Source organism: Cupressus sempervirens, chromosome 11, assembly GCF_028749045.1.
Source record: "Cupressus sempervirens isolate cs-2001-9-10 chromosome 11, ASM2874904v1, whole genome shotgun sequence".
NCBI lineage: Eukaryota > Viridiplantae > Streptophyta > Pinopsida > Cupressales > Cupressaceae > Cupressus > Cupressus sempervirens.
In genome coordinates this window covers 416,127,932-416,416,289 of record NC_143128.1, presented here as the reverse complement: position 1 = coordinate 416,416,289, position 288,358 = coordinate 416,127,932, and the positions used below count along the sequence as shown (strand labels likewise).

Genomic DNA, 288,358 nt, shown 5'->3' with positions numbered 1-288,358 from the left:
GTAGGAAAAACCCAGCTAATATTCAACAAGCTACAAACCTTTTCCCATAATCTTCTAGTATAAGAATAATGAATAGTCAAATGATTATCTGGTTCATCAACATTCTTATAGAGATAACATCTATTAACTATGTTGAACCTTCTCTTTAATAAGTTATCCATTGTCAAAAATTTATCCTGTAGAAGAATCCAAAAAAAATATGGTAACTTTGGGAGTCATACCTTTAAACCAATCATTAGCCTAGCAAGGTTCATGATGCTCTTCAAAAGCATTACTACACACCGAGGAAACAAAATAAAATCCATTAGGATTATATTTCTATATCAAAGCATCCTCCTCATGGCTTAAAAAGACAACATTCAGAATCTTATTGAGATCATTAAGGTTTCTATCCACTCTATTGAGGTTCAACCAATTGTTCTCCTTTGAATAATCTTCTACAAAAATCTCAAAGAGATTCTAACATTGCTCCATAAAACCATTCCACCATTGATCAACACTGAGGGGTGATCAAGAATCCAAATATCATCCCAAAAAATAACAGTTCTCCCATTTCCACCTTTCATATGACCCCTTTCTTAATAATATGTTTTTTTTTAGCATGTTTCCAAATCATTGAACTCCCTCCTTGAAAAATCTCATTGTTAAGGAAGTGTTTTAAGTTCATGATTCTCCCTATTGTACTTATCCTTCCAAATATCTTGCCATTCTCCTTCCTCTTTGTGCCACCTCCATAACAACTTGGCAAGCAAAGATTCATTCATAGTGGCAACTCTTCTAAGGCCAAGGCCACCTTTATTTAAGGGAATGCAAACTTTCTCCCATGCAATCAAGGCCAATCTTTTCTTTTTTTCCATACCCGTCCATAAGAAAATCTTCTAAATTTTTTCAATTGCCAAAGAAAACTTTCTAGGGATCTTAAAAACACTCCAACATATAGTGAAACATTACATAATATGGATTTGAGGACAATAACCTTACCGGCCTAGCTAAGGAGGGATCCTTTCTACCCCACTAACTTCAAATGAATCTTATCAATCAGTGAACTCCAAAAAATCTCAGGTGGGTCCATACAAAAGGGTAATCCCAGATAAGAACCCAATAAGGTGCCAATCTCACAACAAATAATTCTTTTAATTTTATTCTACCTATTATCATTAACATTGAAGAAATATATCACATTTTTATTTAAATTAATAATTTGACCTGAAGCTTTCCCATAATACTCCAAAGCATTCTTTATATTTCTCACGTTTCTAACTAAAGCTTCTCCCATCACTATAGAATCATCCACAAATTTCTGATGAGAACAAATCAACTCTTTAGACAAGGGTTTGAGACCAACAAAATCCCCAATAGCCACCATTTTTTCCACAAATCTTCCCAAGCATTTAGCCATAAGAATGAAGAGGATAGGCGAGAGCGGATTCCCTTGCCTCAAACTACGAGAAGCCTAGAAAAAAGGAGTTAGAGATCCATTAACCAACACAAAGAAAGTGGAAGAAGAAACTAGAATAAGTACCAACTCCCTAAATCTCTTATTTAAACCAAAAGCTTCCAACCCTCTTTGTAAAAAAGCCCAGTCCACCCTATCATAAGCTTTAGATAGATCAAGTTTAAGGAGGAACCCCTCTTTCTTGGATAAGGTAAGGGAGTGAATATTCTCATGTACCAAGATGATAGAATCCAAGATCTGCCTACTAGGAACAAAACCATTCTGCTGCTTAGAAATCAAATTAGGTAGAAGAGACAAAATTATGAGTTAGCACTTTAGAAATAACTTTATAAAAAGAATTAAAAAGACTTATTGGTCGAAACTGGTCCATGGTATCTGCACCCAAATTTTTTGGAATCAAAGCAAGGAAGGTATTATTCAACTCTTTGAGTAATTTCCTAGAACCAAAGAAATTGTTAACCCCATTACAAACATCTTCATGGATGATATACCAATACTTATGGAAGAGTAGGAAAGGAAACCCATCTGGCCTTGGTGTCTTGTCACCATAAAAGGAGAAAATAGCCTAGGTAATTTCTTCATTAGATGGAATAGTAGTGAGGAATTTATTTTGATAGACCAAAAACATATTCTGCTTCTCCTTGTCCAGATTGAGATTTCCTTGTAATAAATTACTAAAAAAATCCATGGCTTCCCTATTTATAATCTCCTCATCCTCTGTAGTACCCCCATTAGTATTAAGTCTGGATATTCTATTAGCCATTCTATGCTTCAAAGTAGTCATGTGGAAATACTTAGTATTCCTATCCCCTTCCTTCAAAAAAACTTTTCTAGATCGTTGCCTCCAAAACATCTCCTCCTTAGTAATAATACCATGCACCTCAGTCAATTTCACACTCTCCTCTTCCATATAATAGTCCCATATCCATCAACCTAAATACTATCCTGAATTAATTTAAGCTCCTCCAGAACCTTCTTTTTATTATCAAAAATGTTCCCAAATGTATCCTTATTCCATCTTTTAATATTCCTTTTAACATTTTTCATCTTACTTACAAGTTTGAACATGGCCGTACCCTCCACTCGAATGCTCCACCATTCCTTAACAAGGTTTTCTAGTCTCAGATGAAGAGTCCACATTTTTTTAAACCTAAAGGGATAATTCTTCTTAAAGGTTAACAAATCAGCCACAAGAAAAATGGGGTAGTGATTCGAGCCAACCCGAACCTAACCAAAAAGAGAGCATTTATATTTTAAAAACCATTCAGTACTAATAAGAGCTCTATCCAACTTGACTTGAATGAGATCCTTCCCTGCTCTTCTATTGGTCCAAGTATAATCAACCTCGTGCAAATCAATATCATGCAAGAGATGATTGTCAATAAAATCCATTAAATCAATCTATTATCCAATTTAGTTTGACTTCCTCCCATCTTTTCATTTTCTTTCAAAGGAGTATTAAAATCGCCCATAATGATCCAATTCTCATCCACAAATTTTTTTCTTTGAGTGGTCATATCTTCCCATAGTGCCTATCTACCCCATTTAGAATTGGGAGCATAAACATTAGTAATCACCCATACAGAACCATCCTTAGAATTGATAAATCTAATGTTCATCAAATTTCTATTCTGAGAGATATGTTCCACATTAATACATTTGTCATTCCATTATACTGCCATACCACCTAAGGCCCCATCAAAATCATTCCCAATAATCTTACCTCCCTGAAAAACCAAGAGACCTTCCACTTTATCCTTTAACATTTTGGTTTCTTGAATTAGTACAATACCAGTTTATTATCCCTAATCATGTTCTTCAATGTATCTTGCTTGTGAGGATTATTTAATCCTCTGATATTCCATGATATGAACTTCATTTCTTATTAAAATATTTTGAGTCTAAGATAGTCCTTTGACTACCGTCTGCTATACTTCTATTACTCTCAACATTTTTTCTCTGCACGTTAGATGGTCTACCTATTGAGGAAGGAGATAGACCAACATCTCCAGCCTTGATACTTTTACCCAAAGGTGTTGCAAGTAGGCAGTAGTCCCTGGCCTTGTTTCTCTTAAAATCACCTTTTTTATGCCTTTTCCCAAAGGTGTGGTAGGGATATATCCTTTCTTATTACTCCTAGTTTTTAACAAAGCATTCTCTTTATTCTTTTTAGAAGATACAAACTCATTTTTCTTTTTTAATTTAGTGATTCTTTTACCCCCAACTTGTGTCCAGTCAACACTAGAGTCCTCCTCTACCCCTTGTAAAGCTTTTGAGATTTTATCTACATCCCCCCCTTTTTTATTACTCTCTATAGCTGTAAAATCTGCAAGAGGTTTAATCAGACATTGAGTTTCCTTACTCATAATGGTGCGGTCAGGTTCCTCAAATGATTCAAGATCATCTTCATTAGTATTATCAATCTGAGTCTCCCCACTTTCTTCTTCATCCCCTTTATTAGGACTAGCAACACCATCTTCTTGAGCCATTATATTAAATTTTTCCTCACTATTTTGATCCAGAGGAACCCGTACTTTATTCTCCCCTTCAGTAATCATCTTTGACTGAGAAACTTCCACTTGTTTAGATTCATTAATCACCAAGGTTCCCTTCAAAAAACCACTTACCTCTTGGCTATTCCCTTCCTTACAACTACTTTTCTCAGCTTCATTCTGATCATTCAATCCTTTGTGAACCCATTTTTTTTTGACCTTTTTGGGAGCTCCATTCAAAGATGGGCATTTTTTAGCCCAATGACCAATTTTTTTGCAATAAAAACAAGCAAAGGGAATTGACTCGTACTCTATTTTTTGTTTCCAAATACCAAGTTTAGATTTGAGAGAAATAGCCTCTGGCATATCTGTACCTTGAAGCACTCCCACACAAATTCTAGCATAGATCATTCTTCTTCTCAACACGGTGACTGGGTCCATAGAGAGAAGTTCACCAAAGGTATTAGAAATACCTTGAAACACATCCTCCACCCAAAACTCCAATGGTAGCCCTGTCAATCTAATCCATACTAGAGCTTAAATCCTATATTCATCAAGAGAGTACAAGTTTGGTGCCCATTTCTATAGAATCAAAGTATGTTTACCCACAACCCAAGGACCATTGTAGAGAATCTCATGTTTATCTTCTTCACAAGAAAAACCAAAGGAAAGAAAACCTCTCGCCATAGTAGCAATATCCACCTAGCCTTTTAAAGCCCATTTCCTTCAAACAAAGGCTCAGATGACTTCAATGTTGGGCCTGGCACCTAAGAACATCCCTACCAAAGTTTAGTCCATGCTAGAAATATTTCTATCAATGATTTCATCTAGGATTTCTAGTGTAAACATACCTTGATCATTCGAATAAATATTCTTTACCAACAAGAAGGACTTGCCTATTGATTTGATGTCAAACACATTGGACCACTTTTTTCTCAGAATAGTAGCCGGCCTAGGACCCCCCCACCCCCACCCTGGATCCTATGTTATCCTGCTATCATCAGGATCCTTCCCCTTTTCAGAGTTGTCCCCAGTTGTCCTTGATTGAACTCCCAATCCAAAAAAATTTGTCCCATCCCCCCTGAAATTTTGAATCCATTCTTCCTGCTCACCACAATTACTCCACTCTCACTTCCATTAGCCATAAGACACTTTTCAATTAACTTTGGAGGAAAAGTCCAGTCCTATACCCCAGGCTAGTGGAGCAGGTACTCGGCACAAAAGTCTCATAAGGGAAACTAGCATATAGCCATTCTCCACTACAAAGGGGAGTCAATCCTGTGACCTCAAGGAAGTAAACCTCAAGGCACAGACCAACTCATCTATAAGTGGTGGCTTAAACTTTGGGGGGAAAGTCTAATCTTATACCTCAAGATAGTGGAGCAGGTACTTAGCACAAAAGTCTCGTAAGGGAAATTGGCCTACAACCTTTCTCCACTATGAAGGGGAGTCGAACCTGTGACATCAAGGAAGTAAACCTCAAGGCACATACCAACTCACATATAAGTGGTAGCTAAAAATACAATGAGAGATCTTCAAAAAAAGGAGGAGGATATAAACAAGCTTGTATGATTATGATATATATTATATCTTATATGATATACATATTTATATGCATGAATATTGATCATGTATCAATAACTATTGTACTATTAATATAATTTATAATAATAAGATTATAATAGCAACTCTAATAGAAAAATATAGAAATATGTGTGTGTGTGTGCTTCAATCTTATTACTATCTAACTAAGAATGAAGTGTATGATGTTACCAAGGAAGAACTTGCAGAAATCCAATCTAATGGATCTTATCCCAATGAAGGGTAGGGGCCAGCAATCTATATTTTTTTGTGAAGCAAACTTGGACCTGTAAACCTTGAGTGAGTCCATAGATGGTCTCTAGGTAATTGGATAATGTCTATATCCTTTGGTTTTGAATCAAAATATTAATATCATTTGATAACTAAAATGGCTATTATGAACATTACAAGTGATTAAAGAAGTGCTAATCATGATTGATCAGATAAGGGGACATTACAAATGTTTTTGCATAATTAATGATTGATCTATATCTTCTATCAACAATTTCATTCTGCTAAGGTGTCTTGGGAGTTAACGTTTACCTTCTAATTCCTTATTCCCCATAGTATGTAGTGAATTCATGTGAAGTGAACTCACCTCCTCTATCTAATCTCAAATATTTTAGCTTCTTATCAGTTTTCCTTTATGTTATGGGTTTGAAGACCTTGAGCATGTAGGATGCTTATGATTTACACTTTAGAAATACTACCAACATTAGTTTGGAATAATCATCTACAAACACGAAATACATGTCTTCATGATAACTTTAAGTTCCTATAGGACCAGACAAATTGGTTTGAACTATTTCTAAACTATCTTCATAAGTGTAAATTTTCTTAATAAAGCTAGAACCAGTTAACTTCCAAAGCTAGCATTCATTGCATATTACGTTGTTAGATCTATGTAGATTAGCCAATCCTCTTACTACTTTCATCTTACTTACTTTGACCAAGTTATCAAAGTTAACATGACATAACCTTTTATGTCACAACTAACAATCCTCAACCTTGCCAATTAGACAACTTTTAATAGTAGAATCAAGTTAGAATAAGTTACCCCTTCTTTGTTCACTAGTACCAATCATGTCTCTTGATTTTCCAATGATCTTGCACATTATTTTATTGAGCTTCAATCTATATCATTTATTAATTAGTTGAGAAAAACTTAACATATTGTATTTTAATCCTTCAAAAAAACTAGAACATCTTTAGAGTGTATTTTATCATTCAAAACAAAGTACCTTTACCTTTCACAACACATGGATTATTGTTTCCAAACTTCACCAATCATCCATCACATTCTTCCATTCTGATGAACTTGCTTTTGTCACTGATCATGTGATGTGACAACCACTATCACTTATCCATTCTTCATTTTGGTTCATATTGGAGATTAGAATCTTCTCAACACCTTTAGTAGGATCTTCTTTCATTGCAACAAACACAATCTCTTCATCTTCTTCTCCATTAGACTCTTCATCTGTAAAACTTTCTTCTGTAATGGTGTGGGTCTTCTTGATATCCTTAGATCTATTTTCCTTATCCTCCTTTTCTTTGTTATGATATGTGAGAGAAATATTTCCAAATAGATTGTAATTAAATCACTTCAATGGTAGTGTTCCTATGTACTTTCTATTGGAATTTACAGGTGGGAAGATTTACTTCTAAGAGGGGGGGTGAATCAGAAGTAACTAACTTTAACCTTTTCAAAAAAAATTAACTATAAACATTCACATGCATCTAATTCATCTAATAAACATGAAAGTAAAGTCATGCATGAAAACATATAACATAAAATTTGGTAACCCAGAAACCCTCCAAAATGAGAAGGTTAAACTAGGGTGGGGATGACACCTACAAAGTATCACTATAGCAATATGTAACTGTTCAAGGTTACAAATTTTGACCACTTCCAATGGTCTACCCTGTGAAAGGCTTGTCCAGTTAAAGACTTTACACCCTATTAAAAGTGACCTAGTTAAAGCATTTACAAACATTCACTTGGAATGCTCCTATATTAAAGGATTTACAATCTTGTTAAGGATCTACAATATGGCTGCTAAACCAATATAGCTGCTGAGCCAACCTATCAACATAGGATTTTCATTCTTACAATACAATGGTTAGAAAGTATGGTAGAATGTCTTGACATGATGACTTGCAATCCTTAATTGCTGATTCCAGATCCTTGTTCAGCTCTATCTACTATGATCCTTGCTTGATCTGATATGTCTCTCTTCAAAACTCTAATACTATGTTCTTGATCAACTAGATTCTGCAATGTTGTTATGCTCCTTTTCTAAGTCATTACACCTTTCTACACTTTTCTATAGTTCAACCATACACTTCTCTCATGCGCTTCTCATACACACATAATGGGGTTTTTTCCTCCTTTTAAAGATTTTGAAGACTTAGGGTTAGGTATGAATCTACAATCAAAATTTACTCTTCATTTCTCGCTCAATTCTTGCACTTTTCCTATTGGTTGCATGCCTTCTCTATTTTTATTATTGGTTGCATGTTGATTACATAGGCAATGAAAAAGATTCGATCTTATCTTCAAAATCTTTTGAGATTCATCCTATGTCAGCTTAAAAAATAGTTTACATCTGAGTTTGTGAAGATACAAATTCATATGTTGATTCTATGTTACTCGACATTTACTAATTGTTGATGCTCAATATAGGAATTATGTCTCACTTGGCACCTACAGAAATTCTTCTTCACTCGACATCTATACTCTTCTTGGCACCTATAGTGACTCGGCATTACTTAGCACTCAGCACTTGAACTTCACTCAACACCTGAAGATCACTTGGCATCTATTGAATTCTCTAGCTCAACACACACTATAGGTCAACTTCTGTATTATACTCGGCATCATCTTGAGAATTGGTTAAGTGTGTTGACACTCAATTGTCAAAACCAATCTAAGACTAACAATCTCCCCCTTTGACTTGAGTGGCAAAAACACTTAACTAAACATTATGAATCTTATCTCTATGAGTATACTGCACATTCTATTTGGCATATGTACAAAACTTCAAAAACTTGTTAAAAAAATTTTGTATACCTCAAAATCTTGTAACTCCCCCTGAGTTGATGTGCCATTTCTATAACCAAAAACTCTTGTGCTAAATTTGTCTCATGCTGATGTGTCTGATTGCCTTGTTTTCCTTATCATTCTTTTGCCTCTATTTCTATGTACCCTATTTCTATTTTGATTGTACTCTACCTTTATTTCTACTCTCCTTTTTACATCTTCTTGTAATTTAGCATCCTTTTGGTTGTATCTCCTTATTACTTCCTCAAAAATGTGAATTTGAATATCTCCCCCTTTGGATAATATTTATTACTTCCGTCAAAGAATGTATGATCTCCCTCTTTTATTTACTATCTCCCCTATGCAATGAATTATCTCCCCCTTTTTGACACTTGTGTCAAAGGGTTCTAAAAAAGAATAGAATATTTAGCCAAAAAAAATTATTTACCTCCATAATCATCTTCAGAGAAGCATCCCAATTGTCTAAGGCAATTTCCAGTGATTTGTGATGGATGGTTATCTCTACTGCAAGATGTACAAGGCCTTCTAAAGTAGACAAATTAGGATCTTTCTTTAGAACATTTTTTGCATAGGTCATTTCCTTGTGGAGTACTTCTAAATGTGGGATAATGGAAAATTGAATTTGTATCAATTTGGCCTTGATATTGGCCTCTTCTACTATCAATACAACTAACTCTTTTTGTGTGTGAAGCTTAGTTGCAAAATGCTTCTCACTTTAAGCTAGATCTTTAGGTAAATATGTGCTAGAAATCTTGAGATTTTGTTCCAAGCTCAGAATCCTTTGGCTAGTTTCTTGTGTGAAGTATGATGAGTCACAAAATTTAGAGTACAACGAGAATATATTTTCGAGTACTATTTTGAATTTTTCAACCTTCTTAGCCAATTCAACTTGTGAAAGTGTTATTTCACTAGATATTTTCTCATTGACTTTCATTTGAAACTTCTTTCTTGACCGTTCTAATAACTTAACATTTGTATCAAGGTCTTCATTCTATACCTAGTCCACTATGTCGGACAATTTCTCCATGATGGGCTGGGTTTCATCAAGTATTGGCAAGTTGAATGCATCAAGAAATATATCTTTAATTTCTACAAGTGTTTGCTTCTATCTATACTCATTTTTGAGTATTTCTTGTTTCTTCCTTCTCTCCAGTGCCTCTTGCACTTCATTTATCTGTGCTAGGTTCATTGTTCTAGAGTCATAGCTAGTTATGACTATTTCTTCATCAAGTGTAGGGTCTCTATAGTGAAGCACCCTTGCAAACTTGGTGGAGCTTAAGCTTGGTGCTGAAATCTGTAGTGGTACTACATTAGTGCTCAGCTTCTTGGTAGGAGTCCCTGAGGTAGGCAAGTTCATCAATGTTTATATTGCCTCCTACTCCTTAGGGGTTTTCTCCTCCTCCTTCTCCTCTTCTCTACTAACTTGATCAATAATAATGATCTGAGGAGGTGCACCTTGGATTTGTGTTGTAGGAACATCTTGTTCTACTTGTTCCTTTGCCGGCTCCTCGGCAGTTGTTGTTGTTGTGACTGTATGATCAACCCTAGCAGTTATATCTTGTTCTTCTTGCTCTTTATGTTGATCTGTTGTAGCTATGGGAGGTTGTGAAGGTAGTTCTTGTGTGTTTTCCTTCTCCCTTGTAATTTTTGCTATAGCCTTTTGTAATTATTCCACACTCACCAAAACTAGATTTGTGCATAGTTGTGATTACAATGTAGTTTGGTGAAGGATCTTTTTGAGATCCTCTATAGTGAGTGGATTGATGTTCTGACCTAAAGTGTCAAGAACATCCTTGAAAATTACTATTTCTATAGGTGTTGTATGTGGAAGACTTGGTGGTGACATTTGGGTGTCTTGGACACTCTATTCTGGTTGCTGCTCTTTAGTTATTGCCTCTTCACCCTGTGTCTTCTCCATTGTTTCCTCTTCTTTTTCTTTCTCTACCTCTTCCTCTTTCTCATTTTCCTCTTCTTCTTCATCATTTCTCCCTTCAAAGGGGTCTTCCTACCCTTCCTTGATATTTTTTAATCCATAAATTAATTGCCACATCTATGTGGACTTTTGCACAACATCTTCAATTTGGTTTTGCAAAATTCTGAAGACTCTGTATTTGGGTGCAAATTTGTTCCCATGTTTCTTGTTAGCCTTAGTTATTTAACCTTTGGTAAGGTCTGGCATTACATGAGCCAAATGTAGACTCTCTTATTTCTTTCTCCATTTTGAGATAGTAATACCATTTATTTTCAACTAATGAGCTTAGCTCCTTAGGCATTGAGTTATCTAGTTCAAGTGGGGTGGTCTTGAACTTGGCCATCATAATGTAGATGAACTCTTCCATTATGTTTTTTTCTTCCTTTGACAACTTATTAAAATCTATGGTCTTTAAACTAGTTAGATCTACATTATCTCTAATTTTATTACAAATATGTTCCAATTTAGACTTGGTAGAATGTCTTACCAATCTGAATTGCTCATCATCAAAGTCTATCCTTTCTTCATCTGATTCAGGAGGTGCAACATACTTTCTTCTCTTCTACTACTTTGTAGGCCCTCCTTTCTCTATTGCTTTTTGCTTCTCCTATTCTTTTTCTACTTGGGTTGTTGCCCTAGTATCTGCCCTTGTAGTTGGCTTGGTTGGGCTTAGCTTTGTTGCCTTCTTCTTCCCCTTTGGTTGTGCAACTAGTTGTTTTTGTGCCTTTCTTTTCTTTGGCTCAGCCTTGGGTGCTTCTTGTTGGGCACCTTCCTCCTCATCTGTATCCTCCCCCATTCCTTGGGTTAAAGCAAGTGGTTCCTGACCTTATTCCTCTTCATCATCCTTGACTTCTTCACCTTCTTCTTCTTCTACCATGCCTTCACCAAATTTGGCCTTTAATTTCTTAACAAGTTTATCTTTCTTCTTCAATGTGAAGGTAGTCTTAAACTCCATATCCACCTTTGATCTAACCATGTCATAGGTTCCAAAATGTGGTGCACTCTTGTCTAGTTCCTCAACTAATAATGTTGTTATTATTGTTGATACCTCATTTATATTTATTTCATAACCAAGAGGTCTTAACCATTTGACTCTTGGTATGGCAGCTTGAATGTATGTATAGTCAATATCTACAAGAAAACAAACATCGTTTACATGTTTCTCTAATGACATTGGAATTCTTAGCCTTTGCTTCATTGTCTTCTTGAAGTCTTCAAAATAGCTAGTCATAAGGGTCTCAAAATTAGCTCCCATCTGCTCTATGTATTCATTAACTTGAGCTATTATTGACCTATTAGTTTTCCATGTAACTTTTCCAAAAGAAGGAAACTCATTCTATACATAAAAGAATATACAAATCAAAATAGCACCAAATTTGCATTGTGCTCCCTTGGTTCTTCTTATAGCTACATCAAACTCTTTGGAATCTCCATTTGTAAATAGATTTGAGGTGTCAATCTCCTTGTACTGTGTATCATTCTCAGCTATGGCAATCTCTCTTCTTCTCTTTAAGGATTTTTTTAGTTCCTCCCTAGCTTCTTCCAAAGTATGTAAAGCAAGTTTTATGTCAATTACTTGATTTTATATGATCTTCCCAAGTTTGCAGACTTCCATTTCTAGATCTTTACTCCAAGCTGTAAGGCTCCTCCTTGTGAGAACTTGGCTCTAATACCAATTGTTGGAATTTACAAGTGGGAAGATTTACTTCTGAGAGGGGGGGTGAATTAGAAGTAACTAACTTTGACCTTTTCAAAACTTTTTAACTATAAACATTCACATGTATCTAATTCAACTATTAAACATGAAAGTAAAGTCATGCATGAAAAAGATAACACAAAATTTGGTAACCCATAAACCCTCCAAAATGAAAAGGTAAAACTGAGGTGGGGATGAAACCCATAAAGTATAGCTGCAACAATATGTAACTGTTCAAGGTTACAAAGTTTGACCACTTGCAATGGTCTACCTTGTGAAAGGCCTATCCTATTAAAGACTTTACACCCTATTAAAATTGACTTGGTTAAAGACAAACATTCAATTGGAATGCTACCCTATTAAAGGATTTACAATCTTGTTAAGGATCTACAATATGGCTGCTAAACCAATATAGTTGCTAAGCCAACCTATCAACATAGGATTTTCATTCTTACAATACAATGGTTAGAAAGTATAGTAGAATGTCTTGACCTAATGACTTCCAATCCTTAATTGTTGATTCCATATCCTTATTCAGCTTTGTCTGCTCTGACCCTTGCTTGATCTAATATGTCTCTCTTCAAAACTCTAATACTTTGTTCTTGATCAACTAGATTCTGCAATGTTGTTTTGCTCCTTTTCTAAGTCGTTACACCTTTCTGCACTTCACTATAGTTCACCCATACACTTCTCTCATGCACTTCTCACACACACATAATGGGGTTTCATCCTCCTTTTAAATATTTTTAAGACTTAGGGTTAGGTATGAATCTACGATCAAAATTTACTCTTCATTTCTCGCTCAATTCTTGCACTTTTCCTATTAGTTGCATGCCTTCTCCATTTTTCTTATTGGTTGCATGTTGATTACATAGTATTGAAAAATATTCGATCTTATCTTCAAAATCTTTTGAGATTCATCCTATGTTAGGTTCAAAAATGGTTCACAAACTCATATGTTGATTTTGTGTTAGTTAGCACTTACTAATTGCTGATGCTTGGCACATATAGGAATTTTGTCTCGCTCAACTCCTATAGAAATTATGCTTCACTCAACATCTATACTCTACTTGGCACCTATAGTGACTCGGCATCACTTATCACTTGGCACTTGAACTTCACTCGGCACCTAAAGATCACTCGACATCTATTGAATTTCTTGGCTTCGCACACACTATAGCTTGACTTTTGTATTATACTCAACATCATCTTGAGAATTGGTTAAGCGTGTTGACACTCAATTGTCAAAACCAATCTGAGACTAACACTTTCCATTCCCTCTAGAAACCTCTTGTAAAGTAACAACTCCAGTTCTTCTTGTTTCTTTTCTTTAGTTAAAATAAAATCATAACCATTAGAACCATAGATAGATGAACTACTTGAACCATATTTTCATCTTCTTGCATGAGTAAGACTCATAGATCCATTGTGTAGTTTCTATCTTAGGCATACTATTATCAAAGTTTCTTAGGTCCATAGCTATCAACTTTTCTATCAATGAATCCAAAATAATTCAACCAATATATAAAGATCTAACTCTTGAATAGTTGAGACTCTAATAACATATTTTGACAACATGGTTCTAAGTATTCTTCTTACCACATCATCTTCTACAAGTGTTTCACTAACACATATGATAACAATAATTGCATCCTTTATCCTTTGGCTATACTACTTGATATTCTCATTCTCCATCATTATTATTTCTCAAAAATATCTTTTCAAGTTGTCCACCTTTACCTTCTACACATGTGCATCTCCTCCATACATTGTCTTAAGTTTCCCCCACATGTCAAAGGTCATGTCAAGGTATTTGCCATAAATGTATTTTGCATCTAAAATAGTGATTGCTATTACATCCATTATAGTCGTGTGTTCTTATTTTACCCTCAACTAATTTGCATTAATATTTTCTATAGGATTAACACATCATGTGACCATGCATTATTATAATATTGCTCCCCCATGCCTCTATGATGGAGCTTCATCTTTCCACACTATATTAGGTAGTTTCCTATTGAGAACTTATGAGCCTCCTTCATTATCTTAGATCTTTACCTTGATTTTTTAAGCTTTCATCCCAACTAAGGACCAAATATTTCATACAAATTATTAATAATAAGTGATTAGATTTCTAAGAGGGAGGATGAGGGTGTGAATCAATAATCAACTAAAAAAATAACTTTTTCACTTTTTAAACCTCTAATTGATAATCAACTTAAAGAATCAAATAAAAGCATTCATCACATGAAATAATTCACACACTTCACACTAATATATTGGTTAGGCAAAAACCTAACTTGGATCAAAACCCCAATGGGAATTAGTACCCATAAATTATTTGTATTCTTCTTAAGAACGCCCTATTAGGAGCTTAACCTTGTTGGGAGTGTACAAAGACACTTTAAGGTGTCACCCTGTTAGGGGATTTACCTTTAGCCCTATTAGGAGCTTTACTCTATTAGGCATAGTCTTGTTAAAGGACTTTAAACAATAGTAATAGTGTCAACGTGTTAAAGGATATACAATAAGGACCTATTAGGCTCCACTTGGTTAAGGGATTCCACCTATTACAATTGTTAGGGAAGAACATAAAGATTGATCTACATAAAACAACACTATCTCTACCTAATTAAATTCACTTAAGTTGTCTTTCTCTTCTCAAGTCACTTCTCTTTTTATTGGTTGGACCACACCTACTTCTTCACTTACAGAGATTGGACCCTAATCAACAACACTAAACTTGTCCTTCATTTACTTGTGTATACCATTTTTTGCCTCTTCCATTGACTTAACATAACTAAAAGCTTATTATTATTAAGAAATTAAAATATCCCATTTAGATCTAATAGTCATAAGATGATATATTATGTTACAAATCACTTTACACAACCACTAAAGCTATATCATAGTATTATATGCCGAAGGTCAACACATTTTGACCTATCATGGGCTTCCTCTAGAATCTTCTCCACGAACTCAATCTTGATCATTATGACACAATATTATCATTTCCACATGTACAACTATGTCAATGGATTATGACTGACTTATCTAGATTCATCACAATTTTGATACATGTCACTATTGACTAGATCATCGATCGTCACTTAAGAACTTGTTCTTAGTTAACCTATCTGTTACAACTTCACCCATCTATTATAGCTTAACTAATTACCTCTAAGCTAAAATTATCATTTGTCAACTTTCCATCCTATAATGGTTTACCATCATTTGATGAGTTGCTATCATGATTGTATCAACTTCCTTGTCTAGTGAAAATCATTATGCTCATCATCTTGGGATCACTTTACTCCATTCACCATAGATTTAGTAAACCAATCAAATCACCTATCATTTGTCACTAACTATTCTAGTAGTTGTACACTTCACTTATCATCTTACTCTTCTCCTCACAAACAACAATAAACATATGCATCTCAAGGGATATCCCGAATGATCTCTTAACGATCATATACACCTAATTCTTACTACAAAACTCAAATATCCATGATTATTCTTCGCAACATACTAGGAACACTAGGTTAATAGTTGACATCAATGACATAAAATAATAAACCATCATGTAATAAAATCATCACTCTTCTTATCATCATCACATCATCAATTGTGCTAACCTATGGGCTACCAAGCCTACTAGAATAAGTGTTCATTGGGAATTTGGAGTTTTGGGCCTCAACTAACTATAGTTGCTAGGATATCTCCCCTCCCTTTTATAGTCTAGTAGGGACCTAATTGGAGCCATCCAATTCTCCTACTTTCTACATAGCCCAACTCTCCCTGCCTGATTCACTAGAATTCCATATAGATAGTAGGCATATCCTACCCATATTTTGTACATTCAAATTAGAAAGGTGACACTCACTACTACCTAACTGATGGGAATGGGATCAACAAATTGTACATAGTCAGACCAGGGTTCGCTAGTATTGGTAGAGCAGTATTTTTGACAACATGGTGAACAACAAGGAGGGTGGGGATGGAACAACTAGATCACTTCCCTTTACCAATAATCATACCACTTGGAAGGAGAATTACTCTAGTTGATATTTATGGCCTATGAATGCATCTACTAGTATATCAATTTTATGTCTAATACTGACAACCATAATTGAACTTAGACTCATTTGATTGTTCCATAAGAATCTTTGATCAATGTAATGCCCAAAACTTATATGTTTACACAACCCCATCATAACCATATTTCTTTGCATGCTACCTATTGGGTTACCTCTTTTGATGTGTTGTATATAATAATATGGAAGGGTGGGGGGGCCTTCCCCTTTGACATTGTAGGGGTAGGGGTAGGGGAAGGGACCATTTAACATTTTGCTTTCACGAACCCTTCGCCCCTTTTAGATTATGATAGGGGTCATGAGAGCCCTCTAAACTGACATGTGACATATCTAATCTGGCCCTATCACCCATTAGAATAGTAGGGGGCCATTTTTCAATCACCCTGTTGCCATAATGTCTTACTATCTATTGCTTTCAACACTATAGCTACCATATAATTGTAAGGGTCTATCCACCCAACATGGGAAATTGGAGACCAGTTACAAACACAATAGAGCCTTCTAACAAAAATAGTGTGGCCCCACTAAACTACCCATTAATAGGGAGGGTCCACCCAAAAATAGTTCTCCCACCCAAAATAGGACAACATAATTATAATATGACTTACTTACTATGTTCAAATTTGAAATGAAAATATTAATGGTAAGATCATTATATTGATTAAAAGTCACATGATTTAAGAAACGTTTATGGATTAACTATTGAATTTATAAATATGATGATCAGTTTCTTAAAGACAAGATGTTGACTCTCTCTCTCTCTCTCTCTCTCTCTCTCTCTCTCTCTCTCTCTGTGTGTGTGTGAAAGCAATTTATAGGAAGAGTGTTAGAAATATTAATCTTTCCTCATATGTATTTAATTTGGGATATTCCAAGGATCCCTAAATGTAGTTTGTCCTATTGTACACATGTGCAGGACATGTCATTTACTTATCCTTTAGTCCACATGTGAGGACAACTCATTTTATAATTCTTTTATTAAGGAATTTAATTTCTCCCCCTTAAGAGGATCTTGACACTTTGCAAACACTTATTATGAATGTGGCATTCATAGAAATGGGAGTTACACATGTGAGTACATGCAACTCCTTTCTCATCTCTTTAAAAGAGATGTTCCTTTCTCTTTCTTCTTTACACGTCACTTTGATGTTATTGTATTGAGCTATTTTGCTCCACCACTTTCTCTCTCTCTTCTCTTGGCATTTGCCTTCATTCATAATACTCACAAGGGGTTTTCTTTGCTTTCCCCTTTCAAATATGTGTCTCCATCGTTGAACTACTTTGGTGTAAGCTCTTGGATCTTTTTTATCTCATGGTAACACTATTTCACACTTAACTTACTTGGATTATTTTCTTTCCATGCTCTAGTTTATCATTTCTTAGATTGTATCAGAGCTTGGTTACTAATCCTCATTTTAATTTCTTGTGTTGAAGGTTGCCATTCATTGGAGCACACCTTATTTGGAGACATTATTGAGAGAGAAAATTTGTTTTGTGGTTTTTAGCTCATCTTAACATCTTGTGTGTGCAAGTTTTTTTATTTTTTTATCAATTTTTTTTACTAACCCTCTTTGGAAGGCTTGCCACCAAAGGGTTTTGCTATTAAAAATAATAATTTTATTTGCTCTTCCTTTAACAAATAGCATTTATCTATCCTTATTTCTATAACATTTATTTTGTGCAATTTTTTATTTTTTATTTTTAAAATATTTCCTAACATTCTTATTGCAGGGAAAAATTAATTAATGCTATTGATGACTATAACATTTTAGATTATGGTAAAAACAGGTTTTGAAGGGACCTCGAAACCCTTTTACATCCTCAAAAAAGGAAAAAACACGCTAACCAAAAGGAAAGAGTCTATAAACCTACTAAAAAGTAGCATCAAAATCAGGTTTTACAGGGACCTGAAACCACTATTAAAGTCCAGATAATAAACCCATGTTTTACAAGGACCTGGAACTAACAGTATATATATAAAACCAAAATCTAGAAACTAGGACCAAACACAGGAACCAGAAGAACCAGCCAGCAAATAGGACCTACACAGGAACTCGACTAGAAAAGAAGACCCAGGAAACTATTGCAATTATGTAATCATCTTCATAGCCTCCTTACCAATCTTAGTTGTATCCTAGATGGAGTTAGCAGCCAAAGAAGCAGCATCAATCAAAGCTTTTTTCCTCGAACTATGTCTTGTCCTCTTGCTTGGGCCCTCTGAAGATATGGTTCCTTCATTAACTCTTTTACCCAGAGTTGTTGTAGCTACACAAATGCTTGAGGTAACTTGCTCCATTTTTGTTCCACTTTCCTTGATGAGTAGTCTAAGATTCTGCTCATAGTCCTTTAGTTTTTTTGGGATATTTCCCATTTGCACCTCCATGTGTTGAATAATAGTCCAGTCAACCTCTTGGTTGTGTTGCAATGTATCCACTTTCTTCTTCAGCCCCATTATTTCATTATATAACCAAGAGTCGACCTGAAGGAAAGAGTCAGCTTTTTGTTTAGCAGAGTGGAGGAAGGAAAGACTGGTTTCCCTCTCCAAGGAGTCACCCACATCATCAACAATGGTGTGTGGAATAGGGCCATCTTTATCAATATGAATCCCCTCTTCCAACGGTTCCATCTCACCAAGCTCCTCTTGAGTATGGTGCCTCTATCCCACCTTATCATGTCCCTTAGTCTTCTTCAGAGGAGTGGAAGCTTTCCCCATGTTTTCCTCCTCACTCAAAATGACTAAATCATTATTTTGTTTCTCTTTGTCACCTCCCCCAGACTCGAGATGAGTGTCCTCATTTTAAGACTTGCTCTGTTCTGAATTCACCTCCGTAGTATCTTCCTCTCTCCCCTCCTCATTATTGTCTTTCGAGTCTGAGTAACCATCCAAGTTAGAGCTAAACTCCCAACATCTATCCCATCCTCTTCCTCAGGGGCCTCCTTATCAGAGCCATCAATGCTCTCCACCTCAGTGTCCTCTTCCTCAATATGTCTTTGAGAGCTAGAGGGTTTCAGTTTAACCTTTGTTATCTTTTTAACACTCATCCATTTTTCCTATAACGAGATTAGGAATCTTATGCTTGGCAGTGGATGGGGACGAAGCAATGGACTTAATTTTACAAAAACCCTCAATGAGTAAAATCAGACCTTCATGTAATATGGGTCGAGACTGTTTCTTTTAATGGGCATTGAAACTTTGGAGCAAAGAAAATTTCAAATAGAAAGGGAAGGAGATTCTGTCCTTGTACCTGAAATGGTTAAGGAAAAAAAAGTGGAATTTGTACACCCTTTTACTTCTATCATCAAGGATGAAATATTCACAAATACAATCAAGCACATCACACCAAATACCTTTTATCTATTGTACATCAAAGAAGTCGCCGCTCTTTTCCAATTGCAATTCTTCTTCTTCCGTCTTCAAGAATTTTTTGTAGCCCGCGTTGGAAATATTGGTCTACTTCAAAAACTTGATACCTTTCATGGGAAGATCAGTGACTTTGGCAATGAATTCCTCAGTCAGCTTAACAAACACTCCATGTAGGGTAACTTTGTCGTCTACCCAATTTTTAAAGAAGGCAGTGGTGACATGGGGTTTGAATCCATGCAATCGCTCCAGGTAGCTGGCCACCTTCCCTTTCTGGAGAATCTTCCAAACGTCCTGCCTAGCCTTCCAATCATCACATTTTTTGGGCTCCTGCTTCCTCGGTTCACCTCCCATATTGCAGAGCAGACAAAAAACCAGAGACACCCAAATATCAAAAGCAGAGAGAAAGAAGTGAGACCAATTTTTTGTGACATGATATCGATAATTCCTTTTTGAGGATATGTGTAGAGAGCATATAGCCTTCACATGAATGTACCTCCTTGGGAATGTTGAACTGACAATCATAAGGCCACTCCCGCAAATCATTAAATTTCTAATCCAAGCAAATCTTTCCCACTATGGAATGAATAACATCATAATTAATGATCGCTTTAAGATCCACTTGTTTGTGCAAGTCATCAAGCCACCTCATCTCTTGCCCCATTTGAATAGCATGATTAGCTATCCAATCAACAACCCCGTTGGCTTCTCTATAAGTATGGGAGATGACCACCTTGTCAAAATTTTGAAAAAGAGTTTTGATTTTCATAACCATTGCCTCTATAGACCAAGAGGTAGTATTTTTTTATTAAGGATATTTATAATATTCAAAGAATCACCTTCCAACCATAATTTGGAGTACCCCAACTCAACAGCTAAAATGGTAGTATAAAGGGCAGCAGTAGCTTCAGCAATATGACTATTCGAGTGACCAATAGGGATTGCAACAGCATCAATAACATTTCCCATATGATCTCTAAGAACACCTCCACGTCCTGCTCTTCCCGGGTTGCCCTTGGCTGCTCCGTCAAAATTTCCTTTGATCCATCCATTAGGAGGAACAAGCCATTTTATAATCGATCTAGAATTATCAATTTTCAACTTAGGATCTTGAGATCTTAAAGGGTGATCAATTTGGAAGGTCTGAGAAAGCTCCCTCTAGGACAAAAAAATTCTCCTTGCATGCTCTGATAATATTCTGACCTAGCACCCAACCTGGAAGATCTTTCTTTTTGAATATCATGTTATTTCTTTCTTTCCATAAACCCCACCAAAGATGGGGAAGTGTTAGTTTCCAGAGAAATTGAGCATCAGGATCCTTTGAGGGGCATCTCCAGCTCTTGAAAGCAAGCTACACATTATTTTGATGAACCCATGTCATGCCCCAAAAGTTCAAAATTTCAGACCAGACTTCCTGAGAAAAAGAACAACTCAAAAATATATGATCTCTATCTTCATAATCCTTTCTGCATAAAGAACACCTGTTAACCAAATTTATACCTATTTTTTGCAAATTATCCAGAGTCAGAATTTTGTTTTGGAGAAGAATCCAATAGAAAATGTTAATTTTGGGAGTGAGACCCTTAATCCAAGCTAGAGTCCAAAGAGGTTGATTGTTCTTATTCTTAGGAGCAAAGATAGAAGAGACTTTGAAATTCCCACTAGGTTCAGCAAACCAGATAATCTCATCCTCCAGACAAGGGTAAAGAGAGACTGCATTAAGGGATAATTGGATATTCTTGAACACTTGGCTAACATCAGTTAAATTCACCCATGAGTCATTCTGCCAGTAATGACAAACAAGAAGGCCAAATCTCTACTTGCGACGATCAATAAAGGTCTTGTCATTAAAATCTTCAGTCAAAGGGTGATCCAAAAGCCAAATATCTTCCCAAAAATTCACTTTAAATCGATTGCCAACTTTCCAAGCACAACCTTTTTTTAAAGTATTCTTGGTCCCCTGAACAGCTGCCCATATGGAGGAAGATTGAATAACATCAGTAGAATCAAGGAAATCAGGAAGGGAGTAAGCATTGGAGAGATACTTATGTTTCCATATGGAACTCCACTCTCTATTGTCATGATACACTCTCCACCCCTGTTTGGCAAGAAGGGCTTTATTCAAACTATTGGTTTTCCTAATTCCTAATCCCACTTCACTGCAAGGTTTACAAACTTGGTCCCAAGCAATTAAAGGCATTCTCCTTTTGTCCTCTAAGCTAGACCATAAGAAATTTCTTTGAACTTTATCAATTAACTCAGAAAATTTAGAAGGAATTCTAAAAAGACTTAAAGCATAAGTAGGAATGCTCTAGAGATAGGCTTTGAGAAGAGTTAACTTACCAGCTTGGCTTAAAAGATTACTTTTCCATCCCGCCAAATTTTTGCTGAATTTGTTAATAAGATCTTCCCAGAAAACATTAGGGACCTTCAGACCAAGGGGGAGCCCCAAGTAAGAGGAAGGGAGAGAACCTATAGAACAACCCAAGATTTTACCAATTTTAATTTGTCTATGGATAGGGGTATTCATGAAGAACACAACACTTTTGCTCCAGTTAACCCCTTGACCGAAAGCAGCAGAATATAAGTTAATAGCTTGTTTTAAAATTCTAGCTTCCTTCACTTTTTCCTTTCCCATGAAGATAGTATCATCAAAAAATTGACCATGGGAGCAAGTTAACGATTGAGAAGAAGGTTGTAAGCCCTTGAGCAGACCTTTTTGAACCAAGTCCCCAATAAATCTCCCCAAACAATCAGCCATAATAACAAAAAGGATGGGGGATAAAGGATCTCCTTGTCTCAGCCCACGAGAAGGAAAAAAGAAGGGAGAGGAACTACCATTAACCAAGACCGCTATAGAGACAGTAGAAACCAATTGGCGAATTAGACCCACAACCTTATGATCCAAAAGTAAGAAAAATATTACAAAGGAAAGACCAATCCACTCTATCATATGCCTTAGCAATGTCCACTTTCATAAGGAAACCCTGATTGTTAGAACAAGACAAGGAATGAATATTCGCATGAGCAAAGATGATAGAATTAAGGATTTGTCTACTAGGGACAAAACCATTTTTTTGATCAGCAATAATTAACGGGATCACCTTACCAAGTCTGGAAGTTAGAACTTTGGAAATAATTTTATAGAAAGAGTTACAAAGGCTGATCGGGCAAAATTGATCCAGAGAATCAGCCCCAACTTTCTTAGGAATAAGGCACAGAAAAGTGGAATTGAATTCTTTGAGCAACTATTTAGCCCCAAAGAATTCCTTAACTGCATCACAAACATCTATACCAACCACTTTCCAAAGCTTCTGGAAGAAGAACATGGGGAAACTATCAGGGCCAGGGGCTTCATCTCCTCCTAGCAAACTAACTACCTTGAAAATTTCATCATCCTTAGGGATTGAACATAACATTTTATTCTGATCCTTAGTAATCAGTGGTGGAATCACTTTGAGGAGTTCAGCCTAAATTTCCACATTAATGTTAGAATCAACCGTTATAAGGGAAGAAAAAAAAAGTGACCATCTCATTCATGATAGCCTTGTCATCAACAATTTTCACATCACCCCTTTTAAGATGTGAGATGCGAGTTTTGGCCCTATGCTTTAGAGTGGAAAGATGGAAAAACTTAGTATTTTTATCCCCTTCTCTCAACCATAGCAATCGGGATCTCTGTCTCCAAAAGATTTCTTCTTTAGTAATGATGTCATGGTATTGGACAAGCTTTTCATTCTCTTCAAGGAGGAGATCAGAGGTATAACCGTCCTATATTTTTTCCTGAATATTAAGAATATCCTCCTTAACCACATATTTTTTCTCAAAAATGTTCCCAAAGCTGTTCTTGTTCCATTTTTTGACTTCCCTTTTAACATTTTTTTAGCTTGGAAGCAATTCTAAAGAGGGCAGTTCCTTCAATCTCAATATTCCACCAATCTTTCAGTTTATTTTCAAAATGAGGGTGCTGCAACCACATCTTCTCAAATCTAAAAGGAAAATTCTTCTTAAGATTAATCTTATCAGTAGAGAATAAAAGAGGGAAATGATCCGAACCAATTTCCTGACAAGCCTCCAGCTTACAGATGAAGTCTTTAGTCCAATCAGGAGATATAAGAGCACGGTCAAGCCTAGCCTAAATACATTCATTGCCAATTCTTTTGTTGCTCCACGTGTACTAGATCCCATGGAGGTCCAAGTCCATAAGGCCCTCATTATTGATGAAATCCCTTAGATCCAATCTTCCTTCCAACTAAGTAGCATTTCCTCCCTTTTTCTCGTGGTCATATAGAGGGACATTAAAATCTCCCATGATGATCCATCGGGCAGAATAGTTATTCTTTTTAAAGTTAGAAATGAAATCCCAAACCTTTTTCCTTGAAGGCTTTGAGTTAGGAGCATAAATATTCACAAGATACCACTCTTCCTTCTAGTCTGAACTAGAAATTTTGGCTATCATAAGGTTTTTACCAGCAAACAAAATAGTTCTAGAGAAACAGTTCTTCTTCCATAACATCAAAGTTCCTCTTGAAGCTCCTTCAGAACTGCTAGCTTTTAAAGAATAGTTTTAAAAACTTTGATCTGTTCTGCTTTCTCTTTAATCATCTTAGTATCTTGAAGCAAGAGAAAATTAGGATTTTGTTCTCTAACAAAATTCCTAACAATGTCCAATTTGTGAGTACTATTCAACCCCCTAATGTTCCAGGTTATGATCTTCATGTCCATTTTTTAGGAGAAAAATCCAGAATGGTTGCCTGCCTCCCATCAGCAATATTCTGCATACTTTTTAACTCTCTAGTTTTCTTCGTAGATCTTCTTCCAGGATTAACTGAGGATCCAACATCCGATTTTACCTTAATGTGTTGATCTATTTATTTTTTTTTCACTTTTTTTCGGATTAGAAACAGGAGGTTTTTCCTTGCTATGTTGATCTATTTTGCTACTTCTAATCTCTACCCCCTTGGTATTGTTATTTTTTTCAACCCTTTTCCTTTGGATAGGTTTATGAATTGAGCCATTTTCTTTCTCATCTTCCAATGGAGGAGGTTCCACCATAGAAGGGACAATTTCCATCTGGGTTTGCATCTAACTCTCCCTGGATTGAGAAGGAGGAGAAACTCCTTCCTCTGTTAAATTTCCAATATCAGCCAAGATTTCACCATCCTCGAGCACCATTTTGTTATCAATATCTTCCCATTTTTCATCTACCCTCTGGTAAATAACAATTTGTTTAGAGGTATTTACCTGATTTTCCAATTCTTTTTCAGGTATAATGATTTCTTATTGTAAACTAGGACCTTCTTTCTCAAAGTTGTTTTCCTCAGAAGCAGGCTCTTTCTCTACCTCAACCTGTTGTGTTTGAAGCTTTTCATTACTTTTTTGTTCTTGGCTTTGGCCTATTTTGGGTTTCCACACTTTCTTGTGCTGAATATTATTCTTTTTCCTTTCCAACCCACTACTAGCTTGTTTTTTACTTTTAAAGGGACAGTTCTTGACCAAGTGACCCTGCTTCTTATAGGCATAGTATGAATTAGGCAAATCTTCAAATAGGATGTCTTGAGATCTTTTACCCAGCTTGGAGATTAGATCCACCTTAGTTGGGAGGTGATTCAAGTCTGCCACCTTAACGTAAAGTCTGGCACAATGAAGTTTGGATCTAGTAGCCATAGCATTATCCATAGCCACTAGTTCACCAAAGGAACTAGCAATACCCTTAAAGATATCTTCATGCCAGAATTCAAGAGGGAGCCTAGGGAGTCTGGCCCAAATGGGAGTGGTTAAGAAGAAAGAGTCAGAGAGGTCCAGTTAACTATAAAATATTGATGACTATAATGTTTTAGATTACGGTAAAAGCAGGTTTTGAAGGGACCCTGAAACCCTTTAACAAAAAGCAGAAAGATAAAGCATTCTAGCCCAACAGGAAAAAGAAACCTGCAACAAACTGTAGAACAGTATCAAAATAAGGTTTTACATTAATGACTATAATGTTAGTCACATTACATTAAAAGTTTAAACCTTTTCATATTGTTGTTGCAAATTTAAATATTTTAACTAAACTATATTTTTTTGTTTTTAAATATTTAATTGTTATTTTTATATTCTTTTTAGAAATTTTGAGTAATTTCTAATATGATCTTTCCTTCTCAGTTACCTTTCTACTTTTTTTTTTAGTTCATTTCCTTTTATCTCCTTGGTTTTTCTCTACTTGACCTCATATATTTAAGATTGGGTCTACATTCTTCATTTGGTGTCTAATTTTTTTAAGAGCTTAATGCTCTTTCTGGCTATTGTCATGCTTATCCTTCCTTCTACCCTCACCTCACCTTTGCATAACCCTCTCTCTTCATGTGTTCTCTTTTTTTGTTGCATGTCATCCCTCACTCTATATAGCCTGCTCTAAACATCAACCTCTTTTCTTGCTTGCCTTTCATTGTCTTATCATGAGCTCTTGCTTGAGTTGCTACTTCTTTTATTTTCCCTAGTGTATCTACATTAATCTCTTAGTTTCATGTCATCGCTCATTTACGTGTTCCATTTTATGATCCTAGCCATTTGTGTGAGTGAAAGGCTACTTCTTCCTCCTCTCATGTGGGTTCCTTGTTGTTGTTGCTCTCACCCTAGTTGTCGTACCTTCTCCCCTTACTGATATTGCTTTTCTCTCCCTCTCAAAGTTGGCCTCTATCTCTTCCTCGTTGTCCTGCTGCTTCCTCTTAAGCTACTAACATGCCTCTTGTTACGATTTTGCCTCAACTATTGTGTAAGCTTCAAGGAGGCAATTTGATGTTGTCATGGTGCCCTTCTTTAGCAAGGTTTATTCAAGTTTTTTTGACTTTGTCATTGTGTTTTTAGGACTTGTATTCATATTTAGTTGGATACGTATATCATTCCAATTTTTAAAAATCATTCTTTTTAAGTTTTCTATTTTAAGGTTCTTGCAATTTTTTGCCCATTTAATCATTTCATAATGTTTCTACATCACTTTGATTCCTTAAGTTGCAGGTGAATTATTTATCTAACATTTTCTTGCAGGGTTGCATTATTTTTCATTTGTTACCTTATCTATTTTAAGTTTTTTCTCTGATGAGTTTCTTTTAACTCTAGTCTAATCTTTTAGAATCTTATTCATATTTTAAACAGGAAGTTTTTTTTCCAGTTCATGTTAACTTTTAAGTCATGTTTCTCTAGGGGGGACTTTTTCTTTCCATAAAGATGTCAACCTTAGTTCCAAAAATAAAACTTAATAGCTATAATTATCACTCCTGGAAAATACATATTTCTTTCATTTTTCATTTTAAACACATGTTAGACATAGCTATTTATCCTTCTATTGAACCTATTTCAGCAGCTACCTAAGTTGAAAAAGATGCTTGCAAAATAAAAAAACAAAGAAGCTTTAGGTTTAATTGGTATTTTGATCATTCTTGATTTATATGTATTAATTGCAAATTATTCCAAAGCTCATGAAGCCTAGACAATTCTACAAACTACTTATGACAATGCAAATGAATCCCACAAAATATAGTTGTAGGATCAACTTGAAGAACTCAAGTATACAAATTTCAAAACCATGGATGAATTTTTTTAAAAATTTGATGCTATTAAAATTCATTTAGTTGCTTTAGGTGTTCAGTTACCCGACATTCAATTAATTCATATTATTCTTAAAAAGTGTCTTCCTAGACAGTTTCAGCAGTTTCTAACTAATATACATGCTCAGCTTGTAATTCCTACTTTAATTACTCAATTGACTTATGTTATTTTTCAAAACTTATTGCTACATGAAGAAGATAAGTTAATTTAGTTTGGTACTCTTAAATCAAGTGAACATGCATATATGTCTAGGAATTCCAATAATAATAATTTTTGTTCAAATGATAATAATCATCATCATAATAATCATAATCATAATCATAACTCTAATCATTCAAATAATAAATCTAATGTCAAACATAAAAAAATAACAATAATCACAATAACAATCATAATAATTCCAGCTATAATAATAATAATAATCAAAGGAATCATTCAAATTCCAAACCTCATTGTTCTTGTTGTGCCAAAGATGATCATGCTGTTAATAAGTGTTTTAAAAAGCAAAATGATTAAAAAAACCTATGAACAACAATAATAACCATCAAAAATCTAATCATAAAAAAAGTAATTTTAATGGTTCTAATTCTCGTCATGCTTTTACATGTGATTATAATGTTTGTAGACCTTTAGAATGGATTGTGGACAATGGTGCATCGCAACATGCTATTTCTCATAAGGAAATTTTTTATTTTCTGCAACCTGGTCTTGCTAACATTCCTATTTAGTTAGCTAATAATCAGACTTGTAAAGTTGAAGGTTTAGGTGATGTAAGTATTCCTAATGGTAAACTACATGATGTGCTTTATGTTCTTGATATGAAAACAAAATTGCTTTCTATTGTAAAGTTATGTCAGGACTATAAAGTTGAATTCTATAAAGATATGCGCTATGTGATTGATCCTCAAACTAATCAAGTGATTGCTAATGCTAAAATGGATCATGACAATCTATTTAAATTTCATGAATTTGCTAGTTCACAGTACTCTTTACATACCTCCATTGATTTCAAAGTATGGCATGAAAGAATTGGCCATTTAAATTCTGGTTATATTACTTTAATGCAAAAAGGAAATATGGTTGATGGTTTGCCACACATTATTCCTTTCAAGATTGCTTACACTGGTTGTATGAGTGGTAAGATGCATAGGGAGCCCTTTCCAAGTGGTAAATCATGGTGGGCAACTCATAAGTTGTACCTTGTCCATAGTGACCTTTTGGGCCCCATGAAGAATAACTCCATCCAAGGTTCTTAGCATGCACTTACCTTTTTTGATGATTTTTCTAGATGAACTTGGATCTATTTTTTGCATAGCAATGATCAAATTCTTGATATATTCATTGAATTTTAATTATATGTTGAAAGACAGTCTAGTTTTAAACTTAAAATTCTCATAGCTGATAATGGAAAGGAATATGTGAATAATTCTTTTCACTCTTATTTGAAATCATGTGGAATTAAATACGAGCTTACTATTCCTTATACACCACAATAAAATGGTGTGGCAGAAAGAAAGCATTGAACCATTGTTTAAATGGCTAGATGCATGTTACATGCTAAGAATATGCATTATAATTTTTGGGCTAAAGCTATGTTTTGTGCAACTTATCTTCTTAATAGGACTCCTACCAAAGTTCTCAAGGATACTACTCCCAAAGAGGCTTGGTCTAGTAGGAATTCAAATTTACGTCACTTGCAGATTTTTGGATCTATTGCTTATGTCCATACTCCTAAACAAAAAAGGTATAAATTAAATGCTAAGTCTTCTCATATTTTTGTTGGATATGATGAAAATACTAAGGGTTATTGTGTTTATGATTCTACTACTAAAAAAGTTCAACTTGCAAGGGACGTTTGCATTATAGAAAATAACATTCATGACTGTTCTATTGCACATGATATATAATTCAATGGCACTAAAATTCTGCTAGTGGAGGACCAAAACCCTTCTCTTAACCCTACTCCTCCTCTTAACCCTACTCCTCAAGCTCCAACTATTATTTCTACTCCTTCTTCTTTTGCTTGTAATGATATTTGAATTGCTACTAATGATGCTTTTATTGATAATGATTCTTCTTCTAGTGATGATTAGATTACTACTAAGCGAAACATAAAATGGGCTCAAGGCTTAATTAATGGAAGTGATGACTATATTACTAGATTTGGTGGAATTAAACCTAGGAGGGTTAATTATTGCACTTATACTTTGATGACTTCTATTATGAATTCTAATGATCCTAAGTCTTTTGATCAAGCTAACTCTCAACCTCATTGGCAAAAGGCCATGCAAGAGGAATGTGATTCCTTAATTGCTAATCAAACTTGGGAATTAGTTAATTTACCTCATGGTAAGAATTTAGTTTCATGTAAATGGTTATATAAAATGAAGTTTAATGCCAATAATGAAATTAGTAAGTTTAAAGCTGGATTAGTTGCTAGAGACTTTTCACAAATTGAAGGGTTAGATTATAATGAAACTTTTGTCCCTGTTGCTAAAATGTCTACTATCAAATTAGTTCTCTCTTTAGCTTCTAAAATGAACTGGCCTATTCATCAAATGGACATTAAAAGTGCTTTCTTAAATGGTAATTTACATGAAGAAATCTATATGGCTCAACCCCCCAGATTTGTTAAAAAAGGTAGTGAAAATTAGATTTGCAAATTGAAAAAATCTATTTATGGTTTCAAATAGTCACCTAGAGAATGGTATTCTAAGATTAATTCATTATTTATTTCTCCAGGCTTTTCTAGAAGTAAGAGTGATCCTAACTTATATATTAAACATACTCAAGATGATATTATCATTGTTATTCTTTATATGGATGATTTGATTCTCACTTCAAGTTCAGATGCTTTAATTTTTGTAGTTTAAACTTAAACAGAAATTCCAAATGAGTAATTTAGGTATTTTACATTACTTCTTAAGCATGCAAATTTGGAAAACTCCTAAGGGTATTTTTATTTCTCAAAGCAAGTATGCTCATGATCTTTAAAAAAAATTTAAGATGAATGATTCTAGCCATGTTTCAATTCCATGCGAATTAGGAGCTAAATTAATGGTTGATATGAATACTCCTTTTGTTGATGAAACTTTGTATAGGAAACTAGTAGGAAGTTTAAATTATTTAACTCTTACTAGAATTGATATTGCTTATAGTGTTGGTTTAGTTTCCAAATTTATTTCTAACCCTCAACAAACACATTTCAAAGTTGCTAAAAGAATCTTAAGGTACATTAAAGGAACTATTAATATGGGATTATTTTATGATGCCAATTCTACTTTTATTTTACAAGGCTATACTGATTCTGATCTAGGTGGAGATCCCAATGATGGGAAATCTAATTGTGGATATTGTTTCTTTCTTGGTTTGAGTACAATTTCTTGGAAAAGTAAGAAAAAACACTCTATTTCTCTTTTCTCAATAGAAGTCAAATACAAAGGTTGTCTTAATGCCTATAAGGAAGCTTTATGGCTTAGAAGAATTATTGCAGATTTGGGTCTACCTCAACAAGCACCTACTCCATTACATTGTGACAATCAAAGTGTCATTGCCTTAGCAAAAAATCCAATTTTTCATGTGAGGACAAAACATATTTCTCTTCAACATCACTTCATTCGAGAACAAGTTGAAGACAAGCAAGTTACCCTCCTTTATTGTAAGGATGGACATCAAGTGTCTGATATTTTGACAAAACTATTTTCTAAAGAGAGATTTCAATTTCATTGTAAAAATTTAAGTTTACAACCGGTTGGTGTAAGCTCCCCAAGTAAAGATTAAGGGAAGGTGTTAGAAATATTAATCTTTCCTTGGATGTATTTAATTTGGGATATTCCAAGGATCCCTAAATGTAGTTTGTCCTATTGTGCACATGTGGAGGACATTTCATTTACTTGTCCTCTATTCCACATGTGAGGACAACTCATTTTATAATTCCTTTATGAAGTAATTTAGTTTATCCTCCTTAAGAGGATCTTGACACTTTGCACACACTTATTATGAATGTGGCATTCATAGAAATGGGAGTTACACATGTGAACACATTCAACTCCTTTCTTATCTCTTTAAAATAGATGCTTCATCCTCTTTCTTCTTTACACATCACTTTGATGTTATTGTATTGAGCTATTTTTCTCCACCACTTTCTCTCTCTCTTCTCTAGGAATTTGACTTCATTCATAATACTCACAAGGGGTTTTCTTTGCTTTCCCCTTTCAAATCCTTGTCTCCGTTTTTGAACTACTTTGGTGTATGCTCTTGAATGTTGGTTTATCTCATAGTAACATTATTTCACACTTAACTTACTTGGATTGTTTTCTTTCTATGCTCTAGTTTATCATTTCTTACAAAGAGAAACAAATGTTTTTGTAAACATGGAGTTTGGTTTATTAGAATACTAATATTCTTTAAACACAAAACATTTTTAGAAGTATTGTAAAACCAATTCATAACTGATATTGGTTCTTAGAGAGTTTCAATTTGCTAAAGATATAGATGGGTTTAAACAACACTTTCTCCTAGAATTATTTTCTTTATAGAAAATATAGATTCACTTTGCAAACAAAAGAGTTTGACATTTAATTTAGATCAATAATGTTTCTTGATTTGAAATTAATCAATAGTATATATGAAAGATGAAAACCAAGGTTGTAGGGTGTGTGTGTTTGGATAGAAAGATATTGCTATTTTTGAAGTATGTTGATAGACACAGATTGTTTATGATATATGCAAAGCTAGTGTTGATAATGAAGACTTTACAATCAACATAAATGTGAAGAGAAATGAGATGGTAATAATGATTTTACATTTTTTAAGAAGATTGATGGAAGGAAGAACCAAAAATATATGTCTAACAATACAAAACTTATAGTGAATAAAATGTGGATGGAATATCGACACATCTGTGACTGTGCCAATCAACAAGAAGCACAAATGCGGAATTGATCACCAAGTCTATAAGGTATATCTAAATATTGTATATATGAATTCACTACTAATTTATTTTTCTTGTTGATACATATGAAAATGCAGTGAAATGGTTAAAATGGATATATATAAATTAGATCTATTGTTAAGACAATGAATTGGGTTGTCAAATTTTAATAAGATATTGAAGAATGTAGTCGATGATTTAATTCATTTAGTTTTTTAGTTTGTCATCTATTGATCATAATATATTTAATATTTATATCTATATTATATTTGTTTATGAGTTGATAAAGAGTGTAAAACAATGACCATTGACTAGAATATATTTTGACAAGTTGTAGATTTGAATCCAACGATGATTTGAATTTATTAATGCTTATGTTTGAAATTTTATTTTCTTCATATATAAATTGGTTAGCTGGTTCATAAATAGAATTTTTTTGTATCAACAAGTAGTAGTGATTATTTTGTAGACATTGTGAGAATACAATGAACATAATTGTCATGCTCGTCATTGTTGTTACAAGTGAGAAGCAGATAGAACACATTGACTGCGCATGGTTAAAATAATGATTGGTATTATCTTGAACAATATTCTTGATGAGAATAGAATGAGAAGGAGAGAGTTTCGTAATTAAAATTAGATTGCAATTTATATCAAATGAAATGTATGGAAATAGAGTAACCCTCTAATATAATATTTTAAGATATTCAAATAGGTTCTCGTGCTCCTTGGAATGGGTGTTCTTAAAATAGATAAGTGTGAGTTCTCCTTGGAATAAGTATTTATAAAACTTTAAGGGATTAGTGCTCCTAGACTGGGTGCTCCCAACATTGGCTATGCGAGGCAAAGTAAATGAAATGTGAGGCTAAGTTAATTCTATTTGAGGTAGTTTGGTTGTGCAAGGCCTAACATATGTTGTATGAGGTATATTTGCTAAGTGAGACATACTAAAAGGACTTGAAAAAGTGATTTTTGACCATGAAGGGGTTTCTGTTAGTGTAGTTTTTTATTTTTCCTATGTTGCTAGGTTTTTCCTACACTTTTAATAATCTTGCTTAGGTTAATAAAGCATGTCTTATTAGGTGAATGGTTGTGAGGTGTCACCTTCCTACATGTGAGCATCCATTAGCTATCTTGGGAAGATACTTTGCTATCTTTAGTCTGATAGATGGTTGCTCCTCATTGGTTGGTGTTGCCACCTCCTCCCTCTTCCTAGCCTATATAAGCATGCTACCTGGCTTGTATTTTTAATCTCTTGTTTTTGCATCCTCTTAATGCTATTTTGCTTCCAGCATTTGCATTACTCTCTTGGAGACTAACTCTATGATGCTATTTTGATTTTGTATCATTTGCATTCATAGTTTAGATATTTATTCTTTGCACTAGTTTTATGGGTTATTAATCTTATCAGATTCTAACATGGTATCAGAGCTTTTCTATGTGCAAGAGTAGATTTTAGTTTCCTTATTTGAGAGATTCGAGGGGGGCAAATAAACTTTATTGTAGTTTTTTGAAAAATGAAGTATGCTCTTCTCTTGCATCTTTGGATGATCCTGAGAATCAGAAAAGTTTTGACAAAAATGGTTTTTCTCTGGGGTTTCAATCTCAAATCTGACAACCAACTTGCATATTTGGAGTTTTCAATCAGTTTTGCAGGTTCCAGCATGCCATTGATGGACTTAGGAAGCTGATCTAGCATTTGCATGTCATATTTTGGTTGCTGGGGTCAGTTTTTTATTTTTGGAGCCATTTTTTACTGTTAAAGGCATTTGATTTACACTACAACAACATCTTCTGTACATCAGCAAGGAAAATGCTTTCTAAGTTTTGTTTGTAGCATCGAAAAACCATCTGGGTATCTTTTAGATTTTGCATGCAAGCTGTATATTTTACAAAATCGAGCATGCAAAGCTACAGCCATACCCCTCTCCGTTGGCAGTCACAAATTTGAACGCAGTTTTCACATGTCTCGTTCTTGCTCATATGGACTCCAATTTTGATGATTCTTGTTATGAACTTGGCTATTTTTTTGTGCTCTATCCACTAGTGGAGTTGTTTTTTGATTTTCATGCATGAATTCTTCACAAATTGCAGATTCTCAGCCATGACTGTGCACAGTTCTCGTTTTGAAAACTTCAGAGGATCATAACTTTCTCATACGACCTCATATCAAGGCAATTCTTTTTTTTGAAAGTGCATAATTTTTTGAGTAGATCACAGTGGTGCTATTTGTTTCCTTGATTATTGTGCCCAAGTTTCACTTTTAGCATATGCTCTTCATGAGGAGGCCCTGTCAGTTTTTCTTCCATAACTTGAGCATATGAACGTATTTTTTCGATTCGAAAAATGCGTCGAAAAGCTAGTTCTGAGATGGAGATGATGGTACCGTTTTTTTTATTTTTCTACATTTTGGTTGCCTGTTTTGGGAGTCAAAGCCAAATGTTCTATTTTGCCTTCCGGGAGCCATATCTCGCTCATTTAGACTCTTTTTTGGGCTCACCAGATATCGTTGGAAAGCTGGTTCTATGAGTTATTCAGTTGTAGAGGTCTTTTATCCAAATTTTGCTCCAGGTTCTTTCTCCTTCGAGTTTTTCACTTTCGCACTCTGGCGGATTACTTGGATTCTACAGGTCCTAGAATCTCTTCTTCTGTTCTTTTGGCTCACTCTTCTTTCTGACTTTTGAGCATTGTATGCTTCTATTCTGTTGTATTCCTTTTTCTATAAATGCACTGAGATAAAGTGCCTGCTTTTTCATATCTGGGATCTTGTACACCTTGTGTTTGTTTGTACTCGCACTCAGTTATAAAGTGCCATGGGGGGTCATGATGTTTTTCCATTTTGTGCTCATCCACCTTTGTCAAGTGAATTTTTCTTCCACGACATTAGCCCATGCAGTGTGTTGGTGACACCGCCCTTTATCCTGTGCTTGTACTTCTATTGCACTATTGGTGTTCCTGATTCTTCTTCTTGCAGATGTTATTGGCATTGCATTTCAGTGTTCCTGTCACCCCTCTCCCTGTTCAGCATTATGGGGGGGTTCACCTGTTGGCTCTATTGCTTCTTTGGTTCAGTTGAGTGATCTACGTATTCAGTTTTTGTTCCTATGTACTAGGCGGATGCAGTGGCTAGGCACCTATGCATTTCGGTGAGATGGTTCATCTACTATATAGACACTCATTCATTCCTACCTTTGGAGGTCATCTCTTCGATTGACCAGCTCTTCAGACTTTGTCTTCTCTACCTGTTCATGCACTATTTCAATGGGGGTTCCAGCAGTTTCTTCTGACAGTGTTTGCAACTTCATGCTTCAGAGATGCTTCATGCTCTTTTTTGTTCCTCTCTTTGGGACATTTCCTAGATTGGAGGCTTAGTTTCCTTCATCTAGTTCTTTTTCTTGTATTGGGTACCTGATCAGGCCTTGTTGTCAGGACCCATTTCCCTGCTTTCATAGCTTTGCTAGGTTAGCATCCACCTAAGCTTCACTTATGGGGGGGTGTTAGTGTAGTTTTTTATTTTTCCTATTTTGCTAGGTTTTTCCTACACTTTTAATAATCTTTCTTAGGTTAATAAAGCATGTCTTATTAGGTGAATGGTTGTGAGGTGTCACCTTCCTACATGTGAGCATCCATTAGCTATCTTGGGAAGATACTTTGCTATCTTTAGTCTGATAGATGGTTGCTCCTCATTGGTTGGTGTTGCCACCTCCTCCCTCTTCCTAGCCTATATAAGCATGCTACCTAGCTTGTATTTTTAATCTCTTGTTTTTGCATCCTCTTAATGCTATTTTGCTTGCAGCATTTGCATTACTCTCTTGGAGACTAACTCTATGATGCTATTTTGATTTTGTATCATTTGCATTCATAGTTTAGATATTTATTCTTTGCACTAGTTTTCTGGGTTATTAATCTTATCAGATTCTAACAGTTTCCACTCTAAATAAGGTGTCCATGATCTAATTGTTGTATTTATTTTATTGTTCATTTTATCTTTCATCTAAAGCACACATACTTAATAATGTTAAAATAATTGTTGCATATACGTCATTGTTTTACAATTATAAGTGAAAATGTTTTATAGATTGCCAATTCTCCCTCCTCTCAATGATCCTCGCATTCCAATAGAGGTTAGAACTACATAATATATTAAAACTCATCAAATCTAAAAACTATAATTTTTAAATTTAAAATAAGAAGAATAATTCAAAAGATGTAACTTATCTTAAGATATCTTATTCTCCTTTGTTATACATTATTTTTTCCATGATGAGTCTTTATGGAAACCTTGATCCTTAGGGAGAGTTCGTGATAAAGTTACAACCCTTTAAAGAGGGCCTCATGGAGCTCTAATTACCTTATGGTCATTCTAGACTAGTCCTCTCATTACAACTTTCTCCCCTAAAAACCTCATGGATATCCTTTACTTACTATATTCATCAGTATAATACATGGGAAAGACTTCATATTTTTTTAGGACTTTATGGATATTGGATGTATTCATTTTCATAATCCTTAGGAGAGACTTTATCTATTCTAAAATCTTTATGGATATCTATTTAGGATGTGTCCATCTCTATAATTCTTGGGAGATACTATATAATTTCCTAGGCCTTTACGAATATCCCTTTTAGGATGTATCTTGTAGTCACCCAAAAATGGTCATCAAGGCCATTAGCCCCTTTCTCAACATTTTTGATAAATTATTAAATCATATATCTAGATTGAGTATTTCAAAATCAATTTATTTTATTTATCCCTTTAGTTTGACCTTTTTATCCTAAAGTTCATATATAATTAAAAGATATTTGTCCCCTCTTTAATTAAATAAAAAGACTCCTTTCACCTCTTATCCTAAGTTGCATACATAAATCATTTCCCCTAATATAGAAATAGAATAAAAGACTTTTTGTCCCATATGGAGATACAAAAGTCAACTGTTTCTTATTGGTGGAATTGATCTTGCAAATAGATCATACAAAAGTCAACCCTCTACCCTTGATTGTATATTCTTGCCTCATGATCTCCACCATGCATACTTCTTTAAAATAGGGAGCTCTCTCTTCATCTCAATCCATCTTCTTTTCATTAGTGTTATGATGTAGGTTTTTCTATAGGTACTCTTGGAGCTTGTGGAGGATATTGTGGCTTCATCTTCATACTTGCATGCCATTATAACTTTGCATCATATAAAGTTAGTATAGATTCCTTTATCCATTAGAATAATACACTTAGCTAATTAGAGGGATTGCAATACTTTCATACTATTAGCTTAGTTTGCATTCTTTGCATTTCATATAATCTAGTTGCATTTTTCATAAGCATTCCATGGTAGCTCTTGGACACTAGCACTCATAGCACTCTTTCTTTTGTCTTTGAATCTCCCATTTTAGGGTGTACTTTCAAGGGGTTGCATCTCTTAGGCTCACCTAAGAGTCCTCTTATTGTCATTTGTATTCCTTTGCACTCCATGACTAGGGAGCTCTAGGTTGACATTTGCGACTCTCAATCCATGAGATCTCTCAAATAGAAATACCTAGAGAAGTGCACATTTTGGGGTATACATGTCCATCTTTATTAACCTTGATAAAGACTTTATCTCTTCCCAATTTTATATGAATATCCCTTTAGGATCTACACATCTTTATAATCCTTTGGTGAGACTTTATCTCTTCCTAGTCCTTTATGAATATCCCTTTAGGAATATCCATCTATATAATCATTGGGACAGATATTATCTCTATTGAAAATTGGCTATATGTAGTGATGTAATTGTTGTCATTAATGGTAACACATGACGAACATGTTGTAAAAAACCTTAGAAATAAAGATACTTAACTTTTGGTACTTGGAAAATTGTCTAAGTATGAAAATGGTTTATAGAAATACATTTTTTTATATGTAAAATGTTTGTAATGTCATATTGTGACTAGAAAGGATAGATGGAGATAGTATACATGTTGGTAATGACGTGTATAACCTCAGATATTGGTACGAACAATATAGAATATTGATAATTAAGATGTACAAGACATCAAAATTAAAGGTAAAGGAATTACTTTGTTTACACAATAATTACTTAACCAATTAGGGCCAAAATCCTAGATGTTTACTCTAAGTTAGAAAAGTATATTGTGGTCCTAGCTGACCTAGTAGAAATTTGTGAAAAGACATGGTATTTATGCAATGGATATCTTGCGAGATTAAGTGTGTGCTTTTGATGAGCAAGTGATATGCAAACTTTTTGTGAAGCAATATATGCAAAGTTTTTGAGAACCTAGTTTTGTGATCCAAGATCAAGTTGAGGTCAAAGATCAGCCAAGAAGAAGTTACAACATCTATACATCTATATTTGAGGAACTTAAAGTTCAATTACTTGTTTGGGCAGTGAGCTCTTCTTGTAATTGGAAGTGCATGTTTGGGCAGTGAGCTCTTCTTGCATCCATTGTACTACAACTCCTAACAGGGTTGGAATCTTCGACTAGGGACTCTTGTGTACTAAATGCTTTTATAAACTCCTAACAGGGTCCATCCCCTAACAAAGAACATTTATATTAGTACATCATCTAGTGTGTATCATCCCCATCGGGGTTTTCCCTTGGCCAAGGTTTCCCTAGTTAACAAAATATGGTGTTATGAGTTCTCTTTATGCATGGTTATTATTACAGTTCAACATTACTTATTTACTTTCTTATGCATTCTTCAAAGTAATAAATAGTATCCAATTGGTGACAAAAGTTTGCAAAATATTGATTCACCCCTCCCCCCCTCCAACCTCTCAGTATTCCCTATTTCTAACAATTGGTGTTAAAGCACAATTACTTGGAAGAGGCTTAACAACTTCAGTATGATCCCTATGGATATGGAGCAGTTGATGAAGAACCTTGAAGAGGCACTTGAACAAATTGATCTCCTTACTGAAGAAAGAGATAAGCTGAAATATAGATATGAAGACTCCAAAGTATACATATCAAAATTGAAGGACAAGATTGAACATCTCAAATCCAAGCCTGAATCTTTCGAATCTGAAACTGGCGATGATGAATATTTAAAATTGAAAACAAAGTACTATATCTTGAAGAATGAATTGAAGATTACCAATCTAAAGTTGAGTTTGAAGAATGATCATAGAAAAGTTGAATCTGATTTGAAGACGAAAAATTTAGATCTTAGAGTGAATCTAGCAAAGAAGACATATGAATTTGAAACATTAAAAGAAGATCATGATGAACTTCATAAGTACAACACTATTGTGAAAGGTGAACTAACTTAGTGCAAGATGCACCTTGAAAAGCTTTATACTAGTAGAGAAAAGCTTGATGAATCAATGTCAATATAAATACCTACCGATGATAAAACTGGCCTTGGTTATCTATTTAACATGTCTACAAATAATTTTGAAAGCAAATCAGATCTAAAAGAGAAAGACAAATCTAATGATAAGATTACATCCAGTCAATCTTCTGATAAATCCAAATAAGTTGGACAAGAGAAGGAAACTAAGAAATTGGATGAACCTAAGCAACTGAAATCTCCTAAGGAAACTAGGTATAACTTTTGAGGTAAGTGTTTTTCATGTAATGATATAGGTCATATGAAAAGATATTGTACAAATAAGTCATTTAATCATGTTACGAACTTATATTGTCATAACTGTCATTATATTGGTCATAAAGCAATTGATTGTAAGAAATCTAAATATGATAATGATAGAAGAAATCGTAGAATGTCTAGAAACACTAACCCTGCAGATAGAAGATCTAATGAAAGGACATCAAGAGAAAGAAGAGCCTATGAAGAAAGAAAGAAGATTGTGTGTTATAAGTGTAACAACTTTGGACACATAGCCCATAATTATCAAGCACCTATTGATCAACAAAATCCTAGAAACAAAACTCCAATATGTTAGTTATGCAACAACTTTGAATATACAAAAAAGTAATGTAGAATGGACAGAAGGAACAATGAAAGAAACTTCAAAAATGACAGAAGGAATCATGAAACAAACTTTGAAAACAAAAGCAACAATGGAAGAAACTTCAGAAATGACATAAGGAATCATGAAAGTAACTCTAAAACTAAGAAAGACAATGAAGATAAAACAAATGTAGTTAGTGAACATTGAGAAGAACTTAATGAGGCATTTGTAAAGGGATTAGATATTTCAAAGGAAAAGTTAGATGATGTTGAGATAGGAAAATTGAAGTCAGCAATCGAGTTTGATTCGACTAAGTCGAATTAAGCTTGTTCACAACACCAGAATTTGAAATTTCATTTAGAGATTGAGCTATGAGTAGTGAGGTTGAGAGAAGATGTATCTTGATGACTTTGGATTGTAGGTAAGCTTGATTGCAATTTGGAGCTTATTGAAGCAAGTTATGAAGGAAATAAGAGTTGTTGTTATAACAGAGAAGGTTTATTCTATGACAGCAAATAAAGTCTATGTTTCTACAACAAATTTCATGGAGTGAATTTTTGTGGAGCATTGTCATGATGAAAGGAAGCTATGGTGAATCTCAGATAACATTTGAAAATTAAATTGAAGATTTTGATCAGATATTTGATTTCAGAATGAAATTAACAGCTTTTTTGATTTGACAAAGTATGCAATTAATGCAAGTTCTAGCTGAATAAATAGAGTATGAACTTGATTGTTTCCATATTGTGATCATCTTAGAAGCTTAGAGCACCTAGAAGCAAATTAGCAAAGTAATTTCAAGCAAAACCCTACTACGAAAAAGGCATTTTATCATTTTTCACACAAAAATTCTTTGATAAATTTATATTTGGTGTAATCATGGATATGTCAGTTGTTCAAAATGTTGAAAATATTGAGAGACCCAAATTAAATGTTTTTCCTATGAAACCCCTCAAGGGAAACCCTAATTTAACTTTATCAATTACTCTGGACAACGTAGTTTACTTGGAAGACGTAGGAAGCTACTTGTGTAGTAAGTTTGAAACCATTGGAAGTGAGTTTATGAACAAAGATATGGAAATTATTTTCAATCATGATATGACCATTAAGCCTAGATATGAGCATCTGAAAGACTTAGACTTAGTCAGATATCACTTTTACCACAAACTTGATACTAAAGAGTGGACTTAGATCATATTAAACAAAATTCATAATGGAAAGATTTGGATGGGAGAAAATGTAATTGACATCTCTGCCGACCTTATTCATGAGGTCACTGGTCTTAGCAAACAAGGCAATGTACCTATTGGCTAGAAACTAGTTAAGAAAAAGGTTGAAAGTTACCCTAAAGCAGTTTATAATGGTAAATCAATGGTGATCAGCACCATCATACAACATGATGTGAGATTCTTGAGTAGAATCATTGTATATTCTATTTGTGCAAGTTCTTAGAGTGATGAGTTGTTAGCAAGTTTTATCTATGCAACCTATAAGATTTGCATTGAGAAGGAGCAAGTAAATTTAAGTGAGATTCTAAGAGTACAAATCCTTGAGAATTTGGAAAATATTAAGAGAACTAAAAATCATGTATTCAAATTCTAGTCTCTAATTAATCATATTTTATTTCATGTACTTAAGAGATTTTCCATTTTTAACAATTACTAATATTATGAGCAATGAAAGATGCCATATGGATAAGATAATAGATGTGTGCAAAAGGCATCTTGCAGAGAAAATCTTGGACGATGAAATTTTGATTATGAGGACATTTCAGGATAAGATGAAATAGAGATTCAGAATTGCCCCTACAATTGTTGACAGATTTAAGAATGATATATGTTTTATGGTGGATATAGACCTAACTTATATTGAAGCAGTAGAACCTCAGGAAACATTTCTTGAGCCCTTAGGTTATGAGTTAAGTGGGAAACATTTATTGAAGCAGTAGAACCTCGGGAAACATTTCTTGAGCCCTTAGGTTATGAGTTAAGTGATGATATACCTATTGGTTATATTGATTTAATGTTGAAATCCAAAATAGATCAAGCATCATGCATATTTGAAACATATGAAGAGATAACTCAGTCAGCTTACTAGGCATCATTAGAGAAAGCATCTCATAAGAAGATTGCATCTTTAATGAAGAAAGTACTATTTGAGGCCAATATGTCAAAAGAAGAATCACAGGTATTTGGACAAACAATCTTCGAACTAAAGAAATCGGCGAACGAGGTGTAATGTATGTGACACCTTTGTCAGTTGGCCATGCATCCAGTGTATCCATTGCAAAAACTCCTACAGAATAGAGCATCACATATGTTGATGTATCGGCCAAGCAACCAAGTGGATCTAAAAGGCAATTAAAAAGAGTCAAACAGTAAGCTATTGGACCGGAGAAAAGAAAGAAGACATTGTTGACAATTAATGATGCATGGAGTTGTGAGTAACTAAGGCCAATTGTCACACTCAACTACCCAAACCACCATGCAAGAGTTAACACAACGAAAGCAAACACAAAAGAGAACAACACCATAGAGAGAGAGAGAGAGAGAGAGAGAGAGAGAGAGAGAGAGAGAGAGAGAGAGTAATATTCTTTATTGATTCATGAAAATATCATCATACATGCCCAACTGTAAGGCCTTTTGGGTTACGGCCAGATACAAAATACATTCAAACCCAAGATCTAGCTTCAAGTTTAGACTTCTAGACACATATGCTTTCAATTTCCTATCCTCCCTCTATCATCTATCTTCTATAAGATGGATCAATAATAATTCCTAAAGAATTCACCACAACCCTTATACCAATCTAAGCCACAAGTCAGCCCAAAATGCTAAAAACTAAATAAACCTAACATTGAATACTTAAAAAGCCACAAATCGGCCTTCAACATAAATTAAATGTCCAAAAATTGATACCCAAGAAAAATCGTGATATCTCCTAGCCCTAATTGAATTCAAACTTTTTCTTCGAACTAAAAGTAGTAATTTAGGTCCTCTACAACCCTTTAAGGGTGCAAAGGCTAATTCACCAAGGATAAGTGCACATCCAACCCAAAAGTCACGCACAGAAACCCATCATGCAAACTACCAAAAATTGATACTCTAGGAGAATTGCCATATCTCCCAACTTATAATAAATTAGAACTTGTTCCTTTTATAAAAGAAAGTACTCTAGGCCCTCTTCAATCCCTAAAATTCACATCCTCTCATTCATTAAGAATTAGTTACATGATCCGCAATAGGCACCCAGAAACCATAAAATATACCTCCAGTAGCAAGGTAAAAATGTCTCTAACTTCAACATGATAACTCCAATCTCTTTGCGCACATAGGACAAGGTTCCTCAATGTGTCTCCAATGCTCAAAGACTACTAAAAGCTTGGCAATGCAAGACATTACAGCTTGACAAAACTAGGAAAAACTAAAAACATGCAGGATAACAGTGCAACCTAGGATGCTCCTACATCAGAGAACTAGGGTTGGAAGAAATGATTCTCATGAATCATTGAGATGTCACAACCTAAGTTGAATCCAACTCAGATTGAGAAATCCATGAAACATCTTCCATAGGTATGTTCTTCCACTTCACAAGATATTCATAATAATCTTTTCTCGTTGTGCTCTTACCAACTCTCTGATCTAATATATGTTCAAATTCTTCCATTTGCTTCTTAGGATAATCCTCTAATACAACAACTTCATCATCTAACTCATGATACTTGTATAAATCAACAACATTGAATATAGGAGATATATCCATGTCATTAGGTAACTCAATTTTATAGGCATTTCCACTATCAAACTTTTTCAAGATCTTATAAGATCCAAACTTCTTCATCTTCAGCTTATTGTATGTTCCAACAAGAAATCTTCCTTTCTTAAGATGAACCATTGCCTCATCACCAACTTGAAAATCATGACGTCTTCTAGACTAATCAACATTCTCCTTGTACTCCTGATTACTTTGTTCTTCCTCAACTTCACTTCCTTATGTAAAGATTCCATAAAATCAACAAATTCTTCTCATGTAGCACTTCTCTTTTCTTCACCATCAACATCTCTTAAATCTGATATACCTCTAGGCTGCATTCCAGTAACAATCTCAAAAGGTGTCTTCCCTGTACTCCTATTCACAAAATTATTATATGTAAATTAAGCTTGTGCCAATACCATCTCCCAATTACTTGGCTTATTCCCAACTAAACATCTCAAAAAATTACCCAAGCTTCTATTCACAACCTCTGTCTATCCATTTTTCTGTGGATGGAATGTAGAACTAAACTTCAACTCAGTTCGTATCTTCTTCAACATAGTCTTCCAAAAATAATCAACAAACTTATTGTCTTTGTCAGAAATAATACTTCTTGGTAGTCCATGCAATCTCACAACTTTAAAGAAAAGTTCAACAACATGCTCATCATCTGATGTCTTTTTACATGGTATGAAATGAACCATCTTGGAAAATCTATCTAGTACAACAAATATAGAATCATACCCCTTTACTATCTTAGGAAATCCAAGAACAAAATCCATAAGAATGTCACTCCAAGGTTTCTCAGGAATAGTAATAAGTGTATAAAAAATAATAATTTGACTTACTCCTTTTGCAACTTGGCAAACTCCACAAATATTTACAAATTTATGAACATCCTTATACATTTGTAGCCAATAATACGTATCCTTCAACAGACTCAATGTCTTATCCATTCCAAAATGCCCAACCAATCCACCATTATGTTTTTCCTTAATCAAATTCAACCTCATAGAATGTCTAGGAATACACAACTGAATACCTTTGAACAACATACCTTCTTGAATGAAATACTCATCATACTTACTTATGTGATCTATTAAATTTGGTGCTCTGCACTCTCTCCATGCCTCAAAAAAACCAGGGTCAATATCCTACAACTCTTTCATTTCATCAAAACCAAAAACTTCAACCTTCATCTCAGTCAATAAAGAACGTCTTTTTCTCAATGTATCATCAACTCTATTACTAACTCCACTCTTATGCTTAATCACAAATGCAAAACTCTACAAGTACTCAACCCACTTCATATGCCTTTGATTCAATTTATGTTGACTTCCCAAGTATTGTAAAGCTTTATGATCAGTATACATCACAAACTCCTTAAGAATCGAATAATGTCTCCACTTTTTCAATGCTTGAACAATAGCATAAAATTATTGATCATACACATAATACTTCTTTTTAGCTTCATTCAACTTTTCACTAAAGAAAGCAATAAGTTTACCTTCTTGACTTAATACAGCTCCTATTACACTACCACTTGCATCACATTCAACTTGAAATACTTGAAAAACTTTGTTGAAGGGGACCCCATTAATAGGGAAGGAAACGAGCAAGGCTTCAAGGACTTGGGCACTAGTACTTACAGATGCTTAGTCATGAGGAAGGATAGGAAGGTGGTGTGGAGGAACTTTAACTTTTCTTTGACTAACATGGGCATTAAACAACAGCTAATTAGAACTAGGGTCAAAGAAAATGAAGAGGGCAGAATCCAGTTGGAGGAGTTGATCGATCCTACTCTAATCATCCCCAATGAAATTGCTAAGGAGAACTCGGATATGGATGTCCTTAACAATGTAAAAAACAATGTGGTGGACATCTTCCATACCACTAAGTAGCTTTTACATGAAATCCTTGACCTCAAACACATAATGAGCACTCTAGAAAGGGAAACCTACAGCTTAAAGAATAAGGTTAATGAGGATGAACAAAGCATGGACAGTAGAGTGGAGGAAGTCAACAACAAAACTCATACGATGGATAGGACAATGCAAGGTATAGTTGAGCAAAGCTCTAGCATCCTCAAGGACAATGAGAATATCAAGAAGTTTATCCACTTTGTGGACGATCAGAGCATCAGCAAGGAGCAGGACCCTGACACCCATAGCTTAAAGGATAGGACTTTGGATGATGGCACAAGGAAGTGAACCAGATCCAACACTAGGAAAAAGGATACCCTGGCCCTAGACCAAGAGCTATCTAAGATGAAGGAGGCAACAAGCAAGCTGTCAGAGCTGGAGATCAATGCAGCTGAAATGCTAAGAGACATCATCTGAGTACCCTGGCCTTTTGTGGGTTGCCCTAGTTTTTTGGCATCTCTCCTAGGCTTTATTTCTATTTGTATCTTTATTTAGGGAGATGTTCTTTCTTTTTACTTTCTGGCTCTGTTTGTAGCCTTTTGCATTCTATTGTAGATTGATCTTTTTATGTTCGAGTTTCAAGGCCCTTTTAAAGCTTGTTTTCCTTAATCAAAAACTTAACAACCTTTTGTTTTAATGTCTCAAGACTCTTATCATCTCCATGTGCCCACTTGAATTTCTTTTTATCTCCTCTCATTGTCTCAATCATACCATTACAAATAGAACTGAAATTTCTTATGAACTTTCTGTAGAAACTAGCCAAACCATGAAATGATCTTACCTCACCCACATTCTTAGGTGTAGGCCACTCCAAAATTGCTTTAACCTTCTTAGAATCCATCTTCAAACCATCAGTTGAAATCAAAATTCCCAAATACACAATCTCCTCTTGCATAAAAGAACACTTTTTCAGATTAATCGTCAACTTCTCCTCCTTCAATCTCTGCAATACTTGTCTAATATGCTCAAGATGTTCTCCCTTAGTCTTACTGAATATTAGAATGTCATCCAAATTAAAAATCACAAACTTACTCAAAAATCTTTTCAAAACTTCATTCATCAACCTCATGAAGGTACTAGGTGCATTAGCCAACCATTCATACAAACCATCTTTTGTCTTGAAAGTAGTCTTCCATTCATCACCTTCTCTGATTCTCATATGATGATAGCCACTCTTTAAATCAATCTTGGTAAAATACTTTTCTCCACTTAAACAATCCATTATGTCATCCATCCTTGGCATAAGAAACCTATATTTCACTGTGATCTTGTTAATATCTCTGGAATCAATACACATTCTCCATTCTCCATTCCTTTTAGGTGCTAATATGATAGGTACAACACATGGACTCAAACTTTCTCTTATCAAACCTTTTTGCAACAACTCATGCACTTGTCTGTTAAGTTTCTCATTCTCTGTAGGTGTCAATCTATATGGTGCTTTGTTTGGTAAACTAGCTCTAGGAATCAGATCCGTGCAATGACTTATACTTCTCATTGGAGGTAAACCATCAGGTATATCCTCTACAACAATCTCTTTATACTCATTCAACAATTCTACAATTTCTTCTGGCACTCGGCTACTACTATCTATTGTCACTCAGTCATTACTAGCTTCTACTACTCAGTCATTACTACCAACACTCGGTCCTCTAGGAACTATAGCAAAACAAACTTGATTCTTCTTTACTTCCTTTTTAAACTACTTTCCATTAACCATGCAAACTTTTATTGTAGTACAACTAATCTCATCTGGACCTTCAATCAAAGGCAACAATATTTGATTCTTCCCATTTACCCAAAGAGTATATTGATTCAATCTTCTATCATGTACAACATATCTATCATATTGCCAAGGTCTACCCAACAAAATATGACAACAATGCATAGTCATAATACCACACAACACTTCATCAAAGTAATGTCCAATCTTGAGCTTCACAATACATTGTTCACTTACCAATATCTTATGCACATCTTTGATCCATGAAACATAATAAGGTTTGGGATGTTTCAGCCTCTGCAATTGTAACTTTGTAACTAGCTCTTCTGATGCCAAATTTGATGAACTTCTACAATCAATGATCACTTTACAGCATTTTCTAGCCATCTTACATCTGATCTTGGAAAGACTTCTTCTCAAAATAGGTTACTCATCACTTCCTTTATTACATAAGGTTCTTCTCACATTAGATTTTCTTTAGCCTCAGGTCCACTTGGTGAACTCTCAATGTCTCCTTGAATCACAACTTTTCTATTGTTTTGGAATATGAATCACCTCTTCCTCGATAAGAAATACCACCTTTCCATTTGGTCTTGTCTTTGTCATCATTCTTCCATTCAAATTTTCCTCTATCATGCACAGAGCTATAAGGTCTGCCACCTTCACCATAAGATTTTCCTCTACCTCTCTGGAATCTACCATCCCTACCTCTTTGTTTTTGTTCATGCTTCTTTGACAAGATCTCATCAACTTTCAAGGCATATTGATATGCTTCTTCCACACTTTCCAACTTCAAAAAACTTATTTCATCTTGAATCCTAGATCTCAATCCATTTATGTACCTTGCAATTTTCTCAACATCATCATCCACATGTCCAGATCTGATTTCCAATATATAGAATTCCTTGGTATACTCTTTCATAGTCATGTCCTTTTGTCTCAAATTTTGCATCTTTCTTAAGAAGCTAACTTGGTAATAAGCAGGAAGGAATTTGTTCTTTACCTTGTTCACCATCTTTGGCCAAGTTCTGATCTTCTCTTTTTCTCTCCTTTGTCTATCAGTTTGCAAATTCTCCCACCACAGTGAAGCATGACCTTTCAACCTAGTAACTGCAATCTTCACCTTCTTCTTATCAGGAGTTTTTTCATACTCAAGAAACTTCTCCATATCTGAGATCCAATCTAACACAACATTGGTATCCAATTTTCCATCATAAGGAACTACTTCTACAACAAGCTTTGAATTTTCCCTGGACAACACTCTCAACAACCTTGCTTCATCTTGATCTTCTTCAGGTTCTAGATTAGGGTTTGGTGCTATTGCTTCATCATCACTTACATCATCAAGATGTGCTCCTCTCCTTTGGGCTATCTCCACAACATCTTATCTACAGATCTACAACCCAATCTAAATCAGGGTTCTACATGATCCAAAAAATTGGTACAAATTGCCTCACACTTCGGTGATCTGCTTGCACACTGAGGAACAACCTGGCCCTGATACCACCTGACGCAGGGAGTTGTGAGTAATTAAGGCCAATTGGCACACTCAGCTACCCAAACCACCATGTAAGAGTTCACACAACGGAAGCAAACACAAAAGAGAACAACACCAGAGAGAGAGAAAACAATATTGTTTATTGATTCATGAAAATATCGTCATACATGCCTAGCTATAAGGCCTTTTGGGTTACAACCAGTTGCAAAATACATTCAAACCCAATATCTAGCTTCAAGTTTGGAGTTCCAAACACATATGCTTTCAATTTCCTATCATCCCTCTATCATATATCTTCTCTAAGATGGATCAATAATAATTGCTAACGACTTCACCACAACCCCTACTTATATCAATGTAAGCCACAAGTCAGCCCAGAATGCTAAAAACTAAATGAACCTAACATTGAATACTTGAAAAGCCACAAGTTAGCCTCCAACATAAATTAAATATCCAAAAAATGATACCCAACAAAAATTGTGATATATCCTAGCCCTGATTGAATTAGAACTTTTGCTTCAAATTGAAGATATTATTTTAGGTCCTCTACAACCCCTTAAGGGAACAAATGTTGATTCACCAAGGATAAGTGTGCATCTATCCTGAAAGTCACACACAAAAACCTGTCACACAAACTACCAGAAATTGATACTCTAGGAGAATTTCCATATCTCCCAACTTATAACGAATTAGGACCCGAGACTTTGATAAAAAGGAAGTAATCCAGGCCCTCTTCAATCCCTAAAATGCACATCCTCTCATTCATTAAGAATAATTAGTTACATGATCTACAACAAGCACCCAAAAACCAAAAAATATAGCTCTAGCAGCAAGGTAAAAATGGCTTTAACTTCAACATGATAACTCCAATCTCTTTGTGCAAATAGGATAAGGTTCCCTAGTGTGTCTCCAATGCTCAAACCCTATTGAAAGCTTGGCAATGCAACACATTGCAACTCAACAAAACTAGGAAAACCTGAAAACATGCAGGATAACAATGCAACCCAGAATGCTCCTTATCAATTGAAGACTCTAGTGATGAAAAAGAAGAGGAACAAGAAGAAAAACAACCAGAAAAGATCATTATTTCTAAGAAGCCAATAGGTAAAACAAGGCAACCCTGGAAGCCAAAGATAGAGAAGATTAACCCAACCATTTTCAATGAAGGAAACTTTGTGTAGATGAACAAGTTCTATGATTTATACAATGATATTGAGAAGGAACATATTGATATCTCTACTATGAGATATATGATGCTTAATAACTTGAAACTTGAAAACATTAAAGGTTTTGTCAATCAGAAAGTCTATGATAGACTTATAGCAAAGAAGGCACTAGTTCGAGAAGAAGATATGGAACTTTGAAAATCAATAATAAGAACTATGTGCAAGACTAAAGACGAAGAAGAAGTAAAGAAATTGATGGGTAAACTAGCACCCTGTCTACAAGACAAAATGAGGTCTATTCTATTTATGGGTGGTGATAAGAATGTAATAAGAAGTGAAATTGTGTAGCTATCAATAAAATGATGATTGAGGTAAAGACAGTTCCTACCACTACAGAGAAAACTTTGGAAATATCAATAAGTGGTGATACTATGCAAATTGATCAAACAAGTGTTACAATTAACATTGATGATAATCCTTTCATAAGTTATGATCGACCTAAGCCCCATTCCAAAGATATTCAAGATTAGTTGAGACTAATTGAAGAAGAGAAAAGATAGCTAAAAGAAGAAAAGAAGAAGATTTAAAAAGCCAAGTTGAAATTGCTTGAAGAGGAAAAGAAGAGGAAAGAAGAAGTGAAGAGGAGAGAAGAGGAAGAAAAGAAAGAAAAAGAAAGAAAAGATAGAGAGGAGAAGGAAAAAGAAGAGAGAAAATCAAAGAAGGTAGTAGAGAAGACACAAGAGGAAGATGAGGTGAAAGCATCTAGCTCATCCATTCATATATCTCTTGCTAACCTTACAGGTGACGATGGTAATCAATCTAACTTGATCTCATCCTTGACAAAATTGATTGAGAAGAACATAAAAGTCAAGAGTCTATAGAAAGCATTAATGGAGGTGATCGACAAATTGCACATCACTGTCACAACAAAACATATAGAAGCAAACCCCGAAAAGAGAGCTCAAGCAGTTGTCAAATCATTTGATGATGAGTTTACAAATTTGTTGAATGTTGTTGAGTCTAAGGCTCAAATTTCACACGATGCTAATATTTTTAGCATCATTTGTTAAAACATTCAGAATGATTTGCTGAACCAAGGAACTTCAAAGATGTCAACAAGTTGGCAAGGCACTATACATCAAATGTACTTTATCTCATAAGTTGACCAAAGATTTGGATAGTAACATTCAAGGGAAGTTGAGTGAGTTGGAAGCTCCAACTAGTCAAATACAACAACCCTCTTGCAGAGTTGATGAGTTTGAAGGACAAGTTGCCAGGGTTCACATAGACACCAAGAAACTACAATTAAAAAACAATAAATTTTGAGAAGACTATCAAAATTCAGACAATATATTGCTCTAAAAATGTCATCCATTGAGAGATAGTTGGAAGAATATGTCAAAACAAAGGACACTTATGCCAAATTCACCTACTCTGACCTTAATGCAATTCAGATTACATCATATGCCTTATGTGTAATGCTCACTACGGCCAAAGTAGCAAAGGACACATGGGAGAAAGTTATAAATAATTTGAAGGCAAATTTTGATGATTGTATGAAGATATTAGCAGGTTGAGACAACAAGACAAATTTTTTGAAAGTGTTTGAAAGTTTTTGACAATAGACAAACAACATTTTTTTAATAGTTTTTGACTTTCTGACCTTTGTCATTGATGTCAAAGTGGGAGAAGTTGTAGAGTAAAATTGTGTAGTAATTTATGTATGTAGTAATCATATCAAAAGGGGGAACATTTGTAATATGAAGCATATGTAATGTAATAGATGATAAGTATTGTAAGTTTTGTTAAAGTTTTGTCCCTTAGCCAATTTTCCTTACTTTGTTGTCATCAATGCCAAAGGGGGAGATTGTTGACAATTGGCTATATGTAGTGATGTAATTGTTGTCATTAATGGCAACACATGATGAACATGTTGTAGAAAATCATGAAAATAAAGATACTTAGCTTTTGGTACTTGAAAAATTGTCGAAGTATGAAAATGCTTTACAACAATACATTGTTTTAAATGTAAAATGTTTCTAGCATCATATTATGATTAGCGAGGATAGACGAAGATAGTATACTTGTTGGTAATGACATGTATAACCTCGAACATTAGTACAAATAGTATGGTAGATTGATAATTAAGATGTAGAGGACATCAAAATTAAATGTAAAGGAATTATTTTGTTTACACAATAATTACTTGACCAATTAGGGCCAACATCTTAGATGTTTACTCTAAGTTGGAAAAGTATATTGTGGTTTTAGTTGACCTAGCAAATATTTGTGAAAATTCATGGTATTTATGCAAAGGATATCTTGCGAGATTAAGTGTGCATTTTTTATGAGCAAGTGATATGCAAACTTTTTGTGAAGCGATGTATACAAAGTTTTTGAGAACCTGATTTTGTGATTCAAGAACAAGATGAGGTTAGAGATCAGTCAAGAAGAAGTTACAACATCTATACATCTATATTTGAGGAACTTAAAGTTCAGTTACTTGTTTGGGTAGTGGGCTCTTCTTGTGATTGGAAGTGCATGTTTGGGTAGTGATCTCTTCTTGCATCTATTGTATTACAACTCCTAACAGGGTTGGAATCTCCAATAGGGATTCAAAGTCTCCTAATAGGGACTCCTATGTACTAAATGCTTTTATAGACTCCTAACAGGGTCCATCTTCTAACAAGGAACATTTATATTAGAACATCATCTAGTGGGTATCATCCCCACTAGGGTTTTCCCTTGGCCAGGGTTTCCCTAGTTAACAAAATATGATGTTATGAGTTCTCTTTATGCATGGTTATTATTATTGTTTAGCATTACTTGTTTACTTTCTTATACATGGTTTAAAGTAATAAATAATATCCAATTGGCTACAAAAGTTTGTAGAAACTGATTCACCCCACCCTCTCAATATTCCCTATTTCTAACAATCTCTTCCCAAACCTCTACGTGTTACCCCACTTTTTGTGCAATATGAAGTGTTGTCGACCAAGAGTCCTTTCCTAAAACTTGAAGTTGAAGTTGAACTCTTAACATACTTCAAGTTCAAGTTTGGGTCCACCCGCTCTCCATCACCCGACAAATTCTTTATCCATCGACCCAAGTCAAGTCCCGTGAAGTTGAAGTTGAAGTCAGAGTTGATTCAAAGAAACTTCAACTTCAACCTCAAGTTCATTTTTTTCTAATGTTTTCTTGTTTTCTTGTAGGCAATGTACTATAAATAATGAATGCAATTCCCAAGGCAGAAAATGGGTCCCACCCGGTGGCAATCTTGAAGACATGAAAGGAAATAAATATGAAAGCTTAGAAAACTTGTGCCAAAGTACAGTTGGTTTTATGGGAAAAGGTGGAGTCGAGATTTTCTGATATCATGAGACGTAGATCCACATGTAGATTTGATGGGTATTAACTAAAAACCAACTTGCAAGTCTTGTTAGGCACAAGTGACGCGCTTTCTATAAATACTTTCGCCTGCTCATATTTGTCCTAAGCTTTCCAAAAAAAAATCATTTCTTAAATTTCCCTTTCTAGCTAGTATAATTGCCCATTTGGTCATTTTGAGCTCTCGATGTTAACTGGTAAGCAAAAGAGGTGGAGGGTTAAGCTTTGTTAAGGACTATAAGTGCATTATACTGTTTTCCTCTGTCATTTTTATTATGCTTAGTTTTGTTTTAAAGTGTTTCAATTTATCTCTAAAAATATTCCTTTTTCAAATCAAACAATGATTCTTTTCCATCCTAATATGCCTAAACTAGAAAAGCCATGCTTGTTAAGTTCCCTCCCAAAAATTTGAGATACTTTTTTGGTGAACAAAAACGTAGCCCATATATTAGAGCAGACGAAAAATGCTCAGTCTGGACCCATATACTAGAAGTTGGCCAATAGTGCCTGGTTGCTCGAAGTTGCCACCTTTCCATCAGTCATTGGGTGTTTGGAGCTAGTTATTGAATGCACAAATCATTATGACCCTAGCACTAGATGCATCAAGAATTTTTTTGGAGAAGTGTTGGTCAGGATAAACAGGGTTAGTATCAGCTCGGCTCTAAGAATTCCTCACAAAGAACCTTATGAGCCCTGGATGTTTGAGGAAGTAGAACATATGTATGATGATAAAAAGAAAGACTACGATTCTATTCTAGCTCAAACTTGGCTTTTAAAACTAGCTGAAGGAGGCTTTAGATTACCCAAACCCTTGACTATTGAGCATTTCATTCGAGAAATTGTCAACATTGTGCCACTCTTAAATAGAGTTAAGGGTAATGACCATGCCTTTCACTAGGAGAGTTGGATGTACTTCTTTATCCATAAGATTGTTGAAAGTGAAAAGTTCATTGATTGGGTTGATTTGATTGCTGAAACTTTACATAAGGGTTTGATAACTATGAGTAGTTTCGACTCATTGTTTCTATCCTCTTTCTTAATCTACATTTTAGCAATGTCTAAAGAATGGGAAGGTCTACCACACTAGCCCTGGACTGACGAAATGACTATCTATCAGTACTACAAGGATCTCTAGGCAAGCAAATTTTGCAAGGAGTTCAGGAGGGTAAATGATGTATTCCTCAGAAGGTTAGTTTTTGAACTCCAAGGACATGAAAATTGAAGGTTGTCTGAAGAATCAATGCAAGCCATCAAGATTTATGGTTGTTTCTACATTCAGTTTCCCAAATTCATGTATCTTAGAGATGGAGGTTTTTTCGGTGAACCTATCAAGTTACCGTGTTATTGTTTAGACAACATTATCTTATTTGAGATATGCAAATAGTTTGTTTCTGTGATAGAATCTCCTAAAAACACAAAAAAGTCATCTTCTTTCATATTTCCCATAGAGATTGGCCATTATAGATGCTCAAATTTCAAGCAAGTTGTATTAACAAAAATAGCATTGTCCCACCTATGCCTCAAACCCTACTCTCACAGAGAAGATTTTGATTACACAGGTTTTGCTAGAGATAATTTCAAACATGTAGTTACACTAGTCCATGTCCCACATCTAGAAGATTACTAGACTAATTGCTCAAATGAATTTAAAGTTAGAAAAAGGTTGTGGTCAAGGTTTACAGTAAGCCAAATTAATATGTTTGAAGTTAAGCTCAACACTAATGGGATAGAAGAAGATGAAAGTGCAGCAGTGATTGACCCATTTTATGTCAATCATATTGAATGTATGCCAATTCCTAAAATTGATTGGAGTAGAAGGGAAGAAAATGATTTACTTTCTCGTACCTCATAAGTTTTGAAAAGAATTGAAAATTGGCTGAAATCAGAGATTGTTAAATCAGTTACCCCTAGTGCCCCAGAGAAATACTCAAGAGCCAAACATAAAAAAACACACCCAAGGCCAAAGGTTATCACTAACCCTGGTATTAATGATCCTATTGTAGGTTCACCTAAAGTTGAAGCTGAAGTAACTTTGCACCCACTTCAACTTCAAGTTCATAAAGAGGCACCGAAGGCTAGAAGGATAACTCACTCAAGTACTAGGAAAGTAGCACAAGACAAAGGAAAAGATAGGTGGATCATTGATCTAGATCCTATGGAAGTAAAGTCAAATTCATACCAACTCCCCACTTCTCCAATGGCAGATAGTGTATCAGATCCTCATAAGTTGCCTGAGAGCGTTGATACTCAATCGGGTACCCTTGCTTTGACTAATGTTTCTCTCATGACTGGAAAAGATCCTATCACACCTAAGTGGCTAGAGACTTCCATTGAAAAGAAAAGAATTTTGGTGCCCCTATCTATGCCTATTGCTGATTTGATCAATAGATGTCTGGGAAAATCTTTAAAAGCCAAAAAGGCCATAATTGAATCCATAATTAAGTTTGATAAAAGTTTAGGTCATTGATCGGCCGAGATTTCCAAGCCACTAGAAGGTAGCCTACATGAGGATCTCACTCCTCAAGATTATCAAGTGTCAAGAATTGACCTTGGAAAGGCAAGTTGCACTGTAGATATGAAGATCTTTGAAGCTTCGTATAAAAAGATTGCAGATAGGGTTTGGAAGGATGCTCAAGATAAACAAGATATGAAGGAAGCAATGAGGAGCATGGTGCAATACATCAACACTATCCTGCACTCAGAACCTAAACCTTTGAGTGAAATGTCTGCAATTGTGGATGTAATGTCTTCAACCAATCAACAGTTCCTTGATAATGTACATAAATGTAAAGCTATTGCAAAGACATCTGAAGAGTGGTTACAGTATGTTGTGAATGAAACTATGAAACAGATAAATTTGTTGGACAAAGCTTCAAAGGAGAGCACTACCATCATAAAAAAAGTGGAGTCAAATAATGAGGGCTACGAGAAAGAAAAGAACAATTGGGTAAGAGTAGTGCTTTGGATAGAAGGAATTCAAGGATTCGGGTTGCAAAGGTTTCAACCAAATGTCTTGTGGCTAGCCTTGACGATAAGACTCTGTATGTGATTAAAGATTGTATTGAGTGGTAGAATGAGGCACTTATTCAGGGGGTAACTGAGATCAAAGAAATTATGGTTGGTCTCAAACTTGTGGATGAGATAATTCAAGGAGATCTAAAGTGGTTCAATAAGCATTGTGCAGGTAAGGAAAATGATTCTATTGTCCAGTTGGATGAAATAATAAATGAGGTACAAAAGAAGTTTCAAGAAATTCAGGAGGAGAAAACGTCATCTAGGTAAGGTTTTTCAAATGTCACTCATACTAAGGCCATGTTGATAATAAACCAAAAGCATTTGGAAATGCATGAACAAAAAGTGACAGAGTTGAAGAGGGAAAAGGAAGTTTGGAAATAGAGGATTGCCTACATTAGCTTACCCCACCAGTCGGTTATTTATGCATTCACTACTGCTTACGAGACATGGAAGGCCAAAGGAATTGCAACTGGTGTGGACAATTCTTCTTGATATGGTGCACAATCATTGGACAATTGCACAATTGCATCTTGTTTTCTCCTGTTTATTTCCTTTTATGCATTTCAGTTAACATAATTGTGTTAACTAAAATACAATTTACTCCTGGCAGGGTAATTTTGGATAGTTATCTAGCCCTATGCCATATAAATATGTAATAGCTAATATCTAATAGGGGTTCATCTCTCCAGATACTAAGACAAAAATAATTTTTTTTAAGGTTCTACACTTAATTTTGAATACAGTCTTTCCTAAATTCACAGTAAACTTAAATAAAATTCTATAGTTTTATGTGCTAAAGCTTTCTGAAGTAGATACTATTATCTGCTTTATAGTAATTTGTGTTCTTGAGAATGTCTATTACGTGCAAAAGTTAAGTTATATTTGTTGTGTATTCTGGAATTATTTGCTTTGAAGCTTGAAGGTTATGGGAGGTGAAATTTATATTATTCGTCTGTTTATCCATTTAACATTCAATCACGTGGATGATATTGATTGTTAAAATTAAGTGGTTTTTTAGTATTCACATTCATCTTATATTCATGAGATGACTTAATCTTTTTGGTATTTTTAGCAAAATACTCATTGGGAAGATTTTCCCTCAATAGAGGACTTAATGATTTTTTTTCATAAAAAGGTTAGCTATGCCTTATATAACATAAAGCAAATTCTAAGCAGAGAATTCCTTATTTGTAACTAGGAATTCAATTTGTTAGTTTACAAACATTTTCCTATTCAAAAGCTTTAAAATCTTGGGAAAAATTGTTTACTAACACTATGGATATCCCTTTAGGAAATATCCATCTCTATAATCCTTGAGAGAGAGACTCTATCTCTTCCTTGGCCTCCATGGATATCACTTTAGGATTTATCCATTTTTTTAATCCTTTAGAGAGACCCAATCTCTTCCTAGGCCTCAATGGATATTTCTTTTGAACGTATACCATTCTTAGAATTGTAAGGGGATACTTTATCTCTTCGTACACCTTCAGAGGTGTGTGATCTTTGTCTTATAATATATTATCGTTCCTTAAAAAAAAATTGTATATAATTTTCTTCTTTTACCCTACATGATGATATGATCACACTATAATACTATTGCAATATCCCCTTTTAGGATCACCATTTACTTTGCCTTTGCTCTCAAAATTTGATACATAATATTTTACCGTTGCTCATACTTTTTATCTTGGAATGGAATCTTCTTTATACTTTATTGCAAATGTCCCCACCTTTTATTAGAATTGAGGACCACCACTTTTCATTGTTTCCTTTGAGAGTAATATATTAATATCAAAATTTCTCTCACTTGTCTCCCAAATGAAGCATCCTCTCTTTATATCTTTTATGGTAGAGAAGAGCTACACCTCTTCATCATGTCCATCCTTTGCAATGGTCATTTTTTTAAAACAAATTGCTACTCTTTTAAAGTCACAAAACTTCATCATTATCTCCATTTGGAAGAGTCATAATCTTGCATAATTGCCACCCTTTAGAAGAGTCACAACCCTTCATCATTGTTGCCCTTTGAAAGAGAAAATAGTCTATCATTGTTACCCCTTTAGAAGAGTTACTACCTTTAAAATTTAAACCCTTTACTAATTCCCATAATTTTCTTTTCTTTTTTCTCTCCTCTTCCAAATGCAATTCTCTTCTTTTTTATATCTCATGTTTGAGGAAGTCACAAATTTTCCTTTTTACATTTTTAAGAATCTTTAACATCATATACTTGTGAATGATCAATATAAAGCAGGTGTGATGGTGAATTTGAAATCATTAGCATGCGTGCAATTCTAGCCCTCAACTTCACTAAAGTTGCCAGTGGAGGTTTTTGGTAGTGTTGTTGCAGGTGAACCTACTAGGGGCAAGCCTTTGATTATGCAATCTATGGATTATGATTCCCTTTTTACTGCAAAGGGGGGTATTTTGTCTTTGGTTGCTGGGTCTAAGGGGCTTCAACTAGGAGGGTTTCTCTTTAGATCACTACTATCTCATTTAGCTATTGATGAAGCAATCCTAAGAGAAGTTGTAACATGGAAAGAGGCTATGGTGGGGGGTTTCAAATAGGTCCTCTTATGCCCAGTCTATTGGGGCATGGGGGCAAGGTTTAGGGCTAGCAAAAATCTTGCCAATGTCTTCCTAACTTGTCAATCTATTGCAATTGATTTGGTGGAAAATATAGTCTCAAAGATTGAGCAAAGGGCTACGACCCTTGAGGAGGATGTTGTTATCTATCATTTCAGGGGCTTCTGGCCCTCTCTTAAGGAGCTTCATGCTTGGATTGTTAAGCACTAGGAGCCATTTCTTACTAGCAGTGTTCATATATTTCCAATGGTGAAGGGTTTCTTTGCTGCTAGATTTGATGCAACAGAGGATAGAACAATCTTTCCATGTGACTATTTTTTCACATGAGAGAACGAATTTCTTTCGATGGTAAAACCTTGGCACAAAGAATTCAATCTTGTTGTTGAATCTTTCTACAAAATGCCTTTATGGGTATGACTTCCTAATCCCCCTCTTCATCTATGACATAGGTTTGTTCTTGAGGAAGTAGGTGATGCTTTAAATGAATTTTTAATGGTGGAACCAAAATCATTTGATATTTTGCATTCTACCTAATTTAGGATTCTTGTGGATATTAATGTGTCCAAAGACCTTCTAACATAGATCAAACTATGCAGTCCTATTGAATCTTGGATTCAATCTTTAGATTACAAAGGTCTTTCATTCAAGTGTAAGATTTGCTTCAATACTGGACATGTTGTGACAAAGTGTGAGGCAAACAAGGTGAAATCTAAAAAGCCCTCATCATGGTGGAAGGGTACTTTTTTGCAACATTATTCGGTGACCAAGGCACATTCTTATGTGGTAGAAGAACCTGTTGAGGCTATTGTTGATTGTCAGGAAGGAGCATTTATCCCTTCTCTTGATCATGCTAGTATTTTTTAGGAGGTTGTTGGTGCTGATGTCCTTCATGTGGAAGGTTGTGTGGACCCTGGAATTACTTAAATTGTTGATGTTAATTAGATCAATGATGGTGCATCCACCCATAACAGTTAGATGGTTTCTAAGAGAAGATCTCAAGTTGATAGACTTATCCTAAATGCCCTGTCATTAATGTTGTTGGGGCTGTTGAAGCTATCAACTCTTCTGATTCATTGGCTTGGCATTCTATTGCTACCAAGATTGAGGAACGATGAATTACGATAAAAGGAAAATATTTCAAGAAGTTTCCATCCAAATCTTCTACTTTTTCCCACAAGTCGGGGGCTAAGGGGAAATCTTTATTTTTTTGTATTTCTTTTTTTGTCAAGTGTTTAAGTTATCATGAGCTTATTCCTGACCATTAGCCAGGGTGTGTGGGGGTGATGAGATGTCAGGATGCCCTTTTTTGGTCTATGTTTCGTTATTTCTATGTCCTATTTCTTGTTTGTAGAACTTAATGCATATCTTTCGGTCTTGTTTGCTGGCTACTTGGCCTTGCAAAAGCTTTTGTATTCAGGTTTTAGGGTCCCTTCAAAACTTGTTTTCCTAATAAAAAAATATTCCTTTCAATTTTTTTATATATCAATTTCTTATTATTGTTATTTATCTATTAAATTCTTCTTTATTGTTATTTATTTAATAAATCATATTATTTAATAAATAAAGTATTATTAAATTGTATTCCAAAAAGGGGACATTACAAATGGCATAAAAAATAATTCTATAGTTGATATCATTGGTGTTGTTTTATCAGTTGATTCATCAAGTGTTATATTAAAAAGAATGCCACAAACTCAAAAAAATAAAAAATAACTCTTTAATTGAAAGATAAGTCAAGTTTTACAATGAGGTTGACAATGTGGGGTCAATTAACATCATCAGATTTCCACAATCCATTTGTATATAAGAAGTTTTTTGGATTCAATTGTGTGTGTTTTTTTACCATCAACTTTTTGGATCATACTAAATGATCCATCATCAGGATGAGAAAAGGCAGGATAGTAGAGATATGCAGACCGAGCCTTACTCAAGAGATATAAGAAAAGAAAGGAAGAGCACACAAATTCATGTAAAGCACAAAAAAAGAGAGAAGTGCAACATCTAATGAAATAAATGAGACAAGAAAGATAAAGGGCACAAAAGAGTTTAATAATAAAAATAAAGGTGATAAAAATAAGAAATTAGAATGAAAGAAAAATTGAACCTAAGAGAACCACAATACACATACATAACGTGAAAAAGAAAACAAATATACTTGCGTAAGTGAAAGTGCACAGACACACACACACACACACACACAAGTATATACTATTATATAGAGCAACTATCAACTATTATATACATTAATGTATGATTATGTACGATAACATCCTAATAAATACCAAAAACCAAACACTAAGAGAAAAGAAACAAAAATAAATGCGCAAACAAAAGCAAGTAAATAAATAAATAAATAAATTAAAATAATTAAAAATAATTAAAAATAAATAAATAAATAAATATATATATCCTATTAGGCACTATTACTATTGATATATACTCACTTTCATAACAAGGAAGGCTAACAACTCTAGACCAATCTAAATTAGAAACTTTTCCCAATGTTATTAAAAAGGTTGGAAGCATCAATGTTTTTGGAGGAAAATCTATAGGGAAAATCAACATTACCAAACTTCTTATAAATCCAAATCTTTCAGAGGCATATCAATTGAGATCTTGGTATGATATAAAACTGAAAGATCTTGCTTCCCATTATACTACAAAAGAAGTTTCATATATTTTACAAGCTAAACTGTTAAAATGTTAAAATTTGTGGCACAAATTAAAGGCGGGGGAATTGGTACCTTGTTGGATTGCAATAAAAGCTACTTTATTATTTATAGAGGTGGACAATTTTTATTGTACAACTTGCCCCTTAAAATTTGAAGATAGGAAATGCAAAAAGAAGGTGAACAATGATAAAAATGGTAATTGGTACTATTAAATATTTGATAAGAGTTTTCTTGAATGTGATATATGTATATGTATATGTATATTTATATGTGTATATGTATATGTGTGTGTGTGTGTGTGTGTGTGTGTGTGTGTGTGTGTGTGTGTGTGTGTGTGTGTGTGTACATTTTCTTGGGTTTTGATCTGTCAAAAACAAGATAACAAATTATGATATAGTTAAAAAAAAGTAATAAAATATAGAATCCAGTAAGTGAACCTAATAAAATGTTGTTTTCAAATGTGTTATCAATCTTATTTGCTTTTATGGTAGTACATTAACTCTACGCTGAACTTTTAATATATATTTATTAAAATGACTTTTTGAATAGTTTCCCCTAGTTTAACATCATATTATTCTTCACGCTTCAATATGTTTAATTTCTTGACATAGCACTAATAATTCGTTATCTTATTTTTTCAAAAATCAAAACCCAAGAAAATAAATAAATAAATATACACACACATATCTATATATAGATATATATCTGTATACACACACACATATATTCTTGGATTTTGATTTGTGAAAAAACAAGATAAAAAATTATGAGTGCTATGTCAAAGAAATTAAACATATTGAAGCATGAAGAATAATATAATATTAAATCAGGGAATACTATTCAAAAAGTCATTTTCAGTAAATATATATTTAAGTTCAGTGTAGAGTTAATGTACTATCATAAAAACAAACAAGTTTGATAACATATTTGAAAGCAACATTTTATTAGGTTCACTTATTGGCTTCTATATTTTATTACTTATTTTTACTTCTATGTATTTTTTTAGTTAAAGAAATTTTCAAACATTTTAAATAAAATTATTGAATATGTGCAAGTTAGCACATTAAAAATTTTGAACAATGAAACCCTTATTTTTGAAGAACTTTTTAAGTATATTATAATTAATTCTATTTATCAATACATAATTTAATGATTGAACAATAAAATCCTTATTTTTCCAGCAACCTTTTTTAATATATTTAAATTTACTTTATTTATGAATACAAAATTTAATATTGAATTATTTATATTTTACAATATTTAATATTTGTCAATACAACATTTGTTAAATTATTTATATTTATGAATATTGGATATCTTCAAATTTTATATCTATTAAACAAAATATGTTCCTCCCAACTTTAAAATCGTCCTCCATTTATTCCTCATAAAAAAACTTACGCAAGATCATAAAGAGCTCTTTTCTATATTTCGAATGCTTTTTAGCGGGATTACATTAACTACTTGAATCTCTTCACTAATATCATAAAAAAATGAAAAAATGGACAATTATCTAGGGCCGATCACTGGAGAGTCTTCCGCTTCAGGGATATTTAGGGACAATGACCTTTAGATGGTACGTATAAGATCTGCTAGTTTGGGGGAGGCCATGGCCGGGTGGTACAAATTCTTATTTGAAGCCGGGGATGAAGTTGAGACGAGCAGCGGGGAGAGCTCTCATGGTTGGAAACTCTTGTCGGCGTTCCCCACTTTTATGAATAGAAATAAGCAAAAACAGCGCAATGGTCTTCCTCTGCGTTTGCCCTACACAAGAGCTCCACCGTAATCATTTCTTTTCTTTCCTATATCAGTTGCTTTGTAAATTTATTTCTGTGATTAGTAAATAAGTTTATCTATTCTATATTTCTACAAGCAATCATATGGGAATGGAACCAAATATGTTAGAGAGAGACTATAGATCGATTCCCTTTAATCAGGCAGGCCTCCCAACGCGCGATAGAATTGTATTAGTGAATATTCCTGTCACTTTTGGGCCAAGGATGAGTTGTCTTAGTTGGATGCTGCACTCTCATGGGCTTAATTCTATGACCCAGTTCTGTCAAATTAAGCATGCCAACCCAAGTGATGGAATTGCATTAGTGAATTTTCTTGCCACTTGTGGACCAAGAGGTGAGTTGTCTTAGTTGGATGTTGTGCACTCTTGGACCAAACTGGGTTGAACAAGCTCTGGGCACCCTTTGTGGTTCATCTCTTCAAACCCTTTTATGATTAATTATGGGAAATGGAACTATTGATGGTTTGGTTCCTAAAGTTCAAAGGCTATTGCATGATTTATCTAAATAGAGTAATATGATTATTGATATAGATTTGCAGTTATATTTGTTGTTGGATCCCTAACCCTAAAAGAGATATACAATTAGGTGAATTATATTTCAAATATTGTGTAAACTAGGATTATCTTGATAAAGGTATAATACTAACTATATTATGTGTCTTATTTTATTTGTACTTGCGATCTTATGGCAAGATTAAATCACCCAAGTGGGGACATTACAATTGGCATCAAAGCGTTGTCCTTGCCAAATTGAGGGATGGAAGATAGTTGATGCAACTTAGCAAAAGAACTGAAAGGTTCTTGGAAAGAGAAATAGAGGAAATTGCATCCACCAATAAATTCACTCATAACAATACAATGAGCAAACAAATGTGAAATGACTTGAGGGCCTTTGTGAATCGCAACGAATAAACAACCCAAGCTCTCATGGAGCAAAACGAGAAAACAACACAATGAGCTCTTCAAACTCTCAAAATTATGATTAAAACTTCTAGTGATCTTTGACTCAACCAAACTAACAGGAGGAATGCCAATCTTAATCATTCTAAAAATGATAGAGCTCCACTAAGGTTTACACCAAGAATAACCGAACCCTCCATACTTGACGGGCCAATTAGAAAAGAAGAAGAAATTAATGCACCAAATCATAACTTGGATGAGCTTGCCAAATCATATACTAACTATATTATGTGTCTTATTTTATTTGTACTTGAGATCTTATGGCAAGATTAAATCACCCAAGTGGGGACATTACAATTGGCATCAAAGCGTTGTCCTTGCCAAATTGAGGGATGGAAGATAGTTGATGCAACTTAGCAAAAGAACTCAAAGGGTCTTGGAAAGAGAAATAGAGGAAATTGCATCCACCAATAAATTCACTCATAACAATACAATGAGCAAACAAATGTGAAATGACTTGAGGGCCTTTGTGAATCGCAACGAATAAACAACCCAAGCTCTCATGGAGCAAAACGAGAAAACAACACAATGAGCTCTTCAAACTCTCAAAATTATGATTAAAACTTCTAGTGATCTTTGACTCAACCAAACTAATAGGAGGAATGCCAATCCTAATCATTCTAAAAATGATAGAACTCCACTAAGGTTTACACCAAGAATAACCGGACCCTCCATACCTAACGGGCCAATTAGAAAAGAAGAAGAAATTAATGCACCAAATCATAACTTAGGTGAGCTTGCCAAATCATATACAAAACTTGACCTTGAAACTAGGAGAAACATTCCTCTTAAAGAATTTTGTGACGCTGGATCAAGAATTAGTTTTAGAAGGGAAAATGGGTCAATTGAATAAGATCTTACATCTTAAAGTAGGCAAAATAACTCTTCCTAGTTTTGATGTGCTAGGGTAGGTCACCACTTATTCATGAGTCCAAGAATTTGGATACCTATGTCTTACCTCTACGATGGGAGAAGATGACATCAAATTTACCATCTTACATTTAGAAGGGGCTGCTCACAATTGGTGGCACCATGTCTTGATTATGCAAGGCCATTAAAAAATAACATCTTACGATGACTTCATAGGAAAGTGCATTGAAATATTTGACCAAAAACATCTAAAAAGGTATTTCAATAAATTAACTCAATTAAGGCAAGAAGGAGTTGTTGAGGACTATGTGACAAAATTTTAGAAGCTTTCTGTCATTTTTCTCAGAGTAATAGAAAAAAGACTCGCTTACCTATATATAGAGGGACTATTAGAATTAGTTTAGGGCACTAATAAGTGCCTTGGATCCTACTACTTTGCAAGATGCAATTCTAGAAACCATACAAGATGATACCACTAAAATGAAAGATCAAAGTTACTCTAAAAACGTGACATGAAAAGATACACATTTCTATCTAGAGATGATTGTGGAAAGCTTGAAAGCATAAATTTGTGTTTCAATTGTGAGAGAAAATGGGAGTGTGGAGATGTTTGCGAACAAAAAAAGGCTTGAGAGAAAAAATTGTGCTTCAAATGCAATGATGAATGGGTTTATGGACATATTTGTAATTTAAAAGACCTTCAAAACAGAAAACTGTGTTTCAAGTGCAAGGAAAATTAAGAGCCAAGACATATATGTGGGAAAGAAGTGAAGCACAAAATATAGAAGCATTATCCGATGAAGTACATAAGGAGCAAGAAATCCAAGCAAGAGGAGGTACAATAAAGAAGAATAGGGAATCCTAGTTGCCATCTCCAAGGCATCCAAACATCACACATTTCGAATTAAAAGTACGCTAAATATACGTAAGGTAATCACCCTTATAGATAGTGGGGCCACTGACAAGTTTATCAATGAAAATTTGGTTACAAAAAAGAAATTGTTTAGAAATGATTTTAAGGCCTTTACAATAGCCTTGGCTAATGGGACCAACATTGGTGAAATGTGTTGTCATTAATGTCTGATGATTTGTGTTGTCATTCAGTTGGATGTATAGTTCTGATGGTGCATGTTAGAGCCACTATGTCAGTTCATATTAGATACATTTGTGAGGTTAATATCTTCAAATTTAGATATACGGTTTAATAAGTTTTAATTAAAGATTGAAACTTATTAATATGGGCCCTTACCATTTATGGGCAAGCATAAGAAAGGAAAGCTCTTAATGTCACTTAATGCCAAGAATAAACACTCTGTTGTTCATGCATGATCATCATTTCACGTATCTCTTTTATATCAAAGGGAATAAGCATTATGTTAAAAGACCATTGATAGTATTATCGGCTTCATAAAAAAGGCCAATTATGGTGCAACTAGTTAAAGAAACATTCATCAAAGGATAAATGTCGGAACAACTACACATATAGCTTTGGAAGTATCAAGGAATGATATTATGGAAATGTTGTCTAAATGTGCAGATAGATTGACTAAGATAAACTACGTAGATAAATATAATATGATGATTACAACATATTACTGAATATTGACTAAATACATGACACATCAATTAGTAAAAAATCAGCGACTTATATAAAATTAAACAATATCAATTAGGGCAGAAATAATATCTAATAGATAAGAAAAGGCACAATTGAGGGACATGACCCCTCATATCAAGGCTTTTGAAAGATACTTAATACTATTAGAAATAGAGGACAAAAACACTATATCAATACGTTAGAATCAGATCATTTTATATATACCATAGCCCTCCATATAGAGAAGGCAATTTGAGAAGAACATCACATAAGCAATTGGATTATATATTAGAAGACAACGTATATAGTAAAGATAACACCAGTCAAAGAAAAATCATTGTGAAGAACTGATGTCATAGTTGGACAACTAACATTTTGTTTTGTTCGAGAAGTCTCAAGATAACCAAACTCCTTGATTTCAGAAGTCTATCAGATTCGACATTGGCATTGAGACTTCATTATCGAGGCATCAAAGGTAGCATACATATATTGGATTTACATCAATTGTTATAATTAGAGGGAGAACAATTTGCAAAAGGATAAGATCTCTCCGTAATATCAAACGAGTGGAATTTGTGGGAGAATATATGAGCCATCCAATCCAAGGTTGATAAAGTCAGTGCTAATATAAAGGCAATGCGTATGTCTATTAATAAACAAAGAAAAATAGAAAAAAACCACATTTAATTGATCGGTCAATAGTAGGAATCAAGAAAACCATGGCAATTGACAAGGTTTGATTTGATTTAGAAATGTGTCTTGAGGTGGTGTTAAATAGTGAACGAAGAAGAGTGACTATTAAAAGAATTACTATTCATAATACAAGGTGCGATAAGTTGAGAAGTCAACGATTATTCATAACATTTGTTAAGAGTAAACATAAACCATAGCTGTCAGTTTAAAGAGTTTAGTCTATGTTTAAATATTTAGAGGGGTGTGATTTAGTTTATAAGTGTTCAATTGACAGATTAACAGATATCCCTCTACAATGAGGATTCTATCCAAAAGATTTGAAAGAAGGTGGAGGAGGTGGTGTTATAGTGTATATGAAATGCATATCATATATATGCCAAGGCAGATATATTTAGAAGACTTGCAGATCAGAAAGAAAGTACATTAGAAAGTTAATAGGAGCATATCAGATCTGCATAGAAGTAACAACATATCAGCTACAACAAATTATGGCTTTAAGCAATAGGAAGACTTGATTGCTAGAGTCCAAGGATAACACTAGAAATGGCAATTGTATCATTATAATTGATAATCAAAGATCAGATATTGCATTCTATAAGACTGAAAATCAGAGACAACAATGCATATTGTATAAGCAGTATAATTTATCTCAGTTGCTCGATTGTATTGCCATAATGGACATAGCAAAAATCATTGCACTAAGGGCAAGTAATATTAATTCATTCTGCATACATATAATTGCATGTAGAGTGGAATGCATTGATACTTAAATCTTTTCTTTGGAATCTATGGAGTACTCCATGACCCCTTAAAAAAAAAACCACTTGCCTTTTGAAATGCCAAAATGGAGACAGAATGAGATGAGAGCAAAAGAGAAAACAAAATGATATGTTTTTATGTTGAATAGCCTCATAAAGGGTCATTTTAGGGTTTTGACCAATTTGGCACATGGTGGATGTGCTCTGGATGTGTATCTTGGGTTGTGGATGTGCCCAAATGCGTGGGTTGTGCATTCAGTGCACATCCACATTCTAGGATGTGTATCCTGTGTGCATCCAGACTAAAGCACATCTAGATCTGATGTACACCAGTAGGGTGCACATTCGTTAACTTAGGTTTCATCCATCTATTTAACTAAACTAATTTTTTTATTTATGTTTTAATTTATTCTCTCAAGACTTTTTTTATAAATTAAATTATTATTGTTGATTATTTAATCCTATTTCAAGAATCAACATCATAGTCCACCCCACCCAAGATTGCTTGTCCTCAAACAAGCATAAACTAGGATTCTTCCTTAGAGAAACACACCAATTATGAGCCAAACAATGATGGAGCATACACATGAAAACATGAAGTCTACACACGGATGTATGCAAACATGGAGAATATACAAATTATACATATGAAAGTATCAAGACATTGAGCATACACATGAATATGTGTAGACATAGTTCACTTGGCCCACAAGAGGCAAGGATGTCCAATAAAAGTCAACTTCATCTCGTGCAGTATTATTCACCACCGAGTCCACAAGAGGCAAGAATGTCTAAGTAGGACCAGATCCATCTCTTGGAGTAATCAATTCATCATAATGTCCCCTAGGTTTGCATAAACATGCTTTGATACCACTTGTGATTTCCCCAATCTGGAGTACCCAATTTTTTCCTAGATTAAATTTTCTATATTAAAGCAAGTAGGGTTTAGGGATACCATTTTGCTTTGATTGAGATCCTGAAACCAAGCTAGGAATCATCTATAATCATAATTAGACATTTTTGAGTTAGAATAATTATCCAGATTTTAGAAGTCTCAACCATAGAAGCGATAAGGTAGGGCGACTTGATGAGGTGCTCTAGTGGCCCCCTACCCTAGGCTAAAAAGCGGATATACCATCCCTTTCGGCCTCATGTGGCCTGTGCCAGACATATGAGGTGGCATACCTAGTGTGGTGTCCAATCATCATTTTCTTTAGTCTTTTTACTTCTATCATACCTCCAACGATTGAACATCCCTATGCATTTGTTCTCCATGATAGAGGTCATGAGTGTAATATCCCAACCAGATATTATACCCAATTTTTTCTCACAAATATTTATAGAGATATAACAAAGGATTTATGTAATTAAATCCCCAAAATTAACCAGGAATGCTCATATAAAAAGATACAAATTTTGTTATTGCATTATATTTCAGCAATATAATAACATGATAAAACAACTAGTCTTTAAAATAATGTCAACAATCAGATAGGGGAAAACTATTTAATGCACCTGTAACTCCAAATCTGAACTCTGATGTGAATCCACCATGTAGATGAATTGGGTTTGTGTCCAATTGAACCTAGAAGCTTGAATGTTTCCATCCTCAGGTTCTGAAACTGAAAGCAATTTCCGCTTTCTTAGAGGGAAATCTGAAACAATATTCAAATTCCATAAATGCTCCCAATGAAACCAACTCTCCTCCTTTTAATGTCCAATGCCATGACTCTTCAACTTACCCTCCCTTGTCTCCTTGTCTTCTTACCATTTTGTCTCTTATTAATTCACTTTAATATTAAATTGACTTTTAATAAATCTGCACTAAGATCTCATAAGCCAATTTTAACGTTTCATGAATTTGACTATAGCTTTTTTCTAATGTACTAAAAATAGGACATTACAGTCCTCCCGCCTTGAGATTGCTTGTCTTCAAGAAATCATGAATCCTGCAATTATCCTTGGGTCCCATATAAATTTGCCAGTAGCTTTGCAGCCCAAACTGGAACCACTGAGATAATATCCTGTCATATTGTGAAGTGAGGAGTCCAAGTGCAACTCATCTATCCATGGGATCCCAAGTCAGTCTATCCATCCGATCTTGGGAGTAGAAAAAGATGTGTATCATCCTACCATCTTCCTGTAACAACCATCGGAATGAGTGATCCACCCAATAGATGCCAAATACACCTCTAATATACATGATAATCAACCCAATAGGCCACCAAATGTCACTGCTATAAGATATGCTTGCATAAAGTATGATGTTGTTGGTGTCGCTGTTCTCTTGTATATGGAAGAGATTTGTCTCAGGTGCATTATCTAACATATGTTCTTGTCTCTGTGAATAACTGTACCGGTCCATAACCCCTTTGGATCAAGCCAAATCTGAAAATAGAATGGCAGATCAAACATGACAGCTACTATAAGTATACATAAATATAAAGTCACCAATCAATAAATATATAGGTGTCATATCATAAGAACTTGGTGTCAAATCTCTAGCTCAACAGTAGAAGCATTCAGTATGCATTAAGAACAACTCTGAATTTTCTGATTCACCATGAGTGTTACCAATCAAATCTATACCTCCATCAACATAATGATCACCATAACACGAAATGTCTGAACTAGTTTCACTTGAATCAACATTGTCCTCATGATGTTTTGAAAATGTGCAACTGCTGATATAAAATCAGAATTCACGTGATTGTCTTTTTGCTGGTTCTTTACATTGTCTTTAACATAGAATGTCTCATTTGGATAGGGATAAATGAAATTACCGTGTTTACCATCATTCTCACCAAGGGTGTGGATCCTTACTATCATTGGTATGATCTCCTTGGCCTTGAGATTAAGATCATCTTCTTTGTGAGTGACTGCCATAAAGTCTGATTTTCAGCCTGGTATAATGAGTAATATGTCATACTTAGTTGAAGACAAAATTCATCTACCTCCTTTTTCCTTGTCTTCTCCAAATTTGATAGTAAGTTCCCTATCCACCAAGAGCTGCAAGTAATCTGATTTCATCCTTTTGAGTGCTTCTTTGATTGTTTGTAGTTGTGTACTGGTGACTCCACATGAAAAAACCTGTTGCCTTTCATCACTTTGAGTTTTCCGCATAAGTTCTTCAATGAATTTGTGAGAGTCATCTGCTCTTCTTAACACTTGTACAAACTTTCCTTTCGTAACTAATAACCTGTCCATCAATCTTGCAGTGATAAGGGTGTTGGTTCCCAAAACCGCAGATTGGAATCCTACGAGCCTTGCCTGCTCGATGCTGGGATATCCAACCGGTTAAGGCCAACTTGATGGGATCGGTCAATGTGATCTAAATCCCTTGCGCTTCCGGCTCTGCAAAACCGAGGCGGGTGTACCTAATCTTGGACAAAACACTTAAATCCAAGACACTTAAAACAAATCAATTAGAACGTGAATACAAGAAAAGTTTTCCAAATGGCAAGAATTAGAGGAAAACTTTAAACTTGCAATTTATGAATTGAGAACAAAAGTAAATGATTGGAATAGTGTTTTAAATAAAGAATAAATATAAATTAATACGACATATGAATATATTAATTCCTCTAATGGAAAGAAATGAAAGAATTGCCAGCACATGGATTATGAATTAGGAGTAAAAGACCAGTGCCTAATTAAATGGGCAATTAGAGTCAACATTATAAGCTGAGACGTACAATTGTATAAAGTTTGATGTATTAAACTATAAACAATTTTAATAATTCAAATGTGATGGATCAATTATATAAATGCAATTTTAAATAACTCTAAAATGCACTTTAACTCTTGTGGAAACAAATTAGACATAAATATGGAAACAATAAAATATTTCACAATATTTACGTTTATCGAATTTAAAATGCAATAATGATCCAATCCACTTATCCGAATATTAAAATATTTATAGAAAATAAATAAAAAACATTTACAAAGGACACAACTTAATAATAATTTAAAACTCCGAAATATAAAATAAATAATAATGCCGAAAATAAAATCACAATAGAGACATTCCTTACAGAAGATTCATCTATTGCAAACATATCTGGATCGCACAAAATCCACTCATTAGCTCAAATCTACAGGCTTAGTTCAAAAGTCCATTTCTCTGCCAATTGGAAAAATATAATATATCATAAAGCATAGGTAAGGAAAAAAAGTTAAAAGTATGAATATGAATATTGTTTTCTCTCCTCCCTTTGTATCACATATTTATAATAAGTAAAAAGGTACGTAAGGAATGGACACACCCCTTCACAATACCTAATTACAACTATTTAGTAGTAAATCCAAAACAACCATCGATAATCAAAGGAGGCGGCTTTAAATAATTAATTCATGATGCTTTGGTGTCTTCCACGCAGTATCCTGAACATAGAAGTTTTTATACTTCATTCTCAATATTTGGCCATTCAAAGAAGAAATGAATCATGGTTTTCTGAACGCAATGGTGAATTGGGCGGTAAAGACATTATCATCCCATCATTGTCTTAAGTCGACTTGGCTGGATACACAAATAATTTTTTCCTCTTTTGCGCGTGATGACTCCTCGTGATCTCCTTTCCTTGTGTTTCTGTGAACCGATACATCCCACGCCACAAAATGTTCAACCCGACACCCTGCTGCCACGATGATGCTCCAACCTGCAGCAAACACCAAATAAAGTTAATTATGATTGATAATGCTTCAGCGGCTTATAAGACATGGGTGCCAAAGTCTCCAAGACTCTTCTATTAATCATCAACATCTTCCGGCTGCCGTTAATAACACTTTCAACCTGTATAAGCGGAATCAACTTCTAACTCTGAGCAAATTGTGCACAATGTTAATGTCTCTGTGATTTGTTTCGAGTGAGGAAATAGAATGACAATCTGGGCAATTCTTCGCATATACCCGGGTATATGCAGTCAAATCCATATACTTTGAGGATAAATAAAGTGCTGCTTAATTTGCTTTCAAATAGTTCTCGCAAGCACACAGTGATTCAAACACACCCTTACTGGCTTTCCATTTCGTTTCGATGTACTCTCCTTCAGTCTCAAGATTGTCATCTTTTTAACATCTGATGCTACTCGCATGTTTGATATATATATATATATATATATATATATATATATACACACACCAGATACACATGTCTGCTACTTAAGACGGAATCACAATTTCAGTTAGATATTATGCACATATAATCCTCCTTATAAAACTAGGTGTCATATCTGTATGGAGTTCATTGATTTTTTCTTTGGTCTGCTGTATTCATTTTACCATGAGAAGAACATATGTCAGCTTCACACATAAAATCCAAAAAGAATAAGGTAAATTGCAATAGATACTGATCGTCAGTGGCTCAAAAGATCTCAATAAATATTTTCCTGATGCATATTTGTATCTGATTGGAACCTAATACTTGAAGACATAATCATGAATCTATCCCAGGAAAGAAAACTAAAGAACTTTCCAACTCTTCTTTTATCCACCTGTGAGTGGTCTGCATCCATTCTTTATAACACTTAAATGAACCTGCTGTTTGCTGGATTGAAAAGAAAAACTGATTTCGAAGGTATTAAATTGATCATGAACATCCTTTTATATTATGCTGAAATAAGTAGAATCCTGAGCTGATTGGAATGTCTTAAGCTTAACTCTCCATAGCCTTTGTTGCATAATAATCCTCCAATAGTGAAAGGTACTACTTAATAAATGCCCTGGGCAAGTATTTGTGTTCTTCCTTTCTTCCCCAAAATAGTTTTATTCAATTGGAAACACAAAATCAGGTTCCATCAGTGGCTCTCATTGGGGACATATGCCCTTTGCGGGCATAGTGAGCATCTCAGCTATCTCTGGAGAATTAGACCGTGCACCCCTGCTTAGCATGATGCACATGAAAGTGGATGACCCCCCCGCCCCGTGGAAATAAACATCACTTCTTTCCTCGATCAAATACCCGATTCTGATCCTGCAATACTTTGAACCTGCTGACTATGGTTTCATAAAAATCTAATCCATTAACAAGTGTTAGAAAACAATCATTACATAACCAATGCATTTCATCTATCACTTGTCTAGAATCAATTCTTACCACTGTTTTATCAATAGGATCAAATGAGAAGAAATATATTTCACTGTCATTTAAATCAAACGTCTGATCTCTTGCTTCATTCATTTGTTCAGTATATATGGAAGAAAAATCTTTAAAAGAAAAATGATAAAAACTTAAAAGCATCTCCCTAAGCATATTGTTAGCAAATATTATCGTAGGGTCTTCGAGGATACATACCTCAGTTTGCTGTCCATATTTCATACCTGTATCAAATGCATTATCCTTATGAATATGATTTTCTGATTCAGCGCAATCATTAGCCTTCGGTAAGTCATCAATTACACTATGGTCCTTGCTGGATACAAAATCCTTGTCTTAATGCATTTGATCAATCATACAAATATTTAGATTAGTTTTCTTTGCTTGGACATCTTCGAGCACGCAATTTCCTTGATCTCCACACCTTACATGCTGATTTTCCTCGCACAAAGGTTTTGAAAGTAGGTCACTCTCAGGTAATACAGACTTCCTATGATCAAGATTCTGATTAGATATGATGCTTGAAAAAGTTTCAGAACTATGCTTCAAACTCAACACACTCTCTTGATTGCACTTGTTTGACTTCTTATCATCCTCTTGTGTCTGATATGATTTTGGCTCATAGGATGAACTAAAAAGATTCCCGCTTTGTGAATACATACTAGACATCTTATAGACTTCACAATTATCATTAAGCAAGATATCTTTATTATTTTCAACATAGTGCTGAGCTATTTGTTCCTCCAACAATGGATTCAGAAATATAGAATGCTCAAGTATATTTCCATAATATCCTTCATCCGACATTTTCTCATGCTGTTCAACTTTATCTTCACAAGATACTATGTCCAGATTCTCTATTGTTTCATTGAATAAAAGATCTGAAGTGATGTTGAAATCCTTGGATGCCTTTTCTTCTTCTTCATGCATATTCAGACTATCCTCAAAATCTAGAAATATAGTAGGGATATATTCTTCATTCCCCTTTGTTAGTTCATCATGTATAGGATCATAACATTTTTTGAAACTGTATCTAAACATATCTCTCTCTATACTTGGACTACAATACTCTTCTTCGGAAAACATGTCATCCTTTTGAGAGTTGTATGATCCTTCAGGTTCATTGGTTTCCATCAGAGTACACTTCTAATCAAACTGATACAATTGCTTTTTGATACTGATCTACGAACTTAGAAATTCTGGGTAACTTCGCAATATGTATTGTGAGCAACTCTCCCCAGTAGAGTTGCCAATCTATTGGTTCCCAAAACTGCAGATTGGAAATCAAAGAGCGTGCCACTTGTCTGATGGGACTTCTCAATCAGTTTTGGCCAACGAATGGGAATACTTTTTGATTCCCCTACACTTTAGGCTCTGCTACACCCAGGCGGGTAAACCTTCACCTTAACATTGATTGTTTAGACAAGAATAGATTTCCACAATCAGATAAAGTATGAAGATGCGCATTCTGGATTCGATTGTGTGCCATTTTTTTGCATCAACGTTTCGAATCACACTCTGTGATTCATCATCAGGATATGAATAGCTGGAGGAGAAAAAATGATGAGTTGCAGACCACAGTAGAATATAAGAGGGAGAGCCTAGGTGGGAGGAGGAGATGGACACGGAGAACAAAGAGACAAGGTCATAACAATTTTTAATGTAAAATTTTGCTATATTAAATGTATAAGTAATGTGTTTAAAATAAATAATCTAAAGAGGAAATGAAAAAAGAAGGAGAAAAAATAATAAAAGGGAAGGCAATATCAAAAAGACTAAAAAAAAAAAAAAAAAAAATTAGAGTCAACAACTTCAGTGAATTATCACGTACAACTTCATAATGCTTTACACACTTTACTACCAACAATTAAATAATCAAGATGCGACATACCAAATATTATGCAATCTTAAATTAGTCCAGATTGAATTTTAACTCCTCTGGCAGGGAGACAAACTGGATACAAATACAGAAATGATTTAATATTTCACAATATCTGTAATGATCAAATTCAAAATGCTAAATGATTATGTCCATTTATCTGACATTTAAATTATATATAGAATTCCAAAAATATTTACAAAGGACGATTCGCTTGTAGTTTAAATCTCCACATCTTTAATAATAAACAAAGAACATTTTATTTTATTTATTGAAATAAAATAATAGAAATTTTATTACAAAGTCATAATGAACTCCTTATTCCTCCATACAATAAATAAATATAAAATGCTCCTGAGAGTGTATGAATGTAATTGTCTGAATATGTCTCCTTATTGTTTCCGTTAGTAGGTTCCATACACCCTCAACACAGTTAACCTACAGTTCATCGCAAGTTGTCATGCTTCACATGCTATCATATTCTTCCTTTCACCATGAGGCTGCTCAAAAGAAAACATTTATGGAGTTGTCCATCTCCATCATTGGTTTGGGAACCAATTTGTTTTCCAGTCTGTATCGCTCCTTCATACACGAATCCTTACAACTAGGAAATTGAAGCTTCCATTTGCAAAAATTTGGGCTCCATCAAAGGGTTTGTGTTAAAATTCACCTAGGGGTTAAGGGCGTTGACACATCAAATTTTCTGATTTGGCAGTTTCATCATCTTACTTAATTGCTTCTATAGCTGGTGTCATGCACTCCGGATGAAGTGATAATGGAATAGCATCATGTTCATATATGGATTCATTAAAGGAGTTTTCCTCTTTACTGGTTTTGTTAATAGTAATCAACAATTGACCAATCAAGAGCTTAGGATATCTCTCATTAGTAGCAATGGGTTCTTCCATAATATTATCCTCAGGACCTCAGCTGATTCGAAGTCAAGCTTTGGTTTATTTCAGCTTGTGCCTCTTGAATCAAATCTTTACTTATATATGCTTCTATATCCTTACCAATGTTTGGCTGCATTTGTTCTTCGTCTTTATTGACTTCATATTGATGATCACCTGTCCAAGAATCATGACATATAAAGCGAATATGCTCTCTTATCATTTGGTTCTTACTCATTTCCGGAGTTCCTACAACCTGCACACTTGCTAAGCTCATTTTTAGTCATATATCCCTTGAATTTGCCAAGCTTATGTTCAATAAATTCCTCTACGAGCTCTTAAGCCATGGGTGAGATTCTATTCCCTTTTCTCCATATAGCCAGAAAATTAGATTGTAATTGCTTGCATATGTCATCTTCCTCATCCAGGAATAACAACATGATGGTTTTTATGCAAGCTATCACATTGTCTGGTTGATGTTTTCTGTATTCCCTTAAGAAAGATTGTATCAACTGTAGGATCATTTCTTCACAACAAATATCCAACATGAGAATAAAAAGACATGGTCTTTGCCATGAGTTCTATTTTTTTTACCTTCTTACCAAAAGTAGGGTCCCTGTTATCATGTGATCCACATAGGCTGTCCACAATCAGCTGTAATACTGTTAATTTGGTGTCATCGTAAGGTGTGACTAGTGCTGTTATTCTAATAATTTCACTAACACAAGAGGCAACCATTAGTCTCACATCATCTCTCAGATGCTCCATTAACCTGTATTGCACTAAGGCAACCATGGAAGGATGCAAGGCCCAATCAAAGAGCATCCAATCATACTGATCCACTTTGGTTAAATATGAATCTAGCTCTTCCAACTTTAAAAGAAGGTTATCCAGCGATTTCACGGGCTCCAATTGCAGTCCCATGATGTAAAGCTCGTTTCCTATTACTTTTTCCTTCTGCAAATCCCTTAGCTTTTTCATGATCAAATTTGTCATTAAATTCTTTGGAGAAAATTTTGTTTCTCAGATTTTCCATTGTCTTGTTTTATTTTGTCTGATGTCCTGAAAGACCACCCTTGTTTCCACTGAAATTTTGTTGCAATCTACTCTATGACCGATGTTTCTAAATGCAGTGCCACCACTATGAACACTGTAAGATCCCTGTTTAATATCTCACCTAGTAGTTTTTCTTGTGAAAATATTTTATGAACAAGCTGTATTGAGGGATAGAATGGTGAATTTTTGGTGACAATTAGTTTCAGAGTCACTGATATACTGTGACCTGTTCAATATATGAACAATTTTTGTAGTTCTTTTACATGCAAGAGATAGTTTGGAATTTTTTTCACATCACGAGTTATATTCACGACAATAAACAAGCAGTCTGAGTTATACCCAACAAAATATAAACGAGAGCACTGTGATATTTGAATGAATCTCAACTTAGTTCTGAGAAAGATGCAGGCCAAGAGCAGTTACAAAACTCCACAATTTGTTTTGTATAGAATCTACAAATGGAATTATTTGCATGAAATAAGAAGATGAACAGCCTGTTAAAGTCACTGCACCTGGTAGCTAATTGACACCATACAAAGATAAAATTGTGCTCAAGTAGTTCAGATTGGCACAGAAGATGATCCCTGTCACTACCAAACTTTGAAGCTGAAGTCCTAGTAAGGTTTTCTGCTTATATTATCTCTTTGCAATTTACTATGTATGTAATCTGCCTTTGTCTTTTGTGACGTCGAATGATACACAACAAGGAAATCCTCCTGACTGCAGTAGGTGCACACTTCCAAAAGTCTACTCCTTGCAATCAGAACTGTCTCATATGCTCCCAATAAGATTAATTTTGCAGGCTATGATATTTGATTTGAATGAAAATTATCAAACAATCCTGCTTCTAAACTGGTGCCTACTACAGCAACAGAGTCACACATATATGTGGTCTGTTCCAACATGCAATGAATCCTTAACTCACATGTACCTAAGCCTTAAAATTGTCCAAATATGCAGTTCTGATTCTTGGCATTCAATAGCAATAAATGAGTTTGTGGCCAATCTCTTTTTGGAATTTTACAATCTCCCACAACAAAAGGTCAGTAATGTCCTCAACCAGTACGAGGTATTCTTGTACTAAATCGCCAAACTAAAAAGGAACTTCCAGAACTTCCAGATATTCATACGCTTCAGCAGACATATTCCCCTTTGAGACCACTCATTAGAGTTGCTTGAATTTCTCCATCTTATTATAGTGCTGTGCGAACAATTTACTTGACTCCAAATTCTCCAGCGGCGACATATTATGAAATACAGCTCGGTAACACCTTGCTTCAATATTGCTGCCCATGCACAGAATAACTCCAGTCCCTGATGGTTTACTTCCTATCAGGAGAAAGAAGCGTCTGTTCCCCTTTGTAACTGTTAAATGAAAACTCCTAACAGTATCTAATTCCCAACACAGTGTCTTCAAATCTGCAGGTAAAACAATAGTCAACTTCAGTTAATTCTTCAGGCTTCCTTTCAGGTTCGATTGGCATCCCAGACATCTTGCATTCAGAAAAGAATGGCTTGTAATGTTGTTTCAACTTCTACAGAGGTCATTGTTTCCATAATTTCATTAGTGCTGCGATGTATCTTGAAATATTAATATCAGACCAAAATATTTCTCTGCCTCTATAGTCCGATGATGACTTCTAAAAATATTACCAAGGCCCGATGATTTCCTAATGTTAAATCTGGACCCAAATATTAAATCAAACTCTTTTTATTTGTCCGCAAATAATAATAGGCACGATATTATTTATTCGAATATTAAAACCTCCCCATAAATCAGTGTTTTGTTTCCCTGATTATAGTTCGGGTGATAATTATTTCGTTCCACTATAAAACAATGAACCCGATAAATTATTTCATCTCTATTCCCATACACTGAAGCCCAAATCATTAATCAGGCCAATCTTCTATAGTTCAAGGTTAAATACAATGATGTTTACCTTCAGTCTCCAACCTTATATTATGTGCGCCCAGATTATACCTTGCATGATGAATAAAGTCTGCAAACTTAATCTAGGTCACCTCTTATAACTTCCAAGCTCCTTCAGTTAAATTCAGCCCAATTAAATAATGTTGAAGTCATATCGCATGGTTGGTATTTCTTTTTACTTGATATTTTGTTGAAGGAGGATGTTGTAATAGTTCCAATCTATATTAATTATATATATTATTATGAGCTGTTCCTTATTCATCATTTTGTAAGAATTAATTCATATTGAGTCACATTATTAGTTGATGCAAACATGATATTCTTCCACAACTCATAATCAAGGTGAGATATATATGTATTGAGAATATTATAGTAAGTTTAAATTTATAATTTAAACTTATTAAATCATTTATTTATTAATAATCTCCAAGTATGTAAGGAGGACTTCACACCTCTCCAAACCCTTCTATGATAAATTATGGAAATGGAACTATTGATGGCTTGGTTCCTAAAGTTTAATGGCTATTGCATGATATATCTATGTAGAATAAGATTATTAGGGATATATATATGGTCTTATACTTGTTGAATCCCAGCCCTAATAGAAATATTTGATCCTATGAATTATTTTTTAAATAATGTGTAACATGATTGTAGGCTCTAAGCTAGGACTATCTCAATAAAGGCTTTTTATAGGTAAAGATATAATTGAAGTATATTACATTTCTTATTTTAATTGTACATGTGATTTTAGGGCAAGATTTAGATCATCCCTTGATGGAACATTACACAATTCTTCAATTTCTTATTGAGCTTGATATTATTTATGATTTTATTTTAAGTTGTTGGTTCGGGTTCGGGTTCAAGTTTGGGTTCGAAGAACCAATCTACCATTACGATAAAATTGTGAAATGGGGTTTGGGTTTGGTAGTATAAAAACATGTAAAAATTATACACACACATACATATGTTTGTAGCCTAGAAGCATGAATTAAGATTAGAATTGTTAGCTGACTGGATGGTTCCGGCGGTGTTTCTGTAGCCGACGGAATGATGTCCGGCGGTGTTTTTTTATTCTGTAGCTGACGGGGTGATGTCCGGCGGTGTTTTTGTATTTTGTAGCCGACGGGATGATGTCCGGCGGTGTTTTTGTATTTTGTGGCCGATGTTGTCGGTAAATAGTTTGTAGCGGATAGAATATTTGTGGCCGACGGACTCCTTCGGGAAGGTTCGGCGGTAGTATTTATATCCCGTTTGGGATCATTGTAAATCATCATTCATCTACTATTGCGAATATAATTCTGCTGTTCGTGTTCATTGTCTGTGTGCATTCATTTTTTTTACCTGTACGGTAAACATTTGGCGCCGTTGCCTTATGAATCTGGAAGGTGGGCGGAATGAAGATTAATGCCAAATCAGCTTAACAAGGATCGAAATAAGGCAAAGGAAAAAGATGGAATCCGTACTGCACAAGAACATTTAATTCTGGCACAGTAGGCTGAACACCGACGGTGATTTCAGAAGATTGCGGACGGACACTGAAGCGCGGAAGAATTGTTGGAGGAGATTTGGCAGCGGGTGGAATTGGTGGAAGAAGCACAGGAGGAGTTCTTGAACTTGTGTTCGCCAAGGGAGGAAAACTCTGACGGAAGAGCATCGACTATCACGGCTTGCAGTGCCGACAGAGCACGAGCATGGAGTGATCTCTTCGTCCAGGATAGACTTCTGTGGGAAACAATTTCAGAGGATCCTTCTTCTTCACCAAGGTTCGCAGATGTCGACACCTCCGGTGTGGGAGTGCAGACCGTCGGTGTGGGAATTCAGACTGCTGGTGTGGGAGTGTCGACCGCCGGTGTGGAAGTGTCGATCGTCGGTGTGGGAGTTCAGACTGCTGGTGTGGGAGTGCCGAGCGCCAGTGTGGGAGTGCCGATTGCCAGTGTAGGAGTGCAGACCTCCGATGTGACAGTGTAGACCTCCAGTGTTGCGATGGCGGGATCCAAAGAGAAGCTGCCGAAATTTGAAGGCGATGGTACAGCCAACCCCATCTGACATTGTAAGACATGTGAGACGATCTGGCGGGCAAATGGAATCACAGATGTCGACGAATGAGCCAGGCAATTTCCGGCAACCCTACTGGGTGTCGCAATTGATTGGTTTTCGGATATGAATCCGCAGAAGCTGGATACCTGGGATAAGATTAAAAAGGAGTTCCTGGCGGAATTTAAACTCTTATGGGACGATAATGAAATCGTAGCAGAGATTTTCAACACAAAACAGGGGAAGCACGAAACTGTCCGCGTCTACGCTAGGAGATTAAAAGACTTAATAAACAAAATGGAAAGCAAGCCGGCGGACGGATTACAGAAAAGGTGGTTTCTGGACGGCCTACGCTCACAGTTGCGGAGGAAAATAAAAATTGTACCACCGTCGTCATATGTGGATGCTTATAACAGAGCACTGGACCTTGAAAGTGCGCACAAGACAAAGAAGAAGAAAACTAGCTCCTCTGACTCTGATGACGACGAATCTGCTGGAGATGATAGCAGCGACGACAAAGGTAGTAGCAAAAAGGTTCGTGCCTTACAGAAGGATATGGTTCGAATGATGAAGGAGTTTAAAAATATGCAGAAGGAGCCAAAAGGTAGTGAGCTGTGGTGCACGAAGTGTAAGACCGACAGTCATACTAAGGGATCGTGTCCGAAGAACCAATTCTGTGACATCTGTCAGATCATGGGCCATTCGACAAAAGAGTGCCCCTTTAACATGAAGACAAGAGGATCTCCGCAGGTGTTTCTCACACAGGAGGCTTCCCTGTCGGGCAATAGCGGAAATACGAATAGCGCAGGTGCCACATCCGAAGGGTACAGGAATAATAACAGAGGGCAAAATAACAACAATGCGAACAATAATAATAATAATGGGAGCTGAAGTCGAACCCAGTATGATGCAAACGGAGGGCCGATCGTTCAATGCCGAACATGTAATTTGTGGGGTCATTTTGCGCGAGATTGTACAACGACAAACACACCAAAATTATTATGCAGATGGTGCGGACTCGGCAATCACGAAGATTCCAAGTGTCCAAAGTCTGGAGTAAACTTAATCACTGTCGGCACGGATGTAGAGGAGGTTCTGGCAATTACACGGAGGCAAGCGGAGGAAAAGAGAAAATTGGGGGAAGTGTAGGCAGAAATTGCAAAGGCATCATCGGCAGGGACATCTCAGTTGAAGGACATCATTGGCACCTTGGCAAAGAATTTCGCAGAACAAAACATTGTACGACAGATCTTACAAACGGAGATACCAGTCAAGATAAGTGACCTCCTTCTCACAATGCCCCAGTTACGGACGGCCATTCTGAATCATACACCGTTTTCGAAAGCATCGGAGGACACAGGAAGGAATAGTAGGGAAGTGATGACAACAGACCCAATGCTGCTGGCACTCACCTCCAGATGGCATCTGGCGGTCGTCGAGATGGGGATTTTGGGAAATGTTTTGACAGAGACAATTGTTGACGGAGGGTCCGGCGTGAATGTCTTACCGGAGGATACCTGGAAGAAGTTGGGAAAGCCGACGTTGTGGCCACCTACATTCCAGTTGCTCACGGCGGACTAGCACGGGATCAGACCGTTGGGAATCTTGAAAGCGCAACCAGTAACAATTGGTACGCAACCATTTTTATTGGATTTTGTGGTCATTCCATTAAAAAGAAAAGGATATGGTGCTATTCTGGGACGGGATTGGTTGGTGCAAGGAAAAGTAAAACATGATTGGAAACGAAATACCCTATCAATGGAGCGCAGAGGCAAAAGATTCACAATTGACCTGCATACACATATGGTCGGTGAGGAGGCAGCATCGTTAAATTCAAAAAGTGACGGCGAAAGTGACGACGAAGCAAAGAGGAGAATGGAACCAGATGAAGGAGTATTGAGACTTGACGGAGGATCGAATGACGACGACCTAGATTTGGTGAATGGCCTTTACCACTGGCAGATAGAAGACTACGAACTGTTTCCAAGTTGCAATATGTTAACAGTCAACGAACGTGAAAAAACACAGGAAAATGACTGTCCGGAGGAATGCAGGAAAGCGAAAGAAGGAAAAGTTGTCATGGTTGAAGCTGAGGAGAAGAACATACAGTCTAAACACAGAAAAACAAAAGATCCCACTGTCCGGTACATGGTGAATGGACCGCGCGGAAAGAAAAGGTTACAACGCAACATAAAATTAGTGGAAGGGCACCGACAGCAAGGAAATAATCCAGTTGCGCGACAACCACAGGCACATTGGGCGATGGAGGTAGCACAGAACAAACGTAAGCAGTACGACGGTCAGAATGAAATCAAAGTGGAAAAGTTTAAGGGCAGATGGGTTGGACCATATCAGATTCGGAAGGTCGGCGACAATGGAGCAATCAAACTGGCGACTTTGGACGGACAAGAGATAGCTCAGTCAGTTAATGGATCTAAGTTGAAACTATATCGCGCAAGAAAGTTCTCGCCGTCGTTGAATCCTCCATCGTCGTCATTACAGGACTCCCTGGCGGCGACATCTAGAGGTACCTCTGTTATTTGATGTGTTAGAATTGAATTAAAAAAACGAAAATTAAAAAAAAGAAAAAGAAAAAAAAAAAGCGGGCTCCACGGAGTGAAAAGGGTTGTGTAGTTACTTTTAATGATAAAAACAAGAAAGTTTCAAAAGGTTCCCTTGTAGTAGCAAAAGGTGTAAAAATAGGCACCTTATATCTTTGTACAGGTCATATTGTTCCTTCTACTTTAATTGTTTTAGAGAAAAATGAATGTTCAGAAACAGTTGTTGCAGTTGAGCAAGGAGAACAAATAGCTGCTATAAATTTTGATACAACACTATGGCACAACAAACTTGGGCACATGAGTGAGAAAGGTATGAAAGTACTTAATTCAAAGAAAGTTATACCAGGCCTAAAATGTGTTAATATGGATTTTTGTGAAAGTTGTGTGTATGGAAAACAAAAGAGAGTGAATTTTGTGAAGACTGGGAAGGAAAACAAGGAGGAGAAATTAGAGTTTGTGCATACCGATGTATGGGGACCGGCTCAGGTATCTTCCCTTGTTGGCTCTCATTATTATGTTACATTTATTGATGATGCAACTAGAAAGGTATGGATTTATTTCCTTAGACAAAAATCTGATGTATTTCAAACTTTTAAGAAATGAAAATGCTTGGTTGAAAATGAGATTGGTAAGAAATTGAAATGTCTCAGATTTGATAATGGTGATTGCAGTCATGAATTTGAAGATTATTGCTCAACTAATGGTATTCGTAGACAGAGAATTGTTCCAAGGACTTCACAGGAAAATGGAGTGGCTGAATACATGAACAAGACTATAATGGAGCGTGCAAGTAGCATGAGGTTGCATGCTAGGTTACTCTTACACATATGGGCGAAGGCTATCAATACTGCTATATATTTGATTAATAGAGGTCCCTTTACTCCTTTGGGCTGTGGTATTCCAAAGGAAGCATGGACTGGTAAGAAGGTGAGTTATTCTTTTTTAAGACCTTCGGTTGTGAAGCTTTTACTCATATAGATTCTGAAAATAGAACCAAGCTAAAGTCAAAGAAATGTGTATTTGTTGGATATGGCACTAATGAATTTGGTTATAGGCTTTGGGATTTTGAAAAGCATAAAATTGTAAGAAGCAGGGATGTCATATTCAATGAGAAACTATTGTACAAAGATTTGTTGCAGCAACATGAGAAGAAAGAAGATGAATATGTAGTGTTGGATGATACTCCAAAAGATGATGTTCCAGCCATTCCTCATGATGTGCAACAATTGTAACATCAAATACCACAGATACCAGTGAATGTTAGACAATCAACAAGGCAAATTAAATGTCCAAAAAGATTTTCTTCCTCTTTGTATTCTATTTTACTTACTAATGCTAGTGAACGTAAATGTTATGATGAAACTATGCAGGTGGATACTAAGATTTAGTGGGAGTCTGCAATGAAAGATGAAATGGACTCTTTGCTGAAGAATAAGACATGGGATTTGTGCAAGTTGCTTGTAGGTAAAAGAGCTTTACAAAATAAGTGGGTTCACAGGTTAAAAGAAGAGGATGGAGGTAAGAAAAGATTTAAAGCCAGGTTAGTTGTGAAAGGATTTGCATAGAAAAAGGGCATTGATTTCTCCTGTTGTTAAGATGACCTCTATCCGTATTGTTTTAAGTCTTGTGGCTATTGAAGATTTGCATTTGGAGCAGCTTGATGTTAAAACAACCTTCTTACATGGTGATTTCAATGAAGAGATATATATGGCTCAGCGACGGGGATTTGAGGTCAAAGGTAAGGAGAACTTAGCGTGCAAATTGAAGAAAAGTTTATATGGCTTGAAGCAAGCACCTCGGCAATGGTATCTGAAATTTGACAGTTTTATGCATGAGCATGGATACAATAGGTGTCATTTAGATCATTGTGTTTATTTTAAGAAATTGGATAATGATAGCTACATTATTTTATGTTTATATGTTGATGATATGCTTGTAGCTAGGTCTAACATGGATCATATTAAGGGGCTGAAACGCCAGCTAGCACATGCATTTGCTATGAAAGATTTGGGGGCAGCAAAACAAATCCTTGGTATGAAGATTTGTAGAGAAAGGAAAAACAGAAAATTGACGCTATCTCAGGCTGATTATGTTGAGGTGTTGCAACGTTTCTCCATGGAGAATGCTAAAGTTGCCAACACACCTTTACCTGGTCATTTGAAGTTGACTAAGGAGATGTGTCCCAAGACACAAGAAGAGGAAGATAAGATGTCCAAGGTACCGTATGCTTCAGCTGTAGGAAGTTTGATGTATGCTATGGTATGTACTAGGCCAGATATTGCACATGCAGTGGGAATTGTTAGCAGGGATATGAGTCATTCAGGAATTGAGCATTGGAATGTAGTCAAATGGATTCTCAGATATCTGAGAGGAACATCCACTAAGTGTTTACACTTTGGGGGCTCTACTACTGATTTACAGGGCTATGTTGATTCAGATTTGGCAGGGGATATTGATACTAGGCGGAGTACTACAGGTTATGTCTTTACTGTTGGTGGGGCAACCGTGAGTTGGGCTTGTAGGTTACAAAAGGTTAATGCTTTATCCACTACAAAGGCAGAGTATGTAGTTGCTACAGAGGCAACCAAGAAGATGATATGGCTTCAGTTCTTTTTGGAAGAATTGGGACACCCTCAGAAGGATAATTATTTGTTTACATATAGTCAAAGTGCCATTCATCTTGCAAAGAATTCAGCTCCGCATTCAAAGACCAATCACATACAGTTGCGGTACCATTTCATTCGGTCAGTTTTGGAGGATGGACAATTAAAGTTGGACAAGATAAATACAGATGACAATCCAACAGATATGTTTACAAAGGCAGTAACAAGGGAGAAGTTGAACTCCTCTTTAGCTTCGGTTGGTCTGCTAGACTGAACATGAATAAAAGAACAGTAGAGTCTAGGGTGGTTTGATCTAGTGGGAGCCTCATGGAGTAGCGGCATAGTTACAGGATCAGTCTCCAAGTGGGAGATTGTTGTTTAGTGTGAACCCTGATCAGTCCCCAAGTGGGAGATTGTTAGTTTGTGATGACTGATCAAGAAAATACTATACATACTTCATAAATTCTTTGAAATTTTTTTTTGGTCCCTATTTTATCAAGATTTTGGGCCGACATGTAATTATTAATTATAACCTTAAAGTGGTAAAAATACTTGTATAAAAGGGTTTAGCGTTAGGGATTGTTTTATGAGGTGATGCGAAAATTGGTTCTTGTGGCAGTATTGAGCTGTAAGGGATTACAGATTGTAATTAGGTTGTAATCACTGAATCGTAAATATTGGACTTGCTATTTGGTGGATATAGCCCAGGGTTTGGGTGAACCACGTTAAATCTTGGTGTCTTGTGTTCTTTTCTGTGTGATCTATTATTTTTTGATATTGGTTATATTTGCATGTAATTGTTATTTCTGTCCGTGGTTTAATGCTAACACTTTCACCCTTCATACTTCAGAATTGTCTGTGAGAAGCTCACAATGGCATAATTTGAACCCACGTCACTTCATCGGTTCTCTGTACTTTGGCAGACATGGTTATATGGTTGGCCTCCAGATAATGTTTTTGTGGAGTTATACTGCTAATGTTTGTGAATATCCCTCACCAGAAGCTCATCACTTATTTCCTTTTAATTGCTCATGGTATTTAACTTCTCCACGAATGATATTCCTATGTAGTGCACGCCTTCTACAAATATTGAACACCTGCAAAGCATTTTGAATTTGAATAGCCATGTGATGTTCGCAAATATCTGATATGATCGGCTTGAAGTTTTGAATGCTGGGTGAAAATGTCTTTTGGCTGTGCGAACTCCACTATGCTCGTTTCAAGCATCCATTATCTTTATTAGGAATGGAGGCTCTTTTGGAAACTAAATGAAGATGTTGCCTTATCCTGTCAAAGGAAGTATTTTCAAATATGGATTTGTGGGCGTTGAAGTCCAGTAATCTTCCACGAGAGTCATCTACCTCTCCGGCATAAAGTATTTTCATCTATTTCTCCTCACACAATGCCATAATTCATTTTATATTGGTTACTTTGTCCATCCGTATTTGATGAGTGCATTTGGATACAGAGATGAGTATTAATATCTTTTGAGGCATTGTGCTTGGGACTACTTCACAACATTGGGGGGAACTACACACATGAAAGCCTCTGATTTCTTTCGTGAAGAGCTGTTGAGATTTGCCTTATGAAAATATTGGATATCTTGTCTCCAACACGTGTTATCATCTCTCAAAATTTGTTCTAATTAGCAAAATCATGATAGGGCCCAGATCTATCGTCACACCACCAAATATGCTATAATGTATAGCAAGTTTCTTCAACAAACATTTTCGAGCATTCAAGGCTACAGGCCCTGTTCAAATTTACCTCAATGATCCCCATGAATTGCAGTCTCAACTTTTGGTAATCCATTACAAGTCTGAACCTTGGAAACCAAACAATTTCCTTTAGGATGGATGGCTATGGACAAAATCTCATGTAGACCTGTAACAAGCTTTTTGAGATACTGTTGCTTTACAAGATTGTCAACCTAAGTGTGTATCTTTTTAAAAGGGTTTTGAGTTTGCAGCTTAGATAGCTGGTATTAGCGTCTGGTGAAACTATGGCAAAGAAGTCCTTTTTATGATGCCAAGGTATCGAGTGCACAGGCTACTAATGGTTTCATTTGAGAGCATTAAACTTTTTATGTTGAGTCAACTTAACATGGCCAGTTATCAGCATCATTTGAACCTCCTACCAACATGTTCTTGCTTGGGCAAATTCAGCTTACTTGTGATACTTTGAGAAGCCTAAAACTGTACAAATGTGAATGATCAATAGACATGACATAATTTGTGTAAAGGATAGGAAAAAGTCCACTAATGGATCACTTAATAGTTGTGGGCTCCATTAGTGGCTCTAGTTGGGGACATATGCCCCTTGTGGGCATAATGAGATTCTAGTTATCTCTGGAGGAGCAGATCGAGCATCCATGCTTGACATGATGCACGGTGAAATTGGGTGGCCTCAGGCCCCCTAAAAAATGAAACTTAATTCTTTCCTCTATCGAACACATAGTTTTGATCATGTAGCACTTTGTATCTCGCCGCATTAGATGCATCATTTTTATGGACAATACTTGTTGCTTCTGCTTCATCAATGCAGTCTTTGATATTTGATTTATGTTCAACCCTTGAGAAATCATCAGGTGCACTGTAGTCCTTTCTGAATTGAAGATTTTGATCAATCATACAAGCCTCTATATTAGCCTTCTTTGTTCAGATTTCTTCTTGTTTGCTATCTGCCCCACCTCCACATTCTGGATATTGTTTCTCTTCACAAGAAAGTTTCGAAGATAACCCACATTCAAGAAATTCTACTTTCCCTTATCAAACATCTGATCAGATATAACACTTAGAAAATTTTCAGAACCATGCTCATGTGATTTCGTTTGCACTTCCGGCTCATAGGATGAATTGAAAGATGTTTCACCTTCTGAATGCATATCATGAGCTTCATCAACTTCATTAGGCCTGCTATCTTCATCATGATACTTTGGGCTTGATTGCATAAATGATCCTCTTCAAGTAATGGATTAGAGAACATAGAGAATTTAGACATATCTTCATCTGCTTCCTCTTCAAACAATGGATTTATGAACAAAGAGAATTTAGGCATATCTTCTTTTGAGTTTTCATTTGGAATTTAGCTCTTGTTCATACACCATATGCTGTTCTATTTCATCTTCACAAATGGATTCTTGTGAATTACCATCTCCTTCATCCAATACCCTTTTAGAATGCACTGATCCATCACCTTACTCACCCTGGTGAAATGAGAAATAATTTGGACCATTTCTTTCAACACTCTTTTGATACTCTAGATCTAACAAGGCTGAAATTTCTTCCACACTGAAAGAATCTTCTTCCTCTTTTACACATTCACTAATATTTGTTGTTATACAAGTATCATCATAATCAAATTCTTCCTCAAACTGTCCACAATTTTCTTCTTCATTCAAGTCTGAAACATCATTTGACTCATACATTATTTCAGTCTTGTATTCATTCTCTTCTCTAACTAGTTCATTATCCATAAGTTTGAGAAAGGTAAGAAAATGATGATCATATAAGAGACCTAGTTCCTGCATCCTGTTGAGAAGAACAGATGATGGAGGTCTGTATTCTGAAGGTATTTCTTGATAGGCATTAAACATCCTCATGAAGAACTATGCTGCAGATTTTTCTTCTTGTTTTTCTAAGTTTAAAAATGCAACGAAAGGAGATATATAACTGGGACTTTCATCCAATATTTGGAAGAGAAGCTTTAAATTAGGATCATCTGGTGAGATTCCCAACTTGCGAAATTTTCGTATCAATTCCTTGCATGGAGGCATGATGTCTGAAGGTACCTCCTGAAAAATATTCACCATCCTTATGAACAAATGTGCCGATGTCTCGCCTTAATATCTTTCTAGATTGAAAAAGGCATCAAGTGGATCTATGTGTGCTTCCTTCATGGTGTAACATAGATCATCTTCTTGATCATAGTACATATTCTCCATGTTAGGTAATCAAATCATTTCCTTCTAAGTCTTCTCCCTTAGCAGAGCTACCAACCGAAATCCTTTTAAATAGAGTTGCCACCTCTTTCGAGGAATGTGTTGATCTTCTGGGTTCTCACTTCTAGTAGAGTACACTTCCAAACAAACTGATACAATTTCTTTCTGATACTGATCTATGAACTTAGAAATTCTGGTTAACTTCACAATAGGAATTGCGAGCAACTCTCCCCAGTAGAGTTGCCAATCTATTGGTACCCAAAACCACAGATTGGAAATCCAAGAGCCTGCCACTTCTCTGATAGGATTCCGCAATTAGTTCTGGCCAACAAACAAGAATCACCTTGATTCTCCTGCACTTTAGGCTTCGCTACACTTAGGTGGATAAACCTCCTTGAACCTGATCACGTGGTTCAAAGCTTTTCTAAAGCAAGTTTAAGCTTTGGTGAGTTATTCGGTTGGTAAAGTCCTTAAACTTGATCAAAATGAAACTGAATGCTAAGTGTTTGAATTAAATGAATTGTATAAAGTTTTAACAATGGATTGATGCTTGTAAGAATGAAGTTATAGATTTTTTGACTTAAATAATTAAAAGAACAGTGCCTCTGCTCATTCGGTCAATAGAGTCAACTTTAGTGAAGATTTTTTCATGTACAACTTTATAAAATTCTACGCACTTATACTGCAAACAATTAAATAATCAAGATGCGATAGATCAAATATGTATGCAATCTTAAATTAGTCCAGATTGAACTTTAACTTCTTTGGTAGGGAGACAAACTGGACACAAATATGAAACAATTCGATATTTCACTATATCTATGATGATCACATTTAGGATGCTAAATGACCGTGTCCACTTATTTGATATTTAAATTGTATACATAATTTGAAAAATGATTATAAAGGATGATTCATCTGCAGTTTAAATCTCCACGCCTTTAATAAAAATAAACAAAGGACCTTTTATTTTTTTATAAAAATAAAATATTTGAATTTGATATTACAAAGCCATATATTTGGCCCATCCCTCCATACAAATAAAGCATATAAATGTTCTTCTACTTATGGAAAAAGTGTGAAATATTTATTTCATTTGACTTCCCCTATTTATATAATTTTTGTCTTAGAGACGTGACCTTTTAAATAAGAAGTCTCCCCTCTAAAATAATCGCTTCTTTTCAAATAATCACACCTTACCATTAATCATAAGCTTGAGTAGTTAATTTTTAAATTACTTTTTTATGGACTTCAAACATTTTGAATGAATATTGAAAACATTATTAATTTGATCCCTATCTTCCAAAGTCCCGATAATTTATTTGACCTCCCCTCAAGCATATGATAGCCAATTGTATGATCTCAAAGCTTATATTATTGTTAATCTTTCCAGATTATACCAAGTGTAATCGCTTTCCACCCTTCATACTTCAGAATTGTGTGTGAGAAGCTCAAAACGGCATACTTTGAACCCACGTAACTTCATCTGTTCTCTGTACTTTGGCGGACATGGTTATATGGTTTGGCCCCTTGATAATGTTTTTGTGGAGTTCATACTGCTAATGTTTGTGAATAGTCCTCACCAAAAACTCATTGCTTATTTCCTTTTAATTGCTCATGATATTTAACTTATCCACAAATGATATTCCTGTGTAGTGCACGCCTTCTACAAATATCGAACACCTGCAAAGTATTTTGAATTCGAATAGCCATATGATCACAAATATTTGATATGATCGGCTTGAAGGTTTGAATGCTGGGTCAAAACATCTTCTGGCTGTGCAAACTCCACTATGCTCATTTCAAGCATCCATTATCTTTATTAGGAATGGAGGCTCCTTTGGAAACTAAATGAAGATATTGCCTTACCCTTTCAAAGGAAGTATTTTCAAATATGGATGTGCGGGGGTTGAAGTCTAGTAATCTTTGACAAGAGTTGTCTACCTCTCTGGCATAAAATATTTTCATCTATTTCTCCTCAGACAATGCCAGAATTCATTTTATACTGGTTACTGTGTCCATCCGTATTTGATGAGTGCATTTGGATACAGAGATGAGTATTAATATCTTTTAAATCATTGTTCTTGGGACTACTTCACAACATTGGGGGAAACTACATGCATGAAAGCCTCTGATTTCTTTCATGAAGAGCTGTTGAGATTTTGCCCTATGAAAATATTTGATATGTCGTTTCCAACACGTGTTATCATCTCTCAAAATTTGTTCTACTTAGCAGAATTAAGATAGGGCTCAGATCTATTGTCACACCTCCAAATATGCTGGAATGTATAGCAAGTTTCTTCAACAAACATTCCCGAGCATTCAAGGCTACAGGGCCTGTTCAAATTTACCTCAATGATCCCCATGAATTGCAGTCTCAACTTCTGATAATCCATTACAGGTCTGAACCTTGGAAACCAAACATTTCCTTTAGGATGGATGGCTATGGACAAAACCTCATGCAGACCTGTAACAAGCTTTTTCACATGCTCCTTTACAAGATCGTAAACCTGAATGTGCATCTTTTTAAAAGGGTTTTGAGTTCATTGCTCAGATAGCTGGCATTATCATCTGGTGAAACTATGGCAAAGAAGTCCTTTTTATGATGCCAAGGTATTGAGTGCACAGGCAACTAATGGATTAATTTGAGAGCATTAAACTTTTTATGTTGAGTCAACTTAATCTGGCCAGTTATCAGCATCATTTGAACCTGCTATCAACATGTTCTTGCTTGGACAAATTCAGCTTACTTGTGATACTTTGAGAAGCCTAAAACTATGGAAATGTGAATGATCAATAGACTTGACATAATTTGTGTGAAGGATAGGAAAAAGTCCACTGATGGATCATTTATAATTTTGGGCTCCATCAGGCTTCTCGACATGACACCAATGACTATACCCATCTTTGTGGAAAAGAGTTTATCACAAAATCTGTCAATGTGATAACATCATGGAGCCTCTCAACATGACACCCACAATGGCTATGCCCATATGTGGAAAAGAGTTTATTACATAATTTCTGAATGTGATAACATCATGGAGTCTCTCAACATGACCCCCACCATGGCCACTCCCATGTGTGGAAAGAAGCATATGCATAAGGGATCATCACAAAATCACTCAACTTGATGTCGTCATTGAGTCTCCCAACATGACATCCACCATGGCTACTCCCGCGAGTGGAAAGAGTAACATCTCTCAAGGGCTTTCACCTTGTGTCTCTCCGTTTTAGAGAAGAATGCATTTTAGTGCATAGTAAGAAACACTGATGCTGAGACTCCCTCTCAGCAATGAAGAGAACATGATTATACTAAAAGTGGGGGGGAGGGGGTGAATCAATATACTAATAACTCTGCCAATTTAAAACTTTTATCCAAACAATAATTTCAAATATTGAAATAAACAATTATGCACATGCACACAAGGACACAATGCTTTACGTAGAAACCCAATGCGGGAGAAAATAGAAACCCAATGTGGGAGAAAACCATGACAAATAAACTTGTTCTTTTACCATGTTTGTAGGCTTCAACCTACTAGAGGCTCCAACCCCTATATGTTTATGAGTACCAACTCATTGTGAAGCTCCAACTCGCACACTTCGCAGGCCTGGATCTACTGGAAGCACCAACTCCTACTGCTTGTCTTCGTGAGCACCAACCCACTGCATACACACTTCTTTTCCACCTTAGCAATGTTGCTTACTCAACTGATGATGGACAATTTTTAGCATATGATTTCAAACAATTATTCCACAACTCTACTAGTGCATATTTCTTTCAGTTTGCTATATTCTTTTCTTTGAATCTGGATACTTTATCCTCTTATCTCATGCTTCTCACTTTATCCTATATGTGTGTGTGTGTATATATATATATATTGTATTCCTTGTCTCAAATTAAAATATAACAGATATAAATCTGCATACATATGTCTTTTTATATTCTGCTCCTTTTTAACATTTCTTCATTTTAAATCTTCTCCCCTCATACTTCACTGCATTTCTCTTTTTCTTCACACACTTCACTTGTTCAATTCTTCTACATACACACCTTTATATATATATTTTCTTTGCCTGACATACTCTCTTCTCTACTCCACACATTAAGTCATACTTTTCGTTCTTTTCAACTTTTTTATCTGTACGCCTTACATGAATAGATGCACATCTTTATTACGAAAGACATGTCTCTCTTTTGTCATTTAGTCACACCCTTCTATTAGTTGATTGTTATACCTTAATGTTAATCATTGCTGTATATGATTATTTACTGAATAAAACAAAATATCTTTTTTTCATTTCGATTCGAATTGTTAGTCAAATTGAATATTATAATTCTATCGGATAAATTATATTATATATATGAGATATGTAATAAATGACAAATATTATATATGGAATAATTAACTTATATTAAGTGATATATATATATATATATATATATATATATATATATATATATATATATATATATATATATATATATATATATATATATATCATTATAATATATTGTGGGTATATTAATTGTGTTATAACTATAACTAATGTAAGTTAATATATTAAAGAGACATGTCTCTTCAAGAGGCATGCCTTTTTATATCATATATATATTCATTCGAATAGTAACTTGAAAATCACTTAAATATCTACAAGTGCTATTACAAGTTACAGAATATAGTAATCGATCCTATTTCACTAACATGGTATCAGAGCTATGTTCCTTTGAAGAGAGCTTTACCGCTTAAGGAAGATCCTAAAGACCTGAATACTTTGATAGAGAAACAACAACTTTTGAAGTAGAGATATGGTTAAAAGGAAGAGTCTCAGACAAGATTCATTTGAATAGTCATAGAAGAAATAAAATGTTAGTGTTTTTAATATTAGATAGGGAGAGATCTAAATCAACTCCATATTAATAAAGCCACCAACTACAAATTATAGGTGCCTATCGTGAATAGGATTAGAGCATGATCAAAGCGCCCACAAAATTAAAGAGAAAACATAAAGAAGACGTGAGGATAGATGAACAGGAGTAACGTGGAAACCATATATAATCATCCTTGAAATACAAAAATGAATTAATGTTAAACAATGACACCAAAGAAAGGTAGTATGTGATTTTTAAACAAGGACAAATAACATTGGATCTCACACATCCATGAAGTAAACATAAGGGATAAGTTGTGGACGGTACTCATTACTACCTATATTGAGTATTATACTCAATTAAGACTTAAGGCCAAACACCAAAGCACTGTGCACGAGTAATAAGAAGAACAAATGGCTTACCCCACGCATAAAACCTAAGCCTTTGGACTGTGTACAATTCAACAATAGGAAGAATACAGATGAGATAAATAGAGATCATTCCATATAAAGAGTGGATCAGATAACTGCTAATGCCCGACGTTATTAGACCTTGCAATTCGGAGGAGGCGTTCCTAGATTAAGGGGTCATATATTCTAACTTCTATTCTCATCAGCAGAGCTGACAACATACCAACTGTTGTGAAATGTGCGGAGGAAGTAGTGTGTGAGAAGTCAAACATTGACTTGGCATAGATAACAAAGGGGACTCCAAATTGAATCCACCGAACAATACATACCAAACACAATGGCAGTGTTAATACATTTGTAGCAGATCCTCCTGAATGTTACAAGATCAAAGATTGCAGAAATTTGTTATACAAGTGTGATGAGCAAAGTATAGATGAATGCAATAAATATGAGTTCTATTTGTATAATATACAATTTGATACAAATGAAATAACACGATAGTCAAAGAATGGTTATTAAGATTAATATAAAGTCTTACAATGTAATGGCGTTGAGATTTGAATTTGATGAAAGTTTTGATCTGCAAGAAATGATCAATCGCCACAACTGAATATTGTACATTGATTAAATCCAATATCTATACAATCAGAAGGTCAGGATGCTTGGTCTATCCTTGTGATCTAGACTGTAATCGGTCTACCAACTTACGCTTGGGTGCAGTTCTTGATGGGATGCAGATAAAAGATTATATTTATACATATGAACAATTCAAATCAGAATTTCATCTGCCAATCACAATCACTGAGTGTTGGAAGTAAATCGAATGTCATATACATGAGCAAACACAACGAATGAACGATTAATGCCAATCGAATCATGGAAATCGAAGGAGTAATGTGGAGAAGAGGAATAAAAGACATAAACGCATGGCTGAATAAACATACTAGGCGACAAATAATTGATAAAGGAAATCAGAAATAAGGAGAAACTAGAAGGAGAGCAAGTAGTGATCAAAGTTGACCCTTAGTAATTCGTAGACCATGATAAGAAACGAGACAAAGGAAATACATTGAGAGATGTCTATATGACAACTACGCAGGCATGAAGGTTGACTCTTTGTTAATCGTGTTACACCTTCGTACATTGGCCAATCTTGATCAAAATTATCCATAACTTGTGGGAGACTATACATTCGAGAATCCAGATGAATGGAAGCTCTTCTTCTTCGTCTTTGGTGTATTAAGTTACATTCAACGCCACGTCCTTCACAAGCTTACAAGTCTGTATTAGTGTTACTATCTCCACGATGGATGATCACGTGACATCTTATCCAAATTTCTGCACTGTAGGAGTCATAAGTGATATTGAATTCCCTTCCCATCAAATAGGAAGTAAGGTGCTAATTTGTTATGGTTTCTAGCCATGCTTCAAGCTTTCCCTGATGTTCTCGAACATAAATCACTTCATTGTAGCAAGATTACACATTTCCCATCCAAACAACTCCTTTTCGGGAGAGTTGGTGAATAACATCAATCTTCTGTGTAGGCTTCTTGAAATGATATCTATGCAATTACTAATAATTTCTATTCACTCTCAGTAGTGGGTTTGACCTCCATCTATTCACACATTATATTGGCACAACCTGTGGAAGCATTGTCGGATCAAGACAAATGATGCACAAGTTATATTGTTTGACACCGCAAGGACTTTAGATTATGTGGCATTTTAATTCTCCACACCGACTTGGAACAAAAATCATCGGTCCTATTAGTCGAGTAACATAGCTTTCAAATTCATAGAACCGAAAGAAATTTAAACCATGGTTGTAATTCATGGCAATATTGGTCTTGTTGGACATTCTACTAACTTACACATTTCTAGAAGATGCATTATAACTATTTGTAGAAATGATGATAAACAAGCACATGGGCATGGGACACATTGCGAAAGCCATACCAATGTGGCTTGAGCTACAAGGAGATAGGTTGTATGTCCAAATATATGCAACTTTGTTGGTGTACCTTTATGTTTAATAATATAAGACTGGGAATCTAACATTGTAATGGGGAATGATAACCAATGTTCTATTCCCATTTGAATCGTCCTTATATGGGAACAGAAAAGATGTACTCAAATTGTTTGACAAATTCTTACATGGAGGCATTTCTTGATTTGATGCATATGGACCTTCATTGGAGCAACTTATATTATTATTGCAGATAAGTATTTATTATCCTCGGGTATTGCATGTATCTACTCATTGTAGTCTCTCTTATTTTGTATTTCTATAATTACTATAAAGAACTATTTGTCTTGATCTTTTCCTTTGTCTCTGAGGATGTTCTTGCAGGAAAAGAAGATTCGTACATTAGGCATCCTACCAAATATTGTGCAAACTCAATCTTATGATAGTAGCTCCAAAGAAGCTGTGATTTAGGATTCACGAATCATCTGATGATTAGGTTGGATAATGTGAGTTTTTTGAAGCAAATATCCTTGATGATTGAAATTATAAGAGGGAGTCTGACAGCTCATTAGAGGCAACCTTGGAGAAAGAGAGGGAGCAGAAAATAAAAATGCTTAAATCAAACTTTTGATTCTAAAGGACTATGATTCATGGGATAAAGTCTCATGTATGTAGGCTGGAAGGCTTTATGCTATCAGGATACCCATTGAACTAGGGAAGCATGACATGACTTGCTTCCAAGAGGTTAGAAGGATGATAACAGATTTAGAGGAAGTCCGACACTTCATCGGAGAGAACCTTGTGCTAAGAGGTCAGAAAAGTTGATATCAAACTAAGAGGGAGAAACCTTATTCGCTGATATGTTTTATGGTGAATGTTGTGACAACACCAAATGACAGTATTCCTGGAGACTTCATGCGAACGTTTGATGTCATACATGTATGAGCCTATCCCTTGTGTACATCATGAAGAAGTGACGACTTCTAAATGATTATCACTTGTATTAGGAGAAGTTATTGAAAGATGACGATTTACAATAACTTGTATCATGATATACATTTTGTGTAAATCATAAAAGGCTTTATCTTATAAATCAACAACTAGGTGTTAGATGTTATTAATTTAATTATTTACAAGTTGTTTGTATAGATATATTTTAGGTACTTGGTGAATATCTTGCCTTGATATTCTGATAGGCTATTACCACATTGAGTACTTGGTGAATATCATTTAGTTGATGTTCAGATAGGCCATTACTCAGAGTACTTGGTGAATATCATTTAATTGATATTCTGATAGGCCAATGCTCATGTTACCTAATATGATATCAAATAGTAATTGGTGAATATCATACATTGATATTTTGATAGGCCAATACTTATATGATATCATATACTGGAAATCTTCTGATCAAAGATTTCCTATATGTATTATTTTTGAAATATTACCTATAGTGTAATATCTATGTGTTTTATCCTTCTTCATTAAGAGGGAGTGTTAATGTTATAATTCTGTCGGATAAATTATATTATATATATGAGATATATAATATATGACAAATATTATATATGGAATAATTAACTTATATTAAGAGTTATATATATATATATATATATATATGTCTCATTATAATATATTGTGGGTATATTAATTGTGTTATAACTAATGTAAGTTAATATATTAAAGAGACATGTCTCTTCAAGAGGCATGCCTCTTTATATCATATATATATTCATTCAAATAGTAACTTGAAAAACACATAAATATCTACAAGTGCTATTACAAGTTACAGAATATAGTAATAGATCCTATTTCACTAACACAAATGATCAATCTTCAATCGGTGTCATAAATCTCTGACATGAATGTTTTAGCATTGTTAGCAAGCATAAAACGCCCGATGCTATTCTGTTGACATGTATAATCTGTATAGCTGTATTTTTCTCTCTTCTTTCATTCATCAATGTTTATCTCATATTTTTATTGCTGTGAATGATCTTTGTATGCCACTGATATTTTATTCACCTTTGTCAAACGGCTGTTAATAAACCATCGTATATGGGCTCAAATCTAGCACACACATACTAGCGTTCTGCAAATTCTGATCACAGCCAAGGTTGCCATATAACCCCATCGTCAACTCATACTGACTGGAAATCCACATCGACATTATATTTATGTTGTTCAAAATTATCTCTCCTGTTTATGAAGTCACACATATAATCAATTTTCTGTATATGATATATATGTCATATTTGTGTGGAATTTATTGACCCTTTGCTTGACTTGCCTTTCCCTGCCTATGCCTGATAGATACTCTGTCATGTATCACTGCTCTCTGATATGGTCGTTCCATTTCATCACTGACTTGTGCATACTCATCGTCATATTCCAATTCTGAGTCACCGTAATGATTAATATATTCTATCTTAGCTTTTATTTCCTTATTTTGTTTTAACCATGTTCTCTGCTTTGGTCACCGTCACTGCATATGGTTGCCAAGAACGCTGAGGTTTTTCTTCTGCTGTAGTTATTATTAACATCTCTGGTCTTCCCACATTAATTGATGTCTATTCTTGCATCACGGAACTCTTATGGATGCTTATTTGTCTTTGTCACTTCCCTCCAAACTATGCCTGTTATATTGATATAGAATATTCAATTAGTTCTTAGTAAAGTCATTGTTTATATTATGTAGTATATCTTTCACCACTGCTTCTTGTGATTAAGCATATTAATGAGACTCAAGAATGTCAAGTTTTCAGATTTTTTAGGGAAGAGAAGAGATATAGTGCAAGAATGGTGAATAATTACTTGCACATTATGTTTTTGTGTGTTCCTTATTCACCACCCAACACACACACACACAAACACACACACACAGATAAGATGAAGAGGTGTGTCTTCCAAAAGACATGACACTTCAAATGGGGCCAATTAAGCTTTCCCACTTAATTGAATTATCATATAATAAAATAATATATTTCATATTATTATTATTATATTGCCATTAAATATGTAGCCACTATTGGCTTACTTGTGCATATTTAATTATTTATTGTTGATCTTTGCCATAAAGGCCACTAACATTAACACTCCCTCTTGGACTTCAGAAGAAGATCAACCAATAAATCTCAAGTCTATAAAAGACCTCAACTTCTCTATCTTCACAATTGGTAGAGGTACCAAAAATATAACTTCAATAGACCTCAAATCTATTATATATCCCATACATCATCTCATGATGTAAAACTCATATAGATCTTAAAAGATCTCAAAGTCATCATCATATGCTCTTAAGTATTAGTCTCTTGAGTCTAATTGACTCATCCGAACATCAAATACTTGATGTCACATATTCCAACCTTGAGTCTAACTAACTCAACCGATATCAAATCCATGATATCAAAAGCATTGGCCGAATATCAAGTCCATGATATTCACTAAATGCTTCAAGTAATGACTTCCCGACATCAAGTCCATGATGTCAACATGTACTCAACTTGTGGATCTTTATCCAAGATCCATGAGTCACAAGGACTCAATTGATATCAAATCCATGATGTCAACCGTACTGGTATCCAGACATTAAGTCCACCAAGTACTAAATCCGACATCGAATCCATGATGTCACCTATACTGGTATCTGGACATTAAGTCCACCAAGTACTAAATCCGACATCAAATCCATGATGTCACCTGCATTGGTATCCAAATATCAAATACATGATATTCAGCAAATGCTCTGAGTACTAGTATCCGAACATTAAGTCCACCAAGTACTCAATCCTTGAGTCGAGAAGACTCAAACCATGGATTGCCACTATCCACAAATGAATCCCCAAAGGAGGAGTTTATAATGCAAAACTAGGTGAAATTAGGCCCATATATAAACTCCCTCTTGAGTTCGAGCATCTCTAAGGTGGATTCAATTAACGTATGCAAGTTCTCAATTTATCCAAGACTGTTTTAAGTTAAACAAAATTAAGTAACAGGGGTCCATGACACTTAATGTGATCTACTTCCTTAGTGAAGAGTTTACAAGTTTCCTATCTTCTCCCTCTGAAGTTTAGGTTTAATTACTTTAATTTGTCAAATGGTTTGCTAGTAGATGGATTGTCAAGATCTAATATTCAGGTTCAGGAATTAAATATGCAACTGAATAGTGAAATCTCTGAGTTAAGTTTCTAGAACCACAGTCTGCATTTAAATATAGAGAAACAAAACTTCATCCAATGTATCAGGGAACATTTATAGATAAGACTGACCTTTATATTGCAGTTAGTTTTTTTAATCCCAAAATCTGGCCAACTGGGGAAGGTACCCCTGTTTCAAAAATGACCTTTTAATCTTCTGTTAATCTGTTCTTGATGTTCAAGAGCTTGCCATGTATAATCTGCTCTTACATACTGGTATGCAAATAACTTGATTTTGTACCACTGCGCAAAGACGTGAACATGTAATGTTCCTTTTCCTAGCAGTAAGTTAACAAATTCTGAGTCTGTCCAAGAAATGGCATGTCACAGACATTATCAACTGGAGAGTTTTTTTTTTCTTTTTGTTTTTTAGTAAGAGCATAAATCACTGCCCTGTTTCCAAATTAACATGCTCCAAGCCTATATAGATTTCCCAAACAAGCAATAGGAAAGACTTCTCCAGAAAAATTGCACAACCCAGTCCCAGTATAATTCCCAGACTGTTTCAAAACACTCCTGGAAAGAACAATTTGATTCGACACCGAGTATAAATCACGGAAAAAATTTGTTGCTTCTGGTCACTGTGAATTTGTGCGTATGACCGTCTAGACTTCCTCAGACTCAGGCTGGACTCTTGGGCAAAATTCTCCACACATCCAAAATTTTTACTCGCTCAATAAACCTTCCGATTCTATGTTTCAGCAATGACAAACAGGGAATTAATATTTCAACCTTGAACAAGAAGCTCAATGATCACCGATAGACTAGATAATAAACTCAGTTCCTCAAGGAGTAAAGGACTTATATCCTTCTGCAATAATATCAGTCTGAACTTCTGTAAAACCTTTAACTCTACCCACTGCAGTTTGCTATCTAACACAAGCTTGAATTCAAAGCATCTATTCCATTTTGTGTCTAACTTCCTCAGTCTCAGCCCGTAAACTTCCAGTTGCTGAATATCCAAATCCACTTATGGGAACACACATATATTCTGAGTGTGGCTAGGCTAGAGGTCGTGAGCTAGGAGGTAATTCAAAAACTTTTTGCAAGTCTTGCACTCTCAAATTTTGCATTAGAAGACTTGGGCTCCATAATAATCGATTTGTGTCGCTTAGCTTCCACACGGTGATGCCTATGATGTTTGCTCTCCTTCACTTCACAGAATTAAGAATGGTTCAAATTATCATTGCAATGAAGTACACCTCAACGCAGCCGAGATTATGACTCTGCAGATTTGCTAATCCTTGTCTACAACAATGCGAAGAATATGTTGAAAGAACTTTACACTATCATATGCTAAATTTTTTCAGACCCAGTTAGGACAGAAGGAATAGTCTGCCTTCTTTGATTGCAGACTGCACTCAAACCGTTTTCAAAGGAATGCAAACCTGATTTTATTGACCTGTGGGCGGGTTGTATTCCCCACAAGACATTCTCTGTGTTGCCTCCTATGTCTTCCGACCTGTTTCAAATGACAAATACAAATGTTCCACCAATAAACGTGTTTGATGTCTAATATCTTAGCTCGATACTATAGTTATTTGAAATATCAAACGATATAATATTCCTTTTCGAGCGTTATGCACTTTTAATATTTGACAGCAACATTAGAGTGACCAAAAATTAGTATGGCCCAAAATATACCACGATAACTATAGAGAACAATTTTTTTGAAACTCCCCTGCAGATTGATAGTTCGAAGCCCAATCGGCTTAATATTCCCTTATATTATATATTGAATTTGTACCTTTACACATCGAAATGGTCCCGCAACCTTTGATAATTTGTCCAGCTCCTTAATCTTCAGGTGCACTCATGACACTTTTATAGAGATTGCCTTGTGTTGATCTGCCTTCAAGTTGTTAGGCTTAATAGAAGGAACCTGCTTTGATACCATGTTAAGTTTTCAGATTTTTTATGGCAGGGAAGAGATATAGTGCAACAGTGGTGAATAATTACTTGCACATTATGTTTTGGTGTGTTCCTCATTCACCACCCAACACATTATATATATATATATATATATATATATATATATATATATATATATATATATATATATATATATATATATATATAAGACAAAGAGGTGCATCTTCCAAAAAACATGACACTTCAAATGGGGCCAATATATATATAAGACGAAGAGGTGCATCTTCCAAAAGACATGATACTTCAAATGGGGCCAATTAAGCTTTACCACTTAATTGAATTATCATAGAATAAAATAATATATTTCATATTATTATTATATTGTTATTAAATATGTAGCCACTCTTGGCTTACTTTTGCATATTTAATTATTTATTGTTGATCTTTGCCGTAAAGGCCACAAACACCAACAAAGAAGTTACTCTTCTTTTCTTTTATGTGAATTGCTGAACCATATTACTTGTTCATTTATATGATTTAACTTTTTCCATGTATCATTATAAGTTGTATCACTTTCAGCTGATACTATACTTCAACAGGAATATTGTTATTATGAAATTATTATTCTTTATAAAATATTGCTTTTTCTGTAAATCTGAAACTTGTTCACACATCCAAAGATCCTTTTGAACATAGCTTTGGCTTCTTGTAATTTCATATTCATACATTTGACATTGATGATTGATGCACTAACAATCTTGTCCATGCTTGTGAAACCCTTTGACATCAATGACAATATTTCTATCCAAGCAAGGGCATCAAACTTGAATGATAGCTACTCCCATGTGTGGAAAGAACCATATACACAAGTTCCCACCACAAAGTCACTCAACTTGATGTCGTCATGGAGTCTCTCAATATGACATCCACCATGGCTACTCCCATGAGTGGAAAGAGCAACATATCTCAAGGGCTTTTACTTCATATTTCTTCTTCTTAGAGAAATATGCATTTTAGCACATAGTAAGATCACTGACGCTGAAACAACCTCTCAGCAAGGGGATCAATCTTGAATGATACATCAGCCTTCCTCTGAATGTAATGGTATTTGATCACCACATGTTTTGTGGAGCTCCCACTTGTCCATTGCAATCTGCCCCTCTCCTTGTGGATCTGTTGCAACTCTTCATAGGTTCATGGAGCAATGGGTCAGCAACAACACATTGCCAAGCAGTAATACAAGCAAGCCACAAACCTGACATATGGTTGCAATATTTACACAACCACTTGTAAATGCACATGAACATATAGATAGAACTTGCTAATAGGAAAGAGATTGCCAACAGAGATGCATCCACATTGAATGCACTATAGAGCCAGTTCGATAGAGATTTAGAACTAGAACATTAACAAGAGCCCAACAAGCCCAAACTTGCTAGGACAAACAATACCCTTGAAAAGAGGAATACCAGAGAAGATTGGCACAACCAAAGCCTATCAAACCTGCTTAGATCTTCCATGATTATCATCTTCATATTCATCATTCCCATCTGCATTGCCAAGATTTGACAATCCTTGACCATTCATATTCCAATCTTCATTTCCGTTGAGGATTGTAGAGAATCACAAAACTGACTCTGCAATTTGAAAACTTTTACTTAAGAATATTAACATTCACATCCATGTCCTTCGATGAAAAGAATACTGGACAAACTACCCACAAATTTCATTTAACAACTCAACACCATTCTCTGCTAACTAATGTTGAACTGAATGGTTCAAACCCAAATAGCAATCTGATAGACTAGTAGTTTATATTAAGTGTTAGCATGAATGCTGATGATATTCCTATTACGATAATAGATAGTTTCTATTATCTCTGTTTAGTATCTAATGATTATCTATTGTAATCTCCTGTAAATATTAAAATGTTTCTAATATTTAGTTTTCTGTTTCTAGAATAGAATGTTTCTATTCTTTACAATTGTTTCTTAAGGAAACATCGTTCAATCTCTTGTATAAATTGATCTCTTGATCACTGTTAATATCAAGCAAATATTTTCCATTTACTTCATAATATGGTATTAGAGCCAACACTCTAAAAATTTCGAAAATAATTATTATTTCTTGGTCAAAATTTTCTGCGTTTTATTTTTGAATTATTTTCATGCATATTTGCTTCCAAAACCTTTGGAATGACTAGGGTTTTCTGCCAAAAAATCGTGCCATTTTGTCTGTAACTCCTGCTATTTTTTTTGGTCTGCAAACTCGTGCCCTTCTATCTGCAACTAGCGCAATTGAATCCTTTGAAAATGGAGGGTTATCCTCTGTTGTTCATGTGGAGGTCTGTTGGGCCCCATTTCTCTGCAACTCATGCCCTGATTTTTCTGCCACTTGCATCCAAATTTCTTTGAAAATTGCATGTCTGTTTTGTGGGCTGTTTTTTCCATTACGAAAAAAAAGTAATCATTTTTTGCCTATTTGGATGCGTCTAGGTCTGTTACAAACCTGTGTTGTTTATTCGTGCCTAGATTTTGCAATTTTCTTTGTAAATCCACCATTTTTCTAAGCTTTTTTGCAGCAAGAGCCGTTTTTGCTCGAAACCCTAATTTTCTGTACTAGATCCAAAATATTTTTACATAGTCTTGGTGGGTTTTACGAGAGTTCAATTGGGTTGTCCTCATATTTTTCTTGGTGCCTCGATTTTCGAGTCAATGGATCTAGAAACTGACAACATATTTTTTTTAGGTTTTTTGAGCTCTCTTTTGGGTGCACCTTCAATTTTTTCAGGTCTTCCATTTTTTTTGCCTCGAAGTACGTGCCTTCACAGATTTTCATGCTTTTTCACTAAAAAATGTGCTATGGCATCTTTGACTAATATTTTGGTTGAGGGGAATGAAAGGTTCAACGGTTGCAATTATGGCACGTGGAAATAGCGGATGCTAACCATCTTCGAATATCGTGATAGCGATAAGGTGGTTTTGGTCCACAACAATCTTCTTAGCAGAGGTCCTCTACTCCAACTTCAAAAGGCTCTGGGAAAAAGAACATTCAATGCAACTATTGCCCCAAGTATGTGCACATGAAGGTTGAATGTCAGAAGTGCTTAGCTGCCCTATATAAGCAATCTGGTTCGCAACCCACAACGAACAGTGCAGAGCACTCTAAGCAGACAAAATCTGCCTTTTACGCTTTTTTGACAGCTTCATGCTCTAGATAGATTAACCATTAAGGGAGGGTATTACGATAATAAAGAGTTTCTATTATTGCTGTTTGGTATCTAATGGTTATCTATTGTAATCTTCTGTAAATATTAGAATGTTTTTAATATTTCGTTTTCTGTTTCTAGAATAGAATCTTTCTATTCTTTATGATTTTTTCTTAAGGAAACATTGTTTTGTCTCTTGTATAAATTGATCTCTTGATCATTGTTAATATCAAGCAAATATTTTCCAATTACTTCGTAATAATTCCTATGGGGGATTATACTAGCATTGCTGGAGCACTTGAGAGCTTGTTACAGTGGTTACATGTTGCATTCATGACTGTGTTTGTCATTGATGTCAACATACTGATTATTTTGTGAAGACTGCCAGAGCAATAGATAGAGATAGAGACTATACAATTCGAGGATCGAAGATGAGATCAAGCGGAGTTGAGGACATCTTCTACAGAGTGTCCTAATGATGTGGCTAAGAGCGCATGCAAAAAGTCGAAGACTGGTAACAGTTATTTGACATTTACAAAAGATAATTTACAGACAGAGTTCCCGAGAAGTGGTTTCTGGTAATCGGGTTATATCTCCTGAAAGGGATAGAATCTAATTATGTGAAGTTAGATAGAGGTAGAAGACATCTTGATGATGACGTCAGTGAATGTGCGAAGTCTGAGGTTGCACGTGTAAAAGATTTGTAAAGACTGTGAGTCGAGAGTGATATATAATTATGAAAAGATGTAATGTAGCGTGTGTTGTTTTATCTTGACGAAGTCCTATTGTAATTGTAAATTGGGAAAGCCTCAAGGCCGATTCAATGAATTATTTTGAGGACTTGGTATAAAGGAAAGTTATTTTCCTTGTGATGATAAAAGAGAGAAGTATGTATGAAATGCTTTTGAAATAGATGATGAATTGTAAGTGCGAGTTACATGCAAGTAAGCAATCTAAGGGATTATTGTGATGCGAGTTTGTGGATCTGGTAACAGAGACACAGTGTATGAGCGCGGTGCTTATATTTGGCAAAGATTACTAGTGGACAATTGATCAATTGTTATTGTTCCAAAAGGAATAATACAAAGGCCAGTTGGACAGTAAGTTCGGTGGTCTTGCCCCTGAAGCTAATTGGATAGTGGGTCCTTTTGCTTTCTACAACTCCTAACAAGGATTCAAAGACTCCTAAGAAGGACTGATACGTAGTGAATGCATTTCATTGGCTTCTAACAGAGTCCATCCTCTCACAAGGAACTTATATATTAGTACATTATTTTGTGGTCACCATCCCCACCGGGGTTTTCGCTCTGATCAAGGGTTTCCCTATTTAACATATTTGGTGTTGTTGTGTATGATTATCTTCTTATGGTTGCTGTTTATATTGATCACATGTTTGAGAATTAATAAGGGCAATAAAAGTTGTATTGATCAGATAACTGATTCACCCCCCCCAGTTATCTTGGTGGACTTTACTTTCTAACATTAATGTCTAGAAATTGACAAGTTTAGCATCATAATAGACCTATCAATTAGGGAACTCATTGCAAACACAATAAGAAACCGTTCAAACACCCATTGTGTGCCTCTAACAATATTTATAGGTGCTGTGAAAGTGTCCCCCCTTTCATGCTTAGAATTGATGACTTAGACCTTTAGATACAGGCCTCTTAAATATCTACACCAACTCTGTAGACTTTGGCAACGAAATTTCTCCTCTTCGTAAATGTTAAATTAATCTCCAAAATTAATAACGTTTCTTCAACGTATATTGCGTCCCTAAGTTGTAAAGCTTCTGCAAATTCTGTTATAAAATCAGATTTTGATAATACCCTTAGCTTGCTGTAGATGATCTTCTTATTATTCTGCCTGTATGAGGAGTTATCAGAATTTAAATGCTAGTCTGAAAACTTGTTTATCTCTGCAGTACTTTGTATAGGGCAGTATGTTCTAAGGAGCAGACTTCAATGTTTTTGTGTGTCCTTAGACTACAATAACACCCACCCCTTATACCAAGACCAAAGGGCATGTCCCTTAAAGGGACATGACCCTCTCTAGGTCGGCCCATACAATACTTTTATAAATTGATGCCTATGAAGGAGATAACAAGAATGTTAACTAACATAACAATTAGTTATGGTTAGTACATAACAGGTTTACTCCAAGGATTGCTGCCCTATTTATTTGTCAAGTGTAGTATATATAAAATGCCTTCGTATGGTATAAGGGGAGAAGATTAAGGTGTGGTCTGCAGTTCTCAGACCAGTATGAATATCACTGTTAATATTTAACATAAGTCACAAGGTTCGAATTCAAATTCAAGTTCGTCAATCATAAAAGTCAGATGAATTTGGCAAGGGTAAAAATTTGGAAAACATTGACATTAAATTGAACTTATATAAATTTATTTATTTTTAAATATTAGTAATATATCCACAAAATTGTCAAAATAGTTTGACATTGTTCAATATTATTTTAAAATAAAAATAATATTATTATGAATAACAATATTATATTGAATATCATAAAATTTGGATGAAGTTCGGAATGGGTAAAAATTCGCTGAAATTCAAACTTAATGTTTTATGCCAAAACTGAAGATAAGCAGCAAAACAAAAAGAATGAACAATAAGACACAATAATTATCTTGGGAGTTCCCTCCAACTCGAGGGAGACAAACCCAGCAACAAAAACATATTGCTTATACTAAATGAAAGAGTAGAAGATGGATTTACAATTTGTTTTAATAGTAGGGTAAACTTCTAGTATCATGATAGCACCTCTTTAGATGTAAATATACAGACAATCAAAGGATATCAAACTGTTTTCATATGAATTCCTCCTGGAAGAACATATAAATTTTTATCAACCCTTCATTGTCTTTCTGTTACAAAGTGAAGACTTTGCTGTCTTGAGTCTTCTTTGCATTGCTGTCTTGAATCATATATATATATATATATATATTTCTAATACAGGAGAAAAAGATAACTCCCACAGTTATAACATCAACAATGAATATTTGAACTAAAGCAAATTTTGTTTTTTAATGTTAAAGATCTTATTGAAATTTTGCAATAATTGTTTCCTGCACTTAATTATACAATGTTTATCAATGGACGTGGGTTTGGCCCGGACAAGCCAGCCTGCTTGGATTCGAACCTTATCTGAACTCACATGCGAATTGGATCCGAACCCGGAACTGTATCGGATCTTGTCCAAACCAGGGTCCAGACAGGCGAGCCAGAATTCATAGATTTTATTCATTTTTCAAGGATATCTATAGTAACAAGGCTTTGGAAATGGTGCAGCAAGCTTGAGTTCTGTATTTGGAATTGGAAGCATTTAATAATGAATGTAAGCATGTATAGAGTAATTTTGTAAGACAACTGGAGGGAAATGAAAGAGAAGGTTTGGATGCCTCTTCTTTGGTGCCTCCAAAGTTTTTGATCTCTATAAAATATAGGGTTCAACTATACTAAAAGGAAGCAATCAACAACAGGAAGTTTGTCAACTATACTAAAAGGAAGCAATCAACAACAAGAAGTTTGGAGGTAAAAATTGTAGGTTGTTCTAAAAACTTGCATGAGGAAGAATGTGATAAATTAAGCTGCCAAGAGCAGAGGAAAAGAAGAGAAATTAGAAGACTTTTGGAGGTTCTCAAGGCAGCCAAAAGAGCTGTCGAATGAAGTTGAAAATGAGATCTTAAAAGGTGAGTGAAGCCATGAAGATTTGAATATTTGAAGGCATGAAGTGCTTAGAAACCTTCTAAATTTTTTCTATTGTTGAAATCTTCCATGTATGGAATTGTTCTTGAGGAATTTTGCTCTTTGAATGTATATATATGAAAATGATTAGAAATATATGTTTTTATTTCTGTTGCAATATGCACGTTAATGTGGGTTGTATGATATGTTTAGGCTTTAAGATTGGGCAGTTTGATAAAGATTGCTATGAAAGGCATAGGTCTAATGCAAACATATTGTAAATTATTCATTGAAATTGTTTTAAGTTACAAGGATTGGTGCAGCCTTAAATCTTATAGACCATTCAAAAATGTGCAAACCTTAAATATTGACAAGTGGTGGATTCTACAATTCGCAATGTAGGATCTTGTTGGAGCTCAATGTTTTGTGGTGCAATTGATTTCAATGGAAAGGTTCACATTATTGCAAGATACTTTAACTATCATGAGTAATGTGGAATCTTGGCTAGCTAAAGGTGGTCCTAGAATGTTCATTTTGGTTAGTGTTCACAAGCAAGTGCTCAGGTAATCTCCTTTCAAGGAATGGGCCCTTGTGAGATAATATGGTCAGTTGCACAATGATGATGGTGATGAGGAGTTCAAAAATCCTTTAACCTAATGTCAACCTCAGAAAATCTGAACTCTTTCCAACTGAAGTGCCTTTGCAATCCATGTATTCTTATCAATTGAAGTGCCTTGAAAAGAAGTAGCGAGTTAAAAACAGATAAAGATATACATAATTTATATGTTTATCCCAAGCAGGAGAAATCGAGAATTGCTTTTCCAGAATTTGTTGGAACAACATATTATTGAGATAGTCCTTGCGAAAGCCAAAAAGTTGAACCTTCATGAGAGTGAGTGTGGAAAACAAAATATTTTAATTGTCCTCCCAGCCATTAGATTAACATATATTCGCTTATAAGTCTATAATGGGTTCAAGACTCCAGTCTGTCATGCTGCAGCAAGTTGACATTATTCTGATATAAACATTCTCTGATGTTTGTTATTCACTTCCATACAAATAGAGGGCCCCAAAAAATCAGATGCATCCACAAACCCCCTTCCAGGTGTACCAATCAATAAAACCAAAATTTTCTTGTGAGCACTTTCCAACAAACAGGCATGTATATAAGTAAAGAAGATGAAACCCTGATCCTTTACCCTTTTTTTGCCTCTTGCCAATATTGCAAAGATATTATAACCAGTTTTGTTTCCATATACGCTATCTATATTTTTAGTCATTTCTGTTTTTCATGTTTGTCCATGTTTCTCCTTCTCGGGGTGCATATTTTTGGTGCTTTCAGTTTGAGTTGAAGAATTTCAAAGCTAAAAGCTACTGTTGAAAAATATATCTATTCAACAGTAGGTATGCTCATGGTCTCTTGCAGTATATGAGAGGGATATTGTCGAAGAACATTTAGGAACCAGCTCTATACTATTTGAATAATTGTAACTGCAATTTGCTATCACATTTTAGATACAGTTCTATGGTTAAGTTTTCAAGTTGAGGAGTGAATCTGTTTTATAGCACAATTGTTCAGCCATGCAAACTTTTTGGTTGTGGATGCAATATTCACATTGTTTTTATGACTCGAATTATATGGTATCCAATGGAATGAATCCTTTTTTCTATTCCTGACATTCTAATGTTGTGTATCTATTTTGCATCTTGCATTTTCTGCTTTTCTTCATATGTTCATTTTTTGCTTCCCCCGTGATTACTAGATGCCTGTGCTTGGCTCACTGGCATTTACATCTATCCTCTACTTGACTATCTGTTATATTGACACAATTGGAGACTCTTTACCCAAAGGATTCACAGATGGTGGCTAATGGAATGGGCCCTCTCTTCTATCCCTGACATTATAATTTTGTGTATGTTGTTTGCATCTTGCAGTTTCTGCTTCCCTTCAGATGTTCATTTTTTTCTTTTGTTGTGATCACTAAATGGATGTGCTTCACTCTGCCACTGGAATTCACCTTATCTGACTCCCTTACTATCTGTTATACTGACACAGTTGGGAGACTCCATTACCAAAGGATTTACGTATTGGTCAATGTCAACGAAGAGTGTCAACATATATTTTGATGTTTTCCTTCTGGAAGTTCATCATCACAGTATGTTCTTACCAACCATATCTAAATCTCTTTTGTAAATATGCAAAGAAGTGTAGATTGGTGTGTTAGTTTCTTTGATTAAGAAAGTGATAAAATGGATAAATACAAGTTGACATTTCTGTCAGATCACTATATATATTGTATTCTAGGATCTGTGTAGAAGTAGGTTATATTTGCTGTTCTATCATGTGGTAGGATTCTGAGTCAAATATGAATAGAAACACTCAGACCAGCATCTTAAATATTCAATCTGCCCAAAACAAAGAGATCAGTTTCAAGAATTTGCTGATTGTTGTTTCAACTTTCATCAATGAATCTCCCTAGGTTGGTGAACATTCATGTGGTAACAAGAGCATTGTGCCTATGAAAAATACAATCAACCACAACTGCATTATTTATAAAACCTACAGACTATTTACATTCGTTGCACCCTAGATATCACAAAAAGGCCTGGATATGATCTCAGTTTAATAAATGCTAATGGGTACAATACCTTGTTTGAAATGTGTGCAAAAGATTATATTTTAGCGAAACTGGAACCCTGCAATTTCTAAACCTTTCTCATAAGCTATAGCTATCCATTTTCCATGCAATAACATGGAAGTGGTCTTTCTAGATTTTAAGAGTGCCAATTTATTTGGGTGATCTAGCTCCCACCTAGAATGGTAGATCAAAACTATAAAGCCACATTATTTCTGGCATTCTTGGTTTTTTGTTAAGTCGCAAGGTTTGAGTTCGAGTTGAGTTCGGCAACTATGAAGTTCGGATAAAGTTCGGTAGAGTGAAAAATTTCGAAAAACAATCAACATTAAATTTGCCTTATATAATTTTCAAAAACATATTAGTATATCCAATAAATTATCAAAATAGTTTATCGATACAAAATGATCAATAAAACTATTAGTGATTTAACATACCAAATAATGAATACTAATATATATATATATATATATATATATATATATATATATATATATATATATATATATATATATATATATATATATATATATATATATATATATATATAAAGTAATCTTAACAATAAATAAAAATAATAATGAATGAACATACAAACTAATAAATATTAATATTATAGTGAATAAAAATGTGTCTTTTGTTTTAAAACAAATATCTGGGGCGACCAATCAATAAAATAAAAACAATTAATGATAGGTATGACCCACCTGGCGCTTATCACAGTCAAGAAAATAGCACATGTATAGAATGTGAGCATTTTTCTTTGTAAATGAAATAATGTAATAAAAAATTTACAAAGGCAATTTTAGGTTTCCCCATCGTTCTAAAAGACCAAATGCAAATGACCTAAGGCTAAGAAATTTTTGCATTGAGTTGCAATGGTTAAACTCAATTTTCTACCTTTTATACTCCTTTTCTTTCTTGTTGGTTTGGGAAAAGAAGCCTGTGCAGTTAGACATTATGTTAATGGGTGTTCTGCTTGGAGAATGAGCGTTGAGAGTAACAATGCCAGGGGCTGGAAAGTGGTGCCTAGCTGTTACATTTCGAACATGGGGAAATACATGAGAGGAGGACAATACCTCCTCGATTTCAAAGTAGTCCTTGAAGAAACTTTGGCTTACAATCATAAAAGCCATTCCTGCTAACAAAAACTGCTCGCTTTGGATCCGCTCTTGCCTTTGCAAAAATGTGACAATTGCTTTTTCGGTCATATGAATTTAAGCCGAATTTCAATGAAGTTTATTCATTTTTATGAATTCGCCAAAATTCGACCTCAAAGCCAAAAATTCGACAAACTCTGTGACTTAGGCATTTTGTATTGAGAAGTTAGAGGATTTGAAAGTGCTCATAAAAACCTTCTCCTAATTTCCTTTGAGTCGTATATTGTTCTAATATTATTTAAATGAAAGGATAATTCTGTTAGCTGACTATTTAAAAATATCAAAGATTTTTTTGGATATTTGATGATTCTATCTAGTCTAATTGTGATATTGCTATCAAGATTTAATTGTGTAGTTTGAGTCAAACTCATTAACCCATATTTCATGAGTAGTGATTCAACACGAATCCATCTCTCATGAGAATAAATGGAACACTTCAGCACTCATTCGATGTAGGTGATGCTCACAGAGGTGAAGCACCGGGACTTCCCGGGAGGTCACCTATCCCAGTACTGCTCCAGCTCGAGCGTGCTTAATGATAGTCTAGTTTTGCATTGATGCATCTTATAACCTCTGGAACTTTACCATCTCAATACCCATCCCAATCTTGGACAAGGTTTTCAATATTATCTATGTCATCTTTTAGTGTAATATTGGGGCCTTCTAATTCTAATATATAATTTTTTACTATTTAACTTTGCCTTCTCTTACTTCGTCTATGCCACCAAAACTTGTCTGTCCTTACATATTAATTGGGAAACAATGTCACTTATTTGCTATTCTTTCAATGAAGTATATTGTCTTTACTTTTCTGCCATTTATCGAGGATAAATAGTAAATAATGTACTTCAAGTTAATTCTTGGTCTCACTTGGTCTTTATTCAACTTAGCGCAATGAACAACAGAATCTTCATGTTCATTGCATTAATTGAGGTCTATATATTTTTATTATGGATGTTCCATGGAGATTTTGTAGAGTGCTATGTATTGTTTTTCCCAGACATAGGAGTTTGCCTCGAGTATCCTATATAATGATTGACACCGGGAGAACCCATGGTTTTCTTTGCTCTATTTAGATTTGATCTTAAACATTCGAATGTTGGTGTTTTTGTTTTGCTTAGTTTACATTTAGTTTTAGGAGGCTTTTTTGAATTAATATATGACGAAAAATTTAATCTTTTTGTCTTTTTTATTAATTAGGCCAGAATACTTAACATGCCGAATTTAGATTTAAATTTTTTTTTTTTTGGGTTGAAGTTACATCTCTTAACAGATCTTGTATTATGCCTTATTATATACTTAGGAACAATCTAGCATCCAAATCACTAAATAATTACAATAGTCTTCTTCATGGACATTAATGCTTAAAGGCCATTTAGACATGAGAGTTATTCACCCTATATATCAATGAGTTTATGAACATATTAGCATATAAATATGAGAGGTTTGCATGGAGCTGATTCTTACAAGTGTCTCTTCTGACTTGATTTACAGATCGTTGATGGATATTGTAGATAAAGTAAATGAGCTATGTGAGGAAATATCAGAACAAGTTTTATCAAGCTTGCATGATGTGCAAAAAAACTTACATTTTTGGCAGACTCGTGCAAAGGTTTATGATTCCACAAACATATTAGCTTCTCCATTTGGTGTACATAAATAATTTTTTTTAATCAATTATATGTGGCTTGTTTTGAATTGTCAGGGAACAGATGCCGAGAAATTGCATTTTATGGTTTTTGAGAGAGGGCCGTGGGCATTCTTTGAAGGAACAGCACAAATAATATGTGGATTAGTTATCAAGGGTTCTCCTGTGAAGCATCTCACTCTTGTTGCTGCTTCTCAAATTTCAAAAAGAGTTGCAGAGCTGACAACAATACAATGCTATCTTGCAACTTTTCTTGCTCAGGTTTTCAGAAAATTTCTTTCAATTTATATGGATTTGATTCACTCTTTAAATGCTGCAAAATATATTCCATATGTGCTATTTTCTTGTTCTGTTTATTATCATTTTGCTGTATCTACATTGTCTCTGTCTACTTGTGCCTCTTTTGTTGTTCTGGCTGGTTTGACTATTCTTTAATGATTTTTGTCCATGGCATGCTCTAAAGTCTTTTGATGTTTTTCATTTTTCTGTCTCATGTCATCCTTCAAGAATTTATACTATGCAATTTATTTTTTTGATGGGTAATGACCTGAAGCCTATTTGTTGGAATTAATTATTATTATGTGTTGAGATTAATTATTATTATTTGTTAAGCTCAAGTAGACTTGAACCCAAAAACTCCTACATGTGCGGCTCACAACTTATCGTTGTGTTATAGGTTGTTACCTATACTACGTTAATGATTGATAACATTGAATATTATACTATCGAAAAAGGCAACAGTTCAGCAATTACCGATGTTGCCGGATTCGTCCCTTGCTGCCCGGATTTGGGTCCGGGTTTGCACGGGTCCAGATTCGTCCTCGGGTTTGCTGCGGGTCCGGGCAGGGTCCTTAGTTTTGACTGTGGATTCGTCCAGGTCCCTGCTAGAGCGAACCCACAACGAACCTGGGGCTAAAACAACTTTAAAGAGTGTGTTTTTTTAATTGTTTTCTTATGCAACTCTCAAAGGAACTTAATAAAAAACATTTCACTCATCTAATCCCTTGTGTCAATGAGGAGGACAATGATATAACAGCATATGGGACTAGTGGAACCAGTTTGGGTTCCAATGATGAAGATCTAGATATAGTTGCAGTTGGGGATGAACCCATTAATCCCTCATTTTATGATGATCCATTTGACCCTTGAAGGGCATTTGATACTATGATTATTGATAAATCACTAAAAATTTGTCATCTATCATCATGTTTCAAACTTTATTATTTGATGAGCTAGTCTTTGTTTTGCAATTTAGTAATTCAATGTATTATTTGATGAACTAGTCTATGTTTTGCAATTTCATTTTGCAATTTAGTAATTCAATGTATAATTTTCTTTACAATCATGAAGATAGATTAATGAGCGAGTATTTAATGTTTTTAGATTTAGGTAAAAACAGGTTTTGAAGGGACCCGAAACCCTTTGGCATTTGGCATTGATCAATGATCAAGCAATAATTGTTCATATTGTGAAATGACTTTGTTTTGCAACTATGCATGTTTCTCTTCTGTGTGTGTGTGTGTGTATATATATATATATATATATATATATATATATATATATATATATATATATATATATATATATATATATACTCACAAACCCACCCATGAACCTAAACCCCGAACCTGAAGCCGTCCCCGAACCCGAATCAGCAACTTAGGCAATTACATTTTGGTGATTGATTTTAACAGCCGCTTCATTATATGAATTAATAAAATGAAACAGCTAGCCCAGAACTCTCAGCTAGGAATAACACTTCGTATTGATTCTGAAAACTGATTTTCACTGTCAGACATTTTGATCCTTAGGTTCTTACCCTTAATGGGGCCTTTCTAGGATTCTCCTTGTAGAACTATCTTTGTTATCTGGCATACTCTTGAGTCCCATAAACCTACTTTTGGTTATCCATTGACATTAATATTATTCTTTCTATCTTTTTCCTCATCCACCGTTATTTCCACCTCAGCCTGATGGAATCTATATGAGTGCAAACAAATAAGTGTGAAGCATCAGAAATATGTAGTGATCTTAATGACGGTAATGCACAAGTGAGAAACATAGCAGCTGCCAATGAGTTCAATGCCCAATATTCAGCATGTTAAATGCAACATTTCCTTGGGCTAAAGAAAGTGTTCAAATGAAGTCTCAACCAGTGATGACCTGAACAATCTTGATAAGTGATCATTGAATACTGAAATCTAGCAAGAATGGTACGCTTTTAAACGCTTTTATCCTTGAAGGTTTCCCCGTACATGAAATACTGTACATCTTGGGCTCCTGGCTAAGGCGATCGTTCCTCCATGCTGTACCAATGCTGCAATTCTCTCCGTATGGTTTAGATTAACCATTTTGGTGTCCTCATGGGGATGGTCGTCAACTGTGGGTAGATCCTCCTGGTCGTCCTCATCATCGGATATGACTTGAATGTAGTGTATTTTCCCTTTACCGAGGCATCTGTGCTCAGGCTCCCACAGTCCCTTGCAATTGAAGCATAATTTCGTCCTTCGTAGCTCTTGTCTGGTAGCTTTGTCCAATGAAGGCTTCTTTGACAGAGGTTTGTTATCTTTGTCCCTTGGAAGCACTGACAGTTTGGAGTGTGGGTAACCTCAAGAGGATGATGTCAATGATGATGCTATGCTTCGTGCCTTTTTTATAGCCTCTGAAAGGGTAGCATGATTGAAACTTTTTACCCAACCCCTTAGTGGTTCTGTCAGTCCGTCCACGAAGACCACTATCCATCTCCTTTTAGAAATGTCCGCGACCAAAACAAAGAGTTTATGAAATTCTGTAATGTACTGGTCAACCGATCTAGTTTGCCTCAGTTGTACCAATTCTTTGAAATTAAGTTCTGGATCTTTACCATCAAATCGATCTATCAATCCTTCAATGAATTGCGCATAAGTATTTATTTGGTCATGCCCAAGTGTTCATGCTACCATTCATGCATCACTCCCTCCAAGTGTAGTGCTGCAACTTTGATTACTTCTTCTTCTGGCACTGGATTAAGTTGGAAGTAAGTATCGACCTTCATTACCCAGGCTTGAGCAGATATGGATCCGAATCCGTCAAATGGTGACAAATTTACCTTACTCAACTTTCTTCTGAGCTCATCATTAAAATATCCTCGGTTTCCGCCTCCGGAATATCTCATTCTCATTTTTGTGTAATCTTTGTAGGATATATCCTCCTCCAAATTTGCATTCTTCTAGTCTTCTCTCAACTGTTCTTGAATTTCCGCAAAGGTTGTCTACTTTCCCCTGTGAGGTACTTCCGTCCGTGGAGGGAAAAACGACATGGAAGGTCGAGAGCGTGCTGGATGAGGGTTTGCCTTACTCAACACCGAGTCCGCGTTGTGACCATTTTGTTCACCGAATATTTTATTGTCTGCCAATTTCCTGAGAGTTTCTTCCATTAGTCGTTGAGTATCATTGATCTGCGCCTGATTCCTCGAAAGATCTCTTTGTAGCGCCATGAGTTCGGCAGCAATGGGTTCTTGATCCGCCATTCTATCAATTGAATATGATCTTCTTCTCTTCTGGCTATAAACTCTCATTCACTATTCACAGACTGGCAGGATTGTTGGCTTTGATTCCATTGTAATGTTCCAATCCTTGTAGGTGAAGGCGTGATTCCTTTGTGTGCCAAATTCTGTCTTTGTTAGGTAGTCTTAGAGGCTGTATACTGTTGTATTTGAGAGGGCCGTATGGTAGCAGTGGAGATACTGTACAGTTATAACAGAGTTGCCACACGATTGTGTTTGAGAGGGCCGTACAGTAGCAATAGAGACACTGTACAGTTATGTTTGGAGGCCATACGGTTATAACAGGAAGATTGTACAGTTATGTTGGAGACTTTGTATGGGTGTATGGCCGTACCGTTCTGTGATGAGTGGTCGTATGGTGAGGGGAAAGAGAAGGCTGTACAGTGTGGGAATGAGGAACTGTACGGTGAGGATTGGAGGTGTAAGATGGATGTAGAGGAATGTATGATTTGAGCGCTTGAGGGAGTTTGCCGATGTGATGAAGTTCAATTGACGCCAACACGTAGTGAATTGTATATAATATATTGAATATGGACAACTTGGTACACAAGAGCGAGAGAGATCACAGGTATATGCAATTGATTCTCGAATAGTACTTATATTTGCAAACAAGATTGTGTGCAGATTTGCTTGACCCGAGCAAGGAATACAATGACGAAATAGGGTGAGGGTTGAATCCCACCGAAATCGAAATAGCCAAGTAGGGTCCTCTTTCACTTCCGAAATGGCAAACAATACTGAACTCCAACAGGAATTTGCAATACAAGAAACAATCCAAAACCGCCCACCAACTACTACCTACATGTCGTGCTTAAATACTATTTGGAGGAACTTTCTGAGGGTATATAGAGATAGCCGACGGCTACACCTATAGAAACAATTAAATAAAAAATAGGTCTGAGATATAATAAATCAATCTCCCCATAAACAAATGTTTGATTAATTATTTATTTTATGACAGGAACATTACACTGCTCATATGTTTCTTATTGCTTATTCTTTCAATCTTTTATTGTCCTTCAAAGTATACTTCGATATGTGGCCCTGATCACTCTTGAGGACATTTTGTTCTATTTTAGGATTGGAAGTCACATATAAAATGCATCTATGCACGGGAATGTCTCACACATTTTGGTATAGAAACAACATATAGGAGCAAACAAAGTTTGAAACTGATTTGCGATGGTTGAGAATCAATCCATCCTAACTAAAAATTTAAGTAATTTTACTTCTAGGTGTACATCATGCTCTTAATACTCTTTTATTACTGCTCTTATAAGTCCTGCTGCTGCCCTTCGGCCTGTGTTTGCACTTTCAGTCCCTTAGGCCCATTTGTGGTCTCTTTTTGGACATCAATAATATATATCTTATCTTATCTTATCTTATCATGGCTGAATTGAAGTACAAAGCAAGCTCCTATATATTTGTATGTATCTTCTGATTTAACCTGGTTTTTCCTTCCTCAAATTGAATTTTTGGGACAGGTTCTTCCTTCAGCAACAAAGATATTTTTTCCCTGATGAACTTACTTTTTCTGTGACTTGTTGCATCTGTTTATCTTTTTTTATAATTTGATTTTCCCATCTTTCTTTTTCTCTTTTAGGCTTAGTAACAAATTTATTTGTTGGCTTCTGAAATCTGCATCTTAAAGCTTTCTTGGGAAGGATTTGAAACTTCTAGTTGCTGCACAGCGAAAGAACACTCTCTTACTAGTTGCTCATACTCATAGCTAGTACAACAAAATTGGATACTCTCTTAATTCACTTGTTCCACTAAAATCATTGTTGCAGAATGAAATGTGATTCCTCTGATTGAAACATCTTATGGACCCTTCTATAGATATAGCTGTACTGTAGGCCGTTATTCCTTAACGTGTGTAGGCATATTCATCAACGATCTTCCATATTTTTATCTTACTTCAAGACTAGTTAAATCTTTTAAGGAAAAACATAGAACCCCAGCCAAACTGGGTTCTTGTAGGCATCTCTTCTGTGGGTTGGAAACCAATATGGCAATTTACTCTGGAAAGATCAACATTGTTGAAAAATGCTGTTTTATCCCAAAGATTTTTTTGGCATAAAGTGCTATGAGATATTCCCAAGGATTTTTTTAAAATTTCATACTAGCGTTATCTGATCGAGTTTTTTTTTTCGAAGTGTGCGATTCATCTATAGATGACCTGAGTTGCAGAAATCTGTATATTAGCCTCTGAATGGCTAAAAATGCTCTGTGACGTTGTGTTTTCCATATCCAAATACTGAATTGGAGTAACCTCCATCATCCCGAAGCATACTTTTTGAGTCCTTGCTCTTCTGGTACTTTGTTCTTGCTGCACCAATGACTCTAACCATAACTGTTGCTAACAGCGACGATTCCTCCCAGTAAGAGCTCCTCACAGAGGACCTTAGGGTACAAAATTGGTCCCCTGCCTAGTAACATTAAGTCAACAAACTGATAGCATTGATACTAACCTAGGGGTTTGACAGGGAATTTGTAAAATTGAAATCTGGAGACACCAGACAAATGTGAAGCTTTTTTTGCATCTCTCTTTAATGGAAACTTAAGATGTTCAAAAATTATCATTTGGAGTGAATTTTCACACAGTTTACTTTATAATGTAATATTTCTAACTAGATTTTTTTTAACTTTCCAAGCTATTAATCTTCTATATAGTGATAATGACATTTATTTATCATCCTGTAGATACACAAGCAGGTTCATTTGTTTGGGGAACGTATAACTAAAGAATTTGATCTGGAGGCAGTCACTTCTCTATTGGTTGCTATTCACAGATATATGATTGACTTGGAACAAACATATAATCTTCCTCAGGTAGGTTACACTTGCATGTAAAACTAAATCATATTTTCAGTTTCAACTGTTCTGCAATGAAATATCTGAATGCTTGCTGCGAATTCTTGAGTTGAATCCATAACTAGGGCTAGTATAATCTTGGCAGACAGATTATGAAATCAGTTGCTAGTACAATCTTTCTAAGAGAGAAAACTTGTTTTGCAGTGAGATAGCTAAAGAACTTGGGTCATTGAACATAGCAAGGAGACATATTAGTAATTTAAAAAAAAATCAAAATAATCAGCATGAAAATAATTATTCCATATATTCAGAGCAAGTTTGTGGTTAGTTAGGCTCATTACAGTTTTCTGTAATCATTGCATTTACATAGAATCTTTTCAGATGGCTTTTCTTGACACATTAATTTATGATGGGACCTTGCAGAATAATTGTCCTGTTGATTATGATGGATCTCAAATTCCTCTGATTGAGTTCCAGTTTGAGGCTTTGCCTGAGGATCTTGAGGGGAAATCTAGATTGGCAGATCCTGAGATACAACATATAGTAACAGTGATAGTTTCTAACACAAGGAGGCTCAACCAATGCTTATCTCTTTTTGTAAGAAAGCCTATATTTCTCTGCATTTTTCATGTGCAAAAAATATTATATTTTGCTTTTAAATGTCTAAATTTATTTAGTGCACTGGAAATCGTGTTTAGCTTTTGACCTTAGTAAGTGTATATAAATACTGTTGGTGATTTAAATTTTCATTTTCATGATAACATAGAACATAACGGTGAATGAGGAAACCCCCTCTTGAAATTTGTAGGGGAGCCTCTCCAATAAAAAATACCCCAAAATAAATAAAAGCCTGTTTCTATAAACACTGCACAAATTGTTCCTTGGGATTTCACATAAAGATGAAATGCTAAAATCAAAGCTTACCCATCTATTTGTTCTTTGTTACACAAATTATAAAATGAAAGCTCCATGAAATATATAGTGGTCAAATAACATAGTGAAGAAAATGATTGAGATGCTTACCTTTTTTTATAGAACCGTGAAATCATTTCAATAGACCTCGATCACCTTACTAATTGCTAAATTCATTGTTTTTGCCTTCACAAATGGCATCCTGTATAAGCAAATGCTTCATCTTGGGCTGAACATTTGTTAGTACCACAATTTGATTATATTTTGAGAAACAATAATCATAGCTGGAAAACTCTCACTCAGCAACAACTCGCCAAGTCCCAAAAAAAAATCTTGGAAAAATTTGGCCAGTTTTTTTAGAAAAGTTTGGGAAGCTAAAAAACTGCTGAAATTTAATTAAAAATTCATTTTTCTTTGCAAAATTCAATGAGAAGATTCATGTACTGAGTTAATTAAAGAGAACATAAAAGAAACAAACAAAGTTTAGATATATATAATTGCCTAGTGGGTGCAAAATGGCATTCTCATGCGGAATGCTGAAAGTGGGAAGCAAAATAGTAAATAGTTTCTACCAAACTAGAAGTAAATACATCATTCATTACAATCACATCTTTCTCTTCCCAGCTCTACCAACAAAAAAGGGAGAGGGTCTAAGCCTAGAAGAGCAACCCTGCACTAGGCGTGACTGTGAAAGTCTATGGGTGCGCCTCCTCCCTCGACATCCCTTCTAATCTATCTAGGATGTATCTCCTCCTACCAGTGGCAATAGTAGTGACTCCTTGTCTGACTCTTCATCGTCCTCCTCCTCTATGTCATCCAATGTGAAATCAAATCCAACCCTCTTCTCCTCCGTGGGTTGCTTCTCCACATCAGCGATGCTATCCACTAAAAATAATGGTTGTGGCTCTTGTGCCATCCAATCAGAATAAGGATCTATATATCAAGTTGGCCAGGTAATAAACATTGTGCCTTTTTCATGCGCAACTTGAGATTATATTGCACATAAACAAGGTCATTGAGTCGTTTTTGAGTTGATTTGTTTCTTTTCTTTGTGTGGATGGACTTAAATAAGCTCCAATTGCGCTCATAATGGAATGTGCTACAAGGGTGTCAAAAGATTTTGAGAGCAAATTGCTTTAAATTGGGGGTATTGCCACCCCACGTTTGCCACCAGGCATCTGCAAAATAAAATATAATAAGTTATAAAGCAATGATAAAATAGTAAGTAAAACTTATAAAATTGCAAATATCTTTAAGTTTAAACTTTTACAGTTTATTTGGGGTTTGAGTGCCTCTTGCTCTCTTTGTTAGCTTAGAAGAGAACAAATTATCCTTTGATTCCACATAGATTTGTTGTTCGGTCACAACAAGGCCTCTTTGCACAACATTGGATATCATCCTCTCAATGCATACAAAGGGGCCCGCAATGACCTCTCCATTAAGATATGAAAATGAATCATCATGCCTAAAACAAATAGAAAGTGAAATCAAGTCTTAGTACACAACCTAAAAAAACAAAATGAAGTCTTAGTAAAATCTCAAGAAGAATTATAGAACCTGAAATGGGGGTTGAGTAACCTGCTGCATGAATGGGTTGGTGGAGCATATTGTTCCACCTCTTATCATTTATTTCCCAAATGGGATCAAATTTGAGCTTGTCCCAGTGGTAGAAATCTGATTGACTCTTTGGCCCTATCCATGCTTTGATAAAGACAACCCATTGGGGATTGTCGCCCATCAACTAAGCGCAAGACTCTATCCAGGGGCTCAAACATCTACAATTAAAATTTTTAAAATACAAATTAGTTTACAAAAAGATCATCTAATGAAGTTACTAACATAGCAAGTTACAAATTAATAATGAGACTTGATTCAACTTTCAAGAATAAGTCAAAATTTAATGTTTTGAAGTTACCTTCTCAATCTCAGTAGCCTTTTCGAAAAAACTTTGGTCAAAGACTATCCATGCTACAACCTCTCCTTCAATCTTCTGTGAGTAAGGTGAAGCAACTGAATCAGGACACACAAACATTTGTTTCAAAGACAATATTGTGCTGATAATACTTTTCAATGTCAAGTATATCGTGACAAACCTTGTGACAACGAGTCTCACCAAATCTTTGTCTTTACTGAACTTTCTCATCAAATTTAGAACCAATGGTTGATTATGGATAAACTTGGTGACTTGCCTTGCATCTTCCACAACTGGAGTTGCCCAATCAAGTTTTCCTATGTCCTCCAAAAGAACGTCAAGGATGTGCTACACAAAGTGACCAAAAAAGTATGGGGTGCCTCTCTTGGAGGATTCTACCTGGCATATTAGTAAAAAATCAAGAATTAGATGTGAACTTTCCATATTTTACATCAAGGCTAAATCGAATAACACTTTAGAATTAGATTCATTATTCATATTCGACATAAAAAATTAAAATTACCTGCTGCTACATATGCTGCCGCATTATCTGTGATGATTTGCACCACATTTTCTATTCCCACCTCCATGACAACATTCTTCAACATTAAAGCCAATGTATGCATTTTTTACTTTATTTGAGGCATCAACAGATTTCCAAAACACCACATCATCTTTGCAAGCAACCAAAAAATTAATAATGGTTCTATTTTTTTCTATCTATCCCACCCATTTGATAGAGTGGTGCAGCCATATTTCTTCCACTCATTTTGTGGCTCTTCCTCTATTGCTCTTGCCCTATCAACCGTATTGTCAAGCAAGCTATAGCTTGTGTAAATTCAAGTGTTAATAATAAATAGGAAATAATAATAAAAATTTAAAATATAAAAATGAACTCAAGTGGATTTCAATTATTTACTATCCTTCCACTCAAATTCTTGTGAGAAGAGGCCTTGTACCCTTTAATCGGAACTGTCAATGCGGTCACCAAATTCAGCCAATAGGGACTATCAGCCACATTTATTGAGATATTGTTGAAATACCAAAAATTTGCACATGCACCTCCTTGTTCCATCGAGTGGCCTTTGATAATGGTTGTGATCCAAGTGTGTTCCTGGACACAAAATAGTTGCCTATCCCTAATGTTGGTGGTGATGAAGAATGAGGGCTCTAGAAGATGGAGTGAAAGTGGCAAAAGAGGCACTTTGTTTGCGGATTTGTGGGCCACAAAGAGATCCCACTATGTTCTCAATTGCTACTTCTTCTTCAACATCAATAGAAGCACCTTGAGATTCGGCTATTGCTGCCCTTCTAGCTAGTCTTCCCCTCACTCTATTCCATTTTCTCTTCAGCAACTGCAAGTAGGGCATTAATGGATCTTTTTATTTCTTTGGTTGCATTGTCTCAAAGATTTGAATCATGTTTCCTTATGCCTGAAAGGTGGTATTTAGCAGTTGCAGGTAGGGCTTTAATGGATTTTTTATTTCTTCGGTTGCATTGCCACAAGGACTTGAATCATGTTTCCTTATGCTTGCAAGGTGGTATTTGAGGTGGTTTATGCCTCCGGAAATTACTTTTTCACATTGAATGCATATCACCTGAGTTATCGGGTTTAGACCGTGCTGCCTGAATCCGGGTCCGAGTTTGCGTGGCTCTAGATTTGCACTTGGGTTTGCTGTAGTTCAGGGCAAGCTCGGAATGATTGATTGTGGGTTCGTGTAGGTCCAGATTTGCGCCTACGTTTACTGCGGGTCCATATTTTGGATTGTGGTTCCACTCAGGTGAACTTAGGACTCGTGGGTTTCTCTTATTTTTTTCTACATATAATGTATATATATATATTTATGTATTTACATACTTACGAACCCACCCACGAACCCAAATAGAATTTTTTTTTCCCGTGATGGAGCCCAAATTTCTTGATTTTAGGACTTTGTTTAAATCTGATATATATATATATATATATATATATATATATATATATATATATATATATATATATATATATATATGTAGGCATCATGGGGAGCCTCTATTTTACACAACAGATTAATAGCAACACTATTTTTTGGGCTCAAGATGGTGTTTCAGAGGACACATATTGTCTGCTACTGATCACTGATCAGATTTAATTTAGTAATCTGTATCTTACAATATTATGTGCCTGATTAATGATTCAAGAATGTGCATGAAACAAACAATCATGTGCAGATATGAGATTTCTTGTGGAGCAAATGGTGAGATTCAAATCATAGGCAAGTAAAGCCATTTTTGTCCCCACTGTTTATTCAGCAACCTGAACTACGCTACTCTGTTCAAAAGTGGTTCGAACTTTGACTTCATTTCTATGAATTCCTGGATTTCCTTCATCAGATTTTTCAGTAGATGATAAAGTGGAGATATGCAGCCAGGCAATGAAAATATGGAAACTACCATATTATAAATATTTAGAGCAGTGATATATTAGGAACAGGAAAGCGAATAAATTCTAGTTATATAGCAACAGTGGCACAAGCATGAAATTTGGTCTAATGAAGTTGTCAGTTTTCATTGAATATATATTCGGAGATGTATTGAGGTTATCCTGAATAGAATCTTAAACTATCAATGCTGCTTCTATTACCTTGTGCATTCATGGTAATAGATATTCCTATATTGCTGAGCGTGTCGGGAGTCTGCAAATCCGGTGATTGTGCTTCAGAATGCCTTTATTAGGTTAGACGACATGTGGAAGTTAGTGTGTTCTGTTGAATCAAGTTTGTCTCTCTCTGCGGCAGCGGCTTCCTTAGGATCCTTTGGTAAGCATCTTCATAAATTTATTGTTGATATTATTTATTCATAGTGCTTTGTGTGCTTTGGCAGGTTGCATTCAGATCTGGGGGCCATCATGCGTAGGAGAATCTAGAGACGGAAGAATGAGAGTCAAAGAAATTATATTCGGTTCTGCAAGGAGATTCAAACACGTACCTCATGAATTAATGAATTCATACCCAAGTCGATGGATGCAAAGGTTGTGCATTAACACCAATCGAAAATATAAAGCACGAGAGTCTAATTATATTTTGATAAAATTAAAACATATAAAGTTTTTAACATTGGTTAGTTTTATTTATGAAGGGTTGCGATGTTTGGTTAAGCAACCGATACCCTTTGTATATCTATAAATATATGATGACAAAATCAATCAAGACAATATTCATATAGATTCATATTTTTAATTTTTTACCTATGCTATACTCTATGATATATTATATTTTTTCATTTGAAAAGAAAATGACCTTTTGAACTAAGCCCGTGGATTTGAGTTATTGGGTGGATTTTTGTGCGATCCGGATATATTCACAATAGATGGATCATCTGTAAGGAATGTCTTTATTGTGATTTTATTTCTGGCATTATTATTTATTTTATATTTCAGAGTTTTAAACTATTATTAAGTTGTGTCCTTTGTAAATGTTTTTTATTTATTTTCTATAAATATTTTAATATTTGGATAAGTGGACTAAGTCATTATTGCATTTTAAATTAGATTAACATAAATATTATGAAATATTTAATTATTTTCGTATTTATGTCTAATTTGTCTTCGCAGGAGTTAAAGTGCATTTTAGACTAGTTTAAATTGCGTTTATATAATTGATCCGCTATGTCTGAATTATTAAAATTGTTTATAGTTAAAATATATTAAACTTTATAAAGTTGTACATTTCAACTTATAATATTGACTCTGATTGCCCATTTAATTAAGCATTGGTCCCATTTAATTAAGCATTGGTCTTTTACTCCTGATTCATAATCTATATGCTGGCAATTGTTTTATTTCTTTCCATTGAAGAATTAATATATTCATTTGTTGCAATCATCTGTAATAATCACTTTTATTTAAAAAACATTCATACAATTATTTACTTTTATCCTTAATTCGTAATTTGCAATCTTAAAGCCTTCTATAATTCTTGCCGTTTTGAAAGCTTTCATCGCATTCGCGTTTTAATTAATCTACTCTAAGCGTCTTGGATCTAAGTGTTTTGTCCAGGATCAGGTACACCCGCCTCGGTTTTGCAGAGCCGAAAGCGCAAGGGATTTAGATCACATCAATCAATCCCTTCGAGTTGGCTTTAACTAGTTGGATATCCCAGCATCGAGCAGGCAAGGCTTGTAGGATTCCAATCTACGGTTTTGGGAACCAATAGCTCGAACCCACAAACTCGAACTCGAACCCAAATAAATCCTCGAACCCGAATCAATAACTTAGCATACCACCTTCCTAGGCTCATCTAGAGCTTCATAAGAATACCTTCATGCCTTATCTCTTGTGTTTCTAAGACGAGTTCCTATATATTTAGATGGGCATGGTGTTAGTGGTCACACTTTCTCTAAACTTGCGATGCTTATTTAATGCTTAACTGTTGCCCTACATAGAGAAATTTAAAGCACAAATTAAAATTTATAAAAAAAAAATTAAAAAAGTTACAACTTAGGAATAGAAACTAGCTAAATTAGTTTAATTATTTTTAGACATCATCTAAATTTAAACATTAACATTAACTATTCGTGATCAGGACCAGGGGGACCAAAGGGCGCAACAGCTGGAAGCGGAGGAGAATCAACTGGCTTTCGAGGCTGCTCAGGTTATGCAAGAGCTGGAGCGAAAGAGTGAGGAATAACTCTCGCCTGTTCTTTTGTTTTTCTTTGTCTTTTGGCCTTTGTTCTGGCTTTAGGCCGTGGTATTACTTGTCTTTTTTCCTGGTCTTTTCTCAGAACTCTACTTTTTGGCTGGGCTTTATGCTTATTATCAGCCTCTGAACTTATACTTTTTTGGCTGGGCTTTCATGCTTATTATCAACCTTATATGTTTTAACTATTGGGTTTTAGGATCCCTGTAAACCTGTTTATCTAATCAAAAACTATACAAATTGTTAGGGTTTGTTTTTAAAAAAACTTTATATTCTTCAAAAACAATGATTAGAGTAATGAGATTCACTGTGAGTCGTCCGAGTCGGCGAGTCGAGTTACCTCAGCCGGGTCAAAATGACCCGTGACCCTAAGTTGGTGGGTCAATTGAGCTAACTCGCCTGACTCGGTTGGCGAGCTTGACTGACTGATCTGACTTGGTATGATTTTTAAATTTTTGTTTTCAAAAATTTCTTAATACATCTAAAGTTTACCTTTGTACTTATTTAATCGATGTATGTTATGTATGCGATTAGATTACCTTCTATTTCACGATGTTATTGTGTCTTTAAGCTTTATTCAATAATGTGTGCATTGAATTTCTTTAAATCCCAAAAAATCTCTAAATTTCAAGGGTTTTGTCACTTTGTCGAGTCACAGGCAATTCCGAGCTGGGTCACGAGTTGAGTTACCCTTGCCGAGTCCGGGCTGGGTCTGAGCCTTGTTTTGATTAAGTAAAAGCAGGTTTTAAAGGATCCGAAACCTATACAACAACAGAGTTCTGGAAACAAGCAAGAGAAAAGAACTACAGAGAAAAGAAACCAAGACCAAGCATGAAACAGACCTCAGACAACAAAAAAGAGGTCATAGAGGACAGTGTTGGGAAAAACAGCAAAAGTCTAGCAAAGGAATAGCAACTGACCAGCTAAGGAGTGTTGATCAGATTCACAGCCTGGTCTACTAGAGAATGTATGGTTTCAACAGCAGCTTTGACCTCGTCTTTCCTATTGGTTTCCTCAATCTTCTTCAAATGGGTCCGGGTATGCATACTTGGTCCTTGAGAATTAGCCCCCAAGGGAGAATCCCGGTCTTTACTTGCCTTATTCTTCTTCAGGAAGGTAGAAACATTTTCCACCATCTGCCTAAGCTATTTGTCCATGTTGCCCAGTCTGGATTCAAGTTTTGACACCTTCCCCTGGACACTGCTAATATCCTTGTCCATAACCCTCTGTTTAGCTTCCAACATAGGAATCTTATGCATCAAATTTTTAACTTTTTCAACATTTCCTATGACCTCTGAAAGCTTGTCAATATGCTGTCCTAGAGTTCTTTCCCCTCTCGCCGTTTTGGAAAATTGTTCCATTTCCTTGTTTAGCAGAAACATTTTATGCTTTAAGATGCCTATGTCCTTCCGAATAGAGCCTGGGTTGCCAAGCATACCTTTAGAAAACCCTAACCCACTATCCCCCCCTTCAGATTTAGATCCCTGCTCATCAATATCAGCATTAGAATCATCTTTAACTTTCTTAGCATTTTTATTGACCTGATACCGCACAGGCTTCCTTTTCCTCTGTAAGCGTTGAGCCAAAGGCTCATCATCATAATGCGTAGACACAGGGTCCGAGTCTTGTTACTTTGACAACGATAGATCAATTTTATTTTGTCAAACATAGTGTTCAAAATTCAAATGCTTTCAAATGATTCAAAATCATTTCTAACTACTTAGGAATGAATTTGGATTCATTTACATGCAACAAAAAACGATAGAATATTTTTTTAAAGTGTAAAAACAATCTCAGCAAACCAATCCGCCTTTAATAGCTTGCAATTGCCAAACAAGGGCTTGGAAGGCTTTTTCTCTCCACTAGTCAAGTTTCCAAACGTTGCAAAACAAACTGGTAACAAAAACTGATTTTTTCCCTTTTAAGCGCTATTATGCAAATATTTAGCAAGTTGTGAGTTTTTGGTAGATAAACTCACTAGCTAGAAAAGCTCGGCAAGTTTTTGAAGTCGCCAAGTTTTGGGAGTACTCCAACTACGAGAGTAATAATATCTTGGAGTTGGTGACCCTAGATTATGATCCATTATAGGAACCTATCCTTTAATGAAGTAAGGTTTAGATTTATGAAATCCACACATATCCTTGGTTTGCCATTCACTTTTCTTGTTAGCATGTTGGAAATCCATGTTGAGTGATATATCGAAATAATGATTCTATACAACATTTTTTGAATTGTGCTATAAATTGTAATAGTTAAGCATAGCTTGTATGGACCCTAGTTGAAAAACTTGGACTTGGCAAGAACTTGGCAAGCTCATAAATTTTAAAACTTGAGACTCAACAAAAAATAGGGAAAAAACTCTGCAATAATGCAACTTCATCGAACATTTGAAACTACATTTAAAAAATGTAATTTTCAAAACCACACATATATTGAATTTATAGAATATATTACAAAGTTATTATATTAGGTATGGGTACGTAAGTGTGGTAGGTTTATACAATTTTATTTTTGGAGAAGTGTGTATATATATGCATATTTATATAAAATTAATGCCATAATTTATTTTGAAATTATATTGCAATAGATAATATATATTGTTTTGCTCCATAAGAGGAAGTGGAGCTGCAAGAGGTTCTTATTAATAAGTAGGAGACTATTACATGAGATTGTTTATGTTAATGTTTTGTCCAGAAATAAAGATAAACAACAATAACCAAATTGAAGAACAATAAGACACAAAACAATTTATCTTGGGAAAACCCAACCTCACCATTAAATATATTTTTTATTAATTAAAAGAAGTTCGAGTACAATGCTTTCAATTGAATACAATGCTTATAACACAAAGTTATCATATATATATATATATATATATATATATATATATTGAATTAAGAGACTCTTCATATCATAATTGAAAGTCTCTTCATTTGCCAAATGCATGTCTCTTCATATTTCCAAACGCATGTCTCTTCATATTATATATTGTTAGATATCTAGGATGAGACACCTAGTACACCTTAAATGCCACATCACACTCACTTGGTTATAAGGAAATATCATCATTAGAGGCAAAGGTCTCTATTGCAGCTATAATCTTCAACACTCCCTCTTAATAAGAAAGAGAGCTTCAGTATGAAAGACACACACAACTGCAACCAAAAACATCAATAATAATATCTTATCATAGATATTTTCAATAAAACATTGCTATCTCAACATAACACCACTTACCATAGCTACTTCTAGAGGGTGAACTATAAAAGCATAAGATTATAGTCATGGAGTCACACACATGACTTCCACTATGCTGTTCGTAGAGGGTGGATCCACCATACCTGTTCGTAGAGGGTGGAACAAGGGCTTTCACCTTAGACTTCTCTCTCAAAGAATTCATTACCACCATGCCAACTCTCAGAAGGGTGGAATGATGGCTTTCACCTCGGATTTCTCCAAAAGAAGAATTCATCTCCACCATGCCTACTCACAGAGGGTGGAATGGGGGCTTTTGCTGCCTACTTCTCCTAGAGAAGAATGCATAACATGTATAAGAATGGTTGAGATTCTCTCTCAACATAGACTCTCCATTAGTAGGGGCAACATTCTCACTTCTTTGATTATGACAATAAGAGCATTAATTTTAAGTTGATCTAACATGGAGCTTTAACAGTCACACTACCACGCAAGCTTGCATAGAATTAGGCATTCTCCCTCTGTCATACAAACTCCCGCTTAAGATGAATAGTCTCCCTCCTTTCTTCCTCTTCAAGGAAATTAATCATAACAACCTATGTATGATCTTCCTCTTTAATGAAGATGTGTTATCAGTTGAATCCCATGATTGCAAGCAACACCCCCATGATTTTGGATATTATTTCTCATCATTCCATTGCTTCTTGATCCGTCCTGCAACTATGAGAGATTAATAATAATTCATAAAATCAACCTATCATGAAGAGAAATATAGAGATCAATGCTAAAGTATACACTATTCCCAGCGATTTAACAAGGATTCATGATCAATATTTAGAGATATAATCACTTTTTCCTTATCTATTTGTAGTTTAATCTCAACACGCACACAAATATGGATCAATACACAATGATTTCTTTTAACAAAATTGAACAATAAATGCAGACCACCATTCATATGATGATTATAACACTCGCTAAACTTGAGCGGCTATAACAACCAAATCTCCAGGTCCAATCTTTGACATAGTCATTGTAGCCATCTAGGTACACTTTCAGACAACACACCTTTGTAGCTGTATTAGTCCATGGAAACTTACTCAGAGGGCATTTGTACTTGAACTAGGACACCACTTTGAGCTGTGAAAGGTGAGTCTGAGAAGGGTTTCTTTAGATCTGAATTCCCATCTTCTTTGTCACTGAGGTTTGAGACGCACACATACCCCCTATAAAAAACTATCCAAGGTGACAATATGTCTGCTAGACATAGATGTATATATGCAGATCATATAGTGTAACTCTAGCACTAGGTACGTTGGGACTTTGGGACGAGTTTCTAGGACGGGGGAAAAAGGGCCTCAATTTTGGGTCGGCAGGGGGATAGCTGGAGGACATCGGTGGGCGGCATGGGGGTGTTGTATACTATACATATAGAACTTGAATTGCTAGTTATGAAATGATGTTTCAGTATAACATACCGAATTGAAATACTTGAACATACCAAAATTGAAACACGAACTAGAACCATTGAACATTTAATATAGTATCATAGTACATGCTCAATAGTAACATTGAAAAATCAAAATCCAAATAGAAATTCAAGTACAGGTCCCTGCGGTGGCGTGATTGCAGAATGATAGAGGTGGGGGTACTGGTACACCAAGCACCTAGTGCAGGTATTTCTCAGGGACAGGTAGTCTTTTTTGTTGGGGGTGGGGGGAGGGGAGGCGATCCAAGTCCCTGGGTCTCACTGAGATCATATATAATAATAAAACTACTGACAGTAATAATTCTGATGCTGAGCCTGACCAAACCCGATCACCCTTGACCCACTTCTTAACCATGCATGAGAGAAACCGGGAACGGTCATAATAAATATATAATCAAACTCAAACAACATCTTTTTCATAACTGACGACTTCCATACAAAACAACCACCAAAAGATGAGAGTCTTCCAGCAGGGATATGTAATGCTTGCTTGGATGCTATATCAGAATTAAATCACGAACCATAATAAGGAATATGAGCAAATTGAGTGAGCGGTGCCAGGATATAATACAAAACTCTCAACGACAGACTGAAAACTCTCAAAGCAGCTTAATGCAAAAAACTCTTCTGCATTGACAACCAGATAATATTAGCAACGAACCATGCCACATAAGGAAGATTGTAGAATTGCCGGAAAAGCTGAGATGAACCACATAATTGCCTGGTCAACGATAAGACAACAGAAATTCTTCACATATATCTGGCCAAATACAAGCACTTGCTTTCTTATTGATGCCACTGCTAGACAGTCAATAAGATTTTGAGTCTTCCCTGAAACAAAATCAACTGTGCTTGACTGCTAATGAGTATAAACGCAGGTACAATAGATGATGAATAATTTCAAAACTTATATCTGAAGCACTCTGAGGAAACATGACATGAGATACATATATAAGCTCGACACACATTCAGAGCATATAACAACTGATTGGAGCCTTCAATTTTTTCCCAAAAACATATTTACTGTTAGACGCACGAACATACACCCAGTGAGCTTCCATAAAAGGCAAGATTGAGTAATATGAATGAATTAAGAAAACAATTCATCTGAAGAATTTCTGCCATTTTGAACATACAAGTTGGCTAAGGAATGAACCGACACCTTATAAAGAGTGTTGAGCAATCACAAACGATAGAAAATAACTATGCATACCTGCCTGATGGCTTCTGAACATGAGCTAGCACTAAATGTAATCGCAGGAATCAAGTCATTGATGAGTCATCTTTGAGTCACAAAGGACCAAACTGTATAGAATTATAACATAAACACTGCTCCAAAGAAGTTGCATATACAAAAACTTGCCGGCACCAATATGATCTCAAAGCGATAACAAGTATGTAACCATGATAAGGAAACACACAAACAGAAATAAGGACAGCTGCTAGACTTCCATGAAGTACGAAATGTCACTGTTCTTGGCAACACAAAATGAACAAAAATAAAATGACTTTGAACAAGCCCTCATTCAAACATACACAGCAGCACAATATCCATAGTAAATTCCAGAATTTTACGACAGTAGATTGAAGAAGCAGGTCCACGAATTGAAGCAATGAACAGAGGCAAAATTTCTTGAAGGTAAGATCTATCTCACAAATACCACTACTTCAACATATACAGATTGCCCACAAAATAATGAATCAGAGAAACTTCCTTATTTGCTGTAATCTAACCCGCTCTGTTACCATGTTAATGTTTTGTCCAAAAATAAAGATAAACAACAATAACCAAACTGAAGAACAAGAAGACACAAAGAGACAACAATTTACCATGGGAAATCCTCCAATTTGAGGGGAAAAACCAAGCCACACCCTCTTTTATTTAATAAAAGAATTTCGACTACGATGCTTTCAACTGAATACAATGATAATCACAGAAAGCTGCCATATATATATATATATATATATATAGTGAATTAAGAGTTTTCATATCATAATCGAAAGTCTCTTCATTTTCCAAATGCATGTCTCTTCGTATTATAAATTGTTAGATATTTAGGATGAGACACATAGCGCACCTTGAATGCCACATTGTGCTCACTTGGTTATAAAGAAATATCATCATAAATCTCTTCTCTAGCATAGCAGAGGTAAAGATCCCTATCACATCTATAATCTTCAACAGTTTGGAGTCTGAGCAAAGCTCAAGGATCCAAATTGCTATACCAAATACAATAGTTAAACTATTCCAGTGCTAATCCCTTAGGCTCTTTAGTTAAAGCTGATGAAATTTTACTGCAAGGATGTTTGAGTACTTTCACCGACATTTTGTTCTATTAGAATTTGTTTTCCTAGTTTTTTCTGAGCTTGCTATGTTTTACATGGATTCTTCTGAACCCAACATTTGACTGATTTACTTGGTTTGACGTTTAAAAAAATTAATGGAAAACAAGAGACCTTAATTTTTACACTTTTTCAGGCAATGCTAAATCATGTGCAGATTTGGCTTCATGTCAAATTGTTTGTAATATATGGGGCAGGGTGATATGATCATTGTCCTAATAGGTGAATTGTGAGTAATAATGGTACTATTACGTTATTAACAATGAGAATTCAGCAGGTCTGGAGAGATTTATATTTGGTATGGATGAGTAGAGAATAATGTGGCAGAAGAATTTTCTTATTTTTGTATTGCAAAAGTCATTCAAAAGGTTAACTCTTAAACACATACTTTACCATTTCACACCTATAATCATTCAAGTGCAATATATTACTCTGACATCTGTTCTTTTACAGCTTATTCATATTATATGCTAGTGCAGGACCATCTTTGGTGCTCTTCTTGCACTTCAATAGCATTAGCAAGAGCACAATGTATCCAAGGGTATATTGTTTTTCATTTCCACCTGTCATCATTCAGGTATCAAAAAACAGGAGGCCAAGAAGGGCAGCAAGATTGTGGTTAAGGTTTGCAGGAGGTGCTGTTGGTCTTGCAACTTGTTCAGGGTGGCTTCTACGTCATAGTAAGTTGATGGGTAGCACAGATCTTGATCGTTGGCTTGAGGAAGGAAAGGGTTCCACAATTGCATTTTGGAAGGACCATGTTGAGCAACCGGTACAACTCTGAATCCTCTCTGATAAATAATATTAAATGACTCTTTAATAAATAATCTTTTTTGTTCTTGGGCTTGAATCCAAAATTTTGGACGAACCAGTACTGCTTCTATCCTCTTCAAAATTAATTATACAAAGCTTCAGTGTACCTATTAAGAACTATCTGATGTGTCTGCTTCATATCAGGTCCCTAGGACTGTTGCAGCTTAGATTGACAATTTTCCAAAAATATTGATAAATGACAACAATATGATACTTGGTTCATCTTCTCTTCTCCTTGTTAGTTTTTTGTGGACATTAATATTATTATCTTATCTTATCTCCTTGACTTGGAAAACTCTTGAATTGAAATCTTTGGTTTGTCATGATTTGTTTGATGCTTATTTCTTTTGCTTATTAGTAACATGGTTGAAAAGGTGGCATGCAACTTTAAAAACTCGAAACAGACTTGATTTAGGTGCTCATTTTGGGTAAAGGTATACAGTTAGATCTTGTATATTGATTCAGCCCTGCAGACTTGAATAAAATCCACCAGTGAATCTTGGGATTTTCATTTTTGCATGGAGTGAAGTAACTGAGGAAATTATTTTCACGATTTCTTCTTCAGATTCATGTTGTGTGTGTGATTCTTACGAGCTGTAGTTTGCAATAGGATGTCTTTGTCACACAAGGGATTTTATTGGTGGATGCATTTGCTATTTACCATTCCACAGAAATTGAGGGTATAAATTCCCAAATTGTCTCATGGTTTGTGAGGTGGTCAGGTTGCTTCGCTTTTTGCAGCTGCTAGGGCATGTGCAGGGACACACAAATTACTAAGAACTTGTGGATGCTAAGTTCATACAAGGGTTTACAATAAAAATCTGCTGCTAGGTATTTTTCATCAAATAACCAGTAAATTTGTGGCTAAGGGAATTCCAAAGGTTTAGTAGCATTGGATCGTCAGTGTCCCAGGCAGTTAGGGCATGCATCAATAATTTCAGCTCTAGAGCTACAATAATGGAGCTCCCCCTTACATAGAAATGCTTTATTCCTTTCCATTACAAGTTGTTGATTCCCAAACTAAAATATATCAGCATTTCTAGCCGTGTCTTAGGAATTAAGGCTTTGACATATGAAATTTGTGATCTCTCGTCATTGTTCCAGGATAAACTGCAGGAGAAAGATAATATTATTAATGATTTTTATAGCCTAAATTTTAATGCCCAAGCAACCCCTTTCCACTCCAATTGATTCATCATGCCTCCAAGAGCTTAATGAGGTGGTTCCATAAATTAAAAACAAGCAATTAGAGATTGCCAATTTTCACAAAGATCTTATACAAGGAACCATGGTTATTCATAAACAGGTTGATGCTGCTTACCTTTTTGCAGCTGCTAGGGCCTATGCAACAGCGTAAAAATTACTGAAGAACTCGTGGATTCTAAGGTCATGCATGCATTTTCAAGAAAATTCAACAGCTATGTCTTTTTCATCAAGTAACCATTTAATTTGTGGCTGAGGGAATTCAAAGATTCTAGTAACATGGGATCTTCGATGTCCAAGGTAGTTATGGCATGTATCAATCATTTTAAGCTTTTGAGCTACAAGAATGTAGCTCTCCCTTGCGTAGGAATGTTTAATTCTTTGCCATCACAACATATTGTCTCCCAAATTGAAATATATCAGCAATTTTTAGTTGGGTATTATGAATGGAGGCTTTAGCTTATGAAATCTTTGATTTCTTGTTGTTCTATGCACAATTGCAGGGGAAATATAATATTGTCTGTGATTGTTTGTTTCTACACTCAAACAATCCCTATCCACTCGAACATGTTCAGCTTGCCTTCATCAATTTAGTTAAGGGTTTTCATAAATTAAAAACAAGCAAATAGAGATTGCCAGTTACCACAAACATCTTATACAAGAAACCTTAGTTATTTAATAAATATGAATAGGTTGACATTGCTTCCCTTTTTGAAGCTGCTAGGGCACTAGCAAGGACTCAAAATTACTGCAGAACTCATGGATTCTAAGGTTACATGGGTTTAGAAGAGAAATCCGCAGTTAGGTCTTTTCATCAAATAACCTAGTTGAATTGTGGTTGAGAGAGTTCCAAAGATATTAGTAGTGTGGGATCTTCAATGTCTGAGGCAGTTAGGGCATGCATAAATTGTTTCAGCTTCAGAGCTAAAGCAATAGAGCTCCTCCTTATGTTGGAATTTTTAGATCCTTGCCATCATCAGGTGTTGATTCCAAATTGGAATATATCAGCATTTCTAATTGGGTTTCAGGGATTGAGGTTTTATAGTTTATGAAATCTGTGATCTCTTGTTTTTGTTTCAGGCACAATTGCAAGAGACATAATATTATTGCCGATTCAATAGCATGGCTTTCTACACTTGAACAATCCCTTTTCACTCCAACTTATTCACCAGGCCTACAACAATCTAATGAAGTGGTTCCATAATTAAAAAAAACAAGCAATTAGAGATTGCCAATTACTACAAACCATAGTTCAAAATATCGTTATCAGCAACTTATCTCTGAGGGCCAAAAAAAGATTATCAGACAATATCAGAGATAAGTCGGAAACTTCTCGGGAAAATATCGGGAACTTAAATCTGTTTATCCAATCCTGATGGAACTCTCTTTCTCCTCTTTTCCCTTTCTCTCCTCCCCAAATCTGTTTTTCCGATAGGAAAATGTGTTTTTCCCTTTTCTGGGCCATCAGGCGATCAGTTTGCTATTTATCGCGATAAAATAGACAAATGCCGTCGATATTTTACGAAGTTCTCTGTGATACTTTGAAACTTCTCTGTGATGACTTATCCAAGATAAGTTGATATTACTTCTCAGGAGCCAAAAAATATCGCAATGAGTAGACTTATTGCTGATATAACTGAGATATTTTGAACTATGCTACAAACCATGGTTAATTATAAATAGGTTAATGAATAACATTCATTGTTACAAGTGGTTAAGGGGAAGAAAGAAACTCTGATTATGGAAAAAGCTGTCCAAGCAAAGTTTGCAAAAGGAAGGGCCTGTAAAATGAAGCCACTAAACCTTAATGTCTGTGATCGGCCTGAACCAAGGTAGAAACTTGGAAACTTGAAATTTGTTAAATTAAACTCAGAATAAAATTACACAAAAATTCATAAATGAATTGTGACTAGTTCATGAAATCTTTAATGTTTATGATAACACTGAAGTATTGGTGCATATTTGAATTTCATTAAAAATTCTAAACTATATTTCCTTTCTATAATAAAATTATTTTGAGTACAATCAACTTTGAAATATCTAATTTGTTACATGCTAACTATCACATTTAATTAATCTACAACTCTTTGAGTTTCCAATTTATAAACTATTGCAGTTTGAGTTTTTGATTTATTAACTTGATTGCATTTGTTTGGATGCTTAATTCTAGAACATATTATATAATATCTGCTTTTTAAATTTGTTAGGAGTTCATAGGGACTAGATTGTAAAAATTTTAATTTAATTCTAGCTTTTTCTGACCAGATATTGTCAAAATTAATCCCATTACACATAAGTGACAGAACAACCTTTTTTAACACTTCTAAATTTTAATAAGGTGTTTCAAGTAGGCTATGATGTTAGTGGTACTGCAATAGTTATTGTTTGAACCAAGAAAGTAGATGTGTTGCTTATTTCAGCCAGAAGTTAAATGATGCCAAGAGAAAATATTCCGTTTATGATCAAGAATTTTATGCTATGCTTTAAGCATTGAAGAAGTGGATATGCTATCTTCTTACTAAGAAGTTTGTTTTGTATATTGGTCATCAAGCTTTGCAATATTTGAACATTCAAGGAAGGTTGAATCAGAGGCATTTGAAATGGGTTGAGTTTTTGTAGAGTTATACATTTTTTTAGAAACACAAGAGTGAGAAGTCTAACAAGCTTGCAAATGCTCTTTGCAGGAGAGAACTTTTAGAGACAGAGATGCAGATTGAGGTTGTTGGATTCAAGGAACACAAAAGTTTGTATCTAGAGGACCCTTATTTTGGTGCAGCTTGGAAAGCTTGTACAAAATCTGTCACTCTAGACAAAACCAAGTGGGTGGATTTCATCATCTAGGATGGTATGCTATTCAAAGGAAGTCACTTGTGTGCTCCAAAGAGTTCTATGAGGGAGAATCTCATCAAGGAGAAGCATAGTGGAGGGTTGGATGGACATTTTGGTCGAAAGAAAACCATTTTTCTGGTTAGTGAGAATTATTACTAGCCACAATTGCAGTGTAATGTTCCCTTTTTTTGGGACATTATAATTCTGTGTGCTGGCTCGCTTCGCCTAGGTTTTAGGGGCGGAAAGGTTCTTTACAGGGTTCAGTTCGAGGTTTGGCCTAGGCATTTCCAATTTCAGACCCATCGGAGCAGTTTTGGTAGGTTGTCTGGATACTTACTATTTTTAGTAAGTAAACAGAGCACAGTATTTTCGGTACCTCAGTGTTGGCTTGGAAGCGTCTCGCCGAGAGCTTTCCAACGAGTTATTGTATGTGATTATCTAAGTTCATTTGGTCAGCTATTTTAATGCCTGATGATTATATGGTGTCCTGAGTAAGTGACTATTAAAGTCATTTAATTTGTCACTTTATTTTAAAAATTTACTATGTTCACTTAAGTGACTAAAGGACGAAAAGGGTGCTTTATCCCACATTGCTTAAAAGAGCGTGCATCACTTTGGAAAAAGTTATAAAGGGACAACAAGCTCCACACGTGAGGATATATGAAGATTATAATATTCAAACAAATATTAACCTAGGAGCTGGAAATAGTTGCTGGTTATTTCTTTGAGGATGCAAACCCTTGAGGAAACTTGGGAGGTTGGACGCAAACCTAGCCTTCTTTTAGGTTTTATTTATATTTCCAATATGACTGTTATTTCTATGTATAAAATTGGATTACTTGGATTGTTGCATGTTATTGTATTGCTGTTGTATAATACAGTAACATATTTTGGGTGGATTGTTTTATTAATTCCTAGTGCATATATGTATTTCTGAATATTGGAGGAAATAAACGAACTTTTTTGAATTTTCTTGTATTGAAATCTGTTGGTTATAAATCTATTAAAGTTTTGGAAATTGTATCAAGTATTGGTTTACTGTACGGTTTTAAATCTGCACTTAATATTAAGGGTTTTGGGTAAAATCCAGAAAGGGATATTACATGCAGCAAGATGTCAAGAAGTTTGTACAAAGTTGCTGAGTATGTCAGATGGTAAAAGGAGCAAACTAGAATACAAGGCTATACCAAACATTACTTGTGCTAAAAAAGTCGTGGGAGGATATTAGTATGGACTTTGTTCTTGGTTTACCAAAGACTCAACAAGGGCATGATTCAATATTTCATTGCCTGCAAGAAAACAAATTATGTTCATAATTGTTTTACAAAGAATTGGCGAGACTACATGGTCTACCAAAGAGCATAGTTTCAGATTGAGACACCAAGTTTGTTGGGTACTTTTGGCGTACATTGTGGTAGAAGGTAAAGACAGATTTGAATTTCAACTTATCACATCATCTACAGACTAATGGATAGATAGAGGTGGTGAATAGGAGTTTGGGAAATTCGCTGAGATGTTTGGTTGGAGATAAGCCAACAGGATGGGATTTGATTTAACCATAGGCAAAATCTGCATATGATAATTTTGTCAATAGGAGCATTGGTAAATCACTATTCCAGATAGTGTATGGAAGTAGTCCCATAAGTGCTTCTGAATTGAAGAAGTTGAACAAAGGGGAGGTAACTAGTGTTGAAGTTGAAGATTTTGCAAAGCACTTGAAGAACATCCATGAAGAGGTGAGGAAGCACATTACCAAGATGAATACATAGTACAAGGCTAAGGTAGATGAGAAAATGAGGCACAAGGATTTTCAGGTTGGAGATGAAGTCATGGTTCATTTGAGAAAGGAGCGATTTCTAGTATGTGCATATAATTAGTTGAAAATTAAGAAGTTTGGACCATGTAAGATACTGAAGAAGCGCGATTCAAGAAATGCTTATGAAGTAGAGTTGCCCACTGAGCTGAATATTTCACCAGTATTTAACATTTGAGATCTGATAGAGTATCATGAAGGGGGTGTTGAAGATGAGGTCACAGAAGCATAGTGGAGTATTTGAGCAATTACTTCAGCTACAAAAGAGATTGAAGATTTACTAGACAATCATATTGGCAAAAGCACAAGGAACATGACATGTGATGAATATCTAGTCAAATGGAAATGATGACTTTTAGAAGATTCAACATAGCTGACAAGAGAGGGGGTTAACTGTCTTGGTCTCCCTCTGAAGACCTGAGACGTGACAGGGTCACTTGTCAAATTACTTTGGTTGTTTGATAGAGGAGCATCTTGGGTGTAAGGGAAGTCTTGCATCACCCAATTTTTTTTCTTTTCTTTTGTTTTTCTATTTTCTGTCTTTCTCAATAAGGGTTGTTTCAGTGTCGAGTTGCTATTTGTGGAAACATACTATTTTTAATAAGTTTGTCATATATGCTCAGAATGTTCTGATTTCATAGGTGGAGGTTAATCTTAGATATATTAGCCTGGTAGTTGAGTTTCATTGCCATTACATTTGTTTTGGTGAAGTTATTGGGAATATTTGGTACAAAATCTTTGAGCTCAATTTTGAAGGCTTTATAGGCTCCAAAACAAGGTTGAGTCCCGACCTACTGCGCTTACGTTTTTAGGGTGTTGTAAATTACGAGACTTTGTTTTTGAAAATTGGTTATAATAGCCAATTAGAGTTATGTTATAAAGTTATGACCACTAGAAGTTGGCTACCACAAATTATTATTTGAAATTGTTTGAGACAACTCTAATGTAATAAATATGATTTTTTTTTTTTTAAGGGTTGGTTGGCCTCGAGGGTTAGGACTAAATTTTGAGAACCTTCTTGGGCAGTGGAAAAATTGCCTATATTACGAGGACCCGTAGGGTCGTCTAGGGCAGTTTTGGGTGGTGGTTCTTGGCTCAGGCTTACAAAATATTGTAAGGAAACACTCATGTGGCTTTATATGTGTATTTTTGAAATTTGAAATTCTATACTTTTGGAGATAATAAGAAGCCCATTTTTTGTCTTGCAAATTGTTGTTTCTCTATTTCTGTTGTGTGATTGTGGTATTAAGGAGGAACCAACTAAGGATTGGGGGAACCAAGAAACTACGGTTGTGAGCACCAAAGAACATATTACATTTGGTAAGTCACATTTACCTATTGAAAATATATTGAAGAAATTGGTTAAGTATGAATGTTCGTAACAATAATGATAATATTTCATCAAGCTTCCAACACTATTTGTTGAATGGAGGCCCTAAAGTTTGCAAAAATTTGAGGTCCATCACCGTGTTGTGGAAGTCATGATCTCCAACTCCATCATGAATCATTAGGCATAGTCCCCAAATGAGGGATGGGGTTGTCTCTGGCCACTCCTTCCTGCTCTCCAACATGCTGAAACCCACCTTCTACTTCTATTACCTGTTGAGCCGTGTTGGTCCCCTCCTCAAGTTGCCCCATCATATGAATGGGCGAAGGAGGTGGGATATCCTATACCTCTCTGAAATTTTGCTCGAAGGATATCAACTTTTTCATCCATTTCACCCTTTTTCTATTCCCTTCCTACAAGTGGAGTAGGTACTCATGCCAATGGGGTAGAAACTACATTAGCTACCGTATTGGTAGGTACTACTTCTAGTGGTGTGGGAGTTTAACATGTCCAACCGGTTGTATTGTCTCAATCCCTTGGGAGGTAGTAATCCTATTGGCATGAGCTCCCTACATTATCAACTGCAAATCCACTATCTTTGCATGTGGTATTTATTTCAGCAAAACTAGATGTGTTACTGCTGATAATTGGGTGGGTGTAAAAGATGTCCTCTTTGCTACCCAATCTAGAAAGGTTGGTAATTTCCTTGTGCTGTTAGTTGTCATTTGTCCACTCTCAACTGTCATCTTGTGGCCAACTATGCCTAATGTGACGTTAGTGCCAAATTTGTTACCAGCTCCTCTACCAAATCCTATGCCACCTATTACGCCAACTCTTGTACCAACTCCTGTGCCCACTGTCGTGCCAACTCGGTTGCCAACTGCTCTGACAAGTTCACTGCCAGTGCCAACTTTTTATCGTGCGACCTCCATATAGCCATCCAATCCCCTTTGTATTGTCTATGCATCTAGGGTATCACCCTTCGGTAGCTCTAATGCATTTTTTGATACTAATCCTAGTGGTTGTCCCTCTCCAACATGATTAAATTCAATTTCATTTGATGTTTCTGTTGTGTGCTCTACGACCATCCCTTCTTCCTCCCTAGTGTCACAAGGTGTCATCAAGAAGCCTTCCTCCTCTAAGCTTGAAGAGATGTCTTGTCCCCCTCTCTCTTCCTCATCCTCGTCTGAGCTATCATCTTTCACCTCCCCTCCTTAAATTTTGGGTGTGCTAGCAGTAATTTCTGGCTTACAAGGCTCAAACAACTTCCCTTCTCCTTTTACTTCTTTGATGCTGGTATTCCACACTGATTCTCCAACAGTATCATGTTGATTGCTTCTTCAATTTCCTCAATTATTTCATCTATTTTTCACACATAATCACGTTAATTCTCTTATTTGTCAATAACTCTTTCTTGGCTTCCTAGACAAGTAATCTCAGTTCCTTATTTGAAATAATTGTACACATCTTATTGATGACTCCTTTGATTTTCCTGTTCCCTTCTAACACAATCATCCTTCATTATTCAATTTTAGCAAACAAATCATTAGGTATCCTCCCTTTGATCTTAACAAGTGCTCTATTGAACTTATTCAAATACTATATTTTACCTTCCTCTAATCTCCTTTGGTGAACCTTGTCAAATGTATGATAATATTTCTTTAATTGAACTTGAAATGCATTAATCAGAGATATACTATATCATTATTGTTATGATTGTTGGAAATATTCAAGACTATGCTAAGTTACTGAGAGGGGAGGGGTGAATCAGTAACTTCTAAAACTTTAACAATTTCAATTCTTAATCCAATAATTCAATTACCACTTAATTCATCACAATTGATCTAATTGCATGCATGAGAAACTAAAAACATGAAAGCATCCATAACACATTGACACAAAGATTTGGTGACTCAGAAACCTTCCAAATAGAAAGTAAAACTGGGGTGGGGATGACACCCATGAACTTAAGTACTGCAACATAAAGTTGGCTTGTTAAGGCTTACATTGATCACTTCTGATGATCTGCCCTGTTAGGAGCAATTAGGACTGCTAGGTCCACCTTGTGAGAGGATTTACAAACATACAATGAAGTATGGACTTGGTAAAGAGGTTTATGAAAGACTGTTAGGTCTACTTTGTTAAAGGATTTTGACTGGTTCACCTGTTAGGATGAAGTAGTAGTAGATCTTTGATTTGCAACTAGGTTTGTTGAAAGAGATTCCTTTGTGTACTGATCACCTTTCTGTGATAGATATGTCTCTGTTGCTCCTTATGCTATTATTGCCTTTGCAATTCACTCTTTTTTGCTGCATTCATAAGTTAAACTTTTCGCATTCATATTCACATTACATCCATACACACATTCATTCACAATGATATGGTACAATACATTACATATATATACCAATCCAAATTACATAATTACAAAGTTGGCCATGATACAAGTTAACACAAATATTACAAAATCGGCCCACATGAAGACACTTGGGTTCTAAAGACTGACTTGGTGAGGTTCTAATACTCAACATTCACTGTCAATGCTCGACATCGTCATGCACTTGGTGGACGTAGAAGCTCGGTCCATACTGATCACTTTCAAGTAGTCTTGAACTCGGTTTGCACTGGTGACTCGATAGATATTGTGCAACTCGACAAACACTGAATCACTTGGTTAGCATAAAGTAGCTCAGTTAATATTGGCTTTGCATCACATGAATTGCGAACTCGGTAGACATTGCAATGTTCGGTAACCACTGATAAACTTGGCAAATATTGAAATGCACGGTATTGACTAAATCTACTCGTTGGCCACTGGAATTTGTCCAAAGGACTCGGTAACAACTGTAGAACTCGGTGACAATTGAAATGCATGGAAAACACTGTAAGTTGTTCAACAAGCTCGGTAGCTATACACAATTTGAATAAGTGTGTGTCACTAATAACAAACTTGACTGATATATCAACAATGATATTGTCTATATGAAGAAAGATTGTATACTACTATGAAGCAATTGTCTCAAAGTAGATTTATTTAATGCAGCAATGTTGGTTTCCAAAATAGGGAAGAAAGGAAAGTCAAGATGAACTAACAACATTGAAGGCAATTCTACAATACTTGAAAACATTCTACAACCCTTGTTTGAGATAGCAGTCCCACTCCATGAAATTACGATAAATATGATAGTGGAAATGTTTGTATTAGATGAATTGGATTTGTTAGAAGTATGATATGAATTGTACACAGATAGATTCAATCAAAATCTTAAAGATTTCAGAAATGGACACTCAACAAATAATAGTTTTTTTGCAATAACAAATGGTCACAATGAAGTCCGACACATCTATGGCAGACTTCAACAATCAAGATGACAATGATATTGAAGGCCAACAATATACAACATAATAAGAAATACTCCAAATTGGGACATGCATAGCAAATAATATGTTCTTGTATTGCACAAGAAGATTAAAAAAATGGAAGTCTATTATAAATGGTGAAGTCGTTGTAGACAGAGGAACCCATAGACTGGATATAGATTAATGCTACCACTGTTGCGAAGAATATGATCAGATGTTGGGGCTTTCAAAGTCCGTAATAACTAAGATGCGATGAGTCTCAGTATTTGTTTTGCTTTGTCGTAATGCCTAAAGAAAACCATAGAGATATGAATGATAAATGTCTGAAGGTCTATGAGGATCTATCGTATTGCCCCAATATATTGTAGCATCAAATGTGAAATAATGGTAACACAAAAAGCACATTAAAACAAAGTATACGACAAGATTCAAAGGATAAGATCTCGATGAAAGACCAAGACTAGAACATCATCCTCCCTGGTATATAATGTATGAAGAGCGTGCAAAGTCAATGGATGTTATACATGGTTTTTCATTAAGCATGGAGTAGCAGCTTCGCGTAGATGAAGATATGGAAAAGGCATTGAAAGTCATAACGTGTATTCATGAACTACGATATCCTTCAGTTTGAAGATACGCAATGCCATGTTACCTTTGAAATTGGAATAGTCAGTAGAATTGGTAACAAAGACACTAATAACATCACGATGGTAACAACAACATAGCAGTTATATAAGGGTTGGATTGAGACTTTTAGACGATTCTTTGGAAGACTAGATATGCACAATTCGCACACAGAAGAGATGGTCTCTCTACATGCGATAGTTTCATAGTTATGGATTTTGGAAGCCTGTAAAACTCTAAAGACGCTTGAAGCCTTCATACACAATGATTGGATATCAACATCATGAGTTTGATGCTGAACGCAAGGAGTCGAACCTTTTGTTTTTAATTCAAAGTAGCAACTTTTTATACTCCTTTGTATTTGCTACAGGCACTTGCGGAGGATGAAGAACTTGTACGATTTGGAGTAGATTTCATGAACAAAGACTAAAGATGAGACAATAATTCAGGTTTTGAGTGAACGCACAAGGAAGGTCTTAACCAAATGGTTCAATACCTGTCATGATTACACAAGAGATGCAGTTTAAGAATCCCCATGGGATAAGCAACACAATTATATGCCTAAAGTTTTCTTAGGATATAATTTGGCTAGTTTACGCAATTAGTTTTTTAATTAGTTGTGATTTATAAAGGGACACAATAGTTGGGTGGCAACCATCTAACTATTTACTCCTTTATAAATAGGAATGTAAAATAAAACAAACCCCAATTCCTACAACTTTCATATGTAAAAAGATATATGCACATGTTTGATATATTATGTTCAATTGGTGAAGATTAAATGTTTGAGCAAAGCTTGTGGATTTGGATTACTTGATAAAAATTTATGCAATTTTGGGATAAATTTGCAGTGGATGGATCATCTGTAAGGAGTGTCTTTATTGCAATTTTATTTTCGGCAAGCATAATTATTTATTTCAATTTTTAAAGTTGGAAATATTTTTAAGTTGTCCTTTATAATTTTTTTAAAAATTCTGTAAATAATTTATATGGTAGTTAAGTGGATAGGGTCAATTGTAGCATTTTAAACTTGATCACCGCAGATATTGTGAAATATTTAATTGTTTCTGAATCTGTGTCTAGTTTGTCTCCTAACCATAGGAGTTAAAGTGCATTTTAGACTAATTTAAAAGTGCATCTATATATTTGAGCTGTCGCGTCTTGATTACTAAATTGTTTATGGTTAAAGTGTATAGAACTTTATAAAGTTGTACCTAATAACTTATGATATTGACTTTATTTACTCTTAAAATTCTGGTACTGGTCTTTACATTATTCACGATTCATAATCCATACGCTGGCAATTATTTCATACTTTTCCTTTGAAGAATTAATATATTCATTTGTTGCAATAATCCATAATAATAATTCTTTAGTTAAAGCATCCTCACCATTTACATAATCATTTACTTTTGTTCTTAATTCATAATTTGCAAGTTTGAAGTTTTCTGTAATCCTTGCCATTTGGGAAACTTTCATTGCATTCATATCCAAATCGATCTATTATAATTATCTTGGACTTAAGTGATTTGTTCAGGATTAGGTATATCCACCTTGGCCTTGCAAAGCCAGAAATGCAGGGAACTCGGATTACATTATTCAGTTCCGTCAAGTTGGCCATAACTGGTTAGATATCCCAACATCGACTTGGCAAGACTCATAGGATTCCATTTCAGCCCTCTTTCCTAGTTTTGAGCTTTGATACTCAACCGATACAAGCTATAGATTTGGATGTTTGTCTTCCATTTAGTTCACCTATTAGGAGGAATTTAGATGAGATTCTGCCACTCGCCTCTCTGCAGTAATATAGGCTCCACATCTAGTTGATTCTTATACTTTCTAGCCTAAGTGGTGGGCATAGTCCACTAGTGACTTTCATGATGATGTACTTGTTAAGGGTAGGTCACCTAGGAATAAGAGCAAGCAATGTACTACAATCAACTTTACTCTTATGGAAAATATCCGCAGTATTCTTGAGCCTCAGACATATTCAAAGGCCAAGGTATACTAAAATGGGTGTTGGTTCTCAGAACCATAGATTGGAAATCCAAGAGCTTTGCCAACTCTCTAATAGGATTACTCTGTTAGTATTGGGCAACAAACTAGAATAACTTCTTGATTCAATTTCCTTGCACTTTAGGCTTCGCTAGACTTAGGCGGGTAAACCTTCACCTTGAGCCCTATTCACTTGGTTCAAAGCTTTTCTATAGCGAATTTAAACTTTGTAAGTTCTTAAGTTGGCAAAATTTTAAACTCGATTAAAATAAAAGTTATATGAATGTTTTGGGATACTTAATTGTAAAATGAATACTTCTGAATGAAGGCAGTAGTGTTTGTTAGTTATGGATATAGCTGAATATTGGGCTTCAAGACTTCGGACACCAACTCACATTTACATAATAAAATGCAGACCAGTCTCCTATCCAGCCTTGGGCAAACAGAGTCAAACTTTCTCTAGATTCTAATATACAACCCTGAGAGACAATACTATACAGTCCAATAGTTTATAGACTAAAGCTTTAATACGCAACACAATCCCTAGTCTAATTGAATTTAATATCTTTAGGAAAACCAATTAGACAAAATTCATGTAGACAACATTTCATATGCAAACTCTGATAATCAAAGACTCGTAGTGAAATCAACTTCTTCACCATAAGTAGTAATTAATTTTTCTATAATGTTTATATTATATATATATATATATATATATATATATATATATATATATAATCACAGGGGATAAATCTGAACAAAGTATTTGAATTGCGGATTTCCAGATGAATAAAGAAAACAGGGCTCTTGCATTAAATTTGAAAAAATGAGTACAAATAGTTTGTGCTTCATTTACAATATTCAGTATACCACGACTTCAAAAACATTCTATTTCTCCTTATTTCTGTCTTTTATCTTCTCCTTGCTTCCTTCTGTTCAATACTCTTTCATTATTTATATCATTGATGTAAAAATCGCCTGAGGAGATTAATCGCCTAGGCCTGAAAAAGTTTAATCAGGAAAAATCGGGGAAAAAATCGGGAACTAAAAAACCACTAAATTTTAATAAAAAAATGCGATTTTTTTTACAGAATTCAATGTTTTTTTGCATCTAATGACTTAATTACTAACAATACATAAGAAACAATCATGTTTAGATATGTATCAATGCAAAAAGAGTTATTAATCGGTAAATTACTAACAAGTAAGTAGTGACAAGTTTTAAATTACTAACAACTAACAAGTTCACAACACATGAGAAGTATTCTCATAAATAAAGTGTCAAATGTAAAGAGTTCAAATAAGCACATCAACATGACTACAAATAAGTACAAATGTCAAATACAGGACTACATCTTCCTCTTCCCAGTCACTTTACTAGCGAGTGCGGGAGAGGGTAAAGCTCTAGAACTAGAACCCCGCAGGGTTTGTGCCCGTGTCTGTGTGTGTGCCAATGCAGGAGATGGTGTAGCTATAGAACTAGATGTCGGTATCTCCACATTCGTTGCGCGCAAGATGTCAAGGTCCTCTGCAGTAAGCTCAATGTCATCATCCTCATCATCGCCCTCCTCGATGTCATCCAAATCGATGTCATATCCAGTTCCACCCTCTTCCTCCTCCACAGCCTCCTTCGCGGCCTCCCTCTCCAAATTGGAGATGTCCTCTTGTGTAAATAAGGGAGCCTGCTCCTGTGCCGTCCAATCATAATAAGGATCTATCTCATCCAAATCAATTGGCCCAGGAGGATCTTGTTGCGCCTTTTTCATGCGCAATTTAAGATTATATTGCACATAGACCATGTCATTCATCCTCTTTTGGGACAACTTGTTTCTCTTTTTTGTGTGGATGGCCTCAAACAACTCCAGTTGCGCTCACAATGTGATGCGCTACAAGGCTGTGATAGGATTCTGAGAGCAAATTTTGCAAGATTTGGAGTGCTTGCACCCCAAGTGGTCCACCAAGCCACTGCATCACAAAAATTGTACAAGTTAGAAAATACTAATAGACAACAAAAAGTGAAACATAAATATTAATTTAGCATTTGAGATTCAGAAGTTTGTAAATGTATTACCTGGGGTTTGTGTAAGCCTTGCTCTCTTGCAGAGAGAAGTGGAGAACACCTTGCCTCCTGCTGAAGTGAAGATCTCCTGCTCAGCGATGATTTTATCTCTTGTTTCCTTGCTGGTTACCATCTTTTCGACGCACTCACTTAGGCCTCTGATGACCTCTCCATCAGGATCTGCATATGTACCATCAGCCCTAAAACCAAAAACCAAAAACAAATAAGTCTTGCAATTTTAGTACACACCCAACACCCTACGAAAGCAAAATGAACTCAAGTCTTCGTTAACTTAAATTTGAGTAAGAATGAGCTTACAGTATACCTAAAACGTGGGTTGAGGAAATATCCTGCTGCATGAATGGGTTGGTGAAGCTGATTATTCCACCTTCTATCAATGATCTGCCAAATGGGTTCATATTTGATGCTTTCCCCCTTGTAGTAATTTTTGACAGATTCTTTGGCCTTGTCCATGGCCTCATTCATATAGTTCACCCATTGGCGTTTGGTCTCCATCAACCAAACACAAAACTCTGACTAAAGGCTCAGACACCTGCAATATAAATTTGAAATTAGTTGACAAGTTACAAAATTATTATTTACTTGAGTTACAAACTTAGTATGTTATAAAGTTGTAAAGTGTAAACTAAAACTTAAAGTTTTGTAGTTACCTTTACTATTTCATCAGCCTTATCTTCAAAATATTTATCAAACACAATCCGCACAACATTCTCTCCTTCACTCTTCTTTGAAAATGTGGAAGCAAGCCATTTTTTGGAAACAAACATTTGCTTCAAAGAAGCCAAATTATCGAGAATGCTTTGCAATGTCAAAAAAATCGTTGCAAACCTTGTGATGGCAGGCCTGACAATTTCTTTGCCATCAGTGTGCTCTCTCATCAGGCTAAGGACCCATGGGTGATTGTATATGTATTTTGTCACCCGCCTTGCATCCTCCACAATTGGAGTGACCCACTCAAGTTTGCCCATGTCCCTCAAAAGAAGGTCAAGGACATGTGCTGCACACGGGGTCCAAGAGAGAGTGGGGTGCCTCTGCTGTAGGAGTTTTCTTGCCAATTGTAAAAGCAAATACTAATTAGTTTCCAACTTTTCAAATATATCAAACTATTAAAAATTCTTGTTGTGAAATTCACAATGCACATGCAACATAAAATTACGGTTTACCTGCTGATACAATTGTAGCGGCATTGTCTGTGATGATTTGCACCACATTTTCAATGCCAATCTCTAAGACCATGTTCTCCAACATCAATGCTAATGTCTGAGCATTTTTTACCTTGTTGGAGGCATCAATTGATTTTAGGAACACCACACTATCATTACAGCAGGCCAAAAAATTAATAATGGTCCTGCTCTTCCCATCCGTCCACCTGTCAGAAAGAATGGTGCAACTAAATTTTGTCCATTCTTGTTTCTGTTCCTCAACAAATGCTTTGGCCCTCTCAACAACATTTCCAATAAGCCTACAAAAACAAAATTTAGTTATGTCTTAGATTCTTAGTAATTTAAAATTGATTTAGACTTTAGTAATCAACATTCTAATTTCTAGATAAATTAATTAAAATTTAGAACTAAGTAAAAAGTTAAAAATTAAAAGGAAATTGGGTGTAATAAAATTATTTGCTTACCTGCCACCCAACACAAAACGAGAAGGGGACTTGTACCCCTTTCCTGAAACTGTCAACCCTGTGGCCAAAGCCTCCCAATAGGGACTGTCAACAACACTAATAGGAAGGTTGTTGAAAACCCAGAAATCTGCTAGTGCATTGTCCAACTGGTCATGGACCTCCTTATTCCATCTAGTGGCCTCTAATGAAGGTTGTGCACTAGGTGTGTGCCTCGGCACAAAATAGCTCCCTATCCCAGAAGCACCTGCTGATCCTGATGGTGTGGAAGTGCTAGGAGTGGGAGTGGGAGTGGAACTCGTGAAAAAAAACCACCCTGTTTGCGGACACGCGGCCCACGATAAGAGCCAGCCATGCTCTCAATGGCTGCCTCCTCCTCTTGAACATCAACGAAACTGCCCTGGGTCTCTGCTATGGCTGCCCTGACATGCAATTTATTCCGCTCTCTTTGCAATTTATTTTGCTCTCCAGCTGCGAGCAAGGCATTTGCAAACCTTTTTATTTCTTCTGTTGTACTCACAAGGATTCGTATCATGTTTTGAGATCCCTGCGATGTGATATTTGAACCGGTAAATGCCCCCGGATATTACTTTTTCACATCGAATGCAAATCACTTTGGTTGGTTCATCGGGTGCTTCATAGGCATATTTCCATGCTTGATCTCTCGCATTCTTTGGCCTGGTGCCAATGTAGCCTGAGGGGCATGGAGTCAATGGCCATTTGTCTGCCATTTAAAATTGCTGTGGGCTGCCTACACATACAAATTTTTAAAAAAAACTATAAATAAATTATAACAAGATCAAAGTTAACAGTTAAACAAAGAATTCAAGCAACATTCCAATAACAACACCAATAAATTGAAATCCAAATAACATTCAAACAAACTAGCTGCTATGGTTTCAAATTTTTTTAAAAAGGGCAAATTTTTAGCATAAATTCGATCTAGAATGGAAAAAAATGCAAATGAATGCATTTAATCTTGCTTACATTCATCAAATGCATTCCTAACTAATTAGGAATGTATTTTTATCCATTTACATGCAAGAAAAAAAAGTACAATCTCTTGCAAAAACAAAAAACAAAGATTCAAATCATTTACCTAGTAACGAAGAAATCGAATCAAAAGGCCTCCAAATGCACTTGATTCCGCCTGTTTCTTGCCAAGAACTCCTTCTCTATCCTCTCCTCTCCAAAACGCCCTAAGCAATGTAAAAACATAATGAAAAAAATGTGTTTTTTCGTCACTTTATGTTACTGCCGGGCGCGGGCGATTTTTTTTGCAAAAAATCACGATTTTTAGGCGATTTTTTAGGCGATTAATCTGTGATTTTTTGAAAAAAATCTGCAAAAAAAAATCGCGATTTTTGGGGTGACTAAATCGCCGGCCCTAAAAAATTGCGATTTTATCTCGTATCGCCGATTAATCGGCGATACTCACATCTATGATTTATATCACAACACTTTAAGGGAATGTGACTTTTCAAACTCGAAAGTCACGTCCTTTTAAAAATGACACCCCTTCATGAATAAAATATTATAAATATTTATTTTAATTAGTGTTCTTTTATATTGTCGTTTCCTTATATTATTGTTTAATAAAATGGCTTCTATGTATCGTTTGAGGATGATGCTCTCAAATCATTCTCCAGAAGTTTAGTCACTGTACTGAAACTATTTCCATATTCAACACTTGCTATGCTCTCGATCTTCATTACAACACTATTGAGAAGATCATGCCTGCTCAGCCTGCTACTGTGACAACCTCAGCCTCTTTGTGGAATTTGTGTGTATGGCGGCACAGCAGATTTTCTTTGCAAAACCTCATTCATTGTGTCGAACAATAGCAACCGGTTCAAACGTCAGGCATATGCTTCCTCAAGATTAATATATTTCTTTTCTAATTCATGGACAATTTGAGAGTTAATTGAGAAATTGCTAGGAAAATACAAATCCATGCTTATATCTTCTTCCTCGCCTTCTTTAGCAGATGACTAGCCGTGAAAAGATTCTATGCTGCTGCTTTTATATTTTAGTGCCTCTAAATACCGAGTGCTGAATGGATACCATTTATGGCAGGGTCATTTCTTTGCATTTTAATCTTGAATCACTCGTAAGATGAGTTGTAATTCCATGCAAGGTAAGGTATCAATCGTTCTTATGTTTGAAAGATCGATCTCATGAACCTACGATATGCAGAACTTGTTTATTTCATCATTGCACTGCAATATTCCTGGCTAGGTGATAGACTTAATTATCTCAAACCTTTTATCTGATTCCTCTATCTACTATCAAATCATAGCTGCAAACCCTTTATCTTTTAGACAATTTTCTGTCAGGAAAATTTAGTACTGGTAAGTGTTTTAGTTTCATATTCCTCTCATTACCTTCGTGATCAATATTCCTTCAAATGTTTGCTGACTGCTGCTACATACTTATAAACTTCTGTGCACTTTGGTGATCGGTTTAAACTTGGGAGTTATTTTGTAAGAACTGAATGAGACAACCCCCACAATTGAAGATCATTGGATTTCCAAGAATCTATACTCGGACTGCAAAAAAGATTATTCCCACCACGCTGCTGCGGCTGCTATCCATTTGCAAGTATGGCAAACACACTCGGTTCCTGAGTGGTGAATGATTATGACCTTAAAAGAGATTTTTCTGTCCCTGCTCGTCTATCCTGCAACCTCTGTTCTTGATTATTCTTGTCTTCCTCTGCAATAACACAATGCTTTGAATTGACTTCCTCGGACTTGAGGCCTGAGTCTCGCTAATGCTTTGGATAGTATGATAAAGTGTCCAGCCCGTGAGTGGTTCCTCTAAGCAGTAAGAGATAAATCAAAGCAAAATCCAGTTTAGATGATTCTGAAAGAGACTACTGTTATATAAGCAGAAAATAGAGACGTGCACTTTTGTAAAACTTGACAAATTCTTGTCTTCATAAACTTGACAAAGGTAGCTTGCATATACTGTAGGGTCGATATGTGTTGTATTATCTAGATAAGCTTTTCAAATGTTTCCTCCAAGAGGCTAATAATAGCCTTCTTTTTTGTGCACCTACTTTAAAGCATGACAATGAAGTATGCAGGTCTAAGCAGATTTATCTTTGATTCAAATTCTGTAATAAAGTTGTGATATAGCTGAATAAGTGTATCATCACCCCGAAAATTGCTAATGATCAATCGTATAAGAAATGATATTAAAGGTAAACTTAAAAAAGCAGCAGGAGAGAAAGCTCGGATGAAGCCTCAATTTGCCAAAATTAGGGCTTCATCAATGGAAACATGCTATGGTAGTTGAAGATCAAAGTCTCTTGAAAAACAACACGTGTGTTGTTGTCAGATTTTCCACTAGGGAAGGAGTCCGTTGGTTGCAAATGGGTACATAAGATCAAGTATAAGATTGATGACACACTTGATAAGTTTAAGGCACAATTATTAACTAAAAGGGTTTTCACATAAAGAGGGCTTTGACTATGAGGAAATTTGTGTTCCTTATACCAAAATGAGTACCATTCTTCTTGTCTTTGCTCTTTCAACTCAGTTTAGATGGAAAATTCATCAGTTGGATGTCAAGAATGCTTTTGTCGATGATGATTTGTAGAAAGAGGTCTAGATGACATAGCCTCCAAGTTTTCATGTGATAGGTAAAGATCATCGGGTTCACAAATTAGTAAAGGCTCTCTATGGCCTCAAATAAGATCTCTGTGCATGGTACATCAAGATTGATAAGTATTTGATTGATCAAGAGTTTCAATGGAGTCCTAATTCTAATTTGTGTTATGCTTGCTAGTGGCGAGTTTCTCATTCTCCCGCGATGACACCTGTGATATCTCTTGCAACTACTCTCTGCATCACAAGATTTCTCTTTCATTGCCTGTGTTGCCTCCATGGCTACTGAATGTAGGTTCTCTCGTGTTTGTCGTTGGTGTCTTGGTGTCCTTGTTTCCCTTGCAATCGTCTAGTTGGCTCCACGGTGGCTTCGACCTTGCTGCCTGGCCATTTGTTTTATTAAGTTCTGTTTGGTTTTGTTGTCTGCTCACTGCTCGTCATTATTGTATGCCGGTTTCTGCGTGTTGGCTCACTCTCTTCTTTCAGTGCAAGTTCACTTTGGCCTTACATCATGATCCCAGTGTGTTTTTCCTACATGCTTTTTCCGTTGTGGTTGCTTTGTTGTCAGGTTTGCACTTGGGTGTTTGTTGCGGCTCGGTTTTGTGTTGCTCATGGTGTGTGCTCAATTTTCTGCAGTCAGGCTTTGTTTTCCTCTCTTCTCTGTGTCTATCTTCTCCAAAGGTTGCTTGCAACATTGGTGTTTGGCTTCCCTACAAATCCTCGTTTTGTGCTCAGCTTTGTTATCCTCTACCACCGTGGTTGGGCATTGCTATCTTGTGGCTTTTGTGGTCTCCGTATGTGTGCTGATAGATGTTGTTGCCCACATTGACACTGGTTACTGTAACAGGTCACGCTCTTGTTGTTTGCTCGGTTGTTTGAGATGGCATCCTGCTTGTGGCAAGGATGTCCATTCCAGTCCTGTTGAAGATGTTTCTTAGGGACCACCTCTTATTCACCACACTTATAAGAGGAAGCCTTTGATAGATACTACATTGTTATAGGAACTGTTAGATAGATTGGATGAAGTGGAAACAAAGAACGTAATCCTCAAGGGTAGAATTGATGCTATACAGGTTGAGAATACAAAGCTCAAGATAAGAATCTCACCGACTTCTGCCTTTGTCTTGTCTATTATCATAGAACTTCTGCCTTTGTCTTGTCTATTATCATAGAATTTGTAGATTGTAAATAACAACTTGACTCACATGTTGAGCAAGTTTTAGAGATCAAACAACTTAAACAAATGCAACAAATTTTAGACAACAAACAAAACCTATTTTAGTTTTAAAATTGAATCTCAACTGAAATCCTAGGCTACTGTTTGCAATTGGGAATGGCCCTTTAGCTTTGCTTCCTCCTTTGATTGGGGTAGAGGCCATAGTCCAATCTAAGCTTGTTGAGGAAAGGACTTGGAGAGCATGGGAACTTAACTTGAAAGTTCGCAGTCTCCCACTAGTTGACACTTCAAATCTGCTTAATAGGGCAGATGCATTCCTTAGAGATCAACTTCATCTTTTTGATATCTCTCTTGATAGGGCTTGGATTGGCTATGACTCCACCCCATTCCTTTACTTCCATAATCTCTCTGATAGACTTTGTGTGCTCAAAGCTAGAAGAAAGCTCTACCCCTTTCCTTCAAAGGTCTACCTAGATGAGGATCTCACTAAAACACACACTGCTGAGTTAAAACAAGTGCGGGGTCTTGTAGCAGATGCCAAAGATGTGATGACAAATGGGTTGTCATTAGGGACCGTAGAGCTGTTATTTGGATACCTCTCCCCTTGTTTGGGAAGCTAGGCCGGCCGTTATGTCCAAATGATGGTTTTGGTGGTAGGAGGTCAGTGTAGAGCACCCTAGTGATTCCTTACTTGTCCACTACTAGAATGGCAATGGTACCTTATGTTCCTTACCTAGTCTTTTTTAGCACGCTCTTGGTCCCATCGACATTCTCTTCGCCATTGAGACTCACGAGAGCCTCGCCCGTCCTTTTCTAGGTCTCTCTAGTTATCAACAGTTGTTTGCTTTCAGGGATGAGGTCAGGTGGTCTTGGGGGGTCAAGAGTTCGAGTGGGGTCACTTGCTTGGTTAGAGACCGTCTTTTCAACACGACTTCCATTGCGCATTCTGACTCTTCTGCTAGATTCATGTGGATCGGTGTCGGTCGGACATCATTTTCAGGGACAACTTCATTGTGGTTTGCTACTTTTGTCGAACTCGTATTATGTCGTTTACAACCCTAAGAGTGGGGAACCTTTTAAGGATCTTTACGAGCTCATTGTTAGGTCCTCTGTCTTGGGTGGTGTCTTCGTCTTGGGTGATTTTAATGCATAGACTAGGGACCACTAGACTCCCCTCCATGATCGTGGGTCCAACTTTGTTTTCTTTGTGAAGATTGATACAAGCACTATTGCCTTGTAGCGTCTCTTTGCGGATTGCTTGGGCCCGTTTACTAGATATGGCTGCCATCCTCTTCAGCTATGTGAGTCCTTAAACTTGGTGATTTTGAACTGGCTCCCTTGTTTTCCAAGTTTTGAGCATTTCACTTGCTAGAACCACTTGGGAGTGTGAGTGTTGTTGATTATGCGCTCACTTGTGCCTCGTTTATCCCCTTCTTTAGCCACTTCACTGCCTCTCGCCTCCCTTTGGCCAACCATGCCCTCCTTAGCCTCGCCGTTCCAGTTTTCATCCCTGCTCCCTCCCCTCACCCCTTCGTCTCCTTGCTCAGGCCCCCTCCACCTCTTGGGGTGGCCCCCGCCGCCATCACCTCCTCCACTTGTGCTGCTCGCACTCCTTTTGCTTTGCCGAGAGGGACCATGACCTCTTCCTCCACCACCTTAGACGACTCCTTCCCCATGACTCTTTTATCTAACCCCATGGACGCGCTCTCCATGTTTTGCTTGTTCTCTGTTGTGTTTTAGGACCCTTCCTTCCTCTCCATCCCCAATTGCTCTTCTGCCCTATATTGCCAACCCTTGCGCAATAGCATTGTCCCTTGAATCAGTGGTTTGATGAGGATTGCAAGTCCTTTCACCGCTCAATTCGTTCTTCTTTCTTCACTTCCTCCCCTGGGCATGATCAATTGGAGATTGACTATGGCCACCTTCTTGGCCATAAGAAGCAGAATTTTACTTCTATGCAGTTGAAATCTCTTTGTGCCTCTCTTCTTCGATCTTCGCAACGCTTTTGGCATACCCTTTCAATCATCAACAACCTCCCCCCTCTACTTTGGATCATAGAGCGCTGATTTCCCAAACCTCCACTCTATGATCCAACCAACAATTGCTTCACCTCAGGCCTCTTCCTAGTTGCCACCTTTTCACCTTGTGCAACCTTAGTGGGGCTGGCAGATATACGAGTAGCAACAGGTGTGTGGGTGAGGAAGGGTTCCAGACGGAGTTCTTCAATCTTGGTCTCACAGTTCTTGGCTCCTTTCTCATGTTGCTCTTTAACAAGGCTCTGTGTATTGGCTTTCCAGACTCTTGGCCGTGACACATCATCTATCCAATTTATAAGACTAGGTCAGTCTTAGACCCCGACAACTGCAAGAGTGCTATCAAATTTCTGGATTTGATTGTGTATAATTTTTTTACATCAACGTTTCGGATCATACTACATGATCCATCATCAGGATGCTAGAGAGAAAAGAGAACATGAAAAATTAGAATGCAAATCCAACCAGCTGAAGAAATAGAAGGGAGGGGGAAGGGGAGGAGAGAGAGTTAGTTGATGAGACATGCCACCTAACTCATAAGGAGAAAAATGAATTAAAAATAAAAATAAACCAAGGGGGGAATAGAAGGGGGAAAGAAAGACCCCAATTAGAGGAAGCCACCAAGCACAAAAAATAACTTAAGAAGAGAAAACCGAAGGAAAAGGATCGAAGAGAGAAAAATACACGCACCGACGAACTAAAGGTGCATCAACTTGAATAAAACCAAGCGAGCAAGAACAAAGAAGCTGATCATTCTTCCTCTACTAAGCATCATATCTGCTTAGAGAGGACGCAAATTGTGTTCAGGGAAGACAACTTCGCTAAAAGAAAGCTCAAGGAAGCCATTGTCATCAATGATAACCCTTCTAACCTCAATCGCGATGAAGGATGGACCTTAAGCAGTTCTTGGCATCCTTTGTTATCCTCCCTTCGCAAACCGCCGCGCTCTTAGCTCTCTTTCTTGTCGCGTCTCCCCCTTCTTCGAGCTTCCCGTTGTCCCTTCCTTCCCCTCTGGCTCCTTCTTCTCCCTTCTCTCCTCTCCCCCCCCCCCCCCCCCCCCCCACACCCTTTCTCCCATGTCCTGGCCCTTCGACTTGGTGAGCTCATCGTTTTCTTGTTTTTTTTATTTTTATTTTTTATTTTACCGTTTTTCAGTTAGTGTTTAATTTTCTTTCCTTTGTTTTCTCTTTTGCATATGCGTGTGCTTTTCTTTCTTTTTTATTTCCCTATTTTAACCTTGTGGTCGTCTTCTCGGTTTCAATTTTTTGGTATGTTGGCATTTTTTCCTTTGCTTTAGCCACACTCAGTGGTTTCTTGGTCTGTCTCATTGTTATTTTCCCTTGCTCTTCAATGTGTGGTTTCGCTTAATTTCGTGGCGCCCCTACCTCCTTTTTTCATTTTTCACTTTAATTTTTTTCTCTCTTTCATCCTTTTATTTATTTATTTGTGTTTTTTCTTCTTCGGGGTTCTTTGTTTTAGTTTATAGGCTTATATAGATTCTTATATATTTTTTAATTTTTTATTTATTTTTTGATCGTTATAGAGATTTATATAAATATGCTATAATATTACTACATATATATATAAATATATACCACAATATCTTTAATAAAAAATTAAATTTTTTTTTTTTCCTCTTCGTGGTTTCTTGTTTAGGTCTATAGGCTCACATATATATATATATATATATATATATATATATATATATATATAATATTGTGATATATATTTAGATATACTTGTAACAATATTGATATATATATAATTTCTATTTTATTCGCACATATAGAAGTAACCATAACATTTACATATATATATATATATTCACATATATATGTATACATATATACATGGATATATATGTTTATATATACGCATATATAGTTATATATATATATATATATGTTTTTACATATATATATGTATATATATAAATACGTCTACACATGTATATATGTATATTTATATGTATATACAGATATATATGTATATACACATTATTATACATATATACATGTATATATGTATATACACATACATACACGTATAGACATGCATATATACATTTTTCTATATTATTCTTTTGTCTATTTTTTTCCTTTTTTGTTTTTGGTTGTTGTATTTTCTTTCTTTATATGTACGAGTGTTTGGGTTCTCAGTTCTCCCCCTTTATTCTTTGTCGTGCTCGGTGGATTTTATATATTTCTTTCTTCTTTTATGGCTTAGTCCCCTTCGATTTTTTGACTTTTCTGTAATTTTACATTTCTTGAGCTTCTTTGTTCTTGCTCGCTTGGTTTTATTCAAGTTGATGCACCTTTAGTTCGTCGGTGCGTGTATTTTTCTCTCTTCGATCCTTTTCCTTCAGTTTTCTCTTCTTAAGTTATTTTTTGTGCTTGGTGGCTTCCTCTGATTGGGGTCTTTCTTTCCCCCTTCTATTCCCCCCTTGGTTTATTTTTATTTTTAATTCATTTTTCTCCTTATGAGTTAGGTGGCATGTCTCATCAACTAACTCTCTCTCCTCCCCTTCCCCCTCCCTTCTATTTCTTCAGCTGGTTGGATCTGCATTCTAATTTTTCATGTTCTCTTTTCTCTCTAGCATCCTGATGATGGATCATGTAGTATGATCCGAAACGTTGATGTAAAAAAATTATACACAATCAAATCCAGAAATTTGATAGCACATTAGCATGGATTGTGGAAATCTAATAGATCTAACTGCAAGAGTATCAATATCGACATACTTTTGCCAAACTATATGGTACATTGTTGGACACCATTGTTTCTAGGGAGCTTGATCTTCGACATAGTCGGGTCAGGGGGTTGGTTGGTTTACGTACAGATTTCTACACCATGGATCATATTTTGACTTTATTGATTATCATTGAGGAGGCTCGACATCGCTTATGGAAGGTCGACCGCTATTTTGTAGACTTTGGCAAAGCCTGACTCTATTCCTTAGACTATTCTCTTCTAGAGACTTAGAGACATCGAGCTTTCAGAGACCTGTTTGGCTTCCATCATGAGGCTTTAGGAGTGTGTGATTGGCAGGTTTACAACTCAGCAGGGATTTTCAGATCCTATTGAGAGCACTATTGGGGTGAAGCAGGGTTGCACTCTCTCCCCCACTATTTTTGGCATATACATCGATGAGTTGGAGTCCTTCCTTTAGGATATCTTACTCCTAGGGTACGGTTGTTACTTACATCAGGTCCTGATATCTATTTTCTCTTTGCTGATGACATGGTTCTTTTGGCCTCTTCCCTTGAGGGGCTTCAATGGATTTTTGATGGCCTTGCCTCCTTTTGTGACATGAGACAATTAGTTGTGAACTTGGGCAAGACTTGGGTGGTGGTCTTCAACTGGTTGAAGACCTCACACCTCCATTTTTACTATTAGGGTCATGAGATTAAGATTACTTCGTCCTATACTTATCTGGGGGTCAAGATCTCTAGGTCCCACTTCAAATTGAGATTTACTATGCAACCCAAGATTAACAAGGGCCTGGGTTCACTTGCTATGCTTGAGCAACAGTGCTTCAGACATCACTTCTAGGAACCTTGATGTCCCTATTGGACTTGCTGGTTAGATTGATAGTTCTCTATGGTTTTATGGTTTGAGGGCCCTCTCTCTTGGAGTCCAATTGGGCTTTAGTTAAGAGAGTCCAAATCCTCGTGCTTCGACGTATCCTCAAATGTCATAGATCCACTCCTTGATTGGGGACCATCTTCGATCTTGTGTTGTTTATTCATCGACTCAAGGCTTTGCAGACTCCTCAGAGGGCCATGATAGATACTCCTACTTACCATATTACACCTCAGTAGAGTTCGTCGAGTTTGACCCCACTGGTAGAGCCTTTTGCTGGTTCTCTTAGGCTTCTGCCCTTGATTCTATTGGGATCTCGATTGACCGCTTTCCCCCATTTCAACTTTCCTTGGACACCTTGACTCACCTTCTTCCTTCCCTACTAGGATCTGAATGGGTTCTTTAGGGCTGATATCTACAGACAATACATTATTGTGACTTGGATAAACCCTCCGGGAGGTCTCCTACCAAGGATGGCTTTCTATGCTGAGCACTACATAGATATTTTGGATGGGATCATTATTCGCCCTTTTTACCTCACCCACCAATGATCCCATGTTCTTGTCATTTCTTTGGGTTCTTTTTTGGTGGGCTCGCACCAGCTCTACGTTTAGACAGACCATTAGATTGCCAAGGAGGATAGGATCTATCACCTCTGCTCCCTTTGGGAGTTGGAAGCCGAAACACATTTTATTTTTCGTTGCTTTGCTTATTAAGAGATTAGGGGAAGATTTTACTATCTATTTAGAGTGTAGGAGCCTATCCTCCTCCTTCAGATACACTGAGGAATAGAGTTTGGCACTTTATCTGTAGGTTGCCTTGCGCCTTTGTTTGCTCCTCAGGGCCGCACCAGATTTATGAGACTTCGTTGCGGTTACACTCGACAGCTCCACCCTACCTTCAGTGGTTCCTTGAGACAACTTAGGACTTGTACTCGCCTTCGGTGTTAATGTTGTAACTCCAGTTGGATTGCATTAATCTAGAGATAGTCCTTCTATGGTTATTAGTTAATCATGAGTTAGATAAACTCACATGAATCTAATATATATATATATATATATATATATATATGCACACACACATATACATATACATGTACACATATACATACATACATATATATATATATATATATATATATATATATATATATATATATACACTTTGTGTTAATATTGTCTAATAGTTATTAAGTTAAATTTACCATAGAGACATGTCTCCTCTATACATATTTATACGGCATTCGGTTTGCATTTGGAACTCACAGAAATAAAGAGTAGTGCTATTACATTTGCGGAGAGGGAGTTATTTATAGAGAGTTAAAGGTTGTTATTTGATAGACTACCAAACATCAACACTCAAGGTCATTATTTGATAGACCAAACATGTCTCCTCTACACATATTTATACAACATTCAATCTGCATTTGGGACACACAGAAATAAAGAGCAGTGTTGTTTTATTTGCAGAGATCTATTCCATCAACATTTGGTTCAGGCCTTATCCTTCGGTTCTTGGGTATTAGGCTCTTCTCCTGGCTTCTTGCTTCTTGTTTGGTCTTTTAGCAGAGACTGTTTGGTGTGCCCGCTACTGGCTGTGGCTCTATTGTACAATTCAGTCCATTAGATTTGTTTGTGGCCTCTTTGGACATTGATAATTTTATTGATAGAATTATTGTAATTGATGTCAAAAGATTTCGTGAGCATGAACAAAACTACATGTTTCAGCATAATCAATGTCAAAGCAAATAAATATATGAATCAATCAACTTCCCAATGATGAAAATGGTGCAAGGTGAAGTATTTGTTGTGGCGCAGCAATAAGACAGTTTATGAAGAGTATACATATTAAAGTATATACAGATCTATTTGGATTAAAATGAAATGAGAACGTAAAGCAAGCTTTAATGTGATGGCTATGGCAGAGATAAGCAACAGTAATATAAAGCACTATTAAAGAAGCCACTATTATTTGTAGAGGAGTCTACATATCTTGATGGAAAAGTCATTGTAGAGGAGAGAACAGCAGATAAAAGTTCAACCATTAAAATCAAGCAGCAATTATATGTTGTAGGGCAGATGGATTCCACATGCCACATCACCGGCTATGAAAAATTATCTGTCAAAATGGAGACCATATTGTGGGATACTATCATAACGGTGAAAGAACATAAGAAAGCAAATATATCCCAGTACTATCGCATGGAAGTAATGTGAACAAAACAGCGATACAAAGGCTCAACGTATATGCAAACAAAGACAATACCGTGTCACTTGTCTATGGAGGATCGTTGTGTAAGATATCATTGATCGAAGGCTGTTATGTTGTTTTCTGTAGAGTTTTCAACAAACAAACAAAACAAATATCCATTGACTTTGAGAAAATCTGTATGTATCAATCATGCACAACAGAGAGTTCAACAGAGAGTCATTGTAGAGGAGAGAACAGCAGATAAAAGTTCAATGAGAAAAACCAATCAGCAATTATATGTGGTAGGGCAAATGGATTCCATATGCCACATCACCGGCTATGAAAAATTATGTGTCAAAATGGAGACCATATTGTGGGATACTATCATAACGGTGAAAGAACATAAGAAAGCAAATATATCCCAGTAATATCACATGGAAGTAATGTGAACAAAACAGTGATACAAAGGCTTAACGTATATGCAAACAAAGACAATACCATGTCACTTGTCTATGGAGAATTGTTGTGTAAGATATCATTGATCAAAGGCTATTATGTTGTTTTCTGTGGAGTATGTTGTTTTCTGTAGAGTCTTCAACAAACAAACAAAACAAATATCCATTGACTTTGAAATAATCTGTATGTAACAATCATGCACAACAGAGATGGTTTGAATATCACCCAATGCATATATTGTATATGAACAAGTAGCCATGAAAGTTCGGAAAGCAATGGACCAGTCAACAAATTCATGTCATAACAGTGACTATAGATTTGAATGCAGAAATATTTGTTTAAAAGTATAAGCAGTGATTAAGCAAGACAAAGACCATACATTACCATCGAAAGCGTGGATGCCACACCATAAAAAGTTGAATATGTCAATAACGCAAGAGGCGACAATGAAATAAATATTGTAATAAAATGAATGTGCCCAGCGATAATCATATTAACAACATATTGAAGACAACGTATGTGAACACAATCAAAGAATAGTAGGTATACACTGCAACAAGTTTCTCCTATGAAGCCAAAGTATTCAGTGATATTTCATCTGAAGGTCAAATTGTAAAACGGTGGACAGAGCAAAATTGTGGATACATGGTGGCACACATAAGTTAAATACATGTCTATGATCAGAGTTAAACTGACAATCAAGAAGCAAACCGGTGAAGAGAAATATCTTTTACAAGAACATATCCAGTCAGGGAGGAATTGTCCATTCAGCAATTAATAAACACTCACGAGAATCCATATAGGATCGAAAGCAAAGAAATATAGAAGAAATATTCAGTCTGGCCTCAATGACTTTAATGGCAATCATGGGTAATGTACCAGCATAGCTAGGTTAAGGTTGTGATATATATTTAGCAGAGATGTCAGACAAAATAATAAGTGATAAAATATGCAACAGATACACAAGTATGTGCATAAGAAAGATATGAAGTCAATGACAAAATCAATAAATTTGAAGCCCGATAATCAGGAAGGAGGGTGCCAAAAACAAATCAGAATATCAAGCTTATACGTTAGAAAAGAGTGACAGCAGAAGAAATCTGCAATGAATTGAGAAGATAATTATCCCATCGGTGATTTAAATAAAACCAAAAAAGGTTATCTTAATTGAAATGGTGCAAATTTTTTGTAAGAGATGCATCTCTCACAAAGAGTCATAACTCTTTATTGAAAAATGAAGAGTATATGAAGAGAAGCGTAGGAAGTGAATGAAATGTGTGTGAAGATTTGAGAAGTGAAAGAAGGGGAATATAGAAGTAAGATATGAAGATAGAAGAAGGTTCAGAAGATATATCAGAAATATAAAAGTGTGTAAGCAGATATAAAAGAATATATAAAAATAATAATAATGGAATATATGTAAGGCAGATGTGTGAAGTCAGAGAAGAAAAATAGTGAAGAATTGAAAAGAGCAGATATAGAAGAAAGAAGAAAGAAATAAAAAGAATAAAGATTAATTTTATATATATATATATATATATACATATATACAGACTTGTTATATTTGATATATACATTGAAGGCAAATAGTAGAAAAGCAAAAGGACATTGGCTGACTTCAAAAGGAGAAAGGAGAATATAAATTCATACAAGATAAGAAAGGAAAACCGTGTGATGAAATTATCCATCATCAGTTGAATAAGCAACATTGACAAGGTGGAAGAATAGTTCAAGGGTAGTGGGTCGATGCTCACGAAGACAGGAGTGTGGGAGTTGGTGCTTCCAGTATGTCAGAGCTTGTGAAGTTTGGGAGTTGAAGCTTCTTGTGAGTCAGTGCTGATAAACAAAGGGGTTGGAGCCTCTAGTAGGTCGAAGCCTACAATACATTGTAAAAGAACAAAGCTTATATAAAAGCATTTATTGATATGGTTTTCTTCCACATTGTGTTACCAAAACCGCAGATTGGAATCCTACGAGCCTTGCCTGCTCTATATTAGGATATCCAACCGGTTAAGGCCAACTTGACGAGATTGATCAATGTGATCCAAATCCCCTGCGCTTCCGGCTCTGCAAAACCGAGGCGGGTGTACCTGATCTTGGACAAAACACTTAGATCCAAGACACTTAAAATAGATCAATTAGAAAGTGAATGCGATGAAAGCTTTTAAAACAACAAGAATTATAGAAAGCTTTAAGATTGCAAATTGTAAATTAAAAATAAAAGTAAATAATTGTATGAATCTTTTTAAAATAAAAGTGATTATTATAGAAATAAAAGTGATTAGTATAGATGATTGCAATGAATGGATATATTAATTCTTCAATGGAAAGAAATGAAACAGTTGCCAGCATATGGATTATGAATCAGGAGTAAAAGACTAGTGCCTAATTAAATGGGCAATCAGAGTCAATATTATAAGTCGAGATGCACAACTTTATAAAGATTAATATATTTAACTATAAACAATTTTAATAATTCTGACGCAACGGATCAATTATGTAAATGCAATTTAAACCAGTCTAAAATGCTCTTTAACTCTAGTAGAGGCAAATTACACATAAATACGGGAACAATTAAGTATTCCATAATATCTATGTTTAACAAATTTAAAATGCAATAATGACCCATTCCACTTATCCGAATATTAAAATATTAATAGAAAATAATAAAAAACATTTATACAGGACACAACTTAATAAAAAATTAAAACTCTAATGTAAATAAATTAAATAAGTATTTCTTACTTATTTGGAAATAAAATCGTACTGGAGACACTCCTTACAGATGATCCATCCAATACAACTCAACTCCAAACTCGCACAAGAATTCAATTGAAAATCCACCATCCACAGGCTTAGTTCAAAAATTTATTTATTTACCATTGGAAGAATAAAATATATCATAAAGCATGGGATATGTAAAATTTAAAATACGAATATTAAATTGTCTAGTCTCTCCTTTGTTTGGCTTTTACATCTCATATTTATAATATGAGTAAGGGGGATCAGTTTCTTTTCTAAAAAACGCACCCTTTCAGAACACATAACCGACCATTATTAAATAGTAGCATAACTTAAGCAAAATAATTTAACATAATTTAAAATTTTCCAAAATTGGACCCGCGGTGACTATAGTTTCCATCGCACAATCTCTTGCAGCGTCATCGGGCAGTAATATCCTTCAAAAGGTATTTTTTATTCAACTCGCGAATGGCAGAAAAACATGGACGGCACAACTTCAGCAAATATACCATCACATTGCTGTAACGTCATTCATTTCACCGGAGGTATTGCTGGTGCATCTTCTTAGCATCATGTCACAGACTTTATGCATACGGAAACCGCTCCAGGATTCCTCTCTCTGCATGCATACATGCTCTTATCCTCACAGATTTTCACTGCGACTATTATCCTGACTGCTTTCTGTGATCATGTGGACCATATCCTTCATCGCTTTAACAGCCGGGTTCGAAATCTGAGCCTCCATGGTGATTTTTCTTCCTGCAAATAACATAACTCAATATTAGAAATCCATCATTGGTGACAAATAATATGCTTCATACACTCTGAGGACCCTGCCACATGTCTTTTCTGCTGACAGCTCTTCCAGCAAGCAAATAATTTTGTTGATTCTTTCCACGTTTGCTTCAATTTGCTCCTCAATATGATTAGATGGAACCATTTCATCTATATATTCTGGCAAACCATCCATGAATTCTAGGATTGAAGCCATTGATCTTTCATCTACCATATTCGGTATTTCTTCAGCATTTCTGTTGCTTCTAATCATGGTTAATGGTACCTCTGTGGATTTCACACTAACCTTTCCTAAATCAGTAGCAGAATCCAATGGCAAACTGTCACAAACAGAATCAACATTTCCATCATCATTGCCACTTGGACCATGTTCAATTTCCACACAGTTTAAGTGGTCCGCAGAAACTCCAATATTCCATTCCCTATGTCCTTCAGCTTGTACCAAATTCTCATGCATATTCATTTCAAAACTTTCAATAACTCTATCAAGTGCAAGTCGTTTACAGGTTTTACTGAAGAAAGCTTTGCATTGCCCCTCACTTTTTGTTGCAACATGTTGAGAGATCTTCCTGAAGTCTTTACCAAACATTTCCAAAGAAATCACAAAAAGCTGCCTCTCATTGTCTGTCCACTGAGAATCAAATTCCTCAATCATAGATTTTGGAGATTGTGAGCTTTCAACTGCTTTTAATTTATCGAAAACTTCTGTACTAATATTTCTTCCAGCGACTGAACCTGAATTTACTGGAGGGTTTTCCAAGCTTTTTGAATCAATAGAGACAATGTGACTGCTCTGAACATTTTTACTTAAATCTCTACAAAAAGCCCTGCCATCCTTATTGCACAATCTTGTAGTAGATGGAATAGGCAACTTGTCAATGCTGACAATTGACACTCCCCTGCGCTGACTATTTTGAGGAGTTGTATGAACTAGATATGAAGATGGCTGTGAATAATCTCTCCGATTCCTGAGTTGTTGCCTATGCCGCATCATCTCAAACTCTTCAGATTTTTGATTCTTGTAGTAGAACTCAATACAATCTGCAACTGTTTTGTGTTCTATAAAGGATGCAATTTTCTGAAAATTCTTGGGAAATGAATTTTTTTTTTCCAGAAATATCCTCTTCTCCTCGGGGGTCCATGGATTTATAGTCTTCCGTTCCTTTTCAACAGCAACAGGATCTTCAATTAAAGCATTATTACTTACTAACCTTTGTATGTTTCTTTCTTTCTCGTCCAATATCTGAGATGGCATTTTAAGGTGTGGTCTCTGATAACAACCAAAAGGCTCTGCCAGCAGCCTTTGCATTGTCTGCAATTCATCAGAAACTGCATCAACCTTTGCAATACCAGAAACTGAGAGGTGTAATCGATAACATGTGCATTGGGAAGGCATCTGTGTCCCATTCCTGCGCTCAATATCCAACTTCTTAACACTCTCTGTACGATCAGTCCACTGACAGATCCCAGCCTGCTCTTGTTTCCATGTCTCCCTTAATGCACAACGCTTGAGGACGAGTACAAGCTCCCTGAATCTAAGAGACATTTTTTTCTGTGATAGCATATCCTCCAGCTGTTGCTTAATTTTATTTTTGTCTTCTATACTATCCTCCTCAGAATGCACTTGTTTGCACTTACCAATAGAGACCATACCAGTGGCAGCTTCACATTCAGAATCAAGAAGAAGACCAGCAAATGCTTGGGCAGCATGCTTCGCTGATTCCAAATTTTGATCATACAAATCTCTCCAACACTTATCATTATCCTTTTTACTTAGAGCTTCATAGATGCTTCCCAGTTGGACTTCACCATTCATTAGAAAGCTCTCAGAATTAATACTGGAGTAGTTAACTTCTGTTGTCCTGTCTAGCTCAGAAAATGATGCTGCTGATAATGACCTTTCATTAAGGCTGCTGCCATGCAAATTGCATTGATTAGCTTCCACCAGCTCATCATCTTCTTTAGAGGTAACTGAAGCTGTACGCAAAGAACAAGATGGATAGCAAGCTTTGGATGATACATGCATCTTGGAATCCCCTTTGGATGGTACTGCAACTTCACACAAAGAAGTTTCACAAATTCCAGAAAGCGGTCTTTCTTTCTGTTCATCCCTTGCTGCATTTTCTTGCACCCTCTTCTCAGAAGCATGCAGAACTCCTCCTTTTTGTCTAGGCACCCACAACACCAATCATATTTTGCTTACTTATCAAGATAAAAAATGGAAACTAGAAATTTTAGGCTCCATCACTACGTAAATCTTATATCATTGTGTTCGTGTGCATAATTCTTGATTTCAGCATTTAAAGTTATTGAAGCTAATTATTTGGATAAAAGTTTTAAATTGGCAAATTTGTTATTATACTAATTCACCCCCCTTCCCTCTTAGTATAAACATGTGCTCGTCATTTATCTTATCTTACCTTATTTTTGTCATCTATGTTGATGAGCTCATCATTACTAGTAGTGCAACACATTTGGTCAAGCAAGTCGAACAAAATTTGTGCCAGACATTTGATATGATAGATTTGGGACTTTTCCATTATTGTCTTAGTGTAGGGGTTTGACAGACAGCTAAATCTTCATTTCCGAGTCAAAGTATGCTAAATGTTTGTTGGATAAGTTTCAAATGCATGATTGCAAACCTCTATCTACACGTATGGAGAAAGGGCTGAAACTTTCAGCCAAATGAGATTCCCCGCTGGTGGATGAATCAAACTTCAGGCAACTAGTGGGCAGCCTCATCTACCTCACTGCCACTAGACCTGGCATCAACTATGCTGTGAGCTACATATCTCACTTCATGATAACCTCCTAAGCTTTACATTCAGTAGTAGTGAAGTGTGCACTGAGATATGTGAAGGGCCTCCTGATTTTTGCATTATGTACAATAAAATTCTAGATCCTCATCTTGTTGGTTTGACAAAGTCAAATTGGGCAGGTTATGTTGATGCTAGAAAGTTTACTTCTGGGTATGTTCTTAGTTTGGGCACAGCTGCATTCACATGGAACAGAAAGAAGCAATAGGTAGTAGCACTTTCCTTCATTGAAGCTGAATATCGGGGTACTGAGTAAGGCAGCTCATGAGGCACTTTGGCTTCTAAGGATGGTTGTAGACAGCCTTAAACAGGACCTACTCCCTTGTCTTATGATAATCAAGAAGCTCTGAAGGTAACCAAAAATCCAGTCTTGCATGACAAAGCATGTTGAGCTTCATTGCCATTTCATATGCAAGCTTGTCAAAGATGGATCAATGATGTTGCACTATGTCCCCACTGAGGACCAAATTGTAGATATGTTCAAGTCACTTAATCTGGAAATGTTTGTCAAGTTTAGGTGGGTTTAGTTGATAGAATGACCATTAAGGGAGGGTATTAGAATATTTCTCATACTTAAGGTTTCTTTCCTATTTTTAGCCAGCTTCTAGATTCTTACTATTAATGGTCTTATAGGCTTGGCTTATTCAATTTTTTTTAGTTGTTTGTATTTAGACGACGTTTCTTTTTGTTAATCTTTTGTGTTCTCTATATAATTGGTGTATTTTTAATACAATTATATAGTTTTCTAGAGTCACAATACAATATCAGAGATCAAAGTTTTGAAGCCTTTTAAGCTCCCTTCAATCCAACTATCTATTATGTCTTCCATACTTTCCAACATGGGATATCGTTTGCAGACTAAGGTTTAGAGATTCTCGGTTGTAGTCAAGTTTCCGATCTGAATATAAAACTATTGTAGCAAAATTTCCTTTCAAGCATATTCTGTTTTGGCATGATTTTTTCTTGTTGTTGGATACTTGGGATATTTCACAAACAAACAATAGATTGCAACCTACCTCAAATTCAGTGGATGTGATGCCCCATCGCCTTCTTCCCACTGCTATTCTCTATTCACTGTTGCTCTTTTTTCACAAGTTAAGAAAATTTAAACTGAGTTTTTTTGTCTTTAGTTGTTTTAGAGGTCTTTCTCGATTTAAGTATAGTTTGCAGTGGTGTGGGGGTTTTTGTGAACCTACCCATCCCATTTTTTGAAAATTTATGTAAAAATGCACTCAAAAAGTGCTTGGGCTATAGTGGGATAGCTACCTGTCCCCTACACTTCCTAGGTGGCACTTATCTGTTTTTGGATACCCAGGGGATATTTCTTTATTATTGCAAAAAATGGGGATGGGGAGGGGATGTTTTCTATCTGTCTCTATGTACTCAAAAGTGTCTATCTGTCTCCATGTCCCCAAACGTGCATTGTAGGTGACAAGGGCATTTGTGGGAGTAGATGCATTCTAATGGAGCATAGGTTGGTTTGAATCGTGACCCATATGATGCTGATTGCTAATTATAGTATATTAATAGTGAAGACCGATTATCTATCATAACATACAAGTTTACTGAATTTATATTAAGTATATTGTATATCAAATTTGGCAATTTAAAATGTATGGTTGTTTTGTTTAGTTTATTTTTGCTAAATAATTCTTCTTTAAGGCTGCGTATGTATATTTATAGTTTTTATATATTTTTTGTAAGAATGTATGCACACCCATCCACCAAGCCCTATCCCCTCCTCCCCCTCCATCCATCCTCCCAACTGAAACAAGAAAATATACTGTCATGTCATACCTATGTATCTGTACTAGCTCCCAATTCTGATTTGACAATTTAGATATACATGATGTAACTAGTATCTTTTGGCATCTTATTGCAATTTCTAAAGGCTGTTTTTCTCAAACATATTAAGTGGTGCAGTTTTTACATCTATTTCTGAATAGCATCTGTTTCTCCTGTGATGTCAACGTACATGGAAGAAATCTTTGATAGCTTTCTTGAGGACTAGTGAGATGGAAGATCTGTTGTTTTTTTCTCATATGGTCTGTTACATTCAAATATGGTATTGAATATGAAAATAGCTGTAGGCGCTGTTCCTTTCTAGAAATTTTATTGCAGCCAGCTTGTTTAAATCCTAACTTACTAGATTTGTATATTGTTTATTGCCTGTTCTAAAATGCATGGAGTAGTTTGATAGATTCTCTTATATAGAAACTTCAAGTATACTTGTGTTTGTAATCTAAATTTGCATTTTGTATGTGGCATTTTTGCAAATGCTTTGTGGGATCTTAAATAATTTTTTGTATTATGAAGCTTGGTCATCACTTGTGGTTGGTTTCCAGAATTTCTTGTTTTCAGATATTCACACCCAGAACTGATTTAGATAGTCTGGTAACATGTCAAGAAACTGAGAATCGCTTAACAGCATGACTGTTTACGCTGAACTTCTCAATTGTCAGCTGCTGTCCATCAGGGATGAGTTGTTTGAGACTTTCAGAAAGCGTCATAGGGGGGTTATGGAGCATGAAGAAGTACAATTGACTGCAAACTCCTTCCACAGGTCAGTGACCATTCTTTCCAGTTGGTATATTCCTTGCTGACATAAATATGTACCTGCAGTGCACTAAAATTGTGAAAATAACAATGAGCAACTGTGATGGGTTATTATTTTTCTTTAATCAAATCCTGATTTCAGAATGTTAGTGGCATTTACTGAACAAGCAACTGGAGAAAAACTACCTAAAGGAGTGTCAGATCAGGAAATGATGGAAATTGTGATGGCAAGGTAATTTGCAGCTATGCCTTTATTTGCATCACACCCATTTTTGCTTTCTTTTTCTAGCTACTAGATTTTTTTTTATATTGGAGTCTTCTGCATAATAAAACAGTTGCATTCATAGTTCAATTATTGTTATCGGCAGCCCGCACGGGTAGATGAGTTGGCTTTTAGGTTGTGGGTAGTTCTCCATGGTCTCGGGTTCAGATCTCTCCTTGTTTCTAGCCCCTTTAGGGAACGTGCCTACATATTCAGATGAGCATGCATCTACTAGGGTACTGATAGGCCCAGTAGCTGACCTAGTTATAGAGGTATTCCTATTTGCTATTTTAATGAAGAATCAACCTACACATACAAATTGAAGGCACAAATTTAGAAATTAAATACATAAATCTAGAAACAAATTAAATTAGTTTAAAATTCAAACTATGTTTAAACATAGCTGAAACTTGAAAGGAAAAACAAAAAAGTGTTAGGTTATGAAATTTTTAAGAAAATATGTGTTTTTTGAGAAAACTAAGAGAACTTTGCCAAAATTGCTAAAAAATGGTGTTAGATCTTGTTCATTACACTCTAAAATGAGTTACAGTACATTGGAAATGGTATTATAGAGCTTGTATAAACTTAGATACAAGTAATACAAGACAAAATGATTAAGAAAAAAAAAAGAAAAAGAAATTTGAAAACTTTCTCGTGAATCTGAATTTGCTTGGAAAATCTCTTTTAATCTGTTTCAAATCCACAAGGAATCACTCTAGAATGCTGCAAATGACCTTCTTTCTCCTCCTTACCCTTTCTTTCCTTTCCAGATGTGTTTTGGCAGTCAAATACTTTATGTTTTGCTGTTTTATGGGGCATCATTGTGTATAGCAGGCAGCATGCGATAAGTTTCAAACTTATCATGATAAAACAAAGATTTATTGGCAACAAGTTCCTAAAATATCTGTGATATTTAAAAAAAAGTTTTCTGCAATATGTTATGGTGCAAAAATAATGTAACTTCTTGTCCAGCTAATTTTATCATGATCAGTTGATTTATCAGATATATCTGCAATAATTTGGTCTATGGTAGCGATTGCTTATGTAATTCTTTTTAATTTTTGCAACTTAAGAATTTGAAAATTGTAAAATTTAGTCACCTAGACCGATGAGGATGCATTTATCCGCTTTGGTGTTAATAGTAGTAATAATTTTTTTGTAAACAAAATGATGTATCAAATAAGACAGGTTCTAGACTGCAAAAATCAGGTAGACTGGTAGCATAGACATATTTGACTTGACAGGTCAATACCTCATTAATATAAAATTAAAGCAAGAGACAAAAATCTAATGCTTTAAACTTTGGGTGAAAATGTAACTTAACAAAAAGCACTAAATATTTTTCAAATAGTATGCCACAAGCTATTGGGGTTGATGAGCTTCACACTATAATTGTATGTTCCATGCGGAAATGTGAAGTTTGCAGTGGAACTTATGGAAATGTGTTGACCTAAGCACACTTTGGTTGGTGTCTTCTTGTTGTGACACTTGGAGATAGAAATTGGGCACAACTCCATCAAGGACCTCAAACAGTTGTCTATGTTCTTTTCAAGATCTTGCTTTCATGTTTACTTCAAGCCTAAATATTATGGAGTAAAGAGTGGAAATAATTAGTTACATGCTCCATACAATATCATTAGGTTTTACTATAGGCTCTCGATATGTTGTAAGTGTAGGAAAACGTAAAAGTAAAAGATGAGATTGAGAGAAAATAGTGTGCCTTCTTAGGTCAAGAGCATTGCATTATATGCTAAACAAAGAAAGTAGTTACATACTAAAGATAAAAGGTAGTTAGAACTAATTGGAAGTACTTATTATAGACATGGGTAAACTATTTTAATTATAAACATTGAACTAATATTTTAATATCCCCAAGGACTAAACCATAGAAAACACCAAACTTGTTCCTAAATATGAGAAAACAAATCAGACCAATTGATTTAGCCATTCAATCAACATGCTACACTTGAGAAGTGTAGAAATGAAGAGAAGTTTCTTTATAAACCAACAATTGTCAAATATTATGTTTATGAATCTCAATGCATTTGGTTCGAGTATGATATATTGGATGTTTCACCAATTTCAAAACTCCTTAATCATTGTTTAAAAGTTTAGTAAGTTAAAAATTTCTCAAAATTCACTATAACCAAAATTCCTCACAACTAGCACTCACAATTGCTGTATATTCATCTTTTGTGGAAGATAGAGCCATAGTTTGTTGAAGCTAACTTTTCTGTAACCAATTTTGAACCCCCGACAAAGGTGCATCCTGTTGGTTCCCAAAACTACAGATTGGAATCCTACGAGCCTTGCCCACTCGATGCTGGGATATCCAATTGGTTAAGGCCAATTTGATGGGATTGATCGATGCAATCCAGTTCCCCTGAGCTTCTGGCTCTGCAAAACTGAGGCGGGTGTATCTGATCCTAGACAACAACCTTAAATCCAAGATGCTCAAAGCAGATTGGTTAGAACACAAATATAATGAAAGTCTCCCAAGACATCAAGTGTTACAGAAAACTTCAACCTTGCGATTTATGAAAATAGAACAAAGTAAATGATTGTATAAATGTGATAATGTTTTAAATAAAGAATAATTATAGATTAATGCAACAGATGAATATATTAATTCTTCAAAGGAAAGAAATGAAACAATTGCCAGCATATGGATTATGAATCAAGAGCAAAAGACCATTGCTTAATTAAATGGGCAATCAAAGTCAATGTTATTAGTTGAAACGTACAACTTTATAAAATTCAATATATTTCAACTATAAACAAATTAACAATTTAGACGTGACGGATCAATTATACAAATGTAATTTTAAACTAGTTTAGAATGTGTTTTAACTCCTGTAATATGGAGACAAATTGGACATAAATATAGAAATAATTAAATATTTTACAATATTTATGTTTATCAAATTTAAAATGCAATAATGACCTAGTCCACTTATCCGAATATTAAATATTTATAGAAAATAAATAAAATATTTATAAAGGACACAACTTAATAATAATTTAAAACTCTAATGCAAAGAAATTAAAATAAATATTTCTTACTGAAGAATTCATTCGATAATCCACCATCCACAAGCTTAGTTCAAAAAATCATTTCTTTACCGATGAAAAAAAAAACTATATCAGAGTGCACATATATAACTTGGGTATAAATTTTTTAGGAAAAATATGAATTGTCTCTCTTGTTTGTTTTTTTACATCTTGTATTTATAAGGCAACAAGGGGTATCAGTTTCCTTTCTAGAAATTGCACCCCTTCGTAACATATAACCGAATAGTTGTGATCCTTAATTTAATTTGTAATATAACTTCTTGTTACTTGAAGGAATCGAAACCAAGCATAGATGTGAGCATGATTTTGAATAGCTTCAGGAACTATTAATCTTCAAATGTTTTCTTCATATATGTGGTATGTGGACTCTGCAACTTCGCCACAGATTTATGCTAATAAAAAGGCGAGATGCTCATAGTTGACATCTAGAGGATTGCTGCTTTGGTTCAAACTAATCATCTATTAAGACTGCCGTAATTGTATATGGCTCATGTTATCGTGTTTCATTCTCCATATATGTTCTTCCGGTGACATGGAGTATGGCCATATGGTCAATTTCTGAAGATCAATAATCCATTTCGCATGAAAGTGCAGTTACAAACATAGCATAAACTTACGCTTAGGTTTTAACTATTTTGATTTGTGGGCTTCATCACGTGTTTCCAGATGTTTTCCCTTTTGTGCGCATAATTACTGATGGATATCTGCGAATCACTGTTGTCCTCTTTGAAAGCAATTTAAACAATACTCTAATATGTTTGGCACCATTGGAAGGAAACATTATTTCCTGTTTGGAACACATGATTGGGAATGGCCTGTCAGAGTTATTATGGTGTTCACTGCATCTTGGAATGGTATCCTGTCACAGAAACTAAAGTGTGATCACTGGGCTTGAGTGCGCATAGGAATGCTTCAGATGTCTTCCGAATAATCTCCTGAATTTATACGTGTCTCATCCTCAAATCATAAACAGGGACACTCATGGTAACCTTTTGTCATCTCCAGACCTGCAAGCAAATACGATAAGACATTAGATATTAAATATTAATTAAAGTTCCTTAACAATTGGTGGCAATTGATACAAAACTTGTTTTTCGCTCTTGAAATGAGTGTGATTCTGCCATTCCTGTACACTCCAGAGGATTCATGAAGTGATTGGTGTGCCAATTTATTTGTCAAGCTCCCCTATTCCATTGAGAAATTTTAAACATTTCAATGATTTTATTCTTCTGCCCATTCTGATTGCTTTTATCTGCATGTCTTTGAATTGGGATTTCCGTAGACTGGATATGCTTCCTGTACATCTTGCTACTGTTATTTCACAGAGTAGTATGTGACTTGCTCTATATTGGTTGGAACTATTGCTAGACCCCTTTTTAAGCCTGTGATACGTAGATCTGTAGTTACATGAGATGACTGGGAATTTTGAAAGCACAATTTACGTCTTCTCAATATCCTTATTATTGTGAACTCAAATTCCTGAGTTCTGAAAGTCCATATGAGAGTCACTTAATTGATATGATAAGTTTTATCTTCTTCAAGCTCTTCAACTATTGCTTTTAACACAGCCAAAGATCCAAACTTCTGGGAAGATATCACGGGGAAAAAATCTGATGTGTATTCAACTTTATATTCTGAGAATGCAGCCTCACGTCCATGCCTTCTCTAACAGGTCCAGTTTTTGAACAGACATGTGGATATATGGGTAAACTCATTGGTAGAAACTCAATAGAATCATCAGTAACTGGATGCCTCTAGTGACAACTTATAGATCAGAAATAGTAGTCTGCAGATCTGTTGTGTTATGTATTAAATATCTGCATCCTCCTTATACATATGTTTTGTACTGTCTTTTAGTTTTATTGTTGCCTCATATTTCATGCCAGTGCTGATGCAGCTGATGCATTCTCTCAATAGGTAGATATATGTTGGAGCTAAATTGATATATGTTGGCCATCATGTTTATCTGCTTTGAACAACCTCTTGAAATAATCCTTGATTCTATCTCTAAAACTCTTCTATATAGGATAGGACAGAAATATGAAAATGTCTTGACTATGTTGCTGCTTCCTACTAAAGTATAAAATTAAAGTGAATGCAATTTTCTTATAAAATTCAATGGTATGCATTCAATGAGTCAATAAATAAGTGCACAAAAGAAACAAGTCGAATCTAGAAATATTTGACTGATTTAAATGCAAATTGGGTATAAAATGACATCCTCATGTGGAATGGTTATGGTTGGGTAGTTTGGTAGTCTAAAGAAAAATTAGGATTAAAGATTGTATTTGTAAAACTGTAAGTAAATACAACATCAAAATCTTCCTTTTCCCAACTCTAGTAAAAATTAGGGGAGAGGTAGAGGGTCTAATACTAAGAGTTCATTGTGGCTATGCCTCCTCACTCGACCTGCATCTTGGATGTAGCTGCTGTCGTCATTGGCAACAACTCCTTATCATCCTCAACCTCCTCATCCTTCTTAAAGTCACTTGGCGTAGACTCCAAATATTAATACCTAGGGTTTGAGTTGTTCTTCTCTATTGGCCAGCTCTAAAGAGAATAGCTTACTGCTTGCTTCTTGGTAAATTTCCAATTCAGCTACTATGAGGTCTTTCACCTCAAGCTTGGGTGTCGTTCTTTAGATGCGTGCAATGAGGCCCACCATTTGGGTCTGAGTAGGAATTTGAGAAGAAAAATTGAGGGTTGAGGAAATATCTTGTTGCATGAATGGGTTGGTGAGGCTGATTGTTCCACCTCCTATCAATAATTTCCCATATGGGAACAAATTTGATGTTGTACACAGTCTAGTAATTTTTGATAAGACTCTTTCACCTTAGCCATAGCCTCATAAAGATAACACATTGGGGTTTGATCCACATCTACCAAGCAGAGAGCTCTAAGCAAGGGCTTAGATGCATGTAATTGAAAAATACAAAAACGATTAATCATAAAACTTACAAATTTATAATGATAGACTTGAATGCCAAAATTAAATGTTCAAGTTTTGAAATTACCTTCACAATCTCTGTAGCTGTTTGTGCAAATAAGTTGTCAAAGACAATACATGTGACACCGTCTCCTTTAGGATTTTTTGAATAACTTGAGTCTAGCCATGCTTGACTTACAAACTTTTTCTTCAAAGCCATCAATAAACCTAGAATGCTTTACAACCTTAGGAAAATCTTTGCAACTTTTGTGACACGTGATCTTACTAATTATTTCTCTTGGTATTCTTTCATCAAGTGAAGAGCTCAAGGGTAATTGTAGATGTTTTTTGTGATCCTCATAGCATCTTTTACAACTAGTGTCACCCATTCTAGTTTGCCTTAGTCCTCCAAAAGAAGGTCAAGGATGCGTGTTGCACAAGGTGTCCAAAAACGTTTTAATATGATTCTCTTGGAGTATTCTATCAGTGCCATACAGAGTAACGAGAATCGCGCTGAAATCGCGTGAATCGCTGATTCAGCGATTAGATTCATGCACCTCGATTTTTTTGGAGTCGTAAATCGTGATCGGCGATTTCATCGGGTGAATCGCATGTATCGGCGATTCACTCAAAAAATCGCCTGAATCGCCATTAGAAATCGCCAAAAATCGGCTGGCAACAACATGCATGTTTAGTTGGAAATAATAAAAAAATCACTTATGTTTTTTGCTTTCCTTTTTACCTTTCCTCTTTGTTATAACCCTAAAGGGCCTTCTAATTGTTAAGCATGGCTAGAAGAGAGGAGAAGAGAAAAGAAGAACCATAGGTTATTAAAAAAAAAAAAAAAAACGACGACAAATAAAAAATGTTTAGAATGCATAACGGATGATGCCCAAGGGAAGGGAAAGACATAATCAGGTAATAAAACATCAACGGTTCCCAGAAAGAGTGTGGGATCAGAAGAAAATCACAAAAACACTGTGTTCCATATAGTTTTGTGTGGGTTTCAGAGTGCAAATTTGGTTTTGGCGACGGGGGCGTTGCCCCTCGATCTCGCCTGGGGCACTGCCCCTTGACCCCGCTGGGGGCGTTGCCCTCTAGACCCCCAGTCGCTGCGATTATCAGTCGTGAGAAGTCTCACCAGTTGATGAGACCTGAAGCTGTTGCAGGCATGGAGTGTCTGTGGTGGAGAGAACAATAGAGCAAGCCTTTTGAGAGGGGTGATATGCTTTGAAGCACTTGGAGTAGGTGTTGGATGTGAAGCTGTCTTATAAAAACTCTTTACCCCATGTGGTAAACACAAACTTCCATGTTTATATATGTTAAGTTTCAACTTCTATTTGATGATGTTATAGTGTGTTTAAGTTATATTCAATAAAGGGTGCATGAAATAAGTCTTAAATTGTTAAAATCTCTACATTTAAAGGGTTTTTTCAAATTTGCCGATTCATCGCCGATTCACCCCCGATTCACGATTCGATTCGGCCGTGCCGATTCCGATACGATTCCGATTCTCGTTACTTTGGTGCCATATATGCTGCTGCATTATCAATTATTATATGCACTACATTTTCATCTCCCACTCCCATGACAACTTGCTCCACCTTTAGAGCGAGATCAACATTTTTCACCTTGTTGGATGCATCCATCGGTTTTTTAAGGATGCAACATTATTTTTGCAAGCAACCAAAACATCAAGGATGGTGTGGTTTTTGCGAACTGTCCATCCATTGGGAAGAATAGTGTAGCCATATTTTTTTTATCTATTCCTTCCTTTGCTCCTCCACTTCTGTTATGGTATCAACTGCACTCATGAGAAACCTACAAGAATGAAGTGAATATAACTTTAAGTACACAATTTCAATAAAAAATATGAATTAAACAAAAAATAGTAATGACTATAAATAAAATAAATAGAACATAAACTTAGTCCAAAAATTAAAACTCGACATGAGTTATCAAAAATTAAAGAAAAACATTTAAAAATTAAAACAGCTTGACTAATCTCCTATCCAAGTGTACGTGAGAAGGTACCTTGTAGCCTTTTCCCAAAATAGTCAACACAATAACCAAATTTAGCCAATATTGATTGTCTATCACATTAAAAGGGATGTTGTTTATAGACTTCAACATTGATTGTCTATCACATTAAAACATCAATGATGGTGTGGTTTTTGCCACTTGCCCATCCCTTAGAAAGAATATTGTAGCCATATTTTTTCTATTCCTTTGCTCGTCCACTTCTTTTATGGTATCAACTGCACTCATGAGAAACCTACAAGAATGGAGTGAATATAACTTTAAGTACACAATTTCAATAAAAATGCTTAAATTAAGCAAACAATAGTAATGACTATAAATAAAATAAGTAGAACATAAACTTAGTCCAAAAATTAAAACTCGACATAGTTATTAAAAATTAAAGAAAACATTTAAAAATTAAAACAACTTGACTAACCTCCTATCCAAGTGTATGTGAGAAGGTTCCTTGTAGCCTTTTCCCAAAATAGTCAACGCAATAACCAAATTTAGCCAATAATGACTGTCTGTCACATTAAAAGGGATGTTGTTGAAGTACCAAAATATAGTACAAGCAACATGTATGGTCACGCACCTCCCTATTCTACCTAGTTGTTTCCAATGATTGTTGTGTTCCAAGCGTGTTTCTGTGCACAAAATAATCAACTAAAGACTTCAACATTGATGACGGTACTCTACTAGTATTAGCAAAAGTGGTGATCATGGTGATGGTGGTGGTGGGTTTGTGGATAGGTGGGGTACAAGGAGAGTCCACTATGCCCTCAAGTATTTCTTTGTCAAGGATTACAGGAACACCTCGTGATTTAGCTATGGATGTTGTCATGACTAGTTTTAACCTCCCCTGTTGCTACTTTTTCTCTTTTTGGAATGCAAGTTTGACATTATTATTTTTTGTTTCTTTCTATGGCCTCAATACAACCCCTAGCATCATTGCTTAGTGATGCTTTCCAGGTGGTATTTGAAATGGTTTATGCCTCCATGAAATAGGTTTCACATTTTATTTTTTTATACAAATTATCAACTAAGATTGCACAGACATACTTTCAAGCCTCATCTCTAACACCCTTAGGACAAGTGCCTACATATCTAGATGGGTATGCCTCTATTGACATTGACCTTGAGGTTGAACTAGTTGTAGATCCTTCTCTAGTTTCCATTATAAATCAACCTACATATACAAACTAAAAGCACAAGTTAATATTTTAATGAAAAAAACTAGTGAACAAATCTAGTTTAAATAATTTAAAAAATAGTTGAAGAAGAATAATAAAAGATAGTGTTAGGTTTTATAATATTTTGATAATGATGAGATTCTTGTAAAAATAGTAAACAAATCAGTAAAACTTGTCAGAAATGGTGTTAAATCTTGTCCATTGGACTCTAAAGCAATTTAGAAAAGGCCAATTATCGAGTTTCTATAAACATAGATGCAACCAAAAAGAGATAAAGTGATAAAAAAAGAAAGAAAAAAATCATTAAACCCGTATAGCAATCTAATTTTACTTTGAATTCTGCTTCAAGTCGACTAAAATTGTTGCAAATGACCTTATAGAAGCGTGGGAGGCTGGTTTTTCTCTTGAGCAGAAAAAGAAAGCGCAATAAATGAATTGGAACTCACTTATTTGCAATTTGAGACTTTTATTTTGTCGTGGCCAAGTTTTCCACATAGACTGGCCGAGTTTTTAAGAAAACTTGCTAAAACCTAAGTGATTTTAAATGGCGAATTAATGGCCTAATTACTCATGAGTTTTTCAGTATTCGATGAGTATTTCATCTATGGTTATGTAATGTCCCCTTTTAGGATCACCTTTTACTTTGCCTTTGCTCTTTATTGTCGCTCCTCCATTTTTGGCTTGGAATAAAATCTCTCTTATACTTTATTGAAAAGGTCAGTACCTTTCATTAGAATTGAGTCACCACTTTTTGTTCTTGACTTTGAGAGTAACATACTATTCCCCAAATTTCTCTCCCTTCCATGTTCCTCGAATGAAACTTCCTTCCGTTATATCTTCTAATGTGGAGCATAGTTACACCTTTTCATCTTGTCTACCCTTTACAACGGTCACAACCTTTTTACAATTACTATTCTTTGGAAGAGACAAAACATCATTGTCGTTGGCCTTGGAAGAGTCACAACCTTTCAAAATTACCACCCTTTAAAAGAGTCACAACCATTCATCTTTGTCTCCCTTCGAAAGATTCACAACCTTTCATCATTAACAACTCTTAAAAGAATGATACCCTCCATTGTTGACCTTTGGAAGAGTCACAACCATTCATTATTGCTACCCCTTCGGAAGAGTCACAACCTTCCAAATTTACTACCCTTTGGAAGAGTTAGAACCCTCTTTAAATTATTATGTTATTTTCTTCCTTTCTTTCTCCCTTCCAAATGAAGTTCTCTTCTCCTCTTTTATATCTCATTTTTGAGGGAGTCACAACTTTTTCTTTCATTCCTTTTGAACCTTCATTAACTAAAGTAATTTTAATAATGTTATAAACTAATTTTAATATTTTATATTTTGATTTCATTATTATTATATCAATTTGTATAGTATATTATTACATTAATGATATATCATATTATTATATTACATTATTTTTACAATTTATTTATCTTAATTTTATTATATTGAATTATTGTTAATTATTTATAGTATAATTATATTTATATTATTATTTATCTATTTATTGATCACATTTAATATTATTATATGTTTATTAAACATATTAATTCACCCTTGCTCAAATTGCTTGCCTTCAAGCAATTATATGTTTACAACATTCACCAAGAATGTCCTCTTCCAAATATATGTAATCTTTGCCTTGTAGTAGGGTGCCCTTGGCGATTATCCCTTAGTCATAGGGTAGTAGGGCACCCTAACAGTGCTTCTCCCTTCTCTATATTTGCAATAGGGTGGCCTTAGCAATTCTCCCTTGTTTAATTCTACAATATGGCGCCCATAGCAGTTCTCCCTTGGTCACAATGCAGTTGGGTGCACTTATAGTGGTTGTCCCTTTATTTGCCACTGCAATAGGGTGCCCTTCACGATTATCCCTTAATTGCAACTTTGGAAAAGTGCTAGCAGTAGGGTGCCCTTCACGATTATCCCTTAATTGCAACCTTGGAAAGGTGCTAGCAATAGGGTTCGTTAGTGGTTGTCCCTGAATTGCCACAACAATAGGGTGTTGTTCATGATTCTCCCTTAATTGCAGCCCATGAAAGGTGCCAAAAATAGGGTACCCTTAGTGTTTCTCCCTTAATTGCCATTGCAATAGGTTGCCCTTCATGATTCTCCCTTGCTTGCAACCTTTGAAAGGTGCTAGCAATAGGGTGCCCTTATAGTTGTTCTCCCTTAACTGCCACTTCAATAGGGCGCCCTACACGATTTTTCTTTAAGTGCAACCCCCTTCTTTCTATATTATGGATACAATTGATGCTACTAAAGTAGGTGATGGATAACCCTTTTTCTCGACAACTTTTGCCTAGATATTTTCTTTGATTTGTGATAATCTCTTCTAAAATATTGGCATAAACTTTTTTCTCAACTCATTCCTTAATCTCTACTCCAAATTTGACTTATATTTTTACTTAAGGTCCCCTCGTACTTTTGCTCCAAAAGTTCTCTATATTAATATTTCATAGTGAATGAATTTTCGTATATCTTCTTTACTCCCGAGAATGGTAAGATCACGCGATGCTGTTGTAATGTCCCTTTCTAGGATCACCTTTTACCTTGCCTTTTCTCTCAAATTTTGAATAATAATATTTATTGTTGCTTCTCCATTTTGACTTCGAATGAAATCTCCTTTATACCTTATTGTAAAGGTCACCACCTTTCATTAGTATTTTACTTTTTACTTTTTTATTCTTTAATATTTTAATTTCATTACTGTTATATCAATTGTATATTATATTATTATATTAACAGTATGTTATACTATTATATTAATAATACCTTACACTATATTATTTTTATTATTTATTTATTATTATGGATTATTAATTATTTATATTGCAATTATACTATATTATTATTCATCTATTTATTGATTATATTTAATATTATCATCTATTTATTAAATCTTCTTTTGAAGAGGGAACATCACACAAATTATAACTACCATTGTTTCCAATAAAGATGACATCCATTAATAATCAAAAGGTTGTTGGACCATTGCTAACTGTGAATGAATAAACATTGGAAAATCCTACAAGTACAATGCCGAAGTGTAATCAGAGTAGCAGCAGCGTGTTGATTCACTTCCAAGACTGAAATGGAAACCAGGAATTGAGATGAGCTATAAAGAGTACAGTAAAGGTGCTCTTATATGGTTAAGGTCTGAGGCTTTCATAATGCAATCTTCTAAAGAAAATGAGAATGTCCTACCTCTTGGCAAGACTACTCAGTAAAACATTATTTTGAAAGTTTGGGATCCAAAAATCATGGTGAAAGAGAACGCTTGTGGGAAAGCATTTTCAAGGAGGGAAGATTGTGATTTCCTCATCTTTGCATTAATTTAATAGCAAAAAAAATACTAGGTGGTCAATGAGTGGCAGACCTTTGGCATCTATAGCTGATAGTAGAAGAAAGTGTATATGGCAAATACATAGTTGGAGTAATACAGTATCCGGAAAATGGTCAAGTCTTATGAATAAGACGATTTTCTCTTAGTAGCATTATGATTTATATCAAAATCCAAGATGAGTCATCACAAATAAAGATAGTAACATGATCATCATATCAGGTAACATGATCATCAGATCAGGTAAGGAGAGCATACACATGATCCAAACATCAGTCAGTTATGGAGTTGATGTCAATAACTATGCATACAAGACAGAAGATGATTGCAAGAAGAAAATAACGATCCATTAAGATCATCATATCCAGACATATGAAGGATACAGCATGGAAAGAGTATATAAGCAGCCGATTATGTGGATTGGATCATCATTAGAGGAGATTAATTATTGAAAGATGATATGAATATCATAAACAAAGAGATCATGAGCATCAGCACAGGACAACAGCAACTGACCATTTCAAATCATAAACATCATGCCACTAAGGATCTGGTCACCTTGATCAGAGCAGTCATTCATGAAGAAGCCAAAATATTAATCTAGATCAAATAAAATAGGTTACATGGATCAATGAATAACAATGCTGATCGATTGGTTGACGAAGGCATATGCAATAAAGGGAAAGTAATGACATTCATCAAGTCTAGAAAGCCTCTTGATTAGTATCGATTGAAAGATACATGATTGCGACTTGTATTATATAATATCAATCATTCGGGAAGATACAACCAAATGTCAAACTAGACATATTACTGATGCATCATAATAATAGATAATGACGGTGAGAGGAGATAAGGACTAAGAAATGTTATATTGATCACTTAGTAACAATCAACTATTAATTATTACAAACATTGGCAGCTGTAGTTGCATCAACATGCACTTATTTGGAGCACGAGCATCAGCATCTATCTGTGAACGTATGAGACATTTAGTTAACATGCACATTGGAATCCTGTGGCTTTCTATTCAATCAACAAGTTATCTAAGTGTCTGTGTGCAAGTGTTGGAAGAAGATTTTCCTTTCCAATTGCAGATCAACTTGTGAACATGATCATTGCCACTTTCCTAGATGGCTATTAGAATCATATTTTAAGTTGGTGAGTCATGTTGACTTAAGTGAAAAGGACATAATTTTATGGTTAGAGTAATTGTTTTGGTATGGATGTGCTGTCATCTTTACATGTATGCATAACATTGTGTTATTACTGCTATGGTTAGTTTTTGATTTACTTCTTGTATATATCTCATAAGTGGCCTGAGAGATAAGGACAATTGTTATGTCCCCATACAATTGTGACTGTGGGGTGGAATCACAGCTGTGTCATAGTTGGACATGGGTGAAATAAGGAAAAAAGCAACTAAAGAAGCAAGGCTTTTGTGAAGCTTTGGAGTTATCATAAATTTTTCCTTATTGATTTGGTGTGGAGAAGGGATCAGAAAAGATCACCTAAGAGCCACATGCATCCTAGGTGGGATTTTATTGCATAAGCTGGTTTTTACCTTTCACAGTATTTCTCAATGGTATAATCCATAGCTGGAAAACTCTGACCCCGCAAAATTTCAGCAAGCCCAACAAATGCTTGGCAAAGTTCAGCATTAAATCACAACTTAAAAAGTTGCTAAAAGCTCATTAGAAACACATTTGATGTGCAAAATCAATTACAAGATGAACTCAACATGTCCATAAACGAGTGCAAAATTATTTTCTTTTAAATCTGATTGATTTGAATGCAAATCGAGTTCAAAATGCATCCTCATGTGGAATCCTATATAATGGTTAGCTCACAACTAATATGAATTTATGATGATTCCATTTGAACATCATCATGATTCAGCATAGTTCATAAATTGCCAAGTACAGCATTTTACATTTTCCTCTTCCTTTGTCTAGTGAAAACTCCGAAGTTCTAAATTTCTAATAATCACATTTGAATTTTGATACTGATAGGTTGAGATTTCATCAGTGATCAATGATGTTATGATTGAGATAAAATTAGTTGTCTAAGTTCTCAATTTTGATCTCCACTCCCAAACTCACCCATTGTAATTGATTTTTTTATATGACGAGAGATCCCAATAGCTAGTGGGGATTTGGGAGTGGAGACTTGAATGGGTTTGAGCCTTTGAGGGTAGCAATGGCAAGCTGCACAAGGTGTTAGATGTGGGAAAGCCCCAACAATAGATGGGGTGCAGGGAATGTTTCATTCCCCTGCAGATTGGAAGGTGGGGATAACCCTCCCCCCTGAAAAATAAAACAGAATAATTTTTAAATGTGTCTGACCCATTTTTTAATGCCGCTGAGTTTTTGCCACAAACTCACCGAGTTTTAGTGGCAAGCTTTTGGCAAAAAACTTGGCGACCAAAAACTTGTGGAGTACTCTGCAATTAGTCCAACCATATCTTCATTCGTCCACTAGTATAGAACACAAAGTTGTTTGTTTGAGCTACTTGTAGAGGCATCAGTCTTCCTGAATACACCACCTCTTTCTAAGAAAGGTTTTCTTTCTTCAAGCCATATTGATACGAATTTTATTTATCTTTATTATGATGATACTAATTGTTCTGTTTGCAATTCAATCCATCGTGTGACCATATCTACTAATCATTTAAAACATGAACTAATGCTTAGAACTGGCATTCTAGACATTTGATTTGTTGTTAAATACTAATGATCATGGATTTCATTATTGCTTTGCCATTCAGTTTGTCCTTATATTCAGTAATAAGTACATCTCTAGATGTTTCTTGAAAAGTTTCTATGGAAGGCTGAAATTGCTCACTTCTTTGTTATCGTTCAGAACTATATTTCTTAGTATTTTGAACAACTATCTGGCAATGCAGATATGAAAAGGATCTTACGCATCCACTTCAAAACCTTCTTGGAGGAGAGCTTGCTCGAGCCTTGCTCATTCAGGTATCTCACAGCCTAATTACAATATTGGTTTTATGCTAAATCTTTAAGCTTTATGTTGCTTTTATATGTATTTTTGAGTCAGACTAGCAAACTAAACATCTTTTGGCAGCTAAAAAGCATAGAGCGCAAATGTAGCATTTACTGGTGATGTTTAAGCTAATTTTGATATTGAGTGATATAATCTATTCAGTTGATGTTCTTTTGGCACCTTTCTAAAAGATGGTTTGCTTTCTTAAACAGGTGCAAAAATTAAAGCTTGATATTGAAACGTAAGTTGTGGTACTTACAATGTTCTAGTAAAATGCTCTTATTTTTGGGCCTGTAAAATAGCACTCGTTTTTAAGATATGACGGGGGTGTACAGGGCAATGCTTGAGCTGAATCAGATTCTCAGAGCGAATGAAATAAATTTTGCAATACTTGCTGCTTTGCCAGCATTTTTTATTACAATCATAATTGCAGCTCTAACGCAGATGTGGTTGGTGAAGGTACACCCATATCCTAATTCTTGTAATTCATTCATGCTTTATTCTTTAGGATCCTATGTTCTGCTTATTCTTAGTGTACCTATATGGGATTTTGACTGCCATTTTGCAAACAATGCCTTCTGTTTGAGATGTGATCTATTCGTATGATCCAATAATTGAAACTGCAGTTTACCATGTTTGGACACAGATGAAAAAGGAGAGGTTAAATACTTGAGAGTAAAAATGTTGGAAGAAATGAACAGAAACAACTATATATTGTTGTCAACTAAATATCCTAAAACATATAAATAATCTCACATGGGACCCTTAAGTTTCAAGATATGCATTTTGGGGGGGCTCAAATATTTTGTTATTCCAATCTATATGCTGTTTTCCCTGCTTGTCATGTCGAAGTACCCAAATCCTAAATATGAAGATCTGTAACAATAATTTTAAGATCGTCCAGTTTGCCTAAAATTTCCCGAGTCCTGCTGTTGATTGACAAGCACAGGAATGTTTGACAGAATTCAAATGGTGAGTGTAGGTATACATAAAATGTCAGTAAATTCAAATAATATTTCCAAATGTTTTCCCATCATCATTGGAGGTTGTACACTGCAACTGATGCTTACTTTTCCCTAATTTTCTATCTTGTTTGGGATATTTAACATGCATGCATATACCAGTTCTCATGTTTTGTTCGTTTTCCTCTGAGGTTGATTTTAAACTATGCTGTTGAATTAACACTTCAGTAAGTAGAGGTAATGTATGAATTTATTGTTTGCACTTCTTTGAGATGAATATATCTGTTTTTAAATAAGTGAAGGATGGGTTTTATATTTTTCTTAGGTACCAGTTCCGATTCGGGTCTGAGAATCAGATAGGTGGATGCATGGATTTTTTTTTTCTTTTTTTTTGGTTGGGGGGGTTGGGTTTGGATGCGTTTAGGTACATGTGTGTCTATTAATATACATATAAATATATTTTATATAAAAAAATAAAAATATACAGATTTGTTCAACTAAAGTCTAAAATCATTTGATAGTATGATACTTTGTCACTGACCAATGCCAAATGCCAAATTGAAATATACAAAAAAAAGGAAGAAAGTGTGGAAAATTATAGGCCAAGATGCACATCCTGGATGTGTCCACACACATCCAGATGACTCATTTGAATTGATATGCATCCGGAATGGATGCACAGGTGTATGGCTTGCATCCTGCAACTTAGATTTAATGTGAAATTTTTATGTCCATGAGGATTGTTATGTAGCCTGATTCTAGCTTTATCATGGAATGGAATGCTAAAGAATATTATGTTATATGAAAGAACAGAGTTTTAACATAGAATAATGAGTCAATGATATTTATTATTCTTAAATGTGGTTCATCCCTAGAACAAATTGCAATGTATTTTTTCCAAATTAATGTCTTTATTTGAACTTTTCCAGGACAGAGGAGCAGAGGGTAAGGGAAGAACTGCTAGACTCCAAAGAAGATTGCTTGTAGTGGAGGTGGAGAAGAAAATCATGCAGTGCCAAGTCCTCACGGATGAAGGAAAGGTGCAATGAAAACTCTGAGTTGAAAAGTGCATGTTACTGCATATCTTTGTTGATTTTCATAGTCAAAGGGAATTAGCTACCTTGCATAAACATCTCCTTTCAGTAAATTGCAACCCAAGGATGCTATTTATGGGGATCTCCATTTCATATTGAAGTAACATATTATTATTACCTAGACTGATGAATTGCATTTTCAGAAATTTATATGTTATCGATGTTTAAGTAAATTTAAAGGAAAAGATTAACATACTGAAAATGGTCTATCAATAGATATGTGGTAGTTTATAAAAAAAATATTTACATTTTTCAGAAAGTTGCAATCCAAGTATGCTATTTATGCCAATCTCCATTTCATATTGAATAAACGGATAGTTATTATCTGTAATGATGAAGTGCATTGTCCAATATTTAGAGTTTATCAATCTTTTAGTAAATTGAAAGGGAAAGATTAGTATGCTGAAGTGTTATATAAATAGATGCCAGAAAATAGGTATCAAAATTAGTATATAGAAAAAAATTAGGTTAGTTGATGGAAGTAACTTTATCAAGTGACCAATCCCTAAGATATCAATCATTTCTCTGGCTGACTGATAATTGTTCATTTTATATTGTATAAGATGACAGCATGGTTAAAGACCATTTTACATAAGAAAACTATGTTCTATAACTAAAATCCTTCCTAAACCAGAAGAGGAAGGCCATCATAACTCCTTGAGAACTGCCTCCAAGTGAGTTGTTATTCTTCTCAATATAGTTTGGTGGAAACCTAAGTGGCTATTGGAAATATCCTCTTTCGTGTTGCCTTGGCAAAGGAAAAGATCCCTGCTAGCAGGATAGCATTCTAAATTTTCTCGATATTGTCATTGTCATCCCTACATGTCCCAACATTATCCCTTCTGCCACTGAGGGACAACAGAAATCAAATCATATTCTTAAAACACTTGCCCTTGAAACTTTCTGCCACACAGCAATGCCAAAGTGTGCATAGCACTATTTCTTTCTCCAAAAAACACCACAAAATCTTTGCAAAAAAAACCACAAAGAAAACCCTCATACTTGCAATCAAAATACCTTGAATACTTTTGTTCTTTTTGAAACTCCCATCTGCAACTGTGAAAAGCATGGTGTTTCCTAAGGCAGAAGCACACCCAAACCAGCTAGGGAGGATCCTTCACCACCAAAACTAGCTCCCAATGTTGTAGTTTCCCTCAATAAGCTCTCATTATGATTTAGAAACAACTGAAGTCTCCTCCAAATCACCTACATGTCCAACTTTGGAGGATAAAAAACAACACTTCAATATTTAAACACTCAGTAAATGATCAAATGTCACTTTATTACTTTGGTGGAAATATTAAAACAGTATCCATCGCCTTACAGAAACTCACCGAGACATTAGAAACAAAAAGTTGATCCTATCGAAACATAACTGATGTTTAAAGATGATGACTGATGCGGATATGAGCACTTAACAATAAATAGCAGTATTCTCTGAGAGTTAAAGAGAATAAACTCAGATAAAGAAAAAAAAATATCGGTGCAGTAGGAGTGCTCACTATAAATAGTAGTGTACTTCAAACAAACACATGGATAATAAAAGCCAAGAAACTGTAGCCTGAGCTTCCCAGGAACATTAGAACATTTCACACACAATTGGGAACATAAGGAAAACCCTGAAAATTGGTGATTGCTCATAGAACAAGATGGCATAGAATGGGGGCATCACAAATTTACTGGTGATGGTCTCCTTTAAAAGAAACCGAGCAGGAGTTTTTAAGAAATACATAAAAAGAGGTAGCCTATCAGTAGAGATGCCTATAGAAAGGAGCAAGGTAGTCTTAGAGTACCAGTGAATGCCAATAATGAGGTCCAATGATGCATCCTCTCATAAGAATGAAGAGTTACGTATGGATATTTGTCATGACTATAAGCAGAATCCCCCATGGATCTGAGTTTGTGGGTGTAGAAAGTAAGCTGAAATATGGTTTCAAGGCATAGTAGGTCGCTGGCAAAATCAGCCTGGACAGTGCTCAATGGAATAATAGCTTACTTGCACTGAATAATGTACTGCAGCATAAGAGTAGACTCTCTCAATATGGGCAAGTCAGTGCTAGTCCGCCAAATCTCAGACTTATATAAAACTGTAGGCTTGATGATGCTATCAAAAAGATGCATTTTTGAAGGAAGATCTTGGAAGTGGATCTGGTAAAACTAGTGGCCGAAGACACCTAAAAACGCACACCTTGCAAACATGCAAATGTGGGGCAGGCTTCATGCTAGAGGGACTAGAAAGTGGAAACTCTATCTATGAATGCCTTATATTTTGCTGAATTACTAATGTGCAGTATGCTGGTAAAGGCAATTATACTAATATTAGCTATCATTATTTATTGTCTGATTGATATTTCTGTCAAGGTGAGATTGGTGTTCAATTTGCCTGCCCAACCTAGCAAGGACCACTACTATAAACTTTTTTTTAATACTGAGAAAATTTTTGTTTGTCAGCATCTTCTCTTATTGGTTTTTTTATTGTTCTTAAGATGAGACCAGTCTTCAATTCTTACTACCCCATCTAGAAAGTGACAGACAGAAAATATCCTACATTTTTCTGAATCACTAATTTGCAATACACTGGTAAAGGCAATTGTAATAGCTAGCAATGTTTTGTGTTGGATTGATTTTTCTGTCAAAGTGAGATTGATATTCAATTTGTTTTGTCTAACCTCGCCTGGAGTTTTAGTAGAAACATTTTAAATACCTTGAGAAAGTGTTTTCTTATCATCAGGTCTTCTCTAATTCATTTTTGGATTTTTCTTCTTGAGTTCACTTTTCTTATCCTGCGCAGGAAGACTTGTCACACACATGCGCACACACACACACACACATGCGCGCATGCGCACACACGCACGCACACACATACGCGCATGCATGCATGCACGTGCATCTTTATGATGCTTGAGAGAATATGTTCTTTTACTCTTAGAGAACTTTCATAAGTCTTCGAAAATCTTAATTGTATTTATTGATTTATTTTTATCATGTGTGGGATTCATTTACATATTTCTTTATCTTGGATTCTTGACTCTTCAAGGGAAAGAAGTTTTTGACATTGTTCACATATTTCTAGCTGATAGACATTTAGTTAGTAGTATTAGAATAATCTCTAATGCTCACTGTTCTAGTTTATTGTAAATATTAGAATGTTTCTAATATTTAGGTGTAGTGTAGAATAGAATGTTTCTATTCTATTCTAATCTCCTTTTGTATATATTGATCGTTTTGATCTCTGTTTAATCAATAAAATACTCTGCTATTTACATTTGTAACATGGTATCAGAGCACTAGGGTTTCAGAATAAAAAGTCTGCGAATTCGTGGAAAAATGTCTGTGTTTTATTTTAAATCTGCCAAATCACGTCTCTTCCTTTGAGCATCTAAAATATGTCTGAAATACGTCGGAACTATGTTTGTTTTCGGCTCTAAATTGCGTCTCATCCTCTGCTACGAGCGTCTGAAATATAAATCCGCTGTTTTCTCAGTTCGATTGCAAATCGTGAGCTCCTAAAACACGATTTTTCAGTCGAAAACCTTGCGGTTTTAAGGTAAAATCATTATTTTTTTAATATGTTACCTTTGCCGTCCCAGTAATTAAAAAAATGCCCCCATTCTGCAGCTAAAATCGGCCATTTTCTCTGCTAATTCGTCCTCCATAACTGCTGACTAGGGTTTTCTTCGAAACCCTAGTTTTTAATCTCAGAAAAATTTTCTGATCTCATATTCTTGGTGGGTTTCTCGAGATCTCAAATGGGTCTTCATCAGTTTTTTATGGGTGTCTTGTTTTCCGTGCCTTGATTTTTGAGCCAGCAGATTTGAATTCCGACATTTTATTGTTGGGTTTTTCGAGCTCTTTTTTGGGTTCTCCAAATTTTTTAGGTCTTTAATTTTCTCGCCTCAAAGTTTGTGCCATTTGAGATATTCACGCATTATGAACATCTGTATCAGCAGCATCTGAAGTCAGACTCAATTCAACAGCAAGCCAATGCTGCCTAGCACTCAGAGCAGAAATAATCTATCTATCATGCCTTTATGGCCAGCATACCTACAAATCATGCGAAATCTTCTGCCTGGTACATTGATTCTGGTGCCTCCCGACATTTTACTCATAGGCGTGATTGGTTTGTTGAATTCACTCCCTATTCTGATTTAGCAATCTTTGGAGGCGGTGAAGAATACAATATTGTCAGCAAAGGCAATGTTAAGATTCAGTCTAGAGGAAGAAAACTCATATTTCTCAATGTATGTTATGTTCCTGGCATGAAACATAATCTTTTGTCTGTTAGTCAGATTATGAAGCACTCTCCTCAGTTGGATGTCATCTTCAGTGGAAATAAGTGTTCGATTATTGATCGTGCTTCTCGCACTACCCTTGCTATCGGTCTTGAGGATCATGGTATTTATAGACTTATAGATTTAGGAGATTCTCTTGAGCATGCCTTCATTGCCGAATCATCCGCTCTCAATAGCCTCTGGTCATCTGAACATGCAATATCTAGCACAACTTGCTCGGGATAATTTAGTCCATGGCCTACCTAACATCTAGACCAAGAACCATCGCATTTGCGGAGCTTGCCAAGCAGGGAAGCAACATAGACACCATTTAAGAATGGCGAATCATGGCGGGCATCTAGAGTGCTATAGTTGGTCCACGCTGATGTATGTGGTCCTATGAATACTTCTTCTATTTCCGGGAACAGGTACTTCTTACTCTTTGTGGATGATTTCAATCGCAAAATGTGGGTATATTTTCTTAAGCAAAAATCAGATGCTTTTCCTGTATTTCAGCAATTTAAAGCTCTAGTAGAAAAAGAGTTTGGTTCCTCCATCCGTACTCTTAGGACCGATAATGGGGGGGGAATTCTGTTCTTCTGCTTTCTTTGCCTTCTGTACTACTCATGGCATTAGACGTCAGTTCACCACACCTCACACTCCTTAGCAAAACGGTGTTGTAGAGCATCGGAACCGTACCATCACAGAAATGGCTAGGGCTATGTTAGAACATAGAAATGTTCCCAGAAAATATTGGGCAGAAGCATTATCCACAACGGTCTATCTTCTTAACCGGTCACCCACCCTTGCTGTTAATCATAAGACTCCTGAGGAAGCCTGGTCTAGTCGCAAACCTAGGATCAACCATTTGAAAGTTTTTGTTTCTCTGGCATATGTATGGATTCCTGATGCCAAACACACTAAGTTGGATTCCAAAAGCCAAAAACTTATGTTTACAGGATATAGTCACACACATAAGGCCTACAGGCTGATTGATGTAAATACTGATTGTTTAATCTTCAGTCGTGATGTTGTGTTTGATGAGGAACTCAGACCATTTCCGCTCTCTGACTCTCCACCGCATTCCGAGATTCAGTCTTCAGCAATCTCTGACTTGGGTTCTTCTATTTTACATGAGTCATCTGATACTACTGATACATCACTTCAACCACCTCCTAATAATACAACCCCTGCTTCTGCTCCTCATCCAGCTATTCCGATAGCATTTGATATTGGCTCCTCGACTCTTCGGCTAAAATGGTGGGCTAAAATGATTAGTGATCTTCGTCCTAATGAACTCACTGAGGGTAGAACCTCCAGAAATAAGAGCATTCAGCACAACACAGTCAATATGGCTCTTATGGCCAACATCCATAGTATCCCTCAGCCCCAGACATATGCAGAGGCCAAAGGAATTCCAGCATGGGAACATGCAATGGATGCTGAGCTTCAAAGTCTTCAAAAGAACCATATCGAGGTTCTTTCAGATCTTCCTCTTGGGAAGAAACCCGTCAGTTGTAAATGGTTCTATAAGGTCAAGTACCATGCAGATGGTACCCTGGACAAATACAAAGCCAGACTTGTTGCTCGAGGATTCACCCAGCGTGAAGGCATTGACTATGAGGAGACATTTGCTCCAACAACCAAGATGAGCACTATTCGCATTCTTCTTGCCATTGCAGCTCAGTATGGTTGGAAAGTTCATCAGATGGATGTGAAGAGTGCTTTTCTCAATGGTGAATTACAGGAAGAAGTCTACATGACGCAGCCCCCAGGTTTTAAGGTTGCCGGTTCAGAACCAAAAGTATGTAAACTCCAGAAGGCCATCTATGGTCTTAAACAGGCTCCTAGGGCTTGGTACATAAAGATTGATCAGTACTTGGTTACTCAGGGATTTCAGCGTAGCCTGTCAGATAGTAATCTGTATATTAAACACTCTGGTAATGAAATTCATTTTCTTGTTGTCTACGTAGATGATCCGATCATTACTGGGAGTTCAGAACATTTGATTTCAGATATCAAACAGGATCTATGCAGAACTTTTGATATGACTGATCTTGGATTGCTTCATTATTGTTTAGGTATTGAGGTTTGGCAGAATGACAACAGTATTTTTTTGTCTCAGTCCAAGTATGCCAGAAATTTGCTTGACAAGTTTTGAATGCAGGATTGCAAACTTGCCTCCACTCCTACGGAGACTAGTCTGAAATTGTCCACATAATCTGATTCTCCTCATGTAAATGAAACACTTTTCAGGCAGCTAGTAGGTAGTCTCATCTATCTTACTACTACTAGACCTGATCTCAGTTTTGCAGTTAGCTACATCTCTCGGTTCATGGCGAACCCCAAGATTGATCATTGGATTGCAGCAAAACGTGTGTTACGCTATGTACAGGGTACTTCAGATCATGGTCTTCTTTACACAAGGAGTACTACTCCTCAGCTCAGTGGATTCACCGATTCTGATTGGGTTGGCTCAGTTGATGACAGGAAATCTACTTCTAGTTATGTGTTTAGTACGGATCTGCATCAATTACTTGGACCAGTAAGAAGCAATAGGCACATGCACTCTCCTCTACAGAAGCAGAATATAGAGGAGCTGTCAAGGCAGCTTGTGAAGCAGTTTGGCTCTGTCAGATGCTTGCATATATGCATATTTCTCAAGCAGGTCCAACTTCTTTGTTTTCAGACAATTAGGCAGTACTCAAACTTGCCAAAAAGCCAGTGTTTCATGAACGAACCAAGCACATAGAGCTTCATTGCCATTATATCCGACAGTTAGTAGAAGATGGATCTATTCAGTTACTCTATGTCCCTACCTTAGAGCAACTAGCAGATATTTTCACAAAACCCCTTGGTCCTGACAAGTTTATTAAATTCAGGGGATCTATTGGTGTAGTAAATAGATTGAGCATTATGGGGGGGGGTATTAGAATAATCTTTAATGCTCACTATTGTCGTTTATTGTAAATATTAGAATGTTTCTAATATTTAGGTGTAGTGTAGAATAGAATGTTTCTATTCTATTCTAATCTCCTTTTGTATATATTGATCGTTTTGATCTCTGTTTAATCAATAAAATACTCTGCCATTTACATTTGTAACAAGTAAAACTCTGATATATATGGATTTCGGCATATGGCATAGTTACATTGCCCTACGGGACGAGGGGACAGCGGGAGGGGGGGATAAGTTTCTGAGATGGGGGGATGGCGGGTTCTTGATTTGGGGATGGTGGGGGGATGGCGGCTAGGGGCAGGGGGAGCAGGGGTGTATATACTATACATATGGTACTCAAAATGCTAGTTATGAAAAGATGTACTACAATATAGGATATAAAGATGTAAAAAACTTAAACATTGAACATTGCATTGAAGTTTTGAACTAGAACATCATGATTCATGATCAAACAATGAATAATGAATATCAGCAAATGAAAGAGTGTCAAATTATATAATTTTAAATTTATAATATATATCAGATCAATAGTATGAGTATGTACTATCTAATCAATGATCATATGAGTCATGACCTAAAGATAATTACATTAAGTATCATGTGCCATGAATCATGATATCAAAATAATTATATAATGCAAACAAAAACTACGAGTCCCCAAGAGTCCATATCAAAATGCCAAATGAATGATCAATGATCATCCCTTGGAAGTTGAAACTCATTGCCACTGGAACTATCAGTGTCTCCAAGATCAAGAGCTGAAAAGGGAACACCAACTAGCCCTGTGGCTGGATCTAAAGCATCCTTCTCCTCATCATTGTGTGATGGTTCCTCAGGCCCTACATCCCATCCTAATGCTGGGCTCTCCTTGTACACGTGTCTTGCGATCATCGATAGAATGGGGTCCACATCCCATTATAACAAAAATAGAAACAAAAAAATATTAAAATAATACCTTTTTAAAAATATTTTTAAATTTGCCCCATCTTGTTGCCGTAGGAGACATCTAGGTGTCCCCCCCGCACCCACAGGGGACCCAGGGATGTCTCGCCATCTCCGGCCGAGGTGGCGCTCTGAGTTGCACTGCCCGAGATGCTGAGACAATGTCCCCCTAGCTTGGGTGCGTCCCTGTCTCAAGTGCGGCCCAGTTTTGGTGGGGGGACATGTCCTCGTGTTTCACTGGTATATGAATTGGTGAATATGTAAACACTATGGTTAGTCTCTTTCACATTAATACCATATTCCAATGATTCCATTATTTTCTAAGTTGCCGGTTCGTGGTTCGGTTCCGGGTTCGGGTTCGAGAACCGGTTCGCTGGTTCGATGAAATTTTGGAAAGGGGTTTGGGTTCGTTAGTGCAAAAACATGTAAAAATTATATATATATATATATATATATATATATATATATATATATATATATATATATACATTTTTATGAAGCATGAGTTAAAATTAGAATGTAGCATAGTACCATAAACACATTTAAAACTTTAAAACATCATAAACAATAACATATCAATGTATCATGGTGAGCATACCATCATATAGTAACATAATTCAATCAACTTCAACATCAAAGATGAAAGATTCAAAACATTTAAAATATCAAGTTCAAGTGTCATTGTTTCACGTTCAATGTTTAACAGTAACTAATAGAATGAAAATCTATTAAAATTCTGAATTTCTAGTTCTAAGTTCTTCATTCTTCATCTTCATCTTCTTCATGTTCATCTTCTTCTTCTTCATCTTCTTCTTCATCTCCTCCTTCTTCGCCTACGCTATTACTTGCACCAAGGCCAATGGGATCAGCAACAGAATCAACAATGGTATTGGCATCAAAGTTATCAAAATCATCAATTGTAAGTGCAGTAGTGGAAGCATCCAAGTCGCAATCTCTGCATCTACATCCCACTTCTTTGTCTCCCCTTCTTTGTATTCTTGACTCTTGTGTGAAAGAAGGCGCAAGTTGTTATGCACAAATACCAGGTTCTCGGCTTTTTTTGATTGCAACCTATTTCGCTTCACCAAGTGGATGAAAGAATAGGTGCTCCAATTTCTTTCTGATGCAGAAGAACTAGCAACCTATAAAGACAACATAGGGTAGGCAATTAAAAAGGAATTAATTCAATCTTATTAAAAAATTCTTTTGAAGATAAAGTGAACTAATTTAAAAAAAAATAAAACTTACTTGTGATATAACTTTGATTGCAAGGGGCTGCAATGTTCGGAATTTTTGGCCATGGAGGTACCACCAACCATGAGCATGCTTCTTGAACCGATGACAAAGAGCATCATTACTTAGACCTGTAGCATTGACAAATGCTATGAACTCATCCATGATTACATCTCTTATATCATCATCAGGAAATATTCTTCTAAATGCTGCCTGGTACCCGTCAGACACTTCCACATCTCTGTATGGTGGCAACCTTCCTGGTAGATCACAATATTGTGAGCTATAGTATTTGGGGGTCAAGGCATAGGCAAGCAAATGTAATGGAGTGGTCATTTTGTTCCATCTTTCATCAATAATTTTTTGCACTTGTTTGAAAAAGGTCTCTTGCGGATCTTGCTCCTGCTCATTTATAACTTGCCTGATCTTCTCAATCATTGAGTCTATGCCATCATAGATCTCTCCAAGGCAAGGCCTATCCATGTCAGTGTACCTAAGCATGCTCATAATGGGCTCGGTGATCTTAAGGAGATATTCCACACGTTCCCACCATGAGTCAGCCAATAGCCTGTCCTTTATTTTGTTTGCCCTTTCAGTGTTCTTTTGCTTCCATACACCCCAATTGTTGCTGATTACCATACCTTGAAGTGCATCTTTCACTTGCACAAGTCGTCTTAAGACGATTATATGTGATGCAAAACGGGTCTCAGCAACCTGTGACATAAATTAGAGCAAAAAACAACTATTAGATACATATTTTAGAAAACTAAGAAAAGTATACACATTGGCAATTGCACAAGTAAAATATGAAAAATCAGAAATTGTCAAATATTAAAAATTAAATTACTAATTTGAGTTCAAGTTCATTTACCTTCAATAGCTCCAATTTTGAGTAGTTCCTGAAAAGAGATTGAGTCATGTGGTGGTTTGTGACAAACATTTGTATGTCCTCAGCCTCTTCATACACTGTTTTGATCCACGCAATTTGGTTCCCAATCTTTTGTAGCATAAGATTGAGTGAATGGACTGCACAAGGTGTCCAAAAGATATGTGGATATCGTGATTCAACCAACAAACCTGCTGCTCTACAATTCTTTGCGTTGTCCGTTATGACTTGGACAACATTTCTTGCACCCACTTGTTCAATGGCCTCAATTAAGATATCAGCAATAAATGGTCCATCTTTTACTTTGCCCTCACAATCCACCGCTTTCAGAAACATTGCCCCTTTAGGGGACACCGCAAGGACATTGATCAAGGGACGGTTCCTAGAATCCTTCCAGCCATCTGAAACAATTGTCACCCCTGTCTCAACCCATGAGTCCCTTATGGGCTTCAATTGATTTTCAACCCGTTGGACCTCATCATCCAACAAGGTGGTGCGCACTTTCTCATAACCGGGGCCACAATACCCTTTTGGAGCTTCATTGGCACCCCTCAACATGTCCTTCCAAAACGGAGAGCGGACAACATTAAAAGACAACCCATTTGCATAGAGGCATCTTCCCACCTTAATGTCAGCAATATCCCGAGCCTTGTTTTGAAAAGAAGTTTCTATTGGCCCCTTTCTTTTGTGTACAATGGGGACAGATTCAGTGTCAGTGTCCATTGTAGTATTGAAGAAGGGATGGTCTTGTATAATAACATCTGAGGGGGGCTGCATTCCCTTAGCTTTTTTACTTTTATTGCTACTACTACCGAGTTCTATTGCCCTGTGTCCTTCTCTCTCTTCTGCTGCCTCATGCTCTTCAATATATTTTAACACGGTGTGATTTGGTATAGGGACACCATTTTTGCCAGGGCATTTCTTGACTCCTCTTCCAGTATAACCACATAGATGGCCTACCACACGATAATAAGAACTATTTCTTTCTACATCACATCCTCGACATCTCCAACGGAATGCACCACCTCCTGGAATGGGTTTTATATTTCTACATATTTCCATAGAGGAGAATCAAAGTTGGTTTCCATTCTTTGTTCGGTGTTGCCTATTGATGAAGAGGTAGATGACATTACTTTTGAACCTTTCCCTATGGCAATAAATTACTAATTAGATATATGTTCATAATCTATATGCAAGAAAATGACGAATTTTGAAATAATGGAAAAGAATCAAGAACTTAGAACATATGAAGATTGAAAGAGAAATGAAAAAAAAATGGAAAAGCTAGAACAAAACAATAGTAAATGGAATAAGATCTTACCTCTTGGTCCTTTTCCAGCCATTGCAAGTTTGCAAATGTGTATAAATGATGCACAAACACTTCAAGAACACCAACAAGTCAATCTTCAAACTCCTCCTTGCACAACCGGATGCTTGCTCAAAAACTTATGTGCTCTCCTTCAAGGCAAAACAACCTATTTAGAAACAACAAATGACTATGAGAGAGCAAAAAACCAATTCATAACACCTTTTTAGGGTACGTGGACCCCAAAAATTATTAAAAAATGCAAATAAATAACTTTAATTTCACGTCCGTGGGCGGGTTCTTGGCTGGGTTCAAACCTAGTTCGATTTTCCCAGCCTGGTCCGCCCGGGTTCGAACCATGGTTCGAACCAGGATTCAAAAATCGAACCCTGGGCGAACCTTGGTCGAACCGGACCAGAATCTCGAACCGGACCAGAATCTCGAACCAGTTCGAGGTCCGGAGGGGGGGGAGGGGTACCCGTGTAACTTAGATTATTTTCTGTAGTGGCAAGTGATCTCATAGATGAATGATCTTGATTTTGCAAAGACCCTGTTTTAACTAATTTCTAGGACTGTCTAGCTGTAAATTCCTATTCAGCTAAAATTAATATTTTGCACATTTTAAAATTGGTTGTTGTTTTCTGCCCGTAAAAGTGTATTGTATGACTTAACTTTTAACAGAAGAAAATTACTTTTCTCTATATCTCATTCTCCATAAAAACTAGAATAACTCTTGCGGCCCTCAAATGTTTCTGAAATAACTAATTCGCAACATGGCTTGAGTTACAGGAGAAAAATGCTTTGTGGAGTTTTGGAATGATCCTTTATACACTAGACCGCTTGTATAAGGTAACAGAGAGGCATGCAAAGGAATCTGGTGAATGGCAAAGGTTCGTTTTATATTGTAGAGTTATCTTTATGAATTTTACTTTTAGACTTTCTTTTTACAGAATCTAATTACAGTCACATATTGAAGTTACTATGGGAAAGCCTGTGAACACATTAATGAGTTACCATATGTCTGTTGCATCACAGTTTGCATGCAGATATTCTTGATCTGGCTAATCCAAAGCTTGCTGTCCACTACAAGCTTCATATCTCAGCTCGAATGGTGCAGGCATATGAATGTCTTCTTCCTTCATCACAAAGACTCTTATGATCGGATTTCAAGGGAAAACAATTCTGCCCTTTTTCTGAATATCAATGACGATTTTATCTTCTGTTCTTGTGGTTATTACCAATTTTTTAAAAAGAATTTGGCCATTGCAGTGGTCTGTTTTGTAGGCTTGAATATCAAAAACACAAATGAGAATCCCTTTAACATGTACCCATATATTAGTTTTTTGACATATATGGAGTTGTGCCATTTATTTTCATCACTAATATGAGGACACTTATTGTTGTGGCTGATTTAAAGTGGCTGAGCTCTATAACTATTGAGTCTGCATCAAGTATATCATTTTGGAATATTCAAGATAGTTTTTGCTTCATTGGCATATGCTACTCACTTGCATAGTTGGCTATGTTGGTAAATATCTTGATCTTGATTAGTTGGAAGTTACTTTGGCCTAGTGTATAGCAGGGGAAAACATCTAGCTGAATGCTATTGACATGCCAAAAATATAGTCAAAATTGGATTCAAGTTATAGGAAAGCTTATATCAACTGGCGTAATTTCAAAATGGCATCTTAATTCAAAATCACACAGAGAATGGTCGCAATGATGAATATTAGTACCATAGATACATAGAGATGACTGGAAATTGCTGAATTGAATAAAAGAGCTTGTGATTGACATTCCACTGGTTGAGCGCGTCAAATCTTCTTCCATATGAAAACTGGCCCCATGAAACATCAGAGGATCAACTAATAAAAACAATTAATGTAGCAGCTCTGCCTCAATCATTTTTTACCCTTTTATATTTAATTTAGTATGCATTAATGTCCATGGAAGACCATGGCTTATGGGATTGAAATAGGCTTAATGGAAAGAGGACAAACAGATCCAGGGAACAGAGCGTATGCTGATATTCTCCAAATGCATTTGTTTTGTTGTTAGAAATATTCTTTTTTCTACCATAAAGATATGGGTAAGATAACTACATGAATTAAAAATTGGGGATAAATAACTAGTCACAATAGGAAGCATCTATGAAATACAAAGCTATGAAGCAAATAAATAAGCTGGATATAGTATGGTGTTTTTTAACAAATCCTAAAAATACAGTTTTAAAGATATTTTACTTTTAAGCCAAGTCCAAAATATGGTCAATATAGTCTACAACGATAAGTATCTATCAATATGATAGAGTAAATCAGTTTGAAATTCCATGCTTCACAATCTCCATTTTACATTTTGTATTTTTCAAAGAGTTTGTTCTATTATTATGTTGGTGTCATGTTTGACGCATTATTGTACATTCGAGCGAGGATAACTTTAGTGGCTAATATTCGGCGATTCGCTAATTTCACTCATCAGGAACCCATAATTTGGCTAAAATATCTGCACTTTTAGGCAAGCCATGTTATCCGTACTTTATAAAAATTGGGTCCCATGCATAGGCCAATCGCCAATAGTGATACAAAATTATTTGTATTTCAGTGATGACTTCGTCAATAGAATATAATCTTTCCACATGATAAATTAAATATTTTCGCATGCAATTTTCAAAGCTTAAGTGATGACCATATTCGCCTACATGTGGTCAAGATTTAAGGTTAGCGAACAAGTTAAGGATATATATATTTTACACTTGTCTCTATTGTGGATAATCTCTATGGAACCATTTTTCCTTTTAAACTTTCGTCCAAAATACATTTAACAATGGGCACATGTCTCTATTTTGGAAATTTTATGCAAAACCTTGTGTCCTTAAAATTTTTGGCCCAAAATAGAATTTAATTCATTGATGTAGGATCATCCAATGGTTACAAAAATATAGGTTAGTATATATTCATTATACTGTTGTGGGAGACAGGGGGATGATGGAATGGGGGGACATAGGGGCCTTAATTTGGGGATGGTGGGGGACAAGAGGGGGGTATAAGATATAAATATGTAAAAGAGTAAATACTTGAACATTGCATTGAATCAGAACATCGAACATTAACCATAAATAGTCAAATTTGCAAATAGTCAACACTGGGATGTCACCCATCCCCGGTGGAGGTGGCATAATTTGATGGCATCGCTGGGGATGGGGGGGACGAAATCCCCGAGTCCTTGGTGCGTTGAAATCTCAGAGACGTGAGGTAAAAGGGGGGAGGGATGCATCCCTGTGTTAGTATGCATATATCAGATGATATAAAATTAAGACACCTTAATTAAATACTAAAATCTATTTGAAAAACCCCTGCGAGGCTACTACCCCTCAACCCCACCTTGTATTACAATAGGAATGCACTAGGGGCACTTCCCCTAGACCCCACAAGGGTCACTATCCCTTGATCCCATCTTGGGGGAGTTGTCCTTGAACCCCCATTTAATAGTTTGGAGGGAAATTACAATGATAAAAGTGGGCAAAATTTAGCCTTCAAGACTAATAATTAATTAGGCTTCATAAATAGTAGCCAAGATTTTTTAGAATTTTTACACGAATTAAAAAGATTTGTGAGTATAAATAATATTTTTCCTTTCAAATTAGAAAAATTCACTAGTACAAATTAATTTTCTACATAAAATAATGTAGGATTCGCCATGCTTTTATAGTTTTTCCAGGGAGGGTCTTTCTTAAAGTTTTCCATGCATTCGAGTTATCATAGGAAGATATTGTAAGCATTGTATTCTTAGACATTATTACTTAGACACCTCTTAAGGATTTTATATAAAGCTATCCATGTCACCAATGCTGAACTAATACCCTAGGCATTAGTGCCACATAACACTATTGTTACATTTTGAATTTACAAAGAACGTAATTTTTTTTTAGTTGTTCCTTGCCTAATTATTATTACATTTTTAATAACCATTCATATAAAGACTTAGTATGGGTTTGTGGTTAAGTCCATTCTTTTCCTTCATTGGCTAATAATGCCCAACATAGAAAACTTAATATCTATTTTCTCTAAACACAAAGAATATAAGGAATCCCCATTATAGCATATACATGCAAAATATTGTAGATGTGAAGTTTGCAAGTTTGGGGGCACATTAAATTTTCTTCTTTGATGGATCTTATTTAGATTTCTTACTCTTTGGTCCTCAAGTTTTATATTTCTCTTCATTTGGAATCCATAAGCTTCCATTTTTATTTCTACTATAGACCAATGACCTCTTTGTTGTGTCACCTTATATCTACAATGCATACTTCATTTCTACTTTGTTTGTATCTATTTTGTAATTACCCTCATCTCAAATGACTTCCATCATATGTTTCTACAATTTTGAAGCAACTAGAAACCTATTCCTCTCTTATAGAAATCCTAACTTTGTTTGCATCTCCTTATTGATATAATCATAATTGCACACTTGTGGTAGATGTATCTCCAACAATTAGTTTAAATATTTGTCATTATTGCACACATTACTGCAACACAACTCTAAGCTTGTATACAATCAATTTTCCAATATGTCCTTTAGTGAAGGATGAAAGATACCAAACATGGTACTAAATGCGACGACCTCCTTTAAGCATATCGTTTTCCTCATGTCAGCTTATTTTCAACTTATGAATTTGAGAGTTATATATGTACTTATTCTTTAAGAAAGAAAATACCTAACACAATGATAGAATTGTGAAAATGGAAAGAAAAAATATAGTACTAAAGTTACAACATCCTAAAGGAAGACATTTATGGATAGACCCCTTGTTGAATGCATAACACATAGACTCTAGAAAAGTCATCTATTGAAATCTAGTCATACTCGAATGCTAACTAGGCCCACCAATATCTTTTTTAGCCTCAAAGTCATCTAATATTAAGTGCATAGGTTCTTTTTAATTATTTCATTTCCAAAAGTTATTTCATTTCACATTCTCCATTTCCTAGCTCACTGTACTAGATTATATAATATATTATAGCTTGTTTCTTCTTTTATTATTTTATGCTTACTATTGAATTTATTTTAATGGTTAGTACAACTAAAAGATTCAATAGTTTTGAAGTCCATTAACATGTCAAGATGTCTTTAATTTATATCATTTGGCGAACCCAATCCTCTTGTATTTCCTCTCTTTATACAGCCTTATATTTTCTAGCTTTTCACTACCCTTTATACTCTCAACCCTATTTTAAACACATAATAATCTTATATTCACATTTGATTAGCTCCAACCAATGCCTAATATACTAATCTCGAGACTTTATTTCTTTTTCCCAACACATAATTTACTTTCTCTACTATCTTTTTACCTCTTTCTATTTTCATAGAGTCATTTTGAGTTTCCATCTATATAATCCTACCTTGTCTTCTCACTTATATCCCACTTTCATCCTCATAAGACTTGTCTTTCCTCTTATATGACCTCTTACCCTTTCTCTAGCATGTACTTTACCTATCCTCTTAGCCTTCCTAGCCTCTAGCTCGATCCATCACCATATACCTTTTCCCCAATACTTCTTTGCAGTGTTTCCAACCATAGTCTACTCCTCCCCATATATTTTCCTACCCATCTAGTCTTCCTAATGATTCTTTAGTCCATCCCAAACACCACCATCCTCCTCTTTGATATCACACATTAATTTCTTAGTACAACAAATCTATCTTTAGTTTTCTATCCTTAGTCATAGTTCTTTTACCCTTTGCAATTCTTTATACTAGATATACCTACCCTTAGCCCTACAATCTTTGTTTGTTTCCCACTCCATGATTACACATTTCCTCATTCTTCACTCTAGTTGTCATATGCCTTAAATCAACTTAGTCTTCCTTCCCATCGTTCCTACATTTACAACACCCTTCTAAGATGCAATGTCCTCTTTTTTAGCACAAGTTGTATGAGTTTGTCATTAGCTTATTTTTCCTTTAACATGTGGGCTAACTAGGTCATGCAATGGACTTTTAGTTGCAATTCATTCAGAGGTGATATGAGGTAGTTTTGGGCACACTTACTATTTATACTAAGTCATTCCAGGTATAACTAGACATCTATTAACAAATATGTTGATGATAAATTATATAATATTGACAAGTTCATCTATTTATAATCAATATATTATTATTGTTTTTGATGAAGGAAAACATGTTTTGAAGGGTGCCTGAAACCCTGAACACAGCTTTAGATATTCAATAAGCACAGAGACAAAATTACAACAAACCAAAGAGGAGTCGGTCACCGCCCAAAAAAGGGGTAACCGTGGTGATAGAAAAGCCTATCACCAGCCAAAACCAAAAAACCAACTAGGAAGCAACAATTCGAAGAGAAGGATCTGCCTCCAAAAAGCTAGGCACAACAAGGGAGCTCACAATACACCCTTTGATTTAGAGTCTCCCTTGCTCGACCGAAGATTCATTTCTAAAGAAGGAGCAAAGGGCTTTGTTTTCTTTCTTTTTACCACAGTCCAACCATCCTCCACCTTAGCTGCCTCACCAATCCAATCCCCAGAAAAAATTAAAGAGTGGAAGCCATGGGGAGCAGGAGTAGCAACAAACTCCCTAGGAGAGTCCGTAGAAAGCTGGCCTCCCACAAGATCATGAAGATCAACCGAGACAGGGACAGGGGCAGGAGAGGGGCCAGGGGCCAAACACCAGCCTTCCTCAGTGACCACTGGCATCGAATCATCAGTAGGGGGAGAGGTCTTGATGTCCTCAACAACCACAGGCTCTAGGATGTCAATAGTAAGGGGTGAGCTAGAATCATTTGCAACCTCTGAGGAACCTTTTGAGGACACCTTCAAGGACTTAAACATTGTGTAATGCTTAGGGAATGCCCCAGATCACCAGGAAGGTGGGAGCCTTGGTTTAGTCTTCCCAGTAGCACAACTAGTAGCAATGCGACCTATCTTATGACATTTTCTGCAGCGGAAGGGAATAGCTTCATAATCCAACATTTGGGTCCAAGTTTCCCACAAAGAGTCCAAACAAATCTCTTCTAGAAGGCCCTTTGAGATATCCATCTCAACAAGAATTTGTGCACACGTCGAATGGAATACATCAGACGTGGCTGAGTCCACATAAAAAATCTCCAAGAGAGTCCCCAATAGTTTCCAAAATAGAGAATCCAAAGATGCATCAGGAGGTTCGGGAGCTGGACGCAGATAGGAACCTTATTAAAGGATTCAATCAATGGATCCAAATCCATATGCCACGGTTTGGCCATAAGTGGGTATCTATCTTGCCATGAAAAACTGTTATGACACAAAATGGTCTTCCTGTCCTTAGCACTTTCAAACTTTACAATGAAAAAACCTCTGGCATTTGGAAATATCTGGACACCATGGTCTAAAATTGGTTCCCATAGCTTGGAGATCCAAGCATGGAGATCAACTAGAGAGGGCCAAAAACCCCGAAAACGAAAGATGGCAACAAGGGAAGAGAACTCCTCTGCCGTATTGAGAATATCATCAACCGTTTCATTGTCTAAAAGGACCTTAATAGTTTTGGAAACACTTATAGAGACAACTACACAAGGACGAGGAGGCCCAAAACCAACACGAGTTGCACCATGAAGGCCCGCTTCAAAGGTGTCCATGTTGGCATAAGAGGCAGCCCTACCCCTTGAAGGTGCAGGAGACCTATCAACACTTGGAAGCGCTGCCGAATGAGCGCCTGTAGGGGGCAAGCAAACCCTTCCTTCCCCTGAGTTCGACGCTACAAGCGAGAGCGCACCAGACTTGTATAGGGACATAAGTGAGCGAAGTTGCTGAAGAGTGTGCGCATCTTGGGCAGAAAAAAATTGAATTTCAGATGCGCACTCAAACGTGTGAGCAAGGTAGGATGCGGCCACAGGAGGCATTGTGCGTCCAGAGAAAAGTCCAATCTTGTTGAAAGGCAATATATTATTATTGTTAATAAAATAAAATTTACTTATTTAGCTTTATTAATGCATAGTCTATGTTTTGTGAATAATATTTTAATTAAATGGACCCCTTCAGTCTAGCACAAGACTTAAGTGAAGGAAAATCTTGTCATATGACATAGAAATATTAAAGAAAAAAGCAATCGTGGAAAAGAAGGGTATGAGAAAATCGGAAAAAAAAATAATAGACAAAAAAGTAATTTCGTTTATTCCACATTGAAGGTTATTAGAAAATATTATAAAAGAAATGGCAATGCCCGGTTAATTGGTGAACTTTGAAGATTTTTTTCTCTCGAAGGCTTTGAAGATGAAAGTCTTTTACGGTTACGATCTGGATGCTTTTGCGAGATACTGTCTTAAGATCTGGTTCGAGTTTGAAGATAAAAATCTAAGGTTTTGCGATATTTGGATTAAGTTGCAAATGTGAGGGGCAGGAAGGATCAAATTTAGATATTGGTGATACGGGTTTGGAAAGAATCTGGTTTTGCAAGCTTTCAACAGCTTGACCGATCCCTTGAAGATTATATTTATAGTGAACTGAGGCAACTGAAAGTGTTGGGTATGTTGGAGCTGTACATGGCCTATTTTGTTCACAATCCACACACAAGATGTCATAAGTAGTCTGCAGATTATTTACATATCATTAATAACAGTTGTGGTGTCGTATCATTTGAGGAGACAACGTTGGAGTATGAAAGACCACTCTGTCATCAACAACAACGAACAATCAAACACTGCCAAAGGCCTATTATCTTGAGTTGCATATTTTAGAGACCCAAATCTTAATCTTGGGATTGAGGAAACCTCTGGATTTATAAGCTGAAGCCAGGTCTGCAAGTTTTAAGTTGATTGTAATTGACATGATTTTAAAATTAAATCTGAACATTCTTAAAGTTTGAAAATTGTTTTAGTTTGTTACATTTCATATCATTGTTTAGGAAAAGTGTTATGTATTGCTTCCATTTGCATTCAAAACGTAGTAAACAAACGAAACACAATTAGACCTGTTAGTTGAAAAAAAGCAGACATCAACATTCCTGATTGCGTAACACATGTTTGAGAAAATTCTCGTGGTTTAAGATAAGGAAATTGTATAGAACAAGCGTGCACATTATAGTAGTATCATAGTAGGTTTTCCAGCTAGCATGTTGGAAAAATTCAGAAAATTGAATAAAATTCGTTGTACCAATTTAAGAGACGAGAGTTTTGAAGAAGAATTGATGGAATTGAAGCATAGATGTCAAAGCTATAATTCAGAATGTAAACAATTGCACCATTGTTATAATTAACGCGATGATAAACTAGAGTATTTACATGAGCTATCTGGGTGGTTTTGCAAAAGTATGAACTACGAACTTAGAAAGGTTATAAGGAGTTGGGAAAATGGTGTATATTGCAAGAGAAAAGTTGGGACACATTTCCTTATCAAAAGATGTCTATGTGATAAAAAGTACCTCTCTAGGCTCAAACAGTACAAACATTAGGAGTTAATAGATCAAAACGCAATAAGCAATGCAAGAAACTTGCAATAAAACACAAGACTTTCCACCACACCCTTAGATCCTTAGATGAGCTTGAAAGCTTGAACAAGGGCACCCATGCGTTATTGATTTTATTTTAGAGAGGTTTGCGGGTTTTCTATCCCAATACAATAGTAAAATCACAATTTGTGTCATGGGCTCAGATTGATAAAATTATATCATATATTAATCAATTAAAACTTGTACATTTTATGATTATGGTAAATCAACTAATAATTATATTAAGTAATATGATATAAGTATTAATTTTGAAATATAATAATAGTCCTTTCTATAGTAAAGTTAGTCAATGCAACATAGTATTATTATTTGTAATAAACAATGATCTAAATATAATAATCTATTAAGTTACATCTTATGTTAAACATTAATTAGATAAACAAAGGGCCTATTCAAAATCTATGGGTCGTGACCTATACCCTTGGCCACATTTAAATAGGGAACCCACATAATCATGCAAGGAGATAAGGGGAAGATGATCAAAGAAGATATAATGGTGAAGGTTTGCACAATAGTTGAGGAGGGATCAAAAGTAATTAAGAAGGAAGGGAGGTACAAACAATTAATTAAGAACCCACCACATTAGACATAGTCTGACCACACTCCATGTGTATCCAAGGAATCTTATATAAGACTTAGTGAATAGGGAGGATAGAGTGAGCTAAGTACCAATTTTCAAAGGGACTAAACCCAAAAAAGAAACCACGTAGACCACACTACATCCACACATGTCTCTATGTTGGTGATAGGACCAAGGAGAAAGGAAGATCACCATTTATTTTGTGAAGCCTAAAGATGTGATCAGAAAGTATAGAAGCCTGTCATGCCACACTCTGTGCCCATTGAATGAATGAAAGATTTTAATAACGTCCTTGAGGCCAAAGCAGCCTATGGGACCATGTAGAAACATCCAATGCCCAAAATCTTAGTTCTTTTGTAGTTGTTTCTATAGACACTAAAAAATGGTTCACATCTACTGTTTAATCACTTTTTCATACTAACACATCCCCTTTTCTCATTTCACTAATTTTGATATTTTGGCCAATTTGATTATCATTTGAGCATATTTCGATAATATCTTTCATCATTTGCGCCCCCTTTTCAAATCAACTATAGATCATTTCAGAATCGGTTCCTGTTTTATTTGAACTTTTTAGAATTGACTTTAAATCATTTCAACATCATGAGAATCTCGTCCAATAAACCCTAAACCATTTCAATATCATTGGAATTGTCTCAAATCAACTCAAAACCATCCCAAATCAACCCTAAACCGTTTTGAGTCAACCCTAATCAATCTGAAACATGTCAAACATCCCTAATTAATCATCATTTATCCAACCCTAAGCATTGTAGTGTCCCTCAATGCCTTGCCAATCTATCATACCTATCAAATCCAACCTTAGTATCGCCATGTCCCTTGACGCTAGGGGCAACCTGCTGTTTTTTTATCATTTGATCAACGACATTGTTGAGTCCCTCAGTGTTGGATTACAATCTTATCCATTCAATTTAATCACATTGACAATATTTGTTGATGTTATTTTGATATCATATCGATCAACTTTGATCCTGTGGCATTTACAATGTCTGTTAAATGTCGCATGTCCTTAATCCATGTCATATGTCCTTGACATGTTATCAATCCTAACCACCCAATCGATTTGATCAAAAGGTTAATCCTATATTTATTGCATCAAATTGGCCAATCATTTACTAATTTATCCTATAGGATTAGATAGCCCATAATCTATTGCTATATTGTTTCAATCAATTTTCATCTTGCTTTGTTAAATATTCTTATTAATGAACATTCTCAATTAATTAATATTTATTAATTAATTGGTCCATCTTTACAAACTATGAGAATTTTCAATTTCCTAAGTCCTATTTTCCCATTTCTAATTTCTAAGCGAAAAAAACCTTTTTTTTCCTTTTTGCAAGTGCGTTTATTTTCAGCAAGTGTGCTTGCTTTCAGTTGTGTGTTTAATTTTAGTTGTATTTTTTCTTTCAAAGTCGTGTCAGTCTGGGGGTTAGATGCAATCAAAACTAATTCTTGACGCAATTCATAAATCACTTCTTCTGGTTTTGACTTTTAGGAAGAGGTATTTCTTTTTCAAAGCATTCAAATGATTTTGTTTCTTATACCAATTGGAGAACGAATATTACTTTTAGACATTAAGGACTTACAGTTTTGAAATTAGAATTGTAGATCAATAGTTCTCAACACTTAGGAAATTTAAAAATTGACTATTTTGGCATTTTCAAATCAAGGTTGACAACAACAAGGGATAGTCCGAAACTTGTTGGTTCAGACAAAAGGTCTTTTCAAGGAATTGTTAGTGTCACTATTTAGCGTGAGAGTTTATAAAAGTTCTTAAAAGAGGAATGCAAAGGTTATCAAACTAAGGAAAGAATTTGAGAAATGATACCAATGTCTTGGCCACATAGTCTAAGCATGGTTAGGGTACATAAATAAAACACAAAAGTAAAAGGTGGTGTTAAGAATGAAAGATTCCAAAAAGGTCTACGAAAGATAATTTGACAATAGGGATGTGCCCTCCAAAATGGCTATCCATCACTTATACAAATTTCTTCATGAAAGAATCAAATGGAAACATGCGTGCTTCGTGAAGCACGATTCAAAAGATTACTCAGGACCCTAAATACAAATATGATAACCCATCAAGAGCTCTTTGAATGTGTTTTGTCATATGGTTTGATAGTTATTGATACACATGACCTAGGAGGATTCTTAATGAATAGACTAGTGGAGTGGAAGATTGTTTTCGAGTTGTTCTAACTCATGATAGATTCCATCTTAAAACGTCAAAGGGAATAACTAAAATGTGCACATATTGAACTTGAAGATTTGAGATTCTAAAGTTTTGACTATCAAGGAACTTGAAAGTTGTTTGGGGTGTTTGGGATTTAGTTTTTATTTGACACATGTCAGATGAATGCTTGTTGATAAAGAAATTCCTTTGTCATTTCTTTCTTTCTCTTGGGGCTATTTGTTGTGAAACACACACCCCCTAGTAAATAATTTTTGTCACCCAGATCCCTAGTCTGGGGCCTAGGTCATTTTGGGACTCCCTTAGGAGTTTGAGTCTAGTCTTTGTCTCTAACTAGCAAGTTCGGAACCTCAAAATTGAGAATTTTGGGAGTTTAAGGGTCCTTTAGTGCAAAAGGGTGCACTAGTGCACCTAGTGCACATGCACACCCATTCGAGGTGCGTAGGTGCGTTGAATGCGCAAGTGTGTACTTATCTCCCTTTGGAGATGCACACCTGTGTATATGTGTAGGTGTACACCTCCAAAGGTTGCACACCCACTTGGGCCTATATAAGCCTGGGTACCCCTTCTCCTCTCCTCATTATTCTCACTGCTCCTTCCAAGACCGCACCTTTGCACCTCCATAGGTGCACTTTAAACTTGCAAAAGAAAAGAAAAGTGTTAGACGATACCAAAGGTGCACACATGCACACCTTTGTCCACACAAAACTCCTGAAATCTAAGAAACTTAACAAAAAAACTAAGGAAAAGGTGAACATGTGCACACCTCCCTAAGGTGTGCATATGTACACCTTTTTATACTATAATGGTGAGTAGATGTGCATCTATACACCATTTTGAGCACACAGTAACCTAAGGATAAAATAAGGGTGCACGTGTAGGTGTGCATGTGCCCACCCTTTCAAAAAGCTTTGAAGAACCCTAAGTCCCTCATCTGCCACATGGAGATGCGTAGTAGTGCACATGCACATGTGTGCACCCTATCAAGGTGCGCACATGTGCAATTGCACATAAATGACCATTTAGGGGTCTTTAAGTTCACCTAGCACACCTATCAAGGTGCACTATTTTGCATTCCAAGGCTATGAGGGAGAATAAGCTAGTTTTCCTCTATTTTTGTGCCTTGGGTTATGTTTTTTGACAATTAGGGTTTGTGTTTAGGTTGAATTGTAACTCTTCAGACTAATGTCTTTTTTATGTGTAGATAAAATGACATCCTCATCGTCCTTGTTTGCAGAAAAGATGGATCCCAAACTAGTAGTGTTTAAATACCAAGGTGCTCCAAAGAGATTCTATTTTTAGGATGGGCATGCAAAGACCCAAGAAACTGAGCTAGGACATATCGATTGGAACCCATTCCTCACCATTTGCAACAAGCCTAAAGAGAGATTCACAATGGTGTCAACACTTATTAGATCAGGGTTAGTCAATGCGACATCACATCCTACATATGTGTGGTCTTCTGAATTTGTTATGACATTGGTAGACCACTATGTTACTGATTAAAATGTTGTCAAGAATGTCACAGGTGAGATAGTCCTGGACCTCCAACCTCACAATATTGAGAAAGTCTTCCATTTGCCCAGGGTCGATCAATATGTAAAGATGACCTACGACAGGGAAGAAAGCTAGTATAGGGAGAATGAAAATGAATCCAAAGAAATAATTCAATTTTCCTTCCTAATAGACAAAACTCTAGTAGGTTGTAGAATTGGGAAGGTAGATATGACACAAGGGTAAATGAGTAGTTGGTGGGAGTCAAGACTGACCTCAAGTTCTATATGACATCATGCTTCATGTACTTATTGGCAACAAGGATAACTGACTACCCAAGACTTCAAAAAAGGGGAAGCATACAAGATGCAAATGCCTGGCCCTATGCAGTGTATCATCAACTGGTAAAGAAGCTCTTGGATTCGAGCAAGGAATACATGATAGTGAATGATGATTTTGTATTTGCAATCATCCAATTTATAGAGGGTGATTACGCTAAAAGAATGTCAGTAGAGGCAACATCAAGGATCATAAAAATTGGTGCCTACTACATTCAATTCAAAACATTCACATACCTAAGGGTAATAGGCACACAGGTGAACCCAAAGAAACTTTTGAGATATCCATTAGATAGACTCATTTTGTTTGATATTTCCAGACAACTCACCTCTGCATATGACAGAGTGAGAAAATAACACAAGAAGGCATGGGTGTGGCCAATAACCATAGGTGCATTTGAGGTCAAGCATAAATAGGATATAATGACCTTCAATTTAGAATGTGATCAATATCCCTTGGAAGAATACAACTCTCACCCATATTTTGATAATATTGAGATGATACAACATTTGGTAGGGAGGCAATTCATCCATGAAGATGCACTAGAGGATCACTGGATGAATGCCATAGATGAATATGATGTTCGAATAAGGGACTATTGTAGAATGACTATATAATTAGTAGGGAAGGTGCTTAAGATGAAGATCCCTCTCAAGGCTATCGAAAAAGACATAAAGGATGTCTTAGATCCACTATACAATGGAGACAAGATATATGACATGCCTATAATGAATGCATAAGTTGACAGAGATGAGAATGTAGATATCAACAATAGTGCCTGACATATTGTCTAGTTGATAACAGAATGGATCAAGAAACCATTCAAACTTGATCTAGTTCCATAGGCTATTCCTCTACAAGTCACAACATGTCCAACTAGGGGTAAAGGTGCAAAAGTTACAATACCAACCTTCCATGCTCAATCCCTAGTAAGGTCAGAAACCATGCATCAACATTAGAGGAAGGTCGAGTATTTTAGGGAAGATAAATGGAAGAACAAGAGGAAGAGAGTGACAAAGAGTAGTGAACAAGAAGATCATGCCCAACCACCTCACAACCACAATAAGGTCCCAAACAAGAAAAGTCTCATGATGAATAGGCAGCCCAAGTCTAGGAGATTGAGCAAGTTCCTCCATCTGGATAGGAACAAGAGTGAGAAGAAGAAAAAAGGGTGCCATTGAAAGGGTAGGAAGAGGAAGAAGCCTCCCCCTTAGCTTCTAAGAAGACCAAGGTTCAGTTCATTGTAAGGGACCCATGGAGAAGGAGAAAACTGAACAAAAAAAATCTCCTCCCCTATAGGTAATTAAAACCATTCATAAAGGCAAAGAAGAAGAAGATGAGCAACTTGATAATTTTCCCTTGAATCAAAGGACTCAATCAGCCAAGGCCTTGGAAGAGGCAAAAAAAAGGAGTTCTATTGTAATGCCTCCATTACAGCTAAACGAACTTGTTCAAGTTATAACTTCCGATGATGAGCAACAATAGTGGATCACATATATGGAGGATCAAGGGATTGATCTTTAACCTATTTGATTTTGATTTCATGCAAGTAAGCAATGAGATGGTGGGGGAGAAAATCAAGGATACTCCTAAGAGTCAACCCCTAGGCGAGGATTGGAATCAAATACCGCCTCTTCCTTAAGGACCTTTCAGCCTATCCCCACCACCATCTCAAGACTTGTCATTTATGGACAAAGGATCTGCGACACCACTTCCTCTAACTATTGAAGTAGTAGAACAAGCACCAGAGGAAGATGAAGTGCCCCAAAAAATTCTAGCCAGTGAAGTATTAGAGGAGGGTCAAATACTGGAAGAGCCTCAACAAACTCCTCATGATACAGAGGCTAGGACCTTGGCTACAATAGACATAGAGACTCCAAGTATAGATCTTTCTCAAAAGGAGAAGATGCCAGAAAGGAGTGATAATGTGAAGCATCCTACAATACAAACCCCCTTTTGAGCCAAACACATGTCTCCAATGGGCACTACACCAACTTGGCTGAAGAGGGAGGTTATGGTTCGATAAAAGAGTTAGCTAAATGTAACTGTAGTTGAGGGAATAGAAGAGTTAGTTAAAGCTATCAAGAAGCCCGAGCCACCTACTGGTGATGCACAACCATTGGCCTTCATAATGAAGAACCAAGACTAGGACTTGCTTGCACATATTGACATCTGTCCTCCACATGCTAACATCAAAGATATGACTCCCAATGATTACCAAATCAAGGAGGTCTTGTTAGGGAATCCCACGGTAGATACTGCAAAAGTTTTGATCACAATGGGTGTGAAAGGGGTTTTCAAGAACATGGACAAAAATGAGTCAAAATTGGTCATGCTTAGGAGACAAAATGAGATTATGAGAGGTTATCTGCATGAAATAGTGGGCCTAATAGACCTAGGTCATCCAAAGATTACTCTTGCTACAACATTATAGAGGAAAGAAAAGGGGACAACTCAAATGGATCCATTTTTGGGAGCATGTCAGCAATGGCATTACAATTTTGAATAGAAGGGCTTACAAATAATATAGGGTAATTTGAACTTGTTGCATTACATTCAGTCATGTGTAGATAAACTAATGTCCATAGTGAACTAGGATTTTGGGTTAATAGATGAGATACATACCTGCATATTTTGACAATAATAAAGGGTTAAAGGTATCATACACTCATGGAGGTGTATACAATGGAAAAGCTTGATAAGTTCAAAGATTGGATTGAGAAGATAGCTACAGGAAATAAGGTCATGGAAGGACTTAATGAAGATATTCAAAGGTTGAGGGACTAGACTCAAGAGAAAATTTTGGAAGTAGAGAAGTACTACGATGTTGCTTCTCTTGAGATTTTTGAAGATGAGTGGAAAATAAAGTTCGAGTTAGTGCAATAAGTTGTCCAATATTTTTGAAGAACTTTCAAGGATGCTTCATTTGATGAAGGTATTAGGAAAGCATTTAATTATGAAGTGGTATTGTTGGAACTAGACACTAAACTAGAGGATTTTGCTGAGACCCGTATGGAGACTATTGGAAGATAGTTAAGTATAATTTACAATTTCTTATAATTCAAGAATGTAATTTGTATTCTAGGTTGTTATTTTGATGCAATCATATATGTTTTTGGTGCTCTCATTTTGAGTGGAGTTATTCTTGCTAGTGTGTTATTTTTGTGGATTCTTGTTCATGAATAATTATGGAGCCAATGGTTTTGTTGTGTTGATTTGATTGTGTGATCTTTTAGTTTTGGTGTTTGCCTCATGTTAATGAATTCTATTGAGCTACCGAGTTGGAGAAGAGATCACCCTATTGTTCCTACATGGCTTCTTGTCTCGCATGAGCACACTTTTCGTGGCCTTGTGATTTGATGAGAAGTGAATTATCCTTAAGTTTTTATTAAGTTTCCATCAACGATTGCATCAGGGGATTTGAGGAACCAATACTCCTATTTTCATTGGTTTCCTAGCTAATATTTTTGACAATTTAACTTGCAAACATGTTGTTACCATGGTTTATGTTCGTTAGAAATTTCCCTTTCAAGTTATTTTCTTTAATCTCTCATCACCTTATCTTCGTTATTTGCTTTGCTAATACTTGGTTAAATTAGGAATTCATATAGTTGTATTGATAAACTTGCATTCATCATAAAATAGAAAATACCAAAAACATATCTCTTTTATGGTTACTTTTCATTACAATAGATCAAACATCTTATCTGACTTGGTTTGAACCAACAAAGGTCTCCCTGCGAACAAATACATTGATCTTTAACTGAGCGGATTCTAGTAGGTTGCAAGATTTCTCAGAACCTTGGAGTTGATCCTAGATTATCTTTTCAAGTGAGGAGTTTGAAAGGATTCTTTCCGTTAAGCATTGTGCAAAATGATAGCTCAACATAACTGAGCAAAGCAATGGTTATATTGAGCAATTAGTTGAAACTTTTGAAACAATTTTGGATATATATTTGAATGAGTTCAAAAGAAAATGAAGAATAGGATGAGAATACCTAAGTTGGTGGTTGATCAATGTTATGATAACATATGTTTCATGGTGGATACCAACTACACGTATGCTCAAGTAGTCATGTCAAGGGTTGCATGGCTAAGGCCGATGCAATATGAAGTTTATGTTGATGAAGTGTCTACTACTACTACAACATTATTGGAAAAATAAATTGATAAGAATTTCAAGCCATCCAACACATATGGGACTGAAAAGATTAAGATGATGATATAGAAAACAATCTATTACCTAGAAGGTAAAATAAGAGAATCCCCTTCGCAAATCATAGAAGGAAAAGGGGAAGATCATGATGGTGACGGTGATGATGAAGAAGATGATGAAGCCAAAGGTAAAGAACTAGTGGTTACTGAGCCTTAGGCACCAAAATGTAAGAAGATTTTAGTTGTTGATCCTAAGGTCAAAATGAGCATAAAGAAAGTGGTGACACCACCCACTTCTACACCATAAAGGAGAGTGACTAGACAAGGATCCAAGGCAACAACCCTTGCAGCTGTTGAGCCAAAGAAAGGGACATTGAAAATAAAAAATCCAACAAAGGGAAAGAAGAGGTCATCAAAGACCAAGGAGACTGAGAAAAGTATGAAGAAGAGGCCAAGGGGGAAACTTATTATTAAACCTGATGAAGAAGAGGGGAGAGGACTGAATCAGATGATTTGAGTAAGTTTTAGATAGTGCCTAGGTGAGATCCTTAGGATATAGAAAATGTATGTGAGAACATTAGAGGTTCAATAGGGTTAACAACATTTAAACATGTAAAGTATGATTCTTTAGATAGAGGTGATAAAGAAAAAATTGAGCAACCAATTTTGGATATGATGATAAATTTTAAATATACACATATAAAACTAGGTAAGGAATTTCTTGAGGAATTATACAATAAAATTGATTCAAAGTGGAAATGGGCATTAAGTACAAGTTGAAAAATAAGGGAAACCACATTAGCCCAAACAATTCCTGATTTTGGTAAGACTTATATGTGTATAGCCTTTGGAGATTATGAAAAGAAATTTGTACCTAAGACTAGACCTTACAAAATTTTGAGAGACAAAGATGAAGATGTAGTACAAGAGAGAAAATTTATGTGGAGGAAAGCCTTTGGGAAAATTCCAACACTAGTGGAAGAGGAAGAAAAGGAAGACGAGAGAGTGGAACTAGATAACATAGAGGATTTGTATGATGATGCAAAATAGTTAGTGGAAATTGTGGAGAAAATTGCTCAAGATAAGGAAAAATTGACAAAGACAATCATCATTAAGGATGAAACCCTTGCCACAAAATTGCTCAATGTGATTCTAGCTGTCAAAGAGACAAAAAAATAAGTGACTTCTAAGTTAGAACAAGAGTAGTAAGCTCCTAAATCCATTAAAGACACTTTGATGGATAACTCCAATCTAGGTATTGTGCAAATTATGGAATATCCAAAGTTTGGAGAGAAAGGAGCGAATCAATAGGTAATTGTTAAAATAACACAAATACCTACTATTATTTTTTATTACAATGCACAATTACAAAAATGACATTAGTCATAGCTGTCGAGGAATAAAGTGTGTCAACAATTGAAGAGAAAAGAGATGGAGAGCCTGCTAAGGAAGATCAGACCACAAAGGGTCATGCTGATGTGCAAAACACTCAAGTAGAGAAATCTAATATAGGTGAAGGAAGAGCACTAGTCTCAAGAGCTCTTTCCAAGGGAATAAAAGAGACATAGCCACCAAGTGAAGCAAGGACCAAGGAACATGGTTAGGAGTAGAAGGAAGTAGAGAAAGAGAAAGGATTGAGTGTAGTACATCCTATACAATTTAAAGCTCACATAAGTTTTCCACATACATAGTAGATGGATACAACTCAGAAGGAGTCAAATTCAGTGAGTATTGATGTTAGTAGTTCACAAGAGCTGATGAGACTGATTGTAGATGTTTTATCACACTCACTATAGCTAGCATTACTGAGTAGTAGACCCCAAAGAACAAAATGTTGAAGAAGAAGGCTAGATCACCTGGCAAGCCACTAACGTTGGATAAAGTTATAGTGATCCCTAAATTTGACACTGATAACTTGACATACGATGAGATGGAAATTTTGCAAGAACTATTGGCTAGGAAGACTAGACAGGAAGAATTTAGAAGGGAACATTAGTAGAAATAGGTACTTCATGAGATAAATGATATCTTTGTCGATACATATAATATCAAAGATTTTAACGAGAAAAACCCAATAATAGACCAATTATTGTATATTGTTGAAAAGACAAATAATGGTGACATTGATGTAGATGATAGGTTATTGTAATGGTCCAAGAAGAAATTTGAGAAGAAAGTTTTGGAGAAAGTGTCAACTGAAATCGCTATTAGGAAAGTTGAACTTTCTAACCTTGTAGATAATGTAAAAGGAGTGGTACAAAATATCCAAAATTTGTATAAAATATAATGTGATCTATTGAGGTTTAAAAAAGATATATCAGATTGAGAAGTTACAATTAGATTTGAAGTCTACATGATGTTCTTTGAACATGGACACAGGTTCAAGTTCCATTCATTATAATAGATTGATTTTTGCTAAAGGGAGATTGGTTGAATTGAAAACCACAAATGACATAATGCATGAAAAACTTATTTCCATTCAGTTAATGTTGATACCTCATTTGGAGGTGATGCAAAGAGAGTTATCACTAGTGAAGGAGATGGCAAAAAGAGATTCACATCTCTCTACTACAGAAATTTTGGTTGACCTAGCTGCCCAACTAGAAATAAAAATTATAGTTTTGGAATGTGTCAAATTGAGTTGGGATAATGAATTAGCAATGGTTATATAGATTCAAAAACCATTTTTGGACAAGTATGGTTTGACTCCTTCATCCTAGTAGCCATAAGTGAAAAAAAAAGGGGGAATGTATACAAAGAGGGAAACGTCTATGAAGGGGGATATGAAAATGTAAATGGATACAATCAAAGGTATGATTCTTTAACAATTTTGTAATGAATACTGATTTTGAAGTCAAAGTATGTCAAAATTCATGTATATATGTTGTATATATATTGAAGTCTTTTGAAGATCGCGTCATAGTCTAAGGGGGAATACTATTTTTAGTTTTGGATGTAATATTGATTATTTAAAAAGTGTTTTTTCCACTAATGTCAAAGGGGGTGGGGGTGGTTAATCCCTAAGGTGTGTTTTCTATTATTGTTAAACACTTAGTCATTCATTTGGAAAATCTAGTCGGTCATCTCTACAATCGAGCCATCCCACTAATGCCAAGTTATATATATATTAGACTTGTTCATATCTTAGTTGAAGCTGAACAATTTATTGTTGCCAAGCAAGTTTATGGTTGCCGAGTAAACCTATGCATACTGAGTGAGACAAAAGACATTATAAGTCAAGATATAGAGAGCTAGTTCATGATGAATCATATAGTATGAGTCATGCATATAGAAGTTGAGGGACATCGTGAAGATTAGTTATGATTGAGTGTCAGAGTGTTCATGTGCCAAGCAAGCTAGTTTTGACATATTTGTTTAGAATTGCATAAACATCGAGGAAAATAATTTTTGGTTTACTTAATGCATGTTTTAATAATCAAGGAGTAATTTAACGAGAAGATGATGCATTTTTTTATGGATCATTAATCCCTATGGAAGGTGTTTAACCAATCATAAAAATAGAAGGTTTAAGTGGCAAAACGGAGAGGTCTAGATCGTTGATCTTGATCTAGAACCTTCTCCAGTTGGTTATGAAAGGATGATCCAAACCCTATTTTCATAAGTGTGTGCACGTATGTGTGTTTGGATGCTTGAAGAGAAGTTTAAAGGAGAATAAGACAGAGCAATCAAGTAGAGCAGTGAAGGGTAGAATAGTGATAAATTAGATTGGAGATCATATTAAAGATTGGAAAGAGGAGATCTGTAATCAACATATTTAGTGCAAATCAAAGGATCAAGTACTGATACATTCTAGAAAATATTTTAGGGTAAATCTCTTAACATAGTGGTCCTAAAAGACCTTTCTAAATCTCCTAATAGAGTTCTTACTTAGTTGTAATTTCAAATCTCTTAATCAAGGTAGATCGAATAATTCTTGTAAGCACTTAATAGAGAAGATCCTTCATAGGGTAGATCATCACAAGTGATCAAACTTGTAGCCCTAATAGGTGAACTTTATTGCTACAGTAGTGAAGATTTGTGGGTATCATTCCCACCCCAATTTTACCTTCACCTTGGAGGGAGGTTATCAAATCTTTGTGTTATGTGTTGATCATTTACTTTCATGTTTGTAAATGTGATTAGCTATTAGATCTAATACATAATTTCAATAAATATTTTTGTGAATTGTGATATTTTTGAGACAAGGGTTTAAGGTGATATTTTTTCTAAAGGTTAAAAGTTTTGCATATCCCAATTCAACTCCCTTCTTAGTATCTAACTTTCCCAATAGACTTCCGACATCTTGAACTTAATTATGCAAGTTTTATATATATATATATATGCAGTGTGTGTTGACTTTTCCTTGAGCTACCGATATTCAAAGAATCAAGGGTAAATCCATGTACAAATAGTGAAAGCCAAGGTTGAATCTATTGAATAGATGATTCAAACCTCATTCTTATTTATTTTAATTTGTAAATATAAATTAAATGTGTGTATAATATTAAACTCATTTTATAAATTTGATATATGTCACTTGTAATGTGTAATGTTCTATTATGGTGTCTCTTGACACTTGTAATGTTTATGTGTAGGTGACATTTTAATTAGGGTTCAACAAAGGACACTAAACCTAAAACTAAACCCAATAGAGTGCCTAAGTTGACCCCACCTTTTAAGAGTTGTTATGTGAAGTGCCCATTGGGTTGAGTTTTGAATTCAAACTTTTTTGTGACTTTTGAGGACTAAAACATGGTCCCCAAGTGTCATTTTAGTGGAATTTAATTACCCATATGGTAGTACAATGAGTTAAGAGCTTATTTTTCACCATTAGAAGGTCTAGATAACTTTAATGACCCTCCAAATAAGCCACTTTTCAAAATTTACAAAAATGGAGGAGTCACATGACTTTACCCTTACCCTTACACTTGGCCAAGCTTACATTTATGGAAAGGGACAATGATGCAAGAGATAAAAGAATTATGTTATTTCCATGTTGAGATAGTGGGTGAGTTAGAGGTTTTGGAGGCATTTTAGAGGGCCTTGGAGAACTTAGTTGGTGTTCACCCACTCTCTTGTTTTAGAGACATTAGGGTTTTGGAAGAATGAAGTAAAAGACTAAGGAAATGATAGATCTTCTCAACTATTCATTTTCCATTTATTTGGAGTAGGGTCGGTGGATCTTGCCAAGAGAATACTCTTTCTATTTTTTTGTGGATTAGTATGTTAATGGATTATGAACATGTTTTGTATGCGTTTCTCCTTGTATGTTATCATTGTTCTTGTTAAGGGATGGGTATGGAGATTTTTTATCATTGTTTTTCTTGCATTTTGAGGGCGTTTTATTCTTGGGTGTAAAAGGTGTTACTCACCCTTGGGAGGAAAGAAATGGCCTTGGATGAAGGGGTTAGTTGGTGCCACCATTGTAGTGTAGAGTCTCTTCTCATAGAGAAGAGGGGAAAAAACATGGAGAATGGGCCCATGCTTGCCATTGATATTTTGAGACATTTTGGGGGTGATAAGAAGAGAGATGTGTATAGAACAATTATGATTTATATGAGCCTTGTGAAGACATGAATAAAGGGGATATGTGTATGTTAAGAAGAATTTGTGGTTAGTATGAGCCTTGTGAAGACATGAATTTGATTATGTTATCATTGGCATCTCCTTCTTGGTTGACCCACCTTCACTCTATTTCATGGGTTCTTATGTGTTCCCCTTGTGAAGCCTTGGTTATGTGTGTATTTGTTGTTATTTTTATGTTTTATGCATTGTAATTTTGGTTGTGTGTATCCTATTTAGCACTGGTTTTCCAAGCTCAGGGTGGTCTCATAGAGACCTACATTGGGAGGTGAGCTCTCCATGGTTATGTTTAATGTGTTAGCACATTTTATATGGACTAAGTCAAGTGTAAAAGCTTGGGAAGAATTTTTATGTTGGTGTCAATGTGGAGAAAGGGATTTTTTTGTAGTAGGTCAATGTCACATTTTTTAATGGAGAACTCTTTATCTTTGTTCAAACTTATGTTGAGATAATTGAGCCCTAGTTATAAGTTTGGTTTTGGAAACACATACTTGAAGTTTATCATTTTTGAATTAGTATGTGATAGTATGAAATGGATTCAATGTGTTCTTAGTACTAAAAAAAGAAATGGTTTGGCAAAAATATTTTAGCTCCTTAGAATCTATTAGATCTTTAGAGTAACTAATTAAAATTGATTTCTTAGTAGTTAAAATGATTTAACTACCATCTTGAGATAATAAATATACACCCCTTCAAATTTAGTCCCTAGTGAGTAAGTAGAAATAATACAAGAGATAGAAAAGGTGGGAGGAAAAGCCAATAAAAAGAGCTAGAAGAAAATTTATGGATGACCTCATTTTAGTTCTCAAAATGTTAAGTAATAGTGGGGTCATTTTCAAATACCCACTTGACCCCTTTAAACTATATATATTCCCAAAAGAGTAAGTTTTTCGATATAGAAAATTAAATATAATAATAGATAGGAAAGCATTTCTATAACATAGAAATAAATATATTTAAAAAATCTATTCAAGAAGGGGCACTTTAGTACCTCCAAAACCCACTTGGAAAAGTTTTAATAAATTAAATTGAAGAGGGTGAGGCCGTGGGCCCCACCCTCCCCTTTTTCCTTTTCTCCACGCGTGCCTGCAAGTGCAAGTAACATATAAGGGACAGTGGGGTGGTTTGTTTTCATTTTTTAATTGTAGTTTAGTAAATTAGATTTAGCGTGTTTAAAACTTAGTTTGTGTAAATATAATTTAGCATGATTTAAAATTGGTGTAATTTAAGTTTAGTTGTGCTAAATTAAGTTAATTTTAATTTAGTAATTTTTATTGTTTTAAATTAGATGTATTTAATAATATTTTTAAAATAATGTCATTAAAAGGGTTTAAAGTAGGAAAATTAAAATATTTAAAATAGATTTTATTTTAAATGTTTTAATTGTAGTATATTTAGCATGTATTTAATTATTTTCAAAGTTTTTATTTTAAAGATTTTAATTAGGTTAATTTTATTTTTTTGTTGGTTTAAACTGTTTTAAAACTAGTATATTTTAAATTGTTTTAAATTAATATATTAAATTATTTTAAGAATAAATTAGATTGGATCTAGCTAGTAGCCTTATAATTTACTTCTCTATTAACTTTAAAATTTGTAGTTTTCAACCCTAAAATCAATACATGTGTTTTTATCATGAGAGCTTTGTAATATTAAAACTTATAAAATGTGAATGTTAAAGTTAAATGGTAGAATAATAAATTAATACAATTAAATTCTAGAATGGTATTGTTAGATGTTAGTTAATATAGTAAACAGATGTTAGTTAATATAGTTAATATATGTATTTATGACAAATAATTTATTTAATAAATCTTTAACATTATAAGGACATATCGTAATATAGTAAAGTATAATATTATAGGCTTGCATAAAAAATAGTTAATACTATTTTTTATGGTTAAATTAGAGATTATATTCTTTTGTCTCTCCTTTCCAACTTTGACACTCAATATATTTTTAATTTTTTACTCATTATTATTATGAGTAAACATTTTCCTTGACTTGCTTTTTTGCTTTGCAACTTTTTCGCTTGTTTCCTACTCATTTGGCAATTTGAATTTGGATGAGTGAGAATGGCCCCGAGGGGTTGGGCTTGGTCTCAGATTCCTGCTTAGACTTGCAACTTGTTTTGACTACATCTGGGGTTACCTAGGGAAGTGTTGATGCCAATTGTCCTGACGGTAGGGTGTCAGTGGAGTCAATGGTGACACTAATTGTGGGCCAAGAGGATAAAACAAGTCATACTATGGCTCTTGGATTGAAGGATGTGGTCCTTGGAGAGAAGATGACTCATGTCCCACTGGAAGCTCCCATGGTGATCAGTGGCAATGAGGAAGTGGAAATTTTTGTTTCAGACAACATGGTTGACAGTGTGTCTGCCAACCTAAAATTCTGCTTGATTAGCAGGTTTTTTACCTTTCGTCCATCAATTGAGATGGTCAGGAAGTGGGTAAGCTAGAGATGGAAGTTAAATGGTAGTGTGATAGTTTCAGCCATGTCAGTGGGTCTATTCTACTTTAAATTCATGGTTGTTGAGGACATGACAATGGTGATGGTCATCTTGGTCATATGTAAAACATAGTTTGGTGGTGGCTAAGTGGCACCCGATGCTAGATTCGACGAAAGAACTAAATAGGATGACACCAGTCTGGGTAAGGCTTTGAGGTCTCCCACTCGAGTTTTGGGATGAGAGGATCCTAAAATATCTTGGAAACTCCTTTGGACATTTTGTTGCTACAGATATGGTCACCATACAGAGGTTCATGTTTGTGTTTGCGAGATTAAGTGTGAATGTGATTATTGGTACTTCTTTACCTAAGTCTATTACTTTGAGCTTGAAGTGGGGTAAAAAAGTGCAACGCATCATTTATAAAAATGCAGGGGTGTTTTTCCAGAAATGCTTGTCATTTGGACATTTGATTGTAGATTGCAAAGAGATAAATAAATCAGTTGATGAGGAGACAACATGGGAGAAGGAAGTGGTGTCTGCTCCTTTGGACTCAAGGGAAGACTTCTTCACCTTAGAAGGAGCTAGAAGATAAGAATGTTACCCATCAAGGAGAGATGGAGAGTGTTACGACAAAAGACAAGGAGTCCCACCAAGGTCAAGGGGAGTCATGTAGGGCAAAGGATTCTAAGAAGTCCTGTGAATTGGAAAGGCAACTAGGTGGGTTAGAGGAAGGGGAAATTTCCTATGAAGAAGAGTCTCTACCCTTTCGGCAAGGTATCAAAGAGCTCCTCAATACCCCTTCGAGAAACATGGTGATTGAGGAGGTATCCTGGGATGACATTGATAAGGCTTTGGAGAGAGGAAAAGAAAAAGACTCATAGGAGGGGGAGGCAGCTAGAGTACTTTGTTAGAGTGAAGAGGTGCCCCCAATTCCTAAGAAGGTGGAATTACTAGCCTAGAAGTGGAAAACACAAAGAAGATAGACAAGAATATGAAAGAAATTTGAGGTGGTATTAGAGTTAAAGATGGATGCAGGGAAGTCTGGGAAATAGAGTAGAATAATTAAGCAGATGACAAGGGAGGTGGCTAATGGAAAGCAACCTACCTTGGAGTCCTTGAAAAGGGTAAAAAATGATCATTCTATCATGGATATGAGGGGGTTGAATAGCCCTCAAAAGCAATTTTCTCTCAAGTAGTAGTTGTCTAACCTAAAAATTGACATCCTTTTGATCTAGGAAGTTAAAATGACTATGTCTAATTTGAAAAGTATTTCTAGTTATGTTCTGCTAGGGGCTAATTTTTGTTATAGTGAAGTGGATGGGACATTAGGAGATGTGGCTACTTTCTGGAACCCAAGTGTTGGTAAAGGAAGTTTAATTCACTATTCTAGATACTATCTAATTATTGAACATAAGAAGGGTGATAAGATATGGAATATTGTCAATGTGTATGCACCTAATACTAGGCAAGGAAGATATTGTCTTTGGGAGGAACTATCCATCTTTCTCTCTCACAATAAAAATTCCTTTTGTATGGGAGATTTCAACTCATCTCTGTACCCATCAGAGAAGGTTGGAGGAATGGTGAATTTAATGATAGTATGAATGATTTGGCCAAATTCATTAATAAAAATGAATTAATGGATATGGAGATTTGTGGAGTGAAGTTAACCTGGTCAAACAATAGGAAGGGAGTTGACCTTATCCAAGTCAAACTAGATAGACTTTTGGTTCCAACTGGTTGGGAGGGCCTAACTTCCTCCTCTCTCATGAGATTACTTAGGACGATCTCAGATCATGCTCCTATCTTTTTTAATTGGAAAGAAGAGTCCCAGGGGGGCCCAAGACCTTTTAGATATGAAATTATGTGGCAATCCCATCTTGATTTTAGCTCTAGGGTGGCAAAGTGGTGGGGGATCTATGTTGAAGGGATTGATATGTATAGACTTTTTGCTAAACTGGAGAATGTTATAAGAAACATGCAGCCCTGGAAGAAAAAATATTTTGGTGATATCTTTATGACTAAGTTGGAGGTAGAAGAGAAGTTAGAAGAGCTTCAAAAAGCTATGGGGGAATGCCTTACCTCAGAAAATATGATTTAGGAGGAGGATAATTATAGAAAGGTTTGGAAGCAAACAATGATCAAAGAGGAGATCTTCTGGAAGCATAGATCCAAGGTGTTATGGCTCAAGGTGGGTGATAGGAATACTACATTTTTTCATAGATTAGCCTCAATTCATAAAAGGAGAAATACTATTGATAATGTCTAAGATGAAACAACATGAAGCTTACTAAAATTGAAGCTATAGGAAACTGGGCAACTAATTATTTCAAGAATTCTTATTTAAAGGATCAGAGAAATAATAGGTAAGAGGACATATGATGGTTGATTAATTCCATGCCCACTATGATCTTGGCTAAAGAGAATGAGGAACTTGCACAGTTGGTCACTAGGGAGGAAGTCCATAGAGCTATCTTCTCTATGAAAGCCTACAAATCCTCGGGACCTGAAAGTTTCCCCCTGTTGTTCTTCCAACACTTTCAGGATGTTATTAAATTGGATCTCCTAAAAAGCATCTCATGAATTTTTTAGAATGGGGAAGCTTCTCAAACAACTTAATAGAACATTTATTGCCTTGATCTTGGAGGTTAAAGGCCTAGGGTTTCTCTCTAATTTTAGGCTAATTATCTTTTGTAACACTACTTATAAGATTTTCTCTAAATTTTTGGTGAACAAATTAAAACCACTATTGCATAAATTCATTGGGAAAACCTAGAATGGGTTTCTTCTAGGACACCAAATACTTGATGCTGCCATAACAACTCATGAAGTTTTGCACTCTGTGGAGAAGAGTGGTAATCCAGGTATGGCTTTGAAACTTGACATCTCTATAGCTTATGATATGATAAATTGGATTTTCCTATATGAAGTTATGGGTAAAATTGGTTTTAGTCAAAAGATTAGAAGGATGGTTGAAACTGTCAATTACTCAGTGATGGTGAATGGTTTGTCTCGGGGGAATTTTGGCAAGGAGAGGGGACTAAGACAAGGTGACCCTATCTCCCCCTATTTGTTAATCATGGTTGCTGAAGTTTTGGGAAGGAAAATTTTGAGAAAGATGGAAGGGGGGGTGATTAAAGGTATTAAGCCTATATTCATGCTTCCATTGAAGGTGATCCAACAGTTTGTGGATGACACCTTCTTAAGTGGGGAGTCCTCGGTGGGTGAAGTAGAGCTTGGAAGTCTATGCTGGAGATATATGTAGTCAATGCGGGACAAAAACTTAATTTGGAAAAAAGAAAGGTGTTCTTCTTCAACACCCCCCTGATATACAATGAAGGATAGTAAATATTTTGGGGTGTAATATTGTTGTGTTACCTAACACATATCTGGGCCTCCCCTTGATGATGAAAGATATAAGTAACAACTTTTGGAATTGCATTTTGGAGAGGATGGAGAAGAAATTGATTGGGTGGAAAGGTAAAACACTGAGTAGTGTGGGTAAGCTTCAACTTTTGATTTCCTCCCTCCAAGGGTTACCTATGTATTTTCTATTGTTGTTCAAAAATACTCAGTGTATGGAAGAGAAATTGGAGAAAATACAACATAACTTCCTTTGGTTAAGAGGAAGTGAGAATAATAGGTTAAGTTTGGTAAATTGGGATAGGATTTGTAAAACTAAAAGTAGAGGAGGCTTGGGAGTAAGGAAGATATCTGATTTGAATAATGTGCTTCTCACCAAGATGGGGTGGAACTTGATGAAGGAGGAAGCCAATTGGTGCAATATTTTGAAAGCCAAGTATCTAGGGAATCTAAAATTCTCTCACTGCACCCAGAGAAATGATCTCTCTATGGGATCTAATATTTGGGGAAATATTCTTAATAATAAAACCTTTTTGAAAGATGGTGTAAGGTGGTTGGTGGGTAATGGTAGTTAGATTAACTTCTAGGAGGATCCGTGGCTTACTGATAAACTGTTAACAAGAATGAAGTATGGGTCCCTTTAGAACCACCTCCAGGAGCATGGGGGAAGTATTGTTGCTGATTTTATTAGCCCAAGGAGGAAGTGGAAAAAGTTGGAGTTGCAACAGAATGCTCCAGTTGGAGGGACCCGATAGAAGAGCTAAATGTTTTGCTGGAAGGGTATAGAATCCCAGAAATGGATCAGAATGATGAGTTCATTTGGAAGGCCACTTCAACGGGGGAGTTCTCTATTAAATCTACCTACAAATTAATGTTTGATAAAACTTTGGTACCTTATCACTAAGGGAATATATGGTTTAATCATTTAATCCCAAAGATTGATATATTCTGGTGGACCACTTCTGGTGGACCACCATCCACGGGAAAGTTCTCACTATTGATAACCTTATGAAATAGGGTTTTCAATTATCCAAGAGATGTTATTTATGTAAGAAGGTGGAGGAGAATATTACCCACTTGTTCCTTCATTGTAGTTATGCTTCTAATGTTTGGGGGAGGCTTTTATAGAAGCTAGAGGTGAACTGGGTGTTTAACAAGGATCTGGTGCAATTTGTGGAGAATTGGCAAGGCCCCTTTGACCCACCCCTCCTTTTTAATTTGTGGAAGGTTATCCCCCCCATGTCTGTTGGGGTATTTGGAAGGAGAGAAATAATAGGGTGTTCAAGAATGAAGAAAGAAGTGAGAAGGTTGTTGTGGACAAGATCTACAAACTTATAATTGAGAATATGAGTTGTAGCAAGTGGAGAAAGCTGACATTCCCCCCTAGCATGCTAGATGTCAGAGTGACCAAGGGTTGGAACTTGGAGGAGGGGATAATGGAGACTGATAATTCTAATTTTTTGGCTAGGTAAAGGACACGATGGAAATGGCCGCATGTGAATTGGGTTAAGCTCAATTTTGATGGTACTACTAGAAAGCAAAGCTCAATAGGAGGAGGTATGGTCAAGGATATAAAAGGTAGGATGTTTTTGGCATATTTATGACAGTTAGGGAAAGTGTCTAACAATACTACGGAAGTGATGGTTCTTTATTGGGGTTTTAAATTGGTGATAAGCATGGGATGGAGAAATGTGGAGATTGAAGGTGATTCAAAAATCATTATAGAAACTGTTAAAGGTAACATGAGGGAAGGATGGGCCATTAAACATGTGATAGAAGACATCAAACACTTATTAGTTATTTTAAATAGGTTCAATTTGAATCATATTTTTTTAGGAGGGAAATAGTGTGGTAGATGGTATGGCGACATTAGGCCTAAATGCGAAGGGACTAAGATGTTGGCGAGAATTTAATGCCTTGCCAAATTTGGTAAGAGATTTAGTGAATCAAGAAATTAAACATGATGAATCCTAGCTAGAGAATTATTTTAAATTCTTGTTACCTTCTGTTAAGTTGGCGGATAGGACAAAGTTATGAATGACAGATGGCTATGAGTGATGGAAATAGTACTAGTAATAATAAATTTGCATGGCTCGAAGAAGAAATAATTTAAAAGTTTGAGATGAAAGGTTTTTTAATGATTTTCCTATGTGTGTTCTCATACATTGGAATGAGAAAAGGTTCAAATTTTAAATGGTTATTGTGTATTGGGAAGGATGGAAAAGATTGGGAGAAAGATAGAAGTGGTCGACACATGACATTAATTTCTACAAGGGACGCTACTATAATTACTAACAATAATGGTCATTATGTTTGCTTAAGGGATATTAATTTTTTGCCTAAGTGTGAAGTCATTCTTAGCAAGTGCTTATGAGTTTCGAAGGAGAAGAGAGGTTTAGGAAAAATTGTAGAGATGGGTGGCAATCTTATGTGTATCAAGCCATCCATGATAGAGGAGAATTCTAGGAAGCCATTAGTGTGGTACATATTGAAGGAAGGTGGTTTTGTTCCAATTATGGAGGTGCTAAATAGGCAAGATTAAAGTTGTTCCTTCCAATTTGTCAATTCTTGGGAGGATTGAAGAGTCACGATAAATGACATCTCATTTCACATCTCTAAGGAAGTCATTTCTCTAGAAATGGGTTTGGTTATGAAGGGAAGGAAATTCCAAAAGGTGACAAGGGTGGCTGACGAAGTGAGTCTAGAATTCTTCTTCTTGGATGGGGAGGAACCTATTTGGCACAGAGGTGGTTTGATGTGGGAGAAGCTCCTTGAGCACTGGAATGAGGTCTATTTGATGTTGATGAAGTACCTAAATTTGGAAGGGAGGTATGGTGTCTGTTATTACTATCACTTTCTTCTCCTAAACCATTTTCACCACCATGATTTAATTTACATTCTATTCTTTTTGTTGCATGATTTAGTGGATACAGTTACTGATGCAAAGGAAAAAATGAGGAAGGGTGTTAGTTTTACCATTTTACATCAAGGTTAATGTTCTGGCTATATCAATTTCATTTTTCCTTGGCCCCCCATAGGATTGTGGAGATTGATATTCTTTCCCATCCCAACCCCCAACCCTAACTAGTTCCCCTTAGGATCACAGGTCCTAGAGCTCCTACCCCACAACCTCCACCTAACAGGTCCCCTGTTGGATTGAAGCCCACCCCCTTAGGAAAAAAGAGAGACAGGATAAAGGGAAAGAGAAGGAACCAAAGGAGTTAGAGGAGGAGGGGAGAGGGGGTAGGAGGTGTCGGGGAGGATAGGAAAGTCCAATGCTAAGAGGAAACTTAAAGCTAGGGCCTTGCAAGAGGAGGAGTCAGATTCAGAAAACATGGGCTATCCCAAATGAAGGATGAAAGAAAAGGCATCAAATTTTGGGGAGGGGAGAATGGAGGAGGAGGAAAAGGAGGTTTTAGATTCATCATGGTCTGGCTCAGGAGAGGGGATGAAGGAGAGGAAGGAGATGTCTCATGTTTTGGCCACCATTGGGTTGGGGTATGTGGACTTAACTCAGGACCAGTTCCTTGAAATGGTGGATAGAGTGCCCTCCACTATAATGATTTCCTCCCCTGTTAGGGTTTCTTCCAAGGATAATGCTAACCCCCGATTGTGTAGGATGTTACTATGGTGCAGGTGAATGACTCTCCTAGCAACATGCATGAGGTCAATGTGGAGATCAAGAAGATGAATTGCAATGAGGTGTGGGAAAAAATTCATGTGCTGGAAGAAAGAATGTGCCTGTTGACAAAGTTCACTATCAAAGTGACACATGCTATTGCCACCATACTTAACCTGCTTAAATATATGGAGGGAGATCTGCCAAAGGAGGACTCCAAAATGCCGTTTGACTTCCTTGCAAAAGATTGGGTAAACATCCTCCTGGGGAGGAAGGAGGCTAAGAAGCCTTAATGGCTCTCTCCTTTTGGTTTTTCATGCTATTTATTTGTTGTTCATTGAACTTGGCTAGGTTTAAGGTTGTTATGCCTTTGTTTATATATCTCCATAGCTTTTCTAGTTTTAATATAGGTAGTATGTATGTTAGGCATGTTGATAATCTTTTAATTATGTTTCCAAATTATGTTTTTGTTTTTCTAAGTGGTAGGGGGTAGTTTTGGTTGTTGGTATTCTGCTGGTAGTTGACTAGTTTGACTATTTAAGGGCCAACCCCCTAGTTTTGGTTGCTTATAATTAAAAAATAATATTCATTATTATTTTCCCACTTTCACTTTTAAAATTAAATTACCCTCTCAATTTATTAAGGAGGAAAAAGAGGTCATTATATTACTTTCTAACCATTTTGTGGGATAAAATAAAATTAAACCACTATATTATATAATGAAGATTTATTTTATTATCTTTTGCCAATTGTACTACAATAATAAAGAAAACTTTCTTTATTTTAAGAGAGAAAAATCAATTGTAAAATGGGAAGATTCCTATTACAACCTTACAAAGTAAGATCATAAAAATAATTCAAAATTAAATATTACACTTTCTATTTGACAAGATTAAATCTTTATATACTTAAGCTAAGACCATTAAATCAAGTATATTGATTACATGAATTTCAATATTTTTGACATTAGTAAACTCTAACAAGAAACTTGAACTTTAGTAAGGTGGAACAATATCTTTGTATTAGTTTATTAAAATGGAACCAAAATCATTGAAGACTTAGACGTTCAATCATTTAAACTTCACTCGTACCTTCAATTCAATTTCATAATCAAGTTGTTGTAACTTTGTAAGACATACGTATGAAGTCTAACTAAGTAAAAAAATAAAAAATAAAATGACATGGTTTTTCCCAATATATTGGGAATGATACTCCTAGAGTGATAGATATCTCCCATGACTTAGGTAGTGAGTAAATGGAGAGAGTATTTGATCCATGCCTTACCTTTGTCATTAGAGAGAGATGTCAAAAAACCTAAGGGAGAGCTAGGTAAAGTGAAATAAATATATTGTAGATACAAATTAGAAATTTTGGAAGAGAAATAATATACTAATGATATAATACACTTTGATTGTATTATCAGATAGAGTGGAGGAGATTTACGAGTGAGGCCTTGAAGGACCTAACTATAGCTTTGAGGATACCATCCACCCATCTACATGAGATCAAAGGGAAAAGATATCCAAGTAGACATGCATATATCATCATATCTATTGCTCTAGAGTTGAGATTGAAACAAGAGAATAACGAGAGACTCCAACAATGCATAGAAAAGTTTGAGCCTGAGTTAAATGTGATGGGAGAGAATTTTTGTGAGTGCAACTCATCTAGGAGCTATACCCACAACACTACATCACATAGGCCATCCTCCTCACACTACATATTAGAGAGATCAGGGAGTAATCATCCCATGGAGCATTGAGAGATAGATATAGAGATATATGATGATATACTAAAGGCATATCTTGCATGATGCCTTCATGGACTAAAACTTTGGATGATATATATGAGAGACATTGTTATTCCTATGATTAATAATTAGTTTACTACATAAGAATAACAATAAAGAAAATAAACTACTCATGTTTCTTAACTAATATGATAAACATTACACATTAATAAAACACAATGAAATGTCCTATTAGGAGAAACATAAGTATAAGAGAAGAAATAGATTAGACATAATAATGACAAAGATGCATAATATTAGGAACTCTATCCATTTCAAAAATCCTATAAGAACTAGAACTATATACTTTAGTTACCACAAAAAGACCTAGCTAATTAGGATTGAATTTTCCCTTTTTATCAGGTAAAATATTATCATTCCTTTGATTTTTATAAAGAACAAGATCAACCATAGAAAAATGATCATTTAAGCAATTTATTGTTGTAACACTTTTGAAGAGATTTATGATAAGCTCCTTTATGTTCCAACACATTAATTCATTATTCATCTAATATTTCCAATTCTTGTAAATATTTCTCTTTAAAAGTTTATTTATCAATAACCCCATGAAATGTACTCAAATAGATGGAATTTTTAACTCCAAAGGCATAATAGCATCAACACCATACACAAGGTTATAAGGATAAGTACCCATAGCAGTATGAACACTAGTCATATAAGCCCACAAGTAATATATTAATCATTTTTTCCAATCCTTTCCATGTTTATTACTTGTTTTGTGTAAGATTCTTTTAATGACCTTATTAGATGCTTCAACTTGACCATTAGATCGAGGACAATATAGTGTAGCGAATAGTGACAAATTTTATATTTCTTCATAACTTTTTAAACTTACTTTAAAAAAGAAGATGTATCACTATCAAAGATGATATTAGAAGGAATACCAAATCAAGAAATGATATTCTAAAGGATAAAATCACAAAAAAATCCAGCTTTAGTAGATCGAAGAGGGACAAATTTAACCCATTTTGTGAAATAATTAGTGGCTGTCAAGATATACATATGTTTTTGTGAGGAAGGAGGATAAATCATACCATTGAGTTTTACAATGATTTAGAATAATTGAGAAGGGGGGTGAATTAGTTATCCTCAGGCCCAGATGTACCAATTCAACTTTCAACAGCTTTAAACAATCTCATTAAATAATTGACTCATATATCAACAATTTAACATTTTTAACATTTTTTTTCTTTCTATGTATACCGACTAACTACAAAAGTAACATCCATAAAGTAACACCAGACATATAAATAACTCACCAAGATTTAATGCAAAAACCCAATTTGGGAAAAACCACCAAGTAAAATGCTAGGTCAATTTTTACTTTTTTTAAGTGAGCTTAGTTAAGAGTGAACCCTATTAAAGGTTAAACAACACACTATTAAATGTGACCCCATTAAAGGATTTAATCACCTTGTTAGGAGTGGCCTTGTTAGAGAACTTTGGATCATTCCATTAGAATGTCACCTTGATTAAAGGATTCATAAAATGTCTGTTAAGTTAACTTTAATTAAATGATTTTGACTATCACAATGGTTAGAATGTAACAATATGTTTGATATATAAAATGCAACTCACTTTGAAAATTCAAATCTCCATTCTCTCATCTGCTGGTTCATTGACTGACTTTCAATCTCATCTCCATCATTGATCTTCTTGGCATCCTTTCAAGCAATCATAATTCATTAATCTCTTCAAACTTCTCCTTAAAATTGCTAATAAGAAATGAACCAACCTTAGAAAATGTCTCTCATGAATCCTTAAATAGGTAATTTTGATATTTTGCTAGTTAAACATCACCATAGATCATAGGGTTAGGTCTGATTCATCGAATCCTTCCATCATTTTGTTCTCCTTTTCCTTTCTTGACACTTTTGATCAAATACTTGTCTTTGATCATATAAAAAACTCTCTTCATGCATTGAATACATTAGCTCATCAATCCTTATCATCCATGCACTTTGACTCATCCAAAAAATCAACTGTGTCAGCCTCAAAATTGATTCTTTTTCAAACTACAACTTTTGTTGTCACTCGTCAATCACTAAGTTCTTCTTCTTAGTCATTACTATATAGCTAGACATACATTATTTTGTTTCAATCAACATCTACTAGCTTGCTTGACCATTACCACACTTGGTTAGCACTAATCTTTGCTCATTAACTTTCTTAGCAATAACTATCTCTTGGCTTAAACTATTTGTTCAATTTCTTCTTAAGTTCTGTAAACTTCTATTCCAACTCCTTCTTTGACTGACCAATATTGACACTCAATCATGCTTAGAGTTTAACTCAACTCTTTTCATTTCACTTATACATCAATTTAATTTTTCTTCTCCACTTCATATAATGATTAAACAACACATTATCTTGTCAATAACTAACTTATCAAGTTTCCATTGTAATTTCATAATACTTAACTTTCTCTCTTCTCAATAACATCACTAGCTCACCTTGCTATCTCTTCTTTTCAAGTCCTCTTCATCAATCAATAGATATGACACTCTACACTATTAGTAAATGTTTCTCTAGTAGGTTAGACAATGTCTTACCAGTAGGCTTGACACCAATGAAAACATAACAATTGTTTCAATTGTAGTTTCCAACAATCTCCCTCTTCGGCATTGATGAAAACACCTCTAGTTACAATGGAATCCAAAACCTTCATTATGTTAGCTTCTAAACTTGTACTATCATCTCACTCTATGTTTGTTCTATCTTAGTTTCATTCTAATTTTCATTCAATGCAATCTCTAGATTCTCCCTCTAACATCAATTGTAGTACTATCAATTATATGATATTCAACACATACTATTTCTCTATTATATCTCCCTCTTTTACTAATAAATGTTGAAATTAAATGGACTTAAGTATGAGAATGTGTTTTGAATAATTATTTTTTTGTCACTAATGTCAAACCTACTACTTGTTGGTAAGACAACTACCTAGTTGATTAGAATACTATCATTTGTATGATTGACGAGGAGACTTTGATCAAATGAGATAACAAAAGCACCTAGAGGAAATGTTGAGTTATGGTAAGAAAAAGGAATACAAAGATCAATTAAGACAATGATGTTATAGTGTATTGATTATCTACTTAAGGTTGCAAAGGTTGGATACATTGAATAAGTCTAGAATAACAAGTAAGAAGAAATGAGTCTTCCAAGCTTGACCGAGCGGATGGTACGTGCCGAGAAAAATTAGTGCAAGCCAAGCATAAAATTAGTTCGAGCCAAGAGAAGGGAAAGTTTGGTGTATGCTGAGTGATATAATGTAAGCCGAGTAAAGTTTAGTTGATGCCGAGCACTAGTAAACTTTAGTTTTTTCCAAGTTATCTAGTGGATGACAAATGAAAGAATAGTATGAAAGCCAAGTGACAACATATTGATGTCAAGTGCTAGTATTCATGTTAAATTGTAGATTTGACAAATTTGAGCTGACTATTTTATTTTTTTGAATTTTTTGAAGCATATGGAAGATAACTATGATGAGTTGGTGACACAAAATTTATGGTAAACTATTTTGAGGTGAATTCAAAGAGGATTGAAGACATTTTTTCTAGAAGGGACTCATATGAAAAGATGGGTAGATTCATTGAATCCTACCTAATCCTATCTAACCCTAAAATGGATGATAGAGGTTGAACAAAAAAAGATCATAATTTTCTATTTATAGAGATGGCTGGTTAGGAGCAAGGTTGGTCATGTTTGAGAACCTAAGTTAGACACAAGGTCTAAGGTATTGCTTCATTCAGTGGCTGACCAAAAGAGATTGCTATTGGCAAGAAAAGAAAGAAGACTTACGAGTATGAATGCCTAAAGGGTGGACAAGCTATCAAACTTGAAGTGTGTGAAAGCCAAGTAGAATGGAGGATTGAAATAATGATTTGTAATCTACAAGTGATTTGTAATTTGTCATTAAATCAAACCTTACTATTACTTTTTAATCATTGTACTAGTCTAGGGTAAATCCTTTGGATTATGGTTGACCTAACATTCATTTGTAAATCCTTTAACCTGGGTAAAATTCTAAGTGAATGATCTAAAGTCTTCTAAAAAGGCTCACTCCTAATAGGGTGATTGAAATCCTCTAACTAGGTCACATTTAATAGTGTATTTTGTAACCTTTAATAGGGTTGGCCTTTCACAGAACATCACTTCAGAAGAGTGACAATGCTTAGCATATTATTGGTGGTTTTTCTCAAATTGGATTTTCAAATAAAATGCTTATGTCAAATGTGTTATTGAATCTTTCATGTTTACATTTCTACAAAGTTGTTTTGACCTAAGACAATAATCTACAAGTTTAAGTGATTGCATGATCTAATAGATGCATGCATGAATATGTTTTATGGATATGGGCTCACCAAGTTGTGAAATTTTTTATTTGTACATCTAGACCTTGGATAACTGATTCACCCCCCTCTTAGTTATTCTAAAGAATTTTGACAATTGGTATTAGAGCCATTTGCTTAAGAGGACTAGTTTGAAGGCACTAGAAGCAAGAGATTAAGATGTCAAAATGAGAGCTACCCAAGCTTAACAAGGAAAAATTCCCTGCATCAATTTTTTTGATGAAGCTACTACATCTAGGAGGTCTTGGAGTCCATTCATAATCTACCATTACCATTGAGCATGTTGATCCTACTGGAGCCCTAATTGCTGAAGATCTCAAAAAGAAGAAAGAATACAATTAGGCAATATTGGAGATTGCTTCTATCCTAAGTTATGCCAAGTTTGATGACATCAAGGGTTGTGATAGTGCAAAGAAGATGTGGGATTCTCTTTACACCATCTATGGAGGAGATGAAATTTTTTTGAGAGACAAATCTTGAAGCCTTAGAGGTAAGTTCGATGATATGAGGATGCAAGAAGGTGAGAATGTTGCTTAATATTTATCTAGAATAAAAGATGTTGTTAATTCTATAAGAGGAGCTAATGGTAAGATAGATGATGATACTATATTAAGAAAAGTTTTCAGAAAACTATCACCCATATATGCTACTAGAGTTTCTATAATACAAAAACTGCGATGGATACCAGGTTCTAATCTGACTCTTGAAGGTTTGGTAGGTAGGCTCACTACTTTTGAGCTATCTAATTTTGACAACTTCAAATGTGACAATGTTGAAATTTCTTTCAAAGCTAAGCTATCATTGAAGGAACCTAATGAGAAGAAGAAAAGAAAGGTAAATTATGTTTCTAGTGATAGTGATACAGATGAGGAGGATGTAGAAAAACTTGAAGCATTGCTAGCAAAGAGATTTCAACAAGGTAAAGGAAAAATCAAAGGTAAGTTACCTATCATGTGTTTTAATTGCAATGAGGTTGGTCATATTGTTGCTAGATATCCAAAATAAAAGAACAATAGAAGTGGAGAAAAATATAGAAGTAGAAGAGATAAGGACAATAAAGACTAGAAAGACAAAGACAAGAAGTTTTGCTACAGAAGAGGAAACCAAAGATGGATATGATGATCATTATGATGAAGTGGTGTATATTGCAATGAAGGATGATTCTATTGAGGATGAAGCAACTACACTAGTGTCTTGTGTGAATAAGACTGACAAATGGATCATTGATAGTGGGTGTTCACATCACATGACTAGAGATAAAAGTAAGCTCATTACCTTAAATTATTATGATGGAAATAGTGTAAGGTTTGGTAATGATGCAACCTGTCTGATAAAAGAAAAAAGGATCTATCAAACTCACATAAAATATTTTATGTGACAATTCTTATTATGTTAAAGGACTTAACTATAATTTTTTGAGTGTCTCACAACTAAATAGTTCAAGTTGCAGGGTTGAGTTTGAGAACAAGATAGCTAAGATATATGATACCGATGGAAAATTAATTGGAAAAGGTGATCAAACTAGTGGTAATCTATTCTACCTTGATATGAATGATAATACTTATCTATTTGTAGAATTTGATGATGTGTGGTTATGGCACAAGGGGCCATGTCATGCTAATTTTGATAACTTGGTTAGTATTAGTAATATACGAAGAGTCAAAGGTTTTCCTAAGTTGAAGAAACTTAACAATATAATTTGCAAACTATGTTAGTCAAGTAAAATGACAAAGTCTAGTTTTAAGAGTAAGACTCAGACCTCTAAAGGAATTTTGTAGATTGTTCATATTGACTTGTGTGGACCAATTGATGTGTAAAGCTACAAAGGTGATAAGTACATCATGCTATTTGTTGATGATTATTCTAGGATGATGAGAGTTATGTTTCTAAAATAGAAATATGATATTTTCCAATTGATTAAGTGGTACTTAGCAAGATTTGAGAAGGAAACATGTAAAAGCCAAAAATGTCTAAGATCTAATAGAGGAGGAGAATTTAAATCAAATGAGTTTGAGATGTTCTGTAATGATGGTGGAATCAAAAGACATACATCTGCACCTAAGACCCCTCCATGAAATAGAATTTTTGAAAGGAGGAACATATTTGTTATGGACTATGCTAAGTCACTCATGATGGAGAAGAATGTTGCTTTGAAATATTGGACAGAGTCTGTAAGTACATCTGTCTATACCTTGAACCATGTGCAAGTCAAGAAATTTACTCATTCAACACCTTTTGAACTATGATATGGATACTCAGCCAATGTAAAATATCTTAAGGTATTTGGAAGCAAGTCTTGTATTCTCAAAGATTTTAGAAATGGTAAATTATTTGCAGAAAGTGAAGAAGGTATATTCCTTGGTTATTGCACAAGAAGTAAAGATTACAAGCGTTTAAATACTAACACTAAAAAATTTGTGGAAAGTGAAAAATGTGAAATTTGATGAATATACAGAGGTACATGATGTTGAACCTATGAAGGAACTAGAGGAGTCACATATAATGAATGTCAAGTTGCATTTAGGAACTGAGCTACAATCAGGAGCTAAGTTGCAGACTAAAGTTGAGGCATATTCTAAGTCACATAAAATGAATGCAAAGTTGCATTTAGGAACTGAGCTATAGTCAAGGGCTGAGTTGTAGACTAAAGCTAAGGCACATTCAAATTCTAAGATTAGTGTACATGAAATAGATGTTGAATTACCTAATAGAGAATTACATAGTGATTTAGAAGTTGATAGACCAAATGAGGAAAATAGAACAAAACCAAGATTGTCAAAGTATGTCAAAAGACATCACCCTGTTGCACAAATTATTGGAGATAAAGATGCAAGACCAATGCCAAGAAATAAGCTAAGAAGTTATACATGTTTTCTTAGCATGCATGAATCTAAAATGGTGAAAGATGCCTTAGAAGATGAGGACTGGAGTAAAGCCATGGAAGAAGAGATTGAACAAATTGAGAAGAATAAGACATGAACTCTAGTTCCTAAACTAGAAGATAAAAATGTGATTGGCACCAAATGGGTTTACAGAAATAAGTTAGATGATAATGGTGAAGTCACAAGGAATAAGGAAATATTAGTTTGCTAAGGGTATGCACAATAAGAAGGGATAGACTATGGAGAAACATTCACCCCTGTTGCAAGATTGGAAGGAGTAAGAACTTTTCTTGCTTACTTTGCATACAAAAGTTTCAAAGTTTTGGGTCAGAAACATGGAAAAGTTGATAATGTCAGAGGTGATAGTTGATGTTGACCTAGGGAAGGCATTATTAAAATCTTACAATCCAAAAACCAAGGCCTTCCATAGAATGGATATGAGTATCCTATGCAGATTGGATAGGGAGAGTTTTGTTGAAGTCTTTGACCTAGGAGGTTCTCTCACAAAGAATATTGAGAAAGAAAAAATGAAAGAAACCTTCAAGAATTCCAAGAATTTTTCACTGGGACTATCATGAGGAGGCACATTCCCAAATCAAAGAAAGAAAAGGGGGAGTTTCCTAAGAAGGTGGTAGAACTAATGCTACTGGATTTGTTCTACAAATATTTAATATTTACCATCTATTGGATCGAAAAGGCGATGGAAGATGATGACACCATGAATGCCCCAAGCTATACATATATCATGAAATTAGATATCTAGAATCCAAATCATAATCTTTGTTATGACTTTATGGAACACATCATCGAAAGGATGCATGAAGAAATTGAGGTAGCTCAAAAGGGACAAACGGGAAACTTCAGGTTTTCCCATTATTTATTGTTGATGCACATTACCCTTTCCAAGAATATAGGGCACATCAATCCATACTTTATCAAGGCCTCTGAGGAGAATGGAGAAACCCTACCTGTGCAATTGTGGACCCACTTTTGGCAAAGGTTTTATCCCTATGTTAGTACTATTGCTTTCTATAATGATTTTGTATTTCCAATCATGAATATATTAATGGATATAGAAGAGAGAGTACCTAGGGGAGTAAGGATGTTAATTAGATCATCTGCTTGCACAAATGAGGATAGGGTACTTAGCCATGATTGGGCTAGTTTATTTTTATTTGATAATTTTTCAATTATAAGAGTTTTTGGGTGTCCTTAGCCTCCCCATGTCTTTCCTATATATGTCCTTGAGAGATTAGGTTAGTTAGAATTTTTTGGGCAATTACTAATGATGAATAAAGAGTATTTAGGCCTTGTTGTTAGGAAAGGCTCTTTTGTAGCTAGAAACACAAAGATAGGTAATTTTATGATAGGGAAGGATGACATAGAAGAGATAGATCATTTTTTGGCCGAATTTAGACTTCCCTCTATCCCAACTAGAACCTATGATCCAAATTATTTGGTGAGGAGCGCTCTTAAACAAATGAGGAAGTATGCTCTTCCTAGCAGCAAGCCAATTTGGGAAGAAGATTGCATCATGAATTGCTTACAAATAGAGGTGTGTAGGGAAAGGACTTAGAATTGGAGTAAGATAATGAGGATACAAGAAGTCATGAGGGTAACAGGCCCCTCATTCCAGGGTTTCCACTATGATGCACCATATCTTGATAGCTACAATAGGTGCTTGGACAATTTCGATGAATTGATGACACAAGTGCCTATAGAGTTTAGTGATAGAGCAGAACTCCAATCTCCTTAGTAAGAGGATGTTTTAACTATAGAGGTTGAGGATGATCAACCAAAGAGCTCTTCATGGTCTAAAGGAAAGAAGAAGAAAAATATGATTTAGATCCCTGATAAGGTCAGAGGAAAGGCATTGCAAATTATGCCACAGGGATCTAGATTAGTTGATACCATTAGACAAAATTTTTTAATCAAACAAGTAGGAAAACATGAAAAGATCACCAACATGACTAAATTACAGATTCAAATGTTGGATGAGAGAATAATTCAAGTAGAGGAATTCACAAAGGATGAATAATTTATAAATTTTGATGAATTTAAGTCATTCCTTTATAAGGTGAAACAAAATGAGCTCTCCCTATAGTTGCAACCTAGTGATTCACATGAGAAAATTACATAATTAGTGTAGATGTTGCAGGAGTATGATCCAAATAGTGAGAATCTCATAGTTGAGGAAGCAAGAGCATTAATAATGAGAAGTGGAATGACACTTTTTCCTAGTTGGGAACTTAGTTCCTCCTTCATGTTGGATTAGATTAGAAAGAAAGAAAGATCATTCTCCTTTGAAGAGACTAATATCACTGGTGATCTGCAAGGATTTGGATTTAATATAGACAAAAAAATAATGGCAATATGGAGCATGGCTCTAGATAATAAAAAAACTTCTTGGAGATAAAGGAGTCCCCCTAGGGAAATGTAATTTTTTGGAATATTTCCACTGTATCCAGTGATTAGATCCACAATTTGGTGAATACAACATCATTAATGGGGAAGACAAAAATGGATACATTGCAAGAGTAGTTGTATACAACTTATAGCATATCCATTGATGTTAGACAAAAATATGAAGAGGACTTATGTCCTAGAGATGAAGATAGCTAACATGGAGGAAGAAATAAGGAACCTAAGGGTTGTGACTAGACCTGTTACAAAGGTGAAGGATCATGAAGTTCAAACTAAAGCTAACATTGCAATTGAGGGAGAAGCCCAAGACATGGATACCAATGAGTGGGATGGTGCTAAGGAGGTAGAAATTAAAATAATTTAGAATTTTCTTATGTACAAAATTGGTGGCTTATAGGTTGTTTCACAAATTGTGCATAGTAGTTACATCAGCTTGCAAGGAGTTGAATACGAGTGCTCAGAGGCATTAGACCTTTTATCCCCTCTATTCACAACTTGGGGACCTTATGCCTCATTTTCTAATAGTTTGGTCACTCTACTACCCCCAAAAAAGGATTTACCCAAGCTGGTAATCATTAATACTAGAAAAATGATACATAGGCTAAGGGAGTTATATGGTTTTTTCATAAGAAAGTTGCAATTGATCCAAGGGAAAATGAAAAAATTGTTGTGGGAATTCAAAATTTTATTTTTGGTATTATAGATGGTAATAGAAATTTCAAGGAATGGTCTTCTTCATTTGAAGATGTTTTGAGATATCTGAGGTTTTTGGCCTATTATAATGAGATAGATGTAAGTGTTGTCTATGATTTGATTTATTTTCTCTTTAGGATAGAATCAGATATGAGTAAATTCTCAAGAGAAGTAAAGATTATTACTAATTCTAAGTGGAATAAATGCATAGAGGAATTGAATGCAGTTAAGGATGCTACTTAGCCCAAGATAGACACAGGTGTGGTCATATGGGAATTAATAGTAGACATTATAGGTCTACCATCTTAGGAGGATGATTATATAGAGATAACAAGAAGGTTGCTACAAGAAGACAAAAAGAGATGGATGGAGACTAAAGAGTTAAATTAAAGACTTCTACCATAAATGTCATCTACTTTTCAACTACAAAGGAATGTATTAATGTAATATTTCAAAGATTTTGCCTTTTGTTTTTGACCGGATAGTTTTTGACACCTACCCTCGCATCTAAAGGTTGTTACAATCCTCTATATAAGGATTCCCAATATGTGGAGTAGAGGTCAAAAGTTTGTAGAATTTTCTTGTTTTATGTCTTTTTGTAGTCTGTCCAAGTTTTTTGTAGTTACATGAATGTAATTGGTTTTGTATACTTGAGAATATAGTGAATACCAACTATCAGTTGTCAAGTTCTGAGTTATATTTTGAGTTTTTATCAGTATTGTATTCATTTTCAAAGGAAATCAATACAAAAGAGGAAACCCTACATATCTGTTTCTTCAAATTTTGTCTCCTTCCTTATATATGTGTGATATTTAGATTAAAGTGAACACTATTCTTCTTGTGAAATGCAATTTAGATAAATTGTATGTCTCTTATGGATTTCTATTGATTCAAAGAATTATGTAATTTCTTTTTGAAAGTGATAGGGTTTAGGGTTTATGAGAAGGATATGGTCAAAATGAAATTTAGAGCTCACTATTGACAAATTTAATTACAAGTTAATTGAATAGGTCCGAGTTTCTAGTTTTGACTCTACATAACAATGGATAAGACACTGATCATTTAATTTTAGTTACAAGTTGATGATTCATATAATTGCAGAAACACAAAAAATAAAACAAAAAATTTACCATTTTATGTAATGAAGACCTAAAATTGATGGTTGTTACTTGTTTGCAATATCTTCTTCTGAGTTACAGTTAGTTGTTGTGATCAGGAAGTCGTTGGCAAACCATAGAAGAATATTGACCACCTTCTTCTATAAGGGATAGTTTTGAAAAGAAGATTATGAGTGAATGAGTGAGTTTTGAATGATAATAACTATAACCAATCATTTACATCCCTAAGGTGTACCTATCTTGGCGTTGTAGAGCTTAAAGTGAAGAGAATCTTAATGATTTTGTTGAAGTTGGTCCAAAGATAAGACTAACCTTTCTAAGTATAGGTTTGGTCTTTGTCTTATGTGCTCTGGTGTTAGGTTCAAAGCAACCTAGTAGTCTCTTTTACCAAAAAGAAACTCGAACAATTTTAATATTCTCTACTAATCAAGGCCAACCACATGATTATTTGTCAACATATAAAATTCATTCATTAATTAATAAAATTCTTTTGTTCCATTAATAAATTCTTTGTTAACATCATACTATTTATTTGATAAACTTGTAAATGCCACTTTGAATCAAGAATGCAAATGCAACTACATTCTATATGCATGGAAAATAGGTGGAGCTGAAAAAACCCACCACATTTACATTTATTTAACAGGTCTATGCAAACCTCTAAAAAAATGCAAACATGTTGTGTTTTTTTAGATCCATCTGATGTTGTATGCAAATGAATTGAGATTTCATATTGAACTATGGTGTCCTTTTGCATTTCCTGAAACCAAGAGATTCACATAGTTAGTTTTCATGCAATCATAAGTTAATGTTGAGCTTCACTTAGTTTTGAGAATAGCTCAATATTCCCTACTAATCAGTGCCAACCATGTGAAGATGGAAGGTTATTCAACCCCCATCACCCCACAGAACCACCCCCCCCCCCTTCAAATTTCTCATTAACATCTAAAATATTTAAGAAAGAATCAATCTTTAAAGTACAAAAAAAGGTTCTAAACCTACAAAAGTGAGATCATTTTCCCATCTTCTGGTGCATGTCATTTTTCTGTTGCATCCAAAATAAGATTCTGCCACTCTAAATTGAGAATGTACGTGTAATTGCATTCTATATGCATGGACAATAGGCAGAGCTGAAAAATGCAACATGATTACATTTATTTAATGTGTCTATTAAGTTTTTAAAATTATATACCATCATGAACATTACAACTCTAGTTGCTATGGCCAAGGGAATTTTCTCAGCAAGTCAACACATAAAAAGTCTTGATTTTCTTACATGCTGAGGACATTACCCTCACCTATAAGAGTCAAAGTTACAATGTTTATAATGGTCTATAACTTAAAATACCTACTTAAATACCTCTAACAAAAATACAAATTATTGCATTTTCCATCTCCACTTGATGTCGTATGCATATGAATTGAGATTGCATATTGAACTATGGCATCCTTCTACATTGCTTGAAACTAAGAGATTCAAAGAGATTCAAATAGTTAGTTGTCATGAAATCATAGGTTAATGTTGAGCTTCACTTGATTTTGAGAATAGTTTAATATTCTCTACTAATAAGGGCCAACCACATGAAGGTGGAAGCTCATTTGTCCCCACCCCCCTAACATCTAAATTCCTCGTTAACATCTAAATTTTTAAAGAAAGAATCAAACTTTAAAGTACTTGGAATGTCCTCATCACCTCCTTCTACTCTTAGGGGAAGTCTACCTTCATTTCTCATGAGCAATTCATCACAATTATTTAGTGATTCATGTACATCTAACATAGGTACATCTAGGTATGTCCTCATCATGTCCTGCATACAATGTACCCAATATTACAAAATGCCCCATAAGAAATAATAGTTCAAGTGAAATAAATACATGAAAAATGAGAGATAAAATAGTAATCTAGTTGCCAATATGTGTTTCCATTGCATCTGTGGCCATGCTATCTGTTGAGTGAGTTTTATTGTTTTTCTGTTGTGCCAAGATCTCTTTACATACATAAATACACATGTATGTGTGTATGAATAAATATATACACATACATATACATATACATATACATATACATATACATATACATATACATATACATATACATATACATATGTATATACATACATACATACATACATGCATACATATACAAAGATCACAAGGGCATGACAATAAGATTAAGAGATCACAAGGGCACAACAATGAAATGCAATGATTGCAAGGGCATGGAAATGAAATTGTAGCTCTCCACTAATCTCCACAATCCACAAGCTCTCTCTCTATACATACATACATACATACATAGATACACACATATGTGTGTATGTATATATACATATACATTTATGTATATACATACATACATACATACATACATACATACATACATACATATATACATAAATACATACATACATACATACATACATACATATACACATACATACATACATACATACATATATGTATATACATACATACATACATACATATATGTATATACATACATACATACATACATACATACATAAATAAATAAATAAATACATACATACATACATACATACATACATAAACACATACATATATACATACATACATACATTTGCATATGTAATTTTATCACCTTGGAAAATTGTATTTGATCCTACTAGTTGGGAATAGCTGATTGTTCCTACTATGATATGTTTTTGTAAAATTTATTGCAAACATTGCCCATTTTTTCTAGTTTGCATTATTTTTGTGCAAGATCTTGAGGTAAGTCACTTAACACAAGTTGAGTGAGTTTTATTGTTTTATTATTTGGATTCTTGAATCTGTATGCAACTAGATCAATTTTTATGTTGTGCTAAAATCTCTTTGTATATATACACACAAGCACACACACACACATGTGTGTATGTGTATATATGTATATACATACATACATAGATATACATAAATATTAGTAATATATGTATTGAATCTACATTTGCTTTACCATTTCTTATAAGAGTGTTTCAAGGTTGGGAACCACTTCCACATCCTTTGCATGGTTTAGAGGTAATGTTATTGTGGTAGAGGCTTCTATAAGGGAACGAGCCTCATGATTATGGTATTTACACAAAAGAAGAACTTGCTTCTTAAACTCCTTACACTCAACTCTTCACTGAAGTTATTCTTCCACCAGTGAGAATAGCTGCTACAAATTCTTGGGAGCCAAGGGATTGTAAACCTATGCTATATTTTATGGAGAAATGGGAGAAGTTACTACTGTCTTTGGTACTTCATAACATTCTATATCATATAGTGATGAACAAATTAATAGCACAGTAGATACTTGGGATCCTCGCGGGGTTACATCCTTGGCTTCCATTGTTGGGCTAGTGTATGGAGCCTTTATATCCAACCATTTTTTACAACTAATTTTTTGTTTTATTGTACCTAATTTGATGGAAGTTCTATAGGAATTTGTAATAAACCCAACTAATCAACAAATAGACCAATTTAACTAGGTTATGGCTTGTTTATTTCATAAAATATCTGCTATGATATTTTTTGTAAAATTTCTTGCGAACTCTGCCCATTTTTCTTGGTCTGCATTATTTTTGTGCAAGACTACCCATATCTCATGTAGGAACATTAAGCTTGGATTGAGTAAGGGAAGCAAGTTATAGTTGTAAGGAAGAAACAATTTGAGAAATACTAATGATAGTAGAATCAATAGAGGAAATAGGTGGCAATGACATATTCAACACACTAGGAAGAGGGTAAAAATCAGTTGGAATAGAAGGTGCTACATGTGGGACATTAGGAACCATAGTTGGAGGATTCAAATAAGTGTAAGGAACACTATTTTACGAAGGTTATGAGATAGGAAATGAAGTAGGTGGAACACTCATAGGTAGAGAAGAAATAGTAAGAATCCTAATAGGAGGATTAAATTAGCTCTTCTCTTGCTACTGCAACTACTAGGATGAAATGAATCATACTTGTTGCAAGCCTTCATCTGATTCAAGATTTTCTTTCTTCTTCCTCTTCTCTTAAAAACAAGATCAAATGTCTTTCAATAGTCTTAAAAACACTTAAGTTCACCACAATATTTGGGGTCAAATTGCGATGGCAATTTGTGGATTTTCATGTTTTTTCTTGCAATTGTCCTTGATATCATCATAATACTGATGTTTACATCGCAATTGTGATGCCAAAATGAGCATAGAGATATAATTTTTTTTATAAAAAAAAACACAACACAACACAACATAAATGATTCCCCATTTATTTTGATTAATTGTGATGAGTTGTGTGGGAAAGAGGGTGGAGAGCTCTGAACAAGGGTGGAGAGCTCTAGACATTAGTGGAGAGCTCTAAGTTCTGAATGTTGGTGGAGATTTCATTGTCATGCCCTTGTGATCTCTATGCCCTTTCTCTATGATTTTCTTCAAGGGGAGAAGAGGTACCCATGTAAATGTTATTTTTTTTTCTTCTAAACATGTATCTCTTTATATTTCCCCTAGTAGGTGATTAGAAAAGATTCTCTTTATGTGTATGTATGTGTATGTGTATATATACATATATACACATGCATATGTGTATATCTATGTATGTATCTATGTATATATATACATATGTACATGCATACATACATACATCCATCTACATATGCAATTTTATCACCTTGGAAAACTATATTTGATCCTACTAGTTGGGAACAACTGATTGTTCATTTTATTGTACCTAATCTAATGATAGTTTTGTAGGAATTTGTAATCAACCTAACTAATTAGCAACTAGACCCATTTAACTAGGTTATGGCTTGTTTCTTCTAAAAATATCTACTATGGTATGTTTTTGTAAAATTTCTTGTGAACTCTACCCATTTTCCTAATTTGGAATATTTTTGTATAGGATTTTAAGGTAAGTCACTTAGCACACATTGAGTGAGTATTATTTTTTTCTTATTTGGATTTTGGAATATGTATGCAACTAGATCAATTTTTATGTTGTGCTAAGATGTAATAAGCACCTTAAAAAATGATCTCTCTCTATATATGCATACGTACATAAATATACACATACATATATACATACATACAAATATACATACATACATACATACATACATACATATGGATATGTAATTTGATCAACTTTGAAAATTGTATTTGATCCTGCTTGCTAGGAACAACTCATTGTTCATTTTATTGTACCTAATCTGATGATAGTTCTATAGGAATTTGTAATCAACCCAGCTAATCAACAACTAGACCCATTTAACTAGGTTATGGCTTCCTTCTTTCTAAAAATATCTGCTATAATATGTTTTTGTAAAATTTATTACAAACTCTACCCATTTTTCCTAGTTTGCATTATTTTTGTGGATGATTTTGAGGCAAATGACTTAGCACAAGTTGAGTGAGTTTTATTATTTTCTTATTTGAATTTTGGAATAGATATTGCAGTTGGATCAATTTTTCTATTGTACTAATATGTAATAAGAACCTTAAAAAATATCTCTCTATAAATACATGCATACATATATAGACACACACATATATGTGTGTACATATGTATATATACATATACATATGCATAAAGAGAAGCTTCTCTATATATACATGTATACATATATAGACACACACACACACACACGTGTGTGTGTGTGTGTGTGTGTGTGTGTGTGTGTGTGTGTGTGTGTGTGTGTGTCTGCATGCATATATACACATACACATTGTAGGACTAGAAAATGGGTTAGAACATAGCATACTATGAGAAACCAAAAAACTCAATCAAAATACACTAAACCCTTCTAATCTACCATGAAAACCAATCAAAGCATAAAGGAAAAATAAAAAATAAAGAATCCCTCTTTAATTGTACTTCTTATGTTCTTCTTTCTTCTCCATTTGATGTAGCTTCAATTTCCTATAGTGCACACAATTGATAGAAAAAGCCTATGATGAGATGATGTTATTGAGAGTACTAGAAGTGTGGGTAAAGCCTAATGGATTCTAAGAGATGTTATAAAGATATGGCTCTTAAGGATTGGGGTTGAAGACATTAAGAAAATGAAAATGAGAGGAATGTGACTCAATTTATAGTCAACACCCAAGAGGAGAGAATTGAATGAGAGGATGGACACTTGTCAACTTGAATGTGCAACTTGGCATAATATTCCTTACTGACACAAGATGCCAAATGTAGGATTATATGATGCATAAAAGTCAACATAGCTAAAAGTGGATGGGAATCTATGACATGCACATGACACACTAAAGCCACTTGAAGATAAGAAGCTATGATGATGTAGACTTATTATAGATATACATAAGGAATAAAATATATCAAATATGATATATTTTAACTAAGTGTAAATGGAGAATCTATGATATAAGATGTCCATGTGTCAAGATTATGTGGAATATTTGAATTAAAAATTCATAATTACACACAAATGGAAATTAGTAAAATGGAAATAAGAAGTGGAAAATAGGACCTAGGAAATTGAGAATTCCCATAGTTTGCAAAGATGAATCAATTAATTAATAAACATTAATTAATTGAGAATTTTGGTTAGAAAGAATAATTAGCAATGTAGGATGAAAGCAATTGAAATAACAAAGGAATGGATTATGTGTTATCTATTCCTATAGGAAAAAATAGTAAATGGTTGGCCAATTTGATTAGATAAATGTATTATTATCCTTGTAATGAAATGTGATGACTATGCAGACTGACTAGAATGATTGTGGGTAGATCAAAACCATGATCAAAATGATTGATTTGTTAAAATTGGTATCATTCTAAGGACACATGACATGGATTGAAAACACATGATGTTTAAGAGGCATTGTAAATGCCACAGGATCGAAATTGATTGATAGGATTGATCATAATGACATTGACAAATGTTGTCAATATTTTTAAATTAATTTGATGATGTCATGATCTAACAATGAGGGACTCAAAAATGCCTAGCATTGAGGTACATGACAATGTTGGGGTCATATTTGATAGGTTTCCAAGGTGTCGAGAGACACGACAATGCCTAGGGTTGGACAGATGATGATAGTTTTGAGATATTTGACATGTTTCAGGTTGATTAGGGTTGATTTAGGATGATTCTGAGTCAATTTGGGATGATTTGGAGTCAATTCTATGAATTAAGGATAAAATAGGAACCTACTCTAAAATTATCTACAATTGATGTGGAAGAGGATACAAATGATGAATGATATCATCAAAATATGCTCAAATGATAATCAATTTGACCAAAAGATTAGAATTAGTGAAATGAGAAAATGGGATGTGTTAGTATGGAAATGTGACTAAACCATAGACATGAACCATTTTTGAGCATCTACATTTCCCCCCTCTCTGATACAAAGTGATTTAGAGCGTTGTGTCAAAGAATAATTGATGAGAAAGCCATGACAACATGCCTCATTAGGGGTGGCATATATAGGTGCCCCCTCAATAAATTAAAAAAATAATGCAAATGATAGGTCAATTTTTTGAAAATAAAGATATGAATCCATAGCAACTGATAGATCAAAAATACAAGCTCAAATGAAAAAGTTATGGGGTTCAAAGTGCAAAACTAAGATCAATCAGGGTCTCAAGAGCTGTTATGGGCATACAACTATCCTAAGTGCACCAAAAATGCACCCAAGTGTGCATAGTGAGAACTTGGTCATGCAAAGTGTGCATAGGGCACACTTGGTCATCTTGACCAAGTGTGCCCTAAGATGACCAAGTGTGCCTTGCGCGCAGTTGGGAAGCCCAATTGCACCCTAGGATGCTTCAAGGGCCAAAATTAGTCTAACTGAACTTGGAATGACCCAAAACTTTGTGTGTATGCCAAAAATGATAGAAAGAGGTCAAAAAATGGGTAAAATCAATCAAAATGTTTCCAAATTTTGTCAAACCTAGGTCAAACTTGGTAGAAAGTTAATTGGTAGTTAGATGGAGGGTTAAAAAATAATGCAAATGAACTCAAAATGACCCAAAATTTGGTGTGCATGTTCAAAACCCTAGAAAGAGGTCAAAAAATAAGTCAAACTAGTAGAATATGATAAAAATGTTTTCAAACTTGATCAAGCCTAGGTTAAACTTAGGTTTGACTTTGTAGAAAGCCACAAGAGGTTGATAGGCAGTGTATGATTATGTATTAATGTGAGAATGCAAGATGGATATGATTTTGGTGTAACAAAGTACATGACTATGGTGGTGGTGAATAGGATAGATGTTAGAAGATAGAGTAGATGAGATAAGGACTAGTTAGTATGAGGTGAGGACTTTTTCTTTTGTAAAGTGCACTATATGTCAAATGAGCTTTATTTTGATATAGCAAATGGGATGCAACACATCATGACATAAAGGACCTGAGCACAAATGAAAACCATTTGCATAAACAAGCACAATGTAGATAGAAAAAGACCTCATCCTTCCTGAGGCATATATACATGCCCTTGACTCTCAAAGGTATACTCAATAGATAGAAAAATAAAAGATGATCATGAACCATCTTGACCACTCTCATAGATCAGCTTATATAATTGAGTGACATAGGAACATGATTGGAGACAAACAAAGAAAAAATAGATCACCTACTAAACAATGTGAGTCAACAACTATTCTCATCCATTATTACTTTCTTTTTAGTGTCTTTGGTTGTTGTGTTAGATTGATGATGTGATAGGTTTTGTTGTTTGTTTAGTTTATAGTGACAAGTTTGATTGATTGTTGGTTCATATTGCTTAGATAGTAGGTTAAGGTGTGACTGTCATTAAATCCAGTGCTTTGAATTTCAGTCTGTGAAAGTGCAAGTGTTTAAGAAAAAGGTGTAATTATCCACAATGACTATTTATATGGTTTATTACAAATTTTTGATGGGTTTTGTGATATTTAGGTTTTTTGATGATATTTGATGTTTTTGTGTTTCTCATTTCTTCAAGATATTTTATGATTTTTAGGGTTTATTTCAAGAAATTTTATGAATTTTATTTGTTTTTAAGGACAATTTATGATTTTTAATCAATTTTTTTAGGATATTTTATGAAAATTTTGGATTTGTTTAGGATGTTTTATGATTTTTATGGCTTTTTTAAAGATGTTTTACAATTATTTTTGAATTTATTTCGGATGTGTATTTTTAGGTCTTTTTTTAGGATCATATTTTGATTCTTATGATTTTCTCAGGTTCATATATGAATTTTTAGGATTCTTTCTGGATCATATTTGAATTTTTAGGATTTTTTCAAGATCGCATTTGAATTTTTAGGATTTTTTAAAGACTATAAAGGATTCAAAATTGTTAGCTCCAATTCAATAAGATAAGTCCAATGGATAACATATGCCTAGGGATATGCTCCCAGTTCAATTTCAAGCTCATGCACTGTGTAAGTAATATGTCCTTGGACAAGATGCAAACAATGTACAAAGGCCAAAGGCAAAGTATGTATAGACTGGTAACACTTGGGTAAGATAACAATGGATATTAACTAGTTTGTGGGAAATGATCAAGGAGTACAAATGTCTTGTAATATGAAGGATGTGATCAAGAAATAACAAGGGGGGAAAAACTAGATGGAATCCAGATAGATGGAGGAGCAAAAACTAATTACACATGGTGCATGTTTGCCAATTTTTCACCATGGTACTTACCCAAAGTGCCTATTTGCCAGGTTTTCACTTTTGGACAAAATTTCTCTCTTGACAAATTTTTGTGTCAAGGTGCCTATTTTTTAGGCTTTCATCAAGGCATCCATTTTTCATGACTTTTTCTCATTTTTCTTTTTTTAGGATTTTTTTCTTTAAAAAAAATTTAGGACTTTTAGATAGAATCGTGGATGTTGCTAAAAAAATGTTAGCATGAATCTATTGTCAGTGCTTCTAGCTAATAACCTCTATACCCACAAGTGACTATAACTACATAGGAATTGTTCCATGTCTGTAGCTAAACTCAAACCATTAGAATAGTCTCGAGATATACCATCATGTATCGTATGCAAGACAATGTTTATCTATCGTGAATTAAGGCATATGAGGATAATTGAGTCAAAGGATCCTTTATATAGGATGTTAGTAATGATGATGTACTCAAAGGCTTTTTAGGTAGAGGTTTGATTTTGGGTTATGGAAAAATTAGGTAGTAGGATTTGGGTATAAGTATCTAGATACAAGGAAGAATTGGCAGGATTGAGACTAATGACATCCTATAAGAAGGTTGATCAAGAGATCTCAAAAAGACTTCATTGCATGTTGAGCACTGGAAAAATTATATTCATGGAATTATCTTGTTCATTTTTTATCTTTTGAGTTTTCATTTTGCATGATGCTTAATGGTAGGAATTATTTCAAATTCCTCTTTTGAAAATTCAAACTTGTGAATCAACTCCAAGGTTCTAGGTGATCTTGCAAACTATTGCAATCTACTCAGATGAAGATAAATGTGAATGTTCACGAGGAGGCCTTTGCTGGTTTGAACCAATTTTAGATCAAATGACTACTCTGCTTGCTGTTTCAAAATTAACCACAAAAAAAAGATATGTTTTTGGTGTTTTTTATTTTTAAATGAATGCAATCTAACAATGCAACTAAAATGAATTCCTAAATTAACAAGGGGGTTAGTAAAGAAAATAACAAGAACTTTAAAAGAAAATAACACGAAAGTAAAATCCTCATGGACATAAGCTATGAAAACAACATGTTTGTGAGTTAGGCTTTCAAAGAAATCGATGGGTAACCAATGAAAACAGGAGCAACGCTTCCTTCATTCCATTGATGCAATCACCAATGGGAAACTTTAATAATCATAAGATGTTTCATTCTTCATCAAATTGCAAGGCCATAGAAAGTGTGCTTGAGCGAGACAAAGAGTTATGCAGGTACAATTTGGTGATTTCTTCTTGAGCTAGATACATCAGCAAAATTCATAAAACTGTAGCAAACACCAGAATTAAAAGATCGCACAACTAGAAACAAAGCAATAAACCTTTGGCTCAATCACCATTCCATGAACATAAATTCACGAAACAATGACACATTTAGGCAATAATTACTACACTCCAAATGTGAGCACCAAATGCATAATTTTATTGCAAAATAATGACAGCCTTGATTATATATTACAATCCTATATTTATAAGAAATCCTCTCCTCAATTTGTGTTTAGAGTGAGAGATATCTTCATGCAATCATATGCTTCTAATTTAATAAAACAAACTAATTATATACAAACTAACCATCTAACTGGTGCTTAGTAGGACTCCATCCATTTTTATTTCATTAATTGGATGCATGCACCTTTACATGCCATAGAACAAATAATTTATGAGAGAAAAAAGAATAAGAAAGCCTTAAGTCAAAGTAGAAGTGTCTGGAAGTGTCAAAAATAGAACTTGATCCTTCACTGGGCATTTGTTGGAGTTAAACTACTATCAAAATGTATTTTTGATGCATGGAAAGCTTTATTTTTGGAACTAGTAGTTAACTATCAGTGCACCTCTAGAAAAACATACTAGCACACCCGTACACCTACTCAATTCTTCAAAAACTTCTGGAACACTTATGAAAAGGTGCCCCTGTGCACCTGCACACCTATGGACCTTCGGACCTGTGCACTTGTTCAATTCCTCAAATTTTTTTGGAACACTTATGAAAATACACACCTGTAGACCTACACACTTGCACACCTTGGTGAAATTTGTGCAAGGTGTTCAAATTGCTAAAAAATCAAAGTTCTCAATTTTGAAAATGATTTCTAGGTTTTTCTCAAATGGGGTTTTAGATCACTTTTGTGTACTTAGTTTGATCCTTTTGATGATTTATACCCTCCTTATAGCCAAAAAATTTCATTGACCCAAACTCCTTCTGCTTCTAAAATCCCAAGGCACTTGAGCTAAATCTTATCATTAATGGTTGCATAAGATGAAGAACCTATTCTGGTTCACATATCCAACCTCTATATCTTTGATCTTCAGTGTGAATTTCTTGATTCTTTCTTCTCTTTGACTGCTTGATCCTTCCCAATTAAAGACCAAGTGATCTAGATTATAAAAAATGATCAAATGTTTGAAACTTTTCCATACTTTTTTGCAAGTTTTTCTATGTCCTTTTAACTGGCTTTTTTGTAGGCCATCTACTCAAAAGATCAAGTTGAAATTTTCATTAGTCCCTAAAACTAGGCAACTGATTGAAATTAGATCTTCAGTTCTTCTTCCAATGGTGTAAATAGTTTTGAATTTTGAGCTATAAGTCAAAAGTTATGACCCTAACACATTAAGAATGCCTTTTTACCTACACAAAGAAGCAAACATAAATACATTAGTTTGGAAAGCTAAAAGACTTAATCTGAACAAACCCTAGATATGATAACATCACAACCCAGCAACCCTGACTCTCAAAAGTATTAAAAAACATCAAAAAACCTATTTTCACCCCTTAAATGCAAAAAAGTGCACACCTAGCACATCTCAGAGGTGCGCTAGGTGTGCCTTAATCTTTTGGCAAAACCTTTTATATGAGGGTGTGCATTAGCATACCTCATGGGGTGCGCTGATGTGCACCCTATATACACTTAGCACAATACAAAAAGGGTGTTTCTTCATTTAAGGGTGCACAATAGTGCACCTAGTTGGGTGCACAATTGTGCACCTTAATCTTAGTGTTTGAATGTTTTTTTTATCTATGTAGGTGGCAGCAAAGGGGTAGAGATTTGCATCAAATGAGTTGTGCAGGTGCAGATCACCAATAAAAAAAGAAGCAAACAAGTAAGATGTCTTTCTTAAGTGCTTGGGTGCCTCTCTTTTTTTTTCGCAAAACAAACTTCTCCCTCCAAAATTCCAATTTTCAAAAACTAGGCTTTAAAGTTGGGACCTAGACTTGATAAAAAACACTAGAAAAAGACTTGGACCCTAGACTAGGGTTCCAAAAATCCAAAAATAAAGAAGGGGTTCCCATTTCTAGGTGAAATGGGGTGTGCATTGTGAAACCACAACAAATAGCCCCAACAAAAAGGAAGAAATGACAAAGGCATTTCTTCATCAAAAAACATTCCTTTTGGTATGTATTGAATATAAACTAAATCTTGAACATTCTAGGCATATTTTGAGTCCTTTTACAGTCAAAACCTTAGAATCTCAAATGTCCAAGTTCAGTGTGTGTCTAGCGTATCCATTTCCTTCAGCATCTCAGAATGTAGTCTATCAAAACTTATGACAACTTGGAAATAATCTTCAACCCTGTTTGATCCACTCATCAGGAATCTTCATGAAAGCTATTTATCAATCATTTGTCTGACTAGATGAGAGAATCAATTTTGAGGGCTCTTAATGGGTCGTCACTTTTCATTTGAAGTCCTAGTTAATCTTTTGAATAATAGCTTCTCATAGCTTGCAATATCACCATTTTGATTCTTTGATGAAGCAAATATTTTTTAACTAGAAAGCTTATTTGGAGTGCCTATCCCTATAATCAGATTACCATTCTCAAACTTTGTAGAATCTTTCATTCTTAACACCTTTCTTTCTTTTTTATTTTCTTTCTATATCTTGACCACACTTAGACTGTGTGGCCAAGACATTGGCGTCATTTCTTAGATCCAATCTTTAGTGAACATCCCTTGCATTCCTCTTCTAAGAACTTTTAAAAACTCTCACACCAACCAACAATCTTATCAATTCCTTTGTGAAGACCCTTCTGTTTGAACTAGTAGGGTTTGGACTATCCCTTGCTGTCTTCAATCTGGGTTCAAAAACACTTAAGGTAGTTGACCCTTAAATTTTCAAAGTGTTGAGAAATTTTCAATTTGTAATTTTGAATTCAAGATTGAAAGTCCTCAATTATTGCAATATACATCTATTCCTCAGTTGGTATAAGAAAAAAAATCATTAAAATGTTTTGACAAAGAAATTCCTCTTCCCCAAAAGTCAAAACCAAAAAGTGGTTTAATGAGATACATCAAGATAAAATCTTGAGTGCACCAAAAACTTGGATTGACATGACTAAAAAGGGAAAAGAAACAAAAAGAAATGAAACCCAAACAAAAAGACTCGACTCAAAGAATATTAACACCTAACAGGAAAGGCTAAAAGACTAAGAAAACTAAAAACAAAAACAAAAACTTATCTACAGAAAACCTTGAACAATAAGGACATGGGGTGGTTATCAATATATTTATCATGATGTACAATAATAATGAACCACCCCATATAGTCCTAAGAAAAGCTGATTTGTCTTTGCACTCAGAAAAATAAAATTAGGACAATCTTGGTTCAAATTCTAAGCACAAATCACACAAAATAAAAAGTTGTGGTAACTCTCTATGATCGTGATTAATCTAGAAATAAATTCTCTTACCTTTAGCATCATATTCAAATAAAAAAACATCAAACTAAGAGGGATAATGGAAATATATCACCTAATCTAGTGAGTCTCCCACCATAGGGGTACATTCACACATTGTAATCTCTCCTTCTACTGGTCTTATCTCATGGTACCCAACTCCACACACACCTCAAAACACTTTAGGTTCCTTCAGACTAGAAAAATTAATCATTAGTCCTCCTTTCAAATTATAGGATTCATTAATATCATCAACTAAGATGTTCTCTACCTCACATCCCAAAGAAGCTTGTCCAAAATCATATTTTCCATCCATTGCAATCTCCCAAGCTAACAAGAAATCAAGATGACTTCCATCTGAATGGAACTTAAATGGATGGATTCTACATGACTCAGTTATTGCATGGTTTGATATATGTGTAGAATACCCACAAATAGACATTTCCTCAGTCAGGTATGAGACCAAATTGAGCACTCTATCCATCTCTTCTAATGACTAATCTTGTTTTGAGGGAGGTATCTTATCATTATCCAATGGGGAATCAATATTACAATAGGAAGAATTGGTATCTTCTTCTTGACGACTTTTTGATTCACACATCTTACCAACCTCAGGATCTTCTACATTTCCATCACTTTTTGCAACTTCATGGAGTTTTGGAAGTTCAAGATTTTCTGTGTCCTCAAAATTCATTGGCATATGCACACTTATTGCAAAATCAACACTTGGAAGAATTTCTTCATTGAATGGGAACACAAACTCCTCTTGATCATCTTCATCAGTTTGTCCTCCTCTAGATTTATCATATGATTCAAACATCATTGCACCAAACTGTAAACATTGTTCCTCCATAATTTGGGTAGGCTAATCTAAAACATCATTCTGCACATATGCATTTTCACTTGGACTCATACCTATAATACCATTATTCTCATTATTGATGTTATCATAGGGGCCATATTTTTTTCTGCTTTGATTTTGAGAATAATTGTCCTGGGAAACACATTGTCTTGGATGATTGCCTTGGTTTCTTGAGGAATTCAACTTTATTCTCACAAGTTCATTGGATAAAAGAGACATCATCTCCTTCATGGCTTTAAACTCTCTAGCCATATTATTTTCTTCTTCAGTAGATGCAACTACCTTCTGCTTAAAGAAAACAGTCTTATATGACTCATAGCTTGAGTATGTAATTGTTGGCATTAGAGTAGCCATAACCTATTTTGTGAATGTAACATCCTCTTTGAAGACCTTTTCAATGGTATCAATGTCTCTAGGTGGGAGCCTTCTTATAAAAATAGAAGTTAATGAATCCATTGTTCCAAAATACATGTGGATGACAATCTCTTGTGGTATAATGTAACGAAACTCTATCCTTTGATACATACTATAGAAGTGATGATTAAACTACGAAATAGTCTCGTGGGGATCCCTCTTAATTGATATGAATTGATGATATAGGATAGTTGGATCAATATAGATCTTGAACTGTTTGAGAAACTTGCTCTCAAAAGTATTCCAATCCCTTATTGATGCTAGTGGTAGATTGAGGTACCAATTGAATGCTATCTCCCCCAAAGTGTAAGGAAAATTGTAGTATACCACATCCATATGCAGAATCTGGTTTTGATTACAAATCTCCTTGAAGATTTTAATATGATCTTCTACTGTTCGTGATTCTCCATAGATGAATTGTGGGCAAATTTTTTTAGGATTTTTGGGCAAGTCATGCAATGTACTAGTTAGATTCAAAGGTGAAGTTTGGGCATTGAAGAAAGACATGGTGCATAATGATGGGAATGTGTGAAATAGAATGTAAAGCAAATGATGATGATGGAATGTGTAACTTGAATGGGTGGAGTTCTTGGTATCTCTTTATCACTATGATGCTTGTGAAAGTGATTAAGTTCTAGGAACTTGTGTTTATTTTGGAAAAAGCACACCTCTAAAGAAGAACACTTTGTCAAAATAGCACACCTTCCGCACTTGCACACCTTGGTGACAAGACCTAAAAATTCAAAAATTCTTCTAAGTGCCAATTTTCCAGAGTTAGATTATTTTTCCCAACTTTAGAGTTTTTAGAAATAGATTTTTTTTTCAACTTCAGATTTTTTTAGAGTTAGATTTTTTTTGCAACTTCATAGTTTTCCAGAGTTAGATTTTTTTTTTTTGAAAATTATAGAATTTTCAAATAGAAACTTGGGTTTTTTGGGTCGAATGGTTTTCTGGCCCTCCTTCTAGCACCACTTCTATTTAGCTATTATTTTGCACGATGCTTAACGAAAAAAATTCTTTTGAATTCCTCTCTTGAAAAGTCAATCTTGTGAATCAACTCTAAGGTTCTAGGTGATTTTGTGACCTACTAGAATCCATGCAGTTGAAGGTAAATGTGAATGTTAATGAGAATACCTTTTCTGGTTCAAATCAATTTCATATCAAATGACCAATCTACTTGCTATTTCAAAATTAACCATAAAAAAAGGATATGTTTTTGGTATTTTCTATTTTTAAATGAATGCAATCTAGCAATGCAACTAATTTGAATTCCTAAATTAACAAGGGTATTAGTAAAACAAATAACATGAAAGTAAAATCCTAATGGACATAAGCTACAAAAATAAAACATTTGCAAGTTAAGCTTTCAAAGAAATCGATGGGTAACCAATGAAAATAGGAGTAGTGCTTCCTTGCTTCCATTGATGCAATTATCGATGGGAAACTTTAGTAATCGTAAGATGTTTCACTCTTCATCAAATTGCAAGGCCATGGAAAGTGTGCTCATGCAAGACATAGAGTTATGTAGGTACAATTTGGTGATGTCTTCTTGAGCTAGATATATCAGTGAAATTTGTAACATCGTAGCAAACACTGAAATTAAAAGATCTCACAACTAGAAACAAAGCAATAAACCTTTGGCTCAATCACCATTCCATGAACATAAATTCACAAAATAATGACACATTTAGGAAAGAATCACTACACTCCAAATGCGAGCACCAAAAGCATAATTTTATTGCAAAATAATGGTGGCCTTGATTACATATTACAATCTTGTATCTATAAGAAATTCTCTCCTCAATTTGTGTTGAGAGTGAGAGATATCTTCATGTAATCATATGCTTCTAAGTTAATAAAAAAAATTAATTATATAGAAACTAACTATCTAAGTGGTGCTTAGTAGGATTCCATCCATTTTTATTTCATTAATTGGATGCAAGAGCCTTTACATGTCATAGAACAAAGAATTTATGAGATAAAAAAGCATAAGAAAGCCTTTAGCCAAAGTAGAAGTGTCTAGATGTGTCAAAAATAGAAGCCAATATTTCACTGGGCATTTGTCAAAGTTAAACTGCCATCAGAATGTGTTTCCAATGCATGGAAAGCTCTATTTTTAGAACTAGTAGTTAACTATTGGTGCACCTCTAGAAAAGTGTACCAGCTCACCTACAGACCAACGCACTTGTGCACCTGCTCAATTCTTCAAAAACTTCTGGAACACTTATGAAAATGCGCACCTACAGACCTAGACACCTGCTCAATTCTTCAAAAAAATTTGTAACACTTATGAAAATGTGCACCTGTGCACCTACACACCTCGATAAAATTTGTGCAAGGTGTTCAAATCACTAAAAATTAAAGTTCTTGGTTCTAAAAATAGTTTCTGGGTTTTGCTCAAATAGGATTTTAGATCACTTTTGTGTACTTACTTTGATCCTTTTGATGATTTATACCCTCTTTATAGCCAAAAAATTTCATAGACCCTAACTTTTTCTGCTTCAAAAATCCCAAGGCACTTGAGCCAAATCTTGTCATTAATGGTTGCATAAGATGAAGAAGCTATTCTAGTTCACGTATCTGACCTCTATATCTTTGATCTTTAGTGTAAATTTCTTGATTCATTCTTCTCTCCAACTGCCCGATCCTTCCCAATCAGAGACCAAGTGATCCAAATTATCCAAAATAATCAAATATTTGAAACTTTTTCATAATTTTTTGCAATTTTTTCTATGTCCTTTTAGCTGGCTTTTTCAAAGGTCTTCTGCTTATAATATCAAGTTGAAACTTTCATTGGTTCGTAAAATTGGGCAATTAAAGGCTCCTTGTTTTAGGGATAGAAATTAGATTTTCAGTTCTTCCAATGATGTGAACGGTTTTGAATTCCGTGCTCTAAGTCAAAAGTTATGACACTAACAAGTTAAGGATGGCTTTTTATCTACACAAAGAAGCAAACATAAATACATTAGTCTAGAAAGCTAAAAAACTTTATTTGAACAAACCCTAGATATGACAAAAGCACAACCTAGAAGCCTCAACTCTCAAAAAGCTGTTAAAAAATATCAAAAAACTTATTTTCACCCCTTAAATGCAAAAAAGGGTGCACCTGACACATCTCACAGGTGCGCTAGGTGCACCTTAATCTTTTGGAAAAACCTTTTATATGAGGGTGCACATCAACACACCTCAAAGTGTGTTTCTTCATTTAAGGGTGTGCAACAATGCACCTAGTTGGGTGCAGAGTTGCACACCTTAGTCTTAGTGTTTGAATGCTTTTTTATCTATGCAGGTGGAGACAAAGGGGCATAGATGCACATCAAAGGAGTTGTACTGGTGTAAGTAATTGAGCAAAGAAGAAGCAAACAAGTAAGATGTCTTTCTTAAGTGCTTGGAAGCACTAGCACACCTAGGGAGGTGCGCTAGTGCACCTCTCTCTTTTGTTTACAAAACAAACTTCTCCCTCCAAAATTCCAATTTTTAGAAACTAGGTTTTCAAGTTGGGACCCGACTTGATAAAAAATAGTAGAAAAAGACTCAAATAGAAAAATACTCAAACCCCAGACTGGGGTTCCGAAAAGCCAAAAATAAAGAAGGGGGTCCCCATTTCTAGGTGAACCATTTCTAGGTGAAATGGGGTGTGCATTGTGAAACCACAAAAAATAGCCCCAACAAAAAGGAAGAAATGACAAAGGCATTTCTTCATCAGCAAACATTCATTTTGGTATGTATCGAATACCAATTGAATCCTAAACATTTAAGGCATATTTTGAGTCCTTTTATAATCAAAACCTCATAATCTTAAATATCCAAGTTCAGTGTGTGTCTAGTGTATCCATTTTCTTTAAAATCTCAAAATTTAGTCTATCAAAACTTCTAACAACTTGGAAACAATCTTCCAACTCGTCTGATCCACTAGTCAAGAATCTTCATGAAAGCTATTTATTAATCCTTTGTCTGACTAGATGAGAGAATTAATTCTGAGGGCTCTTAATGGGTTGTCACTTTTCATTTGAAGTCTTGGTTAATCTTTTGAATAATAGCTTCTCATAGCTTGCAATGTTGCCATTTTGATTCTTCAATGCAACAATTATTTTGAAACTGGATAGCTTATTCAGAGTGCCTATCCCTATAATCAGATTACCATTCTCAAACTTTGTAGAATTTTTCATTCTTAACACCTTTCTTTCTTTTTTATTTTATTTTTGTATCCTAACCATGCTTAGACTATGTGTCTAAGACATTGGTTTCATTTCTTAGATCTAATCTTTAGTGAACATCCCTTGTGTTCCTCTTTTAAGAACTTTTAGGAGCTCTCATGCCAAACAACAATCTTAGCAATTCCTTCAAGAAGACCCTTTTGTTTGAACTAGTAGGGTTTGGACTATCCCTTGTTGCCTTCAACCTTGGTTAAAAAACACCTAAGGTAGTCGACCTTTAAATTTGCAAAGTGTTGAGAACTTGTTGATCTGTAATTCTAAATTGAAGATTGAAAGTCCTCTATTACTTCAAGTAACATCCATTCCTCAATTGGTATAAGAAACAAAATCATTAAATTTTTTTGACAAAGAAATACCTCTTCCCCAAAAGTTGAAACTAAAAAGTGGTTTAATGAGATATGTTAAGATAAGATCTTGAGTGCACCAAACCCCCAGATTGACACAACTAAAAAGGAAAAAGAAATAAAAAGAAATGAAACCCAAACAAAGAGACTCGACTCAAAGAAAACTAACACCTAACTAGAAAGGCTAAAAGACTAAGAAAAAGAAAAGAAAAAACTTATCTATAGAAAACCATGAATAATAAGAATGTTAGGTAGTTTCCAATATATTTATCATGATGTGCAATACTAATGAACCACCCCATATAGTCCTAAGAAAAGCTGATTTGTCTTTGTACTCAAAATTTTTTTTTTTGGACAATCTTGGTTCAAATTTTGAGCACAAATCACACAAAATTAGAAGTTATGGTAACTCTCCATGATCATTATTAAGCTAGAAACAAGTTCTCTTACTTTTAGCATCATATTAGAATTGAAAATTGTCAAATTAAGAGGGATAATTGAAATATATCACCTGATCTAACGAGTCTCCCACCATAGGAGTACACTCACACATTGTAATATCTCCTTCTAGTGGTCTTATCTCATGGTACCCAACACCATGTACACTTGGAAAGACTTTAGGTTCCTTTAGACTAGAAAAATAAATCATCAATCCTTCTTTTGAATTATGGGATTCATTAATATCATCAACCAAGATGTTCTCTACCTCACATCCCAAAGAAGCCCATCCAAAATCATACTTTCCCTCCATTGCAATCTCCCAAGCTAACAAGAAATCAAGAAAACTTCCTTTTGAATGGAACCCAAATGGATGGATTCTACATGACTCAATTATTGCATGGTTTGATATATGTGTAGAATACCCACAAATAGACATTTCCTTAATTAGGCATGAGACTAAATTGAGCACTCTATCCATCTCTTCTAATGACAAATATTTTTTTGAGGGAGGTATATTATTATTATCCAATGGGGAATCAATATCACAATGGGAAGAATTGGTATCTTCTTCTTGATGACTTTCTGATCAAACATCTTACCAATCTCATGATCTTCTACATTTCCATCACTTTTTGCAACTTCATGGAGTTTTGGAACTTCAAGATTTTTTGCATCCTCAAAATTTATTGGCATATCCACACTTATTGCAACAACAACACTTGGAAGAATTTCTTCATTGAATGGGAACACAAACTCCTATTGATCATCTTCATCACTTTTTCCTCCTCAAGATTTATCATATGATTAAAATATCATTGCACCAAATTGCAATGGTTGTTCCTCCATGATTTGGGGAGGCTGCTCTGAAACATCATTATGCACATATCCATTTTCACTTGGACTCATTCCTATAATATTATTATTCTCATTGTTGATGTTATCATAGGGGCCATATTGTTTTCTACTTTGATTTTGAAAATAACTATTTCGGGCAACAAGTTGTCTTGGATGATTGCCTTAGTTTCTTGAGGAATTCAGCTTTATTCTCACAAGGTCATTGGATAAAAGAGACATCATCTCCTTCATGGCTTTGAACTCTCTAGCCATATTGTTTTCTTCTTTAGTAGATACAATTGCCTTTTGCTTAAAGAAAGAAGTCTTTTGGGACTCATACCCTGAGTATCTAATTGTTGGCATTGGAGCAGCCATAACCTACTTTGTGAATGTAACAACCTCTTTGAAGACCTTTTCAATGGTATCAATTTCTATAGGTGGGAGCCTTCTTAGAAAAATAGAAGTTAATGAATCCATTGTTCCAAAATACATGTGGATGATAGTGTCTTGTGGTATAATGTAAGGAAACTCCATCCTTTAATACATCCTATAGAAGTGATGATTAAACTATGAAATAGTCTCGTGGGGATCCCTCTTAATTAAGATGAACTAATGATATAGGATAGATGGATCAATATAGATCTTGAATGGTTCGAGAAACTTTCTCTCAAAAGAGTTCCAATCCCTTATTGATGCTGGTGGTAGATTAAGGTACCAATTGAATGCCATCTCCCCCAAAGAGTAAGGAAAAAGGTAGCATACCTCATCCATATGTTGAATCTGGTTTCAATTACAAATTTCCTTGAAGATTTTAATATGATCTTCTGCTATTCATGATTTTCCATAGATGAATTGTGGGAATTTTTTTATAGAATTTTTGGGCAATTCATGCAATGGACCAATTAGATTCAAAGGTGAAGTTTGGGCATTGAAGAAAGACATGGTGCATAATGATGGGAATGTGTGAAGTAGAATGTAAAGCAAATGATGATGATGGAATGTGTAATGTGAATGGGTGGAGTTCTTGGTATCCCTTTATCACTATGATGCTTGTGAAAGTGATCGAGTTCAAGAAACTTGTGTTTATTCTGGAAAAGTGCACCTCTAAAGAAGAACACTTTCTCAAAATAGCACACCTTGCGCACCTGTGTGCATTGGTGAGAAGACCCAAAAATCCAAAAATTCTTCTAAGTGACAATTTTCCAGAGTTAGTTTTTTTTTCCAACTTCAGAATTTTTCAGAGTTAGATTTTTTTTTCTTTTTTCAACTTCAGAATTTTTCAGAGTTAGATTTTTTTTTTTCCAACTTTAGAATTTTCTAGAGTTAGATTTTTTTTCCAACTTCAAAATTTCCTAGAGTTAGACTTTTTTTTCCAACTTCAGAATTTTCTAGATTTAGATATTTTTTCCAACTTCAAAATTTTCTAGATTTAGATTTTCTTTTGAAAACTATAGAATTTTCAAACAACTTTGGTTTTTTAATCCAAATGGTTTTTAGGTCCTCCTAGTGTCACTTCTATTGAGCTGTCATTTTACATGATGCCTAATAGTAGGAATTTTTTCAAATTCCTTTCTTGAAAAGTTAATCTTGTGAATCAACTCCAAGGTTCTGGGTGATCTTGTGACCAACTAAAATCCATTCAATTGAAGATAAATGTGAATGTTCACAAGGAGGCCTTTGCTGGTTTTAACCAATTTTGGATCAAATGATCAATCTGCTTGCTATTTCAAAATTAACCACAAAAAAATATGTTTTTGGTATTTTTTTTTTTTTTTAAATGAATACAATATAACAATGAAACTAAAATAAATTCCTAATTTAACAAGGGAGTTAGTAAAGCAAACAACATGAAAGTAAAATTCTAATGGACATACGCTATGGAAATAACATGTTTGCGAGTTAAGCTTTCAAAGAAATCGGTGGGTAACCAATGGCAATATGAGCAGTGCTTCCTTGATTCCATTGATGCAATCATCGATGGGAAACTTTAATAATCATAAGATGTCTCACTCTTCATCAAATCACAAGGCCATGGAAAGTGTGCTCATGTGAGAAAAAGAGTTATGCAGGTACAATTTGGTAATTTTTTCTCGAGCTAGATACGTCAACAGAATTCGTAAAACCATAGCAAACATCAGAATTAAAAGATCACACAACTAGAAATAAAGCAATAAACCTTTGGCTCAATTACAATTCCATGAACATAAATTCACAAAATAATGGCACATTTAGGCAAAAATCATTACACTCCAAATGTGAGCACCAAAGGAATAATTTTATTGCAATATAACGGTGGCCTTGATTACATATTACAATTCTATATTTATAAGAAATCATCTCCTCAATTTGTGTTGAGAGTGAGAGATATCTTCATGCGATCATATGCTTCTAATTTAATAAAACAAACTAATTATATACAAACTAACTATCTAAATGGTGCTTAGTAGGACTTCATCCATTTTTATTTCATTAATTGTATGCATGAGCCTTTACATGTCATAAAACAAAGAATTTATGAGAGAAAAAAAGAATAAGAAAGCCTTTAGTTGAAGTAGAAGTTTTTGGAAGTGTCAAAAATAGAAGTTGATCCTTCACTAGGTGTCTATAAGAGTTAAACTATAGTCAAAATGCATCTTTGATGCATGGAAAGCTCTAATTTTGGAACTAGTAGTATTCTGTTAGTGCACCTCTGGAAAAGTTTACCAGCTCACCAGTGCACCTACTCAATTCTTCAAAAACTTTTTGAACACTTATAAAAATGCGTACCTATGGACTTGCACACCTCCTCAATTATTCAAAAACTTCTGAAACACTTATGAAATTGTGCACCTATAGACCTACACACCTATGCACCTTCATGCAATTTGTGCAAGGTGCCCAAATAAAAAAAATCAAAGTTCTCAGTTTTGATAATGGTTTCTTTGTTTTGCTCAAATGGGGTTTTAGATCACCTTTGTGTACTTACTTTGATCCTTTTGATGATTTATACCCTCTTTATAGAAAAAAATTTCATAGACCCGAACTCATTCTGCTTCTCAAATCCCAAGGCACTTGAGCCGAATCTTGTCATTAATGGTTGCATAAGATGAAGAACTTATTCTAGTTCATGTATCTGACCTCTGTATCTTTGATCTTCAGTGGAAATTGCTTGATTATTTCTTCTCTTTGACTACCCGATCCTTCCAAGTCAGAGACCAAGTGATCCAAATTATCCAAATTGATCAAATGTTTGAAACTTTTTCATACTTTTTTGAAAATTTTTCCATGTCCTCTTAATTGGCTTTTTTGAAGGTCTTCTACTCAAAATATTAGGCTGAAACTTTCATCAGTTCCTAAAGTTGGGTAGCTAAAGGCTCCCTATTTTAGGGATTTAAATCAGATCTTCAATTCTTCTTTCCAATGGCGTAAATAGTTTTGAATTTTGAGCTCTAATTCAAAAGTTATGACCTTGACAAGTTAAGGATGCCTTTTTACCTACAAAAAGAAGAAAACATAAATACATTAGTTTGGAAAGCTAAAAAACTTCATTTGAACAAACCCTAGATAGGACAAAAGTACAACCTAGAATCCCTGACTCTCAAATCTATTAAAAAACATCAAAAAACCTATTTTCACCCCTTAAATGCAAAAAAGGGTGCACCTGGCGCATCTAAGAGGTGCGCTAGGTGTACCTTAATCTTTTTGCAAAACCTTTTATATGAGGGTGTGCATCAATGCACCTCATGGGGTGCACTGATGTACACCTTGTATACACTTAGTGCAGTAGCACATCTAGCTAGGTGTGTATCTATGCACCTTAATCTTAGTGTTTGAATACTTTTTTATCTGTGTAGGTGAAGGCAAAGGGGTAGAGATGCACATCAAAGGAGCCATGGTGGTGCAAGTTGCTGAGTGAAGAAGAAGCAAATAAGTAAGATGTCTTTCTTAAGTGCTTGGGCACACTAGCACACTTGGGGAGGTACTTTGGTGCACCTCTCTCTTTTTTCTACAAAACAAACTTCTCACTACAAAATTCCAATTTTTGGAAACTGGGTTTTCAAGTTGGGACCCAAACTTAATAAAAAACACTAGAAAAAGACTCAGACCCTAGACTAGGGTTTTGAAAGGCCAAAAATAAAGAAGGGGGTCCCCATTTCTAGGTGAAACAGAGTGTGCATTATGAAACCACAAAAAATAGCCCCAACAAAAAGGAATAAATGATAAAGGCATTTCTTCATCAACAAACATTCCTTTTGGTATGCATCAAATACCAACTGAATCCTGAACATTCTAGGCATATTTTGAGTCCTTTTATAGTCAAAACCTTAGAATCTCAAATCTCCAAGTTTAGTGTGTGTCTAATGTATCCATTTCCTTCAACATTTTAGAATGTAGTCTATCAAAACTTCCAAAAACTTGGAAACAATCTTCCACCCCATCCGATCCACTCATCAGGAGTCTTCACGAAAGTTGTTTATGTATCTTTTGTCTGACCAGATGAGAGAATCAGTTATGAGGGCTCTTAACAGGTTGTCACTTTTAATTTGAAGTTCTAGTTAATCTTTTGAATAATATCTTCTCATAGCTTGCAATGTCACCATTTTGATTCTTCAATGAAGCAATTGTTTTGAAATTGGATAGCTTATTTGGAGCACCTATCCCTATAATCAGATTACCATTCTTAGGCTTTGTAGAATCTTTCATTCTTAATACCTTTCTTCCTTTTTTATTTTCTTTCTATATCCTAACCACACTTAGACTATGTGCCCAAGACATTGATGTCATTTCTTAGATCCAATCTTTAGTGAACATCCCTTGCATTCCTCTTTTAAGAACTTTTGGAAACTCTCATGCCAAACAATGATCATAGCAATTCCTTCAAGAAGACCCTTTTTTTTGAACTAGTAGGGTTTGGACTATCCCTTGCTGCCTTCAACCTTGGTTCAAAAACACCTAAGGTAGTCAACCTTTAAATTTTCATAGTGTTGAGAACTTGTTGATCTATAATTTTGAATTCAAGATTGAAAGTCCTCTATTACTGCAAGTAACATCCATTCTTTAGTTGGTATAAGAAACAAAATCATTAATTTTTTTTGACAAAAAAATACCTCTTCCCCAAAAGTCAAAACCAAGGTGGTTTAATGAGATACATCAAGATATAATCTTGATTGCACCAAACCCCTAGATTGACACGGCTAAAAAGGAAAAAGAAACAAAAAGAAATGAAACCCAAACAAAAAGACTCAACTCAAAGCAAACTAACACCTAACTAGAAAGGCTAAAAGACTAAGAAAAATAAAAACAAAAACTTATCTACATAAAACCTCAAATAATAAGAACATGGGGTAGTTGTCAATATATTTACCATGATGTGCAATACTAATGAACCACCCCATATAGTCCTAAGAAAAGTTGATTTGTCTTTGTACTCAGAAAAATAAAATTTGGACAATCTTGGTTCAAATTCTGAGTACAAATCACACAAAATCAGAAGTTGTGGTAAATCTCCATGGCCATGATTAATCCATAAATAAGTTCTCTTACCTTTAGCATCATATTCAAATTGAAAATCATCAAACCAAGAGGGATAATGGAAATATATCACCTAATCTAGCGAGTCTCCCACCATAGGGGTACACTCACACATTGTAATCTCTCCTTCTACTGGTCTTATCTCATGGTACCCAACTCCACATGCACTTGGAAATACTTTAGGTTCCTTTAGACTAGAAAAATTAATCATCAGTCCTCCTTTTGAATTATAGGATTCATTAATATCATTGACCAAGATGTTCTCTGCCTCACATCCCAAAGAAGCTTGTCCAAAATCATATTTTCCATCCATTGAAATCTCCCAAGATAACAAGAAATCAAAATGACTTCCATCTGAATGGAACCCAAATGGATGGATTCTACATGACTCAGTTATTGCATGGTTTGATATATGTGTAGAATACCCACAAATAGACATTTCCTCAGTGAGGTATGAGACCAAATTGAGCACTCTATCCATCTCTTCTAATGACTAATCTTGTTTTGAGGGAGGTATCTTATCATTATCCAATGGGGAATCAATATTACAATAGGAAGAATTGGTATCTTCTTCTTGACGACTTTTTGATTCACACATCTTACCAACCTTAGGATCTTCTACATTTCCATCACTTTTTGAAACTTCATGGAGTTTTGGAACTTCAAGATTTTCCACATCCTCAAAATTTATTGACATATCCACACTTATGAAAACATCAACACTTGGAAGAATTTCTTCATTGAATGGGAACACAAACTCCTCTTGATCATCTTCATCACTTTGTCCTCTAGATTTATTGTTTGATTCAAACATCATTGCACCAAACTACAAAGGTTATTCCTCCATGATTTGGGGAGGTTGATCTAGAACATCATTGTGTGCATATCCATTTTCACTTGGACTCATACCTATAATACTGTTATTCTCATTGTTGATGTTATCATAGGGGCCATATTGTTTTCTGCTTTGATTTTGAGAATAACTATCCTAGGCAACAAGTTGTCCTAGATGATTGCCTTGGTTTCTTGAGAAATTTAACTTGATTCTCACAAGTTTATTGGATAAAAGAGACATCATCTTCTTCATGGCCTTAAACTCTCTAGCTATATTGTTTTCTTCTTCAACGAATGCAACTGCCTTCTATTTAAAAAAAGCAGTCTTTTGGGACTCATACCCTGAGTCTATAATTTTTTGCATTGGAGCAGTCATAACCTACTTTGTGAATGTAACAAACTCTTTGAAGACCTTTTCAATGGTATCAATGTCTCTAGGTGGGAACCTTTTTAGAAAAATAGAAGTTAATGAATCCATTGTTCCAAAATACATCTGGTTGATGACCTCTTGTGGTATAATGTAAGGAAACTCCATCCTTTGATACATCTTATAGAAGCGATAATTAAACTAAGAAATAGTCTCATGGGGATCCCTTTTAATTGAGATGAACTGATGATATAGGATAGCTAGATCAATATAGATCTTGAATTGTTCGAGAAACTTGCTCTCAAAAAAGTTCCAATCCCTTATTGATGTTGGTGGCAAATTGAGGTACCAATTGAATGATGTTTCCCACAAAGTGTAAGGAAAAAGGTAGTATACCATGTCCATATTCTGAATCTAGTTTCAATTACAAATATCCTTAAAGATTTTAATATGATCTTCTACTATTTGTGATTCTCCATAGATGAATTGTGGGAAAAGATTTTTAGGATTTCTGGGCAAGTCATGCAATGGACCAGTTAGATTAAAAGGTAAAGTTTGGGCATTGAAGAAAGACATGGTTCATAATGATGGGAATGTGTGAAGTAGAATGTAAATAAAATGATGGTGATGGAATGTGTAATGTGATTGGGTGGAGTTCTTGGTATCCCTTTATCATTGTATTGCTTGTGAAAGTGACTGAGTTCTAGGAACTTGTGTTTATTTTTGAAAAGTGTACCTTTGAAGAAGAACACTTTCTCAAAATAGTGCAGCTTGGTGACAAGACCCAAAAATCAAAAAATTCTTTTAAGCGACAATTTTTGACAGTTACATTTTTTTCAACTTCAAAATTTTCTAGAGTTAGATTTTTTTCCCCAACTTTATAATTTTTCAAAGTTAGATTATTTTTTTTCAACTTCAAAATTTTTCAAAGTTATATTTTTTTTTCCAACTTCAGAATTTTCTAGAGTTCGATTTTTTTTTTCAAATTTAGAATTTCCTAGAGTTAGATTTTTTTTTCCAACTTCAAAATTTTCCAAAGTTAATTTTTTTCCAACTTCAAAGTTTCCTAGAGTTAGATTTTTTTTTTTGTGAAAATTGTAGAATTTTCAAACAACAACTTGGGTTTTTTGAGCTGAATAGTTTTCAGGCCCTCCTTCTAATACCACTTCTGTTGTGCTATCATTTTGCACGATGCTTAATGGCAGGAATTCTTTCAAATTCCTCTCTTAAAAAGTTGATCTTGTGAATCAACTCCAAGGTTCTAGGTGATCTTGCGATCTACTAGAATCTGCTCAGTTGAAGATAAATGTGAATGTTCATGAGGAGGCCTTTGCTTGTTTGAACCAATTTCAGATCAAATGACCAATCTGCTTGCTTTTTCAAAATTAACCACAAAAAAAAGATATGTTTTTGGTATTTTCTATTTTTAAATGAATGCAATCTAACAATGCAACTAACATGAATTCCTAAATTAACAAGGGTGTTATTAAATAAAATAACAAGAACTTAAAAAGAAAATAACATGAAAGTAAAATCCTAATGGACATAAGATACAAAAACAACACGTCTACGAGTTAAGCTGTCAAAGAAATTGGTGGGTAACCAATGAAAATAGGAGCAATGCTTCCTTGATTCCATTGATGCAATCATCGATGGGAAACTTATATTATCATAAGATGTGTTAATATTCATCAAATTTCAAGGCTACAAAAAATGTGCTCATGTGAGACAAAGAGTTATGCTGGTACAATTTGGTGATTTCTTCTCAAGCTAGATACGTCAGCAAAATTTGTAAAATCGTAAAAAATACCAGAATTAAAAGATTACACAACTAGAAAAAAAGCAATAAACCTTTGGCTCAATCACAATTTCATGAATATAAATTCACAAAACAATGACACGTTTAGGCAAGAATCACTACACTCCAAATGCAAGCACCAAAAGCATAATTTTATTACAAAATAACAACGACCTTGATTACATATTACAATCCTATATTTATAAGAAATACTCTCCTCAATTTGTGTTGAGAGTGAGAGATATCTTCATGCAATCATATGCTTCTAATTTAATAAAACAAACTAATTATATACAAACTACCTATCTAAGTGGTGCTTAGTAGGACTCCATCCATTTTTATTTCATTAATTGTTTACATGAGCCTTTACATGTCATAGAACAAAGAATTTATGAGAGAAAAAAGAATAAGAAAGCCTTTAGTTGAAGTAGAAGTGTCTAGAAGTGTCAAAAATAGAAGTTGATCCTTCACTGGGTGTCTGTAAGAGTTAAACTATCATTAGAATGCGTTTCTGATGCATGGAAAGCTCTATTTTTGGAACTAGTAGTTAATTGTTGGTGCACCTCTGGAAAAGCATACCAGCCCACTTTGCACACCAACACACATGCACACCTAGTTAATTCTTCAAAAACTTCTAGAAAACTTATGAAAATGTGCACCTATGGACATGTACACTTGCTCGATTCTTCAAAAACTTTTGGAACACTTATGAATCCCTAAAAAATCAAAGTTCTCAGTTTTGAAAATTATTTCTGGGTTTTTCTCAAATGGGGTTTTAGATCACTTTTATGTACTTACTTTGATCCTTTTAATGATTTATATCCTTTTTATAGCCAAAAAATTTCATAGACCCAAACTCCTTCTACTTCTGAAATCCCAAGGCACCTGAGTTGAATCTTGTCATTAATGGTTGCATAAGATGAAGAACCTATTCTGGTTAATGTATCCAACCTTTATATCTTTGATCTTCAGTGTAAATTGCTTGATTCTTTCTTCTTTCTGACTGCCTGATCCTTCCCAATCAGAGACCAAGGGATCCAGATTATCCAAAATGATAAAATGTTTGAAACTTTTTCATACTTTTTGGCAAATTTTTTGATGTCCTTTGAACTGGCTTTTTTAGAGGTCTCCTGTTTAAAATATCAGGTTGAAGCTTTCATTGGTCCCTAAAACTGGGCAGTCGAAGGCTCCCTATTTTAGGGATTGAAATTAGATCTTCAGTTCTTCTTTCCAATGATATAAACAGTTTTGAATTCTGAGCTCTAAGTCAAAAGTTATGACCTTGACAAGTTAATGATGCCTTTTTACCTACAAAAAGAAGAAAACATAAATACATTAGTTTGTAAAGCTAAAAAACTTAATTTGATCAAACCCTAGATACGAAAAAAAGCACAACCCAAAAGCCCCAACTCTCAAAATTGTTAAAAAACATCAAAAAACTATTTTCACCCCTTAAATGCAAAAATGGGTACACCTAGCCCATCTTAGAGGTGCGCTAGGTGCACCTTAATATTTAAAAAAAACCTTTTATATGAGGGTACACATCAACACATCTCATGGGGTGTGTTGATGCACACCCTATATACACTTAGCACAATAAAAAAAGGGTGTTTCTTCATTTAAGGGTGTGCAAAAGTGCACCTAGTTGGGTGCGCTATTATGCACCTTAATCTTAGTGTTTGAATGTTTTTTTTTATCTATGTAGGTGGAGGAAAAGGGGACAGAGATGTGCATCAAAGGAGTTGTGTCAGTATAGGTCATTGAGCAAAGAAGAAGAAAATAATTAAGATGTCTTTCTTAAGTGCTTGGGTGTACTAGCACACTTGGGGAGGTGCGCTGGTGCGCCTCTCTCTTTTGTTTACAAAAAAAACTTCTCCTTCCAAAATTCCAATTTTTGCAAACTAGGTTTTCAAGTTAGGTCCTAAACTTGAAAAAAAAACACTAGATATAGACTCAGACCCTAGACTGGGGTTCCAAAAAGCCAAAAATAAAGAAGGGGTCCCTATTTCTAAGCAAAATGGGGTGTGCATTGTGAAACCACAACAAATAGTCCCAACAAAAAGGAAGAAATGACAAAGGTATTTCTTCATTAGAGACCAAGTGATCTTGATCCTCCAAAATGATCAAATGTTGGAAACTTTTTCATACTTTTTGCAAGATTTTCTATGTCCTTTTAATTGGATTTTTCAGAGGTCTTCTACTCAAAATATTAGGTTGAAACTTTCATTGGTTCCTAAAACTAGGCAATCAAAGGCTCCTTATTTTAGGGACTAGATCTTCAATTCTTCTTTCCAGTGGTATAAACGGTTTTGAATTCTGAGCTCTAAGTCAAAAGTTAGGACCCTGATAAGTTAAGGATGCCTTTTTACCTACACAAAGAAGAAAACATAAATACATTAGTTAGGAAAGCTAAAAAACTTAATTTGAACAAACCCTAGATATGAAAAAAGCAGAACCTAGAAGCCTCAACTCTCAAAACTATTTTTGATAAGAAAAATAGGTTTTGAAGGGAGCCTGAAACCCTTTACAAATCAAGAAATTTTCAACAAAGCCCAAACCAAACAAAACATCAAACCTAAGGTGAAACAAGTCAATGAACAAGACACAATGACCAGAGTGGCATCACAGATAACACAATACTTTTAGCCACACAAATAGGTTTTGAGCAGGTACCTAAAACCCCAAACATGTTTTGAACGGTACCTGAAACTCTATACGAAACAACCACTTAAGGTGAAATGAGTCACTAAAAAAAAGGTGACCTATGGTGCAAAACAAATAAAATAGAACACTATAGCCACAAAATAGGTTTTGATTGGGATCCTAGAACCCCATGATGAGACACACAACAAACAACTAAATGTCGAAAGATAGTACACAGACAACTAGCCAAAAGCTAGGTATTAGACTTTTCCTTTAGAACCTTTCTTATTAGACTATAATGCCATATCAAAAGCAAGAATGGATGGATTGACTTTTTTTCCCTTTACTGTAGTCCATCCAGCCTCCACCAAACTAGCAACCTTTTGCCACTTAAAATTAGTTCCTTCATAGCCAGTTCTAGAAACCCCCGAAGCTAGGGAGAAGGTCATAGAAGAGGAATTGACAGAAGTAGTATCACCTAGAAAAGGAACTACCTTAGAAACACCAAAAATAGAACAAAAAAATTAGATGGACTAGTAACCATCACAACCAACTTTAGATCCACCAACAAGACAAGAGTAGATGGACAATTAGAGGCACTAGCTGAGTCCATGCTAGAAACTGGGACATCAAAATCCAAAGATGGACTAGCTACCATCACTGAAGGAGCCAAAGGAAGGGACAAACTAAAGAAACAATAGAAAAATCTAGAGACGGACCAGTTGCCACCACAAAAGGGGCTAGAGGAGGATCCTTCCTTGGAGAAGATAGATTATGAGAAATAGTAGTAGAGTCCATGACTAAATTTTATTGTAGAGATTCACCATTCCTCATAGAAGGGACCTTTTGGAACATGTAGTGGTCTTTTGAGACCCCCTTCCACCAAGAAGGGGACATTTTCAGTCTAGATTTATTAGAAGAGCACCTGGTAGCTAGGTGACTAGTCAAGTGGAAATTCCTGTAGTGGAAGGGGATGCCCTCATAGTCAAGAATAATGTTCCAAGAACTAAGAGGAGAGTCCAACGAGATCATTTCTAGGAGTCCCTTAGAAATGTTAATCTCAACCAACATGTGAGCACACATCATCCAAAACACTTTGGAGGTAGCCCTATCAGACATCACAAGTCTTTGAGGGTATTCCCCATCTCCCTTAAGATAGAGCATCACCAAAGGTGATGGGGGATATTCAACAACCTTACCCACAGAGGGAACTTATTAAAAGTTTCTGTCAATAGGTTGAAATCCTTGTGCCAAGTTTTAGCCATCAAGGGAAACTTCTCATCCCAAAAAAATTTGTTTCTGAAAATAGCATTTCTTTCTTCAACAATATCAAATTTCACAACAAAAAAACCTCTTGCCAAAGGGTAATTTGGGCAGTCTTCGAGATGAAGGGCTCCCAAACACAAGAGATCCATGCATGAAAATCCAAAAGAGAAGGCCAAAAACCCTTAAAGGAAAAGATAGTAGTAGTGTCCTCAAAATCTTTCATATTGATAGAGATCTTATCAACTATAGTAGAATTTAAAACCAACATTTTTAGGTTACATACCACAACCAAAAAAATGTTAGGGAGCCTCGAATGCACAATATCATGAAACCCTAGACACACCATTTGAACACCAATATTGGCCTCATAGGTTGCTACATCAACATAGGAAATGGCCAAACCACCCACAACACTTGGTGAACAAGTATTCCCTCTAGGATCAAGAGAAACCCTAGCTTGAAAAATGGAATCTAGAGTGTCACCATAAAGCCATACACAAGAGTAGAAGCTAAGGTGACCATCAAAAAGATGGATAGAGAAAACCTAATTTGGATGTGAGAGATAGAACTGGACTCAAGAGCCAAAACCAAAGACATGCATAGAAGCCAAATCCGAAGCTAAAGCTAGGCAGGAGTAAAAATTTATTCTGACTCTCAAAACTGTTAAAAAACATCAAAAACCTATTATCACCCCTTAAATGCAAAAAATGGTGCATGTGG

The 288,358-nt window shown here is 35.2% G+C and overlaps 2 protein-coding genes across 3 annotated transcripts; one reads left to right on the top strand and one right to left on the bottom strand.

Moving 5' to 3' along the window:
* Positions 1-63,312: 63,312 nt before the first annotated feature.
* On the top strand, positions 63,313-208,695 carry DGS1 (dgd1 suppressor 1). 2 transcript variants are annotated; one of them, XM_089808960.1, is made up of 15 exons: positions 63,485-63,655; positions 113,822-113,921; positions 117,056-117,173; positions 117,267-117,470; positions 123,457-123,585; positions 123,991-124,164; positions 138,672-138,866; positions 177,627-177,727; positions 177,863-177,952; positions 193,453-193,525; positions 193,766-193,794; positions 193,889-194,012; positions 195,445-195,555; positions 207,995-208,095; positions 208,241-208,695. In XM_089808960.1, the coding sequence occupies exons 3-15, from the start codon at positions 117,063-117,065 to the stop codon at positions 208,362-208,364; spliced, it is 1,566 nt and encodes a 521-aa protein (XP_089665086.1). In that variant the 5' UTR covers positions 63,485-63,655; positions 113,822-113,921; positions 117,056-117,062; the 3' UTR covers positions 208,365-208,695. The 2 variants fall into 2 exon arrangements, with proteins under 2 accessions (XP_089665085.1, XP_089665086.1); XM_089808959.1 differs by lacking the exon at positions 113,822-113,921 and having other exon boundaries at positions 63,313-63,655.
* LOC149530223 (uncharacterized) lies at positions 153,863-154,593 on the bottom strand. The gene is made up of 3 exons (XM_089811144.1): positions 154,443-154,593; positions 154,130-154,317; positions 153,863-154,023 (listed from the first exon to the last, which is right to left on the bottom strand). Exons 1-3 carry the CDS (start codon positions 154,589-154,591, stop codon positions 153,863-153,865), a joined length of 498 nt encoding a protein of 165 aa, XP_089667270.1. The 5' UTR covers positions 154,592-154,593.
* Positions 208,696-288,358: the final 79,663 nt, after the last annotated feature.

Coding starts and splice junctions, on each gene's coding strand:
- DGS1 (XM_089808959.1), top strand. CDS start 63,447: ATGGTACGTATAAGATCTGCTAGTTTGGGGGAGGCCATGGCCGGGTGG. Junction 63,656..117,055: donor CCCTACACAAGAGCTCCACC/GTAATCATTTCT, acceptor CTTGATTTACAG/ATCGTTGATGGATATTGTAG. Junction 138,867..177,626: donor AGGACCATGTTGAGCAACCG/GTACAACTCTGA, acceptor CTCAATTGTCAG/CTGCTGTCCATCAGGGATGA.
- LOC149530223 (XM_089811144.1), bottom strand. CDS start 154,591: ATGGACAAGGCCAAAGAATCTGTCAAAAATTACTACAAGGGGGAAAGC. Junction 154,318..154,442: donor TTCCTCAACCCACGTTTTAG/GTATACTGTAAG, acceptor TTTTGGTTTTAG/GGCTGATGGTACATATGCAG. Junction 154,024..154,129: donor AAGGCTTACACAAACCCCAG/GTAATACATTTA, acceptor TTTGTGATGCAG/TGGCTTGGTGGACCACTTGG.